The sequence below is a fragment of the Schistosoma haematobium genome, chromosome ZW, assembly GCF_000699445.3.
Source record: "Schistosoma haematobium chromosome ZW, whole genome shotgun sequence".
Taxonomy (NCBI): domain Eukaryota; kingdom Metazoa; phylum Platyhelminthes; class Trematoda; order Strigeidida; family Schistosomatidae; genus Schistosoma; species Schistosoma haematobium.
This window is the reverse complement of record NC_067195.1, coordinates 72732290-73020647: the sequence shown is the minus strand read 5'-3', so window position 1 is coordinate 73020647 and position 288358 is coordinate 72732290. Positions and strand designations below refer to the sequence as shown.

The following is a 288358-nucleotide window of genomic DNA, read 5'->3' as shown; positions in this document are numbered from 1 at the left end:
CACTGAAGAACTATTAGAAATTCAAAAAGCACCATACAGCTACTTTGTCGTCGATTAAATTATTCAATAATGTGGATTTACAACACTATACAGACTGCAGAAGTCATTCATACTGTTTTCAGGTTTCACGTTGTACATAATGGTACCATTTACGTCGATGAATCAATATCTAATAAGTTTATTTATCGTAGTTTGTGGTATACTTACAAAAAGATAGTCACAAACTTGCGTCGGTTCTGTCTGAGACAATAATTGAAGTGAACATAGGTCAATAAGGTCAGATGAGCTTTTTAACAGTATAAATATCATTCTTCGGTGAATATAAACAGGAGAGCACATGTTCATATTTCCGGGCATGTTTCAAGAACTCGAAACTGAGAAGTGCAATGGCTCTTAACAGTGCAATAGACCAGCACCGGACACACCAGTGACAATTCCTCAAGCCCTCAGAATTACCAGTAGACAAAGAAACACAGAGTCTTTCCGGTTTGTTGAAGCAATCTCAATAAAAGACTCAAACCTGACTTATATATCAAAAAGAGACAGTAATAAACCTATTACTGCCCTGGTAAATTATTTTTTGTCATTATTTTGTTAGTATTCATTTTGTTATGTGGTCTTTCCTTACCGAATTTTTATTTTATATACATGAAAACCAGCCCTTCATTCATATATTTACACTGATTTAATTATTTTATGTAAATTCTTCAACAACAATTAAAGCGAACGGTATTGGGCTCGAGTCCCAGAGTAAACTTCAACTCTGAGATGCAAGTACATCCAGCTGACGAGTCCAAAATAGGATGGAACGCGTGTTCTGGATTCCACTGCTAGCCACTAACCATCTTTGCTTATAAAGCTTGAGACATAAGGGAATATGGAGGCAGTCCTTACAAGATACACATATGTCAACAAGAGACTGATCAATCTCAGTCCTAAATATCAATGGGAAGATATAAGCAAACAACACAAAGTGAATTTAACACTTGTAAAATTATTTCTTTACAAGTTTAGGATAAACACAATAAACTCAAACAAGAAAGAAACTGATTGATTTACGTGTCATATAAAATGTGAAAGCACTTGATACGTAAAACATTGTGATTTTCATCAATATGATGATAAAAATAACTTATCATCCTATAAGTTTTAAGCGTTCTGAACACTATACAAACTTATATCTATCAATTACTTTGAATTTCACGCTAAAAACAGAAAGCATTATTCACGGTATTGATTCCCTCGTCCTAATAACCAATTTTCATCACAATTGTATATTACGTTAGCGTAATATAATTCAAATAACACTTTCATTACAAATTAACATTTTAAGACATTCATGAGATAAATAAAAGGTCATACCTATTACATTGAAACATCAAAACAAAGAACATAATAGGAAAAAAAACCTACTAATTACATCAAAATGAATAATAAATTCAAATCAATATATTAACAGGGCAGAATTAGTGTAAGTACAATTTGTACTTATGTGCACAATGGGGGTTTGCACTTGGATTGAACTTACCCTGGTTATATTGATTTTTTTTCCAGATTTTACTGTCCATACTGATATGATGAATATTTGTTTTTCTTACTATCCTTTTTGTTCAGATATTCCAATATCTCTATTTGATTGTTTTGTTTTTCATGTAAATATCTAATTAAGCTTCACCTAAGATCAAGTTTTTGTTCAAAAATATATAGAAAGATTATAATAATGTCAATTTTTGATAAAAATTCATCTCATTAAATCAATTAAATTTATTAATGGATTACTTAAATTAATGGTGAAAAGTAGTGATTAGTGTAGTTCAATAATATCACAGATTAAACTGGATGATCGTTGGATTACTTCGGAAACTAAGTGAAGTTGAAAACATGAACGATTGAACTCTAACTTAATGGTCTGTAGATGACACACTTGCTTTGCAATCGTATAGTTACTAGTAATAACAAATATCCATAATAATAATAATAATAATTTCGATACTGTCGGATAAACATCCATCATCCGCTATTGCTAAACAGGCCATAAGATTGATCTAAACTCGGCCCTTGTGGTGTTGTATGAAAGTGTAAAAGGTCGTATACAAAGGTTTATTGAAGCCTTAGCCATACGAAAATTCAAACCCCTTTTGTGTCTTCAAAAACAGTTTGTTCTCACCTCAAACTTACCCTGGTAATATTGACTTATTATCCAGAGTGATTAGGTTTCGAATTGTGTTCACATTATTATTATTACTTTTATCATTATCCTTATCTCCTCTTACCCCGTTTCCTGTCTAGTTGACCTTTTATTTTTATATATAAATTCTCTTAACAAGTATATGTGTGATCAGATTGTTAGAAATGTTTTGCGCTAATACATCACATAATTCTGATAATCTTCGTCTTCTTATTACATTATCGAAATTTATCAAAGGGACTAATTGCTTTAAATAATAATAACAGTAATAAGTAATGTTGTGGATGTATTTAGTATTATAAGTCTCACACTGAAATAAAATATTTTTAATTTTATTTGGATCTTAATAAGTTTTTGTCAGTATAGTGTTGTGAAGATTGTTGAGTAGTATTGAGATCATGAACCGATCAATGTTAGATCACCGTTGGGAACCTGGAAGAAATAAAAGGTCGTTTAGTTCAAGCATGAGATTTCTCAGAAATGTGCACTCACCACCTTCGGTCCCATGAGCGAACACTTGACCTTCAGACCACTGAGGAGGCATTCAACGGTGTTAGTTTCTAACTTCAACCCCTTGACGATATTGAGCGACCATCTCCCATTGTCTTTGGTGGCTAAGTGCCTCATATCGGACACGGATTAACTTCATTGCTCACGGCTTATCACTAGAACTCCAGAAATTAACTCTCGAAGTTGGCCACTAGTGAGCATATGATAATTATCAACAAGCGGTTGCGTAGATCAATGAGTTTCATTGAAATTATGAACCGATAAATGTTAGACCACCACTGAAAATCTGGAAGCTGCTTGACTGATATCAGTCTTCTGGGCATTCCTACACAGAACTTAAATACAACTTCCTAAGAAGACCAAATCTTTCTAATTATAGTCTGTACAATATTCACAATCGTGTACTACTATTATCATTATTATTACCATGATCATTAATTGTTGTTATCTGAAGTTCATTTATTGTTTTTTATTTGAAGAGTCGGTTATATGCTACATAAAATTATATCAAATCATTTTACGCATTCACTTTTATAGGCCGATAAAAAGTCAGATTCAGTCAAAGACGTCCGTCGTTTCGTTCCAACGACCTTGAATGGCCTGGTATAAGGTGGCCATTCCGTATTTCAACTGCTGTGGGTTTTTTGGGTTTCCGTTAGGTTGCATGAATTGTTGCATGACTTAACAGTTCTAAACACGCGAAGTTTGCGTAAACCGGTGTTTTACTCAACGATTAGGACGAAATTTAAAATAACCGGTACTCCCTAAATGTTAGTAGTACTTTCTTCAGTTATTCAAGTGTTAATGCAATAAATAAATTTCTAAAAAATAATTACCCAGTGCTGTTTATAGTGCCACATGTTCAAGAAATATTTCAGTCGATGTAAGTGAGGCTTTTCAACGTAAAATACTGAACAGGCGTTTCGGAAGCTGAACTGAATTAGATTGTATGCTAAATGAATTCCAAAATGTAGGAGAGAATAATTTTATCCCTTTTCAGACTACACATACTCATTACGTTTATATCGAAAGTAAATTACTGAAGGACATGCGGTTTAAATACTTGTTTGGGGTGTTTCAATGCACATTTGGTCGTAATTCCAGTGTATTCTTTTGTTGCACAAAGTATGTACTTATGACAATTCGCGTTAATTTTAAAATTATTTTAATAGTTATTTGGTGATTTATGGCAGAGCAAAAGTATATCAAGTGGAAAACCAGTGAAAAAAGAAAGCATAGGAGAATTTATAAACCGTATCTTTTAGAACGTGATCCAAAGTAAACAATTTTTAGGTTACTAAGTAGATACCTTAATTGTCAGCCACTAACTTGGAATTCAATGATTTGTTTCATTAAATTAAATCAATGTATGACATAGTGTGATCATTATTTAATATCATAATTTAATCATGTGGGTTTTGTGGAGATTAAATTAACTTGTAGCGTGTATTCGTCATGGATTCATATCAATTAACAAACCATTGAAAACTAAAGAATAGCCATCAGTTTTTCCATTCCAGTGCAGTGCGCACTTATGACCACACATGAGATCGAACCCAAGAGCTTCAAATTATGTGGTGAACACCCACTCATTTGAACTAGTATGTTGGCATTTAATGGTTCAATTATAGCCGATATTTGGTATAGCACGATGTTTGACCAATACTATTGTTGACAACTGTTTCACTCATGACATGATTGAACTCCAACAGTTGCCACTTCCCATTAATTCTTAAGTAACATCTAAAAGCAAATCCCTAATGATCCGAGTATTTTAATTTACTCGTATGAGATTTGCAGAGATTAGCTTAATTTGTAAGTTTTTGTTCTAATGATTAAACATTCTCCACCTTAACTGACGGTTCTTGGTTCGACCCCTGGTTTGGTAGTAGGTAATCACTGTTGAAAAGTTGTACACTAGGACAAAACAGTTGTCGATTGCTTCCTGGTTTTCAGTGGTTTCTCAAGTGAAATCAATCTGTGACGAACTCAACATATATGTGTGAACATTTTAAATTTAAATTTATGGTAAATGTGGTTTTGATTGACTTGGTTAGATATGTATGAGTAATAATGATAATATTAATTATGAGAATACGATTGAATAATGTACTGGTCTAAAATCCTAAAAAATATCATTAAAGTATCTCACAAACACAAGTCATAAACGGAAGCCATGGTAACTCAATTGTTGAAATGCAACAACCCAGTAATACACCCTAATAAATTATGTATCCGATTCACTTAAATTAGTGGTGTTTATGGTAATCAAATTTAGTACAGATAATTTTTGAAAAATAATGGCTAATTTCTATATTTTTAAGTTTATTCTTACAAATATTATGTTTCCCTGTCTAAAAAACCCAGTATGACGGGTGGAAAACACGAGTTTAGTAAAAGTGAAATCTTTGATAACAATTACCTTCTGATATCTGGTACTCATATGCTTCATGATTGATGAATTTTCTAAAAGTAATGTGTACAATACACATAGTGAATATTAAATACGTTAATGACAACATCAATCTTTAAAATCAATTACTAATCACAAATACACTGAAAACGTGTACGTAACAAAAAACAGGAAGACTTTGTTGTGATAACTAATGTAAAGAAGTAAAAGTGAAGGTGAATAAGAAATCATTTTCAGTATGACGAATTGTGGAGATTGTAGTATTTTAACCGCTGCACCAACTAGCACTTTTATATAGAGTATATCTTGGATTTCAATACAAAATAATTTGTCTCATTGAATTCTAATTCTTGTCACTGAGTTTCGAAGTTAGAGATGTTACCATTGAACTAGTTAGACTGAGATTAACGTCATATAGGACTAAGACAGATAAAAACTAACTGGTAACTCGTCAGTAAAGAATGGTAAAATGTCTAATCGTTATCGCTGACTGATTAATGGTAACTAAGTAATTTTCGATAGAAGTCAGAGGAATATTAAGAGGAATTGATCGATAAAATGGTAACAAGGTCAGTCGTATTTAATAAAAGCCATCTTATGTAATGATTATCTTGGATATATATTTTCTAGTTTCACAGATATAAATTTATATCATTTTGGTTGCATGAAATGGATGCTTTTAATAGTTTTACTGAAAAATATAACAACTGTCTTCCTAGATCATACTTTCTGCCCATCACGAAACCGTCGACATTCAAAAAATGGACGAATTCTGACTAACCTCGAGTCAAACTTCACTAGAATAGCACATAGATAGTAAATATCTAAGAATGAAACAGGTCCTAGACATTGATAAGTTGTCAAGCAATAAGTAAAATGTCTACCGTCCAGCTGTTTGAGGCTGATAATTCTTGTCATCCTTAAATACATTTGTATAATCGTATTCTTAAAATGAAGCCATTCGATGATTGTTTGCTGTATTAATCATTATTTCTATTACCAAATTTATTTTGTCTAATATACTGGATAGTGTTATTGTAGTGAACGAGAACATAAATGGAGACAACCGTCGCAATTGGCACACACCACATTGTGAAGGTCACGTGTGAAGAATTATTCGTTACTTTGTGACTTTCATTACGTCTCTGACCAAACACTACTAATCTCATAACCAAATCATATTGTCTTGAGTGAACATATTGTACACGAATGACAGCTGTAACTTCGTTTAGAAATAAAAGTTCTTTTCCCGTTAATGGATACTTTGGATCTCCGCATCTAGAAATCTTTTGCAGTAAATTTTACTCGCACTATATTCTGAACATTTAAGGTGTAAGATTAGATCCAGAGTTTCTTGTCATAATCCATCTTATTATTCAGTATTATCAAATGCATATCGTTATATCATGCCATGCAATGTAATGAGCCAGTTTTGATAAGAACAAAGAATAGATGTTTCTTTTTAATCATAATAGACAGTATCACTCATTCTGTAAATTAAGTCAACGCTAAATAAGCTATATTGCCTCTGCTGCTTCGAATGATAAAGTATTCATGTATTTTAGAAGTAATTATTTGCAGCCAATGTATATGGTTTATATCATAGCAATGCAGATTAGTTGAATATAAACAACAGTAATGAGAGAATTATACAGTGGTAGAGTGAATGAATATTTATATGTTGCTGAGTGTGAAAATTCTAGAGGAAAAATTTTTAAACACATGAAGACGGTTTACATCAAGAACTGATCTTAATTAAACAACCTATGAAAACCGGACAGTAGTAGATAGTTGTCCAGTGTGAAGCAGTTAAAAATCTAAGACAGTGGAAGATAGTTGCTCAATATCGTCAATTAATTAATTTTAGACATATATACCATTGAGTTGAAACTCTGTGGTCAAGAGATTAAGTGCTAACCGAGAGACTTGAAGCTACTGGGTTCGACCTTGAGTATTGAAATGAATGCTCGGACCTGAGAAGTTCCATACTAGAACGAAACAATTGTTAAATGCTTCCTCATTTTTAATGATTGTCCAACTAAGGTCAGTTCGTGCACTGAAATATGAAAAGTCTATTACATGAATTTGACAAAATAAAATATCAGTATTATAATAATGATTATAATCATTTATAATTTGACAGCTGATAATCCAATTACTTTATTCGTTATGAACAAAACTGATTGGTTGATTAATTATACATACTGTTAGGTTAACTATTTCCTAACAATACTTTTCGGCCTAATAAATATGCAAATGTTAAGCTACTTGTCTTTCGGATTAATACTTATTTAAGAATTGTTACTGTATGTAACCGAGTGTAAAAATATCAATAAATTTCAGTCTTGTGATTAACTATCATTTAAATACACTATGCAATATTTTGGTATTAATTATTCAGTATTCCATTAGTATTTATGCATTTGTAAACGTCTGTAGATGACATTCATCGTACCCGTTAAATGTTTGGAGGGAGCAGACATATTGCTCAGCATTTAGACTTCCTCTTAGTCTATATGAATCAGTTCAATGTATTCGTGTGAAGGAAGTGATTCTCCCCAAACATTAGAATTTGTATCGCCCTACGCTATAGTGACAAATGCTACAAGGCAATAATCACCCTTCATTGATGGATTAGTGCAACAATCGTAATTTTTATTCATTATACAACTACTTTTTGGTTCAGCATTGTTCTTCTTCTAAATAAACAATTAGTCTAAATTAAATACTCAATTACTACCGGAATCAAGTTTGTACTAATTAGAAGAAATACTGAAATCATGTGAATTATTCATAAATAGTAACTTCTTTAAATAATTGATAGTAATTAAAATCTTAAAAAATAAACACTTTAAAGTAGAGAATTTGAAAACTCGTTGTGAAAACTCGAAGTATCGGATCGATTAAGGTTATAGAAATTTATCTCTCATTTTTACAAGAAGTCAGTCGAGATCCGAACAGCTTACTGGTGAAGGCTCAAACTATGAAGCAGAGTGAAACAGGATCGAATTTGTATTAATCATTAAATAACTAGGTTAAATATACACTTTGAATTGTCAGAATATAAACAATACTTTTTTTAAATTAGTGTTTATTTTTATATCCTAAAATATGATTCAATTTAATGATGACGAAATACTTCGAATGTCCTATTATTATCACTATTGACAGTTGTATAGCATTATTAATAATATTTGTTGCACTAGTAATAGTAGTAGCAGTAGTAGTAATAGTAATATGGTGTATGCTATTTGTATTGATAGATATAAGTAATATGTAGACCTAATCGGAAGTGGAATTCCTGGCAGCATAAAACTGTAATTAAGAGAATAGGAAAGAAATCTGAGAGCGATCAAAATAACAACAGAATTAAGGGAATAATGGAGTGTGTAAAGGACAACGCAATAATGTATAAACGATGTATTAAATGTACGATTTTCATATTTCACTAATCCACTGTATAATCTAGCATAAAATAATATACTGATTTCTCCCAGCTGAGTTCTCATTCACTACAGTGGTAATAGTAGTAGTACTATTAGTTGGAGAGACTGACCGATTGCGGTCCTAAACATCAATGGGAAGATCCAAACAACCAATATATATAAGTCACTTGGTATTGTTTGGCTTGTATCTTCCCGTCGAGTCCCAGAGTGAACATCAACTCTGAGATGCAGGTACATCCAGCTGACGAGTCCCGAATAGAACGAAACGCGCCTCCTGGGTTCCACTGCTAGCCACCATCCATCATTGCTTACAATGTATATAATGTTTGAATTGTAACTCACCCGATTGCACAAACCATTGGTTATTTGAACCCAGTGGTTAAATAGATGATGCGATGATGTTTGAAGCGGACGATACAGGGTTTGAGTTCCGGAGTGCACATAAACTCTAGAATCCAGGTACATCCAGTTGGAAAGTCCCACTTAGGATGAAACCCGAATCCTGAATTCCACTGTTAGTCATCATTCATCTATGCTTAAAGGTGTGGTAGCAGTGTTAGCAGGCGGAAATTTTAAAAATCTTATGCTAGTATCCCTGAGATAAGCAGTAATAGTCATTCAGAATTGAGAATATGTATAAGTATGTATAATGATTAGGTCATAACGAGTAATGGACTCCGGGAAGTATTCTGATGAAAATCTACTACTGGTGAAACCAGAAGATTCTTTGTTAAATTCTTTGGAATTTAGTAGGTGTATGCACACTACGGAGGTGTTCAAAACTTAGTACCAAACAATTGTAATGTCCTTTATTTTCAGTAGCTGGTATCTTGATAGTTGATGAAAATCTTTTTCATATTTTATTTACCTCCACAATCTACCCAACAAAATGATAAATAAATGTTTAGATTTTATTATGACTTGATTCGATTAAATCCCTGACTTGTTGTCCTCATTAACTTGTTATTGTGATAAATATTAATGAAGGAGATAACTTATTAGTTTACTTAGCGAAATTAATATTACGTGATCAGTATTGATTTCTTTGTATCAATTGTGAAACCCGAATAATTTCACCTCAAAAATCATGAGATAGAGATCATTAAAAAAACGTTTTCTCCGTTCGGTTTATGGACTAAAATTACTCAGTGATAAGTTATAATTTATTCCACAGGTTGGAATCATGAGTCAATTGAAGCTAGACCACCATGGAAAACCTGGAAGCACTGGATGGCCGTTTCGTCCTAGTATGGGACTCCTCAGCAGTGCGCATCCACGATCCCGCACCCCGCGGGATTTTCCATGGTGGTCTAGCTTCCATTGACTCCTGATTTCAACCTGTGAAATTTCTAAAAATCTCCACAAAACCCATTCTGATTATAATTTATTGTAAACTATATAAAAACACGGAAGGATTAATCAATACTGAATAGTTGTACTTTGAGACTTTTTTATTGCTGATAAATTCCTATGATTTCAACTTTTAGCTAATGAATAATAAAATATTTATGAAGTGTTAATAAAAGCTTTCAATAACCCATGTGATATAGAGTCATTAATATAATTCATTTAACATTTATTTGAACTAGAACTCAAACTTTCGCATCTTAATACAGTTGAATAGCTTAGAAATATATATCGGTATGAAATTGAAGGAATGTGGCTAGAAATCAACACTTTAGCTGAAGTTACTTAAACCCCGGAAATGATTTTTACCACGGGACCTGAACCCAATACTGTTCGCTTCAAATACAGACAAGTGATCCATATAACTACTGGTGTGGTGTATGAGACTGATGTGGCAAGATATAAGTAGTGTGCATCATCGATCGAAAGTAAAATGCATGGCGGCAGAAGGTTAAGAAGATCGAAGAAACGAGAACGCGAATAGAGAATGATTGTTGTGAGAGCGAAGAAACAACGGAGTTTGAGACAATTGATTGGCATTTTTCAAATGAAGTATTTACTATATGGTTCTTAGATTTTATTAAGATGTTCTGTAATTTGTGTGTTCAAATACATTTTATTGTTCCTACTTGTGTTCTCGCTCACTACACTGGGTTTAGAAAGACACTCGCCTATCCAATGCGTGTAAATTTTAATTTGGTTTTTAGTCATCTGTATTATCCTGTTGTTAATATATTACTGGGATCTAGTTAATCCTGGTTGATATATGTGCATTCTATGCTGATTGTTTCGATCAGATTATTACTGAAGTAAACAGTACCGGGTTCGATTCCCGGAGTAACCATCAAATTTAGGATTCAGGTACATCCAGCTGACGAGTGCCAAATAGGACGAAATGTGCATTTCGGGATCCACTTTTAATCAAATTCCATCCGTTCTATATCAAATTGTGTTCTATTGACAATATCAAGGCAATCCGCCCAGGATACCCATATACCAACCAAGGCTGATTAAAATTTCAGTCAAAAATATTAACAACGAGATAATCCAGACAACTAAAAATTCAATTAGAAGTAAATAATTTAACGTAACACGTTATTAAATGGATTTCTCACATATATGTCTATCTATCTAGTTGCTCTTACGTAAGTAGTAGTAATGATAGGTATTTGCTTAAACTATAACCAAAATTCTTAGTAAGTATAATTTAAAGCAAAATTATTCTGCTTGGATTTAAACAAGGGTGACTATGAGTAAAAAAGCATTTCAATGATAAAATAGTTACGTCATTTATATTGTACCACTTCAAGTAAATTGGTATTATTTAATCGATATGAGTAGATACTACCTGAAATATACGAACTATACTTATAAATTATTAACCTAGATTTAAAATTATTGAAATATCAACTGATATCAGACATCACACCAAATAATGTTTGTAAGTGAGATTCAAGCTTTGAGAATATATAGTGAACAAAACTATATCATCAGTTTGACCGCTCATAAATACACATGAGCCTGAACCATTACTGTCCTGGTTTCGGCACTAAAGCTTATTACACAAATGTTATCTTTGGCTTGATTGGCTAATCGTTAGAAGAGGGCATAGTCGCTGAACAAATATGGTGGAAAAAATGTTATATATATATCACTAACCGAATGATAGATTATATCATGATCTAGTTGACTACTAATGCCTAAAGAAGTTTAATATATCAGAAGTATTATATAATTGTCAAGCTAAATTATGTAACATGAACCGAATCATGCGATTACTAACTCATTGAATAAAAGATAGTCTTACGTTGCATAAATTACTAAAATAGTTAAAGAGTTTCATCTTATGCTTATCAAACTATTGCTTTATAACGTGATTTTGCCGACCATTCAGCTAGTCCGTAATTACTTATGGTAAAAACCGAAAAATTGTTTACCGAACATATCTGGTCACATAGAAAACCTGGTCTTCTCTTAGAAATAGTCACCCCAAAAAAGTCCGTTTTAGATTTTTTAAAAAGACATCGGTTACACAAATCTTGGAATTACTAATGGTAACACTGTTGTGAACTGGAACACAGGTGGGAACAAATTACTGTATCGTAGCAACATCACCGAGTTCTTTCATTAAATGTGAAGGCCATAAATTCAATACTTCATTTGAAAATCCTCCATCAATTGTATCGAACTTAATCGTTCCTTCATTTCTATAACAATTACTCTCTTTTCCCGTTCTCTTCTATTCGATCTTCCCAACCTACTGCCGCCAGGCGTCCTATTTCTGGTTAGTGTTACATACTGCTTGTGTCGACAGACATAAGTAACATAAACTACATGACACTAGAATACACATTTAATTTTCATGACTGTTTTAATATCAAACTCTTAAACTTTTTGATTGAGATTATGAACCGGTTGATGTTAGACTCCCATTAAAAACCTGAAAGCACTGGACAGCCATTTCGTTCTATTGTGGGACTCCTCAGTCCTGCACATCCCCGATCCCGCTCTCGGGATTCGAACCTGGGGCTTTGGTCTTGCGCAAACGCTTAAACTCTAAACCAGTGAGCCGGTGTCCAATGGTGTTAATATCTTACTTCAACCAATCCACGAAATTGTGCGATCATCTTAATCTTTTAATGTTATGTGTATTTATTAGCATAAAAGTGGTCATAATGTCTTCAAAATCATTTCTGGTATCACTCAACTTTGGTAATAGGGTATAAGTTTAGCATGCTATCAAAAATGCAGTCTATGAAAAACTTTTTGTCATCTTAAACCACTGTTATTTTCTACTGATAAGTGTCAATAAAATAAGAAAATTCATACCTGTGAATGGCCAACTTTAATTATGTACAGAAAAAAAGATGCTTCTAATTAGTCAGATGAAGACAACTCGTGTAGCAGCAGTCTCTGCATCAATAGGCTTCAACATACACAAGCGAAAAGGCAACATCCTCATTTTTTTCAGATTTTTTACCCTGTTTTCTTTTCTTTTTTGTCTTTGTTTTTATTTATTGTAAAGGAAACTTGTTATAATATTTGAATGACTTGAATTGTAGTGTGAACTAGGAATCCCAGAAATAACGCAATTGAATTAAGAAGTAAGACACAAGCACGAACGAATGTATTGTATTTAGAATTCGAAATCGAGCATTCAACAAGTACAAAAGAATCATTAATTAATTCAAACACCACATCCGCCACAGCTTAAATTGGAATATAATTGTCTGCAATAGGTTGTAAGTCTTCTTCTTAAGTTCATCCTGAGTCTGTCCGACATTGTATTGGATAAAAACTCTGTATTATCTAGAATACACTCATTAGTATTAGAATTAACAACTGAAATCGGAACAGACTCACCTGGGTCCTGAAATTGTATACAATCAGCATGTCGATTTTGCAATGAAATCATTAATATCTAGAATTCGAACCATAGATTTTTCAACACTAACCTCCCCCACGAAATAATGTTGGATCTTTATATCCCCAAGTTATGAATGATGTGGCTTCATTTAAAACATATTTCCCACAATGGTTAGAGTGAACCTTAGAAGTGACTTTGCGATAAGGATAAACAGCAGTTCATATGAAATCATCCGAATTGTAATCAGAATGGAGCTCATTTAATACTTGTGCTTCGCAAGAAACAAATGAATTATGAGGACTAATAATATTTGGTATGACATCAAGCTTTGACTCTTTTGAAATAGTTTCCTCAAATTTATTAAAAATGTCATTGCGGATTAAAGGATCATTAGAAAAATTAGCATCTATCAAAATTACATCAGGTTTTCGATCATAATTATGTTCACTAAACATATTTTCTTCAGATTTGCAAGGAATTTCATCAGAAATATGTGAATCATTAGGAAAAGCCATATTTGGTACAATAACATGAGAAATCTGATAAATCGATTGGTTAGAAACTGTTGTTTCTCAAGAATTCTGAATTTCATTTAACTCTGAACTGCTTTGTAACTCTACACTGTCTATTGCAATCGTTGATAAAGATAAATCATCATTATAAATACTCGACTCAGTAGAATCAGAATTACAAGACTTAATATTAGTTGCGATAAGATGAACATTAGTATTACAGACTGACTGAATATATCCAATATCATCACATTTGAAGCACTTAGAATTACGAAATTTACATGAATTAAAAGAGCGGAACATGCCACAGGACAAACACTGATCAAACTTGTGCCCATCTTCGTGAAATGCATTTCAGCTCCTCAATGAATTATCTGCATAGCCTTGAGTATGCACTGGGTCGAGATGACGTAGTAATGTAGTAGAATTTTTTATATCCTCATGAATCATTTTACGAGATCTCCCTCCTTTACCGCATTCGAAATGTGTATAATTAACATAGTCTAGCAGCAGTTCCTTGAAAGTTTTATAAGGAAGCGAGATAGGCTTTTCCGGCATAGCCAGAGTTCTTAATAAGCTGTATGCTTCTTTCCCAATGAATGTGAGAAAATGTGCCACAATATTAACATCCTCAGCATCTTCCTTGGTCACAGACCAGATTTCGAACCTTTCAAAGTAATCTTTGAAAGCTTCCGTAGTTGAATGAATATCTAACTTTTCCATCGCAGGCTCCATCGCGACGCCAGCATAATATTCACACATATTTGGATTATCGTATAAACTAGGAATCCAGAATTACAATTTAAACACCACACTTGTTCATATACTTTGTGCTGAGAATTCTATATTGTACCAAAATATAATATTGAATAAAGCCATTAATAATAATAATAAATACAACACGGAGAACACCAATCCAATCACACTTGATGGACAAACTTTGGAACACGTGGAATCTTTCACGTATCTGGAAAGCTACATTGATGGTAAAGGAGGATCTGAGGCAGATGTAAAGGAGAGGATTGGCAAAACAACGACAGTATTTCTACACTTGAACAACATATGCAACTCAAAACAACCACCTCCAAGTCAATATCAAAGTCACAATATTCAATACGAAAGATACTCAATGTCCGTTGACCGAATACCATGAGCAACGGCCTTCTGTGGGAGGGAACAAATCAGCTTCCATTCGGAGAGGAAATTCAGAAAATTCGTTGGAAGTGAATGGGACATACATTGAGGCAATCATCAAACTATATTGCGAGGCAAGCAAGATCTTAGAACTGAAGGAAAACTGAAATGAGGAAGACTAAGGCACACACTGTGTCGGGAATTGGAAGTAGACATGAGAAGGATGAATAACAACTAGGAAGAGCTGAAAAGGATTGCCCATGACATGATTGGATGGAGAGTGCTGATGGTCGGTCTATGCTTTTCAAAAAGGGGTAACAGACCTAAGTAAGTAAGTAATTAGTCAAATTATTTTACATCTTGAACCGATTTCCTTCTGTCTAATTTCATATTATGCATTATTAATGAACTAATGAAGATCAGCTTTTGTATTGAGAAAGATTTTTTTTCTTTCCAATAACTCAAGTTCTAAAATTGATACTTCATTCTTAATCGATTATCGATAGAATATACTTCATCTATCACCTGTTGTACTTTAAACCAAATAATAAAAACAAACAACAGTTTAATGGGTGTTTTTTTTTTCTTTATTTTTTGTTTGTAAACAGTTGAATGTTTATTTAATGTCTTAATCAAAATAATTATGGAAACAGAATATACATGTCTGTATTGAAAAACATTATATCAGTATTATATAATTGTGAATATAATAGTTGTAGGATATAACTGATAGGTAAGAAGATAAAAAATTGTTTGTTTGTTTTTTCGTGAGGAAGTGAACATTTTAATTGTTTTTTTCCTAACAACAGTTTTTTTTAGTAATATATTATCTTTGGGAGATCATTGAGGGCAACATTGATTTCATTTACAAAACACTACATTACTGTTAATGAAGATTTAATACGAAGCTATTGCCAAAACATATAAAACATGATATTTCATGGTATATGTGTATATATATGTTAAGTTATTGACTGACATGTACTCTTTGAAAACAAAATAACGACTAGAAGGAATAAGTTTAATTTTTCTTATTTGTATTGGTTACAGATCACTTTCAATTGAGGTACCGTTAAAAATAAGAAAGGAACGAATTGCTATTTTGTTCTAGTTTAGGACTCTTTCATCAGTAGTATTGAACGGTAGTCACAGTTTATTTCAAAAATAGATTGAATTTGAAAATGTGTCGATGGATAACAGTCCAGCGGTTTTAACATTTTAGCGTTCAATGAGAGAACTGAAGGTTTTGCGTCTGATCCTTGGTTTGTTGGTGGATATGTACTATTGAAGGTTCTCATTCTAGAACAAAACAACTGACACTTTCTACGCCAAGTAGTATACTTTTTTTTAGTAGGACTATCGGTACATTTTGAAAAATGGAATAATTATTCTCTATGGATTTTGAACAAATAAAGAACAATCTTTGTGTTTTATGCAAAATATGTTTTGAAAATTTGTATTATGTTTTAATGAGTGATGCGCGGTTTGAGGACTATTAAATCAAATGCATAGAATGAATATCGAAAGACGGAATGGAATAATACAAAATGGTTGAACGTCAACTGTTTGCAAGACCAAATTATTAACTTGAGCTCCTGACTGAGTTGAGATAAAATACAAAATGAATGATAAATATATTTTTTTGTTATTTCCCAAGGAGTCATGAAACGTCAGAAGTACAATTATTCTACTCATTGAGATATAACGAAAAATATATTTATTATTAACTTTCTACTCAATGCTCAATTAGTTTAAAACTATCAAGTCTAACTATGGTATTGATACCTATAAACAAGATGAATAGTATAAAGAATAAGTATTTCTCTGATAAAATAATGTATATGTCGTAAACAATTGGGAGTTATCAGTTTGTATGCCACTCACTTACCAATCAAATTAGAACCTAACGCCCGATAAACAGTCACACATCACGATATATGATACCAGAGGAGAGTGTATTCACATTATATATACATGAATAATTAATATCGATCATTAAGGCGAAAATGAATCATTCGTGAATACTAATATAATCCTTCTTACCTGAGTTCACAATAGCATACAGAAATAAAATGAGATTATTCAAACATTGAGGCATCATTACTGATTCACATTCATAAATCCAATCTATTTACCGCAACTAACTATTCTCACTCCTCACTTGACAAACTTTTTTCTATCCTACTTTATGATGTATAAAATGCAGTAAGTCGTTATTGAGCATACATCAGTGAACTAAATAATGTTTTTTTTCATTTTAATGAAAAGAAATAGTTCTCATTTTGTACAAACCAAGTTATACAAAAAATAGAGGACTGTTGGCACAGGTTTGGTATATTTGGTATGTGGCTGGAGTGGGATCCAGGACACGTGTTTCGTCCTATTTGGGATTTGTCCATTTGATGTACCTGTACTCCGGTGTTGGTATTCAACAATCCACCTCTATTTCCACTTGTGCTTCGTAATCGGTTTACCTAGACATACCCGTTTTTAATACAGTTGTTCGAGATTTACTTTTTTTATATTAAATCCTTTCATCATCATCTAATGCCATGAAAGAGTACATTTGATTTTCACTTTCAAAATAAACTTATCGATCGTGGTAATATTTATGGTGGTTATAATGTATAAGTTAGATGACATGTCTTGTAGCCGATTATAGATGAAACAAGAAAACGAGAGAAAAGGAAATTACTGTTTTTCTTTTTCCTATTATTATTATTACTATTACCATTATTTTTAGCTTTATTCAATATTATATTTTTGGCACAATATAAAATTCTCAGCACAATGTATTTCAACAAGTTTCCATTTATTACTTCTTGGTTGATCCTGACGTTAAATAATGACTGATCGCCAGTTAGAAGTTAGCAGTCCAGGAATCGACATCTGAATAATGTACATTCATTTCGCTGCGTATTACCAGCAAGTATGACGTCTCTGATTGGGCTTTTTTGTAACTTGTACAGCAAAAGATTGTAAACTTTTGATAAAAGTACCTGAATAGGTTATGCGATTACTAGACATAATGATGTGTTGAAACAAACAAAAATAGATAACTTGCTGAAATATCTAAATGGCAGGAACAAATAGCCCAGATGTTCAAGCAGGTGGCCAAAATACCCCAAACTTGTATTCTAAGACGGATTGACTATTGTTTGGTAACCATTGAAAAAATAGCACTGTAAGGCTGTTTTATCCTAGAATATGCAATGAATTATGCTGAAGTAATATCGCAGATTAACTGAGCTGAGGTATAGGAACTCACGCACGCTATCTCAGTAGTTTAAAGGTTAGGCGCTCTACACGATGTCAAAAAGTCTTGGGTTCGATCTCTTATGGGGTCGTGAATGCACACACTATTGAGAAATCCCATAGTAGGACGAAGCAACTATCCGGTTCATCTTGGTTTCCAAAGCTCTTCTAATTAAAGTCGGTTCATGGTGTAAGAGTACATATTAAATTTTAATCTACGTCATTAATGTCTTTGGTATACAAGCTACTGCAATTGGTTTCTATTTATCAAGCCTAAACAGAATTTGATTGATAAAAAAAATTTGTTCGCTTATATGTCTTGTTAAAATTGGCCTACAATATGGAAATTTGTAAAACTAATTAAATGAACATGATCAACCACTCCATTTGTTTTAGATATTTGAATAAGTTTCCTACACACGAATAACATTGATTAACTGTGCTTTAAATTTTGTATTCTTACTCATCTACCCACCCAGATACTCACCCAGTTATTCAATTATTTGTATCAGATAATTTCATATACTGTTAACTAACTCACCACTATATAATTGGATTCGACATGATTATCAGTTATAGGGCAAACCAATAGTACTAAATTAATTGGGACAAATGATATTTTTTCTCTATTAATTCTTTAATTTCTGTACATAGAGATGATATTTAAGTGAAATCTTTTCTGTTTATGTTCAGTCATGGTTAGGTTAAGTTTAAAATAATTCAGAAAAAAAACTTAGATTCTTTTTTGGATGAAACATTACTCCTTTCCCCTGATTATTGTGTTGGATAGATAGTTCAGTTGTGAGGGACTAAAATATTGGTTTCGCGCTTCATTAAATTTCCAAATCGATGGAGCGAATATTCCATCTGTTTTTCTGTGTATGAACAAATATATATAAAAATATATCTATAATCAATTACTTTCAAGCTTAACCTAAATAAACATTTAGCATTTCTAGGGTTATTGCCGGTTCCAAGTCCGGGTAAAAGAGGAGGGTTGGGCATGAAGTCAGCAATGCTATCACGTAAGAAACAACCTTACTAGGAAAACGCTAACTAAAATAAACAAGCTAAACCATTTAAACTCTATCTTCGGAGGTGAAGGATCTCCATTCAGAACAAATATGGAGCCTCATAGTAAAAGTACAAGGTCAATTCTCGTCCTAACAACCAGACCAACAATTAATATGTGTACATGGAATATCTGGACAATGTGGGAGACCGGGAGGACCAGTCAAATACTTACGGAAATAAGGAGATGCAACATAGCGGCTCTCGGAATCAGCAAAACCCATTGGACCCAAGCTGGAAAGCAAGCGTTAAGTACATGAGAGGTGCTGCTGTACTCCAGTCACGAACAGGAAAATGCTCCATACACTCAGGGAGTTGCTCTAATGCTGTCCAAAGAAGCGCGATATTCACTTATAGTATGGGAGTCTCATGGATCTACGATCATCAAAGCACCCTTCAAAACAAAAGAGAAAGGAATTACAATAAATTTTATCCAGTGTTATGTACCTACCAATGATAGTACTGACGCCTATAAAGATCAGTTCTACTCGAGGCTGCGATCGATCATAGCGAAGTGCCCAGAAAAGGACCTGACCATCCTGATGGGAGATCTAAACGCCAAAGTCGTAACGTACAATACCGAGTACGAAGATATCATGGGATGACATGAACTGACTGGGAGAAAGAAAAAAGAATGAAGAGTGATGTACAAATTTATGTGCATTCCACAAATGGTTATAGGCGACAAAATATGCCCACATGAACACGTACACAAGGCTACGCGTGTCCTACCGGACCACACCACAGAGAACAAGATAGATCATATTTATATCAGTAAAAAATTCACGAAGTCAATGGAAGACGTGGCAACCGAAAGAGGAGCTGAAATGACTTCAGATCACCACAAAATCGTGATTGACAAGATCAAACTGAAGCTAAAGAAGCAATGAACAATTGGACAAACAGCATTACAAAGATTCTATACAGACCTCCTTCGACATACTGAAAAACTCAACAGATTCAACATAGTTCTCAACAACAGGTTCAAAGACTTACAACATCTAATCAAACAAGACGGAAATACTATGGTGAAAAACAGAGGTAAGGGATGGACGAAACACTAAATTCAAAGTATCAGGACGTTCGGGGTCGCAACAAGCACCATCATGAGGAATGGATCTCTATCGGAATCCTGGACAGTATTGAAGAAAGGAAAAACAAGAAGACAACGATTAACAACAGTCGAGCAAGAACAGAGAGAGAGAGAGTAAAGGCACAATCTGAATACACAGAAGTAAACAAGTAAGTAAAGAGGAGCATTAGAGTCGACAAGCAGAAATACGTGGAAGATCTAGCTACGTCAACGAATAAAGCTGCAACAAAAGGAAATATGGAACAACTATATGACACAACGAAGAAACTAGCAGGCAAATATAGTAAGTCAGTGTGACAAGTCAAGGACGAAGAAGACAAGACATTGAAGCAACACCCACAAACATTCCTATCAATGTCACTCCACCAACGATGAAAGAAGCCACTATGACAATCAGAGAAATTATAAATGGAAAAGCAGCATGACCTGACAACACACCAGCTGAAACACTATTCAGGAAGATTTGGGAGGAAGAACAAATACCACCAACAGACTGGAAAGAAGGATATCTCATCAAGATTTCAAAGAAAGGAAATCTGACCAAGTGTGATAACTACAGGGGCATCACACTACTGTCAGTAGCAGGAAAGGTTTTCAAGAGAGTATTGCTGGACCTGTTGAAACACTCAATAGACGCCCAACTTCAAGGTCAACAGGTTGGATTCCGTAAAGATCTTGACAACACAGATCATCGTTGAACAATCAGTTGAGTGGGACTCGTCAATATATATCAGGTTACTTGACCATATGAAATCGTTTGACAGCGTGGATAGGAGAACCTTATGGAAACGTATTCGACACTATGAAGAGCGTCAGCATCACACAGAATTTATACGACGGACTACTGTACAAAGTGGTGCATGGAGAATGGCCGACAGACTCATTCCAGGTGCGAACCGGAGTCAGGCAAAGCTGTTTACTCTTCCCCGCCCTCTTTCTTCTGGTGGTCGTCAGCTGGGTTATGAATACCTCGACATCTGAGAGGAAACACGGAATACAATGAACAGCTCGGAATAAATTAGAAGATTTGGATTTCGTAGATAAACTAGCCCATCTATCCCACAGACACTAACAAATGCAGATAAAGAAAACTAGTGAAGCGGCGGTTTCTGCATTAGTAGGCCTCAACATACACAAGCGTGAAGGCAACACCCTCAAATACAACACGGTGAACACCAATCCAATCACACTTGATGGACAAACTCTGGAACACGTGGAATCTTTCACGTATCTGGAAAGCTACATTGATGGTAAAGGAGGATCTGAGGCAGATGTAAAGGAGAGGATTGGCAAAACAACGACAGTATTTCTACACTTGAACAACATATGCAACTCAAAACAACCACCTCCAAGTCAATATCAAAGTCACAATATTCAATACGAAAGATACTCAATGTCCGTTGACCGAATACCATGAGCAACAGCCTTCTGTGGGAGGGAACAAATCAGCTTCCATTTGGAGAGGAAACTAGGAAAATTCGTTGGAAGTGAATGGGACATACATTGAGGCAATCATCAAACTGTATGACGAGGCAAACGAGGTCTTAAAATCTTGAGGGAAAACTGAAATGAGGAAGGCTTAGGCACACACTGTGTCGGGAATTGGAAGTAGACATGAGAAGGATGAATAACAACTGGACAGAACTGGAAAGAATTGTTGAAGTCAGAGTTGGATGGAGAATGCTTGTGGTTTGCCTATGCTCCTCTACGAGGGGTAACAGGTGTAGGTATGTAAATAAATTCGCTTGAATAAAAGCTTAAAAATCTCGTAAAAGCTGTTAGATGAACCAAACTGATTTGTCTTTAACTAATTTTGGTTATAAATCCGCCTGGATTCCCTCTGGGGGCTACTGCCGGTCCCAAGCCCGGATAAAGGAGGAGGGTTGGGCATGGGGTTAGCGTCCCCACCCCGTAGAAAACTAACTCTCTAAAAAAACGCTAACCAGAAAAAATTATTCAAACCTTTTAAACTCTGCCCTGGGAGTCAGAAGGTCTTCATTTAGAAGAATTATGACGCCTCATGATGAAAGCCGAATCCCTTCGGAAGTTACGAGGCCGATGCCCCTTCTGACAACCAGAGCGATTATTTATTTAGATACGTGGAATGTTCGTGCAATGTGGGACACCGGGAGAGCCTTCCAAATTGCTGCAGAAATGAGAAGATACAACCTAGAGGTACTTGGGATCAGTGAAACACATTGGACACAAGTTGGACAACAACGACTAACTACAGGAGAGCTCCTGTTATTCTCCGGCCATGAAGAAGAAAATGCTCCACATACACAAGGAGTTGCATTGATGCTGTCCAAACAAGCGCAAAATGCGCTTATAGGATGGGAATCTCATGGACCAAGGATAATCAAAGCCTCGTTCAAAACAAAAAAGAGGGTATTTCAATGAACATCATCCAATGCCATGCGCCTACCAACGATTACAATGAAGACGCTAAAGATCAATTCTACAATAGGCTGCAGTCAATCGTTGAGAAGTGCCCAAAAAAGGACCTGACCATTCTGATGGGAGATTTCAACGCCAAGGTTGAAACGGACAACACTGGATATGAAGACATCATGGGACGACACGGACTGGGAGAAAGGAACGAAAATGGTGAGAGATTTGCAAACCTATGTGCCTTCAATAAGCTGGTCATAGGCGGCACCATATTCCCACATAAACGCATACACAAAACTACATGGACTTCACCAGATCACACCACGCAAAACCAAATCGACCATATTTGCATCAACAAAACGTTCAGGAGGACTATAGAGGACGTGAGAACCAAGAGAGGAGCTGATATAGAATCAGATCATCACTTGCTGGTCGCCAAGATGAAATTGAAACTCAAGAAGCACTGGACAACGGGGCGGACAATATCACAAAAGTTCAATACGGCCTTTCTTCAGGATACTGACAAACTCAACAAATTCAGGATAGTCCTGAGCAAAAAGTTCCAGGCCTTTCATAATCTACTCAATGGAGAAGGAACTACTGTGGAGAGCAACTGGAAAGGGATCAAAGAGGCAATCACTTCAACATGTCATGAGGTTCTGGGCCACAAGAAGCACCATCACAAGGAATGGTTCACTGTTGATACACTGGATAAGATTCAAGAAAGGAGGAACAAGAAGGCAGCAGTCAATACCAGTCGAAGAAGAGCAGAAAAAGACAAGGCACAAGCTGAATACACAGAAGTAAACAAACAAATGAAGAGGAGCATCAGAACCGACAAACGTAAATATGTGGAAGATTTAGCGACGACGGTGGAAAAAGCTGCAAGAGAAGGAAACATGAGAGAACTGTATGACACGACAAGGAAATCGCCGCAAACCAGAACGACCAGTTAGAAGCAAGGAAGGCAAGGTAATCACCAACATTGAAGAACAACGAAACAGGTGGGTGGAACACTTCGAAGAACTCTTGAATCGACTAGCCCCACTGAACCCACCCAACATCGAAGCAGCACCCACGGACCTCCCAATCAATGTTCGCCCACCAACAATTGAAGAGATAAGCATGGCCGTCAGGCAAATCAAGAGTGGCAAGGCAGCAGGACCAGATAACATTCCAGCAGAGGCACTAAAAGCAGAAGTAGCGGCAACTACAAGGATACTCCACATTCTCTTCAGGAAGATTTGGGATGAGGAACAAGTACCAACAGACTGGAAAGAAGGACTTCTGGTCAAAATTCCAAAGAAAGGCGATCTCAGCAAGTGTGATAACTACAAGGGCATCACTCTTCTCTCAATACCGGGAAAAGTCTTCAACAGGGTATTGTTAAACAGAATGAAGGACTCCGTAGACGCCCAACTTCGTGACCAACAGGCAGGATTCCGTAAGGATAGATCGTGTACAGACCAAATCGCAACTCTACGGATCATTGTGGAACAATCAATTGAATGGAATTCATCACTCTACATCAACTTCATTGACTACGAGAAAGCATTTGATAGCGTGGACAGAACAACACTATGGAAGCTTCTTCGACACTACGGCGTGCCTCAAAAGATAGTCAATATCATACAGAGTTCATATGATGGATTACACTGCAAAATTGTGCATGGAGGACAGTTGACAAAGTCGTTCGAAGTGAAGACCGGTGTTAGGCAAGGTTGCTTACTCTCACCCTTTCTCTTTCTCCTGGTGATCGACTGGATCATAAAGACCTCAACATCTGAAGGGAAACGCGGGATACAATGGACATCTAGGATGCAGTTAGACGATCTAGACTTCGCAGATGATCTGGCCCTCCAAAAGCAGGATTCTCCGATACAACACAGAATGCACCAATCCAATCACAATTGACGGAGAGGCTTTGGAAGATGTAAAAACCTTTACGTATTTGGGCAGCATCATTGCTGAACAGGGTGGATCTGATGCAGATGTGAAGGCGCGGATCGGCAAAGCAAGATCAGCATATTTACAACTGAAGAACATCTGGAACTCAAAGCAACTGTCAACCAACACCAAGGTCAGGATTTTCAATACAAATGTCAAGACAGTTCTACTATATGGGGCAGAAACCTGGAGAATTACGAAAGCCATCATCCAGAAGATACAGGTGTTTATTAACAGTTATCTACGCAAAATACTTCGGATCCATTGGCCGGACACTATTAGCAACAACGTACTGTGGGAGAGAACAAACCAGATCCCAGCGGAGGAAGAAATCAGGAAGAAGCGCTGGAAGTGGATAGGACACACATTGAGGAAAGCACCCAACTGCGTCACAAGACAAGCCCTCACGTGGAATCCTCAAGGCCAAAGGAAAAGAGGAAGACCAAAGAGCACATTACGCCGAGAAATGGAGATAGACATGAGAGAAATGAACAAGAATTGGATGGAACTAGAAAAGAAGGCCCATGACAGAGTGGGTTGGAGAATGCTGACAACATAATCATGGATGGCAAATAATCAGAATTAATATCAACAGAAAAAGCTGTTAGTAAATTGTGCGAAAATTCTGGAAGCTCCCTTTCTTTTGAAATTTGTGTTGCTATGATGTTGTCTAGGGAGATAGCAGCAGCTTCACGATTAAACTATTTAACTCAGTAAACACAGCATAATCAAAATAATCCTCCTAAGCTAAAAATTTCTTTTATCATCTACCATTTTTAGCAAAGTAGAATCGGTTGTAGTTCCAAATATTACCACTAAGTTATTCACACTGGGACTGACTAGCAATAAGATCAGATCTTTGTGCAAATCTAACACAGAGTGAAAATTATTTCAATTCTGTCTAATGACGACTAATGTTTGGCCACTATATTGCAATGTACCTAATGGAATAACACAAGACCATGGTTTACGACTACTCAGCAATACGAACAAACAACAAAGACAGAAATTAACAATATTTAGATCTTTAGATGTAAGCTTACTCGTCCAGAAACAGTATGCTTATCAACAGAACTCATAATCCTGAATTGAATACAGTGGGAAATTATGGTTGAACATAGATGGGTAGTTGCATACCAAACTGAAACAGTGCTTAACAGTAGAAATTGTCTTTAAAACAGCAAACCCCATCAGTCATATTAAAGTATTTATTTCGATAGAGCAATGGAAAGACGAAGTTGAACAGAAAAATGTAATGTATTTGCGCCAAACGTTTCAAACAATCTGGTCATACATACTTGTCAGTGCATTTTATACAAAGATTGATAAAGTATTGATCATTTGAAGGTCGTAACAAGTAACGGTTGAACAAAAAATTTCTCAGGGTTAAATTATTAAGTCGACGATTAACACTATGTTGTTTGAAATAATGAATATTATGTGCTTTAGCAGTTATAATCGATTTTTGTTCTGATTAAAAGTTAGACCACCATGGAAAACCTAGAAGCACTGGACGGCCGTTTCGTCCTATTATGGGACTCCACAAATTAATTGTTCAAGTAAATGATTTTAATGGTATTGTATCATGTAAGGTAAATGGTTTGATTACAGAGTTATGGTGATCGTTCTCTACAACAAAAACAACAACAACATCATCATCATCATCAAGGCCAACTTAATTGAGAAGTGAGTATTTCAGAAACTTTTCTATACGTGCTAAACACTTCGTTCTAATAACCTTGTTTGGATTTCATGCTACCTTCACGTGATCTTGGATTCCTGTTGACTTCTTGTCTGATTGACCTCTTACCATGTGACTAACTGACCTTTTCCGTATCGTCTGATAATTTGATCCATGCTTATTTATTGAATTTTGACCTAAAGCACATGTTTCAGAAAATTTTACTGTATTATAAGAGTTTTCTTGATCTAGAGTTGTCACTTTTGAATGATTGAATTCGTGTTTATATCTTCCCATGTGTATTGATATCACTAGCAATATATAGCGTCTCTTCGTTCCTTTTCTGTTAGTAAATGCATATATGGGAGTGTCTCTAATTCACTTTATGTACTGTATCTGGTACAACTTATTTTCTAGATGATCTTGTAATCGTCTGCTTTAGCTATTGTGTCTTTTAATGTTTATGGAGCGAAATGGAGAAATTAAATTAGTCTTATGATAAAAGGTTAACGGAGCAAGGAAGGCCAATTAATACACGTAGAAAGTCATAAACACGAATTCAATCATTCAAAAGTGACAACTCTAGATCAAGAAAACTCTTATAATACAGTAAAATTTTCTGAAACATGTGCTTTAGGTCAAAATTCAATAAATAAGCATGGATCAAATTATCAGACGATACGGAAAAGGTCAGTTAGTCACATGGTAAGAGGTCAATCAGACAAGAAGTCAACAGGAATCCAAGATCACGTAAAGGTAATGTGCTGCCGATTGCTACTTTAAGCTCACATAACTTATTCCGGCTTCTGGACAAGTCAATTTATTCATTCTTCTTAAATCACATTTTGACCTTGTCAATTATTTGCTTGTCAATTCGGACTTTTTTTATATGAGCGTATGTGCGCACACTGATTTTCCTACTCATCATATGCCTGTAACTTGTTTTCATCTGACTATAAATATCGATTAACGCTTGTTTAAGTCGAGTTGGCTTACGTGCTTTCTCCACTGCACGCCACTTGGTTTCGCTTCTCTCTCTCTCCTTCACTTCCTTCACTACATCTCTCTGATTGTCTGTTCCGACCAACGATTGTATAAAGTATACGTACTCGAAATCCATTCTCGTATTTGACTTTTTTTAATTCCGTTATACACTAATGCGAGTTAAGTCAATGATTATATACGAGGATTGACGATATGTATATTTCAATAACAATCATTTATACGATATTATGAGAGTCAGATATCAGGCTACTAAAGTAACATGGAGTTCGAAAACAACTGGACACAAACAAGATTATTAGAACGAAGTGTTTAGCACGTATAGAAAAGTTTCTGAAATACTCACTTCTCAATTAAGTTGGCCTTGATGATGATGATGATGTTGTTGTTGTTTTTGTTGTAGAGAACGATCACCATAACTCTGTACTCAAACCATTTACCTTACGAGATGCGATTCCAATATTGAATCTGTTGAAATCGCCATTTTTCAAACTTGAAATTTAGAAAACGAATTAGATATTTGGAAAGGTGGACCTTTCAAAACTAGCTTGAGTAAAGTAATTGTTTACATTTTAATTATTTGGTTATTAGACACTTGCTCTGATTTTGTATCACTTATGACCGAATCTTGTATATATTATAATTTCTTTTTTGTGTTAGAGTATACCCAAACGTTTAATCACATGTACTTTAAGTTTCAGGTGAATTGCATAATAGAGGTCTTATCTATTTTGTTTCTTTGTCTTGCTGGTTTGAATATTGGGATTAAGAGATAGCTCTGTTATGGATCGATGGCTACTAAGGTCTTGGTCGTTATACATTGGTTATTATGCCAATGGCTAAATGGAAGGTCATTAATGTTGCAGTCAGAGTAGGAAAGTTAGTCAATAAGCAGATTCAGTACTCAGTTGCACCTCTAATTATCTGCCAAATCACAAGATCATAGACACAACAAATCCATCATTTCCATTACAATTGATTTTGAGTAATATTGTCATAGAATTTCAGTAATTAATATTAGCGTCTATCTTGAGAGCTAACATCTGTTGAACTGTAGAGTTTAGAATCACGAAAATGCAAACATATTTAGTCAAGGAAATCTAGTTATAGATTTAGATAACTTTCATAGTTGACTGAAAACCAATCATGAAACTAAGTTTTCTAGTTTATTTTCTTCACTATTTAACATCTCAATAAACAATAATGTCAAAGTATTAGATAAGTCATAATAAAACTACAATACTCAAGATTATGCTAGAGGTTAATGAAATATAACCAATCAATCTTTCGTTTAACCAATTTATTATAATATTCCTAAATAAATCAATTCGTTGATTATTAATTGAAAGGAAAATTTCTAAGGAAGAACAGATATCAACTCACTGAAGACAATGATGTACGGTGGCGCAACTTTGTGGATTGGTTGAAGTTAGACATGAACACCGTTGGATGCCGGTTGGCTCAGTGGTCTAGTGGTTAAGTGCTTACACGTGAAACCAGTAGGTTCTGGGTTGGAATCTCGCAAAGGGCGAGGTAGTGGATGCGCGCTGCTGAGGAGCCCCACAATAGGACGGAACGACCGTCCAGTGCTTCTAGGTTTTCCATGGTGATCTAGCTTCAATTGACTCATGATTTCAACCAATGAAAGATAAAAAGAAATAAAGTTTTATTATACTTATTGTTGTTGTTGTCTTTCTTTGAAGCAGTAACTTTTTGTCTCTATCCAAGAGAAACGAAAAAAAACTTCATCCATTTCTTGATAAACACCTTATAATCTACAATATTCATAACTATCACTTCATATTTAGTTGATACCAATAGCAAATGTTTATTTCATTAAAAATTTGTAAAGAATCATTTCAAATAGCTTACTTAGCAGGTAACAAATACCCTAATTTTTGTACACTATTTTTTACACATATTAAACCTGAAACATTTGACATAAACTACAATCAATAAATGAATTTTAATTTTTTGTTGGCTTTTTTTTCTTAAAAAAATAATTAAATAAATAAACTGATGTTAAATGAATTCATTAGTACATTTAAATTTATGTTTGCATATTGATGTGCATATTTGTACAAAATGTATGTATCATGCATAGAAACTACAGTGCTGTATTGACAGAAAATTGACATAATTTCATTAAGTGAATATGAGTGATATTGATCATTATAAAACAGTGTTGAATAATGAAAAAAAAGGATTAATGATAGACAAATTGATTTTTTGTTGTTGGTTGAGATCATGAATCGATTGATGTTAGAGCACCGTTGAAAACTTGGAAGCACTGGACGGCCGTTTCGTCCTATTGTGGGACTCCTCAGCAGTGCACATCCACGATCCCACTCGCAGGATTAGAATCCAGAGCCTTCAGTCTCCCTCGCGAACGCTGTAGTAGTATATGATCAACTAAATTCTTTTAAAAAACTCAATAACACTGAACGGTTGCAAACTGAATTACATTGTTCACTAGGTTGCATTGTGTAAAATCGTGCATAGTTTAAAATTAGTTTACGTCATTAGATGGCATCATCTGTAAACCAAATGACTAACCACAATTCTAAACAGTAATGAACCACTAGTTTTAATTAGTCACCAGGCCATAAGAATGTTGTGTTCAAAACTTAATTAATAATCAAGCAAATTGATCTAAACAAAGTCACACAGTATCACTATACAGTAGATTTGAAATTTGGTAATTATGCTCCTGACTTTGTCCAGAAAGGCAACGATAGCTTCACCACCAAACTATCCACCTTAGAAAATGAAAAATCAATGTTATATTCATGAGCTACAAATCCCTATTATCAAAAATGTATATATTTGACAAAAAACCATGGATATATCTTTGGTGCTACTTGGCATTTATCAGTAAGGTGTACCTGTAATCCTACGGGAATTAATCCTTTAATGTTGATCGAATTCTAATTATCAATGTATGGAACTAATGTACAACATTCACCTTTCTGAGAATGAATCCAGCTTTTGTGTACTTCAAATAATTAAATAAAGACATACCTGTTACATCAGTATTACTATCATTCTAAGGTTTCGCTTATTTTTAATCCTACACTCTGTTCGATATTGGCAGTTATAAACGGTAATCCCTTTCAAATCTGTACGCCGTTTCGTTTCAACGACCTTGAACGCGCTGACTGGAAGCGGGCATTCCGTATTTCGATTGTCGTGTGTGTGTTGGGTCCTATGAGTATTAAATGTTTCCATATATAAGTCATCTTTTGATGCATAATAAACACTAAATAACTGCTAAGAGCATTAACTGAGTATTTTCTGTTTTGTAGTGCACACTTTAGCTCTGTTGTTCCTTCGAAACTTGATCTGTGGTCCTAAGTGCTGTAGTGAAAGTCAACAGCTATATATAATTTGTTGATAAGGTCCGGAAAACAACGTAAGAAAGATAAAATAACGTAAAAGGTTATAGATGCGCATAGTTTTTGTGAGTTAAGACGAAATGTCAACTGAAGGGTAAGTCCTAAATATTTGTTGTTCTTCCTTCAGTTAATTTTTTTCAAGGAATAACCTTTTTTTAATAGCTATTGTATGTTGTATCTAGTGCTTCATGCTCAAGTGAAATTTCAGTGAACGTAAGCGACGCGTTCCAACGTATTATGCTGAATAAGAGATTCGGAAGCTGGATTGAATTAGATAATGCGCTAAAGGATTTCCATAAAGTATGATGTTTTCTCAGATGACTCATACACACTATGTTCACGCAGAAAGTAGATTGTTGAAGGATGTGAGATATAAATACTTGTTCGTAGTGTTTCGTTGCACGTTTGGTCGTAAACGTAAATCAGAAGGTCTGAATGTGATTAAAAACCGTGAGGACTCTAACTAATGTGTTACCTTTAAGGTCTAAATTTTTAAATTGCCAATCGATGTTTCGCGTAAGATTGGAGGGTCAACAATACGTTATAAAATCTTACAACATGACTCACAACCATCCGTGTACTGGTTCGTGGATGGTTTGTGATCCGTTGAGTAGACGATTGTCATCAGAAGAAAAAGAAAACTTGAAACCAGTTATATTGCACTGTCAGTCGACGGACGAAGTTATCGAAAGTATTAAGGGAAGAACAGGTAAGCAGGTGACCGCTGCTGATGTCAAAAATATGAAAGCTGAACTCTCCACTGGTAAGTGTATATAAATATATTTCAGGTTGGACTCGGAAGCAGGTATTGCAGATGATGCGACAAAACGGTCAAGTTAGAGAGCATGCATACAATTATGATGCTCCACAGCGTCTTATACCCTTGCTGAACATGTTGACCCCATTCGCAAGATCCAAAGTGTTATACGAACTAAAAAGAATGCGTTTCGTTAACTTAGAATATGAAAGCGGCGAGTGGTTGTTTATGCTTGACCGCGGACAACATTACGAAGTAGATGTAAGTATTTGTGAATGCAATTGTAGCACGTTTAATATGTGTCGATATCCGTGCCGCCATCTCCTGCTGGCATATATTAAAAGACGAAGTCTAACAGGTAAGCTATTTAAATTATAAAATATAAACTGCATAGCTCATCAACTTCTTAGGTGTTGCTGTAGATGGAAATTAGACAATACGCACAATTTACAAAACAACACAGTAATTTCATTACGGAGACGAAGTAAAGAATATATACAACTTCAACGGCTCCAAAGAATGTGCAAACAACGAATTGTTGAGAAATATGGTGAACGCTTCGCGAATCAGGTGGAGAGAAGGGTCTACAATTTTTACTTAAGAATTATAAACAGCTAGACAGCAGGTTTACGATTAACAGTTCTTTGTGGCTTTATTTTATACCACTATTTATACAACTTGTAAACTTATCTTTCCACTTTAGTAGTCATGAAAAATCAGTAAACTTTTTCTCATTTTTTATTTTAGTCTTCTTCATACTTTCATGGGGAGGTTTACCAATCGCTTTAACGAATAATTGTGTGTGAAAATTAAGAATTTGTACTACTGTATTAGTTACGAACTGTCGTTAGAACTTAGCGTTATATCGTTGTTCATTGTCAGGAATCAATGAGTCAAATAAAACAATAATGCGACTTCCACGTAAAACCTTACAGATTAAACAACCGCCTTACATATTTTCCGTTGTCAGATTACGTCCATTATCAAGTTAGTATTAGTATGGAACTAGACAATTTCATGCAGCTAGTTCCTTGATGAGATGGATTACGTAATCCTTAGACCACCCTTCCACTCACACTTCTTTGCTAAATTATGTTAACTCTTCAGATTGTCTTCACTTATCTTATTAGTTCTTAATTCAATGATTTATTCATTACATCTAGAATTATCACACAATTTATCTTATATGCTTCTGAGCTTCACTCGACTATTACACCACCCATCCTTTATGTTCCCTTAAGTCTAACACCAAATGACCTTTGACCTGTTCAAGCATATACATATGTATAGTTATTATTGATAACCTAGGTCATTCCAATTCTTTGCTTTCTATTATATTTCATACTATTTCTTCCCTCAATCTTAAATTATAATGCATATTCAGTTGTATGCAACTTATAAGAAACCACGAAATGTAATGCAGTCACATGATTGTGCGTCAATATTTGTTTTGGCTTTATTTAGACCATAATTATACAAACTTACAGGATTTATAATATAAAACACTGCGTATGGTTGTTATATTTATATTTAAATAATTCATTAGATGAATGAGCATAGCAGTAGGCAATATAAAACAGTTATCGTAAACTTGTAAACCGGTTTTCCACACGATCTTCCGTAATCCTAAATTCCATAAGCTTCATACTATTCTGAAAAACAACAAATCCGTTTTGAGACAAACAATTAAACTTTGTTCTCAGTATCATATTCAATAAGTTATTCAAATAGCAAGTAACAGACTGTGCCTATAAGTCTTTTATTAACAAGTAGTGACATTCATTCATAACTTCCTAAGTAACACAACAACTGTATTACCGAAACGGAGTGAAGAGTATATAATAACTCATTTGTGAACCCTATAACAGACACGTCACAAATCAGTATTAACTAAAAAACATGGTTGTGTCACCATTCTCACAAGAAACACCGATCGTTTTATTCATGAAGATTTTGTTCCTACTTGATGTGGTGTTATACACTATTACTGCAGACATTCAGAAAGCCGCTGGACAACACTATAAACGTCAATTGTTACTCACATATTTTTTTTATACGTTACATAATTATGTCACTTCAGTACAAAACAATGGTACCTCTAATGGATATAACTTTTTATGGCTAAATACAAACAAGTTATATAATATTCACAATTAGGTTAACGCTTGATTGCTTCTACTTACATTTTATAAACAACTACCGACATCCATGTTCACCGTCACCGCAGTCAAGGAGGTGAACCATATGTAAAAGATTTTACGGTTCATTTTCATGAAAACTCAATCTGTGATGTATTTTTGACTAGAAACACGGTGAACTTTACTTGCTTGAGTTTGTATTGTTACAAATAACTATATTAAGCTAACTTCAGATTTACTTACGTGGTGAGCAAGAAATACGTCAAACTGCCAATAAATTGGAATAAAAACTATGTTACAAGCACTAGCAATACAGAAATTGATGTGTCATGCAAAAAGCCTGTTAATAGCTGGTAAATAACGACACAAAAATCCACGACAATGTGTAACGTGTGCGCGAAAATCCCTGGCTTACCCGCTAGTCCGTGCCTCGATATTTATTCTTTGTATTTTACTTAATGCGCTTTTTATACGTCATTTCGAATATTTTATTGATTTTATCGAAAGTGTATTTTATCTGTAACCAGTAGTTATCATAGTAAATAATAATATTTAAAATTTCTTTATAAAAAATCTAGTATTTTGGCCTCATTCTTTCCCTTATCCATTATACAGCGGTTATATATGTTATTGACAAAAGTACATAGTTACATGTGCACTTATATGCATGTCTGCATGTATATAACAAAGTAGATGCACGAATATATATATATATATATATATATATATATATATATATATATATCGGAGTGTTCATCAATACCTGAGTGACATCCAACTTCCAATAATGTAAATTATGTCAATAAACACTTTAATTGTTCAACTAATCTGTTAAAAGATAGAAGTGATTTAAGAATTAAATTTAATTGTAAATAAATAAATGCTTTTGAAAAACCCAGTTTCGTATTTTGTTTATATATAATCGTATAGATCGATATCAGTGGAAAAAACCTCCAAATTACATTCAGTATTTTGTTGAAGAGTCGATTTATAGGGATCTATTGATAATTCTGCAAAACATCTCTTGGAAACAAAAAAGTGTCAAGAAATATTTGTCAGCTAAATAGTGTTCTTTGGGAACTTCTGAGGGATATTCAGAAAGTATGTTTCCGGTATCTTACCGAATATTTTCCAAGTTTGTTAGCAACTTCAGTACATTTTCTTGAGGTTTCTGAAATCTCAAGGTCACCTGTGATCCTATAACAATGTCTTTCTGTATACGTACTAACTTTCCAAACACAGCCTTACCAATATTAACCGCTTTTTGTTTTCTACTCAGAGTTTTGTAATCGAAGATTGTGGGAGCCCAGGAAGCCAGTGGACAAATCTTTCAGAAACCAAGACGTATTTAATTATATGTGATTTCAGTATTACTTATGTTAGTCGGTTGCTAATTGGATGGATCAAGATATGTAATACAACTTAAATATATGATAACTGATTAAATATTAAGTAAATTGATGGTAATATTTTGTATACAGCTTTGTAGATAAAGAAATAATTGTTGGGATCTATTAAAAACCAGGGAACACCAAACAGTCGTTTAATATTCTCTATGAGTGCGAACCTACCAAATAATAGGCAAATGAATCCAAAAACTTCCGTTCACGATAAAGTTCAACCGTTATTGAATGCTATTAGGTGATAACTGCTTCACATTTATCATGATCAACAATAGTCAATTCGACCTCGGGTAATCTATTATAAAAATTTTCACTAATGACCATATTATTATTATCATTATTATTATTATTATCCACGTTTGTTGTATAAAAAACATGTCATGCTCAATTGAACACCTAAAGTACTTTCTTTTGACCCCATGTATAAACATGACTTTTCTTTTTTAGTGTTTACATATATGTAATCAGTCAAGCCATTAGTACACTAGCAAAGTATGGAATTTCTTGTTAACTACTTACAATCATTAGTAAAAAATTCAACAATTAGGCATTTAAAAATTAGGGTAAAATGGTATAAGGTTTTTCACGGCACCAGATGTTTCTAATTCTTAACACTAAGCACCAGTGATGTCGGCCTTAGTTAGGCTTCTAGACTTTTATCAGAATAAAAATTTACGTGGCTACAAGAGGCCTTGTAGATTTATAGGTTAAAGAGGATGCAGTAATCATTTAAAACTTATGATCATATTAGATTAAAACACAAGAATCTATCAGCTTAAGGAGTTCAATAACATTTACCAAAAGGTGTTGAGTAGCTAGATTTATTTCAGAGTAGTTGAAAGCATTATTTAGATGTAAAATATACTTACTTGATTAATTACGCCTGTCACACCTCATGGAGGAGCATAGGCAAACCACAAGCATTCTCCATCCAACTCGGACCTCAACAATTCTTTCCAGTTCTATCTAGTTGTTATTCATCCTTCTCATGTCTACTTCAAATTCCCGACACGGTGTGTTCCTTCTTCTTCATTTCCATTTTCCTTCAGAATTCTAAGACCTCGCTTGTCTCGTGATGCAGTTTGATTATTACCTCAATGTATGTCCTATTCACTTCCAAAGACTTTTACTAATTTCCTCTCCGGATGGAAGCTGATTTGTTCTCTTCCACTGTAGTCTGTTGCCGATGGTATTTGGTTAGCGGAATTTGAGTATCTTGCGTAGACAACTGTTAATAAATACTTGTACATTTTTGATGATGGTTGTGGTAGTTCTCCACATTTCAGCTCCGTACAGTAGAACTGACTGTATTGTATTTGAGGGTTTTGCCTTCATGCTTGTGTATGTTGAGGCCTACTGATGCCAAGACTGCTGCTACACTAATTTTCTTCATCTGCATTTGTTCGTGCGTATGGGATAGAAGGGTCAGGTGATTCGTGAAGTTCAAATCATCTAGTTGACTCCGAGCTGTAGCTCTTCTAGTGCTACTGCCAGTCCTAAGCCCGGGTAAAGGAGGGTTGGGTATGGGATCGGCAACCCCATCTCGTCGAAACAAATCTTGCTCGAAAAACACCAACCAGACTAAACAAGTGTGGTTAACAGTAAAGGTCATTAAGTGATCAGTTTTGATGTCAGATTTCATTCCTACTGAAAAGGAATGCCTCCGAAATCATTTCACCGAAACATTGATCATAGTATCATGGTTTCGAATCCTGTGAGGCGTATCATTTCTTTATTGATTACAGACATTCCGTAGTAGAGAATGGTAACTAATACGAAACTTAGGTTCAAAGCTTTCTGTCATCTACTTTTGTCAAGCTATCAACAAATGTTGTTCCCCGTGATGTCAATGTCTCTTAACTTGACCGATAAGGTTTGGCCATCTTTTTGAACTACACTTGATATCGTTTACTACTAATATGTTATTTAGTGTAGAATTCAGCGAGAGTTTGTTTTTAAATCCCTCTTTGATGGTGACTTCAAGGTAGATAATTTTATTGCCACTATATACGCATCTTTCAAGTTTTTTCGAAATCATTTGCAGTACAAAAGAAATTGGGTAAATGTTTGGTCTACAAATCCAAAGTTATTTACTTTGAAGGCTCCATATAATAGGGAACACGAAGACATCCATGAACTTTCGAGTAAGCAAGGGTGCTAATTAGAACTCGTAATAGACGTCCATCTAAAGTAAAAAGCCAAATTGAAATCCTCAACAACACTGAAAAACTCTTTGTTCTTAAAATTGCAGTCCATATTTAACATAATTAGCAAAATTGTGACAAGTCGTCATAGAAATACGTAAGATTGATTACTTTGTTGTTTAGCTAAGCAATATAGATTTCAAAAAATAAGGATAATTTGCCAAGTTCCATCATTTAGATGTATAATTATTACTTAAACTACTCCTTCTGAGACAGTTACATCAGGTCTACAACGAGGCAAGTTCATTATTATATTTCTGAACATCAGTCTTCATGAACAAAGCACAAACGAAAATAATGATCAGCTCCATTACTGAACACTTAATCAATGCAAACCATCAGATTAGTACCAATGAAATATTTAAAGTTACATGTCGAATCCTATCTTACTTTTCTTATATATCCAGATATCACCTCATACACACACGGAAAGCCATAGAAATTGATATAAATAAGGATAATCTTTGCATTCAAAAAGGTTTGCGTACGTTCTCTATCTCTTCTTTATTTATTTAATTGGTTTCGAAATGACATTTTTTTATTCTTTATCTCTATTCTTATATAATGATTTTTAAGAACCAATAAACTGTTTGTCTAAACTAAGCTCCCACTGACTTCTTGCTTTATTTTTATTTTTATCCAGTCATGACAGATAACTAACTGATACTTACTCAGTTGCCCATCAACTATAATCGATAACTTTTGCAATGTATCACAAATTCATTGAAGTTGAAAAAATCTAACACTGAATACCAACTTATTTGTATAAATTTTGTTTATCGTAAAACAGTTCAATCCTCTGTCGGTCATGGGTATTTACTGTTAAAATGTTTCATATCACAGTAAAATATATTTCCAGTGCTTTAGAGTTTTTAATGGTTTCTCACAGAGTATTAGTTTATGACAGGAAGTATTTTAAAACACTATAAATTGCAAAATCTATTATATTTCATGGCATTATAAATTATTATTGTGATAAATTACTGTGTTAGTTAAAAACACGCAAAAGTATGTTGGGTAAACCTAATCTACTGACAGATTTATAGTTTTGATAAGTTTATAACAGGACAGAAATTTATAATCTGATAAATAGCCTCGTTTAAATAACAAATAAAACGTATGTACTACCTTGTAGATATACATTTCTATGTTACTTTCGGTTTCCAATGGATTGAAATTTAAACGAGTTTGTAATAAGTTTACAGACAGAATTTGAAGTATATTTTCATCGTTGAGATCAGCTTAGAAACTAATGTAAACTAGAGAAACTTGGCAGTTATTTCATTCTAGTATGAAACTCTTCAACAATCGGAACACACAACCCTACCAAAAGTCAGATTGTGTGAAATTAGATCTCAAAATGATAGTCCGAACTTTAGACAAATAGCAATGTAACACAACTATCGTCTAATAACAATGACAATGACAGCTTATATAAATTGTCTTACCTGAAATAACAAAAAAACAAGAAAATCTCACTATATACTAGAGATTCCGTGTTGTACTCTTGTCTCTGTTTACTAATGTTGTTAGCTCATTTCACTTATATACAGCATAATTTAAGGAAAAGGTGTAAAAAATCAATGGACAACTATTATTGCAGTCTACTTTTGTTTAAATCATAAGACAAGATTACCAAAGGTTAGATTTTTGTCTTTCAAGTATCTGTAGAATGTTGATAACCAAATTAATAAGAACATTAATAAGCTCTCATTCAGTATATATATCACCTCAACCACTTCTGGTTTTTTCAGTGACAATCAATAATATATTGATTTTTCCTGTTATGAAGGCTTATAGTACATTGATTTGGCAATGAGTGTCAATTAGATGATGATTGGCAGCTATGGTAAAAGCACCAAGAGATGTGAATGTTCGTATCACATGGTTAATAATCTTAGTGAATACTGTTTTGGTTGTTGATCCGATATATATATATATATATATATATATATATATATATATATATATATATATACTTTTGTAGATATAACCACTATTTGCTACATTTCCTTTAAAAGACACATAAAAGTATGTATATTTTGCATTCTATGAACAAAATAACAACAGTAAAGACAATTTGATGAAGAAAACGTTCGTTTTGACATATTTTCATCTAATGAAGCTGTAGAATCATAGTTACATTTATAAAACATATGCAATAAGTAGTCTGTTAAAAATTAGGTTAGGATTAGGTTAGAAAGTGTTCGAAAACTTCAAGTATCTGAAGGGTGTTTAATAGGGATCTCGAGAATAATAATGTGTTCAGTAGAAATATTTTATAAATGAAAATTACGAAAAAGACAACTGTAGACTTAGCAGAAGCAGAAAGGAAAGGAAAGAAAAAAAACGTGAATGTAGTAACATTGATTAGTGACTAAACATAAAGATTTGAAGTGAGGTTAGGTCAACAGTAGGTTGAAACGTAACATTTATTTATCTGAGGTATAGAATGTTCTGTTTCACCTCAATTTTCACTCGACTACACTCGTTTAATTGTATTGCGATTTCAAAAGATAGTTGTAATCATGCAGTGTAATAAGAATTGACGCACTGATGGTTTGGATGCTCCTTTTGATACCCAAGTGGAGTAATACTGAAAGGCTTGTTTTAGAAAAGCATGCTTTGAGCAGTTGATATAGTCTGTTCACCAAGAGCAAGTAGATAACAATAGTAACAGGTATTTTACTATGTAAAATAAGTACAGCTAAACGACTGGAGAGTTACGCATTTCATAACCTCTGCTTATTTATTTATCTTTAACTTGAATACAGAGAAAAAAGACAACACCTATATTTCACACCTATTGTACATTTATTGTACAATTTTACCGTTATGAGTTTAAGCCCGGCTAGTTATCACATGATTTATTCGCCAATCGAAATACAACTTATTCAATCTTAGTAATGCGCTAAACCAATGATATTCGATCGATATGAGCAGCCTGGCGTCCTTATTGGTCCTTTGTTCGCCTAGCCCGGTCCAGCTGAGTCAGGACACCAATAACAGCTCCCACTATGTGAATCACTTATTTCAAACATACTTGGTTTATATACTAGCCAAACAGACCGCATCATACCGTAAAATAGGAAATAATATTTATACAAGACCAAGCCCAAAAGTGGCTGTGAACGCGGGAGACGGTACTCAATAAACTGAGTATAATTTAAGAATTATAAATCGTATAATAATAGTCGATAGGTCAAAATGAAGCTTATGACAAGAGGAATATAGATATACATAATCTAGTTACTGAACAGTCATACAATAGGAATATATATAATATTAGCCCATTAATAGTTCTCAGAAGTTACCCGTAATTTAATCTTCATTAGGACATAACATTTACAGTTTCCATAATTTATTAAGTTTAATTTAAACTAATGAACTTTAAAGAAATCAATAATTATATTTCGTCTGCATGACTGTAACTATATTGGTCAAAGTTCAGTTAAAGTAAAGATTTGTTCTTTATTTGTGGACTCAAATTCGTGATACATATTCCAGAAAGATAAATATATTGATCGATAATAACTAAATCCAAACTATTCACATTTCTATTTTTTTTAATCTGTGAAAATTATGTCAAATAGATAGAATGTGGCTAGCAGTGGAATCCAGGAGCTGGTGTCGTCTCATTCGGGACTCAATAGCTGGACTAACTTTCATTCTAGAGTTGATGCTCGCCTTGAGACTCGAACTTGATGCCTTTTGCCTGAAACAATCCTATTCTGACTAGTGTCATAATTGGCTGTAATGAAAAAATCCGCACAGGATACGCATATCCAAACAAAGACTGATCATAGTTCAATCAGAATATCATTAATGGCATTATTCAATCAATTTCACACTGAACTGTTAAAATTATATTTTATAAGTAATTTTTTTACCATAAAGTGGTATTAGTCAGCTGAAGAACTGGTGAAAACAAGAGTGCGTTGGACAGGATATTCGTTCCAGCCCGTAAGTCACAATTATCAGAGTTTACACAAGAATTCAAAAGTTTCATTCATTTTAGTAACATCTAGATCAATAATTAACTCATGAAACAAAGGTGACACTTGATGGTGATTGTGCTATGACCCAGATTGACTGAATTCGTACATGTGGATTACTGGATTCCAAATCATAAATTGAAAGATACGGCAGATATCATAAGATCTCAGTGCTGGATTATGTATATGAGTTTTGTTGTGGCCGGGTAGTGAATGATGATTTCTATGCAACTAAAACCATAAGGAAATTGTAATCAGGGCTATTATGATTACATAAAGCTCTCTGTGACAATATTGTTGATAAGAAATATGACATAATTTCAAACAAACTTCACACTAAAAGTTTTCTTGCCATTCGCAATTATTGTACACACTTGTATACAATATTCAAAGTATTCTGATAGTATTTGTTTGAACATAACCTCACATACGAACCAACTGTGAAAGAATTTGTTTACATCTGTTGAATGCTACTTTAACAATGAAATAAGTAGTATAGGACCGTAGTCTAATATAATGTAAAATGGACAATTACTGATTTTTTATAAATGTGATAATCTATCAGTATATAGTAATTGGTAGCACATGTAATTTTCCCACTGTAATATATACCCATCAATTGGTATGTCGACCTTGATCATTGAGATAAATGATCAGCATCCACTTGGTCACTACTAGTTAATTTCTTTTGTTAGACAAGGTTTTTTAATTAATCCCTAGATATTCCCTGCATTTATATACTGAATATTATTTAGTTGTAAAAATAACTACGCATGTGATGTACCAAATTTGGGATCCATCATTTGGATATATCTGTATTACGGTCTTGATGTTCTATCTATGAATTGAACCACCCATCAAATAGCCTCAAACGTTAGAGGATAACATCAAACAACATTTTAGTGAATATAGTGCTTAATATTGATTTTAAAGATTAATCTTCTCTGACTGTTGATATTGAGGATAGAATCCCTGTGATAGTAACTATCCGCAATAGGATCTTCTGAGATATAACTGAATGCTAGAGTATAATCTTATATCTATGAGGTTGAAAGGACGCCTTTTGTTGATCAATATCAACAAATATGAAGTAAATTTCAAATAGATTTTTTGCAGTCTAGAGATTTTTACCAGTCAATATAAAGGATGTGTGTATTTTGATAAAAGTGTACGTTTAGCGTTTTGTGAATCAAAACTCACGAAACGTTTATTTACTGAATGTTATTTCGATGTAAAATGTGTTTTCTTTTTTTAAAAAAAAAAACTAATCGTCAAATTCTAAATAATTTTTGCGTAATAAAGGTGTCATGTGAAATTGGTTATATCTTACCTAGACTCCAATAAAATCCAGGACCATATCAGCTGATTGTGTTATGTAAAATCTGAAGTATTAGATCAAAACAACACCATATTTAATGAAATATTGCCAGTAGGAGACATTGCGGAATAATAATAAACTGTTTTATGATTGCATCTTGATATATCAGCTGATCCATAATCAGCTGATCCCCTGTAAATACTGTTTAAAATAAATATGATATATCATCATGAATATTACAGCATACAACGATTGTTTATGTCATCCTCTCAGTATATAATGAATCAATCCTTAACTATCGAACTGACTGTACTTTGAAGTATAGGAAATATTTTTGATGTTCCATTTAGACAGGTAGTTTGCGGACAAATGTATAATTCAAAAATAGGTTTTGGTAAGGAAACACACGATCTGAAAAATGTTCAACAGTCATTTGCTTTCAACTTTTATATAGTATACATGAAATGGCTCAGATAAAAACCAAAGTTTCTAAGTTTCATCTCATGTTCAATTATCGATGTGAAATTCAGAGGAGTTTCAAACTGGTGCGAAACTTCATTTCGGTATTAACTGGTCTTTAGTGGTTGGAAGTCATCTCATGATGAAAATCGTCTTTCAAATGTATGTTTGATAAACAGACTTATCAGTATGACAATACTCACAATGGAGATATTGCAATCATTAAAGTAAATGCAAAGTATGCAAACAATATAATTGTAATAATTCATGAAGAATTTCATTTTATTAAAATCGTAATACCGAAGAACTAAATATAGTTCTAAATAGTAAATTAATTGAAACACAATCTGACTGGTCGCTCTAGTCATCTCTATTACTGCCAACATTATGGCTAAGTAAACAACTATTTCAATTTGCTGACCTTTACAAGATGTGACACAATGAATAATTAAACTTTCAATCAAAAATGGCCATTTTCGAAATTATGATAAAGAGTAATTCACTACTTTGGACAATTATTTCTAAACTGGAAATTTAATGTTCTCAACTTACAAATAATACATTTCCTACCCATCTTTGTGGTTTGAAATAATGTCGTCAGAAAACCATATAGCAGATAACAAAAGTGGCTCATCTTTAATTTCCAGTAGCTTTGGATCAGTTTGCATACAACTCTAAGTAAGCATATTTTAAGTTCCAAATTGTTGTATGATATTTAGTTAGGCACTAAACAACTGTTTTGGTTTAGTATGGTACTTTTAAGTAAAGAGCATCCATAGCCCTAGCAGAAATCCAACACAGTACTCTCTGGCCTTATGACAAGTGCTTAACATCTGGATCGCTAAGTCGAGACCCACTGGTTTACATTTCTAAATTCAGTTAATACTCGATAACCCTCGGCCATCATTGGTGGTATTCCTCTCACTCATGATGTGGTCGAACTCTGCAGGATTTTAATGGTATTCCAACCGCTTAAGCTTTCTAAATCGGTTTATTTTCATGTTGTCTGACATTTCAAATATTGTTAAAGTCACTATTCTCAGCTATTTTACTCAATTTTCAGTCCAGATACCAATCTACTAGTCTAACTGTTCTATACCTTTTTTACGTGATTTGGTGGTCTTAGAAGTGTATTGCACATTCATGTAATCACAGATATAGTTGCATTGTATATGTATATTTAATCTCTGCAAAGTTATTTTTGCCTTTTGGATTTTCTATAATATTACTTCAACGACTGGGAGAGAAATTTCCTAGTCGTACAAGTTGTTAGCCACAGTGTGACTCAATCATTGGTAATATCTGTGATCATAACACTTCTCGTAAGTTTTTAAAGTTGCTATATCCCATTATTATTTACTTACAAGTTCTTACGATCAGACTTGCTCTCCTAGTATCATTCATTGTTAAATAAATCTGATCTATGCATTCTATAATAGTCGCCTTTCGTTTTCTCAAAAGGCGGAGGGGAAGAAAAAATATACTATCCAATGCTGTAATACTTTTTGAGTTTCTCAGTAATTAGACTAGCGATAGATTGTAAGGTAAGAATATTCATGGAAATAAATGATTAGTATAGAGTTTTGTGGAGATCATAAAATTTCTATGGGTTCCCGTAGTTGTGGATTTTCATTCTTGAGGTGTCCTATGTTAGAACGAAATGGCCATACGATTCCTCCAGCTTTCCAGTGGTAGTCTAGTTAAGATCAGTTCATGATTTAAAACCCATCAAATTAACTAGTCTTTTGGAAAATTGGTGACTTAGAGGTTTGACTAGGCCTCCATTTCATCTAATCCTTTAAGATCGTAAAGACTTTACAAATAACGAATCATATTCATTCACTGATTACTAATATTTACCTAATTTACTACTATACAAAAATTAACTGATTTAAACATACATACTAAGCTATTTTCTTTGTGTTTCAATGACAATAACGTGAATTCTAGTCTTTAACGATAGTGTATATATCAACCATCCAATATAAACTTTAATATTAAAAGTAGAGTTTTCTTTTGTCTTTTGTGATTGCAATAAAAAGACTACTAGCATTACTGCTACCAGTGTTAATACTAGTTCAGAAAAGTCTAAAAATTGTCTGCATTCCTACCACTTGTATACCGTATGTATAAAAGATAGCTTGCCTAATCCCAAGAACAAGAAGTACATATCAATACAGTTTGGTATTATAAACGTCATAGGTGAAGAAATGTATCCTCCTGAATTTACTCATTTTCAAATTCACTTTGACAGTTTCAAGAAAGTTCACAGTCAACGGTTAGAACCAGTCAAAAAAGCATAATTTATTGTTTACTTATGTGTAGTTACGTGTACTTAAATAAATTCAGTTTTAAATTTATTTATGTAATGATGTTTTATATATATAAACTTTGAATAAAACTTACCTTACATGAAGACAAACTTGAGTTGATTATACGTTAACCAAACGACTACAATCTTTAGTTAAATTTAAATTCCTCTGAAGAACAACTACAAACTAATTGATACTCTACACATTTTTATCACGCTGAAGAGACTCCTCAGCGATCATCATTTATCATCCCTATAATCAGTGAACTCATGTCTTCTGGCCAGCACTCCCTCTTTAGATCACCGAGTTGGGATCTGGTTCAATAAACAACAATCATTTACTTCTTAATGTAAAATTAATAAATATAACTTTATAAACCTTAGAGTTTGTATTTATATCAACACATTATTGAAGTTTGTTTCAAGGTTTAGTATATTTCATTATTCGACTCTATGAGATATTTTTCAAAAGAATGATAATTGAGATGGTGAAGAAGATTTGTAGCTCTCAGGTGGATGATTTTGATGGAGCTTTGTTCTGTGAGCTGGACGGTTTGGTCGTGAAGCTTTCATCATTCTTCTGAACGACATCAGCAGCACAAACTTCAGGCAGAAGTGAAATGCTCGGATTTCTCCAGAAGCTGTGAACCACATGAAGAACGATGAAAGCTCCATGATCCAACCATTCAACTCAGCGAACAAAACTCCATCAAAAAGAGTGATAATTAGATTAAAAAACTAAGATTGTTTAATGACATGATATAACTAAATACTTTTATATCATACTGATGATAAACCATGAATTTTAGAAATTCTACTTGATGACCTTCTTATATCAGTTAACGTAATGTAATACATTCCCTAGAATGTTTTATCATTCCATACAGTTACTTGTAAAGGAAAATGAGTTGAATGCTTGATCCAACTTAAATGTCACAGTCTATTGTGTATCAATAAATTATATTATAATCTAGGCATCAGAATTTAACACAAACTATCCTTAGACATTTCTTTGTATATTATTCTTGATAATTTACATATTTAGTCTTGCAGTATATGAAATAAATCTTTCATGAATACCTTTCTTGTATATCTTTTCTAAAATCCATAGATGTGAAAGAATCCATAAAATTCGTTATATGACATCTAACATATTCTTAGTATTATACGATTACTGTCTAATGTAACTGTGTTTTTCATTGTTTATTTTTTTAATATTTTTGTCTTCAACTTCTGAAATATCTATAACTAATAATGAGAAAAGTAAGACATTTCACACGGGATAGAAATAGCAAGTATTTGATAACCTCATAATACTATTTTACATAAATAATTTGTGAAATGATCCATGTTATTACAGATATTTCTTCTTCTTTTGAAATCTCCAACAACAACAACAATAATAATAATAATAATAATAACAGGATTCACATATGCCAACAAGAGACGGATCGATTGCAGTCCTAAAAAACAATGGGAAACTACAAGTAAACAATACCAAGTGAACTGAATATTGATTTAAAATTGTCATGGTGGTCTATGGTGGTTTAGCTTCAATTGGCTCATGATCTCAACTATTGAAATTACTATAATATCCACAAAAAGCCCTTCTGATATTATTCAACATATGCTCACTAGTGACTGGCTTTGTAGCGGTAAATAAATCCCCAAAATAAATAGCTCTACGTTTTCGACATTGGATCCTGACCATATGTTTTAGTGGACTCATCTAGCTGAAGGCGCTCGGTCATGCATTCGCACCAGATCACGTGTGGTAACGCCGTGCTCAACATCAACCGCAATCGCTAGCCAGATTAGATCAGAGAATTCCGATATATTGGTTATCGCCAAATATACTCTTCCGATCTCCTCGACTCTGTCTTTTGATTTCTCTGGGTGGGAACGAATTATATTAGAAGGTGTTACTGGTAAAAGCGTTGTCAAGCGCTGAATACCTGTGACATCATCATTGGTGAGACCGACGTGATCTGGTACACCTAATTGCAACTGTGAGTCTGTTCCTTTTTGGGATTTTTATATATCGTTGCCTTACTTTTTAAACATTGTGATTTTTTTTCGTATTTTTTCTTGGATATATATATATTTTCCCCTCGTTCATTATCGTACTTCATACTTCATCATGACTGAACAGACACCTAAAGTACTCAAGCTTAAGACTTTGTCCCCACCTTCGATTCAACTGATGCCTTTCTGGCCCGACAACATCGAAGCCTGGTTCTGCTACGCAGAAGCCGACTTCGCTGAGCACGGCGTGAACAACACACGTGCACAATTCTTCGCAGTAGTCAAGGCATTACCGCGCGAATTCAACAGGAACGTAACACCTGGTATGTTTACTAATGATGTTTCCGATCCTTACGAAATCTTAAAACGCTCGATTCTTAAACGAGGAGACCTAACCGATCGACAAAGGTTAGATCGACTCTTCAATAACATCGACCTGCAACACGGTTCTGCGACGGACATGTTGCAACGGATGAGAGAGGTAATAGGCCCAAGAACTTTCGACGAAGGTCTATTCAAACAACTCTTCTTGTCAAAACTTCCCCAACAGGTGCAAGCAGTTCTGGTCTCGTTTCAAAACAACGCCTTAGACGAGCTAGCTGCATCTGCCGACCACATTTTAGAAATTACAAAATCTTCTACGACAGAGGTTTTTTCAGTCAAAGAAAAGCCCCAAACGACTCAGAATGACATAACCGAGTTATGTCATACACTTACACGTTACCTTAATTTTCATAACGACCGTAAGCAATCACGCACCCCATGTAGAAGTACTTCACATAAGCGATCTGCCTCTAGACCACGAGAGACGAATAATCCCGACTGGTGCTGGTATCATACCCAGTATGAAAAGTTTTCCAGAAATTGCAGAAAACCCTGCAATTTTCCCAACACGAAACCGAGTGACTCGAAAAACAACTCGGGAAACTTCCAAGCCGGCACGCGTTAACGGCAACCGTAGCCGGCGAACACAGCCGTCTGTTATACGTCACAGATGTGACAACGAGAGTTCGCTACCTCGTCGACACTGGCGCAGAAGTTAGCGTTCTCCCAGCGAATTCCAACGACCGACTTCACGCATCGACTCTAAACTTACAGGAGGCAAACGGAAAACCGATCGCTACGTATGGCAAAAGGTACGTTTACCTTAACGTGGGTTTACGCAAACCCATTCACTGGATCTTCGTTATTGCAGATGTTTCTATGCCAATTATTGGTATGGACCTTCTACAACACCATAATCTGATCATCGATACGCGCAAACGGAGGCTAGTAGACGGAAACACTAATTTGTCCGTTTGCGTAACTTCCTTCTCTGGTTGCAGATTATCACCAGTCACAATTAAGCATATGATAGACCCACTTTATCAGCCACTTCTAGATAAGTATCCTGAGATACAACAAACGCAACCGAGATTACCGTGTGTAACCAGAAACGTTACACATCACATCACGACTACAGGACCACCTGTATTTTCTAAAGCACGACGACTAGCTCCTGAAAAGCTGAGGTTGGTGAAAAACGAGTTTGACCATATGATAGACTTAGGAATCATACGACCGTCAAGTAGCCCATATGCATCTCCGTTGCACATGGTCCCTAAAAAGGACAGCAACGATTGGCGTCCAACTAGTGACTATCGGCGATTGAACGCGAAAACCATTCCCGATCGTTACCCATTGCCTCACATTCACGACTTGACAGCTACCTTGAAAGGTACAACGGTCTTTTCGAAAATCGACTTGGTTAAAGCGTATAACCAAATCCCTATGGCTACTGACGACATACCGAAAACAGCTATCATAACTCCCTTCGGACTCTATGAATTTTTGCGAATGCCTTTCGGTCTAAGGAACGCTGCTCAAACATTCCAGAGATTCATAGACGACGTTTTTCGAGGTCTCAACTTCGTGCATGCGTATGTTGACGACTGTCTAATCACAAGTCCGGACAGAGAATCACATCTCAAGCATCTGGATCTTGTTTTCGAACGATTACAAAAACATGGCACTACTGTAAACGTTCAGAAATGCCAATTCGGAACCGAATCATTAGACTTTCTGGGACACACTATCGATGCTCAAGGTATCCGACCCCTTAGAATCAAAGTGGCGGCCATTCTGGATTACCCAGAACCGACCACCGTCAAGCAATTACGCACGTTTAACGGCCTCGTAAGTTTCTATGGACGTTTCATACCGAAATGCGCATTACTCATGAAACCTCTGACCGACCAACTTCGTGGAAATGCGAAATCCATTAATTTGGACGACACCGCACGAAAAGCATTCTCCACAGTTAAGGAACTGATTGCTAAAACAACAATGCTCGCACATCAGGACACCGAAGCACCCATTAGTATCGCAGTAGACGCATCGGACTCGGCAATCGGTGACGTCTTACAACAATGGGTTAACAATTCCTGGCAACCATCAGCATTTTTCTCTAGACGGTTGCTAGACACTGAATCGAGGTACAGCACATTCGGTAGGGAACTCCTAGCTATGTATTGTGCTGTACGGCATTTCCAACACTATATCGAAGGCCGTGAATTCACTCTTTTCACGGACCATAAACCGCTCACTTTCCCGTTAAGCTCTCCTTCAGACAAGTACTCTCCCCGTGAGTATCGACAACTGGACTACATTTCGCAGTTCACTTCAGATATTCAACACATCTCTGGAGCAAACAATGTAGTTGCAGACGCCTTATCTCGCATAACTTCCTTGAGCAGTTTCCAAGGAATCGACCTTCTGAAACTCGCCGAGCTTCAAAAAGAAGACACTGATCTTCAGCACGAGTTATCGTCTACAACTCTTAAACTACGCATCAAACAGATGGGAACAGGTAAGGAAACCATACTGTGTGACACATCTACAGGTAGGGATCGCCCAATCGTGCCGAAACATTATCGACGCAATGTCTTCAATACATTGCACAAACTTTCTCATCCAGGTGTTCGTGCAACCATCAAGCTTATAGTAGAACGGTTTTGCTGGCCTGGCATGAATAAAGACGTGAGGGAGTGGGCACGCTCCTGTGTAAGCTGCCAAAAATCTAAGGTCATCAGACACAATAAATGTCCCTTAGGCTCATTTAAAACTCCTGATGCTCGTTTCGACCATGTTCATCTGGATTTGGTAGGACCTTTACCAGATTCAAATGGATACGCCTACCTCTTAACCTGCGTAGACCGTTTCACTCGATGGCCAGAAGCAGTACCTATCAAGGACATCACTGCTGAAACAGTGGCTCGCACCTTCGTCGAACGATGGGTAGCAAACTTCGGCTGCCCTTCAACCATCACTACAGATCGCGGACGTCAGTTTGAATCTGAACTTTTCCGTCGTCTGACCACACTTTTAGGAATCACTCGTTTCCGAACAACCGCCTACCATTCACAAGCAAACGGGTTGGTAGAACGCTTTCACCGACAACTAAAAGCTTCACTATCAGCTGCAAACGTTTCACAGTGGACCGACGCTCTTCCACTTGTCTTACTAGGTATCCGCAATGCAGTGAAAGCTGACATTGGATACACTGCGGCTCAACTCGTTTATGGAACGACACTTCGACTTCCAGGAGAATTCGTGGATCCTTCGTCCTCTTCAATGAACATGGATCTAACCTCCTACACGAACAGGCTTACAAACGCAATGCGTTCAGTTAAACCTGCTTCCACTCGACCTCAATCAACTGATGTTTTCGTTCAACCTGACTTACGATATAGTACACACGTTTTCGTTCGTCGAGACTCGCATCGACGACCATTCGAATCAGCGTACGAAGGACCTTTCAAAGTTCTTCAACGTGAATCTAAGTACTATATATTCGATAAGAACGGAACAAACGATAGCATCAGCATCGATCGCCTCAAAGCAGCGTATTTAGAAGGAAATCCTATTCACGTCGACTTTCCTTCGGTACAATCGCACAACACGACTCCTACACTCATAATTTCTCAACCGGCAACCAACACTAGCGAGGATACTCCGAATGTATCTGAAAATAAACTTAAAACGACGCGTTCTGGAAGAAGAGTAAGATTTCCAGAACATTTAAACGACTACTGCACGTAAGGCACTACTCGACATTTAATATTATCTCGAATTTTCTTTTTACGATATTTAATATTTAAAAAAAACAATTTTAATATGCCTATATATATATATTTTTATTTAAAAACAAACAAACAAAAAATTATTTTATTTTAACGCTATTACGTGTGCTTGAGTTTATTTTCCATTTTTTTCGCCGACATTGTGTTTTTACGCACATACGAGTGTATTTCGACATGCACTTACATTTTATTTTTTCTTTTCCAGGACGGCTGGAAAAGAACGATGCAGTTTACGAGAAGTCGAAATTTTCGTTGTAACTTTGTCCTTTTTTACTATGTTGTACCTCGGTCCCATATAGTAAGGAAAGACGACCAGACGCTGCTAAACTTAGTAAGCTATCAGAAGAGTGTTTACCAACGACAAACTCGTTGGGTTTAAGCTTCTGGCTGGCCACGTCTTAGGGTCATCACTAACCCACTAGGGGGGGGAGTGATCTGTAGCGGTAAATAAATCCCCAAAATAAATAGCTCTACGTTTTCGACATTGGATCCTGACCATATGTTTTAGTGGACTCATCTAGCTGAAGGCGCTCGGTCATGCATTCGCACCAGATCACGTGTGGTAACGCCGTGCTCAACATCAACCGCAATCGCTAGCCAGATTAGATCAGAGAATTCCGATATATTGGTTATCGCCAAATATACTCTTCCGATCTCCTCGACTCTGTCTTTTGATTTCTCTGGGTGGGAACGAATTATATTAGAAGGTGTTACTGGTAAAAGCGTTGTCAAACACTGAATACCTGTGACATCATCAGCTTCAAGAGGTATTTTCTGGAGTTCTAGTGAGAAGTAGTGACCAGTGGAGTTCAACCGGATCTGTTGTGAGATAGTAACGCAGTGAAGACAATATTGGATGTGTCGCCCAATTTCGTGGATTAGTTAAAGTTAGAAATTAACACCATTGGATGCCAGCTCAGTGGTCTATTGGTTAAGCGCTCGCGCGCGAGACTGATAGGTCTTGACTCCGAATCTCGCGTGGCTGGATCGTGGATGCTCACTGCCGAAGAGTCCCATACTCGGACAAAATGGTTGTCCAGTGCCTCCAGGTTTTCTATGGTGGTCTGGCTTCAATTAACTCATGATCCCAACCATTGAAATAAAATTGTTAATGTTGATATGACTCATAAAGAATGTTAATTTGAATCAGCTTATATGTGAAAAGTTATGATCCATGATCAGAATAAAAATGAGTCAGATAAGGTGAGAGATGATCAGTGGACTACAATATGTAAAAAATTATTAGTAAGACGTAATATGGTGGGATGAATACGAAGTGAATGAATCATGTATTGGGGAGATTAATAGTGATGTTTAACCATTAGTAATAATAATAATATTAATAATAATACAAGGATTTGTGAATAAAGATAACAGAGACAATTACATTTGACTACGAACGGTCGTAAGTACAATAGTCAAATTAGGTCGTTCAATAGATAAAATTACTATTGATTAATTGGCCTTGGTGTTGACCAGGGGAGGAGAAGGGGTTAACGATATTTCTTTTGTTCGTATAGATCCGGGTTTTTCATCCGGATGGCTACTGCTTCAGCCGTTTGCATGACTTTACTTCTGAGAAGCTATGGCCTGGGTGTCACCATTGAGCGCGTGGAAAACACTAATCGTAGTTCTTCGGCGTTGAAATATTTTTAGACTGTTCTGCATAATCTCTGAGTTAATATTTCTCTAACCGCATCCCCTCTGAATTGTGGGCGCATGAACAGGGTTTTCTTATTCACCGTTTGTATTTCTCCTATTCTCACCGCGATCATATATTTAACTATAAATTTTCTAAGGCAACCATTGTCCCTAAGAGCATTACGCAAGGTGTTTCACTAAATCTTATCTTTTTCTTCAAACTACTTAATAAACTATCCTTTACATCCAATCACGCGATTCAATATGCAGAAACTTCCCATTATGACATCCGTAATTCCTTGGCACTAGTGAAACAAACTCATTCTAAATCATCTCTCTATATGAATTACTTCACCTGTAAATTTTCTAGACTCTGGAATAACCTACCACAATCTATCCGTACGATAAAATCACTCCCATTATTTGTTCACTGCATTGATGCATACTGCTCCTCTGAAAATGCATTGAATGGTCTAGCACCTGTAAGTGTATCTCATTCCACAAGTGATCTTTTAAAAAGCTTAAATGTTTAGCCATCTTTATTAGTGAATTCCCTAAGTAAAACCACCTACCGTCCCCAGCATTATTTAACTAATTTGAATAACATCAACAGTATATCACTGTGTCACATGACACACGCATTTAGGTAGACCGGATTCATATATTTTGGTAATTACTGCTTTGTTTTTCCGTACTCTGTGTTTTCGTTTTAACTTCTGTAGTTGTAGATAATTATCATTAATTCGATCTGGCACACGAATTGACCTTAATTACTCCGTTAATAAATCAACAGGCTGTCCATTTAAGAAATATTAAAAATTCCCGGCTGATGCATAGGATCGCTGTAATATATGTACCACCTAAACAACTACTGAACTAGTATACTTAAAACTTTCTTTTATCACATGTTTGTTCTGCACGTCTAACGTTACTATTTATATCAAATTGATCATGCCTGTAAACTGGCATGAATTCTGTAATTATTATTTTCAGAATATAAATTATTATTATTAATCTTCAACTATATCCGTAGAACATATAGTGCGTATTCGGTAACTAAGAGTTTTGACCAGATTTCGTTTGTACTGTAGAGCTACAAAGCTAAGGAAATGTGTATACGTTCCAGTCCAGGTATTTTTTTCTGTTTAAATTCCTTCGTAATGATCCATCCGCTCTCTTAGATAAGAGAACGTTCAAAAAGGCTATTCGACCACTACTCTCTTCTTCAGATGTAAACTCAATGGCTGGATGCACTTCATTAAACTGCCCAAGAACCTCTTGCTGTGATGTATTATCTTTACAGAGGATGAACGTGTCATCTATATGTCGACAGGAAAATGTGAATTTTTGAATAATATTTTTAGTGGACCATTTTTTAGCTTGGCTAGAAAAGTATCAGCTAGTATATGACCTAGTGATGAACCCATTGCAGCCCCATCAGTTTGTCACTATATTTCACATTTATGGTGCATATCAGTAATAACTATTACTCTTAGGAACTGTAGTTTTAATTTCATTTTCAATCAGTTGTTCACCTATATATTCTACGGTATCTAAGAGTAGAACATTTGTTTGACAATCCTAAATTCACATGCTTTAAACGATTCACTTTGCCCTTAGCCTGGTCATTTTTCAGATTATTAATTTGGATATATAATTGTAGAACCTGAAGAGAATTTATCCAAAACAATAATAATGGTTGTTTAACCAGATCTACTTACTCTACTCATCTCAATAAATGAAGATTCAGCTGACCAAAATGTTGTCACATCATATAAAGTTTTTTGTCTGTCTGGCATTCAGAAAGTACTTATAGTATTTAGATTCTCTCCACGTTTTATTTCTTATGAACAAATCAATGGATTTGCACTGTGATCACCACTCAGCCTCCATCAAGTAATCTGTTTTATGGCCAACATCTGAAACACGTTTCTTTGAACAACAATGAATACACCTCGTTTCTATGAGCGATATATAAATGACACTACTACTAAATAGATCTGTATAAAATAGTTACATAGGAATCCAACCTGGAACCGGTAATTTGCAAACTTCCACAGTTGAGTGTCTCTGAGCAAGATAAGAAACTCAATCCATTCTCTATCCAAAATAATCAGACTTATATGAACTGAGTATACAATCGATGACGAGTTTGATAAAGTTAGATGAGCACAGCTAGATACTACTTTTCCTCTTGTGTTCTCTGATGGTAACCTGAAACCAAAGTTTCGGGATGAAGGTATCATCATCGTGTCAGAGAAGAACTTTTCCATAGACATTTAATTCAATGGGGGATATGGTAACAGACGTTTTGAACACATGCTGAACTCTGGTTGTCTACCACCGCCGGTATTAACTTTTAAGATTGCCTGAAACGTTGAAAATGGCTCTAATAGAGTTTAAATCGGAAACATTTTTCACGGTTACACCTATTACAATTTACCGAATCTAGCCTTTACTTCAATTCATCTCCTCACAATGCTCCACTCCCTTGTGGGTCAGACCTTTAGGTCAAGGGCTCGGAGTGTGGCTCCCTAAGAAAACCACCTGCTTCGGTCTGGGAACCCTGGCAGTATCACAGCCCTCACACAAATATGATGAAATGTGGATATTTATGGAAAATACTTGTCTTTCTTCGATTAACAATCAGACGATTCACATTATTATTATTATTATTATTATTATTATTATTATTATTATTTACTACGTCATTTATTCACTCTCTTTTTTCCCCACTTTATGTATCCTTATTTTTCGACTTATACAGCAGCTCGCCTACGGTGGGAATTCGGTTCTATCTAAACGTTCTCGAGTCACTGCCTGGTTGAAAATTGTATGCTACCAACAAATACGAATACTGAAGCAGTTTTCCTAAAACCACTTGCACCATTCAAACTGGCTGCCTTCAGCGTTCGCACACTTATGCAGGTCGGATAACAGATAGGGCTGACTATGTCTTTGGAAAGTCTTAATATCGATGTTTGTTGACTATCAGAGACCCGTATTCAAGACTCTGGTAAAGTATTACAAATTCGCTCTTTATCTGTCGCTTCAAAAGTCTTGTTTTACGTGCGTTTGTCCGGGAACCCTGTGACATCTTCGTCTGGTCTTCCTGGCGTTGGTGTCGCACTAAGCGCTAGAGTTGAGGCAGCACTAATCGATTGGATGCCCATTAACAGTCGGTTATGTGCTGTTAGATTAGAAAGTTCCATCAAAGTGAGAAGAAATCGGTGTGAGAAACGATGTCTTTTCGTCATCTCCGCCTATGCCCCGACAGATTGCAGCCCGGATGCAATCAAAGATGAATTCTGCCACCAGGTAACTGTTCTTCTCCAGAAAGTGCGTTCGACAGATATTGTAGTACTAGCCGGAGACTTGAATGCTCAGATCGGGCGTCTATGTGCAGAAGAGAGTCGTCTAGGTGGTCGATGGGGACTTGTTGGTTACAGGACAGATAACGGGGTGGTAAGCTGTAAAAGGTCGGATCTACAACGCGTTGGTGAGAGCAGTTCTGCTCTACACTTGTGAAACCTGACCTCTCTAAGTTGAGGATGTTAGATGACTCTCTGTGTTCGATCATCGCTGTCTCCGAAAGATTACTGACATCCAGTGGCAACACCATGTTAATAATGCAGAGGTTTGGCATCGTGTGTTCGTGTGCAGAGATGATAATCCAATTGGTATCACCATCTTGAAACATCGAATTCGGTGGCTTGGACATGTTCTACGAATGTCGTCTCAGAGAATTCCACATCGTGCATTATTTGCCAACTCTGGGACTGGTTAGAAAGAGCGGAGAGGTGGTCAGTATATGACATGACGTCGGGGTATGAAAGAAAGCTGCAAAGGGCTGGCTTGTGTTGGTCCCTCACGACTCCTTGGCTAGGGTCCGAGAGATGATGCAACACAGTGGCTAGAGACGTTATCAGATATGGTTCAGAATAGAAGCCAGTGGCGATCCTTCTTTTACCTTCTTCATAAAAAAATGGTTGTTTCTTCCTTAACTGAAAGATTTCTTCTGATTGTACCTTTCCTTTTCCCCCATTATTACTATTACACTGCTTTACACTAATCTGTTCGTTGTCGTTCTTTTTTTCACGCTCCTTACCTTCTTTTCTTCTCTCTTCGAACTCCCATCGTTTTGTGTGACGCATATATAGTTGGTGCCCTCTTGTATCAATATTTATGTGTTCAAATAATAATAATAATAATAATAATAATAATAATTATTATTATTATTATTATTATTATTATTATTATTATTACTATTATTTTTATAATCAACGTACGAAGGCGATAGGTTCAATCTCCTATTTTATCATTGCTTTATCATTTATTCTCATTTTGTAGGTCGATAGTGATAATTATCCTCTTGTTCTTCATCTTTTTTATATTTCTCAAGTGAACAACATTTCTTCTATGAATTAAGACATTTTACTAATTTTAAAACAATTATGTTACTTGTTTTAAGTACTTGAAATGTTTAGACCAACTTTTCATAGCCTAATTGAATGACTCAACACATATCTGTTACGTTTTATGATGCTATGTACATAGATAACTTTCATTACGATCGTACAGCTTTAGTAGATAACATCGTTGAAAAAGACATCTTCACTTAACGGAGTTGAATCTTTCTAACGAACTGTTATTTTATTTATCATCTTAGAATTTTTCTACTGAAATGTTATAAGTAGTGTATTTTTCGGTCCGTTGGAAAATTCCCATTATATTAAAACACAATTATACGAATGAAGAATATTCTTTTCAGTAATTTCTCATCAAGTTCTACAAATATAAATCCAAATTATTAATCAGTTAAACTGGCCATGTTTAAGACAGAGTGCATCTTTTAAAACTGTGACATGTAAATCAAGGATTGTTTGTTTATTTCAAATCAAATCGGTAATGTTGTGATGATGAATTGTAAGGTGTTAGGATAACAGCAGTTACAGAAGGACTTTGTTCTAATAAAGATCCGCCTGTAAGCGATATTGTTCGATTATTTGTGCTGTCCTCATTTACATGATAATAATGTCTATTAGTTGTAAATTTCAAGTTAATTACAAAATTCATGACATTTTAGTTGAACTGAGTCAGTCAATTGATCATGTGATTACTTACTTACGCCTGTTACTCCTCGCGAAGGAGCATAGGCAGCTCACCAGTACTCTCCATCTAACCTTGTCATGGGCAGTCCTTTCCAGCTCTTTCCAGTCACTATTAATCCTTTTCATATCGGTTTCTATTTCCCGACGTAATGTGTTCTTTGACCTTCCTCTTTTCCGCTCCCCTTCAGGATTCCAAGCTAGGGCTTGCCTCGTGATGCAGTTTGGTGATTTGCGTAATGTATGTCCTATCCATTTCCATCGTATTTTCCGAATTTCCTCTTCAGCTGGAAGCTGATTTGTTCTCTCCAACATAAGTCTGTTGCTGATCATGTGATACTGCTTACTAATTTCAGTGGTGTATTATAATCTTGTCTTCAGGGTTTTAAGTTATATGAAGATAAGTTTTTGTCAGGAACTAACTTCATTTGAGGAACCACTCGCGTAGCTACCAAAATGTAAAGATTTTCATTTCCAATATTGCTATCTAATAAAAACTGACTATAATGCCTAATCTATAAACCTTGTGAATCCCGAAAAATTATGTATTCTAAGCAAATGTTTTTGAACACAAGTTCTTAATAACCCATCTCTTTAGCAAATGAATAGATTTGTATCGGTATTGGAGTTGTGGAGATTCTTAGGTTTTTGACTGAGATCATGGAACGATTGGTGTTAGACCACCGATGAAAACCTGGGAGCACTGGACGTCCGTTTCCTCTCATTGTGGGACTCTTCAGCAGTACGCACCCACAATCACGCTCACGGGACTCGAACTCAGGGCCTCAAGTCTCGCACGCGAACGCTTAACCTACTGGACTACTGAGTCGACATCCAATGGTGTTAGTGTCGAATCGCATAAGCTTTCCATTTTTTGTTCTTTAGAAAACGATAACAAACTATAAAATGACCTTTTACGCAAAATGCAATGCAGCCAACAACATCTACTTGTTTTTGAGAGAAATCATACATTACTATAATTTTATTAAGTAGGCAAAATGTATTTTCATACATTAATTGAGTGACGAAAGTAAAACCAACTGTTTCGTAATCTGGAATCTTGATGTTGCTTTACTTGTATCTTCTCATTGTTATTTAGCACTGCAATTGATCAGTCTCATATTGGCGTATGTGCATCCTGTGTGGATTGCCTCCATATTCCCTTAATTAACAAGCATTATAAACAAAGATGGGTAGTGGCTCCAGGATGCACGTCTCGTCCTATTTGTGAATTAAGGCAACGTCGAGGCGATATGCACAGTATAAACATACGCCAATAAGAAACTGATCAATTGCAGCGCTAAATAACAATGGGAAGATACAAGTAAAACAGCACTGAGTGAATTGAAGACTTCACCTCATTGCACAAGGAACTGGCTATCAGGAGTCAGTAGTTAAGTGGATAACGCGATAACGTTTGAACCAAACGGTATTGGGTTCGAATCCCAGAGTGGACATCGACTCTGAGATGCAGGTACATCCAGCTGACGAGTCCCAAATAGGACGAGACGCGCGTCTTGGATCCCACTGCTAGCCACTATCCATCATTTCATTTACAGTTTTCATCACTTCTGGTAAAAACTCGATTCCAATTATTTAACGACTTACATTTTCAAAACTGTAAACTGAAGAACACTGAACAGCTGTTTTTTTCTACTTTAGTACTATTTAGTTGTGTACATTCACCAACCTTCTGTTAGTCGAACCCAGTTCATTTTAAGTTTCTCATCGAGCTCTTGACTTTTAGACCATTAAGTCGGTTTGAATTTGTTCGCATTTCTAACTTCAATCAATTCTAGGCATTGCTTTTTGTTCTATTGTACTTTGTTATTGTTCAACTAACAACAGTTCTTTTGTTTTCTCTTTTAAATGCCCATTATTCATAAGCATTGCTTTCTAACACATCTCTAATAATAATAATAATCATTCAAGGACATGATAATTTTATCATACAATCGTAAACTATTTATAATAACCATAAATGAACAATTGTTGTTTCATTGTGTGATTGATTTTCATATTTAAATGTTTTCAACGTGTAAGTAATAGAATAACCTTAATCTTGCTGTTCATAATATGTCCGTTATGTAAAAATATTCCACTGTAACTATGTCATCTTTATGTGTAGTTAATCATAAAACAATTTGTAAATTGTATTTTCTTTAAGTTAAATAAATCATAGTGAAAAATAAGTTTACTATTTACTTGTTGAAATACTTATCGAATATGGTTACTTTGAAATGAAAATCAATATTACTTACTGAAATATGCCTTGGTTCGAACTGTATACTGATGGGAGATCAGGGGAAGTATATACATGTTAAGTGAATGAATGAAAATGCCAGAAAGTCATAAACATAGTTTCAAGCTTGTTAGCAATCATCAACAAAGCTCATTTGTAATCTTAAAGAAAATAATTCCCTTAGTTTAATTCGATCAATCATTAACCAATGACATACTAAGACGAAGTTATTTAGGGAACGATTTAAACTAAATGGAACTGAAAAGCTTTTACATTAATTCATCATTGAGTTTTAATAATAAAACATACTAGTCTAACATTATAATGGACTAAAAGGTTCCAAAGAATTGAATTCAATACAATAGAATGGATTTACATCGATTTTTGTAAAATCTATTACTTTCCGATTTCGGTTAGTAGTTAGTAAGGAAATGAAACTTTCATGGTTTGTTCTATTTGAAACTTATCACTTGAATGAACTTTTTTATTAATGTTGATAATATTTGTCAAATTTACTTATGAATGTCAATAATGAGTAAATACAGCGAAATTCACATTGGTCGATTACTAAATAGTAACTAGTGTCATATTCGTCTAGTTCAATAGAATATGATCAGTACTAAAGGATCAAATCAATCGACGATTTATTACTATACAGTTAGTAATCAATGTATATATCTTTTCGATTTCGCCATACATTGAAAACCTTTCCTGTAGTAATGATGCATTTATTGTAAAAAAGAAGATTTAAAAAACTGTTGTAAGTAAAAATAGAATTATTGTTTCAAAGAGTTTGATCAAAAACAAAACTCAACAGTTGTAGCGAGGTAAACTATCTGCCTAAGATTTTAATTTCAAAATTTTCTTAATCTGAAGTTTGTGTTAATTCTGACTGTTATCGATTACTTTTCTTAATAAATGCATGTACATTATGTGTTCTTTCTGGATCGTCGAATCACCTCTTCTTTGGTTCTTCTGTTTATAGCTCGTCTCATTTACGCTACTCTGCATACTACCCTATTACACAAAGTACTTTCTAGTTAGATATGAACCGTTGCAACAGTACTTAAACTTCAAAATTAATGGCTGTTCAGCTGATTAACAATAACGTAAACAACTTCAAAATTAAAAGCATAACTGTTATTGTACAATGAGGACGCTTGGTATTCTTTCATCGTTTTGTTTTCGATAGACTTTAGTGTTATTGCTATCTATAACCTAAATAACTGCCTGTTATCGATAAAAACCACAGTTTCTTTCAGTTACCTAGTTTACATGAGCAATGGTCTAATTCTGAGCTAAATGTTAGAATTTCCATTGCTCAAATGATTTCAAATGTAATTTTTGCGTCAAATACCATGTTTACATCATTTTATTATCATTATTATTATCTGTTAATTCGTTCAACTGTTTGATGAAGTAATTTGCGGTGGGTTATTCAATTCGAAGGTATGTTAACATTGTTATGCCCAAAGCCGCCAATCAGAAGCAGCAACTTATCGATAGGACCAAGGACACGTAAAACACATGCGAGCAGCCTAGAGTCCTGATTGGTCCTGCTTTCCGCCTAGCCCAGCCAGTTAAGCCCAGAACACCAATCTCAGCCTCTGCAATATGAATCATTATATTTTAAACATACTGAGTCTATATATCAATCAAACAGACCACAACGTAACATAAAATATAAAATAACATTTGTACAAGATTTGGCGAAGTGTGGCTGTGAATGTGTGAGGCAGTGATTAATAGACAGGGCATAATTCAAGAACGGTAAAACGTATAATAATAGTTTATGAGTCGAAATAAAGTTTATAATAAGAGGAATATGAATATGAATAGTTTAGTTACTTAACAATTATACGATAAAAATATACGTTTAGTATTGGTCCATAAAAGGATCCCAAAGTTACCATTCATTATGTTTCTCGGGACCTAACACACTAAATAAAGGATTAAAACAGAGATTAATGGACAGCTGTTATGCTGTTGTTGCTTTTTTTTCTCAGTTCTATAGACTGTTGTTTATTTATCATTCTTTCTGACCTCTTGTATAGTCATCTGTTTATTTCTATCGGCTTCATAATCCTTCGTTTACATTTTCATACACTGGATTTCACCATATGAATGATACATCTGTACAAAATTGCACTTACAACTGATTGATTAATGTGGCTATGGGAAAGTGATGGAAGCTCACAAATTCATAAAAATGACGCAAACCCATAATAAATTAATTCTAGAGGCAGAAGATCTGTCAACAGGACAGAGATGATTTTTAATTTTTATGTTTATCTAACTTCTTGAAATCATACTAGAAAGTAATAAAACATAAATCATCTTATTTTGTATAACGACACAGATAAGAGAATAGTCTGTAGAAAATCGACATGATTGAAATCCATATAACATAAAAATGATTATTAGTTTGAAAATTTTCAAGATCATTTATTAATCCATAAAATTAAGACTTGAATATACGGTCGAATTGTGGCCCTCTATATCATGTACATAAAGAGAGTAGATTCTCTGGAAGATGATACCCTTTACTATAATATACTTCTTTGTACTATTCCATCTTAAATGAGTAAACTACAAATTGAAACAAAAACAAATAGAATAGAATAACATCAAGGATCTATTGAATACCATTAATTCGAAAAATATTTGTCTCGATTATTGGAATTGAATAAGTTCAAAAAACAAACTAAACATTTTATTTCATATTTTTGCTAATATATTTAATAATGTTGTAATAGCTTGTGAGCTGTGTGCCCTGTTTATTGTATAACGTAACGATACTGCCAATTAGAGAGCAGTAAATTATCGATCGGACCAGTGACGTTACTATCTCACAACAGACCTGGTTGAATTGCACTAGTCACTACTTCTTACTAGAACTCCAGGATATACCTTTTGAAGCCAGTCCCTAGTGAGCATATGTTGATTAATAGCAGATCGGCCTAGTGGTTAAGTGTTCGAGAGTGAAACCAGTAGGTCCTGGGTTCAAATCTCGCAAGGGGCGAGGTCGTGGATGTGCACTGATGAGGAGTCCCACAATGGGACGAAACCACCGTCCAGTGCTACCAGGTTTTTCATGGTGGTTTAGCTTCAACTGACTCATGATCTTAACCATTGAAATTACTATAATATCCACAAAACCCATCTGAAATTTGTATAAGAATTAACCAAATGTGGCTATGAATGAGGGAGATAGTAGTTGATAGACTGGGCATAATTCAAAAATGGTAAACCATATAATAATAGTCCATAGGTCAAAATAAAGCTTATGATAAAAGGAACATGAATATGAATAGCTTAGTTACTTAACCATTATACGATAAAAATTTATGTATAGTATTGGTCTATAGATTGATCCCGAAAGTTACCATTCATAATTCTCATCGGAATATAACATAAACAATTCAATATAGACTATTTTCTTTTCATTTTTCATTCAATATGATGATTATTTAGAGTGGTATTAGTTCTACTTTCAATGTGATGTTTTATTCATGATTTGATATTCTTTAGATTAAATCAACATGAACTATGTGTCAACATGATAAGTAGCATGTCATTTATTATAATTCTGGGAATTTTTCATATATGTGACCTTTTCTTAATTAATAATCAAAATGTATGTACAAATCAATGTATAAATGAATACAATTTTGTCTAGTGTTGTCATAGTGTTTTCTGTGTAATGAGTAAAATCTTCACTTGTACAAGTCATCCATGTTCTAACATTCCATTGTGGAAATTGTAATGATTACTTATTTCAAGAATAAGTAATAATCAATGAAGATATAATATTTTCGATTCTTAAAAAAAAGATAATTGTCTGGAATTCGCTTTTTAATATCTTTCAAATTATAATATAAACATAAATATGTACACAAAGATACTATAGAAAATTAGTGCATATTCTAGTGCATTTCATTATTATTACCCAAAAGTCACTGTTTCAGACAATTCAAAGAAAAAAGTAAATATACCATAAAATATCTTACATAAAATTAAAATAATGACAGATTATTTTTCAATGGTTAATATCAGATGGGTTTTGTGGATATTATGGTAATTTCAATGGTTAAGATCATGAGTGCTCGCGCGCGAAACTAGTAGGTCCTGGGTTCGAATCTCGCAGGGGGCGAGGTCGTGCATGAGCACTGATGAGGAGTCCGACAGTAGGACGAAGAGGGCGTCCAGTGCTTCCAGGTTTTCCATGGTGATCTAGCTTCAACTGAAATTACTATAATATCCATAAAACCCATCTGATATTAATCAACATATACTCACTAGTGACTGGATTCAAGAGGTATATCCTGGAGTTCTAGTGAGAAGTAGTGACTAGTGGAGTTCAACCGAATCTGTTGTGAGGTAGTAACCCAATGAAGACAGTGGTGGATGTGTCACTCAATTTCGTGGATTAGTTGAAGTTAGACATTAACACCGTCGGATGCCGGTGGGCTCAGTGGCCTAGTGGTTAAGTGCTCGCGCGCGAAACCAGTAGGTCCTGGATTCGAATCTCTCGGGGGGCGAGGTCGTGGATGCACACTGCTGAGGAGACCCACAGTAGATACGAATTATCTTGTTTATGATAGTTTGAAATTTATCATTGGAAATAAAGTTAGTATCTTGTTTGTAATGTTGCAAGAAGTATGTTATGTCCTACTGATTTCGACAGATATAAGTAGCATGTATTATCAATCGAAAATGAAATGCCTGGAGACAGAAGATTAAGAAGATCAAAAGAAAGAGAATGAGAACAGAGAATGATTGACATGGAAGCGAAAGAAAAATGAAGTCTGAGACGATTGATCGACATTTTTCGGAGGGAACAGTGAAGTTTTAGACAATTGATTGACATTTTACAAGTGAAGATTTTACTGTATGATTCACAGATTTCACTAAGTGATTCTGTAATTTTGTGTTTCAATACATTCGATTGTCATCAATTTTGTTCGCTCTCACTACCATAGTATCAGCCTAGTGTTATATAAAGTTTATGAATAATTTGCAATGTAATATTCATTTATTATTGATGTTAAAGACAAGTCTTTCGTGCTATCTCTTGCGACGGATCAATAATATCAACAACAACAAAAAATGAAACAATTATTCAGTCAATATTTTTCTAGTTAGAATCAGAGGTTTGTAATAAAAATACATTAAATGTAAACATTTATTCATGTAATAGTTGAATTCATGAGTCAATCGAAGCTAAACCACCATGGAAAACTGGAAGCCCTGGGAGGCCTCTTGGTCCTAGTATGGGACTCCTTAGCAGTGCACATCCATGATCCCGCCTCGCGAGATTCATTTAACTGTCATTCTATCTTTTGACAATTCACCATATAATTTTGTTTCTTTTTTATATTTGTTTCCCAAAATGACTTAATAAAAAAAATTGTTTCTTTGAGATGTAATCAGTCATATGAACCCTGGTGAATGTCCAACTACATATACAGTAACTCTCAATCTTACAGTCACGTTGCATAAAGGACAGAATAACATGAATTTATTCTATTTCATTATTGCCCCCTAATGCCCTGGTATGGCCGAGAGTGGGGAGAGTCCGCCCTCCCTCTAAAAATGCTCTCACACGGACATGCGTATATAGCCTCTGCCAGGGAAGTCCTACTCATTGCCTTCCCGTGGCGAGGGTGTTGTTTACGAAATCGACAGGAAAAAAAGTGAATATCCGGTGCCTTAACCGGGTTGGTGGACACGGAGAGTCCACCTAGGGGAGTTGGAAAATTCTGATTCCCAACCAATGGTGCACATGGGCTCCAGTATCCTGAAGGAACAAATGGCGTATGAACCTACTGTTGGTCACCGGCTACCATGAGACTGCATCTCCTTACGTTGCCCTACTACCTTGTGGATCAGACCTTCAGGTCGAAGGCCCCCCAAGAAAACCACCTGCTTCGGTTTGGGCACCCGGACAGTACCACAGCCCTCACACAAGTGAAATGAGATTTGTGTGGCGCATATGTATTTGGTGCCTCCTTGTACCAATATCTATGTGTTAAAATAAATAAATAATAGAATTTCATTGTTAGCTTTTTGCAACTTGTAATATTTCATTCTTATCGGAAAATTCTAAATCGAGGTTAGGATACGAATATTGATGAATTTTTCCAAACTTTAATACAAAAATGCATCAAACCAGTATGACAAAAACTACTAGAATTCATTTAGGGCTAAACAGTTTAATTAAGAGGTTGTGGGGGCTAATATTATTGTCAAGCCCACATAGCTTATTCTAGCCTCTGCAAAGACTAATCGATTCATTCTTCTCAAGCCACATTTATATCATGTTCTTCGATGCGTTTCCCTGATTATCTGTTCAAGTCAATGAGTGTACGAAATATACGTATTCAAACCTCATTCTTGTACCTGACTTATTTAATTCCGTTATTTACTAACGCGATTAAGTCGATGATCATATACGAAGATTGGTGGTATGTATAAGTCGATAAGGATAATCACACGATCTCAGTCAAATATTTTAGGGCCGCTAAAATGTTACAGTTAAATATTATTACATAAAGGAGGCTTCTGTTCATTAAATATGACTGTGTTAGATCACAGGTTTTCAATGAGCTATTATGTTATTGATTATTAAGAACAAACAGATGATATAAATCAAGTTTAGCTGATTATAAATGAAATTCTGTACCAGGAAAGTATTGAAAATATGATGAAAACTGATATGACATGAAATTGAATTCACTTTAGCGATCCTAAACAGGATTCTACCACCGACATACCGGAATACTAAGTATAAGGTAATACGACCAACAGCTTCAACTAGACCTGGACGCTAGAAAATTAGATTCAATACTAGACAGAGCATACGTTCAATACACAAAATAGTAAATCATGTGTACACATGTATATACAGTTCAACCAATGATGGAGAATCAGATTAGACAGATAATAGTTAAGCAGCAAAAATTACAAGCAGTCAGTGCACAGTGAAATTATAGTAGAATTCTACAGTGAAACTAATTTACAATATTATAGTATCATGTATTTAATATAGCTGAATATTTCTGTCTACATTCATAATTAAATCATGTCTTAGTTTTACCAACACTCCAGAAATAAATAGGAGTTCAAAAAAATGGTGTCATTAGGCACTTTCTTCTCACACAAGTCAGGTTATGCCAGCTCCATAGCTATTGATTCAGTGGATTTCAGAACATGGGAATTTGATTTCTTATCATTCACTTTGAAAGGTTCACTAAAATCTACATGAGTTCCTGCTTCAATTAAATATCTTCTGAGTCGAGACTCATTGAACTTTTTCGAAGAATCTGTTAGTCTCACCTTTTATGTAGATATACGTTATTGTTTTAGACAAGATCAAATTCTTTTCATAATAAGTTCAAGCTGATACTATTTTTAGCATTCGATTAAGTGCCTCTGGGACCTCATCACTCTTCACGATGAAATGTCTAAAGAATTCTCTGTCAAATTTAATTTTCTTTAGTGACCCGAGATCTGACTGCAATTGAATCGGATGATTGATTGCTGTCAAAATATACATCCTGGCTATCGTCGTATAAAATTATCAACTTAACTCGCGTTGGTGAATAACGGAATTAAATAAATCAAATACGAGGATTGATGATATATATACTTCAGTTACATTTCATACGATCCAATTAGAGTCAAATCTCAAGCCACTAAATTTCGCTTTCGGCTTTTATGGACATCTCAATGAATTTTAGTGCATAGTCATTTTTTCAAGTATATTTTTTATTTAATAGTTGGAATCATGAGTTGACTAAAGCTAGACCACCATGGGAAAACTGAAAGCATTGAACGTCCGTTTCGTTCTAGTATGAGACTTCTTAGCACTGCGCATCCACGATACCGCCCCACGGGACTCAGACCCAGAATTTATCAGCCTGGCTCAATTTTGTGGATTGATTGAAGTTAAATAATAACACCAATGGATGCCAGCCAGCTCAGTCGTCTAGAGGTTAAGCGTTTACGTGTGAGACCGGATTCAAATCTCGCGAGGCGGGATCATGGATACGCACTGCTGAAGAGTCTCATACTAGAACGAAACGGTCGTCCAGTGTTTCGAGTTTTTCCATGATGGTTTAGCTTCAACTGACTCATGAATTCAACTATAAAATTACTAAGATCTTCACAATTCAATATATCTTACTTGGAGAGTAATAGACATAATGTTTATTTAATGATAACATATTTCAATATCTCAAAAAAAAAGAAAAAAGTTTATGATACACATGTTTTTGATTACTAAAACAAATAATACTAGACCAATAAATTTAGTTTTTATTTCATAATTTATAAATAAATATATTATTCGGTGTTTATACTACTCACAAATAAAGAAGATATGTTTAAGTGTATTTCTTTTAAACGGGGCACAAAATTGACATTAATACAGCTTTTAGAACGTTGTATAGTAATTGTCAAGGTCGAATTCTCAAGTTTATTGAAGCCTTGTCTATTCGTAAATATAAACCCCCCCTTATGTGTACAAAAACAATTTATCTTAACCTTGAGTTTACCCTGGTAATCCTTAAGTCATTCAATGGCCTAAGATAACTTGACAATTTCTTATTCCTTCTATACGATGTAAAATTGTTTCTCTCCCCCTTTTTATACTCTTTACTTGAACTTTCATTTAAGTGACCTTTATTAATTTCCATATAAAATGCTATGACAAGTATATGTGCGACTAAATTGTTCGAAATGTATAGCGCAGTTACATCACATTTTTCAGATCAGCTCCGTTTTCTGATTGTTCTATCGATATTTAAAAAAAAATAGGTACCAATTTTAAATCAATCTATTTGCTTCTTCTATTTGTACACAAAGATTATAATGAATTTCGTTATTAACCAATTGCTTTCAATTGATTAACTTATTAATATATTAGTGTTATATAACTAGAAGAAAGTAAATGTTAATTTATTATATTATAATCGTTAGTGTTACTGATTCAATGAGTTGCTATAATGTGAATAAACGACGAACAACTACTAATATATATATTCTGAGAATAATAATTACAGAATTCATGCCAGTTTACAGGCATGATCAATTTGATATAAATAGTAACGTTAGACGTGCAGAACAAACATGTGATAAAAGAAAGTTTTAAGTATACTAGTTCAGTAGTTGTTTAGGTGGTACATATATTACAGAGATCCTATGCATCAGCCGGGAATTTTTAATATTTCTTAAATGGACAGCCTGTTGATTTATTAACGGAGTAATTAAGGTCAATTCGTGTGCCAGATCGAATTAATGATAATTATCTACAACTACAGAAGTTAAAACGAAAACACAGAGTACGGAAAAACAAAGCAGTAATTACCAAAATATATGAATCCGGTCTACCTAAATGCGTGTGTCATGTGACACAGTGATATACTGTTGATGTTATTCAAATTAGTTAAATAATGCTGGGGACGGTAGGTGGTTTTACTTAGGGAATTCACTAATAAAGATGGCTAAACATTTAAGCTTTTTAAAAGATCACTTGTGGAATGAGATACACTTACAGGTGCTAGACCATTCAATGCATTTTCAGAGGAGCAGTATGCATCAATGCAGTGAACAAATAATGGGAGTGATTTTATCGTACGGATAGATTGTGGTAGGTTATTCCAGAGTCTAGAAAATTTACAGGTGAAGTAATTCATATAGAGAGATGATTTACAATAAGTTTGTTTCAATCGTGACATATATATTATCACAGTAAATCTAAACAATGAGTTAGGTTATTTTTTATGTTATAAAGGTGAACTTTATTGTCATTTATATTGTTTAAAGTTAGAAGTTGATGATCGTAACTGTCATCTAGATAAACAACAAATTTTGGGAAAATTTTTTTTGTTGGATCACAGGAATCACCTAATTGATTAATAATAATAATAATAATAATAATAATAAGATTATAAGCAAAGATGGATAGTGGCTAGCACTGGACCTAAGACGCGCGTTTCGTCCTACTTGGGACTCGTCAGCTGGATGTGCCTGCACCTCAAAGTTGATGTTCACTCCGAAGCTCGAGCCCAGTATCGTTCGCTTCAAACGCTATCGCGTTATCCACTCAGCTACTGAGTACTGATAACCACCTGCTTGTGCAATGAGGTGAAGCTTAAATTCACTTGGTATCATTTACTTGAAGTCCTCAACATCAATGGGAAGATTCAAGTAAACAATACCAAGTGAATTTAATAGTAATAATAAACATGGATGTTGACGAAAACACCAATTGCTGACTTTTCTCTATTATATATATATATTCGTCTTGGGATGATTTGGCCTGAATGTTTGTCCATAATCCAGATTATTTGGTAAAACTAATTTAAATTAATGATCGTTACTTGAATTTATCTGAGAAGTTTAACTCATTAACTTATTATTTAAGTTACAAGTTTAATTCATCCATACGAAGTGTGTAAAATGGATAGAAACGGCTATGAAAATAGTTGGTATGGTAGTGTAACAAATGCCACTCTCTACTAAGCATTACGTTATCGTTACAAATATCTTTAGTTCTTTTATTTTATTCAATAATCTTATGTAAAGATAAATGAAATTTACTTAACTAACGTTCGGACTGTGTTAATCGATTGCTAGGACAGAGATATATGTTCCAATGATTAAATAATCAAAATGTAGCCTCAAAACTTTAAACATTAGTATTAACATAGTAATGATCTGTCATCTATGAACAATCCTATTCATTTTCTCTCACCGAAATCTCATAAGACTTCTACAGACGTGTTCAATGTAAGGCAATCCTCCAATATACTGAATGAAATAAACACACATATCACTGAAAATATTTTGTTATAAAAGTCTTACTTTAATATTCAGAATGTAAGTATGGATTTCAGAAGGGACTAAGTAGAGAAATAATAAATTACCAACTCTACATAACCATAAACTCACAATTAATAAAACTTAGTATATATTAGAAAATAATGTGGTATGGGTTACTTATATCCATATAAGTAGTATATAACGGTGGTCAGGCATGGAATGTATTTCAGTAGGAGGTCGAGAAGGAAAGAACGGGAATGGAAAGCAATTGGTATGAAAATGCATAGACAATGAAATCTGAGACAATGGACTGATATTTGCAAAAGGAATAGTAAAATTTGAGACGATGGATTGATATTTTTCAAATTAACTACCTACTATATGGTTCTTAGATTTTAGTGAAAAGCTCTGTAACTTCGTGTCAAATACATTCGATTATCTCCTTTCGTGTTCTTGTTCATTCCAATAGTAGTTCCTGAAATTTAGGCTATGCATCATTGAGAAGTTTTTTCACTTAAAGTAAACGTTATAGATGACTGTCTGATATTCATTAATGCTGTTTTTTTTGTCAAGTGACATTCAATTACAAGAAAAACTATCTGTAAAGTTATTTGACGTTTAAAAATACCTTGTCGATTATGTTATATTCTTACATGACAGTTATGACGGAAATGTGTGACAAATGTTATATCACAATTTAGGTTGAAAGTTGTAAAGAAACAAATGCTTATTCTTTATCATAAAGCCTTACCTAATATCTTCAATGAAACAGGAGTGATTTAAACAATTGAGAGAAAAGAATCTCCTCATTCAATATACTCAATAATGTAGTAGACGGAATGTTTAAGGTAATAATATCTTAGATATTTACATTTGTGACATCATCTTGACCGTAGAATGCTAAAATTTCTAATTTTCATTCGAATTGAAAAAACAAATCACATGTTCACTCTATGAATGTATACACCAACCAACACCTAATTGCTTGTTCAAACTTTATTTCAATTCTATCCCATATAAATCCTAATTAAAAATGTAAGAACATTCGAATGCCTATCATTTGTTCAATTAGATATAATAGTCATAATTGAAATATTCTGACAGTGTTACGGAATAATAATTTAATTTGATTTATTATATAAACTGAGATCTACTCATCATATTCCTATCAATATTTATTCATTATGTAATCACTTGTTTCTAGCCGCTTGAACTGTTGTCACAATCAATGTTACACAGTTAAAATCATGAGTCATTTGAAGCTGGACCATTATGGAAAACCTGGAAGCACTGGACCGCTGTTTTGCCCTAGTATGGGACTCCTCAACAGTGCGCATCCACGATGCCCCTTCGCGAGATTCGAACCAGGACCTATCAGTTTCACGGATTCAACTATTTAAATTTCAAAAATATCCACAAAACCCATTCTCATAATAATAATCACCTGCTCGCTAGTGACTGACTTCAAGAGGCATTTCCTGGAGTTCTAGTGAGAAGTAGTGACCAGTGGAGTTCAACCAGGTCTGTTGTGAGATAGTAACTCACTGATGACAATGATGGATGTGTCACTCCATTTCGTGGATTAGTTGAAGCTAGACATTTATATCGTTGGATTCCGGTCGACTCAGTGGTCTAGTGGTTAAGCACTCGCGCAAGAGGTCGATAGGTCCTGGGTTCGAATCTCGCGGGTGGATGGATCGTGGATGCGCACTGCTGAGAAGCCTCATACTATGACGAAACGACCGCCCAATGCTTCAGGTTTCCCATGTTGCTCTAGCTCATAATTTCAACTACTGAGATTTCTAAAATCTCCACAAAACCCCTTCTGATAACAATCAATGTTGTAGAATGTTCTTTCACATAAGGTATATATTGATAATATTCAATCTATTAGTTTTATTTACATCCTTGCTATACTATACGAATATGTCTTCAATATAACTTCCAAATAAACTCTTTCATGTAAGTAATTTAAACTCATTATGTCATTATAATTTTAAATATCACAGATTGTAAGCAGCTGATGAGAATCAGACGAAATAAAATGAATTCATGCTATTCTGCTAGAATCTTTGTTCTTGCTCTTTTCAAAATCTAAACTCTGACAGATGATTGAAGAATATTTAAATAAATATATATCAATTTGATAAGTTATTCATTCAATGAAACTCAATAATCTTCACATCCATATACTTACAATTATTAATTTCATTTGGAAACAAATTTTATTCTTAGCTAGTTATATTATATTCTGGCATTTAACATTACAATTATACACAAACTGCATCTTTATGATAAACAAATTTTGATTGTAAGTCATTTTAAATTAGTTTATTGTTTGCTTTTATGATGATAAATGCAGACAATTAAACGTAAGGTTGAATAAACGATACAGAAGTAATAATTTGGAAGTTGTTATTCCTTGATTAGGTTCATCAGTATCAGATGCTTAAGTTTTAGTGGGACCCTTCATTTTGACGTCATTTAGATCGGACAATGTTATCTATGGATTCACCACTTTAGTGTCCTGATGTCTGACTTCAATTGGATCGTATGAATGTTACTGAAATATATATATAGGCTATCCTCGTATATAATTATGGACTTAAATTACGTTAGTGAACAACGGAATTAAATAAGCCAAATACGAGAATGAATTTTGAATATGTATATTTTATGCATTCATTGGTTTGAACAGGCACTGAGGTAGAGGAAACAAAAAAGGAAGAGTGAAGCAGATTGGAGAAGCAAAGAGAAGAGAGCGAAACGAAATGACGCGCATTTGAGAAGGTGTGTGAACCAACTACATTTAATCAAGCGTTAATCAATATTTATTGCCACAAAAAAATAATCTACAGACATGTGATGAGTAGGATACGATATACGCACACATGCTCATATAAAAACAATCAGGGTTGATCAGTGAATAATTGACGAGGTCAGAATGTGACTCAGGAAGAATGGATAAATTGGCCAGTCTAGAAGTTAGAATAAGGTATATGGGCTTAACATAGCAACTGACACTACAAAGTCACCAGTTAGAATTCCAAATGTGATTTTTTTCCATTCCGCGTCTACTACTTTTTTATAGCCTAGTTTTCCAAACTTGACCAGTTACACATTTGCCTTGTAGCATCAACCTTATGCTGATATAAGCCTAGCTACTATTTATTCGCTATCCTTAGGCCTAAAAGACAAGTCAACAAACAGCCGCTATGATTAATAATTCAATCACGAATTAAAAACTCTTACAATAATGCGGACTACAGTAAACAACATAATCAAGAAGTTACGTTATGGGTATATTATGAAACACAAGAAAAAGTACTGAATAGTAGGTTCATAATAAATTAACGGAAATTTAAGAAATGTTCAACACATGACAATAATTTGTCCATCACGAAAAAGCTTAGAACCAGGAGAATACAAAATTACAGTAATTCAGGTATTTAATATATCAACAAAAAAAGAATACAAACGATAAATTTAGCTAGAAAAGTCCCGAAAGTTCAACTTTTCCATTATACTTGTCTAGTTACAACAGAATTAACATAATATTATTGTCTTTTATTATGAACAATCCATCAACAACTATCATGGTTAAACGTATTTTCAAAATGATGTGATAAAATGATAATTTTAGCATTGGCCGATATTAGTTCGAGAGCTACTGTAAATCTACTGAGAACAATATGCGATCAGAGAAAAGTACACTTATGAGAAGTGTTAAAAAGACTGTGAAAGCTTTCTTATTGAATTGGTAGTTTTAACGGTAGAAATACCAAGCAAAAAAGTAACCATATCAATATACAAAATACACCAAACTAATGAAATTAAGGTGGTAAATTTTAGAATCTTCTAGGTTTATTTCAAGTAATTTATTGAGTAAATTCAGTTGAAAACTAATTACACTGCTCTGGTAGCTTATTTTCGAATGATTTTGTAGTTAATATTACAAAACTCACATTGGTTACTGTTTACCGATCAATCAGTATGATAGTTACACTACCTAAAGCATTGCTTGTTTCAGATTCAATCCTCACTTTACTTAGGGTTACACAAAATCTTCGTTCATAAATGCAAACCAGCGCGAAATATGATTCCATGGATTTGTGACAATCATCTCGTGATATCTTACCATGAAGTTAGGTTGATGAGTTTGTTAGTCATACTGTAAACATAACTGACATAATTCAATTTTTGCTAAGCCTTAAATTACATGGCGTTCGTTACTATTCGATGACGGGTTAAACGTTTTCAGTGCACATAAAACATCTCTCTATTATTTGATCATAACTACATAATTATCAATAGGAATGCCATTTATATTGCAGCAAATCGTATAAAAATGTTAACTAAAAGTAAAAGCGTCAACTCAAGTAGCTAACTGTATCGATCATATCCAAACAAGTTTGAACTGAATTCTTTAATTACTGTCTTTATTTTTGCATTAATAAATTCATGTTAAAGCCAAACCATAACGTAAAGCTTGAGCGACTATCCAGGCAATTATAACAAAATCTTGATCTGTCCAGCCTATCAGATTAACAGCAAATATGAGAGAAAAGTTTGTTGTGTTAGGATTAAGATTTAAGATTAGTATTCATTGTTAGGGCTTTCATCATGAACTGATATAAGCTATGACGCATATGGCTATAAAATATTTTTACCTGTTAGCTGGTTTTAATTCATGAAGAAAACCTTAGACCCACTATATAACCTAAAAGTGATTTCAATCTTGAGATGTCAATTTTGAAGTCCATCATGATCATCCATAAGTTATAACATAAACGTTAAAATTCTTTTCTGAGTCAAAATATTCATAATACAGTCGGCGAGGAACAATTCCTCAGGAAGATTCTCCCTCCCAGCATCCACAGACGATAGGTTGTTTCGATACATGGGCCATGACCTTGAAACGATTTGCATATTCATCATTATCACAGCTTTACCAAAATCATTGATTATAAATTTATTATTTTCGAAAATAGACCTTTAAATTAGGTGTTCACCTTTGACACAATGCCATTTTAAGAAAGATTCCACGGTTTCATATTTTGGTATGTGTGAATTAAGTTTGATAAGTTGAACCATATGTTGTATGTTATCGTTTGTATTTATTTTTTTCAAATTTATATAGTCGAGAAAAATCCAAATGGTATACAATCATTCTTTGAGATAAGTTTATAACGTTAAGTTACTTAACATTGAATATACTTAAACAAATACTCTTCAAAATAACAAAACTAATTTAAGAATTAAATTTAAACATTCATTCACAACTTACTGCACTTTTTAGTGGGGCCCTCCTCCTTAACATCAATTAGACCGCACGATATTGTCGACGGACTCTCGAGATCTGACTCCAGTTTGATCGTTTGAATGATTGTTGTTGATATATATATATATATATATATATATATATATATATATATATATATATATATATATATGTCGCCTATCGTTGTATATAATCATCGACTTAAATCGCGTTAGTCAGTAACGGAATTAAATAAGTCAAATAACGAGAATGGACTTTTGAATACATATATTTTGTAATATGAAGTGAATGGAATAGAGCGAAGCGAAACGACGGGAAATGGAGATGGCGGGTAAGCCAACTCCATTTAGTCATGCGTTAATCAATATTTATAGGCACATAAAAATAAGTTACAGACATGTGATGAATGGGATGGGAAGTGTACACACATATGCGCTCATATAAAAACAGTCAAGATTGATAAGCGAATAACTAACAAGGTCAAAATATGACTCAAGTAAAATGAATAGATTGGCCTGTTCAAAAGCCAGAATAATGTATATGGGCTTAACATAATAACTAACACTACGACATCATCATTATCATTGAATATTATTGAGCAATCTAGGAATAAACACAAATATAATTATGAGATGCTGAAGAAGATTTGTAGCTCAGGTGGATGATTTTGATAGAGTTTTGTTCTCTGAGCTGGATGGTTTAATCATGGAGAGCTGATAATGTCATTCAGAAGAACGATGAAATCCTCCATAACCAAACCATCCAGCTCAGAGAATAAAACTACAATAAATATAATTCTACGAATAAAACCCATTACTATTGTAATCTATACAAGAATTTCAATGAATTTGCCAATTTTTTTACACAGTGCACTCAACAAAAGGATGTAGTTACATTTATTATTACACATTATCATACTTTTCTAGATTAATTTTATTTGTGTAATACAAAATGAAGTAAATGTATTCAATATGGAAGATACTATATCATAAAATGTAAATTAATCCCAGTTAAAAGTACATTATATTGATGATAATGCTGATGATTGAATTTTCTGATGATTATTTAATAGTTTTGAACTAGAAATAAAACATTCTACTTATAACATTTTATATTTAAGTAGTTTAAAAATATGATAAGAAGAAATTACAATAAAATTTATAAAAAGATTTCTCTTTTTTTCTTTTTAACATTTTATATTTAATTCTACTGATTGATTTGAAATTAGGTTTTGTTCAAGTGCCTTATAATGGATAGCAAAATTATTATTATCGTTAAATATGAGTCGGGATCGTGGATGCGCACTGATGAGGAGTCCCACGATAGGATGAAACGGCCTTCCAGTGCTTCCAGGTTTCCCACAAAACTCTTCTGTTACTAATCAAAATATGCTCACTAGTGACTGGCTTCAAGAGGTATATCCTGGAGTTCTAGTGAGAAGTAGTGACTAGTGGAGTTCAACCGGATCTGTTGTGAGATAGTAACCCAATGAAGACAATAGTGGATGTGTCACTCAATTTCGTGGATTAGTTGAAGATAGATATTAACACCGTTGGATGCCGGTGGGCTCAGTGGTCTAGTGGTTAAGCGCTCGCGCGCGAGACTGATAGTTCTTGATTCCGGATCTCGCGTGACTGGATCGTGGATTCTCACTGCCGAAGAGTCCCATACTCGGACAAAATGGCCGTCCAGTGCTTCCAGGTTTTCTATGGTGGTCTAGCTTCAATTGACTCACGATCTCAACTATTGACATTACTACAATCTCCACAAAATCCCTTCAAATACGCATATATTTAATCGGATAATTTGTAAAGATAAGCTTGATTTGAAGTGAGCTTTGGTTGCAGATAGATATCAATTGATGAATCATCTGAAACTAATGATCAGGTAGCTAATTATTCTATCTTCCCAGTATTGCCTAATCATGGATTCGAAATGAAAATGTAGTTAAGATTTTTAGGTTTATCAACAAGCAATTTATATTCAAACTACAGAGTAAGTTTGTTTAAATATTAATCAGTGTGTTACATAATCAATAAAATTTAAATTCACTTGGTATTGTTTTGCTTGTATCTTCCCATTGAGGTTTAAAACTGCAATTGACCAGTCTGTTATTGGCGTATGCGCATACTGTGCGTATGCCTCGATATCGCCTTAATTCACAAGCTGTTATAAGCAAAGATGGATAGTGGCTAGCAGTGGAATCCATCAACTCTGAGATGCAGGTACATCCAGCTGACGAGTCCCAAATTGGACGAAGTGCGCGTCCTAGATTCCACTGCTAGCCACTATACGTCATTAAAATTTGGTTTAAATAAATAATCCAGTAAATAATGAACAAAATTAAATTGAATATCAACTGTTGAATACATCCTTCCAAGAAGTGAATGTCACTTAATATGCAGTAACTATACTAAATGACTTGACTTTCAATTGTCAGGTTAAACTATTCGAAAACAATCGAAGAAAGTTGTATTTTGATGATTGTTTAGAGCAGATCTAAAATTTCTAATTTGCGTGTAGACTCAGTTTATCGACCAATAACGTAGAGACCAATGAACCAATGATAATCATAATACCGATAGTTAATGAGCATAGAAGTATACATAAAGACGACATAATTTCTCAGGACAAATATTCATAATCAAAATCCTTCAAATGGCTAAAGCATTAGTTATTCGAATCAAAAATCCAAAGGTACTTATCCTAAAGAAATTTTTTTCAACTGCTTCTCACTCAATTAGTTAACAATCATTCTAATGATATAAGAACGTAATCTCACTAATGGGCATACAAAATGTTTTCTTGGTATTTTCATAGCTGAAATTTATCTTATTCTCACATCTTACTATATTATAATATATATAAACCTTTGAGAAATGTAATTAGCCTTCACCACTATTTATTATACCTTACCTAGTTCATTCTATTCTATATGTGGAACAATCTGTGACCAAATATTTATTCTAATTTGTAATTATAAATTGTTATCCTTTATTTATTCGGATCATTATTCTCACAATTCCATTTAACATTTAAACCTATTCAAGTTAACATTGTATATTAATCATTTTATTATTAATAAATTTATTTTATTTTATGAGGAAATACTACAATTTTAAACGACATGATTCATCTTAAACCTGGTAACATTTTTCAACAATTAATTTCAATATATAACTGTAGAATCTGAAGAAAATTTATTCAAAGGAGTATTCTTCATTCATGGATCGGCAAAGTAAGTACAGAGTATCTACAATTGAAGGACATCTGGAACTTAAAACAACTGTCGACCAACACCAAAGTCAGAATTTTCAATACAAATGTCAAGACGGTTCTACTGTATGGGGCGGAAACATAGAGAACTATGAAAGCCGTCATTCAGAAGATACCAGTGACTAGAAACTAACTTTCTCTTAAATATTTCTTATTCTTAAAAATCCCATATTTGAAATTTTGAAAGATAATAATTTCGCTGATTGAAATCATGAGTCATTTGAAGCTAGACCACCATGGAAAACCTGGAAGCATTGGACGGCCAACTCGTCCTAGTATGGGACTTATCAGCAGTGCGCATCCACGATCCCGCACCTCGCGAGATTTGAACCCAGGACCTATCAGTCTCGCGTCAGGCGCTTAACCAACTAGACCACTGAGCCGGACGGCATCCAGAGGTGTTAATGTCTAAGTTCAATCAATCCATGAAGTTGCACCACCGTACATCATTGTCTTCAGTAAGTTGATATCTCACAACAGACCTGGTTGAACTCCACTGGTAACGGCTTCTCACTAGAATTCCAGGAGTATCTCCTGAAGTCAGTCACTAGCAAGCAGGTGATTATTATTATGAGAATGGGTTTTGTGGAGATTTTTAGAAATTTCTAAAAATCTCCACAAAACCCATGACACATATATTTCAACAACAATCATCATTACAATCTCCTTCGAGTCAGGTCTCGGGCCACTAAAGTGGAGAGCCCTTTCGACAAAATCGTTCGATCTAAATGACGACAGAATAAAGGGCCTCACACGTATGATGAATACTGTAACAAACAAACAAATTAATACTCATATCAGTTAGCAAAATCATGAAATAATTTATAAATTGAGCCAAACAACCTTTTATCTAATATTTCAGTTAGTGTGATTTATCCCACCTATATAGAACCATATAAGTAGTATTCAGAATCATTCGGAAGTGAGATTCGTGACAGCAAGAACTGGAATTGAAAAGAACAGGAAGGTATATAGAAAGCAATTCGGATAACAACTGAATTAGAAGAATCATGAAGTGTGTAAACGACAACTGTAGGAAGATGTGCAAATAATGCAATTAGTTTATGATTTTCACATATCGCAAAGGCAATGTGTAATTTTACATTAAATTTAGTACATTAGTATTGAAAACAGTACATGATATATTAATTCCACGACTGTTAACAAAAAAGTACTTGGGTTCGAGAAATGACAATTTCGATTATCAAGGAAATCTAACGCATAAATTATAATTAGTTAGTTATTTTTATTTTATGGAAAATTGATTGAGTTCAAGTAATAATTGGTTTCTTGATTATCAAAGTATGTGAATGTGAAATCGTTGGTGTTGAAAACTTCCTTATTAATATACGATATCTGTTCAGTACTTTTCATTTTTACAGCTTCTTTGTGATAGATGAATAGATTAACTGATTAGTCACTGACTAAAAATCAACGTCATGTCTACGTAGTTCTTCTTACTGACTTAACAGCTTTATGGCAGTCTCAGACTTCAAAGTTGGTTTCGATCCTTCTGACAGTATAAGTCCCCTAAAGGACCATAAGTACGTCTTACTATTGAGTGCTAAATAGATGGAAGTCTAAATTTAAAGTATCTTTTTATTTTTTTTATTATTATCATCAGCTTTATTCACTATTATATTTTTGGTACAATATAGAATTCTCAGGGTAAAGTATTTCAACAAGTTTCCGTTTCTTTCTTCTTCGTCGGTCCTGGCGATAAATATTGAGTGATAGCCAGTTAGATGTTAGCAGTTCACTAAATGAACATCTGAATAATGTGCATTCTTTCCGTTGTATATTGCCAGCAACCACATTCTCTCTTATTGAGTTTTTTGTAACTTTGACAACGAAAGGTTGTACACTTTTCAGAAACGCAGCAGAATATGTTGTGCGATTAATAAACATAATGATATATTAAAACAAACAAAAATAGATAACTTGTTGAAATATCTAGATGGCAGGAACAGGTAGCCCAGATGATCAAGCAGGCAGTTAGCGATAGTAAACTTTTTTTGAAAATATCCGAATAACTAACAGTTACATTACTATCGAAATCAGTTGAACATAATCAACACAGTCATTAGTAAAACTCGAACACTCAATCATATCAATATTTACCATAGTAGTCACGGTCAAACTGACCTCATTTTGATCAAATTGATATTTAGAAAATTTGTTCAAAGTTCCAGTTATTTTTTCTTAAATTCTAACCAAACACAAAAACATAATTAAAGAGATTATGAGTGAAATATTCTCACTATAAATGAGTTTTGATAAATGTTTATTCACTGTAAATGAATTCCTTATACAAACACCAATGGAATGCTGATCACTTCTTTAATTCATAATGTCAATTTTAAAATATAATACTGTGTATGTTTCATACAAGAAATTATAAATATCAACAACAATGTACTTTTGATGGTCGGTATTCGATATTATCCTTAAATTTCCTATACTAATCATCCTGATAACTGTTACTAGATAACGCCTTCAACGATGTTTAAGTCAGAAGACGAATACGAAACGTTAATCATGTTTATTATTTCACTACGCACAGGTAAACGAAACCATAGGCACACAAAGCAAGAATGAAAAGCTAGTGCTGAAAAACAAGCAAGTGAGTCAAATAATCAACAGGATTACAATGTTCATGTTTACATACATAGGAAAACGAATAAGTTATCGAATCATTTAAGCGACTAACACTAACGCTAGCAGAATGAATATATGCGTAGTCAGTAAGCAATGCTCATATGAGTGAAACAATAATAAGCGTACAATGGTATGGATAAGTTGTTATTTGCACGAATGACTCTGTTTATTACATAAGTTAACAAAAAAAGCTTAACCAAATTAAATGGGAACAATCTCAATTGTACATGAGCTGTTATATACTATTTCTAATATCAGTGTAATTCAATTAATTAATTGTACATTGTACTACAAATTACATAAAATTGTTCACATTAAACCATAAACATTTCATTTCCTATAATCAATAATTTTTTTGTCTTTTACTAGATATTGTTCCCATAAATTTTTTTATTCTTTAATTATATCAGATACATTCTATTTCATTAGACATCTCTAGTGAGAAATTATGTATATAACACTACATTTTACATCCTATCAAAACCTAAAAATCAATAATAAATCCTTTTTGGAAAAAAAGTGAAGCACATAACAGAAAAAATCGAGATCAGGCATTACTGTTGCCTAATGTATATTTATACATTTTGAAGATATAACTAAAAAGGTAAGAGGATTTTCAGAAAATACAAGCAACTGATTGTCCCCTTTTTATTGTCTGTATATATATTTTTTCTTTCTTTTTGAATTAGTTTTAAAGTGTAGATAAATGTATATCTATGTATATGTGCTTCGTTACGCGGATGTTTGTCTACATATAGTTAACAAATGAACACATATGAATATGTAGTCCTTACTAGTATTATTTCTGTTTACCTTTACAAAGGAAATGCACAATTTTAATCGATATTATTTCAACCAACTATATGTGCCTAAAAGTGTAGAATAGGAAAATATAGAGTCAATAATAAACCTAACAAAATAAGAAATCATATGAAGCTGATGAATAAACACTCTCATACAAGCATACACACTAGGTATAACTACTTGTTAGCTAGTTAGCTGAATCAAACTTAAGTTTTAAATGATTATAAAGAATTATTCATTTCATTACTGATTTACAATAACCCTAACAAAAGACTATTCTCTCTTATTGTCAAGAGAGTTTTCAGGTTTTTTTTAACTTTTAACAAAACGTAACATTAAAAGATAAAAATTATTTTCTGGAAAAAAAAGGTATTTCGTATCAACTGATAAAATTATTTTAATGAAAATAAACTTAGACCCTCCTGCCCCCCTTGAATACTAATTCACAGATTTTCCCATTGAAGTTAACAACAACAACAATCATCTACGTTTAACTAAATTCACTGTGAAGAAAATGCCCTGTTTATGGATTATATGTAACTTTTCTATTGTAAATAATGCATATCGAATACTTCCAACAAGAAAATATCCTTTGTTTTTCACTCTCATCGTTTAATAATCATCAAAGTGTTTAAACACAATTATGACTGTTTATTACATACTACTTTTAAAATGATAAAATTTAGTAGTAACAACTTATAAATACACGATAATAGTATTTCCATAATCAAGAACAAAATTCTATTCAGTACACTAACACACACACACATAAACACGAAGAACATAAAGAAAAAAAGGTTTCAATTATTGATAACAATTGTAAAACGTCGTTTAATGTTTCATGCAATGTGTTTCTTTAAAAGATAATTACTATCAAACTATTTACGAAAATCGAAAAAAAAGATGGATGAAGCAATAAATGAGTAAATCTATAGGATATCCTATTGTAATCTAAACGCATTTATTGATTAATCATGTCCAGTTATCGTTGGCCACCAGTTCCTACATCTGGACTTAAATCACGAGATGTAAGTTTTATATATATGATCAAGTTATTCAGCGAATATCTATGATCTCTTGTATCCCATAATTTCTTGTCAAATGATAACCATCTTGAATTGAAAAGGTTCCTCTACTTGGAGATAATAAAATGATTACTGAAATTATAATTTAAACTTAATCAATTTCGAAAAAATTAGAACATATTCTGCATCAACAGGGAGTTTCCAAGTGCTAATTTACTAACGAAAAAGTGACTCATTTATATGTAATATGTAAGACGGATTAAGGGTACGAAAAATTGATACGCAGCAATATTCAGTGGTCACAGATGATTTAATGAGTCTAATATCGGTCACTTATATATGCAGTGAGTTTTATAGTAAAAATAACTCCTTAACAATTGGTATACTTACATGCGAAAGATTATTACTGCTTTTATCGCAATACTACTTAAATGGATTGAATCTTCAAAAATAGAAATATTAATTTAAACAAGTTTTAATTTACATTAATATTAAGAAATCTCAGTTGGCATTTCAACAGTTAATTTTAATTTAATAGTTGAATTCATGAGTCAATTAAAGCTAGACCGCTATGAACAAACTGGAAACACTGGAAGGCCATTTCGTCCGAGTATGAGACTTCTCAACAGTGCTCATCCACGATCCCGCCCGCTACGAGATTCCAGCCCAGGACCTATCGGTGTCGCACGCGAACGCTTAACCCCTATACCACTGAACCGGCCGGCACCCAATAGTGCTACTATTTAACCTCAATCAATCCACCTAGGAACTCAGCTATAGAATGAAATTCTACAGTTTTAACTACAAAACACTAAATTGTGATGTGATTAATTTCTTGGTATACGCTTTAAATTTCTAGATATCTGACTTATCTATTAACTATCCTTTAATATCTAGGTAGACATATCCGCTATAAATCTACTTAAACCTTTCATATTAATTCATGAAGAAATTAGTATAAACACAAAATATACAAAACACTGATAGAGTTTATAGAGTATAAATTGATCTAATTATAAATCATAATGACTTTAGAGTAATATAAATGCAATGTACAATTTATAAACATTGTCAATGTAATTTCGATTAAATACATGAAAGAAAATATTTATAACTAGAATAATTTGATATGACACTTTTCAGTATACCTACCATGAAAGTAATATTGATATTTTGCATTGTTTCTAACTTATGAATAATACAATTTAATCTTTAAATATACAAAATAGGCAATTAATAATAATAATTACAGAATTCATGCCAGTTTACAGGCATGATCAATTTGATATAAAGAGGAACATTAGATGTACAGAACATGTGATCGAAGAAAGTTCACTAGTTTACTAGTTCAGTAATTGTTTAGGTAGTACATATATTACAGAGATCTAATGTATCAGCCAGGAACTTTTAATTTTTCTTAAGTGGACAGCCTGTTGATTTATGAACGGTGTAATTAACTGAGGTCATTTCCTGTGCCAAATCGAATTAATCATAATTATCTACAGCTAGAGAAAGTAAGATGAAAACAGAGAGCACGGAACAACAAAGCAATAATTAACAAAATAAGTCAATCAGGTCTACCAAAATGCATGTGTCATGTGACACAGTGATATACTGTTGATGTTATTCAAATTAGCTAAACTTGCTGGGGACGGTGTTAACATAAAGTGACAGCAAGTAGGTGGTTTTACTTAGAAAATTCACTAATAATAATGGCTAAACATTTGAAGTTCCTATGATATCACTTGTGGAATGAGATACACTTACAGGTGCTAGACCATTCAATGCATTTTCAGAGGAGCAGTATGCATCAATGCAGTGAACAAATAATGGGAGTGATTTTATCGTACGGATAGAGTGTGATAGATTATTCCAGAGTCTAGAGAATTTACAGGTAAAGTAATTCATATAGAGAGATGATTTACAATAAGTTTGTTCACTAGTGCCAAGAAATTACGGATGTCATAATGAGAAGTTTCTGCATATTGAGTAACGTGATTGGATGTAAAGGATAGTTTATTAAGTAGTTTGAAGAAAAAGATAAGATTTAGTTTGAGTCTCCTCCTCCATAAAGGGTCTAGCCCAAGTTTATTGCATCTAGAATTATAAGTTAAGGTACAATCAGCTCCAAGAATACGAAGTGTAAATCGTCTCTGTACTGATTCCAGCCTTAATTTATCTTTTATGCACGTGCAATATTCTAGAAGAGGTCGAGCACAAACTTTGTACATTAAAATACGTGACTCATTGTTATAAAGTTTTCGAGTTATGTAACCTATTAGACGTTGAGACTTAGAGGTCTGTTTTAATATATGTTCTGTAAACGACAAGTCTTGGGAGTATCTAATTCCTAAGTCTACTACTGTATGTAACCTAGATAACATTTCTCCATTTATGTTAACGTCTAGATTGAGTGATGTATCGCCGAAGCATATCCATTTGTGACCGTTTAATTTTTACTAATTGTACTAAAACTGATTGAAATTTGATATCTGTTTAGGTTTAGTAATGATTTACTAGAAAACATTCCTTTATTCATTCGATAGAAAAGTATACCAAACATAATTATTTATTTGGTAACCTTCCCCAACCCCCATCAAAGTCATACTGTCATGTTTTTATTACCAATCAATTTATATCAACAAAGTTTTAATCAGATCACTAGATTAAATAATTTGATTACGTTCCATAGCTTATTTGGGATGTTTTGAATATAGGAAAAGTCAAGTGTTTCATTTATTTATTTAATCATTCTAAGTTTATTATACAATCACCTTAGAGTTTAAATATTTTAATACTTTCAAATGTAATCAGGCTAATCATTTATCCCTATCATTTTCTTTTTTGAAATAAATTTCATCAATCCAACGAAGACATCTTCCAAGAAAAGAAATAATAATCTTAACAATGTATATTAAGTTCTGATATTATAGGGAATTTTCTATATCATTTATGAAATACTGTAATGAATATCTCTTCAACCACATTCAAATAGTAATAATTCGAAATGTATATATATATACTTAACAAATGCTTTTTCAACTGTCGCTATATTTCATTCATCTTCAGTGATGTAAATTCTTTATCCATTCGAATAACTACCTAATTCATCTATGATATACTGAATGCATCAATAAAATCACTTCTTATTTCTTCAAAACATATATATGGAAAGAGAGATATATATCAATAAATGATTTCAACCTGTGAAATTTCAAAAAATCTCCATAAAACCCATTCTCATAATAATCAACTGCTCACTAGTGACTGACTTCGGGAGATACTCCTGGAATTCTAGTGAGAAGCCGTCCCTAGTGGAGTTCAACCAGGTGTGTTGTGAGATCTCAGCTCACTGAAGACAATGATGTACGGTGGCGAGACTGATAGGTCCTGGGTTCGAATGCCGTAAGGCGGGGTCGTGGGTGTGCACTGCTGAAGAGTCCCACAATAGAACGAAACGGCCATCCAGTGCTTCCAGGTTTTCCATGGTGGTCTAGCTTCAATTGACTCATGATTTCAACCTGTGAAATTTCTAAAAATCTCCACAAAACCCATTCTGATAATAAATGTTGTGTTTCGGTATGGGTTTTTCAGTATTTAGCATTACAATATAAATAGTAACCGGCGAGACTATAATTTATGGACAAACCAATCAGGTATAAGATAACAGGTCTCGGATTTCGGTGAAAAATTCACTCATTCATTTGGCTAAATAGAGTCTTGGCATTATAGCTAATAACAGTTCGTTATGAAAATCCATCAACTGTAAATCATAATTCAAATCCTTCACATTTATTTATAACCCTCATTTGGTCCTAGTTACCAGGTGGACATTCTCAAGATCAGTCTAGAGTCGCACAAAGGTCGTCCATAAATTATAATCTCACCATAGTAACCTACTTTAAAATAACACAGGAATACATAGATTTAATATTCAAAATTATCCAGTTTAAACAACTGTAAAAATAGATGACTCGGATATCGGAACCAGCAAATGTTGTTTATTCTTCGTTTAGTGTGTATCCTATTAGTGATCATAGACAGTGAATTGACTCTACATTTATTTGTTCAAATCATTAACTAGGTACAAATCAATGTACCTGAATTTGATGAAAGCAATACCACTCGGTTGTTCAAACTAAAGTGAATGAAATCAGGTTTGAACCTAAAAATGATTGGCTGAAAGTTGAATACCTTAAAAATTGAGCAAATGTTTCATTTTATTTAATATCAGTGAATAAAAATATAATTTTACGCCTCTTATTTTTTACATAATTAACAGCTCTATCACAAACATTCAATAGATTTATCTACTTAAACAATTTATCCATATTTTTCTCAAACATTAACCTTCTAGTATTAACTGTATCATGCCTATAGACTTGACTCTATTTACTTATCAATCATCGATCAAAAAGTAGATTGTTAGATTTTAAGTTTCACATGACATCAATTACTTTACTGTTAGTATGTAACGGAAGTTTAAGGACTCATACAAAAAGTATAATTTAACGATAACATACGAGATATGCGTCCCAGATTCCACTGATACCTTATATATACATATTGGTTTTCATTGCTCACTGAATTATGTTCAGTCAAGACCGATGATATCAACATGCTTTAATTTAACTGGAATACTTATTCAAATAACTGTGTTCTTCTAAACCATATAACTACAGTATAGAAGAACAGTTTAACATTATCATAATGACCACCAACTACTTTTCGAACTATTTTTATAAATGTTAAAAAGGGTAGATTTGCAGCCTAGTAACGAAGAGATTCAGCAATAAATATGTTTAATCATAACCGGAAAAATTAGTTCATTATATAAAAACATTAGAGGTGAATTTTATAGACGAGCATAAAGTTGATATATGTAAGTTCATTGCATATAATCAACAATAAGCCTTAAATTTATGTTTTTCATTAGGTACCAGTAATGCGTATCTGAAACTTTGAAAGATATGATCGGACTCAAATCTTGATCATCTTGTTTCATAGTCATTGAGCTGCTCATACAGCGACTGACCTCCTTTGGTATTAAATTGTAAGTGTGAATTGATTATTGACTAGCAACCAATAACATGTGGTCCGTCATCGATTCCCGATCAAACCCTACCTAATAAAAGTCACTGTACCCATTCACATATATCTTGCTCAGGAGTGTCAGGTAACATTAAACCTATAGTCTACGTTTTGCTATATAACATTAAACGGACTACAACGAACCCCCGAGTCACTAAAACTAGTGATCACGTTACAACTTAATCCACAGGACTCAATATTTAAACCAACAAAATAGTAATAGTTTATCTGATGGAAACATAGACGATGTTGTTCATAATGATAAACCATCAGGCTCAGAGGGAACACTACTGAAAAATATGTTCACTCGAGCTATCACTAATCCACGTCATATATTCTGAATACAGATATATGCTAAAACAATGAGCAGTATATATAACATCACAACTCAATTCAGAGGTTAGTCTACAGAAAAGTAAGGACTATTATGTTAAGCAAGAAAATAGTGATAATTGTAGTGCTCTAGTTTATTCAAAATAATCATAAGTTAATCTGTCAGCTGAAGATTTGATGCTGAATTTAAAAGTCTTACAATGAATTCTAAAACAGTTACACCGATCGAACATTGATTATGATCTAATATTGCATTTATTTCGTCTTAGTCGTTGATCCCATCCGAGTATGAATGTTAGCCAATCAAATATAGTGTTCATGATATGGATTCTCTTAAATTAATTTTCACAGATTAACCTGGTTAGTGAAGATTCACAAGCTTATTAAGTGAACTTCTTTATACAGACAACATAACATGCTACATAAATCTCCTTTATGTCTAGTCAAACACCGGTTATAAGTTGCACCGACATAATTCATATAACACTGTATTTATAACCTAATTGTAAGCAGTTTATTCACTAAATTGGTAATCACTCAATACTGAACAAAAGTTCAGCTTTAAAGCTTTCATCTTTACTAAAAAGGTAGTTAAAAGTGTTTATACACTACTCGTAACGGTCACATAAATATATTCTTTTAAATTTGCAATAAAATAGATTATAATCAATGTGATTTTGTATCATAGACCACTTGATATCAGTCTGTGTAAATATACGTTTGTATCATGTTTGCTAATATAAATAAGTCTCTTCACTTGAAAATGCTTAACTTAGTCGATTAATAAAAAAAAATTTTGTAATTTCCCTATCTTTCTATTACTCTAAAAGACTAGGTTGCTGAACAGTATAAAGATAAGTTTTATTGTCTTGGATTCATTCCAATAAAGGTTTATAGTTACATATTATTGAGGAATTATAAACCAGAATGAAATACTTCTTCATTACCCCTTAGTTTATAGTAGCCCTTAAAGTGTTACACAGCGTAAATTATTTTCGAAACAATTATAGATGTTTATTGCTTTCACAAGTATATTGAATACTGACTCCATTTTCAAGTTTGATTTAGGTTTGTTTAATAGATCATAGAACAATAGTAACTGTAAGTAGAAATGCTGTAATGGTTTTGCTTCATTAACCAATCACCCTAATAACCGTTATTATATAAACCTCAACGGTGTTTGAAATCAGAAGGCAAAGAGAAGCGGCAACTACAGTTTATTAACAGATAGTTCAGAACACAAAGCTGTGAGCACATCGAGCGAATTTTAAGTGAAGAGGGGAATAAGTATATGCAAGCAGTTACATATGCAAAGTTATAATTAATTTGTATAAGGGAGCAGGAAGGCAAAGCAAATCCTAATAATAGGATTTGAGTACGTACATATATGGGGATGAGGATGAATCATTGAATGATATCTAAATAATCAACATTTTAGCTCGGATCTGTCGTGAGATCTAGTGATCATAACAGTACAAAAAAGTATGTGAATTGTTACTATTCAAGTAACATTGTCCGTTAAGTAAGTTAATAAAACGGTTTAACCAAAATTAGCCATGATCGAAATTGGTTGCAAGATAGCTGCTATAATACTAATATTGTTCAAAGTAAGAATTACTTTTTCATTTAATGAATACCATCGTTTCAACTAGCTTTATATAGTTTAAAAATATATTTTTCTCTACATGAACTTGCCTACATAATTATGCCACTAGTTTTTTTTGGCTTAATGTAACCAAGAATTAGTCTATGAATCCTATTTCGTAACATTCAGACGATTGAATTCTATCTAACCAAGTAAAGTAATTCTACTAATAAGATTTTCTTTTGTTATCAACTTTTGATATGCTTCAATGAATAACGGTGACATTGTAATAAACAAGAACACCAGTGGGGACAATCAAATGTATTTAACACAAAATACAGGACTTGTGAATAAAATCTAACAATCAAATAGTAAATACGTAATTTGCAAAATGCTCATCAATTGTCTCATAATGACTCATACTTCATTGTTATTGCATTTTCATACAAATTTCATTCTGTTTCCATTCTTTACTGTTCGATCTTCTTGTTTCTCTGCTGCCAGACCTTCTGTTCACGAACAACATCATATACTACTTATGTCAATATAAGTAGCACACATCACAATATGATCTAATTTGTTAAATCAGAAGTTAAATTAGCTTCTAGTTTGTTTACTTTATTTAAAGAACATTTCAGATACATACAGTCTGAATTATCAGTATAGGATTGTGGAGATTATTAAGTTTGTGATTGAGATTATGAACCGATTGATGTCAGACCACCATTGAAAACATGTAAACACTGGACGTCCGTTTTGTCCTATTGTGGGACTCCTCAGCAGTGCGCAGCCACGATCTCGCTCTGAAGAAGTACAAAATCTCCTGATGTATTTTATTGACAAAAAAATTAAAATTAAATTTCATGGAAATGATACTGAAATAAATGTTCAGAAATAGATGTATGTGTGACGATTTTTCACTTTTATTTAAATGATACTTACTTACGCCTGTTACTCCTCGTGGAGGAGCTTAGGCCGCTCACCATCACTTTCCATCCAACCCTGTCCTGGGCAATCCTTTCCATCACTTTCCAGTTGCTATTCATCCCTTTCATATCTGCGTGGTACTTCTATGGATCAGTCCTATAGTACACATGTTTAAATGATAATCAACACAAAATTAAATCATAATATTGTATTGAAGTTATTTGTATAGGTCTAATATATCTCACATTACAACTCAACATTAACTGGAGAACTAATCATTATTTAGAAGCATTGACTAATGATTTCAATTTAGCATGAAACCGTTCATTAGTTCTAAAGCTAGTGTCATTTAGCGTTAAAATCTATCTTCAAATTATTAAAAGTTCTTCGTTACAACTCCAAAGCATATAACAATTATACATCTACTTTTGACTGGGTTTTAAGTGAATTTCTTGATATTTCGGAGGAAATGTAATAGTTGAAGGAGTCAATGAAATCAACAGTGCAACAGTAGCTATCTAGTATCATTGTCTGAAGACCATAATACACTGTGAACGGAATAAATTTATAAATGTGAAACACTGAATTTCGACCCAGTTTCCTAAAGTTCTAGTGTTCTAATACAATATTAAAGGTTTTAGTCTCCATTTCATGTTGAATTGTGAGTATATCAAACTGTGGAATCCAAAAGAAAGATGCAACAACTCCATGTTTTGTGATTTGCTAAATCATGTCAGTTTGTGATTAAATCCATATTCAAATCAAAATGACATCATAAGACAATAAAATACCTTCTTTATACTGATAGAACTAACCACTCATTGGATGTTTAATTAAAGTAAATAATGATTTGAAACTTTCCATCCATCTTCATTCGTTCAATCATAGTTTTTTGCTGTTTAATAGAAGCTCGACTCATAAGCCAACATACAGTGTTAAGAATCTTACTGGTATTGTTGTCAGATACAATATCTAATACTCACTTCATAGAAGTGACTATGTCCTTTCCACCTCAATGATGAACAATGATAGATATTTCTAGATCGTCACATATATAGACATCAATTATGTAATTGATAATACGACTTTTAAGTTTCATGGCAATCATTTGAATAATTATTCGAATTCAATAAATTACTAACCAGTGAAACGACAGGCTGCTGTATCTTTCTCATCCAAGATTTAAGACTCTAAACATATTTATTTCTGATATAAAAAGGAATATATATGACTAGTATTCTATTTTAAATGCGTAGTTATTTTGAGTATGGAAGATAAGACAGCTGAACTCAGTAAACATAATTCGAATGTCCTTGATAAAACCTTTTTCGTAATGTTTGGCACTTTTTCGAAAAGACGTTTGTAATTTTACATCTATCATTCTACAATCAAATTAAAGAAGTGAACAATGACAGATTAAAGGTCAACAATAACCAATCAAGATCGAGATCTACAGGACAAGTCGTGAATCATATATGGAAAAAGTCGAACACTTCACTTCTACCTAAAGTCTGTTCTGGTGATATCGTTCAGAATAACGATGAAACCTCCATGACCAAACCATCCACCTTGGAGAACAAAATTCTAAGTAAATTAAACTGATGTATGTCAAGTGACCCCATTCATGAAATCTATCTATGACTAATTTTTTCAATTTATCAATAATTATCTATTTTAACCACTAGTTTAATATCATAATCGGTGTCTTCTGCCGGTTTGCTTGATATTTGGTTCCATTTCAAACATCCATCTTAATTTCATAAATCATAATGTATTACTCTTTGTTAATTTAGACCATTTTCAACTGGTCAGAAACTTTGAAATGTATTAGTTTGTTTTATTTTTACAAAGCATATTGTTCTAACTTGATTCAAATTTAATGAAAGGAATCGATTGCATAAAATAATTTACATATTTTATTTTTAAGAGTTTGCATTTTTTTGTGTTCGTCTTATTACATACTGAAGTTGATCCGTCTTAATAAGAATTTGTATATCCTAAGTCAATTGCAATGGTACTGCCATTTAATTTTGAGTTTATAATAAAGTTGAAAAATCACTAACAGTGGATATTCACATTGAGATGTAGATGATCAGCTGATCAACCCCATCACTAGTTCCATTAATAGCCATTATTTACTTACTTACTGACTTACTTACGCCTGTTACTCCCAATGGAGCATAGGCCGCCGACCACCATTCTCTAACCCACTCTGTCATGGGCTGTCCTTTCTATTTCTATCCAATTTTTGTTCATTTTTCTCATGTCTGTCTTCATTTCTTGGCGTAACGTGTTCTTTGATTTTCTTCTTTTCCTTTGGCTTTGAGGATTCCATGTGAGGGCTTGCCTTGTGACACAGTTAGGTGCTTTCCTCAATGTGTGTCCTATCCACTTCCTGTGCTTCTTCCTAATTTCTTCCTTCTCTAGAATCTGGTTTGTTCTCTCCCATAGTAGGTTGTTGCAAATTTTATTTTCACATATATATCATTCTCATTAAGCAACAAGTAATCACTATATGATGTATTTAAAGTTGCAAATCATAATTAAAACAAATAACTGAAGATTCCTCATTTCATTCCCCTAATTCTTAAAGGGATATAAATAAAATCATATCTATTGATTTATCTTTGTAATTACTAGTTCATATTTTGTCGATATTGTCAGATCAAACTGATTTTCTTCTAGACTGGTTATGTTTCGTCTTGACATTGAAAGAAACATTTCAAAATGAAATAAATATCATATAAATAAGAATGTTTCAAGCAATCATTATCTCTATCTGGATCAGTAAAAATAAATGTTTAGGTTTCATAGGGCTACAGAAGAATCAATTTTCACATAGAAGAAAAGATTACTCAATAAGTGTAGATTTCATCATGTTTATCTTTTGTATATGTGTTATAGGTAAAACATTATTTCGTCAAAAAGAAAAAAAATATCTCCTGGTTTAACGTCATCTCAACTTTACCAATGTTTGGTTTATTTTTACAGTTTTTGTTTTAAACACTAGAATAACCATTCAATTACAAAGTATATTTGAGCTGCATTATACTTTGAGTTAAGGTTAATAGTGGGTAGTGTATGACCGATGTCGTTGTTTTATTTGAAACTTATCCTTTGGATATGCTTTCATCTTGATATCAAACTTTTTGGGCATTAATAAAATCATGAGTCAGTTGTAGCTAGACCATTATGGAAAACCTTGAAACACTGGATGGCTATTCTATCCTATTATGGGATTTCTCAACAGTGCCTATCCAAGATCCTGCCTCGCAAGATTCGAATTCAGGACTAAACGGTCAACCGGTGCTTTCAGGTTTTCCAAAGTGGTCTAGCTTGAATTGACTCATGACCTCAACTATTAAAAATTACTATAATATCCACAAAACCCCTTCTGATATTAATAAAATCACTTAATTTTTTTTAAAAAAAAAATCCGTTTTTTTAACTTGGCAACTATCCAACTATCGTTACTGTTTTACATATTATGTAATAAAAGATTTAGGAAAAAAAGCGTGACAAGTACCAAGATGGTATATTCCTTTGTTAATGAATTATTATGAATTTAAGTATATACGAATAGTAAATTGCGTAATATACATACAATATAGAATTATGTTCAATTACATAAACACATAACTAATGGGTTACATGTTTCCTCCCATCATTCATAAAAACAAAAACTAAAGACATTTTCTCTGTTGTATAACTGTTATAAGCTAAAAATGAATGTTTTATGAATTAACCTATAGTCTATAGATATTACATGGATATATAACTATGAACAAATATACTTTGTTTTGATCCTATTTAAATAGTTTATTCATATCAATAATGAAGTAAAGGAAAGAATTATGTAATAAGACTAATAAATTGAATAAAGAACATTCTTTTGGATAAATTCACTTTAAGTTCTACAATTTTATAATACAAATGAATAATTTGAAAAATAGCCAAGTTAAGGGTAATGTACATCGTTTAAAGCATGTGAATTTAAGATGATCAGTGGAAGACTATAATGTGTAAAAAGCTATTAGTAAGACTTAATATGGTAGGAAGAATACGAAGTGAATGTATCATGTATTGGGGAGATTGATAATGATGTTTAACCAACAGTAATAATAATAACAATAATAATATTAATAATACAAATATTTGTGAATAAAGGTGACAGAGACAGTTACATTTGACTACGAAATGTCGTAAGTATGATGGGGATCTTTAAACAATTAAAATTATTGTGGTAATTTAATGGTTGAATTCATGAGTCAGTTAAAGCTAGACCGTTATGGAAAACCTGGAAACACTGGACGGCCATTTCTTCCCTGCATGGGACTCCTCAACAGTGCGCATCCACAATAATTTGTCCTTAAACTTTTGACATTGGTCATTAGCTATCGGTTTAGGATCGTAGTTGAACATTTGTAATACACTCCGTTGTAATGTGAAATGTCTTCTACTTCAATACCTATCAATAAATCATACATTTTAAAGAGGTTTGTAAACCTACACTTTTCTATAAATTAATAATTGCACCATTCATTGTCACAGATAAAGACAATGTTATTCAACTCATTAACTTGTTATACTTATTTAATGAAGGTATTCTATAAAAATTCAGTTGTTTTTCGTTTTAGATTACAATTTATATCCAAAACTATGTCAAGCATATGAATTATAATTGTTTTCGAATTAATAATTATTCGAAATCATGAGTCAATTGAAGCTAGACCACCATGGAAAACCTGGAAGCACTGGACGGCCAACTCGTCCTAGTATGGGACTCCTTAGCAGTGCTCATCCCCGAAACTGCTCCCCGCGAGATTCATTTTATAGTTCATCAGTTAGTTAGCTACAACGTAGGATCAAGCACATATATGCATCGGTCCAAGTTACCATACTTCATTAACACGACAAGATGAAAACCAAATTCATAGATGTACTTATTTTAATGGTAGTAATAAATAAAAGAAAGATTGTGTATAAGGATATAGTAAAGAAAGAAAGAATTTGTTGGTAGAAAGAAAAATATAAAGCAATTTCAATCTCACGGTTTAAGGGAAGACAAAGAGTGTATATACACCTACTCGATTGTGATCGATTCTGAGCCATGTCACTCAGAGTCTCCAACCATCGGTTACGATAATCACGTGGACACCAATCAAGTAATGTTCATCTACCAATATGGTTAAGACTAGAAGTTAGTAACTTCAAGCACTGATGACACGTTTTAGTTTGGCTGTCCCTAACCTTCATTTTACAAAATGATTAAAAATTTTTTATATAAAGTTTCATTTATCAACTGAATGTTGATATGTTCCATACAATTTTCTCTTTACTAATTAATATATATTTCTTACAAGTTCTTACTCTTTATACACCTGTGGTTTGCACTGCAATAAATTCTATTCACTATGTGTACATTTCATTTGTCTTATACTGATGTAAGTTAATAGATTGCGTTATGATTTCCAATAAATGGAATAACTCGTTTTCTGGACTTTTAATGAAAAGGATAATCAATATGTGAATAATATAAACATTAATAGAATATATACAACCAGACCAATCTAAATTAATGTATTGATAATTGACTTTCTTTAACGAGATAAAATTCATAATCCCCCAAAAAACGACACTATCAATAATTATGATCTGTGGATCAATTGATATGTATAAAATGATTATGAAAAATTCGCATACACTTTATTATTATTGAATTTTATCTCATGTATTTAGAAGTACAGTGATCTTTTCGATATTTCATTACCATGGACTGTATCATAAGTGTGTCATAAATATAAGCTTCTTGGCGTTCCTAACTGAAAATGAGACCGAAGGTCTATGATTTGATTCCTGATTGCACGGTTATTTATGTGCATTGTTGAGGAGTGTTTCCAGGTTTGCAAGAATCAGCTAACTCAGATTAACATCATGAGTCAGTTGAAGCTAGACCACCATGGAAAACCTGGAAGCACTGGACGGCCGTTTCGTCCCATTGTGGGACTCCTTAACAGTGCGCATCCACGACCTCGCTCCCCGAGAGATTCGAACCCAGGACCTACTGGTTTCGCGCGCGAGCACTCAATCACTAGACCACTGATCCGACATCCAACGGTGTGAATGTCTAACTTCAACTAATCCACGAAATTGAGTGACACATCCACCATTGTCTTCAGTGAGTTACTATCTCACAACTGACTCATGATCTTACCCATTGAAATTACTATAATATCCACAAAACCCATCTGATATTAACTTAGATTAGTTAGTGATTTCAATGAAGACGATTAGATTGTTGAGTATTACTTATTTATCAGGTGATATCGGTTGGTTTTTCATAACTATTATCAATACTAGAACACTTATTTAGCATTAATCATTCAACGAACTGATAAGTTCATATTAACAATATTTTCTTAATTTTTTCAACCCTTCAACTTTTCAATGCAGTAAAGGCTTTAATTATCAGCTAAATAAACCCTAACCTTAATATATGACTAAAATGTAGTTCATTTTCATTCTTATATCACATGCAACTTGATGTATTCAACATCATAATTTTTTTTAAATCGGCGATACAATCAGTTTCTCATTTAATCTTGTCTGGCATATATAAATCATACAGATATTAGTTTGTGAATTAATACAAACGTTAATGATTGATGTTTTCTTGATTTAACTAGGAATGAAAAACTTCTTGTATTTCGTGTTAGTACATCTATGCAAAATATATTCATACTTACTTTACATATAAATTTGCTAAGTTATTATTATTATTATCAGAAGGGGTTTTGTGGAGATTGAAGTAATTTCAACAGTTGAGATCATGAGTCAATTGAAGCTAGACCACTATGGAAAACCTGGAAGCATTGGACGGCCGTTTTGTTTTATTGTGGGATTCCTCAGCAGTGCACATGCACAACCCCGCCTCACGGGATTCGGACCCAGGACCTATCAGTCTCACTCCTGGAGCTCAACCACCTAGACATTAACACCGTCGGATGCCGGCTCAGTGGTCTAGTTGATTAAGCGCGACTGGTAGGTCCTGGGTTCGAAGCCCGTGAGGCGGGGTCGTGGATGTGCACTGCTGAGGAGTCCCACAATAAAACAAAACTGCCGTTCAGTGCTCCCAGGTTTTCCATGGTGGTCTAGCTTCAATTGACTCATGATCTCAACTGTTGATTATTATTAGTTAATATTAGTCAAATATACATAAAATGTGTAAAATAGCACTAAAGATTACTGAAATTTCAACAAAAGCGTATTAAGTAGAATTTGGAAAATAATATAATATCTAATGATTGGTTTAGAGATAAAAATATTAGAGACGGCCTTTAAGAGACGCCATGGTGACCTTGAGAATGTCATTACTAGGACTAAATGAGGGTTATAAACTAATGTGAGCAATTAAAATGATGATGTACAGTTGATAATCAAATTAAGGGACTAGATTTAGGATTTTCATCATGAACTGATATTAGCTAAAATGTCAAAACGCTATTTAGTGAAATGGATGTGAATGAATTTCGTGCTAAAATCCAAGACCTGTTATCTTATATCTGGTTGGCTCGTCCATAAATTATAGTTTCACCGTCGGTTTATTCAAAGACAACATTTTATGATGAGCTCATTTCTTCTGGTCAAGTTTTATAGTAGCTACCTATATTTTTCTTATTTTCTATATTTCAAAAGTTAAATAACCTAATCTTTTATAACATAATGAACCATTTTCATAAAACTTTATTTACATTTGTTGTTTTATTCGATTTTCTTATATTCTTGAAACAGAAGTAGTTCATTATTTGTTCACTATTGATCATTATCACAAATAATGGAGTAACTAAAATAATATTTGATTTGTATTTATTAATTTAGAAAGTGAATAACATATATCTAGTTTTTATTTATTGAGATCATGAACTGATTGATGTTACACCACCATTGAAAACCCGGAAGCACTGGACGGCCGTTTCATTCTAGTGTGGGACTCCTCAGAAGTGCGCATCCACGACCCCGCTCGCAAGGTTTGAACTCAGGGCCTTCAGTCTCGCGCGCGAACGCTTAACCTACTGGATCACTGAGCCGGCATCCAATGGTGTAAATTATATGCTGTCCTTTAAAAAACCTTTATTATTCGTTCTATGTACATGAGTAGTATAGTTACACAGTTATTTTTTTAATGATTTAGTTATTCAGCTCTGCGTTAATCTTAATTGTAATATTTTCCTATTACGTTTTGTGTAATTAACTCCACTAAATTCTCATATCAAAAATACCTTAGACAGTTAAATGTCCTATTAGATTATAGGAAATCTATATCTATATTTGATCTATATGTATTAAATTTTTTTTTAGATGCACCCTCGAAATTTTTAAGGAAAAAAGGGAGTAAAAGTCTTAAAAAGTCAATTTATCACTTGTATAGTAAGATTTTATTGGGTTGTTTTCTGTATAATTGTATATAGTTCATTCAACTACTCAACTAATTATAAAATACTATTATTGTTTCATTATATCAGTGGATAGTGACTTTTTAAATGTTTACTAACAATTAAATCTACTAAGGACATAAGACGTACAGGATTTTTTTAGGCGATCAGGATCAAGTTCCAGTCTAAGCCAGCTAAATAATAACGGAGTTTAGGTTAATCCCGATGACTAATCACTTATACGATGTATTATGCATCATCTCAGATCTCATTGATGTTTACAATCGAAAATAAATGGCAAATAATATTGAGACATTCTTTTTAGAAGCCCAGATAGCATTCCAGATTAATGAAATTTAACTTTGAATTTTATCTAAAAGAAAACATTAACTATCGTAATCATTTAATGGTTGAATTAATGAGTAAATTACAGCTAGACCACCATAAAAAACCTGGAAGCACTGGATTGCCGTTTGATCCTACCATGAGAATCCTCAACAGTGGTCTAGAGATTAAGCGTTCGTGAACGAGACCGATGGATACTAGGTTCGAATCCCGTGGAGCGGGATCATGGTCCCGCACTTCTGAGAAGCTCCATACAAGGAAGAAACGGCTGTTCACTGTTTTCATGTTTTCCGTGGTGTTCTAGGTTTAATTGTCTCATGGATTTAACTATTAAATTACTGCAATCTCCACGAAACTCATTTCTGACAATATTGTAAACATTATTTGTAAATGAGTTATTTTAGAGGTCACAAAAATTTTTTTCTGTGACATTTATTCATATTAAGATATTTTCTTCTTCTTTACCTACTATTATATTTCAAAAGTGTAGCATTTATCCACCAGTTGAATACTCTTCACCTCGATACATTTATAAGATGAAACATGTTGGATTTGAATCCAGTATTCTAAATCTTTAAAACTATTTTTAGGACCATACTTGAATTGTTTAATCTAAAATATGAACAACAAGAAGCCTACTACGCTCATATGATTTTGAGATGGTGAAAAAGATTTGTAGCTTTGGTGGATGATTTTGATGGAGTTTTGTTCTCCGAGTTGGATGGTTTGGCTGTGGAGTTTTCAGGTAGACTTCAACCTGAAGTTTGTACTGATGATGTCGTTCAGAAGAACGATGAAAGCTCCACGACGAAACAATCCAGCTTAGAGAATAAAACTCCATCAAAATCTAAATATTCTTATCATGGTAACCGGAAGTTTTGTTTATATTACTACATACTACTACATTTTGTTTATTCACTAAATAAAATACAGTTTATTTTTTAAAAAAAATATTTAAATACGGTTTTTCTTCATGTCCCTTTTTATGTCATAAACGTTTTACTGGAGATTGTGGACAACATTGAAGTAATAATTGAATAACAAATAAAAATTGATACATGGTAAGTGTTCTTTATACTGGCCTTAAAATCTCATTCTCCTTATCTCACTCATTCACTCACTAGTTCACTTACTAGTTTTCCCTTCTTAATTTGTAATAATAATTTTTATATAATCTGTCTAAAGCTAGTGTTACGTCAACGAATCCTACATTCATCAATATATATAGATACATTTGAGTATGTGTGTATATATATGTATGTATACGTGATTGTGAAGGCTACATATATATACGGAGATCATTTGTTTGCTTTCATCTACTGGTGACTAAAGTAAATCCTAATAAGAACTTATCATACTGACTAGAAGGTAATTAAATACTATTAAAAACATAAATTCAATACAAAAAGAAAGTGATAGGAAAAGTGTATATAAATTTCACAGTTATATTATAAGATCACTAGTCCTAGTAACAGTTTAGAAAATGATACCTTATTATCAGTGGCAACAAACATAGGGAGAGAAAAATTATAGAAAAATTAACCTGTAGAAATTTGTTTCTAAAAAAAATTAGTAATTTATAATGTAAAGGGGAAAATAACTAAATCATCACCATGAAAACAATAATAACGATCAAAAACCAAAAAAAAAACAAATAAAATAAAATGCAGTAAATAAGTACCAACGAGAAAAAAGACGAATATATAACAGTGTAATGGTTAGGGAAAAATTATATACACCCACATTGATAATAAGTCTGTCGTAATTGTATGATAAATATCGTTATGAATAGAAGCATAATATAAATAGATTATGGATATAAAAATATCCACACATTGGAATAAATATCACTGAGAGTTCGAACATGAAATGTGTTATCTTTAAATTACAAAATCAATTTGCCATTATGTTCATTATGTGGACATTAAATGAAAAACCTACTTATATCTATATATCTATAGAAACATTGATTGACAACAATATAAACTAATATTAAATTTTCTATTCAAAAGAACATTCAATTTTTAGTGGATTTTTATGATAGAAAAGAAAAACAAAAAACAAAAATTATCTTTATTGAAAAAAACATTGAAAACATCAGTAATTCAGTAGTATAAATAATTTCTATACTATTCTTATTTAATATAAACAATCGTATTATTTTTTCCTTAGAAAAATAAAATTAATGCCGTAAGTTTTTTTAATGAAAAATAATAGTCCTGTTTAAACGGGGTTTTCTTCAGTTTCCAGTTTCTTTTTTTCTAAAAAATTTCATTTCCTAGGACAATTATTTGTATTCTATTGATTAAGCGCCTAGCGCAAGACTGATAGGTCCTGGTTTCGAATCCCACGAGGCAGGATCGTGGATGCGCACTGTTGAAAAATCCCACAATAGGATGAAACAGAATTCAGTGCTTCCAGGTTATCCATGGTGTTATAGCTTCAATTGACTCATAATCTCAACTATAATATCCGCAAAAACCCTTCTCATATCATATTTATGTTCTTTTTTTTTGAAAACTATTTATTCACGAAGAAATTCAATCCTAAATAGAATCTTAAAACTTTGTCATCACATATATAAGAAACCGGTGCTTCCAGGTTTTCCATCGTGATCTAACATCAATCGATTCATGATCTCAACTATTGAAATTTCTATCGATTAGTTGGTATTTTTTTAAATTTTAGTTGATAATAATTAATTTTCAGTATAGAAGTTGTGGAAATTATTAAGTTTTTTGATTAAGGTCATGAACTGATTGATGTTAGACCACTATTGAAAACGTGAAAACAAGTTTTCAACGGTGATCTAACATCAATCAGTCCATGATCTTAATCAAAAGTTAATTTATAAAAAATCTTTTAAATGATATAAAAGAATGATTTTTTGAATAGTTAGTAGTATTTTTCTTTTGAACTAATTAAAAATGTATGATAATTGTTAAACTATGTAATTGGATATATTTTTTTATATTTAACGCGATCTTATAGATAGAAATGTGTTTAGAATGAATTCTTTGTTATTATTTTCTATTTATCTAACCTAAAGTTATTATTCTATACTAGGAGAAAGATTGGGATTTACAGATTATTATCATATAGGGAGAAATGTGGAAGACAAAAAAATTGAAGCCAGAGAGATAAGTTGATATTAGAATAAACTCATTTAGTAACAAAACCAATCAACAACAGTTAGCTACATTACAAACCTGAGATTATAACAGTCTAATAATTTAATCTAGAAGTTAATAGAACAACATTTCAAATAAGCTATAATACCAGATTAAGATCAAGATAGTTCATTATTAGGTATGACAATTAATTGAACAATAGTAGTATTCATTACGATAATTTTTTGTAATTTTAAAATGGTATTACAAATTGTAATGAATGAAATACTGTGGATTGTGAATTGAATCAACTAATGTCAACAAGATGATATAATTTTAAGAACGATATATTATAGATTAAATATAATGCAATGAATGGTTAAAGAAGGGGGTAACTGGTTGTTCTTTATTAAAATGTATGTCACTGACATTTGAATCAATATTGAACACTTAATATACACTATATATCTGCAAAGTGCTCAAATAAAAAGAAGGATAATTCTAGATTTCAATAAATTTTGATGAATATTAGAGAAATTTTAATATTCATTTCAAGTTTGTTCTTGGATACATACATGTTCTTGTTTTTTTAAGGTAGCTTCAGTTCTCTTTTCTTTAGTATCATATTATTCTATCCTGGGTTCGTATCTCACGAGGCGGGATCGTGGATGCGCACTTTGAGAAATCCCACAATAAGACGAAACGGAATTCAGTGCTTTCAGATTTTCCACGGTGATATGGCTTCAATTGACTCATGGTCTCAACTATAATATCCGCAAAAACCCTTCTCATATCATATTTATGTTCTTTTTTTTGAAAACTATTTATTCACGAAGAAACTCAATCCTAAATAGAATCTTAAAACCTTGTTATTACATATATAAGAACTTTCATCTAAATCTGATCGACTAGTTTCATAGTATTTCACTGATTGAAATCATGAGTCAATTAAAGCTAGACCACCATGGGAAACCTGAAAGCACTGGGACGGCCGTTTTGTCCTAGTACGGGACTCCTCCTGGAGTTCTAGTGAGAAGCCGTTACCAGTGGAGTTCAACCAGGTCTGTTGTGAGATATCAACTTACTGAAGACAATGGTGTACGGTGGTGCAACTTCTTGAATTGGTTGAAGTTAGACATGAACACCGTTGGATGCCGGTCGGCTCAGTGGTCTAGCGTGAGACTGATAGGTCCTGGTTTCGAATTTCGCGAGTGGCGGGATCGTGGATGCGCACTGCTAAAGAGTCCCATACTAGGACGAGTTGGCCGTCCAGTGCTTCCAGGTTTTCCATGGTGTTCTAGTTTCAATTGCCTCATGATTTCAATCAGTGAAATTTCTAAAATCTCCACAAAACCCTTTCAGATCCCCAAAAAGTTAACTGATTTGATCTTTATAAAATATAGTTACCACTGGATTCAAATTCAGCATACTGAAGGTTAAGCGCTCTTCAAAGCATCTTGAGTTTTACTCTTGATGATGTTTCAAGTCTGTAATCCTGTAGAATCTAATGCTAGTGTGGAGCAACTTTCTAGTTAGTTCTAGTTTTTATTGATTGTTTAGCTAAAGTAATTCCGTGGTTTGAGCTTATAAATTCAACAGTCACTAAAAACTTCTTATATTAATTATAAAACCGGTCTATCGGATGTAGGCTATTCATGCCTTCAGATATATGTGTTTTAAATAGATAAAATAATGGTGGAGAAGATTTGTAGCTCAGGTGGATGATTTTGGTGGAGTTTTGTTCTCTGAGCTGGATGGTTCATCATCATACTGATAAAACTTTTCAACACCAGAGTGAAAATGGTTGGAATCATTTCTCAGAGTCATGTCAAACATATTCCTGAAAACTACTTAATTTGTTGATTGATTAAGCCAGTCCTGTTGTTGACTAGTATGGAAATAAGACGATAACTTATGTACACCACTGGATGAAGGTTATGTGAAATTGTCAACTGACTGACACAAAACTGAGACCTGTGAATTCTAGTTCAGTGTTTGAGTGATGTCGTGCATAACATAAAACTTAATTAGCTCAAGTTGTATCTCATCTTGAAATGAAAAACTTCGGAATAGAAACAAATGGTAGCCTAGTGCTTCTTGGTTTCATAAAATCTATGCAAATTTTGTCAAACTATATACGTAACTGTAAATAGCATTTTAATCTCTGTAAATTCATATTACGTTTTTTTTTAACTTATTGGCACTATTTTTCAACAGTTCACGGTAATTATTCTTTCATTCTTCATGTATATATAAACATTCCTTATCCAGATTCCTATCACTTTTAAATTTATCATTTTTATTACTTATGTACTTCAAGGATATTTAACATAAATATGAAACTACTTTATACGGTCTCCTCGAAGATGTGACAATACAATATTTATCGATGTATGCTTAAAAGGGCATTTTACTAAGCTAGCTAGGAGATCCATTATCAACTGTACATACAGTTTACATTGATTTAATAACGTTATATTTTGACTGCGAATATTCTTTACTCGATTTCATATATTCAATTATAGATGAACATTGGTGCGAAGTAATAAGTAAGATAACGAAACAGATGTTCAGTGCTCTTAAGTATTCAGTAATTCACTAGTTGGATTCAATTTATATATGTAAATTACTTCCAAATGATATAAATATTCACTGAAATATCTGGTTTAATGAAAACTATTTAAAGTAATAATAGTATCAACTGATGAAAGCAAAGTGATGCAATTATCAATATTTCATTGCCTTTTGAATGAAAATCGTTGGCACTACTCTTTTAATGTACGAAGACAGCTGATAAAAAAACCTTGTTTCATCAAATATTTGCGTTAGTTAACACTTACCGGCAAGACGTACCTGCAACATTTAGGGACGTGATTCTTCAAATGGGATTTGAACTCAGTATCCTAGTTTCATTGTCTGAGACGTTATTGCTGAGATATTTAGAAAGTAATTCGCATCCTGTAGGAATGAAATATTGACAATGATTAATTATTGAGTACTGTAAACTGTTTACTTATTTAGTTCTTTAATGTTGATAAAATTCTATCGATTCAAATGCAATTTGACCACTCTGTTAATCCGATTGTAAACTCACAGCACTTTTTTTACAACTGGTACTTCTGACTGAAATCTACTGTTTCACTAACTCTTGAAATTCAATGAAGACTAGAAAAGAAATCTTCTGTTCAATGTTTGTACATCTGAAGTTTGTGCTGATGATGCCGTTCAGAAGAACGATGAAAGCTCCACGACCAAACCATCCAGCTCAGAGAACAAAACTCCATCAAAATGTTTGTATCATTTATCATTTATAAATATAAACATTATCACTGTTTTTGTTTCGTTACTATCAGGTATTATTTTAAATATTATACTTTAACACAAATTCTCATAATGATATTAAGTCGTAAATCCTAACAGTGTTATATATAAGTAGTTTTGTTTGAACTTGATCAGATTTTACTATTAATGAGTATAAAACTTACATTTCCTTCTTAAATTAATTATGATATAATATACAAAACAAATCATTCAATGTATCTTGATGATTGTTTACACTGAATGTTTGCAAGTTATTTGTTTGAATATAACATCAATGACGCAAACAATTTAAACAACTATATATCCATATATATAATACGTAAACATAATTATTTTATTGATAGATGGTTGAAGGTGATAGGTAGAAAGGAATAAAATTTTAGCCTTCTATTAATTGCCATTCATCAGTACATCGAGAAAGGAAACTTAATTAGGCATACAAACCAACGTATTATCAATTATAATTTACGAAGAAAGTACCAATAAACTGTGTTGAATAATAATTTGCAAAGCAGAATAACCTCTAGTCATTTAGGTAATACATGTTAAAAACTAGGAATTAAGATAATGATGACCATTAAAATATCAAACGGTACGTTGATCTGTATGGCAAGATTAATAAATCCAATTTGTTTTATGATTTGTTCATGGTATTTGTCCCTATTTCGTTTCTTTGAAAGTTATCAAAGGTAAAAATTAGTGATAATTTAGTAAAGATTAGAAAAGGTAGATCAGAAACTTCTCAATGATTATTATAAATCAACCAACTACCGATTGAATACGCTGTTAATCTAAGTTGTTCAGCTCATTAATTATACAGTAAATCCGACCTTAGTTATTGTGAATTGACTGACTTATGTAATAAATGTACTTCTATAATGACTAACTCAGAAAACATTTATAATAATCCCTTGAATTCCAAGTTTGAGTAATTCATAACTTGTAAGTAACTTTCAAGATATTTAGTCTAACTTTCAAGTATCAAACAGTGTATATGGTCGACTGGTCACTTAATCACCTTACCAAGTCAAACATTATCAAAAACTTTCACAGTTATTATATGTTAGTAAATAGGTTGTCGTCAACAATAATGAATTAGTAGTTACATTATCTAAGATACTTATGGTAAACCTTAAATCGAAAATTATACACCATATTACATCTAATTATTGTATTTTTCTACTTGTAATTCCTGAAAATCTGTAATCTTGTAGATGTCACATTGTTATTCTTGAAATTTAATCACATTGTTAAAAAACAGTCTAATCAATTTATTATCAGAAGGGGTCTTGTGGAGATTGCATTAATTTCTATAGTTGAAATCATGAATCAGTTGAAGCTAGACCACAGTGGAAAACATGGAAACACTGAACGGCCGTTTCGTCCTAATGTGGAACTCCTCAACAGTGCACATCCAAGATCTCGCCACTCACGAGATTCGAACCCAGCACTTATTGGCATTACTTTCAATTGAATTAAAATCTACCAAATGTTGCCTATACACAAATAATTTAGCATGAAACAGAGAAATAATACCATTATTAATCGATCTTTTAAAACACTTTTCACTAACCCTGATGTAATAAAAAGTAATTTGTACTTCTTAAAAATAAAAAAAATTAGATTTTATGCTTGAAAATGTTTTAGAAAATTCGAAATGACAGTACTGAAATTCTATTATAGTTCAATAAACAAACAACATAGCCGATATGAAAATAATTATTGTATAGATATCATTTGTAATAGTGCATACTATTTACACTCCATCTCACCTATAACCATAGTAATTAAATGTTCAATAAATAGGTTTATTGGGAGGGGAGGGGACATTTTTCATTTTGTATGAAAGATTTAATTTGTATTAATCCGTTAAAGGAAAATACTAAGTATGAATAGTATATTTTTCCGTTCTGTTTGATTAATCAAGTATACTGTATTAAATGGTTCAATTATACGGATTGATTTATAAATAACATTACCTTCTATTAACTACCAGACAGTTAACGCCTAATTGTGGTTTATTGAAAAGATATTGCATTTTAGTAACTTTATTTAAGGTCAATTATAAATAATTATAGTAACGCAAAGATACATTGTTATTAAATATATAAAAAGAATTTGGGATGCATCTCTTCAAAAACTAGGGATTAAATCTACAGAAGAGTGAATAGATGTAATATCTTAGTATAGAGTATGTCAAGGGTTACTTACTTACTTACGCCTGTTACTCCCAATGGAGTATAGGCCGCCGACCACCATTCTCTAACCCATTCTGTCCTTGGCCTTCTTTTCTAGTCCTATCCAATTTTTGTTCATTTTTCTCATGTCTGTCTTCATTTCTTGGCGTAATGTGTTCTTTGATCTTCGTCTCCTCCTCCATTGGCCTTGAGAATTTCATGTGAGGGCTTGTCTTGTGATACAGTTAGGTGCTTTCCTCAATGTGTGTCCTATCCACTTCCAGCGCTTCTTCCTAATTTCTTCCTCCTGTGGGATCTAGTTTGTTCTCTCCCATAGTAGGTTGTTGCTGATAGTGTCTGGCCAACGGATCCGAAGTATTTTGCACGGACAACTGTTAATGAACACTTGTATCTTCTGAATGATCTATGGGGTGTGAACATATAAAAAATACATGAGAAAATGAACGTAGAATAATCAGGCTTTGTATTGGATACAGCATCATACAATCATTCCTTTAGAATGCAGTAGTCTTTTATGTAATAAATACAATTTACGAATTCCCCCTAGTCTTCATAAATACGCGAATGAATATAAGATATTACTTAAACTTTCAATGTAACTCATCTCGATAAAGAAGAAAATATTCATATCAATGTTGTTATCGTAAATGAATTTAGAGGAACGTTTCAATCTAAAATAAAATTTCCAGGAACGGTTTATTTGAACTTGGAACTCATAATTTTGTTTATTTTGAACCGTCAAAGATCATTCAAATGACAATTGTAAAGTAGAAGCAAAACTTGATAACCCACATTCATTACTAAAAAATTTATTGTTCCTTCTTAATTCTCGGTTCTATGAAATACCATCTTATCTTTTCGCATAAGACTAATAAAAGAGAAATCTACTCAATAATGAAACTATTTAAAATAATCAGAAATTTTTAAGTTATCAAGACAAAAGTAATTAGCCTTGTTTTAGTTCATTAGGAGCATTAACAGTCAGTTACATTGATTATCTACGAATGTATAAATATACGTTTAGTGGATCGTCATCTTAATTCTTACAATCGTTATGTTTATTGTCTTATAACAAGTCAATTATATAATCTACTGATTACTTTTTATCCGTAAAACATTTATTTGTGATCCGGATGGACGACAATTTCGATGATCTACTCTCTGATTTTAATCAAAAGTGCCTCTTCGTGACGTCATACTCGTTCGTCATCAATGCAAAGAGACTTGAATTCATGATCTGTTAAGGTTTGTACTTGATGATTTGCATATTATATTGAAACTATACTATGGGATTAACATCTACTATTAAAATGGTTCTGTTATAACAGAAGAAATACTGGGAGGGTTAAAACTCTCGCCACTATTTTTCGGACTATAATTATTTGTATCTTTGTTGTAAGATAAGTAGATAACTTTATTGGTACATTTTTATTTTCCCCATATTGTAACCTTTCAGAGGACCGATAGACTGTCGATATAGATTTTACTATTCCTTAATTATTGATGGTTGATTAAATACTGTTTGCTCCACCATCTACCATTTTTGATATGTTTGCACTGAAAGTGTGATTTCTTATTTACTGTGTTCCATGGTTAAACATTTTTAGTTTATTATTGTGTGAGCTTTTAGCCATGAATCAAATTAGGCACAGAAGTGAACTAATCCACCTCCTGTCATTGTCCTTTGATTAACTATTGGATTAAAAGAGGTTAGAGGACTCGTAGACGTTTTTGTTTTTCAGTGCTCAGTGTGCAAATTTGTGAAATAGCTCACTGATTCAACTGGCAATATAACGCGTCATATTTATTGCAATCTCTAGCTAGAACGAATCAGAGAGTTTTTCACAAATATAAATACCAATAATCATGAAATAGTAATAACGTTTTATCTCTATTTATGAATATATCAAACATGTTTTAAAGAATCTTACTAAAATTCATATGCTAAATATATATATATATAGCCTATTTTCAACATGCTAACCCCTGTTCCCCTACTTTTATGTTTACCGTTATTCATTGTTCATAATCTCTATGTGGTATATAAAATAATAAGTTTTTTTTGTTTTTGCTGATTGCAAAAGCAAGAATTTCGATTATTATACCATTTAACTTAAGACTAAACAATGAGAAGAATATAAAGAAATGTTAATCTCATTTACAATACAAATAAAATATCCCAATTTATACCATCAAACAATGATTCACTATGTAAGCATATGATCATTATCTTTATTCAGTATTAGGTTATGAATGTATCATTAATGAATGACAATGATAGAATTAAACACATGTTAAGTATATTATAAGTTTTTCATTCAGTATTCAATCAATTTATGATATAAATTATTATTAAATAAAACACTAGTTTATTCTATTTGATACAACTGACTCTTTTGCTTATTGATTATGATAACTATGAGCTACATTAGAATTTATCCCTCTCGCGGGATTCGAACCCAGGGCCTTCAGTCTCGCGCGCAAACACTTAACCTACTGGACCATTGAGCCGGCATCCAATGGTACTAATGTCTAACCTCAACCAATCCACGAAGCTGCGCGACCATCTTCCACTGTACTGAGGTAGACAACTGTTTCTACCCGACACGGATTAGCTCCACTGGTCACAGCTATATAATATGGTTTGATTTCGTTAGGTTCTCATCAGTTGCTTGCAATCTATACTATTTTTTTAGATCAAACTTATTACAGATAATGACATACTTATACATAAGAAGGTGATTAAAGATGAATATAGGTATTATGATATAGCAGATACATAGCAGATAGTTTCATGGCTAACATTGAAAGAACCAAGCTCAAAGGAATGATTGGTGAAATGATATATTATTCAAAGTATGTTATTATGCATCAATCTTCGTTCTTGCTCCACATAAGATAATAAATGGAACTATATGTATGAAATAAAAAAAAACAATATTTAGTTCATATTCAAAAGGTCATAACTTTATTTTGTGCAAAGATTGATTGCCCATTGATTATCTATAATTATTATAGGCAAAGATGGATAGTGGCTAGTAGTGAAATCCAGGACACGCGTTTCGATCTATTTGGGATTCGTCAGCTGAATGTATCTGCATCTCAGAGTTGATGTTCACTCTTGGACTCGAACCTAGTACTGTTCTCTTTAAACGCCATCACGTTATCCACTTAGTTACTGCGTCCTGATAGCCAATGGTAAATAAAACTTGTTGATTTATGTATTTATTGAAATAATTATTTCTTTAAGAAACATATAGTTCAAGTACAAATGAAACAGTTTTCAACTTATCATGGATAATTTTTAAGAGAATCGGCATTTACACTGAACTTACGAATAATTGTAATTTACTTGTTACATGTTAAAAAAAACTGTAGCAGTTTTCTTAGCTTTATTTAATGACAAAAAACTTTAGATATCCATTCTAATAACTATATATTTGTTTAACATTAAAATATGTGTCAGTCAGTTAGTCAGTAACAACGTAGAACTTCGTACGTACGTACATCAGTTCGAGTTGCCATACCACATTAGTACAGAGATGCAGTGGTCGATTCAAAACCCGTAGTAAATATATTACAATGTAGTTTAATAATAAGTGAAAAGATGGTTTATAATGTAACATGAAAAAGGCATTGGTCTACACCAAGCTTTTGAAATTCAGTAGATAACTCTTAACATTCATATAAGTTAGTGTTTGTTAATTTCTGGTGGTTATAGTTTGTGATTGCAAATCGTTGATTGTTGTTCTACGGTGAAAGTCGTGAAACTACAATATACCTTTTGTTTGGATAGAAACATTCATAGAATTCTTCATCTTTGAAGTTTTTTAGTTTAGCAGGAATTTTGTTTTGCGGGTTATGAAAAGAGCAAAAACAAAGGTTCTAGCAGAATAGCATGAATTCATTTTATTTCGTTAGCTCTCATCAGCTGCTTACAACCCGTGATATTTAAAGTTTATTTCCACCCTTGCTATACTAATGGTCTTTAACATAACTTCCGACTAAACACTTTCATATAAGTAGTTCCAACCCATTTTGTAATTATAATTTTAAATATCACAGGTTGTAAACAGCCGACGAGAACAAACGAAATAAAATGAATTTGTGCTATTCTGTTAGAATTTTTGTTCTTGCACTTTTCAAAATGATAAAGGGAACTTTGTGGATTATCTTCGATTGTTTACGACCTAGAAGATATGAATTATTGATTTTCACAACACAACATGTGACTCCAGTGAAAAATATTATTATCCGTCAATCTTTTAAAAAAATTATCTATTAGACCAATGCAAACCAAAACAAAATGTTTATGATAATTTACCATCTAAACATATTGTTTTAATAAATAAAATTAAAACAGTAGTTATATTGCCTACCATGACTCTCATCCCTATTCAATATTTTATATTACCTTGAATCTAATCTAATTCTAATACAACATGAAATCTAATCTATCAGTTAATTATCTTATTTATTTTATTTATTTATTTGAATACATAAATATTAGTACAGAGAGGCACCGAACACACATGCGCCAAATATGTCACTTCATTCGTGTGTGTGCTGTGATACTGCCTGAGTGCCCAGACCAAAACGGGTGGTTTCTTTAAGAGGCCACACACGGAGCCTTCGACCTAAAAGTCTGATCCACTAAGCAGCGGAACAACGTAAGCAGATGCAGTCCCATGGTCAACTGTGACCAACGATTGGTTCACACGCCATTTGTTCCCTCAGGATCCTGGAGCCCATGTACACCATTTGTTCGGAATCAGGGTTTTTCAACTCCTCTAGGTAGATCCTCCATATCCACCGACCCGGACATTTGCTTTTCTTCTCAGTTTCTTAAACAACACCCCCCGGTGCGAGAAGGCAATGGGTACGACTTCCCTGACAGTGGTTGTATACATGTGGCCATGTGAAAGCATCTGGAGAGGGTGAGCGGACTCTCCCCATCCTCAGTTGTACCAGGGCATTTGGGGTTTCGTTAACGCTTTAGTTAGCTAAATATTGACTACATTTACAGCTTAGTGATACAGACTTTTGAAGGTCAAAAATATGACAGAGAAATTAAGTTTCACCCCTTGAATGATATATGTGACAAAATAGACTATGGTAAATAAATTTAGATGGTGATTCATGTTTAGTAAACTAACATAAACAACAATGAACTTGATAAACCGATGAAATGGGGAAATTTTTCGTGATTTTATGGACTGTGATTGATCGCCTTAATTTTGACTTTGGCTTAGTGACTATTATCTACAAATTCTAATTATCATTCACTTAATTTATTAATGAAAATGAGTGGTTTTATATAATAAAATTACATACTTATATACAGAATATCTGATATAAAATAAATATGATTAAAAGTCATTTCAGTAGTTGAAATCATGAGTCAGTTAAAGCTAGACCACCATGGAAAACCTGGAAGCATTAGACGGCCAACTCGTCCTAGTATGAGTCTCCTCAGCAGTGCGCATCCACGATCCCTCCCCTGCGAGGTCCGAACCTGAGACCTATCGATGTCTCGCGCGAGCATTAGACCACTGAGCCGGCATCCAACGATGGTCTTACTTGATCTTTCTTCTTCAACACTATTCATTATTATGTTAAAATTATCTTCTCTAGTATTGATTAAATCATTTCTTTAAAAAATTGAGTAATTTGATTTTAATGTACAGACCAAAAAGTACCTTTCTTAAAGGGTAACATGATAAGTTCATGTATAGATTTGTTGATACCTGTGGTATATAGAGTTTTTCCAAGGTCGTTTATATTAAATTATAAATAAATAAATAATTTCAGAAGGGGTTTTGTGGAGATTTTAGTAATTTCACTAGTTGAAATCAACCAGGTCTGTTGTGAGACATCGACTCACTGAAGACAATGGTGTACGGTGGCGCAATTTTGTGGATTGGTTGAAGTTAGACATGAACACCGTTGGATGTCGGCTCAGTGGTCTAATGGCTAAGCGCCCGCACGCGAGACAGATAGGTCCTGAATTTGAGTCCCGCGGGGGGCTGGATTGTGGATGCGCACTGCTAAAGAGTCCCATACTAGGACGAGTTGGCCGTCTAGTGCTTCCAGGTTTTCCATGGTGGTCTAGCTTCAATTAACTCATGATTTCAACTATTAAATATCATTCCTAACATTAGTGTTCGTTAGTTATTGATTATCTAACTCATTCAAGTATTCCTGAAATTAAGGACGGATTATAAGATTTACCTGTTGATTTTCAAATCACAAATCGAAACTGCTTTTGTAAACATCTAGTTTTTTCTGAAATAAATTGTTAATACAAACTGATATCAATTGAAAGATTATACGAGCAAAACAATTATTTCGTACTTTCTGGCATTCAATGTTTCTTGGCTTACATCGAATTCTAGTAAAAATTACTTCAAAACAGTAGATTGGTGTGTCAATATAATAATATAAGTTAAAATATAAACTCAGTTATTAAGGTCGAATGCAACAATAAACTAATACGAGTTAGTTTGTAATGTTCGATTATTTTGTTTCAACTTGAGTATTCATAATATAGTATGTGCTATTGATGCCGACAGACATAAGTAGTATGTATGGTCGACCGAAAGTGAAATGCCTGGAGGAAGAAGGTTAAGAAGATCAAAGAAAAGAGAATGAGAACAAAGACTAATTGATGTGAAAACGGAAGAACAATCAAGTCCGAGATGATTGACTGACATTTCGCAAATAAAAATTTCACAGTATGGTTCACAGTTTTTACCAAGAGATTATGTAATTTTGTATTTAAATACATTGGATTATACCCAATTATGTTCTTGTTCACCACAATATCATGACATCTTCAGTGTGTTGTTTAAAGTTAAATTCAAAATATTGTAATTATCAGTGTAATAAGTAAAAACCGAATAAAATTCTGTTATATTCTTACTCAATTGGAAGTAGTCCATATAATTGAAATAGTACCAAATTATTATTTCTTCCTACCTAAGTCTCATTGATACTTACAAATTGTATACAATTCCTTTTCATAACGTACATTCTAATTACTAATAAACTACAATTTACACAATATATAATTATACATTCGAATCGATTACCAAGTAACTAAACCAGTTTGCTGAAATAGTGAACCTATAAAGTCCAAAATATATATATACCAACATTAGAAAAATATCTACGTTCACTAAAACAATCTATCTGTGTACTTAACTCTTCTTTACAATCATATATAAGTTAATATATAAAATACAATACAGTGTACACCCTGGAACATAAATAATTATGAAATATAAAAATAACGTAACTCAATAACGAAGTAGTACATGGATAGTTTAATGGATCTAGATGAAATGAGATTCTAAACAATTAATTGAATGATTGGATATTACTTGGTATTTAATTTTAAAATATACATTCTTGTGCAATCACTTAGACTAAAGTACATGAAATATGATTTAAATCTATTATCTAATACTGTAATGCATTATGATTGAACTACTTACTTATCATTTGATCTAGTTAATAATATATATTCAAAAACAATAAAGAAATAGGTTTTCCTTAGTTATAATCAATGTAAGTCATGATGGATAATGGCTACAATTGAAATCTAGTTTGACGAGAGTTTTGTCCTATTTGGGACTCGTCGGTTGGATGTACACGCATCTCAGGGTTGATGTTCACTCTTGGACTCGAACCCAGTATCATTCGCTTCAAACGCCATCACATTATCTACTTAGTTACTGAGTCCTGATAGCACCAAAAGTTATTTACTGATGTCAAGTATATAGACCCTTTTTAATGTCAACTGTTTACGGTATGTACAGATTTGATTGTTCACAACAAAAGTTGTAACCTTCTAATAGCTTAATTTCAAGTTCCTTTTCATTTTGTTGTATATAATCATTAAAAATAGGTTACCGTTTTTCAATCTCACGTTTTTATCATTATTAGATTTAAAGCTTAAAGAACTAATTTATCTTGAATCAATGGTTGATGTTTTAACTGAAATAATACACTTTCCATTAATTTTTGCATATGGATGAAATCGCATATTTATCAAGTAAACGGTCATAGCTAATTTTCTACTTTAATAAACTTTATCCCTGCCAAGAAAAGACACAATTCATCAATGAAGTAACATGTGACCTGAGAATTTCAATAAATAATTTCATTGATTTCTATTTGAATGATTACAATCACCCAATTTTAAGACTGTGAAGGTCACTATCACTAACGCATTATTGATTATTAATCTTTTCAAGCACAGATATATAAACATAGTTACACGTGCATACGCCTACATTTTTATGGGGAAACAAAATCATAAACTTTCTTCACTTTTCTATACCTATAAATAACCACTGCTAGTATGTGTGTATATGGTGAAATATTGGTGAATATACATGTTCTCGGAAAATAATTTATCCCCGCCTACGCATTGTAACCAGTGGGACAGTTAAATTTATGTACAGGAACTAAGACAAAAAATTTTAAAAAATGTAAGTAAACTATGGAAATATAAAATTACAAGAAAATATCGTAGTAACACAAGGTGAAACAATCAATAGTCATAGCATTTTTAGCAATAAAATGATCCATTCATAAACAGAAATAATATGATCACCAATTTAATCCATCGTAAATTCTTCTATAAGAAATAAGATTAAATATTCCTTAATGATCTCTACATGAAAATGATTCGAGTGAAAACCTTCGATGATACCTATACATTATTGTAGATCAATAGATAAATAGTTTAGATTAGTCATTCAAATTTCAACTTTAATTTATTTTGTAAAATCAGTTAGATTTTCTTTTAAAGAATATTACATCAAAGAAAGATGAATTAATGAAAATGTATTAACCGCTAGTTTTCATAAATATATATACCGCAGTGTAGTTATACAACTGGACAAAATATTATTCATACTTACTTATTTCACAATAAAGAAGGAGATTCCTTGTAAGTGCAAAAACAATTGGCATGATGATGATGATGATGATGATGATGATGATGATGATGATGATGATGATGATGATGATGATGATGATGATGATGATGATGATGATGATGATGATGATGATGATGATGATGATGATGATGATGATGATGATGATGATGATGATGATGATGATGATGATGATGATGATGATGATGATGATGATGATGATGATGATGATGATGATGATGATGATGATGATGATGATGATGATGATGATGATGATGATGATGATGATGATGATGATGATGATGATGATGATGATGATGATGATGATGATGATGATGATGATGATGATGATGATGATGATGATGATGATGATGATGATGATGATGATGATGATGATGATGATGATGATGATGATGATGATGATGATGATGATGATGATGATGATGATGATGATGATGATGATGATGATGATGATGATGATGATGATGATGATGATGATGATGATGATGATGATGATGATGATGATGATGATGATGATGATGATGATGATGATGATGATGATGATGATGATGATGATGATGATGATGATGATGATGATGATGATGATGATGATGATGATGATGATGATGATGATGATGATGATGATGATGATGATGATGATGATGATGATGATGATGATGATGATGATGATGATGATGATGATGATGATGATGATGATGATGATGATGATGATGATGATGATGATGATGATGATGATGATGATGATAGATGATGATGATGATGATTGATGATGATGATGATGATGATGATGATGATGATGATGATGATGATGATGATGATGATGATGATGATGATGATGATGATGATGATGATGATGATGATGATGATGATGATGATGATGATGATGATGATGATGATGATGATGATGATGATGATGATGATGATGATGATGATGATGATGATGATGATGATGATGATGATGATGATGATGATGATGATGATGATGATGATGATGATGATGATGATGATGATGATGATGATGATGATGATGATGATGATGATGATGATGATGATGATGATGATGATGATGATGATGATGATGATGATGATGATGATGATGATGATGATGATGATGATGATGATGATGATGATGATGATGATGATGATGATGATGATGATGATGATGATGATGATGATGATGATGATGATGATGATGATGATGATGATGATGATGATGATGATGATGATGATGATGATGATGATGATGATGATGATAATATGATGATGATGATGATGATGATGATGATGATGATGATGATGATGATGATGATGATGATGATGATGATGATGATGATGATGATGATGATGATGATGATGATGATGATGATGATGATGATGATGATGATGATGATGATGATGATGATGATGATACTAATACCTTCGAAATAGTTAGGAAACAATTAGGAGACTGGAAATTTATCTTTGTAGATGGTATGCTCAACAAGAATAGTCTTTTTATCCCATGTAATCATTATTCGCTTTGATTAAAATAAACTGAAAAATTCCACTCATCTTCTACTCTTGTTTTACACCATTCTATTGGCTTTCACTCACTGAATTCCAATTCAACCATGTATTTATCCATTCATTATTCGGTATTATTATTATAATTATTAAATGAAATTATTATTAAACATCGAGGCAATACGCACAGGATGCATATACGTCAATTAGAAACCGATCAATTGTAGTCCTAAACAACAATCGGAAAATGCAAACAAACAACACCAAGTGAATTTAAACCACCCCATTAGACAAACAAGTGACCATCAAGACTCAGTAGCTAAGTGGATAACGTGATGACGTTTAAAGCGAATAGTATTGGGTTCGAGTCCAAGAGTGAACATCAACTCTGGGATGCGGAAACATTCAGCTGACGAGTCCCAAATAGGACGAAACGCGTATCCTGGATTTCACTACTAGCCACTATCCATCTTTGCTTATTATTATTATTATTATTATTATTATTATCTATAGAGTTAACTTCATTGTGGTACATTTTCTACATCCATATATGTTTTAATCTCAAATATAGTCTAAAACTTTTTAATTCTCTAAATTTCGTGTCTCATTGAATGTTACATCTTAAACTGATATTCTGACTTTTTTTGTTAAAGTATGTTTATTCCTGATTTCCAATTCTTTTTTGTTATTTGTCCTAATTCAAAGTTGTTTACACCTTAGAAAATGTGTTCAATGCAGAATAAAATTATATTTTCTTTTAAATTGATAAATACTAGATTAAATATTTTGTTGGTATTCTTAACAAAACATGATCTATAGTTTATTATGGTTTCTTAATTATCTATAGGATAATCTGTTCAATTACACTTTTTGTGAAGAATACTATACCGATCCAAATTTAGATTTTTTTCGGTTAGTTATTTCTATATTGTGTCATTGTATCATATGTAGCATTATTATATCCCCTTTTCTTTTCCAGAAAAAAAAAGAAAAGAAACACCATAAATATATTTGTATTATTGAGATCATGGACCGATTGATGTTAGACCACCGTTGGAAACATGAAAGCGCTGGACGTCAGGTTCGTCTTAATGTGGGACTCCCCAGCAGTGTGCACCCACAATCCCGCTCGCGGGATTCGAACCCAGGGCCTTCAGTCTCGCACGCGAACGCTTAATCTACTGGACCACCGAGGAGTCCCACAATAGGACGAAACGGCCGTCCAGTGCTTCCAGGTTTCCAACGGTGGTCTAACATCAATCGGTTCATGATCTTAATAAAAAACTTATTAATCTCTACAACCCTAATATTGATATCTGTATTATGTTAGTTAAAGTTGGTTGAACTGAGAGAAAAACAACATAATCATAGTTAAATGATATAATAAAATAAACTAGTCTATTTCCAAGTAACAATTGTATTTTATTGAAACTATATAGGAAATATATATCTTTCGGTATTTTGTATGTTTCATATGTAAATCATGTGCTTAGTGGTGATATGATGGAAATAAAAGTCATTCTTCGATTGATTTACTCATTATGAGTTTTGTTTAAGGTTACTTTCGTTTTGATTCAATGTAATGATTACTTAATGTAGTATTTCTTTTCTCTTCTCGCATGATATTTTATTCTGTATAATATACGATATTCTTGTTTTCCATTGACATGAACTCTGTTCAGTATGTGATTTGTTATGTCTCTAAGTACTTTTCATATATGTGATTTCATCCTAATTATTAATTAAAATGGGGACTACAATTGATTAGTTTCTCATTGACATATATGCATCCTGTGCTTATCGCCTCGATATTGCCTTAATTCACAAATAGAAATAAACGTATGTCCTGGATTCCACTGCTAGCCACTATCCATTTATGCTTATAATGCTTTTGAATTAAGGCAATACGCACAGTATACACATATGCCAATAAGAGACTGATCAATTGCACTCCTAAATATTAATAGGAAGATTCAATTAAACAATAGCAAGAGAATTAATACTTATTTCATTCATGAAGGAGATGATTAAAATACTCATAGTCTGAATTAACATTTCAAAAATCTATTTCGTTTAAATGTCTTTTAAAAAGATGAGCCATATTTGTAGATTAGAAGGAAGATTTTAGGAATGTCGAGTTTATTGAACTAGATGGCTTATTTGTGAAGCTTTCATTTATATTTTAGGCAACATTATCAGAGTATAATAAAAAACGGAGTGAACTTATAGGATTCCTGTTTTTATGACTAACAGATTGTTTTAACAACATAAATTTTGATTAATTATCTCCATAAATAAGTTGTCATTATTTGTCAATTTGTTTCAACTGTTTCCTTCACTGGGCTGATATTTAACCTTGGTGTTGTTTATCATTTTTCGTAATGGCTGATTATTTCAAGATATCTGTTGACTGATGAGTCTCTGCCAATGATATTGCCTAGAACGACAATAAAATCTTCATGACTAACCCGTTTAGATCAGTAAAGAAAACACCTCCAAAAAGTTCCTTAAGTAAGGTAATGAAATAAAGAGAAAATATTGTAGACAACACTAGTGCGAAAGCGAGAAGCGGATAAGTTATTTCAATCACATCTTCAAGACCTTCACTTCAATTACATGAGGGCATTGTTTCTTCTCGAGAAAACCATCAATCTCTGATTTTAATCTTTATTCTAATCGTTTGAGGATTAGAATAAAAAGACTATCGACCTGTTAATCTTATGTACTTTTTTGGGATAAGAATACAATGTTGTATGGTTTGGATCTAAATTATTGACGACAAAAACTTAGAAATGCTTAGGCAAGAAATGATTTGTTCTCTTATCTCAACCCGTTCTGGTAATTTCTAATTCATTTTTTTCCTATTTGCGGTTAGATTGATTGACCACTAACCAGTAATCAAAGTCATATTCATCTAGTCTACAGTTTCGATCAAATTATATCAAACAAGTTGTAACGTGGATACTGGACCCATGTCTCATGCTAGTTAGTACCTATAATCTATTGGGGACTACCACTCTCAAGGAAGATACGATCACTTGTTGCCCAGTGTCAGTTTGGGATGTTACCACTGAGTTTTTAGGCCTAGCAATGACTTCTTATAAAAACAAGATATTTACGATTATTAATCAGAACTAACGATTAGACAAACATAACAATGACTATCTTAGTTACGAGTGTTAAGAAGGTTATCTGCCAACTACCTTTAACCACATTAATAATAATGTAGGTGATCTTACAGCTTACTATTCTTCCCAATACTATAATAGCAATCTCTTTTTACAATACCTATTATCAATTTCTGATTATTTGGTCATCTTACTGAGTTAAGTTTTGCTGGACTATACATTAAATATCTTGATGAATAAATATGAGGTAAAGTGTCACACCATTTTTAAGTTAGCTACGTTTGATTATTACATTTTATAAATTAGTTTTTAATCTTTTAATAAGTTATCTATTATGAATTTATTTTTAGTCTGTTTTCTTAATTATATACACAAGAGATTGTTTTGATGGAGTTTTTTTCTCTGAGTTGAATGGTTTGATCGTGTATTTATTATCCACTTTGCTCAGCTATTCTTCATCTCAATAGGCAGTTGATTAGAGGTCTGTATCCTACATTTGTTGGTAGGACCTAATGACGAAGACACTCGTGGAGAAAATACAGTTGTTCTCGAGTGAAAGCTTGCTTTTTGGCAAAATTTTCCCATTTTCGAACAACGAGAAGCGTACTACGCTCTACGACTAGACCATCTAGCTCAGAGAACAAAACCATCCACCTGAGCTACAAATCTTCTCCAACATCTCAATAAGAAATTGCAGTGAATTACTTAATATCCATTCAGTACTATCTGATGTTTAACGGCTTTTAAGATTATATTTAAAATTCACTTTCCATTATATTTTATTAAATAAATACAGAAAAACAAATGGTTGTTAATTATTTATTTAATGATAAAATTTGTTATTTTTATTGTTTATTTATTTACTTAATTTTAGCTAACTTCCAATTATTCAAATGGATATCAATCAAATAAAAACTATGGAAGTAGTGTTTCAAGTCCAGCAGTACAGTATAATTCAACGAAATCACTGGGGACAACATCTTATCCAAATTTTGGCACAAGTTATACATCAGATATTTATGGTTCTAGAAAAAATCGTGCAAGTTCTATAACTGGTAAAAACGATATTAATGATTATACATATGGTTCTGGACGTCATTCAAATAGTGGAACAGATTATTCATCAAATTTTTCAAGTTTCTCAAGTGGTCGCTATCCCAGTGGATCTATATCATCATCACGAGATTCTGGTTCTGTAAAGGATTATAATAATTTGTCCAAATCAACTGGTAATTATCATCGACCATCAGTTAGTAGTTTATCTTCTTCAATTGTTAAAGAAGAAGATGAAATAGATGAATCAAATAATAATAGTTCAACAAAATATATTGTTGTTACAAGTAGAGCTACTTCCACTGAAGAAAGTTCTCAATACAAAAATAAATTAACTGGTATATCTACGACAAAAACAGAAAAGATAGAAATTAAAATGCCTCGTCCAGTTAATATACATAATTATACACAAACTGGTGATGATATAATTCTACCCCCGACTAAAGTTTCATCTCCCTTACCTAATGGAGAAAAAGTTAGTGGTCCTCGACGTATAAACATCGGTGGACGATACTTAAGACAATTATCAGGTAATGAAGACGAAACACAGAGTCCTAAACCTGGTCGTGGTGGATGGAGAGAGTCTGTTTACGGTGTTGATTACTTAAACATGTCACGTGCACAAACTCAACCACCATGTTCATCAAGCCCAGCTACTAATAACATTACACCTAGTGAACAAAAGCGTTTAGAACGTGAAAAAATGCTCGAAGAAGATTGGAAAAAACAAATTCAACTAGAAATCGAACGAGAAAATCGTCGTCTACGTCAGTTAGAACGTAAAGCTAAATGGGAAAAAGACGAGATAAAAAATCGTGAATTAGAAGAAGAAATCAAGCGTAGAAAACAAATTGCCGCAAGTTTAGCTGAAAAAGAAGCTAATTACAAGTCAGATTTTCATGCACAACAAAATAAAGACCACCAGTCCGCACAAAAATTGCCAATAGCTAAAAAGTTTGAGACGATTATCTCTCAGGATCCAATACAAAAAGTTAATAGTTGGCGTCAGCAGAATTCTCTACAAGAGGCTGACCCCCCACATGCTGGTGAAATGGATAATTCTCAGCTATGGGATATGCCACCGAAAAGCAATAGTTCCGATATTGTGAAACTGCGGTCACAAAATAGACAGCCAAGTGGAAAATCTGATGCAGTAAGATATTCTCGAGATTCAGAGGCTACTTTACGCCAAGACACACTCACATCTTCAGTTAACAGTGCACCAGTATATGAGAACGGGGTATCAAATAGACGTCGAAGTTCTGCAATGTCAGCTTCTTACTTTTCAAAGCATACAGACATTGACGATATATTAAAAGACAATGTTTCATCGAAGCAAGACAGAAAAACATCTAAAGATATGCTGAATGATATTAGTAAACGAAAAGATTACTATGCAGATGGAAGTGGTGACTCTGACGATGATCAATGTAAAATTGTATATAAATCATGGAAAGCTAAGGAAGCATTTCAAAAAATGCCATTTGAACTACAAAATTTATTAATGAAAAGTCATAAACGACAAATTACTATACCAATGTTATTGAATGTTTGTCGTAATAAAAATCATGATAGAAAATTCACAGATTTAGAAGAGAAAAATTTTCGTGGTTATCGTACTGTAGATGAATTACTAACTGAATCTGGAATCGATGTTAAAAAAGTAAGTTATGAGTTTTATTATTATTATTATTATCATAATTAATGTATAATTTATCAACTTTGTGCTGATGATGTCGTTCACAAGAACGATGAAAGCTCCACGACCAAACCATCCAGCTTAGAGAACAAAACTCCACCAAAAAAATAATTTATCAACTTTTTTTCACTTGTTTTCAATGTGAATTAGAAAAATCGCTAGTTAAATATTGGTCTCATCATATGAAATCATTCTGTAAATACTCCGTTTAATGATAATTAACTATTGACTAATCAATATAGGATATCATGTTCTGATTGTTCAAATCAAGTGAAATCTGGTAGTTGATCTGATTTATATCATTTAATTATTTAACTTCAAGTAAAATATGATGGAATTTATAATAAATTATAGTTAAATGCTTTGGTTAATTGGTCCCCTTTATTAAATCCTATAATCGATTATCAATTAATAAAACTTTTCTATATTTACGATTGATTGATCATTGGATAGTGGTCAGGTCCTTCTTAGTGCAGGTCGAATCCTATCGACTAAGTTGCAATGTGGCTACCAGTCTACGTGATTCCATATTGCGTACACTATGTTGAGATAGGATAATGGTTGGAGATAGTCAACAGTAAACCCCGGACCTAGGTTTCGTATTACTTGGCATTTGTCAGCAAGGTGTATCTGTAATCTTGAGGGAACTGATACTCCCTTGACGGATTCGAACCCGTTTCACCCAGCTTAACAGTCAGAGATGTTACCAAGGTATTTAAATGTAATAAAAACTAACATTCCTAAAAATTATTATACAATACGTATAATAGTGTATTAGTCAAATAATTATATTTACTCATAACTTTCACCCTATTAAAAGGTGTATGGTAAAAACGTCCACTCAAAATGAGTAGCTGTACCAAAGGGATATTTTTAAGAAAAATATTCTATGTAAATTCTACACTTGGAGATTTATACGAATTCATCATACCAGAATAAAAATATAAAAATAAATTCAATATAATAATATTTATAAAATATCCTCAATACATCATTTAATAGTTTGTTCTAAGCCCTCTCTAGCTGGAAGTTGCTTGATGGTTAGTTTATTTTATTTATTCATTTGAACACAAAAATACTGATACAAAGGGGCACCGAATACAATGCGCCACACAAGTCACTTGATTTATGTGTGGGCTGTAGTACTGCCTGGGTGCTCGAACCGAAGCATGTGGTTTTATTAGAGGGCCGCATCTGGAGCATTCGGCCTAAAGATCTGATCCACAAGACAATGTAGCAACATCAGGAGACAGTTCCATGGTAGCCGGTGACCAACGGTTAGTTCACATGCCATTTGTTCCTTCAGAATTCTGGAGCCCATGTGCACCATCGGTTTGGAATCAGGGTGTTTTTATATACCCTAGGTGGACTCTCCGTGTTCACCAACCTGGTTAAAGCGCCTGACATTCGCTTTTCGTCCTCTCAATTTCATAGACAAACCCTCGGTTCGAGAAGGCACTGAGTAGGACTTCCCTGACAGTGGCTGTATACGCGTGGCCATGTAAGAGTGATTCGAGAGGGATAGCTGACTCTCTCCACTCTCAGCCGTACCAGGGCATTTGGGGGCCTTGATGGTTAGGATACCTGACCTTCAGCTATGACGCCACATGTTCGAATTCTGCCTAATTCTTACCCTGAAATAGTTAGCTCAAACTCTAGTATACTAGTATGTGTACATATTTTCATTGAAGTAAATGGAAATTCTGTTTCTCATGAATACTTTTATAAGTTTTTTATTCCAAACTACATCTTGACTTCGTGGGCGTTTTTAAATCCTAAGTAGTTATATTATATACAAGTTTATGTTTTGAATTATTTGGCCAGCATACATACATTCAATCACTCTAATATAATCTACAATGCTAGCAATAGCAGTAAACATTTCTGTTCAATACGTTGAAGAATCTAGAATTATAGTGACGTGTTTAATAAACCAATTAAAATACATCCCCGTCTATGTGTTTTATTGATAAAAAGTTAGGTACTGCATTATCATAAATGAAAAATATATTTCCAAGTAAGCACTGATTTCACTTGTAGTCATACCAGAATATGCCTAGTGTTTTTTTAAAGTGCTTGTTAACAGAACATACATTGTATTTGAATAAAAGGATAGAAGAGTAGAGCTATTTAGACTTTATTAACGGCTTTGAAATAGTGTTAACTCAACTGTTTATTAAATTGAAGCCAAAATATTAATAACTTGTCATGAAACTTGATCGGTTAAAATTTTTAATTCTTGATATTTTATGACAAATTCGGTAGTATTCGTAAATAGTAAACCTCACTTCTGACTTATTCAATTGAATAGATCAATGACTTTCTTAACTGTAATTTCATTATAATACTATTTAATCCAAATCACCTAGACGAAGTAACATTTTACAAAATTATCTTTATTTACATAAGTCAATGTAACATTGATAAATTGTTAATAGTATATCCTTAACTTATTCACTAGCAAATAGAATACAAAACATGAAAACTACTGGAAACTAAAAAGCAAAGACTAAATCATTTAAAATGTTTCTATTCAACGAGATCTTATGACTTGTATAAAGGTCACCTATTATGACATTTTCATGGGTACACCGACAATGAATCATCAGAAAGACACTTTTTTCTTCTATAAAAAAAGTAAATTAGGCAAACATGTAATGAATAATTCTTGATTTAAAAAGAATAGGCGACATAATTGTATACGAGAAATGTATATTTTCTTTCGAACCAGTTTCTATGATTTTAATGGAAATAAATACATCACTTACAGAGTAATACAAAATGTTTACCTTGATGTTTACTGTTTATCGTTTCTAGTTTGTTTTCTGAAGGGTAAGACACACTACTTTTAATTATTGAAAACTGTATAAATCCGAAAAAAAAAGGAAATCAATTTATGCACGTAGTAAACGAACAAATAGGCGAAATGTTTAAATTTGGCATTTAATTTGCAATAATCATCTTATAAGTTCTAAATAATTGTGCTATACCCTAATTGGCTAACAAAACAACATTTTTTTTACTTTATATATTTACGGAAAAACCTGTAGTTGACACTCCAATATCTATACAATCAATGATTTACTTTGAGTAAGCAATTAATCTATGTTTAGCTCGACACTATCACCATTGAATGCCGGCTCAGTGGTCCGGTAGGTTAAGCGTTCGCGCGCGAGACCGAAGGCCCTGGGTTCGAATCCTGCGAGCGGGATCGTGGATGCGCACTGCTGGGGAATCCCTCAATAGGACGCAAAGGCCGTCCAGTGCTTCCAGATTTCTAAAGGTGGTCTAACATCAATCGGTTCATAATCTCAATCAAAAACTTAATAATCTCCACAACCCCTAAACTAGTAACCAACATTCGTTTAACTTACAAATGGAAGTAGACCGTATTGTGTGCAAATCTACACAATTCTGTGTCACCTAATATTCTGATAATAGGGAACTAAAAAAGTGATCAACCAAGCTGATTTTCCTCTGTAAAAATCTTCATCAATCAATATATTAGGAACCAGTACTTTTCTAAATTGTTTCCAATTCTGCGGTAAAGAGTTAAAAAAAGGAAATATGATAATTTAATGGAATTATCAGAATCATCATAAACATTAACGCAAAGATATGAAGCTAACAATTAGCTATTAGTCAAAATAAAACGGTACATCTGTTATGAATCAAAAGTTGCACACTAATTTTCAACTAGTTTTCGTTTGTGTTCAGTTCTAATGGTAAAAGCTGTTGAATAAAATACTTGTACTGTCAAACATAAATAAAGAAATACTAATTCAGTTGGTCTGAAGGAATAAATGGAAAACTAATCCACACTAACGAAATCCTGTATGATAATAATTCCTTTTCCCAACAATGACAACAAATTGTTACAATAAACATCAAGAAAGATAACCCAATGTATTTTCTATCGTGACTATGGTGATTGATAGGACTACTACTTACTGCTCCATTTGATTTGAATGCATAAACGACCTTGTACACCACAACAACTCCGTTGTTGGAAGCAGTCAGTTTACTTATCACATGTGCCACTTGATACCGATCTAATTATCAGATTAAAAGTGTAATGACAAATATAAGAAATCACTAGATTACTCAAGTGCAGTTGCATGAGACTAGCGTCTAATGTAAAAAAGGTTATCAAAGACACTTCTTTGTGCTACAACGTCTATATGTAGCGTAGCGTAGTAGTGTTCCAGTGCAGTGGAGTTGCTAGGTCTAGCAGCTACCACTTTACAAAGTAAAACTTGTATAGTGAAAGTGGAGAGGAACAAAGAGAAAATGACAGTCAGAGTGTACGGATGAAAAGTTGATGTAAAAAACGTGAAAAGTCAAAAGTCTAAAAATAAAATATAGACTGGGTGACAGCGGATGAGGCGAGCAGAGATAGAAGAATAACAATAATAATAGTGGGAAGATATGAAACGAGTATCATGTACGGCTGTTTCAGGTGAAAGACGATGAGTCACAGGTCTATACGTGATGGTCGAGCCTCCTCCTAGAGCTTTTCATTGAGTAGGCTACGGTCGGGTTGTCTGCATGGCACTCTAGGTTGGACTGCCCTTAATGAAACAAAGTATCATCAATATAATCCTTAAACTTCGTATACATTCCGTCTTGATAACCGTCACTAGATAACGCCACAACGGCATATTAATCAGAAGGCGAATATGAAGTGTTGATTATGTTTATTATGGGAACACAAACAGATATCCAAAATTACAGGTGCGTTAAGCAAGCATGAAAGAGTTGTGCCGAAAGGCAAGCAGGCAAGCGTGCGAGTCAGCGAATATGAGTACGAGTAAGCGAGTACAATTAAGCGAGAGAGCAATGAACATGAATAACATGGACATATATATATATATATATATATATATATATATATATATATGAATCATCGAATCAATTAAGCGGTTAGTAGTAAGGTTAGCAGCCTGAATAAATGTGTAGGCAGTAAGCAATGTTCAAGCATACATGTTCATACATTCGCAACAATAATAAAGATACAATGATATAGATAAGTTGTTTTTGTACGGATGACTCAGTTGGTTAATAAGTCAACAAAACGACTTGATCGAATTAAATGTGAACAAACTCAACTGCACGTGAGTTGTTATAATACCTGGGTCGCAATTCGCCGATGTTTTAGAGCAGTGATTGCAGAAGAATGATTAGTCGACTTGCGTCTTTGTTGTTGCTCACAGTAGCACTTCTTAACATTTTTGAAGGCTGATTGTCAGTCCTTTTTGTGTCCGTTTTCCCATTATTAGTACACCTCTGTGCAGTTCATATTAACAGGCCTCACGCTTGGCCGCTCTTCACAGTTTAATATCGCTCTCATAGACAGGAATTCAGTAACCGAGGTTTACAGGGAAATCATTGATAAATATTAGGAGTAGTAAATGGCCCAAAATGACGCCCTTAAAATCTTTAGACTTGGATGCCCTTGAGATTCATTCTACCTTATTGAACTTAATACATAACTTTCGGCTCTGTAGGTAATTTCCCAACCAAGAAAAAAGAGATCCTCCGAGAGGTCAACTTGATCAATCTTCGTTAATAAGATAGATTACGGTGCAGTATCAGAAGCCCTGGTAAAATACAGGGATATTACATGTCCAGATACTTTCTGATAGCAGCAATTTGTCCAGATAACCCATTATGAAAAGACATTTGAGGTGGGTGGTACACTATTCTATTAACCGTGTTGTGTCTCACGATGGAGTTCATAGAACCTTACAAACTCCTTCATTTCTGACAGTTCGGAGAGTACCAGAAGTACCGTACAAGCGTGTAGAACATTAGGTTCTTTCTATCACTCTTCTTCAATATTAGAAGGAGAATTGATGGATCCAACTACTTCCGCAACTACTCAGAGTTCAGGAAGTATTGCAGCAAGTAAATTATTGGATGGAAAAGAACTTCTGCTCATTATTTCATACAACGAAGTATATGTTATATCATCCCGATGACTCGCCAAATTTACAATTTATCAGCTTTCTTAGTATTAGTCATGGTGTTATTCGTGAATTACCCCACTTTATTGTCGCTATTGAAGCCCCTGTTTTACCTCTTTGACTATGTAGCTGGGTTGTTTGCTTGTCGAATAGCGTCTTAAGGACTTCGACGGTAAGGTTTTTATCTTGAATTCCAGTACAGCACCGGTGCCAAGGAAGATACAGTATTTGTCTCAGAGCTGTTACAGAACTCCCTTCTACTTTCAGGTAAACTTCCATCAGACAGTGGGGCATCGAAGAGGACAAGGGACTTGCATCTGCCATATTCCACCCTAATGTTAGCGTAATGAGGGTTGTATTGCTTCAATTAAACCTGGTAACAGTGACTCAATCCTCTTTCTTGAAGGCTTGTAGAACGGTTGGTGACCCTTGTGGTCATGATTTTGACTGCTTTCATGCAAGTCGGGCTGGCAGTGATCGCTTTGGTTCCTTTTGGCGTACATAGATCCCTATACTTCTCCCTGTTTGACTGGTTGGTGGATTTCTTACACACAATATAACCACGATCATAAATGGCTTAACGTCAAAATAATACGGTTTTCGTATTATACTATTTTGCCGAACAAACAAACTAAGCAGTTTTCTTTTTTTCGTAAATTTAATGCAAGCACTGACTCGGTTAAGAGGCTGTTCATAAAGTCTTATGTGACTTGTTGAAAAAGACTATATAAATAGTCTTCAAAGAAAATGAATTATCAAAGCAATGGTTATGTATTGTGTTTCAAACAAACCTTCTTGAACGCAAACGGATAGCTTTAGTGCTGATACCGTTGGATTAAGTCGGCCAAAAAACATTAAGTTAGACCTTATGATATCACGCTCCAGTGAACATATAATTGCAACAGTCTACTGCAGCCATGACCATAAAAGAATAATTTTTATGAAACAGTATGATGGCGTTCGGACTGGCAATCAACAGTATTAACGTCGTATTAGCAAAAGAGACGAAATATCAGCCATCATTATGGGGGCAAGATTTATAACGAATACGCTGTCAGGAACAGATCGCTGCGCCCGATGGTTTTCTGTTTCGAGAATATTTGCCAGTGACCTATTTAGCAATACATCTCTTAGAGTCCGGATAGAAGATATGAACTTCATGCGTGTTAATAAAAGTACTGGCTGGCCAACTAATCTTCTATGAAGAGCGTGTCCGTCGAAAGATTAACTATCGCCACACACATTCTGCTCTTAAGACGGCAGTTGCCTCGATTAAAAAATGTTGTATTACACTTATCGCCAAGAAATACTATGTTGTGGTTTTTTGAACTCAAAAGAGACTTTCAGAGTTGGTAGAACTCGTCTAAAAGGAAAGAGCATCTCAGTCTCTCGAATTAAGTAACGCCCATGATAGGAGAAAAGTTTGTGCCTTCAGATACCTCATGCTTACACAATATTTAAAATCGTGCGTTGAGGAATAACTTCAGTAGTTGAACTTATTAGTGAAACGGAATGGAAGTAACTAGTCAGAATTGACATATAAGTCAGGGATATAGATATATAACGCATGATTTTTAAGTTGAGCGTAATTCCATCAAATCAGTCGTCACCTCAGGTATTTGTAGTTTATCATGAGCATATTAACGATATCTTACTGGCTACATAGAGCTTACAATTACATGGGAAATACCAGAGTCGATCACAATGGCGTAGGTGAATACACTCTCTGTCTTCCCTTAAACTATGAGATTAAAATCGCTTAATATCTTTCTTTCTACCAGCTAATTCTTTCTTCCTATACTATGCCCTTACACGCAATCTTTCTTTTATACATTACCACCACTGAACTACCTACTTCTATGAACCCGGTGTTCGTCTTGGTGTACTAATGAGGTATGACACATTGGAGCGACGCATATCTGTGTCTGGTTCTACATTGTAGCTGACTGACTGACTGTTTCAAGAATTAGCCGATGCTTAACTAATGTTCAAAAGTGGAAAACCAGAAGTCACATAGATTTCCCTACTGTTATTAATCAAATACTCACAATCCTACTGTGAGTCATCTTGGGAGGCATATTACCCACGTTTTTGTCTTCAGCATTATAAGCCTTCAAAATATAACTTCCCAATAGTTTATTTTCCACACAAGTAAAGACGGGATGCAATTTCTCGGACTGAACGGGAAGAAACACAAACACGACCCCACTGCTAGGGCCTGTCACAATGAGTTGGCAAATGAAAAAATTAGATTACATGTGAGCTCCTTACAAAACGCTCGGTCCAACCCCCATCCGAGGACGAAGTAAGTTTAATGAACAGCTTTAACCTGCGGATTGCCGTTTGTCGGTAAATCGTGGCCTATAGGTATCGATTGCAACTACTTGCTCACCATTACCTAAGAATGTCAGCTAAGAGATAGCACAATAGGATTAAGATTCATGACTCGGTTGTTCAATCGTCACTTATTTTGAATCGTGTGACAAAGTGAGATAAACGCCGTCAGCTTATTGGTGCCCTTATTCTACAGACCCGTCTTCTGACTCCATTATTATTGGATGACGACATCAAAGAAGTATAAATATCCCGCTTAACCTCGTATATATTCTTTGATTCAATTCGCTCCGGTGAATAAAGGAATAAAACGCTTCAAATACGAGAGTGGATTTCGAGTAGATACGTCCCAAACTTCTGTTTACGTGGACAAACAGTAGTTGGAAAGCGGACAGACGCGCAGTTTCGATTAAGCAGTGTCTCAAAATTTATAGTTGGATGGAAAAACAAGATAAAGAAATCTGGTGCACACTTTTGCTAACGTAAATACAACGAACGTTGAAATCGAATGACCAACACAGTCCAACATCTGTGTAGACAGTTACTCATAGGGATTAGATTATTTCATGTCTAAGAGTTAGAATGATTTACATATCGTGGTAAACTACTAGATGCTAAGATTCGATGCCTTTAAAATTAGTAATAACTATGCGCTGAGTGTTCTTTTTAACTTGAGACTATAAATGTACTTCAAACGATTTAAGGTACTTTTGGCTACAAATACTGAAGTAATTTTAACCACTTTCCACTCGCTGATAACCCGATGAAAAAATTATTAGCTAGGTAAGATGTGGCTGTTCTAAGCTTTATATACCAGTCTCTCTCACACAAACTTTACGTTTCGGATGTGAAGGTAAAAGAAGAGATTTAGAAAGTATTTGTCAACGAGCAATCTAGGTTTTATGGTCACGTCATCTTATATACCTCAATGTGTTAATGAGGATAGGTATGGTTTAGATATCCTCTTCACACATGGAGTTCAGAGATTCCACGGTTATATCTGATTCCGGCGCTTTGAACCCCTTTCAACAATCAACTACCCCTTCTAAACAAGCCCTTAAAGTGACTCACAGGTGGTGACTTGCTGTTTTCGGATTTTGATCAGTGATAAATCATATTTAATACAAAGAATAACATAACGTTATTTGACATTTATTGATCAGCGCCTTGATATCTAAATTGTAATGTGGTATGACGGTATAAAAAGGGAGAATCAGATTTTTAGTCAACACTACTTATGTTTTTTAATTCGATTTGACAATTATTCACAGTGATGTTTCTTTTGCTTTCCAGTGTGGTATGTGATTCGTTATAAGATTAATTTATTTGAGTGTGATATTTACCCAAAATATGAAATTCTTTGAATCAAATTAACGTAAACAATGCTCAGCATGACACGAAGCATATGGTTTGTTATAACTCTGACTGTTTCTCATATACGTGATCTTTTCCTAATTAACAATCAAATTGGCGTACAAATCGATAAATAAACGAGTGTATGTTCGTCTAGAGTCGTCTTTATGTTTTAGGGTAGGTAAATCATCACATGTACCAGGTTTGGTGTTATTACATTGTGTTATGAGAATTGTTGTGGTTCCTTCAAGTATAAGCGATAAGCGACGCGTGCATAACGGCTGATGAGGGAAAATAAACGGAAAAATTTAGTTGGTGAACTTAAGGACTTGCAGACCAACATAAGCTAGCTGAGGGTAAATATTTGTAGCTGGTGAAACGGGTAGCTTACGAATTCGCCGAGTTTTCTGTGTGTTATTCGTCAACTAACGCAGATGTCGCACTGAAACCAGTTACTAGTTTTATCTGTGATCCCGAAAAGTAAATCACATTAAACGTCTAGCAAAACAGATATGAAAATTTAAACAAAGTCGAACTGGCTAATCTAGACAATGGTATAAGAGTTCGCTCTCTTCTCAGAGAGTTAGAAACAACTGAACATGCCAAATATACAAATTTTAACCAACCGGTATTGTCTTAATCTATTAATTATGATAGCACAGTTAGTATCCTTTAAAAGATGATTGGTGAACAATCAACTCTACTCAGTATCAGTTACTGCTATTTGAACGTATCCAAAGAGCCGACTAATAATTTCCTCGCTTATGCTGGTTAGGTGAATCGGGCGTTTGAACGTTTTAGCCTGGGTTTGCTTGCTGAAGACCAATTCAACTATTTGATGTTAGGCCTCGGATTTCAGTCACCATCTGATTCTGAAGCCAGTACTCGTATCTTAGCATTCATGGAATATGATACATCTTTAATCCCCCAAGATGTAACGGAGAAGTGTCGTTGCATTCTGAACCAGTAACATGGCACGAAACCAAATGAAAACAGAAGTGATACACACGCATTGAATGTATCCACCCTGAAATCAAGGCATCAACAGAAATTTCACTATACGGCTACTTAGATGCAAGGGTGAAAATCGGCTTGTTGGGTTCCTGGTGTTAGGCATCACGGAAAAAGATCGTCACACAAAACTAATAAATGCAACAAGTATCAGTGATTTGGTCACAAAGACGGCTTTCATAGGAGTTGTAGTACTTCAATTTCTGATGTAAAGCGATTCAAATCAGTTCGATGGAAGAACTTTCTTGGCGTTTTTTAATTTGTGTGTTCATCTGCTGGAAAATATGTTGAGATCTTGATAAATAGCATATCTGTCAAACTTCAGATGGACACTGGGTCAGATATTACTCTGATTTTTCGTGATAACTGATGTACACTTGGGTCCCCACCTATCTCGCAAATATCTTATAGAGCCGAAAACGAGTCCAGCTATCTAATAAAACTGGCCGATGAAATTGAATGTGATATTTCATTCAGGTCGAAGATTTTTCTAAGTAAATGTCACCTCACAACATAGTCATAATTTGAGCTTTCTGGGATTGGCTGGATGAAACAGCTGTCGTTATGGGTTATGTCACTGAATCTAATTTGTTCACAGATTCCACTCACAATTCAGATATCTACTTCCTCATCAATCGCCCTAGGTCGAAATATAGTTCACCATTACCTGAAACCCTGTGGTGTTCTACGGTGAAGAAAGCGGATCTATGTCTACAGCGGAACAACAGTTCACTTTACACTAAGGAGAAACTCCTGTTCCTAATATCTTAAGTAGGCAATAGTTATTTCCCATGTTTGTCTTCGATATGACAGCTATGTAATGGTGAAGACAATTTTTTTCTAATCAATATGTCACCTTTTTATCTTTCCACTTGGATTTATACTGGCATTTATCCGTCTGTCGCTCTCTAAACATAACCCAATATGATCTTTCGATGCAATCAACGACGTTTTTGGTTCGTCTACTATGTCTATGCTAAGGAAGTTAATCAATACACTGTTTTACTAGCCAGGCTCATGGAGTCGAAGGCTCATTTGAACGATCTCCAGCTGAATTCGAAATAGTTTTGGTGCCATTAACTTCCCGAGCCTAATTGTTCTGACGATGAGATATCTCTTCCCAACTTCCAAGACTGAGTAAGACTCTCAATATCTCGGATTTTAGGATTAGCAAATGTAACTTCTCGTGTTCATATTTACATCTATGCAGGCGTTTTTGTGCTAGTCATTCAAACCATTAATCGATTATCGTACTAAAAAGAGGGACAATTGTAACATCTTTAGGACGTAAAATTTATGGAGAATGTATCCAGTGACAGTAATATCTTGAGAAATAATAATGAGACTTACTCCAACTAAAATATTGCTAAATATACTCGTAAAATGTGTTCTAGATGTGACAAAATGAAGTGCGAATCTCATAGACTTTGAATAAAGATGTCAGTCAGTTTTTGACCTTACTAATTGTTTTATTGCGCCAACTGCGCGAGGTATCTAGACGCAGAGCAATTAGGCACGATTTTAAAGGGCTAGAGATTGTCCAAGCATGGCGACATTCACGTGTCAAGTTTATTATCTAGATGATAGGGACCCTTTTTCGTGTAATTCTCTGTCGCTTTTGGAGCCCATGAAACCGATATCATTTACAATTTTAATGGAGCTTCCACTAAGTAGTCAGCTTCCCGCAATTCATAAAATCCTACACCCGCCACATCGCGTAATCTTCCATAAAACTAAAACATTTTTTGTTTTAGCTCGAAGACAGTACACTCCAGCTGTACAAGTTCGGCCAGGCACAATCCGAGTTCGGTTCATACCTTGATCTTGACTCTACATTACAGGAGCAATGGGAAGATTTGGAAATATCTGCCGATCAGTGAGTCATTTTTCGTTTACATCTGTGTTTATGCAATCACACTCAATTCGTGTATGGTGCTCTGCGATCTTATGTTTTTTCGATCCCAAAAGTCCCGAATTTTACTTAAAATTTAATATCTTGTTTAATAATATTTCTCATAAATAAACTATTAAAACAGCATGAAGACATGGTTTTGTAAAGAGCAAGAACAAAGATTCTAGCAGTATAGCATGAATTCATTTTATTTCGTAGGTTCTCGTGCTATTCTGCTAGAATCTTTGTTCTTGCTCTTTTCAAAATGATAAAGGGAACATGGTTTTGTGTTACAGATGTTTAGGCTACAAGACCAAAAAATCGACACTTTAATGCTCGTACGAAGAGAAACCAATTTTATGGGTAGGTGGTAAATAGTCAGTTACTCTGCTTTTGCCTGAAGTTAGCAATATCTGTACAGTCTCACCATAGTCTGATTTTACGCTTATCTAGTTTTAAAGAAACAGCGCGATAAATGTATAGGTCTAATGTTTCTACTGAGGTTTGATGCAAACGGATCATAGCATACTAATTTGTTATGCTACAGAACAGCATTCATGTTCTGTCGAATTCATGAGTTTGATTGTATCCTAAAAGTGTGTATTTGGATAGTTTTTCAAGCCCTGACAAACGTGCCTTATCAATTCTTGGGTTTAGAATGGCATACATCCGCATTCCATTGATGCTTTGTTTATATCACTTGACTTCTGATTTGCTCATAACTGTTCGCTGTGAAATGTTGCTTTTATGAAGCTGCAGTATATACATGTTCAGTTTGTTTTCATTGTTTTCGTGATAGCAGCTGAGTATATTTGATCGCCTTATATGTCTCAATAAATTTCTTTCCTCATGAATGTTTCATTAGTTACGAGCTTCAATAACTCATTTTAAAGTATCTCGATCAAGAAACGTAGTATTATGGGAAGTCATTCCACGTCACAGTACTTTTACTTCGATGACTTTTGATTCTGTCATTTCATGGGCTGCCAGTGAAGTTTAACTAATTTGTCAGCCAGCGTAAAATCATGCACATGACTAGATTCAGTTCTATCAATTTCTATACTTCGAGGGTTTTATTTTTGATTCTGGAAACACGTGACGCAACTGTATTATGTTTTTGGTAAATAGCCTGAGCGGAAACTAAAAATTAAAGGTCTGTCCGCTCATATATCAATATGGGTTTCAATTCCATCATTATGCTTTGATTTTGTTCAACCTTTACGAATCCCCATCAAACTTTGTCTTTATGTTCAAACACGGCTCAAAATATATCTAAAGTCTAAATTTCATTGCTCCAGGAAGTGCAGTGCATACCTCTATATGTTCAAGGACTTAATAGTGAGTGTCACCAAAATTTCTTTTCTCAACATATATTGGCTTATTTACATATTCAGAAGAAGTCTTTTAAAATAAAAAGTCTTTGGTGAATACTTTAGTAACCTCTTCAGTAGACTAGACTTTTCTGACTCTTGTAGTTTAAATTCGTTAACAGTAGATGTGATATAAATTAAAAATTTCGAAGGCAACGATTTCACGCCCTCGGTATTTAGATGTGACCCTACCATGTCAGTCACATTCCCCATACTTCTCACGTTTCTCTCTCCCTCTTCCATACGATTCCCCACTCTTGTTTCCTGGATACTTGATTTCATTAGAGATTGGAGATGTTTACAGTCGCATTAAGATCTTCTGGAACTTCTAGCCTAATAAAAATGGTTTTAATCAGAATTAATAAGAATCATTATTCACTGTTGCTGTCTAACAAACTGAAAATCTTATATCTTTTAACTGCCTGAATGATTTAGGAGGTTCTCTGACGACTCAGAATATTTTACAAAACGTTTGATAAAACTGAAACTTTTCATGATTGAAAATATTTTCTCATCATTTCTGAAAAACTCCTTTTCATCGAAAGCAACCGGTTGACTTATCAAAGCAAAAATTGTTTTACGAGTTTTACTAGTAAGAAACATGTTCAATGTAATATAAACACTAAACAAACACGTTGATACGCTAAAAGAAAGCAAAGTTATCAGTTCTAATAACTGTTGGCTAGATATAATAGGGTGCATGAGCACTACATACGTTGTTCGTTGATATGGCGCAGTTTTTAATTGGACGGCTGTCTTTTCTTATATGTGATGATAGATAGTAAACAATTAACTAGCAGGCAGATTTGGCTTGTTATCCACAATCTTTCTCTCAACGAAAATGGTGATAAATCTTGTCTAAATTTATTGGGATAAAATTAATCTAATCAGCACTTCTGAGAGTCCCAGGGATTCTATCACTCCTTTTTAAATATTGGGAGCAGTGGAATGTAAAGAGTATTAGTGAACATTTTTAATGTTTCCTCATGTCAGATTAAGATATTTATACCGTTACTGCTAATATTTTGATATTGATATGACAGTAAACAAAGAAACCTACAGTGTTATTATAAAGTTTTAGGTAATAGTTTGAAATCACATATTTCATTAAAATTCTTGAGTGTGACTTTGTTTTAATGATTTTAAGCAGAATAGAATACAGGCGATGAGCAATACTCAGGATTGGCCCGGCAATTATTCCAAACAATGATAGTAGTGTGCTGATCCTGGGCTCTTTTTCCCGATCTTTCTACAAATTCTACTCTTCTCCTTTCGATTACCTTTAGTTGAACTGTCTGTAACCTGTGTTTCGAGCCGATATCAAGATAAAGAATTCTCAATACCTCTTTCGTCTTTAGAGATGATTAAATGAGATTCTTTGTGTCTCAGATATCTTACACTTTTAGGACTAATGAACAGCATTTAGATGACTAAATCTTGAATTGTCAATCTCACTATGTTATGAGTTGCCTACAAGAAATAATTTAGTTCCTAAAACCTGATAGACTATTAACCAAGGTTTTTCATTCGATCATGAGCTGTTGCTCTGACCTACGTTGGTAAATTCAGAGTACCTAGTTGAAAGAAGTGATTACAGATGTTGGATGACATGGGCCAATCTGTCATAATGGTACAGATTTATTCACTCTTTATCTTGCTCTAGGACTTGAGTTCCAGTATTTCTTTTGCATATACTTTCCAATCCCGTCTTCTTAAACCATATTCTCAGTGTCTTTTGTCACTATCATTTTTACCGCAATTAATTAGGCTCTTTTCTGTTATGTTGTAGTTTAGTAACATGTGTTAACATATGTTTGTTCTAGATTCCACGTTAATCACAACTGATTCGTACTTGTTAAGAGTGTAAGCCAGATAATTATTTTACTTAAATACACTAAACAACTACTTTATCAATCTTATTTTATATACAGGGAGAACAGTGTTGTTCTTCGAACAAAGCTCGTTGTTCGTGTTAAAGCGATCACTGGTAAGTTTTAATTCTTAAATCTTTTGATAAAATGTTTTTCTAATTAACGCTTTAATTTAACTTTATACAAAGTGGAAACTGTCTTTAGTTAGTTTTAGCGACCGTGTAACTTACCATTGTATTTACACATTTAGTCTCTATCTATTTGTAGTTAGAAAAATACTTCTCAGTAACTCTGAGATGAGCCTCAGTTTCCTAGGTCCTTTGACGAATGCACACTAATAATAGATGTCCAGCCAACAGGACTAATATCATGTGCTAAATCAGCTGAGATCAAAAATACGTTACCAGCCTGACTGAAATGCACATCTTACGACAACTAACGAGGTTAGGAAAGTGTATAACGAAATACACATAATTATCTGTCTGGATGTGTTAGTTAATCGCAGCCAACTGTGACTAGGCTCACCTAAATTATGTTGTCAATCTTGGTAAACTTGTACAGTTTCGACTTTCAGTTCGTTTGAAGCCAAATCTGTTTATTCGATTGAACATCACTGTCGAAATTCTAACTGTAATATAATAATATTCGTCACACGAATCATGAGGATGGTGAACTCCATTTGAGAGCTATGCTCCTGTTTCCACTGTCACCAGGATCTTTATCGGGTGAACAAGTAACTTTATCACAGGAATGTAATGTTTTCTCATTTGTCAGACAATCTAATTTTTGAATGTTTGAAGGATTTAAAAACAAGGTTTTCCATCTTGATGGCATTTGTGATTGCAAATAATAGGCGACTTAATTAAAAGAGAATTACACAGCTACATTGTTTCACTTTGTGACTTAAGGGAAACATGTTGTTAGAGATGTTTTTCAATCTGTCTAATTGGATACCAGCCATTGTAAGAAAACACCAATGGTTTGATGCTTTTAAACCATTAGGTTGTTTATCCTCATCCCGTAGCACCATTAGTTTGGACAGTCAGATAGTACCATAACCAACAGACACAAACAGTGAAGCTCAAAACATTGTCGTACAAAACTGAATTTGACAAAATAGTCGAATTGTTATTATTATCTACTTGAAGAGATTTTGTGAAAATTGGTTTAATTCGTAGGTTGTAATGGTCATAGACTGATGTCATTTGTGGCAGTGGGCATTTGTTTTGTCCTAGTGTGGGACCCTTCAATAGTGGCTATCTGAGTTTGGATTTGTAAAAAGTGAAACAATTTTCAGTAATTGCATTAGATGATCGTTGTGCTATATTACAAAGTGACTGAAGTTTTCATTGTACCGTTGGACGCCAGCCCAGTGGTCCTGATGTTTAAGAAGTCGCCTCAAGACCTGAAGGTATTAGTTTCAAACCCTGGTGGAGTCGTGTGTGTATACTGTTGAGAAATGTTACATTTACACTGAACATCTATCCAGTGCTCTCCCATTTTCAGTGACACTTTAAATGAAATCAGTCTGTAAATATTACTGCCTGTTATTATTATTGAATAAAATAATTTGCCTCAGTGTGCTGTAGAATTGCTAAACAATATAGAGAAAAAAGCAAATAGACGTGGTAAAACAACTTGATATAAATAAGAACGTTTAACACTCAATTTATATGCAAATTCCCTTTGGACTTGCATCATATTTTTGGTCATGGCTACTCTACAGACATCAAATGAATTGGGGAAATCTTGTTAGGTACAATGCGCTTACTGTACTTTTGATTACACTGATTAATTATCCACTTGTTAAATTAAGAACTTAGAATCTTTAATACATTGCACCAGTAAGCTTTAAGAAACTGCATAACTTTCCTACTGCAACTACTAAGTTAACATTCATTCGAGTGTGTTTATTATGAAATGTAGATAGTAATATATTAAGGAAATTATAAGTAGATTTATAACCCACAAGTGGTGTTGAGATCTAAAGTGATTTTCTTAAACTTGTCAAATAAAAGTTATCTACAAAGACATTGAATCATTGAGCATTCAGCAACCAACTTTTGCTAATATAAACAAGTAAAACTATATAATCCAAATCATGTTTACAATTTACAGTTTGTTACATTAATTTGTATTCCGTAGCCTAAAGACTATGGTTTTTGTACGCTTAATGTTTGTTATCAATCACACTATTGTGAATTACGAATAGTTTGAGAGAAACCGCCTTTAATTTTAGGGTTAAAATTAAACGATCGACTAATAGCTAATGCCAATTTATCATAAATCATTCCAAGTCCTCAATAGAAGTGTACATGTTCATTACAATAATTTGACTGTATAAAGGTCGATATATATCTTATTTTTTATAGCAAATTATTGGATTAATCAAAATAGCGTTTTAAAAAGTTCGGTTACAAATTGAAACTTTGAATTAACTCATCTTTAACGCAGAAATCACTGAAATATGTCGATGGCGGTATACAATCTTACCACAACAGTTATAAGGATAATTCGATCAAAATAACACTAGAAGAGGAACTGATGAACGTGAATAGGTATTTGAAGAACAGATATCCGCAATCATTCAAGTCACTCAAAATAACATGATTTAACTATACTATTTAGTCAGATATTTTTTGAGAATTTCTAAAAAATATTAGAATGTTTACAATTGATTGTTGACTAAAAAGTTACCAATGTCATGTTTGTATTGTCTTTTAGTGCTGACCGATTTTTATCGATCAAGTTGCAATACGGACACTAGTCTGTGAATTGATATCATGTGCATTATGTTAAGACGTCAGAACTTGATGTGTACATTATGACTCATACTATAGGAATGGAAAAGCATGACATTGATCACCTCTTAGTGATCAGTTAGTTGTAAATACTTCAGTTCCATAGGAGTTCAGTTACGGGTTAAATAGCTCATTGTTGACATCTCAGACTGTGAAGCTGGGTGATGCGGCCTCGAGTTTCACAGGAAACTTTAGTTCTCTCAAGAGTTTCAAATGGCGAGAATGTCTCATAATTAAATAATGGTATCAACTAGAAAACAAGAGAATACTGGGAAATTTTGGCTTTTTCAGAGCTTTTTAATACTGAACAACTACAACTAGAAAGTGGATCAAACCAACTTGAAACATTTACGTTTCAAATAATAAATTAACCTCAGTTTCTTGGAAATCAGTTAAGAACTAAAATACAAGCGAAATGATACTTCTGTTTTGTAAATATTGTCAAATTTATCAAATTTGATAGGATTCTCTGATACTTCAATGTTTATCAAGCTACTATTATACGATGTAACCTATTTTATCTTCATGATAACTAACGAGAAGTTATGATCTAGAAAAGTCAGATGTATCCGTTTGAAATATTTTTAGCGGATAGACAAAAAATCCTGAACTTCAGTTTTATACATGTTAGCAACTTCCCAAACCTCGTATAAGCAACTATGAGGAAACTGAAACTTCTTTAAAGAAATAGTACAAGTCAATCAGACTCGCATTTAAAAGAGTTATTACTAATAGATTCAGACTGAATATCGCTCATCATTTGGGATCTCTATGAAAACATCATTTCAGGTCAAATAATTTAACATAAGGATCATGTTGCACTATCATTCATGATGGATTTGAACTAAACAAAGTAATGAGTTGCCTGTCAGTGATTATTTCAGAGAAGACTACTGACCCAGAATTCAATTAATTTTAGTAAACTTTTCGCGGAACTCTGTTTATATGAAAGTTGTGTATTTAAACCAAATCTGTTTAATTTAATCTTTATACCAATCTCAATCCTTTTTCAATTCACTATACAATCTGGGACTGTAACAAAACTCTTAAATGCTACCTTGATGCACCAAAGTTCTTCCGACTTGTTTCTCACCTCTTTCCAATATTCCACTGTCCAAATACAGTAGAATTGTATAATTAACTGTTTTCATCTAACATTATACTTTGGAGAATACTGTGTTATGTTCTATTGTTTATAAAAATAAATGTAATCTCAAATTACCTAACATGTTCTTTGCAATTATAATTTATGTTCTTCTCCTCCCTATCAGAAAAATTATTAGATGCCAATGGTCGAGAGTTAAAACGTTCGCTCTTTTCATTAAAACAAATATTTCAGGTAGGTATATTCAATGCACATTTCTTTTAAAAATAAGCCTGCTTATTTTGATCATAAGCTCAACATTATCTTATCGATTACAAGTACAGTTACTCTAATAGTGACTGTCTACCTACCTATATATATATACTCAAGTATTAAATAGAAGACAAACTAGTCGTCTATATAATACACCTTAATATGTCATTGAAATATGCGGTACATATGTATATAAACAATTCATGTTGCGCATAGTTTAAAATTGTGAAAATAAAATAGAATTTTCAATTTAGAAATTTTTCATTTTTATTCCCAAAAGTTCTGTTCTTCAAACAACAAATTTTTCTTTAGAATATGTGTCCCACTTGCATAGAAGTCATTTAATATTAACCTATTATTGTGTCATTAAGTCGTAACACTAAAAAAATCATTACTATATCTCTCATCTACTGTTTTTCTTTTGAAATTTAAGTTCGTATCAACCAGTATACCGAGCTACTACGATATTAAATGGCTTCTTAAATAGATTTACGAAATATACACCGGTCGGTTTTTTATATCTTGAAGGATCATTGACTAAAGTGTCCTTTACTAGTTTTTTCTTTCAAATACTTAATATCGTTGTGTTGAATCGATAAAGTAAACAGAGAAGCTAACCCAGTACTCTATTAGTATTAGTTATTATGGGATTATTTGGTTATTATATCAATAGAAAGTTACCATTATCGATTAGTAATCCGGGGGATATTTTTTCAAATCCACCTAATCGATTATCCTTTTTTTTAAATCTTGTAAATTATTTGCACTTTTCTTTTGATCTTTTAATTTTCCTTGCATTAGGATGACAAAGACCTTGTACATGAATTTGTTACACATTCCGGTTTAGATTGTTTAGTGAATGTTGGCTCTAGATCAGATCAAAATATACAAAATTATATTCTTCGAGGTAAGTAAACGTAGACTTTTCTTTAATAGTTATTCAAAAACAATGACAATGTATTATTGTCGAAATTCCAATATACTTTAATTACAATAACATTTAAATTGTTCTTTTATCAATATTATTTTAACTTTTTTAAATACCAAAGACTAATTAACTATTGAAAGTTGGAAAGGTGGATGTTAAAGTAGCTAGTAAACTTACTCTTCAAGCTGAGTGTCTAAACAGAGAGAAAAATCTATTTACGAAGTTCATGTTTGTTCACAAAGAATCTAAGTCCCACTTTCTTCGCAAGGTTCGACAGTAATACTTAACTTTCAAAATCACAGTATGATGAGTATGACTCAAACTCATTTCCTTGTGTTTTAAAATCAAGCAGACTAAAACATTAAAAATAAATGCGATACAGATTGTTTAACCTTGTGTGTCGCTTCGTACTACCATCATTGTACGGCAGTTCGTTAACGGCGAAAAATAATAGACTCCACTAGGAATCCTAAGTTAACTATTTATTGTAAAATCTATGTATCAGGTATGTTTTTTTATTGACGTTTAGCACTTCATTCATTTATCCCATACATATTACGCTTCTGGTGGAGATCAACCCTAAGATATGTAGTTTTTAAAGAATTTTCCTATAATTTTGCTATAGTAAGACAAGTAGCATTGATGATAAATCTTACTTTTAAAAATGCTAAAAGCCCAGTATTCGTTAGATCTTCTCTGGTATTAAAGGCATCTCCTGTTCGTTCTTATGGTGGAAAATAATTAATATATACTTATTGTAACAATATGTTGTCACTTTCTCGTTAACTAAATATAAGTTAATTAGTACTACAAGCACACAGATCTACACTCGCCATTACAAAACAATATCAGCGAGCAGTCAGATAAATTGATAATATAGTATTGACAACTCCATCAACGTTAAAATGAAAATTATAATATATGAATTAAGCAAATAATACACGCAAGATAGTAGAATGAATGTGGAATGATATAAAGAGATATGTAGTGATATATCTGAGGTTATCTATTAACATGAAATCAGACAATATATGTATATATAAGAGACAGTTATGAATAGAAGACTAAAATAGTAACGATAAGTCTATTCTGAATTCAATAAACCGTCACCGTAATTATTGCTGAGTTATAAAAACAATATAACTAAACTTTGGTTAATCAAGACAAGTAAAAGCTGACTACTAGGTGGTAGATACTACCAAAACTATGTTTTACTCCGGATTCTTAAGCGTATCAAAAGAGCATTGAGATCATGTCTTCTGATAAATAGGTAATGCTTTCTTTTTATATGCCTCCAGTCATAATTTATTTCAGTCAAGAAATAAGAGATCACGTGTTTATTTCTATTTCGTCATCTGAGAAGTGAATCTATCAGAATATATTCCCAGAAGACGAATAATCGCCTGACTGTCTTCTTGCTACTGCCCGATTCAAAGAATACAATGAAAATTATTCTGTGGAGTTTTAATCAGTACAAGAAAAGTATTTATCTGCTGAAAAAGTTATATGTGAATGGTTTATTTAATGCGACGAAGCAAATGCAATTTGCAATTGTGAATCATCTCTATCTGTTATATGCTTTTCTTTTGAAGTGAACAGTGATTCGGCACTCAAAATGTTCTGTCCACAAATGATAGATTGTAGATCCAAACTGCATCCACCTTCTGCCATCATTTAACAGCCAAGTTGTTTTACTAGCCCTCACTCTTATTCATGATCATATGAATTTTTCTACAAAGTTTGCATACTGGATAGTTTGTGAAATGATTTGAATTAGCATAAAGTGATCACTAATTTATTTGTCTATACATAACATTTTCCCTCCATTCGGTTTTATTCTTTAATCCATCTTAACTCTGTAGTAATAGTGTTTCAAGTATTTATAGGTTTGGCATTATATTCTATCAGTTTCATTGAAAAAGATCGTCTCGCACTCAGTTTAATGGGAAATTATTTGTATAATATTTTTTAAAAAGTATGAGAGCTCAATCATTTAAGTTTTTGATTAGCTAAGGAATCTCTGTGACAGTGAGTTGTACACGCAAATTATTTAGACAGTAGTGTAACTACTGTATTAACATCACTCTATTATTGTTTTATTTATTCACATATATTTTAGAGTAGGGGAATTTGTGGAGATTGTAGAATTTTCATACTTGAAATCGCGAATTGATTGAGCAATATTATGAAATGATTCAAGCCAGACACTGATACTGATAGATGCTGGGTCAGTGGTCTAGAGTTTTAGGCTTTCACGCGCAAGACCGGAAGACATTTTTTCGATCCCGGGTTGAGGAGTTGTGGATGAATATTGATGGGAATTCCTTTAATAGAGCGAAACGACCGTCCAGTATTTCCAGGTTTTTAATGGTGTTCTAGTCAAAATCAGTTCGTAACTTAAACTACAAAATGTATATTTTTGAACTAAGTGTCTTTATACAGTTCTAATAATTTTTTCATTATATTCTTTGTTTTAAGCTTTGGGGCAAATTATGCTCTATGTTGATGGAATGGCTGGTGTCATTGAACATCCAAATATTCTACGATGGTTATATTCTCTTTTAACGTCTAAGGTAAGTTAATAACACTTTCGATAGGGAAATTTGTTATGTGCATTAAAGCTTACTGTTCAACTACGTTTGATAAGTTGTGCCCTACTTTAGAATATGCATGTCATACACACATATATGTATACGTTCGAATTTTACGCTGGACAAGATATCTTCAAGTCTCTAATCTGAACTACAGTGTCGCAAATTACCAACTTTGATCACATATTTATTCAGTGTTTGATAGTTAAGGGTGGTTTTCCGGTTGATGTTAGTTTATGATGAAATCCCAGTGAAACTGAACATCTCTAAAATGTATGAGTATCTATAAAATTTCGTTAAACATGTTCCGAATTCTCCAAATAATTTTTTAAAGATAGATTTAGACAGAAAAAGGTATATGAAACATAACGTAATTATGTGATTAATTCAAGTTACCATACTTTTCGTCATAAACATGAACTAGGTAAGTTGAAACATAGATAGTAAATGAGCAATGTTAGCGGTAGTACAAACTGGCAATCAAAAAGTCAAGAAAAAACGTTTACCATATTTTGTACAGTTTAACGCAATTAAATTCAGAATATGCGCTTCGTTGTGTTTGTTTATTGAACTCATTGGTTGAATATACTTCTCTATTCCATAGTGAACACTTTCAACTGAGACTTAAATCTACTAACAACAACTATTCTTCCATTTTGCTATTCATATCATAAACTGACCAGTTCACTTCTTTTGTGTTACCTGGTCTGCAAGGCAAGATGGAAATCATTAGTGTTATATATATATAAAGGTTCACACAAAAGCCTACCACTTATCCGGAGTCATTAACTTTTTATTATTTTATCTACTTGTTCTTTTTTCAATCTATTTCAATATCATGGAATTGTTGGGACAACAATGAATGTTGAAATTTTATGATTATTACTAATAAAACATGTTTTCAGTTTCGACTTGTTATGAAGACCGCGCTCAAACTCCAACTGTTATTTGTTGACTATGCTGAAATGAATGCAATGATTTTTGTTAAATCTGTAGAAGCATATCATACAAATACTCGTAAGTTACCCTGGTTGTTTTAATTTTCCATTACTTTGTTCATTGTCTTCTAGTCTACTTGAATCATTGATTTAACTCAAGTGAATATACTGTTTTTTATCTTTGTGTAGTTCGACGGTCGAAATAGTTGGCACTTGATTACTAAGTTATTAACATCAACTATAATCTGTCACAAAATGAGGCTAGTTAACAAATACCATTACCACCTAACAAATTCAGAATCCGAATCTACTGAACAAGATAGTATTTATGAAGAAAAAGAGTTTGTGGAAACTACCCACTTTCTCACAAACGGCTGTAGAACTCAGAGTTGTTAAGTGTATGAATGTTATTTTGTCATACACCGGGGTTCCTCAGAAATGCTTCGTGATGACGTCATCAGAGATCGAACCCAAGACTCACAAAACTCGCTACAAGAGTGGCACCTTTAAAATACTTAGTCGACACCTAGTTATCCACATTTAAAAGTCCAGTCAATTCATGGTATTTCGCAAGGATCAACCGTTCGCATCATAGTCTAAGCGAATGATACGAGCTTACTCAGATTTGTATATTACTACGCCTCATGAATGTAGGTATAATTCAAGACGAAGTCGAGGTATTTAATATTGAAGTTGCATCGGGAACTTCATTGACAGAATATAGCCAATAGCAATCTCTAGACAATTTGAAGTCCTCTGACGATTTATTATTTTACTTACAAATGTATCGTAAAAACCAATATTCTCGACTACAGTGCTGGTAATGATGAATTATGAAGATTGATAATAGTCCACTCAAATATTAATTTTAATATTGTTTCATCTGCCATGATTTCGATAATTATGTGGTACATTAAAAGTTTATAGATAAAGCTCTCATATATATCAATTGAGATTTTGGATACAAGATTATCTTGTATCTTCCCATTGTTATTTAGGACTGCAATTGATCAGTCTTTAAAAAAGCGACACCAAATGAATTTAAACTTCACCCCATTGCACAAACAGGTGGCTATCAGGACTCAGTAGCTAAGTGGGTAACGCGATGGCGTCTGAAGCGAACGGTACTGGATTCGAGTGCCGGAGTGAACATCAACTCTGGGATGCAGGTACATCCAACCGATGAGTCCCAAATAGGACGAAACGCGCGTCCTGGATTCCATTGCTAGCCACTATGCATCTTCGGTCCTTATCAGCTGCTTATAACTTGTAATATTTAAAGATAATAATTACAATACAAGTCCAAATTACATAAAAAAGTGTAGTTGAAATTCGCTATTTTCACACATCAGCATAGTATGCCAAGGATGTAAATAAATTTAAATATTGTAAATTTTATTTGAAAGAACAAAAACTAGAAACAAGTGTTTCCGTATTGAATAAATGCTATTAGTAAGTAAGAATAACAATATAAATGAAGCTCAATTAGTTAACATAAGTTTACTAATCTAGAAGACAGTCAGAATAAAAAGACTCAACAGTGAGTTTCATTAAGAAAAAGAGCTGAACAAAGTGTTACGATTTAATGAAGAAATATTTCTGTCATCGAGACAGATGAGAATTAACAAACATCTTTTTTTAACATTGGATTATTTGTAATTGCTTAAGTTCATATTCCACGTTGTTAATTCAACATATTATGGAAAAGTGGACGTAGCAGACCGGGAAGTTTAATATTTATGTAATGAACGAACACACAGATAGGGACAACTTATGTATGTTTGTACAAAATTACGAAATCTATTGGTAAAATATAAGAACTATCCATCGAATACTACATTTGCAAATTTCCGTCATTTGTCCTTCACATTCCATATAGCTTTTCCGAATCACAATTTCTTTTTAATTCATATTCTGTTTTCTTCAACTCGACCTCCATAGCCTTTTGTTGCCAGGTTTTCCACTTCTGACTAGTGTTACATACTACTTATGTTGACAATCATAAGTAGCATACACTACATATATACTGATTATGAAAATTTAATATATATTATCGTGGATTTTTAAACAGTATATGTGTATGCAAAATCATACGTTTTCGTCAGTTGTGAAAATTATTCAACTCCTCTACAATCAACAGTCGACTATTTGCCACTGCCTATGTGATTCGACTTTAACAAGTGCAGTTGAACTCCTATCCTTATTTTATGAAATAAAAACCAACTGGTCAAATCGATTCCTCAGAGTTTGGTGCTGTTTGCCTATGTAAACCTATACATTAATTGTAAAAATTAAGCTAAATGTATGTTCTGAGCACAAAGAAAGAATTATAAATATTGATTTTTTCACGTTGAAACACGTTCAAACAGTTGAATCTATTTGAACTGATCTATTTTCTTTATATACTTGATTGTCTTTAATGAATCTGAACAAAATAGCCTGCAGAACAGTTACTATGTATGAATTTCGTTCGCACTTATTTCAGTTATGTAAAATCTACAATGAATAATGTGAAAATGAAACAGGAAACTGACAGTTCATTAGTGATATAACTGGAAAGCTTTTAAAGTAGAAAATTATTGTAAGTTCACATGTCGATATTAGGAAGTTAAAGCATTAATACTCTATTAGATTCAGTGAAATTTAATTGATTCAAGTGTAAAAGCAGAATGTAGAGTTTCAACCTGGTAGGTTAAATGGTATTTAAGGAATTTCATCCGGTATTTAAAAACAAAGAGTACTAAACTGAACGATCGCTATGGATAATTTCTTTATCAGACCCTAGAGTTATAAATCCAAAATTGTTACGCTTGTGTTACAATAAACAAAACATTAAACTTGAATTAATCCATATCATAGCAAAATTATACTTATTTTATGTTCTTGAAGCACTTGGTATGAATTCAAAGAATCCCAACTTATAATTCACTTGGTATTGTTTTACTTGAATCTTCCCATTGATGTTTTAGGACTGAAATTGGTCAGTGTCTTATTGGCATATGTGCATACTGTGAGTATGCCTCGATATTGCCTTAATTTACAAGCATTATAAGCAAAGATGGATAGTGGCTAGCAGTGTTTACAAAAATGATACATACAACTTCTCTGTTTACCTCGGCACACATCTGAATCGTTTCCAATTGTCTCTTCCACCTTTATTATGATTTACACTCCCTTCAACGACATTTTTCATATCCTTAATTATGCATTCATCTTTTTATTTTAATAATAATAATAATAATTATTATTATTATTATTATTATTATTGGCACCGCAGTATTGAACATAGACTAAGTTTTCATTAACTACTTATTCAGAATCTAATGTCTCGTTCTTTCCGTATTATTTGAATAATCCCAGAAGCAAACATTTTAAAATTTACATGTGTTGTTTTACGTTATCAAAAAGACACCTATTTTTCATAACATATGAAGTTGGAGAGATAAGTGGATGGGACTTATACTAACATAGGTAGAAGTAATGGTTCGAATTGTTCTCTTGGGCATTGGGACCCATGGCTCTCATCTCGTCCTATTTGGGAATTGCCAGCCAGATATACCTGCACTCAAGTGTTGGTGTTCACATCGGGACTCGAATCCAGTGCCTTCTGCTACAAACTCCCAACGCTTTATCCAATTAGTTCACATAATCATTGACATGTTTAATGGGGGTGAATTTTAATTCTTATATGAGGAAGAAAGAATGTAATTCAGTGAAGGATATTTTCTCTTCAAATATTTCATTTACTTAGGCTTTACAATCATATTTATAGTTAATTTTGTTTTCTAAAATAGTTTATTGCAAGATAAAATGGTGTTGAATAACTGAGAAATCTTGAAATGGTATCTTGTGATAAATCGAAAATCATAAATTCAGATGAAGTTATGTAATAATTGACTAAGGGAAACATGGTAAGGTGAATATACTTATTCACTCGATAGCTACTAAGATCAAAATAATTAGAAGTTGTAATAATTGTTAATTAATAACTGTAAAAACAATTGGAAAGGAGTAGAAATAATAAGATGAAAAACGATCAATTATGAAAGATAGAAAGGGGGTTGAGACCATGGAAGAATGAGGGGCTGAACATACTGTAAAGGCTAGGCCTGAATCGTTGGATACCAATAACCTCTGCTGTTCATAGGTTTTCACCTGCATTCTTAAGGAGCCGACTTTTTTTTACTGTGTGTATGATTTTGAAGGAGGCTTCTGGTGAAGTGGAGTGATTACAATAGACTAGATGCTCCAAGATTGAGTTTTTGACCGACTTCTTTAATCCTTTGGAAAGCCAAGAAGGGTACTGTTTGGAGTTGTGTATCAAAACAGTTCGCTTTCTGCGGCCAATGTAACCCGCTCTGCATGAGCAAGTAAACTGATAGAATCGGCCAAAAGCGAGAGCTTATCATTGACGCAGCTATGAATCATATGCCGACTAGAAAAGATAGTGCGAAGTTCAGCCGAACAGAACATTATTTCTTAGAGATCTTGAAAGTCTGTTTTATCCAGAATTTCTGCTTCAGTATCTCCTTTAAAGTGATTGTCCATGAAGAGGGTCTTCTGTGGTGTTTTTGGGACACTGTTCTTTTGGCTTCTGATTTTTCTCAATGAATCTAAATGGATATCCATTGTTGATCACTATCTTCCAAACTTTATCAAGTTCGATGTCGATTATATCCTCGATACAGGCACGTCTAACTCTCATATATAAGGACTGTTTGAATCCTTCATTTGTTGATATGGTGAACGGTAGTTCATCAGTTTCTTTTGATATATGCTCAGTTTGAGCTGATTGCCTCGATACTGTCATTAAGTCAAACTTGTAATATTGTTAAATGAGCATTGAAAATGATAGTCATCAGCCCAAAATCACCTGTAAATTCCGTTGTAACATGCAAACTGATATCAACCTATGGCTAATAGAAACTAACTATAGATTCGTATTAGTTAAATCATTTAAAATTGTGCGTGCTCAGTTTATTTCACTCTGTTTTAAAGCTAACGACATGTCTTTTGTTAGCGTTTCTTCCGTATATTACTAAGTGATCTATTAATTTGTACTAGACTAGTCCATTATATTTTAAGGCATGCTTTATGATATAATGGCTAATAATAGTAAAACAAGTTTAGACCTAGTTAGCTAGAGTGGAATTGGAACTCATAACTTACAAATCGAAAGTCACTTGCATAGAAAACCCGAATAGATCCAATAATGTTTTATGATTATGAAATGTACATTATTGTGTATTTTTTTCTTTGATGATCTACATACTTTGTTGCTGAATGAAATATTTTATGTTCTTAATTAAAATTGATCTTTTTCTATTGAATGGTTGTTAACTGCAAAATTCCAAAGTTGGTGCATACCTATTTAGGTGCTACTACTGATTTTCATGTTATCTGTTTGCGCCATAGAGACTAGTGAAGTTTAATTTATATAACTCTCAATTTTCAATCACCGAGTTCTAAATTCTAATTCCTCTCAACCGTGTTAAGCATTATGGTAGCATTTTTAACGTTTGATCATTGAACAAAACGTATAACAGCCACCGAGTAAAATGTACGTTAATCGTATTTCAATATAGTTTACTATATTTACTAGCACAATAAATGATCTTATGGAGTTTATGTATTATATAAAATCTATTTTTATCTTTAAGAAAACTGACATCAGTTGGAAAATCACGGAAATATTTAAAGTTCTTAACATTAGACAGGGATTACTGTAGGTCACAAGTTGATCAGACATGAAAATGCTTGCCATTTAATCCCAACTTAATAGTTTTAAGATATCACGTTTACCACGAAACTTCCTAATTAAAACTCATATGTATGCTAGTAAGAGTGCCTGCTGCCTCTCGCTCTTTCTCGGTATCTCTCAAACTAGGACGATCCAGTTGTCCGTTACTTTATTATTTCCATTGTATTCCGGATGGTTTCATTTCGTAACGAAATTTTTCTTCAAATTACTTTGTGTTCGTGTTGTGTTTATCAAAATAAAACTTTCTTTAGTAAAAATTACCATTATTTACTTGATCACCTTCATTAATCTTGTGAACAAACTGGTAATCCATCACGTGAAATTTCTAATCAACTGACTATATACCATGCTACCCACTACCCCACCACCACCACCATAACTGTGTACACACCAAAACATTCACTATATGCCTTGTCAACCAACCAGCTGACCTTGGCTTTTTTATCATGAGTTACAATTTTTATCATCTAACATGTAACACTAAGACCAACGTAATCAGAAAAGAGTAAATTTTTTTAGAAATTAGACGAAGAAAAAAGCAAACTTTTTATTGTTTCACAATACGACAGAACGGTCGTCTAGTGTTTCTAGGTTTTTCGTGGTAGTCTAGCCTCAATTGACTTATGAATTCAACTAATATAATACAAATTTGTGTACTCAACTTTAACCTATATTGTTTGTAAGAGATCTATTAATATTATACAACTACCTAAACCAAATTAGCTCATGAACAAAAAAGGATTCAGATTATTGATGAATTCATTAAAAAGTTGAATATTTTAACCAATTCACCATTAATTTACTCATAATGTCAATCAAAACAAAATTATGAAAATGAAAAATTCTAATGTCGGAAGAAAATTTTTTTTAGCATTTCTAAGTTTATTTACATTTACTCTTTCATACTTTTTAATAACATTTAATCAAAATCCGAGAGTGTGTGTGTGAGTGAGTGAGTGATGGATTTTGTGGATATTCTAGTCTAGTACTTTCAAGTTTTCCATGTTGATCTCTAGGTTCAAATAAACTCACGAATTCATTTATTATAATTATCAGAATGGGCTTTAATCACTGAAAAATTCCCATTATATTAAAAACACAATTGTATGAACGAAGAATATTCTTTTCAATAATTTCTCATCAGGTTCTACAATTATCTCATATCCAAATTAATAATCCATAAAATTGGCCAGATTTAAGGCAAAATACATCATCATTTGGAAATTGTAATATATGAATCAGGAATTGTTTGTTATATAAAAATAAAATTGTTAATGTTGGGGCTGACTAATATGAAGTGTTAACTTGAATCAGTTTATAAGAGAAATGAAATTGTGAGATACATTATCAGAATAGATATGGTCAACATGGGGTAAGAGAGAGAGAATATTGTGATTACAAATCGGAAATTGCGTAATATGTAAAATAATTAGGTCAAATATAGTAGATTCAGGGGTGGATATTGAATAAATTCCTCAAAAAGGGGTTATCAAGTTTAAAGACAATAATAGTAATAAGTTTGGGACATAAAATGAACATTAGTCAGATTACGTCACCACATTATAAGATTGATTATTAGCTAGTTGGCCAGGCTAAAAGGAGTGGCTGAACATACTTCTTTTGGATACAAAGCTCTGGCTTTTTGATCCGAATAGCAATTGCTTCAGCCGTCTGTAGGATTCGCAGTCTGACGGAATTAGGTAGACTGCTGTTGACACGATGGATTATTGCAAAAGTTTGCTCCATGTTTGCTGTATGTCCTGTTTGGACTGTTAACAGCTCCATCTTAGACCATTTAGTCCAGTGTTTCCAGGTTTTCCACGGTGGTCTAGCTTCAGTTGACTCATGATTTCAACCAGTGATATTATAATTACTTAATTACATATTCTTTTATTGAACTAGAAACAATTATGACTTATATTCAATAGAATAACTCATTCATAATAATAATAATAATAAAACTTTATTATTTGTTTACATTTTATAATATCAATTAATAATTATTAATCATAATAACAATTGCATATTATTTACATAACTAATCGATTTTATTTGACTGTATGCTTGTATATATACATAGATATAAATATACATCAGTCGTCTTTTATATATGCACTCAAAAATACATACCTACATAGCTACAACATACATACACTATGTATATCTATGTATACACATAAGTACAAAGTATTTATTTTCATTATACATCAATTATTGATTATGCGCACAAATATTATTACATAGTTGGTCAGTTAAAAAAGAGAAAAGCATTTTCTTCTTCTTGACTCATTTATTAAAATTAATTATTATATAATTGAATTTTAAGGTTAATTACAAATGATTGATTTTTCATAGATTTCATCCCCATTAATAAGAAATTTCATTAGTAAAAAAGGCAATCGTTTTTTTCATTATTATTATTATTATTAGTTAAAATGAGTCAATAAATGTGACGGTGATTTTACTTAATGATGTTAATTAATAAAACAATAAATATTGTTTATTGTTTTAACATTATATACACAAATTGATGTCTGATTAGTAGAGAATATCATGTTTGTCTAGTCCTTAGTATTATATCTTGAATGTTGATTTCTTGATATACCGCGTATAACAGAACACTAGAACACCAAAACCCTTCCAAGTCGCAATAAGAAGACAGAAGACTAATGAAATGAATAATATTCCAAACAGTGTCAATCATAGTACAAAATTGTCAGGTATTTATAGTTTTTAGTAAACACAAAATCATCATTACAGTCCACCAATCAGCATACAGGGGGCTATTAGCATTATCCAATCGGGAAGCTACACGTAGGAATTCTAGAATGCTCTTCCGAAAAATGATTGGATGGAACATCTTCGGCCCCTTCTGAGCCTCTTACAGCTTCCTCGAGTTCACCGGTGGTCCGTCGTCACAATTAAATAACATTGATTCAGTAGTAATGTAGCCATTTATCTATGTGATCCGACTTTGTGTACACTATGTTGAGATGTTAAAGTGGTTGAAGGTAGTAGATCTGCCTATAGAATTTGACTAGCACTAAGAGGACTTAAGAAAATTGACAGTAGTCGGTACATGATGATCAATCAGTTGTAGATATCTCAATTCTACAACAGCTTATTGATAGCGTCTCTGTGATCTGTGTTGAAATCCACAAATATCAACTAACACATAAACTAAGTTAGGATTTTCTTTTATTATCTCTAACCACTTAAAATCTCCACAATTTGACCATTATTAAAGAAAGAATATAAAATTAATCAACTAATAATACATCGTAAAACAAGTAGGAATAGATCAATTGAAAGGAATAACTTCTAACATCATTTAAGATGACTCAGAGTATTCGGAGGCGGAATTCAATATGAATATGATAAACGACCAAAGGTACAGAGATATTTTTAAAAAAAGAAATATAAGGAGTTAAAATAATAGTAATGATACCAGCTTTAGATCAAAGTTTTGAAAAACACATCATATACTCCTTCTGTATAAATTAGACAAAATGACATCCCATAGGTAACCAAAACTCCTACCGTTTAAAGGAGTTAAAAAAGAAGAAATATTAGGACCATTAACGAAAATACTATAGAAACAACTTCGAAGACTACGTGAGTTATATGTACACATATATATTTTTTAAAATAATCATAGAATTCATCCCAGTGTAGATTTGTCAAATTGTTATGGATCGAAAATCCTTTAGGTAGTCCATTTTTCACAAGGATTACGTCATCGGGGGGATCAGTCGGAAACAATTAATTATTTGTAAGTGAACATCCTGTTAACGTATGAACAGTGTGTTTAAGATCATTTCCAGTGGTATAACGGAACGATTATAATCAACTGTAACTAGAAAAAACAAAACGGGAAAAGAGAGCACAAAACAACAGTAGTAATAATTACTATGATAGGTGTTCAAGTTCGATACTATTTAAATTAGGTACGTTTACGTGAGACGGTGTAAGTGTAAAGCATCCTCAAGAATAGAGGTCTAATATGTGCTCGTATTAACGACAGTAGTTGAACACTTTCTTTATAATTTCACTAGTGGAAGGTAGAATACTCAAACATGTACGCGTATTTAAGGCATTTTGAGAGGAGAAGTAAACATTGATACAACGAATTAATGATGAGAGTGATTTTATTTCACGAACAGATTGTGGTAAATTATTCCAGAAGTCATAAATACTGTATACTAATATTTTGAATATCATAATTCACACCAATATCTTCTCAAGTTATAATTATATAGCACATATGCACGTCTTTATTCTTTATGTTACCCAGCCTTATAGAATATATATTTATATGGTCACGTCTATGAATGTAGCACAGGGTTAATTAAATCAAGAGAGAATCTCACAGTGAATATCTGTTCCATCAAAATTATAAGTACACCTTACTAGCGTGTACTTAAATACTTAGGCATGGATATTCTTTCCTATTGTTTTCAAACATCTGTATATATGCTTGGTAAATTTGTGAATATTTCTCCCCACAAAAAGAAAAGACTTTTTGAAAGGCAATCTAATATATAACTTATTAGCATTGTATTTCAATCTACAAAAAGTGAATCGACTTTTAACATTTCTGATTAGTGTCGAGTATCCGCGTTGATTAAATTGTCATCACTAACTTTTTCTAAAACATAATTCAGTAGTGTTTACAAAATCTAAACTAAATTAAAGCATATTCCATGTGGGATTATGTTAAAGTACACTGCATGGTCAGTTTTTAGTTAGTCAGCGCTAGCGAATAATTGAAGAAGATTGGAAAAAGTTTTTTGTTAGAAATTGTGAATATACTAACGTTTTTCTGACCAAATTTTGTTCACTTGAATTATAATTACATACCTATCCAAGCCGCTTACTGACTTTGGGGACTAGTCGAGTGAGGTAAAGTGATCGAAGAATACAAAGCATTAAGAGTATCTGAATTGAATTTTGAAAAAAAAGGACTTAAGAAGTAATGTGTGTTCCGTCATCCATTCATGACATGCTACAAGTTATCCTTTCTTTAAGATTTAATTAAGTTGGAGCGTTTTGACTATTTTTAATATAACGTTACTTAACTAACATGGAATATTCATATTTAACATGATACTCAATTTTTAGTGAAAGTAATGGTCTAACAGTTTACAAGTTGTACTTGTTTTCTTCTCTCTCCTACTAAACAATAATCATAAAAGTAAAAATGTTTTAAAATTGAGATTTCGTAAGAATAGAAAGTTAAAAAAATGTGACAAATCACGTTTACGATTAACCAAACATAACTAACTGGTTAGCTGGGGTTCTTTTTTTTGATAAATCTAGTCAGCATTCAGTTTTTCAGGTATTGTCTTTAAAATAAACCGTTGATTATTTTGAACCTTTGGTTTTGTTTCCATCATTATCTCATGGATTCTAACCTTGTTTGATCTAAGAACCTTTAGTCAGACAAACGGTATCAATTATGTTGATTATTTTGAAAGATCATAAAAGTCTCTTGAACTACCGTTCACATAATGCATCACTATATCATTCATCTTACTGGCGAATTTATTGTTTGTTTGAAAATACTGTCTACTTGAAATTACAGCTACTTCTGGTCGACCTTGGTCGTACATAATCAATATACTGAATAATGAAGCTAGTGATTCGGAATTATTGATCTATGCCATGACTTTGCTAAATAAAACATTAAATTCTATACCGGATCAGGACACATTTTATGATGTCACAGACTGTCTAGAAGAAATGGGAATGCAGAAAATTGTTCAATGTCATTTAACAAAGAAAAACTGTGATCCAGAACTAGCTGAACAATTAAATTTATACGAAGTAAGAATCAATTGTTTTCCTAATTTTATTCCTATTTGAAAATCAACTATAAAGTGAACGACTAACATAGAATAATATCAATCAGTTAGCGGATGGATATAAACCAAAACATCCTGTTGAGATCTACAGTCCTTGAAAATAACTTGATCATAACATCAGTCAATCGTCATAACTTCATTGATTGTAACATTGAGTCTTGCAAGTTCAAGTCGTTAAGATGATATTCGTCTTCTTAAGTTGTAGACTGACGTTAGTAAATATAACACCTAGTTATAAAACATTCCGTGTATTCCTTTTACCTATTAAACATTATTCTTAAATTGATTGAGTTTTGAACTTATTTAGGTATCTTCGCCTGTACGACAAGTGACCAGTGTCCTTATAATCATGAATAATGAATATCACTGTGTATCTCTTTATGGGGCTGGTAAACGTCTGATGGAAGTTCTTAGAAGACTGTTTCGTCAAATTTATTCAAAATTAGTGAAACTAAGTAAACTAATCGGTTGAACTGATATTTTTACCTACTTTGTAAGGGGATTTTAAATGATCTTTTCTATATATGATACGAGAAGTACGTACTTGATTACGTGTTCAAAATATGCTTTTATTCAAATTTAATTTATTGTCCTGTCTAAATGTAACGCAACATGTTACTTTATATATTTTCGAAATATCTTTATTTTTATCTCCATCCGACATCTAACTTTGTATCCTTCTTAAACATAATTCGCTATGTAGTTATAATGTAAAATGTATTGTTTATATCATTGTATGACCGAGAAACTGATGGATTCTCATGAAATAGAAAACAGATTAAATAATCCCGTAGCTAAATACTCTGTTATTAGAGATGTTGATAGTTGTAGGTAATAATTGGAAACTCATCAACCTATTTATTTTCTACTTGATGCTCATTCGTAAACTGTACCTTCACTCTTGATGAAACCGATGCTTTCTATGCAATTGTAACCGATCTCATTCAGTGTCGAAGACACTACCATTTAGTAAGTTAGCTCCTGCGTGACTGAGGCATGTACACTGATTATTCCCTCAGTAGTAACTAATGTCGCCTTTGTTGAGCTATGAGTACTACTTTTATTCTATCGATTGAGCAACAGTTCAGTCACTCTGATTACAATGATCCTCTGTAACGCGAACTATGCTTTAACCGTCAAGTGATTCGAACAAGCAAGACAATATAACTATGAATTGTTTACGACGTACTAAACGATTAGTCAACTGTAAAAATGAAGGTCATAAAGTAAACAAGTTGGCTAATATATTCGTTTAGACCAATCATTTATGACGAATCTTATGTGAACTGTTCATATTCTCTACGGCTGTTTTTGGTAAAGAAAAATTACTTTGTTAGCATCATTACAAAATGAATAATTTAAATTCATGTTAGTAATGATCAAAATGAATTCAACGGACGAGTTTTTATTTAGGACTTATTAAAATCCAAAAACGTGATTAAATTAATATTTTCTCAGAAAAAATAAAACAATAAATACTTCATTTGTTTTGACGTCTTAATTTATTACAATTGTGTATACAATAAATTATTCTTTTTTCTTGTAGGCAAGTCTACGATATGAGGATGGTGAAGATTTCGATGAATTACCTTTACCGGTTAGTGGTCGTGAAAGTTTACGTCAAGGTAGACGTATGAGTAGAGTACAGTTTATGAAAACACCTGAAGGTGAAGCACTATTATCATCTATGCATGCTTTACCAACTAGTCAATCAATGGCTAGTGAAATGGATGGAATGCTTGGTCGAAAATCAAAACGTTTCCAATCGGTAGAAAATTTACAAAATAGTGGATTATCAAAAAGTGTTAAAAATGCAAAGTATGTCTTCTTTTCTTTAAATATATATATACCTAATTTTCATTATACATGATCCAATATATAGTATATTCCTTTTTATCTAATAGATGTTTGAGTAGAATTATATCGCAACGTTTGTGTATCTTGGAAGGAGTAGGCGGCTGTTTCATCATAGCATAGGACTCTGCAGCAGTGCACACCCACAATCCCGAACGCGGGAATCGGACCCACAGTCGACATTATCGCGCTCGAACACTTAACCTCTACAACACTGAGCTGTCATTCAAAGGTGTTAGTATCTAACTTTGATCAATATACGAAATTGCCTTACACCCGCCACTATCGAACTACACTGCTCACAACTTCTCACTAGGACTTTGGGATTTCCCTCTTAAAGCTAATCACTAATGAGCGTATAATAATTGTGAGTACAACATTGAGGAAATTGCTGAGTTTCATCGAAATCCTGAACCAATTTTCAGTATTAATTGAAGTTAGACATTAATACATTTGTATGATGCCTCAGTGGTTTAGAGGTTAAGTGTTCGAACGTGAGAATGTTGATTGTAGGCTCGATTCCCTCATGTGGAGTCATGTATGTACACTGCTGAAGAGTCGCATACTGGAACGAAACGACCATCCAGTGTTTCCAGGTCTATAGTGGTGGTCTAACTCGAAACGGTTCGGGATTTCAATGCCACCCAACAATCTTCATAATCCTATACTCATAATTTTCATCGCGTTATGTGTTATGGCACTATAAAACGATTTCTCTCCACTATCCATATATACCGTAACAGGTGCAAAGCATGATAAACATAAAAAGTAAAACAACGATTCATGCAGGGGATAATGTGAATTATCAGTTAGAACACCTCAGGTAGTATCACTTATTTCTTATTGACTATGTTGAGCGTTTTCACTGTTTTTCTCGTCTATTGGTAGTCATATCCATTGTTCTATCAAACTGCGATATTTAACTCATTTATTAGTCAGCTAAATGGTGTATATGCATAGAATTTCTTTAATTATACATCATCTTAGATAAACTAAATGATAGATAATAAATTATATTTTACAACTGCAATATTTTGCGTGTGTACTAATCATAAACATTAACTTTTTGTGTACTTTAAGTTTAATCTATCACTGTTCATACGCATTATTCATGCTGAGATGTAGAGATGAGGACAGAAAAGCAATTAAACTGCTATCGATCACACAACTGATCGATTTAATTTATCTTTTCTAATTAAATATAAATTGGAAGCCAGTATGGCTTTTTCATGACTATTTTACAGCTGTAAAGTCTGTTGGTTGCTGATAATGTTCTCTTCGATTCACTTTATCACTTAACATAAATTCTCTGATTTGTAAAGTAGGACAGCTTCTAGTAAGCAGAGTATAAAACTAAGTAATTACTGTTAGGTATGTGATTCCAGGTATACAGAATCAGTATATCGCCGTGCTGAGACAATCAACACAACGTTCTCAGTAGACCACCTTTTCAATCTAAAATTACATGAAGACTTCATCAAGACATATTGTCTTTTTCTGTCAGAAATCGATCATATCCTTAGTAGCATTTTACTGAAATCAATGACTACAGTGTTAAATCCACTGAAAAATTAATTTGGAAGCAACACAGTTTCGTATGAAAAGTATAAAAAATCAATCGTCCATCATTAGCAACCCGAACCCGATGTCCTTTTTTAAGTCTTCTGTCTAAAAGCATTTCTGGAGATATTAAAATACCATTTCTTTCAAGGACTGATTCTACTGTATAATAATCATTAGAGTTATGATATTATTTCAGCAATTAATTGCATGTTGTCCTGCTGATGCGTTTCATAAGCATATTCTATTAATGTACTAAAGTGTACCTGTAATAAATTTTATGCTAAGCGCCAAGTTAGATAAAGAACGTAAATATTTCATGTAATTACTAACATTGCTTGTTGGCAGGATATTATGACTTAGTAATCACAAAATGACTTAAATCACTGAGTTAAAATCAAGTGCATAACATTGAACAAAAGCAAACAGATTGTGATTTCACCTGTAAAACCAAGAGCATTAGAAGAAATAGTCACAGTGCCGTTATCATTATATTCTAATTTTGTTGCCTGACGCATTTTATGTCCTGATCGATCAGATGACGAGAATGAATCATAGATCAGAAAATAATAGTCTCCAAATGCAGTCGCTATTGCAGCATCTCGGTTTAATTAACCACCTAGAAAACTTCATCTGTAGATTTCGTCTCGTACTAGATATTAATCTTGTGGTATATGTTACTGTCCTATAATTACAACTTAACTCGATGGTATAATCCATGAAATTATGGACATTCATTGACTGAGATGGCTAAGGCACGTAATATACATGTCCAACCACCGTCCAAATTAATGTTCAGCGCTGACTGATATTAGTTTTTAAAAAGAAATTTAGAGGTTATTAAACCATGGTTAATATGGCTCTAAACCTCTAACAAAGGTGCGTATAGATTCATTCTTTATCTTCTTCTAACTACTGAACTTCTATCTTTTTCGAATTCTTTTTAGGAAGCTCCATTTATTCTTCTCGAAATATATCTTCCATATTTTTTATAGTTGATACTATTGTCAATTCAATTATTTATTATCTTTTCCCTCTCTAATTGTACTACTGATTTTAAAATGTAGCAGTTTCTTCTAATTTATACTTATGTCAAATCCGCCGTTGTCAATGAATAACTTTTGGTCATAGCACAGGGTAATTGGACTTTAATTCTTCACAGAATCTTATGTTTCATTAGACTCATTAATATACTCTATTCAGGCAAATCATCCTGTTTTACAGTTTTTACTTATGTGAGATAGACTTTCGTTGTTATCGTGAAATTTTCAACATAATATTTAGTTGATTAGTGTAAATTATGAAGCATTCATTATTCTATATGTTAATTGTAGGACGTCTACTTGAACAAGATAAGGTCATTTGATGAACAAATTAAATCATATAATTTCCAGTGCTAATATTTGTAGTCGTGATTATCATTGGTATTTAGTTTTGTTCTAGTAAATATCAGTTTAAGTTTTCACAAATTTTATTATTCATTAATAATAGTACTTCTTATCAGTACATTGAATGTATGGTAAAATATTGTGTCTGGTTTTAATTACGCTGTAACCTTTTTAGTGCTACAGTAATGATTTATTAATCCATCTAATTTTGTTTTTGTCTTTTTCAACGGAAGTTTCCATCCGCATACAAAACAAACTGAACAGAAACTAGTCAATGCTTTCCTAGCTAAAGAAGGCAAACACAATGAAAATTTGAGTCGAGATGATAAACGAAAACCTGAAATGAATGGTTGTAAGTATCAGGACATTTTAGAAAAGAAAGACAATTAATGTTTTTTTTAGTCTATTTGCTTTTCGTTTATGAATTCTTTCATTTTTTAGATGATAAATGTCTACTGTTCAACCTGGTAATTAATGGTTGCCTAGTTAAAGACGATCAGTATTGTAGATTTTCTCTCCCTGACAGTTTGGTTCGACCAACTATGTCATTTGCTTCTACAACTTTCTGTAATATACTAACTATAGCAAACACACACACACAATTGTTCTAGACACTCATTTTTCTAAACCCTCACATCATCAATTAACTTACCTTCTTTTCCGAACATTTACTCTCAACTGTAATATAGTTCACTTAATTTATAGCAATGCAATGAATTTCGAAAAAAACCTATTTAACTCTTTATCAAGTTTTTTTTAATCTAAGGAGTCGTATTACCTATTATAATATATTTGGACTAAATATTTATGCAGTACAATTTACTGTCTGATCAAATTGATTATCTCACAGATAACCTTCATAATTACAGCCAATAAACATTAGAGCTTATCAGGAAAAAAAGAACCCGTCTTTTCTTTTCATTTTTAAAATATTAATAAAAAGAAAATAATTTGAAATACATTTTAGCATTTTAGGATGTGCATACATTATGAAAGTTAGAATAGACATACATTTAGTTAGTTAAAAATGTATACAACATGTTATATTTGTTTTATTGAATAACATTTCTTTATAGTCACAATTCAAGTATGTGCTAACTACTGATATTCTCAATGGTTCATGATTATATGAACCAGTACTAGAGAGAGAGAGAGAGGAGGAGGAGGGGGAGACAATTGTACTTGTTGTCAATTTATATCACTCAGTGCAATTCATTTTCAGTTAACTCTTTTTTATATAGATGTAAGAAAGCTATGCATGGATCAAATGTATAATGATTTAAGTAAATATGCATTTGACTGTTGTCTTCAGATCCTCTCTGCAATGTTTTATTCACATTTATTCAAAAACAGATCATGTAGAATTCTGTAGCCACACGATATTAACTGATCTTCACTATAACAGTAGTGATATTATACTTTTCATACAAGAGATGTGAAATATATACCGTTGGAAATAAAATTGTTTAGGTTTGGACGAAAATTTCCGAATTAAATCCTTCAATAATAGAGGTTACTTTGTGGAGATCATTTCACAAAATGAGTGAGCAAAAATAAACAGATTGAAATTCTAATTGACTAACACTGATATTACAGTTCTAATCTATTCTGGTTATATACATATGATTTACGCCAAATTCCATATAGACTTATGTGGCAATATGTAGATATATTTCTACTGGTTAATGCTTTCTTATTTGCATGTCGTAACATTGTATAATCATCAATGTTATTTATTATTATTATTATTATTATTATTATTATTTATTCATCACATTTGTTCAACATAGCCTGATATGCATGAGCTTGTCAGATAATGGATGTTGTTATTGTCGTCGAAAATATACATGTAACTGAGAGATTAAGCAAGAAAACTTGCATAACTGCTTGTTTTATTTTATTTATGTTCAAATAAACAATATATATTTCTTTATTTTAATCTTATTGTTCAATTGTGAATGCATCGTAAGGATATTTTGTTTAAATTATTGAGCTCATTTTTCATTGCATGCATTCACTCACCAGATATTGATAATTTAACAAAAATTCAGTTAAATCGTCTTACATCCAGCGAAAATGGAGAAACAACTCATAAACTGCCACATTTTGATCAGTCTTTAATCAATGGTCAAGTAGATAGTCCACATTACAATAATTCTGTTGATGTTGACAGCAGTGATGCGATGAAGACGTATCGTATAACACGTTCCAAAGGAATCTCGCTGGTGTATGATGAAGAATTAAGAACTATGGAAACTGGCACGTGTGATACTTCATTAAGTCCCACACTCCCATACGAAAATGGTAAGCTTCACAACTAAATGCTGTTTTGTGATCTTATATCTTTAAACACTTATTCATATCTAAAAAGAGATTAAATTCCATCACAATTTTCGGTTGCTACGTCCTTGATCTGTCTGCCCAGTAGTATGGAGGAAAGAACTTGTCTCGATCTACGTTAAGGCCTTGACACTATAGGCTAACGAGTTCAACCTTGAGTTCAAATTGAGACTAACACTCTCGGTCAGAGAGACGAAAACAATCCTATCGCCTGATTGGTTGACAAGTGAGAAAAAGAAAAAACGAGCCAGCTGGTACACTACTTAACTTATTCTTGATTCAGATTCATATGAAAAGTTATATTATAAATAGATGACTAACACAACCACAACGTACAAACATTTAGGAAAATACAACTTTGTCCAAACTAAGCATTAGGGTAGAAAAATGGAGTACAAAATGTTACGTTTAAATCACAATAGCTTTCGAACAGAAAAGATCATGGCAGAGAATCATATATCAAACTAAAGCGTATGGTTTATAGAACAACCTAGAGATAAAACTAAATCTTAGTATTTTACAGACTCTGAATTAAATGAAATAATGTCCTCTAAAATGGCCTCCGTTATTCGTCATGATTTCTTTATTTCTGTACTCATATCACTGATGAGAAGAAAGCGTTGGAATTCAACACCTTATTGTAAATTTCGTTTGTACTACTTGTCTACAATCTCTCTCTCCAATGAAGAACACTAATATTTATACGTTCGAATAAACTACATTATGTCTTATATTTTGACAACATTGTTTTCGCTGAGTTAAGGATCAGTAAGAACTGTTCCACTCCAAGTGAATTTACATCACGAACTAAATTTATTTTAGGAAAAAAGCTGATAAGCAAGAATCACTTGACATTTTATTCCATCCTAACTTTAAACTCCTCCTCTACATTAATAGCACATGATGCCATCCAAACGGAAACCAAAAAAATAACGGGTTCCTCTCAGTTTTCATTCTAAGTCAGTTAACTAGCTGTTACAATGACCGTTGTTTTACAAATTAGACTACAAATTTTATATTTTATTTGGAGTTAGATCGTTGTTTTCCCTTTTTAATAACTTAATCACCAAGTGGAAATTTTTCATGTTGTTTAATAATTATGCGATGCACTGCTAACAAAATCATTAGTATTCATTAACTATTATGCACCTGAAATTTACTTGTCATATTGATCCATAATGTTTCCTAACGACCAATGTATTTACACATAACAATAATGCAATTATAACTGCTTATATATCTACCTTTTTAATGATACTCAACATTAGATGTTGTCAATACATTTTTCAGTAGTATCTCTATATTACAGTAACCATATTTTCTTTAATTCAGATAATACCTGTGAAAATCCTGAAAAGGAGGTTGATTTAACCCATTTAGACGTTACAGATACAAATTCAACAAGTTTGTTTACACTTGAATACATAAACTCGACCTTTGATATTACCGAACAGGATGAAAATTTAACACCTACCGAATTAAACTCAAGTTCAGATCATCAGTACTCTATTAAAGATGTGGTACATTTTACTTTTAATGAAGAAATCACCGTAGAATCAGATCGAAAGTGTACCTTAGATACAGAGAATGGAATGAACCAAAGTGTTGGGAATGAGATATCACAAAATTCACATGATGTATCTGTAAATAATGGACATGTAGAAGAAGTGAATAACAAAGAATTTAATACTCAAAAAAGTGAGATGAGTATGTATAGTTATATTTTAATCAATAAAAAAATTCTAGTTTGTAAGGATTTCCAAATTAAGTGTATTCCATCTGGGAATTTAGGAGTATGTTAAAAATTGTTAACGATACATAACTAACAATGTGATTTATGTTAATTGATTTTACTTCTCATGTTAATATTGATATCCTACATTATAGTCAGTTTTTATTTCCCACTCATTTCAAGTTGTTAGAGTTTAGACAGTAGAAACCAACGTATAGGACAAGACACTGAGTCATGCATCACTTCTACTAACTGTCCGTCCGTCTCACATTTTTATGAAAGTGTTTTTCAGAAAGGAATCAACCATAGAAATATGGTAAATTGAAGAGCAAAACGTCTAGCATTAATGTGTTGTGCACACACACAAAAATTCATGAGTGAACGGAGGTCTGTCATCATCAATGAATGATATTTATAAGATTTCAACCAATCAATTACCTAATATCGATAACAAATCAGTTAGCTAGTGAACAATAACAATTGAGTGCCCATGTTGATCTGGTCTTTTATCCCTGATAAGGCTCTACTAATCACATTGTAACGTTGTCAATAAATAAAGTGACTAGATATTATGTGTACTATTTCCGGATGTTAAATGGCTGGAGGCTATCGACTTGAATCCCTGGACCTAGGGTTTATCTTAAGTGCTAGATAAAATTCGATCAATACTAAGGATCAAATAAACATGACATTAGCCATTACTCATTGATTAATCAATGATAATTATCCCAGCTCTACATGATTTCGAAATAGTGACTACGTCGCAGACTGTTAATTTAGGTGATGCAGCTTTAAATTGTGTAGGAAATATGGTCTCCTCCAAAGTTACAGATTTGCTTGGCTGACAAGTGATAACTAACACAAAATCCTTATTCAAGGTCTTCTATCAACTACCTCCTACCACTTAACATCGTCATAAACAACCACTATAGGTAATTATAATGATTAATCACTATCACATTATTATGTGCTTTAGATTTTTATTTTTGATTATTCACCCGCCCAAGACGTTTCTAATTCAAAGGAACCAACATGCTAAACAATCCCAACTTCTATATACTATAGTTTCATAAGTTAACAAGGAAAAAATCGTATGGTGATAAACCTTTTTGGTCATTATAACACTTTAACTAGATTTTTATCAGTCATTGGATAAATAACTTTTACTTTAATATTACGTCAATAAAATAGGGAGTTTTATTATTATTATTATTATTCCTAGTGAGTTACACGGGGTTATGGGCTCGAAACCTGTTGAGTTTACGAAAGATCTTCGGTCGTTGTATGCTCTCCTCCATCATTGTCCCCACATAATGCATAATTCATACAAATTGAATTAATGTTGGGTTTTTTTTATTTGCATAAAAAACATATGACTCTCGTTTTTAAGAGTAAAGCCTGGTGAGGACCTAATTTTTTTAAAATAAAAACAACACAATATTGTCCACTTATTATTATAATTTACACAATTCTAATATTCTAACTATATTTTTCTTCATACATTCTATACACAATTACATAACTCAAGGACATCTTATCATTATCATTAATCAATCAATAATTAATTAATTATTTAGTAATTAATTCAGTCATGTTTACTTTTAATATTTCTTGTTTATGTTTTCTTTTATTGTATAAAATCAAATTTTTTTTGTTTTAGCTTTACTTGTAACCAAGCAAACTGTCATCAAAGTTTTACATTTTATCATTATCATGTAAAGTTTTATTCAATGCAAATATGAATGAGTTTGATATGTTTATATTATTTTACATAAAATTTATAAAATGTACAATAAATATGAAATATGAAAAGAGGTTTACAAGCTTATAACACTATGCTGAATAATGCTTAATGCTTGCATGATATAATTGCTTGTATTGCTATCATGAAATTATATGTATCACTTAAATTGTTTGTTTGTTTGTTTGTTTTTTCCACCGAAATTTCTTCATTATTTATTTTTTGATATGAGCATATTTGATAGTTCGTCATGAGAATACGAACAAATTATATCTATCAGTTACAGACTTTCCTTTCTCTCTCTCTCTCTTGCTCTCGCTCTCTCTTCTTATTTTGGTAGGGTTCATTTTTCTACCTAATCGGTTTAGGGATAGTTAAAAGTAATTTAATTATTTTTAAATGTTTAATTTAAATTTATTTATTTTTATATTCTGTTATATGTTTATTATTTCAAGCTGAATCTATGGATGATGTGAAAGGTAAAGCTATCGTTGTACCTGATAGTCCAATTGCTGGATCATTAAAGAATAAAATAGAAGCACTTAGTCGTGCATCACAAAAACAATCTGAACATTCTACACCGATTAGTCCACCATCAGTTACATTATCTAATACAACTGGAACAGTGCATTTATTGAAAGAAAAACATTCATCATTTGAAAATGTTAGCTGATTTTCATTGATACTTATATTATCTTTGCTAATTTGATTGTTTTATGTTATTTTATACGATGTATAAATATTATTCAATTGTTGATGTTAGGAAACGGGTACTAGGTAAGGATGGTAAATCAATTAATTAAGTAGTGAAACTTCATCATTTGAGATGGCTGGGACACGTGCTACGTATGCCCAACTACCGACTGCCTCGGCGTGCGATGTTCAGTGGTATAGGAGTAGGTTGGAAGAAAGATAGGGGCGGCCAGGCCATAACATGGCACAAATCCATGAAGTCACTAACAAGTGGACTGCGTCATGTTGGTAGGTGTAGACTACCTGGTTGGGGACCGCGAGATAATAGCAACCGATTGTTAGAGACCCTGAATGACATGGTTCAAAATCGTTTGCAATGGCGCAGGTGCATACACTCTTTGTGTTTTCCCAAATTTTGATCTCCTTATCCCTCCTTGTCTCTTTTCTTTCTCTTCCCAAATTTATTTCACTAGATTACACTCTTTAAGTAACATCTCCAAACCCTAATCTTTCTGATTACTGCTTATACTCTTACTACCTCTACCACTGTGGGATTTGAATCGACAACTGCATATCTGTGCTAATGTGTTATGGCGACTCGAACTGATGTGCGTACGTACGAAGTTCTACGTTGTTACTGACTGATTGACTGTTGTAATCTCTGAGCTAGAAGCATTATTTGTAAAACTTTAGATGTTCAGAAAGACTATGTAAGTTTTATAATTCAATTATCTAACTCAAAAGGCATAACATCAACAAAATGCCCTTAAATGAACTGAAAAGCTTGTTTACCAGATCAGCATATTCACTTGTGGTAATATGAGATTAATGTTTAATTGAAACGTTTCCATTTATTGATGTAAATTAAGATCAGTTTTTGTGACAGATTAACCAATCGATTAGCAGTGAGATGTCATGATCTTCTGTCACTGATACGAAGCATCCATATAACCATGTACATTATTTCGACTGATGGATCGTCAAAATCCTGGATCAGGAAAACTTCAAGAATACAGGAGAATTCCTAAAGGCATTTTGTCCAGATCGATTAAGTCTCAACCTGGACATTGACGGATCGAATCTATCAAACTTTATAGAAAAGATCAGCTAATTACAGATGTCAACTGACAAATACAGTCAAGTTAGAGATAAATACAACTTAAGACAACAAATCTACGAAGAAACCTAATCTCAATCAATACCATCGGTTCGAACTAATGTAACACCTGTAGAATAACAGAAAATCTCATTTCCTCATTAATTAGGCGTTGAGAATGCCGTCCAGAGTGACAATGCAAGCCCTACAAATAAACTATTTGACTCAGAGAATAGAACACTACCGAAAGACAAGCAATATAGTTTTAAATAAATTAATGACGTTTACGGTCGGCAAATAATCCACCCACCCACGAAGTTAAAGCATAAATCACAACTACTATTCAGTCTCCATCATAATAATCATCTAGGTGTATATTGTGAAATCGACCGTCAGCTCGCATTCAATTTTTAAGGGTAAACCTACTAGTTGGCAATAGCTCAGTCGTCTCGAACTGATGTTTAAACAATATAACTTATCAACCAAGTGTATTGCTCATGTATATGATTTTGTATCAGTTTAAATGGTACTATCCGACTACTTAAACCGAACTAGATTAACCATATGCTCTTGAAAGTTGATTAGGCAACTTTCAATGTCATTTCCCTATAGTTACCCTAAAATAACTGATTACTCTTAAGAAATATTATTGCAGATCCGACAACTTTTGAATTAAAAATAGATTATTTAGTGAGTTTTAAAAATTTTATTTACTGCGTTTATTCATTTCATTTATTTATAAACTGATTCAATTACTAGTCAATAATTTTGTTCATTACTATACAGATATCATATATTGTTGGGCAACATAAAGATGTTATGATAGCTTTACGATTACAAATCTCATACAACGAAAAATGTGTGTGAGTGAAAAAGTTGAGATTTACCCTATCTCACTAATAGTTAGATATGCAGATAGTATCTACCTAAGATCCAAGTCAAATGTGTATCAGTTCAAGTTTCTGAATTTCACATAAGTCTCTTAAAGTTTACTTTTTTATTTATTGACTGTATTTGGGCAAATAGATTGGTACATCCACAAGTAATCTGATTTTGCAAAACTAGCTATCTTATTGTATCTACATGAAAATGTCACTGGCAACTAGCTCAGTTGTAAAAGACAATTGATTCATTTATTTTAGCTTTGTTATCCAAACTCTATTCAGTTATAACTGTGTACCGATCCTTGAACATGAGTTTTCAACTTCAAATAACAGAATGATAATTATATAATCATATTTTTCAACTTCGAAATTCTATCCTATTTTTGATTATTCTTATCTCTTTATATTCTTGGTTTTTAAATAAATCTTAAAGATCATCTGAGAGGAAATAAATGTTTCTCTTAGCAGCAACCAAGACTATGACTATTTATATTTATCTCGTGTTATGTTCAATAAATTAACTTATGATAACAGACATTTGTAGATCCAGATGAGGATGTTGCATAATGTTGTATTGTTTGAGCTTTAAATATAACTTATTCCCATTCTCTGAATTAAAAATTCAATTTGACATTATTTTAGATAAGATTATTTAATCCTTTTTTTGTGATATTTTTCTAATTTTTCATGAATTTAATTTTATATTCGTGATATAGGCTGAGGAACCAGTAAAACCTCAGCTACCACGTGAACGTACTGGTAAAATTTTGTCGGTCAAAGATCGTTTTGAATCAGGGATATCGACAAAACCACCAAGTTCTCCTGGCTCTTTAGTATCTCCTAAAAAGGTTAGTTTTTGAAAATTATAAAAATTCTCATCGAGTAAATTAGAATAGTAGTTCAGTTATATCTTCATCAGATTTTAGTCTAGTATGCGGTAATCCTTATATCCATATGAATGAAAAAATATTAAAATAATGGATTTGGTTTGTAAGTCAGTGATAATTATGAATTAGATTACATAACCAATCATAATTAACAAAAGGTATTAACTAATATTAAGACAACAAGTAAACTAGTTTTGACGAGAATAAAAAAAGCTTGGATCATTGTTCCAGTCTAGGAAGTAGGTCATAAGTTTGGGAAATAGACATTAAGAAAATATGATTATAAGAAATCGTTAAAATTACATCATGAGAAGTTTTCAGATAATCAGATAGTGGGATACATATAAGCGGTTGAAGAAAAATAAGTAGAAATTCCTTTAGGAAATTAATCTTTAATCTTGACGTATCAAGGACGGCTGGTAGTTTCGAACTCGTATAACTTCTGCCATACGTAGGAGATGAAATCGAACGCCGTTGGGAAACCATGATTGTATGCGATAGATCACTTGAAATGATTTAGTTTTATTAACTACATGACCACTGTTGACCACGTGTGGTAAAATGGAGCTGAGTATTGTCTTTATTTGACCCATTCAACCAATTTTGCTAATTTTTTCACATACTCTGTTTGTTTTATTCTTTGTCCCCTTCCATAGAAAGTGAGTATATATATATATATTTCTTCTGCTGTCAAGGTTAATAATATTACTCTACTCAGTAATTAATGTACTCATAGTAGCGATTTTTTACATATACTCTTATTACTAAAGAAACCTTACTAGTTCTTACAGACCCACTTATCGGTGTATACCACTGGTCAGAATCATTATTCGGTCAATCGATTTCAATTATTGTATATTTGTCTCAATTAGTTTACAAGATCAATTGGCTAATTGTTGCCTGTTGATTAGTGAGTAAAGTCATAAATAAGAACCCGTCAGCTGGATGATATAATTAACTATTCAGTCGTCAAATAACTGTCTTGAAAAAATCTATTCAGTTTACAACCAATAGATTAGTTAATTGGAACTCATCTGTAAGTCATTCATATTAGGTGATCTTTGGAGTCCCCAAAACATAAGTAACACGTGACTATTGAGGCGTACCTAATTTTTATAATAGATCATACTTTATCTTCTGATACTGTCTGATCAGGTAGTTCATTTCCTAACAGGTAACTACAGAACAAACAACTACACCAGCCAGTTCAATACTAGGAGAATCAGAAACTAATGTGGAAACGTTTTGGCAACGTTGTTTGGATAAAGTTAAACGACGGCCACTTCGTCTGAAAGATTTAGACTTTACTGATCTGGAAGCCGAAGAACAAGAGGATGGTAAAGAATCACCTAGATTGCTAGGTCCTGGACCGCTACCGCCACCACCTTTTCGAGGTGGTCTTCCTCCTCCACCCCCACCACCTGCAGTGTCTAGTGGCCTACCTCCACCTCCGCCTCCACCTCCAACTGCTTCAGGTGACCATACTACTTATATTAATAATTTTGTTAGCATTATATTTTATCAATCCAGTCATTCTGCTTTATCGTTTAGAATTTTTTTAGTGCGGAAAAATTGAAATTATTTAACTCTTTACTTTTGATTTAATGATACTGTTTCGGTAAAAGCAACTTTTCTAAAATTCAATGTTAAATAAGCTTATCATGTGAAAAACAAAATTACTACATGCTGTACATTTTCTTGCACAGGTGCCTAATTCATGTTTACCTCGGCATTATAGTGTAAAGTTTTTAATTATTTGTGAGGTGAAACTTTGGTTGTCAAAACAGCGAACAAATTGTTAATTGATTGATAATGCAGTATGATGTAATATGACCAAGTAATAGTTACTCACAAAAATGAATCATTAATATAAGCCCTGGAATAATTAAAAATTAAAGCAAGATGACTAACCAGACGAACAGATTTTATGCAATAAAATAACATACTTATATGTAGAATACGAACACTAAATAAACATAATAAAATGTTATAGGCGATTTGAGAAAATTAGCTTGTAGGTCACTCATTTTTCAATCAATTAAGATCTGAATGTTAAGCTAGATCTTTAAACATCGTATCAATCCCTATCTATATATGTTTAGCTTCCACACATAAGTCTCATCTTTTCTTTCTATTTTTAGGAGGTGCTCCTCCTCCACCACCACCAGCTCCTGGTGCTAGTGAATCTTCAAGTATACCTTCGAACCTTCCACCAGCTCCTGGTACAGAGTTGCCTAAGTCAAAGAAAACTATTCGTCTTCATTGGACTGAATGGAAACCAACTGCGAAAGATTTAAAACTGATCGCATCAACTAAGTCTTCATCATCATGTGATAAACCAGATAAAGCTACGGGTATAGGCAGTAGATTCACTTCTGCTTTATTGAATAACAAAACAAAAGAAGTGAAAAGGGACGTGAAAACTATTGCAAATGCTACAGTTTGGTCTGAAATTGTTCCAGTGAAATTAGATCCAGATTTTTTGGAAGAAACATTTGAAAATCGTTCATCTGACATAAAAATAAAGGTATTTGTTTAATTTATTAAGCTTTAAAAGGATATATGTAATATTTAATTAGTCGTTTATGGATTAATTGTTTTGTTCTTATCATAATCTCTACACCATAAGTGTAAGACTTCAATAAACTTAGCAGATGTGATAGATAATCGTATTACCGACTATCCAGCTTCCTTTTAATGAATGAAACATTTGTTTTCATTCTCCGACCAGTCCTCGTAGTGACGACTCATTTGTTTGTCCGTTTCTTGAGGGAGATTTTTTCACTTCTCAATGTTAAACTAGTTATCATACTTTGATCAGATGTTGAACGAAGCACTTGTAAAGATGACTATAATAAGAGACTGGTACGGAGTTAGCCACAACCGTCTGCCAGAAGCGTGTCAATGTAGCTTTGTTCAACATTATGAATGAAAAACACGAATATATTGATTTGTTAGTTTTTGAAATGGATTCTTGAATAAAAACTACATTTTAATATACAACACTCAGCCACCAAACAAATAGAAAATGGCTGTAATCACTAAATACAACTCATGTATCGAACATTGGAAATGTTATGGAAAACAGAGTCATGAATCGTCGTTTAACGACCATTTCCTCTATTACTAATAAGTTTGACGTACACAGTAGTAAGTAAATACCAGTGTATCCGAATCCACATTTTAAATTAGTTCACAATAATAGCTTGATTTTCAGCCAACGATTTATAGACTGGAGGAACTAATATTCGTTATACATCCAGCTAATTAGTCCCAAATCGAACGAAACGTGCGTCCTAGATTCCACTGTTAATGATTATCCAACTTTACTTAAAACAATTTTTTTGGTTGTTTTAAATTTGACATATTATAATTTATACACTTCATTCAGTGATTAATGCCAAATCATAGAGATGTATATCGATAAACTCCCATTGAGAATATTCTCAATTAAATAGTGCTATTAACATTTATTTGAAATATTCATAATAATAATGTGAACCAATCAGGAAATCTATCATTTGTATGAAACACGGTTTACTTTCTTTCTCTGCGTACTCCAAATTATTCACCCTTATTGTCTTTACCGTTTTCGTATATTCATTAAACATTTCCTAATTTATTATTTGCTTTCTAATGCTTTATATAATTGTTATTTTAATAAAATACACTTGTAAAAGGATATGGTAAGTGCATGAACCGTTTTATATACAATATATACATATACAAACTATATTTGTTATTAAATATAGGTTTTACATTAAACATGTCATTATTGATATAAGTTGTTAATATACTAGCATCGTTTTATTATAAGATGTACATTTATTCATTATCAACACTTGTGTGTGGATTGATGTTATACCATGTACCGATTAATGTGCAACTTGTTTATGTGTGTGTTCGTTAACTGGTGCCTTTACTAATTATCTCACTGAATAGATTTAGATAGCTGCTTGTATCTTAGATTTTCATTTATAATCAAATATTTTAACATTGAAAGAATTTTAGATCCCCCATAACCAAATATATATATGTATATATATACATCTCAGAACGAAACATACAATGCAGTATGTCCCATATATTTTTACTTTTGTGTATATGTCTATTATTGTATGTTCCCCTCCCTACAGATGACTATGTATGCCGATATATTTGTATATATTTTTTATCCTTCTACATATGTAAACTGTAGTGTAGTTTTTTCAATGTCACATTATCTCGGTCATTGTAATTTAACAATACGCATAGTCATTGTTCATTACACACATAGAATATCTTTGAATACATTTTTTCTTCTTGTTTCAACGATTCTTAACTAACGTCGTAAAGGTTACTTGCTAAATTGTCTGAAATTATGCACGGCTTTATATATATATATATATATATATATATATATATATATATATATATAGTAAGGATCTTTTATCTATTACTCACATAAAATGCGTGGCTCATAGATCTATACATGAGCCTCCAGTTTATTTCTTTTCATCTTCTTCACTATTTCTTTAAATTTAATATCGAAGTGTTCAGAATTGTTTACACCGAGATACGTATTTGACACTTTGAAATTATTTTTACCAAAATTCTTTCAAATGTACACACAATGAAATAAAACAATTTTATATCAATAAGTAGATATCACTCTGAGCTAAACACTGTTGATCATGTTGCGAATTTTCAAGCAAATCTAAATGTCAGTTATAATACCTCACTTTAAACTCAGAAACAATCTAGGAGAAGTAGCCAGGGAAAGATTTTTTTAATGTCGTATTATGATTACTCTTAGTTAAAAAAAACTAATTGACATTTATTTTAGTATCTGAAACATTTAACTTTATAAAATGACATCCAGTTTAGATTATGATTTATTCACTTTCATGTTTTAACTAGCCGGTGATTACCTTGCTAATGATAATACTTTACACACCCACCATGTTAGTTGCCAAATTGCTATCAATCCATTTTATCGGTGTCGCATGGGAGTGGTACACTGCCTAGCTGTGAATATCTTCGGTTATAACCAACAATTTTCGACAATAAGCATTAATTTTTGTTGAATTCTTTTTTCTCTCCTAAATAATAAAATTGATCATAATTCAAGTGAAGAGGTTGTATTATAGTGAACGAGAACACAAGTGGGGACAATCGAATCCATTCGAATACAAAATTACAGAATGTCTTAGTGAACCATTCAACAACGTCTTTATTTTAACAGTTGAATTCACGTGTCAATCTAAGCTAGACTACCATTGAAAACCGGGAAGCACTGGACTGCTGTTTCATCCTGGTGTGACTCCTCAGCAGTGCGCATCCACGAAACCGCTTTCCAGTGCTTTCAGGTTTCCAATGGTGGTCTTACTTAGATTGACTCGTGAATTCAACTGCTAAAATATTGCAATCTCTACAGGTCCATAAACTGATAATATCGTTATCCCTTGATTTTGAATTTCAACATGTTCTCCCCTTTTGAAATTTCGAGGTGATTTTTCTCATGAACTATCATTATTTGGAAATTTTTTGAAATCTAAACAGTACGATATTATTTTAGGACACTCAGTGCCTCCCATAGCTTGGAATGATCTCAGTAAGTGCAACGCCGTCTAGTTAAACTGACTACAACTTGACTGTGTTGTATTCTCCCCCAGTCAATCAACAGGTTCACTGGTTGACATCTATTGCTCAGTTAAAAGTATAGATCATTTAGTTGTAATTTGATCAAACCAGATGGCAATATTAACTTGCGATTTTCTGTGGACTGATTATGCGATTGAAAAATGTCTTAAACAATGTTTTTTTCTTACTATCTGAATGCTTCAAATCATTTCACACTGAAAAAGTTTATTATTTTTTTACTGATTGATGTTTTCCGTTTCAATAAGATAAAACAGTTGTAGTTGGGATAAAAAAAGATTCCGTTTCATATATTTGTCAGTAAAAGACAATGATCATCCAAATTATGAAATATCATATGTTTTAGGTATCTATAATTCTGATTCTGTTTGCTACCGGCCATAATAAACACTTACTGATTATCATGAGAAATTGTTAAAGGATAATAATAAATGATTACGGTTTAAAATTACAAAAGACTAATTTTTTTCTAAAAACCAGACCAAAACATACTACTGAAGCGAATTGGGGCCATGTAAGGATGAGAGGTTGGACGTATCGTTGGACGCAGAGTTCAAGCTTGAATTGATGGATCGCCAACACTAACTTACATATTTACCAAACAACTATAAATACGAATGTACAACTTAAGTAAAGGATTTCGTCGAAAAGAAAATTTTCTTCGCTGAATTCTCTTTATTTTTTATTCAATGACACAATGGGTTATTATTTTTTAAAACCTACATTAATTTTTAATAATTTCCTTATTCTGGATGGAATCTTATCGTAAGTACTATATGTCATTCATAGTTCAAATGACAATATATTAGTTTCTCAATTTGGTATTATTGCAAGACCTTAGTTCATAATAAACATTTTAATATTATCACTATCGTCTTTATTACTACTTTGGTTATTTTCAACGTTTTCTATCATGAAAATATATTCAGTAGTTATTATTATTGATCATTGACTAACTGTGTGTATGTGATCAAACGACTTTAAACAAATTCCAGTTTTAATGCAAACTCCTCCTTCATACTATCTCTAATTTGGAATTCCTTTAAATTTTATACTGTATGGACATTTTCTTTCGATAAAATTTACTCCTTAATAAATATTCTATATATAAGTTTGAGTTTCATTTCATTCACAAAAGCATGAAATATGGCAACAACAATTCTGTCGATTACATGTATCTATTCCTATGTATTTGTGTGTGTGTATGCTGAATTCACTTTTAATTTTAACATTTATTTATTTATTATCATCATTTTTATGAAGTACTCATGACTTTCTTACGATGTGAAAAATTAACAGTTTATTCAATAGTAGTATGCGTATTACATTTCTAATGATTCATCCAATGTCTCTAAGATGAGAAGAAAACTAATAATATATTACTTTTTTAAAAAAAATAAATAATCACTCATTTGTTTGTTGCCTTTAGTGTTTTTTATATTCTTTATTCATTTTGTCATGAATTCAATGACAATTTTATTGTCTATATGTATTCGTGTGAAAATTTAACAATGTTTAGTTTTCAGAATAGGGGTTTGCGCAAGAGCATGGATCGATTGAAGTTAGACATGAACACTGTTGGATACCAGCTCAGTGGTTTAGAGGTTAAGCATTCGTGTGTGAGACTAAAGGGTCTTGGTTCAAGTTCAGGGTGTGGGGTTGTGGATGAACACTACTGATGAGTTCCATACTAGGAGGAAATGGCTTTCCAGTGACCCCGGGTTTTCAACTGTGGTTTAGCTTAAATCAACTCATGAATTCAACTGTTGAAATGTTTACTTTTATTATTTCTCAATAATTTTCTCCATATTTTACTAAATAATTTACTTAACTAAGAAAAACACCATGGTTTGCAGATGTGGTCTGATCATAATTTTTGTCGTGTTTTATACAGTTACTATTGTTTTTTGTTTGATGCCTCTTTATTTTTACAAGCCTATTTCTTCGTTTTAATTGTTCAGTGGTTCTCGATTACTGATGAAAATAGTTTTGTGTGTATAGCTTAAAATCAGTGATCGAATGCTTTCCCTTAAACTGAACAATGATGATAATAATTATATTGATGCGTTTTCTATTAAAATAATGTTGGGATATTGAATGTTTCTATGCGAATTGTTTCTTTTCTTTTGTACGTCTTCTTTCCTTTTATCATTTATTGGATATTTGTTATTGCATATTATAAAATGATTAAACAATGAGTATTCAAATGAATGGTAGAAAACATGAAGTTCTGTCATTGTGAACTTGAGGATTCCGTGCATTTTTTGAGGAGTATAAATCGTTTAATTTAATTTCTTTTTAAAGCTTAGCATAATGTCTAAAACTGTGAGACTGAGTTATGTGGGTTTGAATCATCAGCTTCATTGAGAATATAGGTGCACCTTGCTGATGAGTGCCAAACAGCACGAAATCTCGGTCAATCAGAGTCTCCTTAAACTACTTCCAACCACTTATCGAGTCACTTAGACCAGTGGTCACATTGATACTTGACCTATGGGATTCGACTAGTACTAAGAAGGACTTGAGATACATAATATTGGTCACTACTTAATGTTCAATCACTTGTAAGCTTAACGTCAAGACTTAAACTAATTTAGTTAGACATCAAAATAGTTCAGTCAATGTAGTTACTTTCGTCATGAACCGACAACATCAGTTAAATGAAATTTTGTAAAACAAGAAATTCGTGCAACTCTCATCCGGATTTGGGAATTTTTCAGTAGTGCACACTCAATCTCACAATTGCAGTGTGACCAAAGAGTCTAAAACAATTTTTCGTATTTGTTCTATTTCCGTGGTTCCATAATTGATATCGATCTATGTTTAGGCTGTATTCTAATTGCTGAAAACACCATAAGCTTCACAATTTAGTGTCCGATGTATTATCTCAGAAATATTTGGTAAATACTACTAACTTTAAGCATGAATATTATAAACAAAAGCTATAAAATCGATGTTGTCAAGTTTTTTTTAAAAAAGATTCTCAGTGAAATTTTTTTGTAAAAGAGTAAGAGTATAAAACCTAGCCCTTTCATTGATAAGAATTACAAAATCAATCCCGATTTTATCAAATAGTTGTCTATGTATCTAATATATTTGAGAACTGCTGCCAATTAGTTATGAAATGGTTAGCATAGAAGGTATTATTTTATTACTATCCACACTGAAAGTGTAACTATTCAAAGTAAGACTGATATTCATGTTCATGGCCTTCAATCTTAAGATGGAACGATTGGCTGACAAGGATAGTTATTTTTTACAACAAAAAGTACACACTTATATGTGACATATTTAACAAAGTACATGGTTATAAGATATTGCCTTTATAGATCAATCATCAACTTAGAAATTAAAAACAGCGTTCAGATTTACTTATTTTTTGCTATGTCATAATGCTTTCGCCTGATATGATCTCAATTTGTATTTACACTAAACTCATCATGGTAACGTTATTATTCAGCACAGTGTGATCCATATTGTCTGTATTCTGTACTATCATTTAATCGTCCAATTTATCTAGTTTAATAAGTAAATGTGTGATCGAATTGTCCCAAATATATTGTGCTAATAAATATCTCATAGTTCTGACATACTTGATACTTTCATTTCATTATCTAAATATCTATCATAGGAATTAATTGTTTTAACTAATATGATAATATGTAAACTTTCATTTAATTACATTAACAACATTGAAATAATATCAACTTCATTAAAATAATAAAAAAAAATTGTTCGTTTCTAACACATTAATAAGTGATCTGTTTCTTTCCCTTTGTAATGGACAGTTCTTCAGTTGTAATTTTGATGGTTATTTTTTTAAATCATGTATTCATATAACTTTATAATCCCTTAGTATGCTTTAACCGTCTATTAATCTATTCAGTTGACATTACTTAATCCCATTTTCCTCTTGACTGCTTTTATATAGATTAGTTCCCATTTCCTGTAATCCAAACTATATATGTATAGTATGGGGGGACCGTGAAATCTTTGATATACTGTAGATTGTGCCTATATATTTAGTGACAGTTTGGAAATATATTCATTTGATATTTATACCACTAATTTATTTTTTTAGAAACAAGAGGTGGCTGTCAAAAAAATTGAAGTTCTAGATATGAAACGTTCAAATGCAATCAATATTGGTTTAAAAGTTTTGCCGCCACCGCGTACAATCAGTTCTGCAATTTTAAAAATGGATCATTCAATTATAAATAGAGAGGGTATCGAGGTAAATTTAATTTCGATTTCATTTTTTTATGTTTATAATAATTACCTCTTTTTGTTAAATCAGTTTTCTTTTATGTTGTTAAAATAAAAGTAAGTATCTAAATTGGTATTGTTTACTTGAATCTTCCCATTGATGCTTATGACAGTAATTGATCAGTATCTTATTGGCATATGTGCATACTGTGCGTATTGCCTTAATTTACAAGCATTATAAGCCATGATGGATAATGACTAGCGGTGGAATCCAAGACGCGCGTTCTGTAAATTAAGGCAATATCGAGGAGACGCGCACAGGATGCATATATGCCAATAAGAAAGTGATCAATTGCAGTCCTAAACATCAATGGGAAGATTCAAGTAAACGATATAAAGTGGATTTAAACTTTATCCTATTGCACAAGCAATTGGCTATCAGGACTTAGTAGCTAAGTCGATAACGCGATGGCATTTGAAGCGAACAGTGCTGGGTTCGAGTCCCAGAGTGAACATGAACTCTGGGATGCAGATACATCCACCTGACGAGTCCTAAATAGGACGAAATGCGCATCCTGGATCCCATTGTTAGCCGCTATCCATCTTCGCTTATAAATATCTATATTGTTTAAAATGTTTTATGTGAAATTTTCGTGAAAATTTTAAATTAAATACATAAATTAAGAGTTCAATAAAGTAGTAGCTCAAACTATTATTCACGGATAAACCAGTCACTGCACTCAGGTTGACAAAACATGAGAACACACTATAATAATACATGAATTACGAAATAATTTTTAATAAATAATTTAAAGCAATTAGTCCCTTTGATAAATTTCGATAATGTAATAAGAAGACGAAGATTATCAGACCGATGTGATATATTAGCGCAATACATTTCGAACAATCTGATCACACATATACTTGTTAAGAACATTTATATGTAAAAATAAATGGTCAACTAAACTGGAAGTGGGGTAAGAGGAGACAAGGATAATGATAAGAGTAATAATAATAATGTGAACACAATTTGAAACCTAATCATTCTGGATAATAATCCAATATTACCAGGGTAGGTTTAAGGTGAGAACAAACTGTTTTTGAATATACAAAGGGGGTTTGAATTGTCGTATGACTAAGGCTTCAATAAACCTTAGCATCCGCCATTTTATACTTTTATGCAACACCATCATAAATGTTCTTTACAAGTATGTGTAATTAGATTGTTCGAAATGTATTGCGTTAATATATCACATAGTTCTGATAATCTTCGTTTCCTTATTACATTATCGAAATTTATTAAATAATGTTTTATATTTAAATGCAATTACCAGGACTATATCTTATTTCATTTATATTTAGTGATTAATAAGAATTGAAGTTGAATCATACCATTTAAATATAATACTATACAAAAAGTTTATTATCTCTGTGATATGATTACAATTATGGAGTTTAGCTCATCATCTTAATTCTTAGTATTTAAAGATCATATTGTTAATCAACTAGATATGATTATCTAAATATTAAGAACTAGACAATATCCCTGTTTATATAACTAAATATTACACAAATCAAATGACCTTCGTTCACAACATCAAGTTGCGTTCTTATTCTTTATTGTGTGCAGAAATCAACATTTTCCAGGGAAAATTCACATCATCTAATTTACTTACTTCAGCTAACTTTTATCCATTTAGAATTTACTGTGTATTATTAATCAATAGAAATGAATGAATTCGGTAAACACATATTAAGCTTATATATGTAACATTTCACTAAGACCACTTCACAAGTAAACTAAACACCATGTTAGTAAGCATAAAAACTTCATAAAAGACCATTATACCTTTTTGGTTGTCTAAGTATGTAATCGAAAATTATTTTATGCCACATTTTTTAGTTTTATCCTGCATCGGTTTAGGCACCCGGGCGGTATCACAGCCCAAACACAAATCAGTGATAACTACGACTGGTCTCAATGTTATTGTGTGGCGCATATGTATTTGATGCCCCCTTGTACCAATTTTCGTGTTCAAATAAATATAAATAAATTGCAGTTTTAATGTCTGTCATCTTAATAAATTTTTTAAAGTAATTGATTTATGTATTCGGCTATTTGGACTAGTTAGACGCTTAAAAGTGGGGTGAGTGGATTGGGATTTTAACCTACAACCTACTGATGTAAGCTTAGATACTCTTATCATTAAGTCATCATCTCCTATTGATAGGTTTTACAAGAATAATAATCATCTCTCTTTGAATTCAGCATTATACACTATCCAACTTATCATTATTTATTATTTTTACTAATACTATATCTCTTCGTAACGTTTCTATGTGTAATTATTGTCATTACTAGAAACTGTTAACAACAATGCTACCAACAGATGAAGAATGTGAAGCTATAATGAAAGCAAAAGCAGAACAAGATGGATTACCACTTGGACAAGCTGAACAATTTCTTGTTACATTGTCAGCAATAAGTCATTTAAAGCCACGTTTAGAATTATGGTTATTCAAATTGGATTATGAACAGAATGAAAAAGAAATAGCTGAACCGTTAAATGATTTAAAACAGGTAATTGTAATCTACTGTTACTTGTGAACTAGAATAAATTTTAAATGTTATTCCACACGATTAATTAATTGATTTATTTGGTCAATGTACACTAAGTGTTGTTTTAATAAACAGGGAGGAAAATTTTGTGGTAAAACTGTTTAAAACATGTACGCTTTGATATTATATTAATGATGATAGTTAATTTGAGGAACTGGCGAACAACAAGTCTACATGGAAAGGAGTGTGTAATTCTATTTAATCAATGGGTATATGTCATTTAATTGAACGGGTTGGCTTTGTTGATAGAGTTTTCTCAGCTTTCAAGTTGTGTGTAGATTGACATCTTTTCGATAGGATCAAACTAACTGGTTTTTCTAGTCACATTTAAAATACACTGGAAAAGAATTCGACTTCATGCTAAGTTAGACATTTTTAGAGGTCGTAAACTTGAATCAGCTTGAAATGCGATACTATATTCCATAATATTTGAGTCAAATGTGATCATAACAAACGTGTTGATTTTGCTTGTGGAAATTTATTTTGAACTATTTAGCCACTAACTCTTAACTCAGTCGTCCATAGGTTTATAGAATGTATGGATTGCGGCAGACGGTAAAATTTAAGGTGCGTGTTTCTACTTATTTAGGACTTGTCAAGTGGACGTACCCGACCCCTAGTGTTGGTGTTAACAACAGGACTTGAACCGGGTCCCAGTTTTCGATTTCAGTTCCCCAATGCTTTTTTAAATTAGTTTAAATTAGTTCTCCACCAGTTAAATACGTATCTGATATAAAGACATTTTTTGGTTCTACACATTATGGAAAGCTATTTTAAATGAAAGTTAACCAACTTATTACTTTCCCCGTACTCTCTATTCTTTTCATCGATAGGCTGTTATAGAACTTATCAATTGTAAAACTTTACGGTATATTCTATCCGTTCTTTTGTCTATTGGGAATTTTTTAAATGGTTCAACTGCTAGAGGGTTTACGTTGGATTATCTAGGTCGGTTACCTGAAGTGAAAGATACGAAATATAAGAATAGTTTGTTACATCACGTATGCTCTATAGTATTGGACCAATTTCCTGATAGTACAGGTAAGTTATTCACTAACTTTCTAGTTTGCATAAACAATATTGTTAATTAATAAATATATTATTGCTAATACTCTATCACTTATAAATGTTTTTACTAACATAAATCTCACTAAGTGCAATAAATGGTATCATATAGTTTAATCCTTAGTAATGATTAACTCTATCGATCATGTCTATAATTTGACTACCAAGTAGATTACATGACATTATCATGTTATAAGCTTGTAAGCGAATGATGGAAAACCCCAAATATGGACTCCATACTGGTCATCACTTCACCAAGTGTGTGTACCTGTAATCTTAGAAATGTTCATGTCCCTTTGAAGATTTGAACTAATTCATTCGATGCCATAGTCGAAAAACTAAAGTAACGTAATCAAGGATAGGTTTTGACTTTAAATACACAGAAAACTATTCAACGAAATCATTTACTTAAGCTGTACATTCGTATATATAGTTATCTGGAAGATATATGTTGACAGGAGAATAGAAAAGATTGCATCATAAAATGGATTCGAGACTAAATAACAAATGAGGTTACGTACTAATCAAGGGGTAAGGTAGGAAATAGTTTATGGGTCAGATAATAGTCCAACTGACAAATATGAGGAAAAACGACAAACACAAAGGTTATAATGATAGACTGAATAATAATCAAGAAAACTTGTATGACGTAATAGTAATAACTGATTAGAGTTTAAAATTGCAAAATAATAAAATAATTAAAAAAACCAATAATAATCAAATAAAAGTGCAGAAAGATATACAGAAAAAAACCCAGAAGCATACCCACTAAAGGAATTACGGCTAAAGAAGGATGAGAGGTTGGGAGAATCGTTCCTGCGCGTAATGTTTATGTCCGAGTTCGTGGATTGCCAATGCCTCAGCGGTACATAAAATATTGATTTGACACCCCTTCGATCCAGTTCCTTTGACTCTGTAGATTACTTTAAAAGAAGAATCTTGTTAAGCGATGTGTCAACAATTAAATAAATGTTAATTAAATGTATAGAACGTATCTCAGAACACTATCCGGCTTGGCTTTTAAAATGAGAATGTAAAATAATTACTAGTTCTATATAGGTCATTTGTCTACTTTGTTTCCTATGCAGATTTACATTCGGAATTAGGAGCATTATGTCGTTGTCATCGAGTTGATTGGGATGAGTTACCGAAACGTTTGGAGAAACTAGAAACAGATAGTAAACGATCTTGGGAACATTATCGATTAATATTCAGTTCTGAAAAAGAATCAAATAAAAATATCAAGTAAATTTCATTTGCTTTCACTATTCATTCATATTATTCATATATATGTATATATATATATATATTGAACAAATTGGCTGTTTTTTTCTTTGTGGGATGTTGCCGAAGGTGTGGTCTATTGTGATAGTTACTTATTGTTCCATTTTTGTTTTCCTGAGGTTGAATAAAATCTTAAAATCCTATTATACCCATTTATCAGAGTTTTCTCTAAAAAGAAGATACTTTGACATGTCTTGTTTTTAAATCCTCTTAGATCTGTTTGTCCCTATCTAATATTTTCGATAAACTTTTGTAATCACCTGAAATATTTATGACTTTTAATTAGCTTACTCAATAGATGATTATTTTTAGTCTTCAACGTCCTTATAACTCACAATTATGAAGTATATATGTCAACTAAATATCTCAGTGTTTGTCGTCAGCTTGTAATGACTGCGAAGCAAACAAAAGATAATTTACATTGGTGCTTTATGAAGAGTTTTTTATAGTTTAAAATCCTAAAGCAACTAGGTAGAGTCAAAAAATGAAAACTATTTTAGAACCGGTTACCACTTAAATGTCAAAAAATTTACTTGCTCGGCTAATCCGTATTTGTTGATACGTAGATTGACTTAGACAGAAACATATGGTTCATCACATTGGTTAGATTAATGAAGTTGCATACGTTTAGTTGATAAACTCATTGGAGCACTATAAAGGCATTTTATGAATTATTCATTCATCAGTGTATATATGTGTATGTTCTTACAGGACAACGATTATTGATGGGATTTGGAGAAAGAAAGAAAAAGTGTATGAAATATTGAGAATTGAAAAAAATTGTAATTGAATGCATGTTTAATACCTTGTGACTATGAATAAATCTCTTATTATTGTTTTATTAGTCAAAAAATGAAGCTTTGTGACAAACTACATTATTCTATTTTGTAAAATTCACTCACAAGAAATTTATGCAGTTTGTTTTTTGAAGAAAGATAAATAGACGTTCAGGGATAAGTAATTACGACACAGAAAATGTGTCTTATTTCGTCATCCTTCAAAACAGTATCATAAAGTATATCGTCTAATTCATTGTAATTTGTACACATACAAAAGATTGATTAGAATGCTGGCTAAGAAGCTAACATGAACGATTTTTGTTAATGAATCATAATTGTTTTTTAAACGATTATCTCTCTAAAGGATTTCAACATTCCTTCAAATAGATGTTATACATTTTCACAGTTGAAATCAGGAGTTCATCTAAGTTAGACCACCGTTGAAAACCTGTAACCACTCAATGGCTGTTTCATCCCACTGTGGGGCTCCTCAGCAATGCATGTCCACAATATAATGTAAGCAGTTTATTAATTGGCAAACATATCTATCAGTTTGAAGTTGCCAAATATCCAATCACCTCAATGTAAGAAAAAACAATAACACTAATCGTAATGAAAGATTGGGTTAAAGAGTTATAGTGGAAAGGAAGAGAATGAAATGGAGGCATTAAATATGCATGAAATAAATATGTGCTTCCACATCAGTTGCTGAGAATGAAAACAAAGAGAAAGACTTTTTGGGAAGAGGAGGAGGTTTATAGACTGAGTGATTCCTGACAGACCACATGTTACTGCAAGGCCAAACAATTTTCATGTTGTCATAAGGAAATAATGATCAGCCATATGTTCAAGTGTAACCAGATCTACTATAAGTAAGTGAATTATTCATCTGAACAAGGTCACCATTCATGTATCTTCGTGTGGATCTCTCCATTATTATATATGTATGTATATACACACAATGTATATGTTTGTCTGACCTTTGGCAGTAAAGCTCCCTGTGCTCTCCTGGTCTTCTGATGTTACTTAACTGGTCGGGTAAGCGTTACGAAGCATTCAGTCTGAGTTCGACCGTAGAATATAACAGTCTGGAAGACTATATACATATATATATCCCTGTTTCATGAAAAACATTTCAACCTTTTTGTTTCTTCCATTTTTAGGCTTTCTGACTTTCTTACCGATGCTATGGAACGAGTGATTTGTTTACAGATGGTTTATCGTCGAATGTCTGCCAGGTAATCAACTAAAATATCCCTATATTTGAAACATTTCCTCGGAGTATTTTTTTTAATTTTTAATTTTAATCAATTGATATCTTACGTAAATTACATTATTGGTATTCTTAATCCAGTTTGGAGCGAGGATGGTGGTTAGATATGAAGTTGAATTTCTATAAAGTTACATTTTTGATAAAACAAAAATTCGTTATAATGCGGAGGTAACTAAATCACATATGAAGTCAAACATCAAACATCTGATCATTAAAATTAGTAACAATAACGTTTAATCTCAGAATCTAGAGTGGGATACAGTGAAGAAATAAAAATGATATCATTTACAATATTAAATAATTTTTTTCATATATATATTTGATGCATACGAGTATATTTGTCTACACTCATTAGCCAGTCATGGGTTATTTTCATAAGACATTCCAATTGAAGAGAAAAATATTTTGTTCAATAAAACTAACAAAACTGTATACCTGTACGTTAATGATATAATTCAAGTTTGAGTGTATTATAGTTAGCTCTCTGTATTTGTATCTGTGCATATTTCTTTTGATTAATTTGATCGTACTGGTAATATAAAGCAGTTGGTATTTAACATTTATTTATGAGAAACAATAATATTTGTAAGATGTATTCGGAAAATTCACTATATATATATGAAATATGTAGGTAATAGTCATTCATTGAGGCATGGTATTGAGTAATCTCAAGGTTAAAATGAACGCTACATAGTATAATTAATACTTTTACACTGAAAAATAGTTGGTAGTAATAATTGAAATATCTATGTGAACGTCATAACATTAACATTATACAATGATTGACTATTGTCAAACTTATCAGCTGGTTAATTGTAATATGAAAATGTTTGTAACTGTTATAAAGATTGTATCTGGTTAAAATAATGGTTTTGTACTGGATATCTGTACTTTTTACCTATCCACTAATAACTATACAAGAGAAAATTATAAAGAAATTAAGATGGTTATATAAAAAATAAGGCTGCCAAGAAGTGTTATTGTTAGTAAACAATATTTCTTTCTTTAATTATGAATGAATTACGCAATACTGGAATAATATATACAGAATGTGATTGTAAGTACAATTTTCCTTTTATCTTCAGATTTCGACATACTCTGGAATATCTTGGTTATAGTGCAGCTAGAGCCTCTAGTACTTCAGTTGGTTACTTTTGTCGAATTCTAGCTGAATTCGCTCTGGAATACAGAACAACTCGAGAGAAAATTATTGAAGGACGAGAGAAAAAAGCGTTAGCACGAGAACGCAAACGAACAAGAGGAAAATTAATTGTAGATGTAAGTGATGATTTTTAATGATAGTATTCTACAACTTCTAGTGAGAAACTGTGATCAGTGAAGTTATATATCTCGTCGGAAGTTAAACCATAGTATCACCAACAACAATCAATTGTGGTCTCATAATATCGTAAACCAAATGAGGCTAGAACTATGAATTACTAAATACCAACTTAGTGGTCTAAAGCTCAAGCACTCTCTGTGAGACGTGAATGTCCAACTTTCTGCCCTTTCTAGGATCGCGGATACACATCACAGAGAACTCTAATACTAGGATTAACCAGTCGTCTAGTCCTTGCTTGATTTCATTTGTTATCTAGCCTAAGTCATTTAGTGATGAAAAAGGGGATATATATATCGCCTTTGTTAAAGCACACTGAAATTTTAATGTGGCACTATCTACACAAATCAGTCAGATCCAACGTGTACATGATTAAATAATATGAACAAATCTCCATACTGTTTTCTAGGTATGAGTCCAAATAAGTGATCAAATAGAATAAAAAAGTATCAGACAACAAAATACGATTTTAGAATAGTTTTATAAAAATGAAATGATGGAGAATATCCATAACTCAGTCAGTTGTTCACAGTCGCGTTGTATTTTCTTTTCAGCTGGATTATTTGATTGCTAAGATATTGATGTTTATAAACATCACAATGACTCATATGCTACTGTATACTTGGATCCGTTTTGTAAATAAAATTAAAAGAATAATTATAGTCGGAGTAAATATAGTGAAGTTAGAGTGATTGACATAGTTATTGTTGTGAATTTAAGCCCAGCTTTTTATCACGTGATTTATTCGCCAATCGAAATACGAGATATTCAATCTTAATACTGTACTAAACCAATGATATTCGACCGGTATGAGCAGCCTAACGTCCTTATTGGTCCTTTCCTCGCCTAGCCCGTCCAGTTGAGTTCAGAACACCAATAACAGCTTCCACTACTTGGTTTATATACCAGCCAAACAAACCGCATCATACTATAAAATAGGAAATAACATGTATACAAGATCAAGCCAAAAAGTGGCTGTGAATGTGAGAGACTGTAATCAATGGAATGAACATAACTTAAGAATAGTAAATCGTATAATAATAATAGTCTATATGTCAAAATGAAGCTTACAATAAGGGGAATAACGATATACATAATCTAGTTACTAAACAGTCATACAATAGGAATATATACAATATTAGTTCATTAATAGTTCTCAGAAGTTACTCGTAATTTAATCTTCACTAGGATATAACAGTTATGATCTAGTCAAGAACGATATTAAAATGTTCGATCAAAAATTACATAATTCATACAACCACATACATTAAGAAAAAATAAGTGTCAAATATAAATTAGATTAATTTAAATTATGAATATACATGTTAATTAGTTGTAAATAAATTTCTATTTGATTGGATCACATTTGTCAAATGTTAATTTTAACAAGTAACGTATATCTTATTATTTATTCCATTTCATTTCATAAAAATTAAACGGGGGGGGACGTTTTTTTTTATATACCATAAATGAAATGTTTACAATAGCAACAATTACATAACAATAAATAAATAAATAATAGTGAAATATAATGTCTAGTTTTAAGAGTCAGTAATGTTTTACTATTATAATAATATTTCTAGCTTAACACTATAATGGAATTACAATCAGAAGTTGTTCAAGCACAAACTGTAAGCAAATCATCGTAAACAAAAATAAATTCATAATTATGAATAGCACAATTCTTATAGTTGTTGGATTATTTCTTAATAAATAATATTAACATTTTGTATTTAACCCCTTTTTCATTGAATATTTAATCTATTTAATTTGTTTGTCTGCTTACTTACTTACTTACGCCTGTTACTCCTAATGGAGCATAGGCCGCCGACCAGTATTCTCCAACCCACTCTATCATGGGCCTTCTTTTCTAGTTCCATCCAATTTTTGTTCATTTTTCTCATGTCTATTTCCATTTCCCGGCGTAATGTGTTCTTTGGTCTTCCTCTCCTCCTCCTTTGGCCTTGAGGATTCCATGTGAGGGCTTGTCTTGTGACGCAGTTCGGTGCTTTCCTCAATGTGTGTCCTATCCACTTCCAGCGCTTCTTTCTGATTTCTTCCTCCGCTGGGATCTGGTTTGTTCTCTCCCACAGTAGGTTGTTACTAATAGTGTCTGGCCAACGGATCTGAAGTATTTTGCGTAGACAACTGTTAATAAACACCTGTATTTTCTGTATGATAGCTTTCATAGTTCTCCAGGTTTCTGCCCCATATAGTAGAACTGTCTTGACATTTGTATTGAAAATCCTGACCTTGGTGTTGGTTGACAGTTGCTTTGAGTTTCAGATGTTCCTCAATTGTAAATATGCTGCTCTTGCTTTGCCGTGTTTATTTGCTTATTTACTTTTAATTTTTATCCAACATTATTATTTACTGACTTATTTTAACCCTGTATTAATTTATGACAAAGTTAATGTATACTATTGAACAACCTTTAGGTTTTAAGCAGCTCTAATCAATCAAGAAACAGCGAAGATAAATGAATGACGTTAAGATATAGGATTAAGATACAGATTTTGAAATTCTTACAATATAGCTTATGTCACTTTATGATGAGAACCCTAATCTTAATTTCTAACTTTATTTTGGATATTTATGCTATAAATTTGACCCTGATTGGTTTAACAGTATTCTTTAGCTATAGTTCACTTGCTATTTCATCTTTGAATCGTTTGTAATGAGTTCTTATCATCATAATTGAATTGAAATTTACATAGAGTAAGAAACTGTTAGATATCATGAGAGCATTGGATAGACCTCTTGTTTTAGTTTGTCACCATTTATCAATTTGTTCAACTACAACTTCTCTAAACAGGGTCGTACTCAGGACCTTCACGTTTGCTGCTATTGAGCATCACGCTTTTAGACTATTCAATAGGAATATTCATGATCTCTTAATCAAAGTTATATTCTTTCACTAACGACTAACTTCAAGTAAGCGTTCTCAAAATTCTGACAAAATCCTATGACTGGTAGAATTCAATCACACTCAGAAATGTAACATATAAGTATCTATAGTATTGGGTGAAAGCTTAACAATATCATAAAATCAAATTTGAGAACATGAGCTAGTAGAGTTTGAATGAAATATAGAATTGTGACAATATGATCTAATACCCAAATATCTTTAATTTCGTATATAATGGTGAATATGTACTTTTAAGAATCTCCCTAACAAAAGACCAATCAATAGGTTATTCAGTACTCGTGAGTTTGAAATATTTCATGATCAATCCACAATGATGATGGAAAATAACATGAACCCTAACGTTCTCCACAAACGTTTGAATCCTAATTTCAATTACTAAGTCAATGTATATTCTATAACGAACATTACTCAAGTTAATAATGATTAAAAAATATCATTTTTATTATCACCGAGTAACCTTGATTTTCTTTCTAAAACGTAAGTGTAAATACATCACTGTAACAATTAAATTATTTATTGCACTAACATTTTACTTACTTACGCCTGTTGCCCCTCGTCGAGGAACATGGGCCTCCTGCTAGTATTCTCCATTCAACTGTGTCCTGGGTAATCTTTCCCAATTGCTATTCATCCTTTTGTTGGCTGCTTCTAATTCCTGACACAGTGTGTTCTTAGGAAGTGAAATCTATATACTTTTTATGTGTTTCCATTTTTTGTTTGATGTTTTAAGTCAAATACATATTGACGCCTTGATAATGAAAACTTCAAGATGTAAATTAATCAAGTGTGAATTGTTTTTACTAATCGCTATCAATAATACTTTTCTAACACTAAACATAAAATAAAATTTTAATTTAACAAAATGTCAAAGTAAATATTGGTTTTATTCAGTTTCGTTAAATCGATTATGCATTTTTGGGGGGTTTCTTTTTCGAATCAATTCCAAAAGGTTACTGGTTTACGAAATGCACCAAATGATCTAGTTCAATCGAAAGATGATGCAGAACTTCGTGATTTATTACTTCGACCTTCGAATGAAACTGACTCAGATGCATCATCATTTACAGCTACCATTAGACGACGTCTTCATACTCCTGGACCAGGTGAGTACATTTGTAAGAATCTGATAAACGTCTTATTTATTATTTTATGTTTGGTATACTAAAATTTCTACTACAAACTCTCTATTTCCCTTCCTCGCATAAATCTATTGAGATAGTTTGAATGTCTTAACGGTGCTTAGTTTTTTTTAATCATTCAATGAATGATTTAATTTCATGTCTATATTCCTTTTTAAAAATGTATCTAGATACGTTGTTATTTTAATCCTAAAGTTATCATTATTGTTTAGGATCAAATCACCAACACTTTTAGAAAAGCTCGATCAATCACATCGCCAGAGATCAGTTGAAAATTACAATTAACATGGACTCAAAAATAAATGAAGGCGACATATTATAGATAGGACCATCAGAACTAACTGATTTAATAGTTATAAACTTACTAAGAAATTCACATCAACCTAAACTGGACGCTGATGATTTTGTTCAGTAGGCTAATGAAAGCTTCGCAATCAAACTATCCAAGTCAAAGAACAGATCATCATCATCATCATCATCACGAATAACTGTTCTTACTGAAGAAAGTCTGTAACAGAATTTATTCTATCGGTTTATTATATGTCTTGCAAAATAGATCGTGTCGACTTTCCTATCATGTTGAGATGCTTGACTGTGAGAGTCATTGGGTTGATTTCTGACAGCATACATTTCGTATTCATTATTTGTTCCTCTTTTTAACGTATATCTATACATCTTAATTATTTAATTTAATAACTACTTCTCCATTATTTCCCATGACTGTATGTTACTCTGAATTTAATCAATAAATGTTCAGCTCCTAGAAGATTAGCACCTCCAAATCGAGGACGAAGTCCAGGTTTATTATGTGAAACATCAGATGCATCAATGGAAGCATTAGATCAAGAACAGGATATTCTATTAGATGCTTGTTTACGTGCAAGTACACCATCTATCAATTCTCATGGAGCATCAGGACGACGTGTTCCACCAAAAGATCGTAGAAGACCTACAGATCGTTCAAGGTTTTCAGGTATGTTTAAAAAAGTAAATATCAGCAAACAATATTGTTTCCGACTAGATTTTCATCATGTTCTACTCTAATATACAGTTAGTATTTATATGCATAATATTAAAAATATTAAATCAACTAAAACAATGCATAAGTCACTGATAACTAGTCGTAATAAGTGGATTATTGAGTAGTTGACCTACTCTAAAAATATATCCTCGAGTTATAATGATAATTTGTAACCTGTGATGGATTCAGTCAAGTTTATTGTTAAGATAAATGTTTCTCAATTGCGTCTTACTAGCTCAAGTTAAAATTGTTTCCTGTCGTGTTCCGATTGAATGAGTGGGCGACGTATCATGACCGTTGTCTAATTCGATGGTGTTATAACATCCAAACTGACTGGGCTACCACACAGCGATTCACCAACTCAATTTTATAGTGGCATAAGACAAAATCTCCGTAGGAATCTGTATTGTCAAATAGAATAATGCAACTAATGTGTAGTCATAGATTGTTAGACTGACCCAAACAATGATACATGAGTTATGACTTTAGTTGGATGAACAATCCATTTGCTCACCATATCTTGCTAGTACTTACATCTGACTTAATGTTAGAGCTTTGATAATTCATGTACTTTGTAATGATTTGAATTATCCTGTTGCTGATATTCTTGACTGAATTTCGGTGTGTGTTAATTGACATATATGCACCCTTCTTGGATTGTCACTATATTTACAGTCATCTACATACATAAACACAGTACAAGTTACATATATCTGAGTTTATTTTAAATTATACTATTCATTTTAATTATTCATCATTGTTGTATACTACTTGTGTGTTTTTTTTTTTTTTCTATTCAACCCGTTTCTCTCTGTAGTTTTCCAGTGCGTTCTGAGAGATGTCTCGTTTTTCTTTTCATTGATTTTTGTTGTTGTTGGGTTTTTGTTTTGTTTTGTAAAATATTTAAGTTTGTACATGATGTAATTTATTGAAATTGAATGCTACTCGATGTATGTGTTTGCGTGTCTATTTATATGCTTGTATACAAGGCTATTATGCAATGGTGATATGAATAACAGTCCAATTATTTTTTTTAAAATGATCTAAATGATTTAAAGCAATTAGTCCCTTTTATAAATTTCGATAGAACAATGAGAAGATAAACTCCGTCTTCTCATTGTTCTATCTAAATGGTTTATTTATTTCACGAGAAATCTGGTATTGTCTTTAAATTAGTGTCAATGACGCTTATATTCAATATATTGTTGACGAATATGTCTAATCTTAAAATAATAATAATAATGATATGTTTTGCATAAAGAAACAAGATCATTGAAATGATAGAGCGGATTTGTAGTTTAGTTGTATGTTTTTGCTGGTGTTATGTTCTGTGATCTGAATAGAATTTATTATTATTATTCTAAATAACATCATTAGTATCTACTTATTTTAAGTAGTAAAGAAACCTTGATAATTTTATTCATAACGATGAAAGCTTTACAATGAAAACATCCAGTTTAATGAACACTGAAATGTCTCCCAAAACAGTACTTCATAATTAGCAGATAATTAGTTTTGAAACTTCATACTGTTGAATTTTCTGTCATGGAATTGTGAAAATCTCTATGTAGGCGTTCTTTTTTAACTGAATTTCAAAATAATTCCCTTCCAGACACGAGTTATACTGCTTTAGTGAACTTTCAGAATATCTAACAAATTTCATTTCAGTAATTATCCTAGTTTAGTTAGATTATGTACGAAGAGGTTGGTTCGAATTCAACATGACTTACATCAACTAGAAAACTACTAAAATCTAAAAGTTATTGGATAGTCGTCTCGTTATCATTTGAGATTCGTCAACAGTAAATGCACACAGCTGATGCATTATATTATTGTCCATATGAAACAATCGATCTCGCAACTTACCATGCATGCTGTTTGGCATATACAAAAGTCATTCTCTGTGTAACTATTCATTTATAGCACGTGTAATGCATATTCATTATGGTTTAAAAAACATTATGACATTTTATTACTGTTTTCACTTTGATTCTTGCAAAGTATATCTCTTTTGATTATTATTATTGTTGTTTGTGAATTAATTATTCCTATTTTTTTTCTTTTAAATTTCTTCTTCATATTATTTTTTTTGGTTCGAAATTCAAATCAGTCCGTCGAACTCTTAACAAGAAATTAGCTGAAGATGATATCAAAGCCATTGAACGTGTGATACAAGCATCAGCAAAAACTTGAATTAAACAAGTTTTGCTATCCAATAAATTAAAATGTCTGCATACATGAATAAATGGACAAATCTGCATTAATATTACAAAACTGTGTTGTAATGTATGAATAACCATTTTGAAGATGTCGATGGATAAAACGTATTTTCTTTCTGTATATAGAAACAAACCTCTATCAACTACCTTTTGTGTGAAATAATAACAATCCTCTGAATATTGTTGATTAAAACGAAATCTTCTTTTCATTTTGAACTCCATAAAGTTATTCCCATCTTTGTACATTGATACAAATATACACATGTACGTATCACCGAGCATATACGATGTGTGCATATGTACCTAAACTTGTTACAGGCATTGTAACTCTGGTAACTTACCTTTTTAGGTTAAACCGTTTGTTACTAACCTATCCTCAATTGTATAATCAAAGAGTCTAAAATTTATCTCAAGCGAATTCTATTTGTAATTCAATAGCTTGGCAACAGACAGGATACCGAAAGATATCTCTCCATTACAAGTCTTCTTCAACTCCCCTACTACAATTACATTTATTCATCACCTATGTGATAGTGACGTAATCCTCCTAAATGTTTACCTCAAATTTCTTTTATTCTACAAGAGTGCAACTTTCATACTATCTATGCATCATATATATATATATATATATAATTTTAAGCATAATACTCTGATAGACATACTCATACAATCAAAATGTAAGCAATTACACAAGATTACAAAAGGAAATTCGCCTTATTGATTGTATGATATACAACAGCCGAATTTGTTGTTATCGGTCTTAATGCTAATGGGAGCAGAGTAGAAATTGTATATTCGCTAACTTTTATGGTTTCTTTTGCAAAAGAGTTGATCGGATTTTGCCCAAATTTCTTTTAGTTGCCTCTAATTATAATATATTTTTTCTTTCAAATTTCGTTTGTTATAATTTGTTATTACCTTCACTTAAACAAACAAACAAACACAATTTGTTTGCTTTTCGACTTTATACATTTTATTTTCATAATCAATTTCTCTTTCGTTACACACTGGATACTATGACTTAAGAGAAAAATAACAAACTATTTCCTAGATAGATTAAACTTTCAGTTATTCTTACTTCAAAACAAAACACAACAACAAGATCTATCCTTCTTCCCTTCTCCCTTTTTTATGTGTCCTAATGTATGCACATTATGTAATGTGTTCGCAGTCAATCCCTTTCTTTTCCTCTTATATCTTTTCGGTTTGAGCAATTATGAGATTACAAGGAAAAAGATGCATTTTTAAGTTTCTCATTGTTTATTCCACTGTTGTGTTTTAATTTATCAATGAAGTTTAAATGTGATTTTCTTTAATGATCATTTTCTAATGTTCAATTTTTTTTTAAAAAAAAAGGCATTCAATTCCTATATTTTTTAATTTGCTGCTATCCATAGTTTACCAAGCTTCCAAGACAAACCGTAATGTATAAACCTTTCTTTATAATATATATGTATATCGATTCCCTAGACAATTTATTGTCAAACAAAAATTCAAATTAATTCAGATGGATAAGTGAAGAGAATGTGTTAATCTGTGTTAGATTGGCTGGATTGTATTGTTTCCGAATCTTTGGTATTTCTCTCCATCCTTACCTGTATTTTATGTTTTTATGTACTACTACTACTACTGCCGAGATTTTATTTTTTAGATAGAATATATATATATATACTTATCCATGTATGTATATCAGATTCTTTTTTAAATTTAATTAATATTACCAGTTATCCATTTATAAATTACCCTTCCCAACTTTCCTAACCAAACCCCTCAACGTATAACGATAAGAACTTGATAAACAAATAATTACATGAACATTCATTAAACTTAAGAATTCACATCAAAGTGACTTTTTTTGTACCTCACCATCTATTATCTCCTTTCATCTCTGATCCTAAAAAGCCTTCATTTATTTTACATACAATAAATACTGATTCAGATGGATAGACAGGTTGAGTGAGTGACAGATATACTTGCATATTTGTGTGTAAGGAGATTGAAATTGCAGTTAAAGTAGTAAGTATTAACCGAATTCATGTGTTTACTCCTCCATTATTTCAAACCTCGTTTCTTTTCAAATCCTTCTTCTTGTACAGTAAGTATCTCTTCAAAAAAAAGGTGAAATGAGCCCTTTTGACAAACTGTGTTTTGAAGGAGGATGATTTTTTCCTTCATACTTCTATGAGTATTTTGATACAATCACCTGATTCTTCCTAAATATATATTTCCTTTGGTGTTATGCACAATATGTGTGTTTAACTTATATGTATCAATATGTAATTAAATATAACAATTATACAAATTACTTCAAGTTTCAACTTTTGTTTTCTTCAAAATATCACAGGTTTTATTTAAAATGTTTTAACATTGTGTTCTCACAATCTATTCAATAGCACAAATGTGTGTGCATATCCAATCATAAAACTAACTATATATGTTCACTACTAATTGACGTCGAGAAGCTCTGATCATATCAAGAGTAAAGTAGATATTACCAATCTCACTGGATGACTGCCATGCTATATATTGCGAACAGAATGATGTTGATACGATAAACGACTAAATCCTGACATCACGATACGTAAAAGTTTGATATTCAATCATGAGTGCTGTTATATCTGGGTTGCCATTGTTTATGTTCATGTCGACTCGGTTGTATCCACGGTCTAATTGGAAACGGGAACCACTGGAATTCCCATGATGCAAAATAAGAACACGAAAAACTGGTACCGCGAAGATTTATTGGCTCTCCCAAAAAATCCCAAAATCACGTCCTCATTAGACCAAAATACAATCATTTATATACTAATGTTTACACACAATCATATCACTTGAAGAAAATACATACAGTAGCTGTAGAAAACACATTGAATATAGTTCACCTGGATTTATGCTGGGAATATATATGTCATACTGAACGAAAGTGTATACTTGTTGTGCTTAATCAGTACAAGAAATAGTGTCCTTAGAAGATCACGCTGAATGAAGTTCACACCTGTCATCACAGCCATAATTCATAGTGAGTTGGTACAAAAACTAAACCTAAATAATGTCATCTTTTTATCGCGTCATATAGGCTACGAGCTGCCGAACTAGAACAAAACATCTATACTCTGATTGATTGTTTCTTATAGTTTTGAAACTGATATTATTGGTCTGCGATAAAAACTAAATTAATAAATAATCTGTAAACCCTCTTAATTCAAACGACCATTACGAACTGCTTAGCAAAGTATCTGATAATAAGCTGCAGATTCATAACCTTTTGTTAATACACTAAGAATCAAATGGTAGGATTCATCAACTGAGCTTAGATAAATTCTAGAAAATATTATTGCTTCCATTAGGATTCATAACTAACGTATCAATCATTTCTTGTTTCGACCCACCAAGCTACAAGTAGTAGACGTTATCGCTGTGATTCGCGATCTGTAGCCAAATGAATAGAACTGTTGACCAAGTATATGTCAAAATTATTTGTAAGTATTATAAGTTCAGCTCAAGAGGATTACTAAATTATTAAGTCTACTAGTGATGAACTCGCTTAACATCAATACAGCTGAAAATCCTCATGTAATTATTAATATAAATGATCACTAAACAATACTGAATACCCTTAGACAATATTTGCCCACCCTGAATCTTTTATCCTCAATGTCCAATCGGAACACAACGGAAGCCACTCAGCCTTCTCTTACCACAACTCGGAAATTTATATACATTAATTAAGATAGACAATGTGGCAATAACCTCTACAGCAGTTGGCCTCAACCTACACAAGGGATAAAGCAAGATCCTCAAATACAACACAGAAAGCATAAACCGAATCCCGAATGATGGAAGCTTTCACGTACCTAGGTAGCATCACTGGTAAATGAGGAGGACTTGGTGCAAAGGTGGAGACACGGATTAGCAAATCAAGGGTAGCATTTCTACAGTTGAAGAACAAATGGAACTCAAAACAATTGTCAGCCAGCATCAGTCACAACTTCCGAAACAAACGTTAAGACAATTCTGCTGTACGGAGCTGAAATTTAGATAACTACTACAAATATCAAAAATGTACAGGCATTTATAATCAATTCTCTATGTAAGATACCCAGTGTTCCTTGGTTGAATACCATCAGGAACAACATACAGCGTCAGGTAACAACCCAGCTTCCAACTGAAGAGCAAATTAGCGAAAGACGTTGAAGATGAATAGGATATATATTGCGTAAATCACCAAACTGCATCACGATGCATTCCCTAACTCTGGATCTTGAAGGAAAATAAAAAGAGAAAGACTAACGAACACATTTCCAGCATACAGTTGTCGAGATTGTTGAGTTTTAATTGAGATTATGAACCAATCTATGTTAGACCACCATTGGAGACATTGAAGCACTGGACGGATGTTTCGTCCCATTATGCGACCCACCAACAGTGCGCATCCACGATCGCGAACGCGAGAGTCTTAGTGAGAAGCCATGACCAGTGGTGTTCAACCGTGTCGGATGGAAGATGGACGCGCGATATCGTGGACCGGTTGAAAGTAAACATAAGCAGTGTTGGATGTCGGCTCATTGGATGAGACGGCCGTCCAGTGCTTCCAGGTTTCCAATGGTGGTCTAACTTCGATGGTTCATGATCTCAATTAGAACACATTGCGTCGGGAATTGGAGATATATATCAAAAGAGTGAATAGCACCTGGAAACAACTGGAAAGGAGAGCAAAGGACATAGTTGGCTGACGGCTTATGCTCCTCCACGAGGCGTTACAGTCGTGATTTAGTAAATATTAATTAATTACGAGATTATTAAAACAATATAAACAGACACTAATAATAATAATCTATGCACTACTAGGCTGTTTGTAATATAAAACTGAGCAACAGGTAAATAATTAATTAATGTTAATTTAACATCAATTACATATCAACAATTAATGACTTAAATGAAAGTCCTCAACTTCAACAATACGAAAAAATACCATAAACCAAATATTTAATAAAGATATAACAGAAATGCATATAATAATTCTCCGTAAAACAAAACTTTACCTTTTCCATTTATTTACTTGTAGCTAACAGTATTAACTACAATAATTCCAAGAATTTGAGATTTTCTCATTCTCAATATTAAAGACTAGATTTGACCAGGTCCTGTTAGCATACAATGTTCTAGAACAAACTTCTCAAATGTTAGTTACTATGACAAAAAATTGTACATGAATCAACCATTGAGTAGCAAGTAACTTATAGCAACTCACGTGCAATTGAGTTTGTTCTCATTTAATTCGGTTAAGTCCTTCTGTTAACTTATTTAGCGGACAGAGCCATCCGTATTGTAACAACCTATTGTCCTTATTATTGTTGTGCTTGTATGAAACATGCACGCTTGAACATTGCTTACCGCCTACACATATATTCATTCTGCTAGCTTTATTATTAGCTGTTTAAATGATCCGATGATTCATCCATATATATATATATATATATATATATATATATATATATATATATATATATATATATATATACATTTAAACACACACTACTCTGCTTTTCTCTTTCAAGTCGCTGACTCAGTTGCCTCTCTGCTTTATGGTCTGAGTTATCTGCTAATAAAACCGTAGTCTCTGCTTCTCTTTGCCTTCTGGTTTCAAACACCGTTGAGGATTATATGATAACGGTTACGAGGGTGATTGGTTGACGAAGCACAGTTACTACAAATTTTAGGACCTTAGTATTTAGTCTAACATTGGAATTCAGCCCCCACCATACGTTCAATATCTCGATGAGTTACGTTCGATGCTATATGTTTACAAACAGTCGAAAAGAAATCATTAACTCAGGTTCATTTTATGATTGGTGTACATTACTAAAATGTGTCTGCTACCTTGATAAACGTTTCTGAATATCGTTCACTGACATCTAATCAAAATCAGGTTATATTATGAGTGGTAACGTTATGTAGACAACGCTCCTGACAGATACTCAAAAAATTACAAGATTATCTACAAAAGAAATGTTTCTTATGTAAAATATTACATCAATAGAAGAAGTAGAAAAACGTCTGTCATTCATTTCATATTATACAAATCATGACCAATATGTTTGTATTTCAATCATCTAACTACTTATTTAATAGCAATAACAACTATCCCGTTAATCATATCATTCTAATTGTTGTTTTCAGTGTAATTGTAAACACTTCTGTCTATTCAATGTTCCAAATTTTACAATCAAATCAATTGAATATGTTGAATAACTAAACTGTTCATATTCATGTCCCTCTTATCATGAGCTTTGTTTTGACCTATGAACTGTTATTATACGACTTACCATTCTTGAGTTATACCCAGTCTATCAATTACAACCTCCCACATTTACAGCTACATTTGGCTAAATCTTGTATAAATGTTGTTTCCTATTTTATGGTACGATGTGGTCTGTTTGGTTGGTATAGAAACCCATTATGTTTGAAATAAATTATTCATATTGCAGAGGCTGAAATTGGTGTTCTGAACTTAACAGACAGGGCTAGGCGAGAAGCAGGACCGATGAGGACTCTAGATTGCTCGTACGGGTTTTATGCGTCCTTGATCCGGTCAAAAATCTACTGTTCTCTAATTGACGGTATCATTACGTTATACAAACCCACAAGATATAACAGAATGATATATTGATTTATCACCGATGAGCAGATCAGTAGTAATAATAGTGTAGTCAGCGTGGACAACGAAATACATTTCAATAAGAAATCACAGAATCTCTTAATAAAATCTGAGAACCATACAGTGAACACTTCGTTTATTCCTTCGTTTCCATACCTATCACTTTCTGTTCTCATTCTCTTCTCTTTGAACTTTTCAACCTTCTGCTGCCAGGTATTCCACTTTCGATTGATGATACATACTACTTATATCTGTCGACATCAGTAGCACACACTACAATAGTCCATATACTATATATTTTCACATATTTATATTACTCAATTAATAATTTATCATTACATTTAATTGTAGAAATAAAAATACATTGATTAAATCATTCGTAGATAAACATACTGACTTGTGTTATTATCATTATTACTATTATTACAGTAGTAGATAGCCTACCTATGGTCTTATAATTACCACACTAAAGTAAATACATTTGTAACAGTGTAAGTATCTTGACTGAAAAAGTCGCACTTGGAATATGATCTCACTTTAAACATTTTGTTAATTTTAAAGAGAAAAAAATGTTACTTTCTCTGTTGTTGTTATTATTATTATATGATAAAGGTTTCAATATCTTATTAGTAAGACCGTTTTAAAATTAAAACATATTTCAATAACTACCATAGTACATACGAATATGATTTATCTAACACTCATTTATGGTGGTTGAAATTAGATATTAACATCGTTGGATGCCGGCTCAGTGGTCTAAAGGTTAAGTGTTCGCGTGCCAGACTGATAAGTCCTGGGTTCAAATCTCGCGGGGTGCGGAATCGTGGATGCGCACTGCTGAGGAGTCCCATACTAGGATGAAACTGCCATCTAGTGCTTCCAGGTTTTCCATGGTGGTCTAGCTTCAATTGATTCATGGATTCAATTATTAAATTACTACGACCCTCACAAACCCCCCCCCTATGAATATTTATTTATTTATTTGAATAGTAGGAGTCGATTGTAAGGATTATTTAGTCAATAAAATAGTTTTAAAAACACACCGGCATTTATCTCAGTCTGTTGTTAATGTATGATAAGTGGAACCAATGCACATATATGCTAGATTCTATGTTACTTAGGACTGACATTTACATCACAAATTATTGTGTTCATATTGATGATTAACATGAAAAGAAATTCTGAAAGTTTTAGTAAGAGATCTAATTAATGGAGTTCATTCATCTTTTTGAAGTGAAATAGGTGTGATTAATGTCAACTAATAACGATCACGTAACAAGAAATTGACTGAAGTTGTGGATTTGAACAATTAAATAGCAACTAAGTTAATGGTTTGAAAGTAGTGTACTGTTCAGAAGATCCATAGATTATGAGTTTGATCCTTTGATGATTGTAATATGTGCACACCAATGAAAAATCAAATAGTAGGATGAAACAGTTATATATTATTGGCGAGTTTTTGATTGTTATCTGAAGTTAGTCTGTAATACAATATACTGTTTCAGACCTTATTTATGAGATGAATTCTCTCCTGTTTCTTCAAATAACACTATACTAACATTGGATAGCTCAATAAACACTTTTTTCTCTGGTTGAAATCATGAGTCAATTGAAGCTAGACCACCATGGAAAACCTGGAAGCACTGGACGGCCAACTCATCCTAGTATGGGACTCCTCAGCAGTACGCATCCACGATCCAGCAACCCCCCCCCGCGAGATTCGAACCTAGGACCTATCAGTCTCGCTCCAGGCACTTAACCAAATAGAACACTGAGCCGTCCAGTGCTTCCAGGTTTTCTATGGTGATCTAGCTTCAATTGACTCATGATTTCAACCAGTGAAATTTCTAAAAACCTCCACAAAACCCATTCTGATAAACATTTCTTTGTTTTCATAAAAATCATTATGACACATTGATGTTTTATAAATTTAATTTTATGGTTAATATTATTGGATTGATAAAGTACTCGCAAACTGATTCTGAGCATCAAACAACCAGATTTAAAATTAATATAAATGCTCTGGTTTCGATCCTTGGAGATGTTTTTCAGGAACTCTATGAGTGATGATCAAAAATAAAATCTCTGAGGTTCATTCAGTTTTACTTTTATTGATCATTTGGTAAAATACTTACGTTTATGAATATTAATATTCTCATTGTGGATTGTATACTGAAAACACTGCTTTAAACCTCAGTCCATTATTCACCTAGCCATTCGATTTTAACAGTAATTCCTTAAGCAACGGCTATAAAATGATATAAGGTAAACTTCCAATGTATTGTGAATAAATTATACAGTGTTAATTTTATTCCGAATTAGCTAACAATATTTGTCTATCAAGGTATGAAGCGTCAAACTACCATCACCCTGAAATTGCTCTGAGTCGTTTATAATGACATGAATTTGATTGTTTCTGAAAAGTTACATCTATTTCACAGGTGAATGAATTAATATATGTACGTTTTGCTACATATTTAAATCAGTTGCATCATTCAACACATCTAGCCCCCAAATGCCCTGGTACGGCCGATAATGGGTAGAGTCCGCCCTCCCTCTCGAAATGCTCTCACATGGCCACGCGTATATAGCCTCTGCCAGAGAAGTCCTACTCACTACCTTCTCGTGGAGGGGGTGTTGTTTACGAAAATGAGAGGACGAAAAGCGAATGTCCGGCACTTTAACCGGATTCCAAACCAATGGTGCACATGGGCTCTAGTATCCTGAGAGAACAAATGGCGTATGAACCAATTGTTGGTCACCGGCTTCAATGGGACTGCATCCCCTTACGATGCTCCACTGCCTTGTGGATCAGACCTTCAAGTCGAAGGCTCGGGGTGTGGCCCCCTAAGAAAACCACCTGCTTCGGTTTGGGCACTCGGGCAGTATCACAGCCCTCACACATATCGAATGAGATTTGTGTGGCGCATATGTATTTGGTGCCTCTTTGTACCAATATCTATGTGTTAAAATAAAATAAAATAAATTCAACACATCTTTCATTTCATCAATCTCACTGCTTAACTACCTACAAAGACAAAAGAACAACTTAAATTTCCTGACATTAAAAATCCAATAAGTCAAATGCTGATGTTGATTTAATATTTCACATTTATTCTAAATATGATCAAATCCGAAAAATATTTGAATTCCATTCTCTTCAATCCTTTTTTATTTCAAGTAAAGACATACTACTAAATTAAACGTTAGTAGGCTAAGTTTACTCTAAAAATTATGGCAATTAAAACAAGATATACAATTGAAACAAACTACACTATTTGATCTCAATGTAAAAGCCTTGTCACAGCTAAATAAAGAAAAATGAATTTATCTATATTCAGATATTTTCTTACATTCTACATTCCCAAAATTAAAATCTCTACCGCTGATCATAAATATATTTAGGTGTAGATCTCAAAGATAATTCTTATATTACTGGAAAAGCTTTTGACTCTGTATGTATTATTGGTTCCTTTACTGTTCACTATAGTTACATTTACTTTAAAAAAATGTTTCAGATATGCAATTCTGATGTTTATTTTAAGAAATAATTATCAAATGTAGTGTAGATTTTTCATTATAGTTTAACAATAACTCCATTATATTTTGAAAGAAATAGATTTAAGTAAAATGACATACAACATAAACTTACATAGAAACAATAAAAATATAAAATAGAATATGACTTAAATAAAATCTAAACTATTGATTAATTCTCAATTTGGTTTTCATGTGTGCACACGACATTCAGATTCACGTTTTTTTTCTTCTTATATTGATCCATTTCAGTAAACATCAGTAAAAAAAAAAGAAAACCCTGTTACTTTGATTTATAATGCTTCTTTGATCGATCGATCGATATATATATATAAATATATAACCTTTGTTTTATCGTTTTGTTATTTAAAACTTTACTGAATGACCGGGGGGCATAGGCGACTATTTCTTGAAACTCTTATGAGAAATTCAATCTAACTGATTACATCCAATTGATTATAGTCTTTTATTCATGTTAGGTTATATAAACTAAATGTTAACAAGCTGTCCAATCGTTATAATAATAATAATAGTAACAAAATCTGAATTTTTGTTCAAGTGGATCTTAGGTATATTTCAATAACTTTATAATATATTGAGCATTGAAACCTGATGTTATCCACAAATTAAAAAAGTTAATTCATGATCAGTTGTAGCATTGCTTTTTATCGCGAGGCGGGATCGTGAATGCCGACTGCTGAGAAATCCCACAGTAGGGCGAAACCGCCATCCTTCCAGGTTTCCATGGTCGTCTAGCTTCAATTGACTCATGATCTTAACCATTTAAATTACTATAATATCCACAAAACCCCTTCTGATATTTAAATATGTGTTTATTTTGATTGCTTGACTTCATTTAAAGTTCAATTTTCGTGGTGAACAAGGTTAGTCTAATAATTATCTTAAGGAATCTATAAAAGTGAAGAGTTGGAATAGATTCTACACAGAATTATAAGATGATTTCTATTTGACTGGTTATTTTTTTTAAAAAAGAAGAATAGTTTTCGACGTTTTTTTATTAAGCAGAGTACGGTTTTTGATTAATCGAATTCGTACCACACATGCTTCATTTGATGTTAGACGTTTAATATTAGAAAAGATTCTGAAACAAACAGTACACTGAATATTCGACACTGCGTTAGTTTTAATTAACTGAAAGACTGTAATCATCCACCAACAGTGTATTTACAATCTACCGTACTTATGTGCCACTGATATGTGTTGATATCTTATATCTAGAGCTTAGATTCTTAATATACAGCGTATAACTTCAGCACTCGAACTCTAGAACCTTCCCAAGTCGCAAATGAGAAGACAGAAGACAAGTGAAAGGAATGCTATTCTCAATAGTGTCATTTATGGTACAAAACTGCTAGGTATTTATAGTCTTTTAGTAAAAATGAAATCATCATTGTAGTCCTCCAACCCATATACAGCGGGTTTTCAGCATTTGTCCGATAGGAAAGCTACACGTGGGGATTCTGGAATATTCTTCTAAAAGATGGTTAAATGGAATATCTTCGACTATTTCTGAGCCCATTAGAGCTTCCTCGAGTTCGCCCGTGGACCGTCCCCACATTATCTAGTCATCTCAAGGATTTGTCCTCACCTACCCTCTCTCTCTTGTTCAGTATGATAATATCACTTAAGTATCATCTATTGAACATCAAGACTAGACAACTATGATGACGAAATTAGGGCTTACGACATTGGACGTAATACAGGATAACAGTTGAATTAATCTAGTTTGAGTATTAATTACTTCACTTAGATTGTCTGTCTAGTTCTAACTCCCTTCTGCTAACCAATAATACTATGTGGTGAGAAGACAGCCGAGGGAAATACATGAAGACTATTCGTCCGTAATGACTTTCTCCCACGCTCTCCCGTCCCCTCGATAACCAGAACAGAAAACAATAAATAGGTGGATAACTTCTAAATATGATGTTTAAATCATAAATCATTCATATAATAGGGTGACAACAAACCAAAATAATCAAAAAATTATCATATAGGCATACTACACTATAGATAGAAAAGAGCTGAGTAACAGGTCTGTAATGAACAGTACTTAAGAAAGGTACTACATGTAACAACAGTTTACACATAATGAAAACCTTGCAAATAGAATACAATAGTATGGCGATTTCAGTATTTAATAATTATAGAATAAAAGTATGGATAGTAACTTCAGGTAGGACAGCATCAAAATTCCAACTTTGTTTTGTATCTGTCCCGTCATAGCAATGATGAAATACCGGTATCACTTCCATTGGACTCTACAAAAGTCACCTATCCACAGATGTTAAATTAATGGTTAACGCCAATCACTTTGAAGCTTGTTCATCATAAAACATAGAATCCTGTGATTAGAAAGTTTTCATAGCTTAAATCACGAAATGACCTTAGGTAGATCACGATGGAAAATCTGGAAGAACTGTTTAGTTTTTGTATACGCATTCAGGCGGGAATCGGACCCGGGATCGTCGGTCTTTCGCGTGAACTTTTGAAAAGTTGACATAAATAAACCATTATCATCAGCACCAACAATAACAATGACAGTGAGAAAATAACTAAGGAAAAGTAATGAAAATTGGTTAAATTAACGAATGACGGTACACTTACTTACTTACACCTGTTACTCTCGGTTGAGGAGCATAGTCCACCCATTAGTATTCTCCATCGGACTCTGTCCTGTGCAAAATGACTATATTAAAAATGTTAAAATATAAAGGACGATATTCAGTTAGGTATCAGTCTTTGTCTTATTTTATTGATTCATTAAAAGAGCATGATGATTATAACACTTGATTAAAAAAGAAAAAAAGATATCCTAAATCTCGGATACAAATTAAAGGTCACTTTATATTTTATTACCCTTGCAGCGTTAAATACGATTTTTCAAGTATGATGTGAACTATCATTGTTAAATTTAATGCTCTGTTTATTAGTGTGTTTGTTTAATTTGCCATTCTACGTATGAATAGGTTTTCGTAGATGCTAGCCATTTCATATGTAGTGATTTAATGTTTCCCCGATTTTTCATATAAACCGGTAGTCAATCTCATGCTTTCCAGTCCAAAGTACTGAGAGAGAGATGGAGAGGGAGTTGATTTAGTTTGGCTAGTTGACCATTATTATTACTGTTAGCTTGAACACAAACAGTGATTCGAATCTATATGAATAAATTGTTACTTGGTATATGAGTTAGGTTATTAGAATAGGATACTAACTATTAAATATATCAATAGTTGCAATCATGAGTCGATTGAAGCTAGACTACCATGGAAAACGTGGAAGCACTGGGTGGCCGTTTCGTCCTAGTATGGGACTCCTCAACAGTGCTCATCCACGAACCCTCGCAAGATTATTGTAATGCAAGTTGTATAATATTGAATTATTTAAAGTAAATGCTAGAAAATCTTAGACAATAAGTTCTATACTGAATGATACATACCAACAAGATTTTAATTATATCTACAAAAATAATCAAAGTTTTTGTGAAACTATCCATTTAAAATCTTGATAAAAGTTTTTATGAACTCTAGAGAATTGTGAATAAATGTTTCTATAATATTACTGCTACAATCTATTCATATGTATCTATTTAAATCACAGTGTACTTCAGATAATTATGATTAAGTAGTTGATATCATCAAACAGTAGTTTTCATCAGGTATTTTTATGCGACTTTTTATCGTCTATTTTTGTCATGTCATGTTGACTTCTTAAGCGTCAAGTCGACTTTCAAAAATCATGACTGTAAATTTTACACGAGATCTAGTTAGCTATTTGTATATAACGATCTAGTTTCTAGCTAACAAATATATTATATAATATCATGATCTTGTTAGTATCTAGGTAACTGAACATCCTGTTTATTGCTCGTCATCTCAGAAAAACTTTATTAGTCAATATGTGATAGTTTGCAGTAGTTTCATTGTCCTGATTTATGATATACCCTAGATTAATGTTTGTCCGCACAATATTTACTCTATATAAAAATATTCACACCTTGATAATATATCTGCATCTTTTCACAATTGGTGGCATTGATCGATATCTACCAAGTGTCAAACCATTCAATATGAATGATTAAATCTTTCTGAAGCGTTTTAATTTTTGCGTTAACATTTGTTGACCTTAATGTCATAGTATCCTCTTTATATGACATACTCAACAATGACAGATTAGAATGTTTATTTAGATAAAAAGTAAACAATCCTGAACCAAAGACTGTATCGCCCTTAAAAACTCCTCTTCACACTGATCTGTAGACGAGTATCGTAGAGTTAGCTCATAAACCTTTCTTGATGTCCACCTAGAAAATTGTGTATTTATGGAAATTCCTACTGATCCTCGATGTCGCTTAGTTTAGCTAGCAATCTGGTACATTAGATTTTATCGAAAGCTGATGAGAATCATATCCATAGGTAGTTTCCGGTCTTTCTGGTCGTCAAATAAACTTTTACATACTAGCAACAAACTAATAAATAGCCTTTCGTGAAACTGTACTGCTTTCTGGATGTAAAAGCTTTCATCCAAATACTTTGTAGCATCTTCCCCGTCATAATTTACACGTGAATTGTTCCACTTCGTTTCATATTTTTTATCACCCTCATGTTTGACCTTGGCAATTAATCACGTATAACCTTGAATGTTTCTTATATACATGAGTACATACTAGTACTTATCTACCCGTATAATTGCTTGTGTCATTCTTGCTTAGAAATATTGAGTCGCATTTAGTCAAATTGAGTAGGCTCGTTCTGCCTTCTCCAATTCACAACACTTACATATAAGATGTATTAAATGTATATCTAAAATAGCTTTTGTACTTGGTTTATATAGTTTATTCATTGGGGCGATTAAATCTATGGCTACATAAGAAGTTAATTAAGGAATTATATTTCATCATCCCATATGGACATCAAATGAAGTTGACAATTAGAAGAGAATTAAATAATTCTTGACACAAATAATCTTATTTAAAACAAAACCAGTGAATTTCAACCGGGTCGGTCATGAGATAGTAATTCACTGAAGACAATGGTGGATGTGTCGTTCAATTTCGCGGATTAGTTGAAGTTAGACATAACCACCGTTGGGTGCCGGCCGGCTCAGTGGTCTAGAGGTTAAGCTTTCGCGCGAGGGACTGGTAGGTCCTTGGTTCGAATCCCATGGGGCAGGATTGTGGATGAGCACTGCCGAGGAGTCCTGTACTCGGACGAAATGGTCGTCCAGTGCTTCCAGGTTTTCTAGCTTCAGTTAACTCATGATCTCAACCATTAAAACAAAATGGTTGATAAAACAAATCATTATATACTTATTATAATAATTAACATTTATAGCTAAAAAAACTATTAGATCTATGATACAAAACTTTTTTTACATACAAAAAAGGATAATAATGTTTTAAAGGATAAAATAATTACAACTTCCGGTGTATTTATCATTCTCTTCATTTAAAATTGAACTAACTCAGTCAGTTTCATGTTGTCATATATTAATACTTTTAGGGCAAACTAATGATTAATATACTTTGTAAATAATATTTATTATGATGAAAGGCATATGGATATTGAACAAATAATCATGTGATCGGCAATGACTAACTTCAAGAAGAATTCTCACATTTCTGGTGAAAAACCTTGGTCGAAAGAGTTTAACGATGTCGAGAATGAGACAGATATTACCTAGGATAATGTATAATAACTGCAATATCATTAGACAACTGAAGTTGGAAATGTGAATCGTTGGAAAGACATGAAGACTGTGGATTCAATCTCTAGTAAGGCTGTTGGCACTCAATGCTAAGGAGTATGATACTAAGATGAAATAACTATTCAGCAATAATTGATCATAAATTATTGTGTAATATTAAGCTAATTCATAATGTAAAATACCTTTAGAGTAATACCTATTTTAGTAAATTATATACATATATATATAAATGAGTTATATTACGTATATATATATATATATATATATATATATATATATATATATATATATATATATATATATATATATATATATATATATATATATATATATATATATATATATATATTGTAAATTATTACACTTGGATGGCAGTTAGGTTACAAACATTATTTGAGGATTATGGAGACAGTTGAATATTGTAGTTTAGCTAAACAACCACTGGAAACTAGATAGAATTAGACAGCTATTTTACCCTAGTATAGGACTCTTCAGCAGTGCGCATACAAGAACCCCGTTGAAGATTAGATACGAAACTTTCAGTTTTATAGGTGCCCAAGTGCCCAAGTTTGAGATTATTGAGCCGACAGCCAGTTCATAAAAGAAGTTCTAGAAAACTTCAGAAACTACCTATTTTAACAATGAATAGCCTACTAATGAGGTGTTAAGAGAGGGATTTCTCGATATTCGAATAAAAAACCGTGACTTATTTAGTAAACTTGTTTCAGAGTGTTATATCCCGTCAAGAATTATGAATGGTAACTTTTGAGAAGTATTTATGGACTAATACGACAGATGTGTTTTTATTGTATAATTATTAGGTAACTAGACTATGAATATCCATGTACCTCTTATTAAAAGCTTTATTTTGATCCATAAACTATTATTATATGATTTACCATCCTTGAGTTATACCCAGTCTATAATTACTACCTCCCACATTCACAGCCACTTTTGGCTAAATCTTGTACAAATGTTCTTTCCTATTTTATGGTACGATGTGGTCTGTTTAGTTAGTATAGAAACCAAGCATGGTTAAAATGTATGATTCATATCTCAGAGGCTGAAATTGGTGTTCTGGACTATACAGGCAGGGCAAGGCGGGAAGCAGGACCGATGAAAACTCTAGACTACTCGTACGGGTTTTATGCGTCATTGGTCCTGTCTATAAATCACTATTCTCTAATTGGCGGTATCATTACGTCACATATTGATAGGGGCACTAATCCACAAGTTATAACAGATAGGGATACAGTCACTGATGTTAGCACTTAAGAACTAATGGTAATAACATATCAAAGTTGTACCACAGTGGGAATCAGTTTGATTTGAAAAATGTAAGCTGTTATATTCCAACTAAATGATTGAATACACTTCATCAGGTCTAAAGGCTTGTGGTTTAAACCTATATACAGTCGTTAGTGCAAATTAATGAAGATTCCCTGATGAAAAAAAATAAATTTCTAATGATTTCTTACTTTTATGTGTTCTTCAACTATTATTACTCAGTGATGATAACTATTATCAAACATGGGAATTTCTGAAAATCGGGATTTACAATGGACGAAATTCATTTTAAACGTTATTCAAATAAAAAGTCATGACAAGTTGATTTATTAAAAGAAAAGAAATATTTTCGTCAATATTTTCTTTTAATAGTTCTCTACTATATTTATTCCTTCTTTAATATTCAACTTTTGTTGTATGGTTAAAGTTAAGTTTCAAGGTCCGATTATAGATTATTTAAAACAATTCAAATCATATTACCATTATTCAATATCGTACACTACATGAACACACATATTCACCATTTAACAGAACTAATAATGGCCAGTGACCAGTGGAGTTCAACCGGGTCTGTTGTGAGATAGTAACTCACCGACGACAATAGTGGATGTGTCGTTCAATTTCGTAGATTAGTTGAAGTTAGATATTAACACCATTGGATGCTAACCAGCTCAGTGGTCTAGAGGTTAAGCGTTCACGCGCGAGACTGATAGGTCCTGGGTCCTCGAATCTCGCGTGTCGGGATCGTGGGTTTGCACTGCTGAGGGATCCCACAACAGGATGAAATGGCTGTCCAGTGCTTCTAGGTTTTTCATGGTGGTCTAGCTTCAGTTGACTATTGAAATTACTAAAATCTTCACAAAACCCCCTTCTGACAACTAATAATGGCCAAAATGGATGAAAATTATGAATATGAATAATTAAATTGTCAAAAATATAAGATTAGTCTATACACTTTAATCAAACATTATATGAAATTCAACAGCTTAATACTAAATATAGAAGAAACACCTACTTGCACATACATATGGACGCACACACACACACACGTAAGATACATAAAACACACACAAAAAACAAATTTGGTTATAGCAACATAGAACAGTAATAATATTAATTCTATTCGAAAGGAAAATTTAACGTTGGCATTTTTTTTGTTTTTGTAAACGAAAAAAATTTTTTCGCTGACATTTCCCATGTGATTTATTCCCATGATTTTCAAGAAAAAAAAGAAATAAAAAAGAAAGTTAAATTCACGAAAAATTGGTTATATAAAATGCATGTCAGATAGTGTTCATTTTCTTTTCAACCTTTTATGATGTATATATGTTAAATGGAAATTTAGAGATAAAATGCATGCCAATTTATACGCTACAATAAAATCGATAAAAGATAAAAAAAGTATTCAAAACAAATAAATAAGATCATGAGTCAGTTGAAGCTAGACTACCATGGAAAATCTGAAAGCACTGGATAGCCGTTTCGTCCTCATGATCTTAACCATTGAAATTATTATAATATCTACAAAACCCATCTGAAAATAAATAGGAGTACATTATTTCAAATAAACATGATTTATAAATTATTTTAATGGAATATTAACAATTTGTATTATATGATACATCGAAAAATATATGATCTCAATCAAAAACTTAATCATCTCCACAACCCTATACTGATAATTGCCATGTGCTTACTAGTGACTAGTTTCGTGAGGGAATTCTCGAAATTCTCTTTCTCAAGCATTTTTGGTCCCTTCAAAATTAATCTTGTGTTCTGTTTCCAACGTATGTAACATTATCGCAGACTTATTCTCAAGTTTCTTTAGGTTAATCGAGGATTTGGGAACATTTTTCAAACACTGTTTGTGTTCCATCAATCTAGTATTCATTTGTCTTGAAGTTCGCGGATGCGCATTGCTGAAGAGTCCCACAATAGGACGAAACAGCCATCAAGTGCTCCCAGGTTTTCAATGGTGTCTAACATCAAACAGTTCATGATCTCAATCAAAAAACTTATTAATCTCAACAACCCTATACTGACAATTACTACATGCTCACTAGTCACTAGCTTCCTGAGGTAATTCTCGGAGTTCTGGTGAGAAGCCGTGACCAATGGAGCTAATCCGTGTCGGCTAGAGACAGGTATTTACCACAACACAATGGAAGATGGTCGTGCGATTCCGTGAATTGGTTGAGGTTAGACAATAACACTATTGGATGCCGGTTGACTCAGTGGTCCAGTAGGTTAAGCGTTCGCGTGCGAGACTGAGGAGTCCCGCAACAGGACGAAACGGCCGTCCACTACTTCCAGGTTTTCAACGATGGTATAACATCAATCGGTTCATGATCTCAATCAAAAACTTAATAATCTCCACAACTCCTATACTGATAGAAGTTTTGATTAGCTTTATCTTCTTATTAGATTATTTAAATTTATTGTCAGAATAGAAATTGATGAAGATTGTAATAATTGTAATAGTTAAATTTATGAGTCGACGATCATTGAAAATCTGGAAGCACTGGAAGGCTATTTTGTCCTAATGCAACACTCCTCAGCAGCGCGCACGATAGGATTCGAACCCAGGACTTTCTGGCTCGCGAGTGAATGCTTAATCTCTAAACCACTGAAATGATATCCAATGGTGTTAATGTCTAACTTCAATCGACCCATGATCTCGCTCAAAGCGGTTATTTGTTTCAAAAAGCTGATATCATTTTTAAATACAGTATTAATGGTGGATTACTCTTATAATAAGTATTGACATAATACAATCTATTATAGACAGCAATTATTGTATAACTTGAACAGATTTAAATCAAACAGTTTATAAAATTAATTTAATAGACGAATGTTGTGTGCTTGAAATAATCAATTGTTGATATTTCAGTCTTTCGTTTTGTGTCAACTTCATCGGAGTTGTCCCAAGCAATATGATTCGACTCTAGATGAAAACTTACTTTCAGCAAGATAAAGTCAACAACAAACAATCCATGTTAAGTATGAAAATAATTGGTGAACGAAAATCGTTAATGATATTTTAAGTAAACTTCTGGTAAAATTTAAGGTAGCAAACCTAGCTGACAAAAAAATATTAACATGAAAAATGCTGCGGAATTAGACAACCATTGAACACTGAAATGGTAACAACTGTTGTAAAGCATGATCGATAAATGAACCCACTAATAACAGCATTAATCGCCCACCACCATATTGACTATCTTCGACCTCGTATGAATATACCTTGTTTATTTGTCAACCATAATATTTCATGTTTTTCATAACCGATATAAGGTTTGTTGACTCATTTTTCCTATCTTCAAGTTACTGCTATTTATCTCGTTCTTTTTCCCAGTTTAATGGACTAGAAATTGTTTCTTGTGTTAATTTACATTTTAGAAACAGATAAAGTTTGCCAAGCCAAATATTTTGCTTGTTCTGACTTTAGCTAAGCTAAGACTCTGTACTCAATAGTCTGGGAACTAGTTTAGAAATGCGTTTGTAGGAAATTACTTCCTACAACGGTAGTAACACCATAAAACTAACGGAAAAGGAACAGAAAATGAAACATGTCATTCATCATGGTTTTGAAAGAATACAAAACTCACAAATCGTGCCATCAAAATGTTAGAAAATCCAAAAGTTACAGATGGATAATCTCAGTGAATAATAATGATCACAATAAATGTAATATAGTTGTCAATAAACACTGTTATTGACGAATGGGACAATTTACATGTGGAATATACATACATACCACATAAATCAGAAATACCAAAATCTATCTTACTTCAGAATGCATACAAAATGCTATTGAACTGAGTGAAGACTTGGTAGAGAAAACCAACTTATTGCTTAATGAAAAATTACAGAGATTTTTCGTAAAATGAGAAAACCATACATCAAAAACTTCATGTACACATCTTCCGTCAGTTTTCATTTATATCTTTTATGATTCTTCCAATTCGCAGTTACCTTATGTTTCCCTTTCTGTTTTCTATCATTCAATCTTCTCAACTTTCTTTTAACAGGTTTTCATGTCCAATATTTAAACTACTTTCATGTGTTTATCGAGATCAATTTATGCTACTTATCATAAAAATAGCTAATATAATTAATGTTACCTGAAATTTCTGTAAAATAAGTCACCGAAACATATTTTTAGCTAAGAAATTTAGAATGTAAATAATACCGATATTAGGCGTTGTGTAAAACACTAAATGTGAATCAGTCTACCATTACATTTTATTGTTATTTTTACATCTTTCAAATCTATACAGAAGTGTTAGGTATTTCTGTTTAAAATTTTCCATAGTATAAAAATTAGGAATTAATCAATAGAGCATATGACAGATAAATTGGTAGTGAAGCACAATGGGTTCAATCAAGATTTCATTACTCGATTACTAATCCTAATGTTATCCGATTCCTAATATTGATGAAATTCTGGAAACAAAATTCCTAGATAAATGTAATTGGCTGAGCTCTGCAGAATTTAAGCTACAGAAAGAATAGTTCATTGTTGATGACCCCATTGTTTGGCATTTTGAGTCAAAAGGATTTATATCGTTGAGGAGAAAGTTTTTCTTCAACATTTACAGTTACTTGTTTCTGACAACCCTTAATCTAGATGAAATAAGGGTTTGCAGCTTCGTTTTAAACATCTAATATATATGACATATCTCGTATAACTTGTAAGATACTAATTAACGATGATCAATAGGTAATGTATAAAGTTGTTTCTTCGGTGGTACAAAACCTATACCATACAAATTGCGATAAAAGGATTTGGTGCCAGTAATCCCACTACGGTCAACCTACTTTCGGGCTTGGGATGATAGCCTTTAGAGCAACTAAAACAAGAGAACAACTCTATAATTTCCTGAATAGCATTTACCTTCTCGAGGCATATATATACGGTAGAACCGAATAAATTTTGTTAAGGGTGTCTAATTTCTTTCGTTTTGTTCACCAACACAATATATGCAGTTGTATTTGTCCTAGGTTTCATGGTCGTTGTCACTCACCACCAAGATGTATTTACAATCTTAAAAGAACTGATGCTCTTAATGGGATTCAGTCACATGTACCGAATATTCGAATATATTTCAAGCCATATTGAGTACCTTAGATCTACAGCCACATTACAATTGATGAACAGGATTCACTTTTTATTAATAGTTATCGAATCCTCATATTGGTTACTACTCAGTAATCAGTCTGTACCTAGAGAATTTAGTTATGCTTAATTGGTTAAGTGTTAACTCCAGATGACTGAGTTCAATGTATCGTTGTATCGTCACTTCTATCTCGCCAACTTCATTTTATTTCATGCGCAATAAATTTTACTGAAATCTGAGTGTATCATTCATAGTAACTACTTGATATAGTCATAAGCATTAAGAATTTTAAGTTGAGAATCAAAGTTATACACACATTCGATTATGAATGGGAATACAGTTTATGTAAAACATGACTTCTATAGTTGAATCATATGATAGTATATTAGGTAGATGTTTAAACACTACATAACTGTACATTTCTGTCTATTTGACTCCTAGTTGAATACTAAGAAAGTTTTCCTCCTAAGATAAATAAATATTTTCGAACTAATACTCAGAAATCAATAAGACAATAGTTACTGAGTCCCATAAAGCAATTTTTTATACTTCAGTACTCTGGATGCACAGAGTTTTAATCAGCCAAAATCAAGTCAATTTAAATTGACTGGATTTTTTTAACTGATGATTAGATTAAGTTAGACAGTTGTTAATAAATGACGTATTCTGCATGCACTTGAACGATGGCTAATAATCAAGAAAGTTTATGTTTTGTTTAAATTATAACTCCTGGTATATCACTATAAATCATCCAATTATTTTTCTTGAGATAGTGGAGAAGATTTGTAGCTCAGGGGGATGATGTTGATAAAGTTTTGTTCTCTGAGCTGGATGGTTTAGTCGACCGAACCATTGTTACTTTAAGTTTTGAAAAATATATTTACAGAACTAATCATTCTATTAGATTATGATTACTAACCATAACAAATTAGATGGTGTCTGATGACTTTCTTGTTACCTTCTGGGATACTTCAGGAATAATCGCTATCGTTTGTCTATTAGTGTATTATTCAATAAAATGCATTCATTATTACTACATCTGTCCGCTTATTTATATTGATTTTGGAGCTTTATAGTTTACAACACGAACTAGCCTTGGTTAGAAAAGCGTTGAAAACCAGGGAGCAGTTGACACCTATTTCATCCTCCTATAAGATTCCTCAACTCCGCCTGGAGCCCCCTGAGGCTACTGCCAGTCCCAAGCCCGGATAAAGGAGGAGGGTTGGGCATGAGGTTAGTGACCCCATCCCGTAGAAAACTAACTCGCTAAAAAAACGCTAACCGGAAAAAATAATTCAAACCATTTAAACTCTGCCCTGGGAGTTAGAAGGTCTTCATTTAGAGGAAATATGACGCCTCATGATGAAAGCTAAGTTACTTCGGAAGTCAAGAGGCCGATGCCCCTTTTGACAACCATAGCAACCATTAACTTAGGTACATGGAATGGTCGTACAATGTGGGACGTCGGGAGAAACTTCCGAATTGCTGCAGGAAATAAGATTCCTCAGAAGTGTCCTACCACAACCCCGAAAACCTCGAACATTAGTTTTATGTTTGATCGGTTCGTATTTCTGAGCACTCGATTAGTAATTATACTGTTTTTGCCTTCCTAATTTGTTATCAATTCGTCAGTAGTATTTAAGGTGAAACTTAGAGAAAGAGCTACAATTTACTGTAATATTATCATCATTATTAATGCTTGGCAGATGACTAAATATTATATTTATATCATTGTCTATTTTAGATTAATATAAGTACATGTTTTTGTTAATCGGATATCGGTTAAACTAACTGAGACGTAAAAAAAAATACAACGAAATAACCTGCAGTACAATTTTGAATCCCAGCTCTGATCCTGGTTTAGTTATTGGACATCAAGTTTGTCCAAAAAATGTGTCAATTTTAGGTAAGAGATCGAATTGAGTACTTATGTTTAATGTCTTGTATTCATATGATGTCTAAGTTGTTTCCATTGTCCTTGAAAGAAAACTATGTACATTAGTATCATAGATGATCGTAAGCTAGACATACTCTGTTACAGAATTAACTATTACAGTCGATTTGATAAGAAACGATGTAATGGTTGATGGGCTTACGATTATTATTTTTCAATATGGTCTTGTTTAACTAAGTGACTAACAGGTAAACAATTTTAAGGTTGATAAGTTGAAAGTAATTTAAAGTACTCGAGAGTTCCTTATTGAAAGTGATATATCTGGTACTCGGATATTTGGTGCCGACCATCTAGCCACCTCCTAAAGTATCAACCTCCTATATTTGATCCCTGAATTTTAGAGAGAAATCTAACTCAGTAAAGAAGACTTACTTCAAGGTTGGCCTATGTATACAAAACAAGGGTATTTATAATTTTATGGATAACTTTGACATTTTTAAAGAATGATAAATTTCTTACTGAAAAAGGTAATTATCCAATCAGAGTGTGACACATAGACCTTCATTTTCCTATAAGTTTTTGGGATGCTTCATTTGAATGCCGATTGGACGAAATAGTTTCCAGTCTTTTTCTAGTTTCTGACAACGTTTTTACGAAAATTTGAAGGCTTCAAATAGAATAAAGGTAGAGTTCCACATCGTGGACATACTTAGGTAAAAGACAGTTGGAAACAGAGAGGAATCGGATGTGTTTCACCCTAAAATGAGGTGAGACTCAGTATTTTGAAGGCTCTGGGTGTGATTACTAGCGGGATATTGGACATTAACTGGTGAAGAGTTTCCTACTAGGATGAAATATGTGTCCAATGCTTCCTGATTTTCAGAGGCTGTCTAACCAAAGTTAATCAGCGGATATGAAATTTCGAATTTACAATACCCTGTGATGGTTCGGAAATCAATCTATCTAACCTGGAACAACTGAATAGTTAGTTGGTTGGCTCACACTGATCAAGACTGTAAGAAAATTACTGAAATCAATATATAGTAAGTAGGAAACTTGATCAGACTTAGTTTTTAGTCCCTTATATATTTTGTTACAGTAATCACTATATACGATAATAAAAACGATGTCTAATGATAGTGAAATAGAGTTTTCATTTGAGATCTGATTCAGGTACTATATTAAAACTGTTATAGCCTATCGAATCCTATCGTATAATTGAACAAACTTGACCTGAATTTTTTCTACCAATTTGAAAGACAGAAGAACATTAAAACTAATGTATCAATGAGGTCATTACAATACACTTTGTTTGAATAAATCTATCGATCAAATAATCATATATATATATATATATATATATATATATATATATATATATATATATATATATATATATATATAGGATATTACATAAAAATCACTTTTAGGTCGACCGACATCTTTGTGGTGAATGATGTGTGTGTGTCTTTATGAGCGCGTTATAACTTTAACAGTTCACAGTGTAGGGCCAATGAAATGTCACTGAGCCCTAGACAAATGATTCGGCATTTGGGTCACTGAATATCGAACAGCTCATCGATCCCCTTCAAGGTCAAGGACAAACAACGCGCATCAGCTAGTCGTATGCTATGGACTGGCCCATGCGCTGATAGTCTCAAAATCTTCTCTGTGCTCGTTCTTACTAAAATATTTTCTTAATAATGTCCTTTGTGTTACACGGTCTTCAAAGCAGCCATAGTACCTTCATACATCGAAGAGGTAATCCACGTTAGGAGCTGACCGCAAGGTGTGACTTCGAAGTTAGCTTTTGGTCACACCATTCCCGTGTAACTCGAGTAGGCCTCCAATCATTCGGCATAGATCATCTACGTTAGTGATATACAACAGTAATTGCACAGGTATGTTAAACATAAATAATTTTATGCAGTGTGATGTCATATATGCTATCGTAAATGTAAGTCGACTAAATACATGGCCTTACAACATGTATTTGTTTATTCATTGTTCAAGTATACAACTAATAATGATATCTTTCGTAATGTAAGCTAAATTCTGAACGAAAGTATGCCTCTTTAATTGTTTCATATATCCTCTTTATACATCTTTACTATTATCCAGTAATCTTGTGTATTTTTTAAGTCGACTGTAAAAGTCATTTGGTATTTTCACGATTGCATGGATGTATATACTGACATTTTTTAAAATAAAATATCTTGCTTAAATGTTATACTGATCTTTATTATGTTCACATAAAATTAATTATGATCTATTAAATATGTACAGTTAAGATTTCTAGTGTTAATTACTAACTATTATAAAAGACATTGATGCTGTTCTCTTATCATCATGTATGAACTATTCCAGCAACATTCATTGTGTCATAGGTTTCATCTTTTCATGAAAGTATATAACCAATATTATTTCATTTAGTGGTTAGCAGTTCAATTAGAAAGATCATTCTCATCTCATGGACTAAATTCTGTTTGAGGATTATAAAGTAAAGATGAGAACAGACTCCCATGTAGGAAAATTATCTGTTAGCCCCTTCATTATTCATTCCAGTCATAAAACAAATCACAACTATGTCATTATAACAATGAATAATGAGTGGACATAATTACAATCTACTAATCAGCTCATATTCAAACAAATATTGTATAAAATCAATGCTTATCTCATTAGTTATTCTGATAAATTTAATCAATCTGAAATGATATAGAAATTATAAATTAGACAAAATGATTATCCGACAATTTTTTGTAATTCAATTTCAAATTGTCCCATCAATGTATATCCCACTGAGTTGTACAGATCACATGTATTAAAAAATTGAACATATGCCCAGTGTTTATTTTATTTAAATTTGCTTATTACTAATTTTATTCAAGTAGATGACCAAAAATGAGATGAATTGAATTAAACCAATTCATGACGTTGGCGTATCACGAGAAATCATAGTTGCTCATGAATTGATTCAATCTGTAGTGTCGGTTATTATGGTAAGCCCATATACCTTATTCTAGCTTTCGGACAGCCCATTCTACTTGAGTCACATTCCGACCTTGTTATTTATTCGCTTATCAATCTTGACTGTTTTTATATGGGCGCGTAGGTGTGTGTACATTTCTTATCCCATTACTCATCACGTGTCTGTAATTTACTTTTGTGTAACTATAATTATTGATTAACGCTTGGTTAAAAGGGGAGTTGGCTTACCAACCATCTCCACTTTGCGTCGTTCCTCTTCTCTCTATTCCATTCGCTTTATATACGAAATATATGTGTTCACAAGTCCATTCTCGTCATTTGACTTATTTAATTCTGTTATTGACTAACGCGATTTAAGTCGATGATTATATACGAGGATAGAAGATAACAAACATTCATACGATCTAATTGGAGTCAGATCTACGGGCCACCAAAGTGGAGAGCTCTTTCGACAACATCGTTCGATCTAAATGACAACAAAATAACGGGCGTCTACAAAATATCCAATTGACTGTATTCAATATAATCATCTCAATTTTGGTCATCGCACATACATATATTCAATTCTTTAATACATGTGGTCTGTACAACTCGGTGGGATATACATTTATGGGACAATTTGGAATTGAACTACAATAAATTGTCTGATAATCATTTTGTCTAATTTATAATTTCTATGTCATTTCAGATTGATTAAATTTATCAGAATAACTAATGAGATAAGCATTGATTTTATACAATATTTGTTTGAATATGAGCTGATTAGTAGATTGTAATTATGTCCACTCACTATTGATTGTTATGATGACAAAGTTGTGATTTGTTTTATGACTGGAATGAATAATGAAGGGGTTAACAGATAATTTTCCTCAGATAGGATCGATCCTCAAATCGTACGTTAAGTAATTAGGAAAGATGGAACGACTAGTTGACTGATTGAATATTCATATAAGGTGAATTAAATAAAACTGTCATTTATGTGTAGAACATTCGATTGGAATGATAAGCTTAATCAGATAACAAACAATAAGTGAAATACAACCATCTACGGTACAAGGTAATTTAAGGTTTTCTTTTTTAGTGTCTAATCATATCACTTTAACACTTTGTACTTTTCGATGCCTATTGATAATCGAATTTAATATATACTACTCCATATCAGTATGTTCTTCTGAGACATTTATAAGTACCAAATAGTATGAAATACAATCCTAACATTGATCGAGGAGTTAATGATTTTTTTCATATTACATATTTTTATGTATCATCAGTTATTTATACCATCACTCCATATTTGTTTATAGATGATCATGGCATTAAACACTTCTAAAGTCGTTATCTAATTTTATCAACATCATGAATAGGCCATTTTAGAAGAAGCACAGAATCTACTATCAAATAACATTATAGCTGTTATATTATAACAAGTGATATACAGTCAATCGAGAACAGTTCTACTTCATTCAATATTTGGTAATGAATTCTTCTTTTATAAAAAATCCGATGACTACAATGAAAGATTAAACAATGAATGTTTATCTATGACAACCATATAAATATTAATTAATTTGAAAAAGGAGAATAACAAACGTTCTATTGTATGCAATTGTCCAAGTAGCTAACTGATTCCAAACATTTTTTCTGTTAACTATAATGATGAATTACTGGTAATTTTAGGAATGTTTGCTTTTTCTTATGAATCACATGTTAGTTCATGTTTACTGCATTCATTGTACAAGAAAATGATATTTCTGGGATAGAATTTTTACGCATTGTCATAACTATGCCACAGATAAAACTTGTCGTGTATTATTTTTTAGATAAATGGATATAGTAATGTTTCATCCTCATAGATCACTATGATTACTGTGTGTGTGTGTGTGTCTGTGTATACATGTTGTTTGATCGGATAAACAAAAAAGGGAAGATATTCAACTATTGACTGTGTAACTAAATTGCCTTTTTTGGCATAGTCATTCTATTCTATCCATTTGGGGTTATGTGTACATCTAACACCAATATAAATCGATGACTAAGATTATATTTTCGATGACGTTATTGTTATCTACTTACGAGCTACCACTATGTGTTACTGCAAGCATTACAGTATATAATATGAATTTACAAGTATGTATCCAGAAAATACAACTCCGCCTGTAGCTCTTCCAGAGTTACTGCCGGTCCCAAGCCCGGGTAAAGGAAGAGGGTTGGGCATGCAGTCAGCGTCCCCATCCCGTAGAAAACTAACTCGCTAAAAAAACGCTTACCAGAAAAAATAATTCAAACCGTTTAAATTCTACCCTGGGAATTAGAAGGTCTTAATTTAGAAGAAATATGACGCCTCATGATGAAAGCCGAGTTCCTTCGGAAGCCACGAGGCCGATGCCCCTTCTAACAACCAGAGTAACAATTTTTATAGGTACATGGAACGTCCGAACAATATGGGAGACCGGGAAGATCAGTCAAATAGCAACGGAAATGAGGAGATACAACTTGGCAGTACTGCGAACCAGCGAAACCCATTGGACCCAAGCTGGACAACAAAGGCTAGCTACGGGGGAGATGCTGCTATACTCCGGTCAGGAAAATGAAAATGCTCCACACACTCAAGGAGTCGCTCTAATGCTGTTCAAAGCGTCACGAAATGCACTTGTAGGATGGGAATCTCACGGATCCAGAATCATCAAAGCATCATTCACAACAAAGAAGGAGGTGATCACAATGAATATTATCCAATGTTATGCACCCACCAATGATAGCAACGACGACATTAAAGATCAATTCTTTGAGAGGCTGCAATCAATCATAGAGAAGTGCCCAAGAAAGGACCTCACCATTCTGATGAGAAACCTAAACTCCGTAGTCGGAATAGACAACACCGGATATGAAGATATCATGGGACGACATGGATTGACTGGGTGAGAGAAACCACTATGGAGGACAACTGGAAAAGTATCAAAGAAGCATTAACTTCAACGTGTCAAGAGGTTCTGGGTCTAAAGAAACACCATCATAAGGAATGGATCTCAATAGAAACACTGGACAAGATCAAAGGAAGGAAGAACAAGAAGACAGCAATTAACAACATCGGAACACGAACAAAGAAAGTCTAAGCACAAGCTGAGTACATAGAAGCAAACCAGCAATTGGAGAAAAGCATTAGAGCCGACAAGAAGAAATACGTGGAAGAACTAGCAACGATGGCCGAAAAAGCTGCAAGGGAAGGAAATATGAAACAACTTTACGATACAACGAAGAAACTAACAGGGAAATACAGTAAACCAGAGAGACCGGTCAAGGACAAATAAGGCAGGCCAATCACTGAAATTCAACAACAACGGAACGGATGGGTAGAGTACTTAGAGGAACTCCTGAATAGGCCGGCTCCAATGAATCCGCCGGACATCGAAGCAGCACACATAGATCTTCCTATAGATGTCAATCCACCAACGACAGAAGAAATCAGAATGGCCGTCAGACAAATCAAGAGCGGGAAAGCAGCAGGACCCGACAACATACCAGCTGAAGTCAGACATCGAAGTAACTACAAACATGCTTCACGTTCTATTCAAGAAGACTTGGGAGGAGAAACAAGTGCCGATGGACTGGAAAGAAGGACACCTCATCAAGATTCCAAAGAAAGGAGATCTGAGCAAATGTGAGAACTACAGAGGCATCGTATTACTGTCAGTACCAAGAGAAGTTTTTAACAGAGTGTTGCTGAACCGGATGAAAGACGCAGTAGACGCCCAACTTCGAGATCAACAGGCTGGATTCCGTAAGGATCGGTTGTGCACAGACCAAATTGCAACACTGCGGATCATCGTCGAACAATCAATTGAGTGGAACTCGTCACTGCACATCAACTTCTTTGATTATGAAAAGGCATTTGACAGTGTGGATAAGAGAACTTTATGGAAACTTCTTCGACACTACGGAGTTCCTGAGATGATTGTCAATATTATCCGGAACTCATATGACGGACTACAGTGCAAGGTTGTGCATGGAGGACAGCTGACAGATGCATTCCAAGTAAGGACCGGAGTCAGACAAGGCTGTTTACTCTCTCCCTTCCTCTTTCTTCTGGTGGTCGACTGGATTATGAAGACCGCGACATCTGAAGGAAAACACGGGATACAATGGACAGCTCAGAATCAATTAGACGATTTGGACTTCGCAGATGACCTAGCCCTCCTATCACGTACACACGAACAGATGTAGATGAAGACAGCCAGTGTAGCAGCAGTCTCTGCATCAGTAGGTCTCAGCATACACAAAGGGAAAACCAAGGTCCTCAAATTCAAAGCGGAAAACAGCAATCCAATCACTCTTGGTGGCGAAACTCTGGAAGATGTAGAATCCTTCACATACCTAGGAAGCATCATCGATGAACAAGGAGGTTCAGATGCAGACGTAAAGGCGAGGATCGGCAAAGCAAGGGTCGCATTCCTACAATTGAAGAACATATGGAACTCAAAACAGCTTTCAACCAATGTCAAAGTGAGAATCTTCAATACGAACGTCAAGGCAGTTCTACTGTATGGAGCTGAAAATTAGAGAACTACAACAACCACAATCAAGAAAGTACAAGTATTTATAAATAGCTGTCTACGCAAGATAATCAACATCCATTGGCCGGATACCATCAGCAATAGCCTTCTGTGGGAGAGAACAAACCAACTTCCAGCTGAAGAAGAAATTAGGAAAAGAAGATGGAAATGGATAGGACATACATTACGCAAATCATCAAACTGCATCACGAGGCAAGCCCTAACTTGGAATCGTGAAGGGAAGCGAAAAAGAGGAAGGCCAAAGAACACATTGCGTCGGATAATAGAAGCAGATATGAAAACGATGAATTACAACTGGACGGAGCTAGAAAGGATTGCCCAGGACAGGGTTGGATGGAGAACGCTGGCGAGCGGCCTATTCTCCTTCACGAGGAGTAACAGGCGTAAGTAAGTAAGTAAGTATCCAGAAAATACCCAATATGCATTCAATCAAATACAACGTAATAACTTAAGCAACGCATTGTGTCGTTGAAAAAAAATTAAAGAGGATTCAAAAAAGGAAGAAATTTCTGACGATGTCATTTACTTAAACTGTACAATCTTACTGTTATCATTTGAATAAATCAAATAGTTTGTTGGGAAAAAAACACAGGTAAATAACATAATTCTGGGCATCATAAACAGGGGTACGTAACGAATGAGAAATTAAAAAAAAAGTTAAGTGAAATTAAATGTTTTAAAAATAGTCGTCCACTTAACGAGTATACGAAACGTGAAGAATAAGTTTAAAGATCAAAGTAATAATAACAAATAATAGGACAAGAGAGTCGTCCAATACTTCAAGTTTTTTAATGGCTACCTAGCTAAAACCGCTTCATGATCTTAATAATATCGAATACTCTCTAAAATCCTAGGCGGATAATCACCATATGCTCACAAATGGACAGTTTGAGGAGAAAATTTCCGAAGTTCTAGAGAGAAGATATGACCAGTGAAGTCCAACTATGTCGAGTGTGAGGAAGATGCCTAACGAAGACAATGGAGGGTAATCGAGCAATATTGAGGATTAATTGAAATTAGACTTGTACTCCACTGTATTCCGACTCAATGGTCTAGAAGTTATGCATCTGCGCGTAAGATCAAAGTTTTCTTATTCGATTCTTGGTAGTCGGATCATGGATTTGCACTACTGGAGAGTCCCAGACTAGAATGAGACAGTTGTTCAGTGGTCTCAGGCTTCCAATAGTTGTTTAACTTGGACCATATTCACAAACTAATTCAGCACATATGAAAAATCTCAATAAAAATCTGCAAACAAGTAATTTAAATAAATTTGCATGCTGAAATTAACAAGTCATATTGTCGTTGATTAATTTAAATCAACTTAAGTGAATGCAATTAAAAAATTAATCAGTAAGTTGAAAAATGTATGAAGAGACATTCGGACATAATAATTATGCTGATAGATATACTGTTAGCTTCATCACGAGTTGTAAGCAAATATGATTAGCAATAGGTAATGCCAACACTAGCCAAAATGACAGTAATGACAACACTACAAACACGAATGTTGAAAACTATCCTTCTATCCCTCTTTTTCTCCTTATATAGTCTGAAAAATAAATTATTCTATTAGATTTTATGTAGAACTAATAATAATTTGAAAATGAATCATTTGATGTGAGAAACTACCATGTTATCAGATAAAGGGTTTTTAAACTGATGAAAATGTTCAATTTTATAAATGGGAGTATTGATCAGTTTTTACAGACGATTGTGACTCTACCTATGATAATGTTATCGATTAGAATCAGATACAGACAACATCTAGACCAGTAACTGAGATTACTTTAGACCTATTAATCACTGACAAATTTGATGGCACTTTTTGTCGCATAAAGATTTGTCCTAAAAAGAGATCTGATTTGGTTAAGAGGGGGTGTTTTTAAAAAAAATCTAACTCAGTATAGTAACAGTTAGATGATAAACTTATTTTAATAAATAACATATTTAAGCAATCTCTACAAGACATGTCAAATGGTTGACATCCAAACTTGACATATATTTCTCAAGTTGTCTGATAAATATTTAAATTCATCATATATTGTATATACGCTAACATAAGATAACTAATAGTGCTTACATTTCAGGTTGTATTTACATTCTTGTCATTATGTGCTATTTACTGGACATTATTATTTCATCCAATAAATATTCGAAATATAGGAATAAGTTATTTTACATTTGGTTCTTCATTATTTTTCTCCTTATATCTTTATTGTTATACTATTGGGTAAAATGATAATGATTATCATATCCAGAGACTTAATTATTTAAGCAGAGTAAAATTGTATAAAAACAGTTAGACAAGAACTTGAATCTTAAATATTGATTCAACGTAGATTGTTGTGTGATATCGTGAATTGATTGAAGTTAGACTTGTACATCAATGGATGACTGCTCAATGATCTACAGCTTAAGCGTTCGCTCGTGAGACCGAAAGTTCTGGGTTCGGTCCTCTGTGAAGAGGTAATGATGTGCGATCCTCAGGAGTCCGTTATTAGGATGAAGTGGTCGTCCAGTGCTCCCACGTTTTTAATGGTGGTCTAGTTAAGATAACTTCATAATTTAAACTATGAATACAAATAACCTAGTCATGGTAATATTCATTATTATGATTAAACAACTTTGAAAAATGATAATTTGGTAAAACTGTAGATGGAAATGGATCTTGAGAAATTTAGTGACATTTAGCGACTAATATAAGGACGAGCTTAGAACAACCGGAGAGAATTTTCAGTCAGTTCTTAGTTAATCAGGAAGTGCCCTTTGTAAATGATAAATATATGGAAAAGAGAATAGTTATATTACGAAGTGCAAATAGATTTCACATGATTTACGAATTTTTTAGGGTTTACTCTGTAAATTGAAGAAACAGTAACTTAAAATTTTTTCTTTATGTATGTAGATTATTCGTCTTCTTGAACCTTTACATGGATCCGAATAGATTTTTACGTTATCGCGTTATCCACTTAGCTACTGAGTCCTGCTTGTGTAATGCGGTGAAGTTTAAATTCACTTTGGAGCGTTTGAAGCGAACGGTACTGAGTTCGAGTCCCAGGGTGAACATCAACTATGGGGTGCAAGTGCATCCAGCTGACGAGTCTCAAATAGAACAAAACGCGCGTCTTGGATTCCACTACTAGCCAGTATCCATTTTTGCATATAATGCTTATGAATTAAGGCTATATTGATGCAATACTCACAGCATGCCCATATGCCAATAAGATACTGATCAATTGCAGTCCTAAACATCAATAGAAAGATTCAAACAAACAATATCAAGTGAATCTCTATCATTTTTTTCTAAATAGTCATGTATATAAACATTAAATTATGTTGAAAGCAAAAAATAATTCATGAAATTGAGTTCTAAACTTTTTGAAAGTAGTGCATTGTAATTTTAAGATTGAGTAACAAGTCTACATTTCTGTTTTTTTCATTTTTGTTTATTTTAGGATTCATTGAGCTCAATAACATTAATCAACATTGTTATATACTCGATTCATCAAGTTCTCTATGAGGAAATAAGTATTTTGAGTTCTATCTTTAGTCATTACTAAAAAAAAACGAAATTGTCAGTTTGCAACTGTAGTGTATAGTACCACGGCAAGCCGATATTGGGTTATTCTAGCTTCTGGACAGACCAGTTTATTTATTCTTTTTCAGTAACATATTGACCTTGTCAATTATTCGTTTATAACCTTGGCTGTTGTTATATGAGTGTGTGTGTATAGCTGACCCTATTCATAACGTGTCTGTAGCTTATTTTGGTCTGGCTTTAAATACTCGGTCACACCTTGTCAAAACGAGTTGCTTCATTCTCCTACTCCACTTCTCATCCTGAATGTCTGTCTAAATAAACAAATGATTGTAATATGTTCCTCCAACGCAGTTTGTATTCGGCTTCTCATTACTGCCGTCACACTAACGGGGTTAGCCTAGATAATACATGGAGTTAAATAGTAGATTTATGCTCATTCCACGTTCGTACATCCATCCAAATTTGAGTCACACCAGCGGGCTACAAAGTAACAATACACACCTTTCAAAAAATATGCAACATATATATATTGATCAGTGAACAAATCACAAAAAATGGGACGAGTTTATTTAGTCAGAAAAACTAACGACTATATTGATGATAAATGTGCATAGTATGAAATATGGTATTAGTTAGATGTTATTTTTTGTTGAATATTTCATACATTTACCTTGAATTATTGGTTTTCATGATTATTGTTAGTCCGTTCTAAATTTTGTATGATTATTCATAATCCGATTGTGGATTATGTGAGGTGATACAGAATATTTAGTGGCCTTGTATCTGACTCCAGGTCGATAGTATGAATGATTGTTATTAAAATGTATATGTCGTCAATCCTCTTATATAATCATGGACTTGAATTGCGTTTGTGAATAACGGAATTAAATAATTTAAATACGTGAACAAATGTTCGAATACGTATATTTTGTACAATCGTTGATCTGGACAGACAATCAGAGAAACGAAGCGAAATGACGCGCGGTGAAAAAGGCGTGTGAACCAACTCGATTTAATCAAGCGCTAATCGATATTTATATTCAGACAAAAATAAGTTACAGACGTGACGAACAAGATAAGAAATGCACGCACATACGCTTACATAAAAACAGTCAAGATTGATAAGCGAATAATTAACAAGGTCATAGTGTAGCTTGAGGAGAATAGATAAGTTGGTTTGTCTAGAGGCTAGAATGATCTATGTGGGTTCGACATAGGACCAGCCACTACAAAAACCAAATGGAAATGAAGCATAAAACTGTCAAAACTTTATTGCATTCAATTACTATATTTATTTCCAATTGAAAATTAAATAAAAACAGATATGTTCAGGTCATAAGCAATCCTTCCTTATATCTGGTACTACAAATATTTGTTAATTTCAAGTGAGCGGGATCGTGGATGCGCACTGCTTAGGAGTCCCACAGTAGGACGAAACGGCCGTCAAGTGCTCCCAGGTTTTCAATGGTGTCTAACACCAACCAGTTCATGATCTCAATCAAAGCAATTCCAAGCTATTAACTTTAACTCTTTTACCCGGAAAATTAGCTGAATAGTTAAGTACATTGTTCATGATAGCTTGGTTCAAGTAACTATAACCTATGTTTTACAGATGAACCAAAAAAAAGTCGAAGTGAATAACACAGCTAGAGGCATGTCTTTTGATACAGTTTAATACATATTTAGGTCACCTTTCATGATTTAGAATAAACAACCATAAAGTACGTAGCAAGTATATTGAGAGATATCGTGTTTAGGTCAAATGACAATGATTTCTAAAGTCAAACTCAAGCGGGAACGTGGAATTCTATTAAGACAGGAAATAAGTTATGATATGAACACACATAAGACATAATAATAGAATAAATATCGTGAAAAATTGTTAAAGGATAATAGTAAATGAATACGGTTTAAAATTACAAAACACTAATTAAAAAAAAACAGACCAAAACATACTACTGAAGGGAATTAGGGCCATGTAAGGATGAGAGGTTGGACGTATGGTTTTTGCACGAAGAGTTTGGGCTTGAATTGGTCGATCATCAACGCCTCAGCAGTGTATAAGTTTTCGATTCGACCTCCCTTGAATCCGGTTCCTTCGGAGCGACGTGTCCAGAGTTGATTACATGCTCCTGTACTGATCTGGTAACTGTTTTGTATTCCTATTTTAAAAGTCACACCGGGTAATGCTCTGAGATGCATTTAGATAGTGATAAATACGAATGTAAAACTTAAGTAAATGATTTCATCGAAAAGAAAATCTACTTCACTGAATTCTCTTTATTATTTTTTTCAATGACTAAATAGATTATTTTAATTAACAAATAAACGAACAAAAAGTGTAAGGAATAATAACAGATGGAATCGTTTAATAAGGCTAATCCGACCAAGCAAGAGATGTGTTGCACTATGTTGCGAATTTCTAATGAACACAAAGATTTTTGGCTGTTGGCTCGAATCCTTATATATGTAAGAGACGAGATCGAACCTTGTAAGGAAAGCTAGTAGGTATATGATTAATTATTAATTTGTACTTTTTACTTATGCTTAATTATGTAATCTGTTCCAGTCTTATCACTGACTCATAAATTGCCTTGATTAGTTTAATATTTTCGTATATGCATATAAATTTTACTGTATATTAGCGTTTGGCTTGATGAAGATCTAACTGAAAACGATATTATTCGTTTATATATATATATGTTCTAATACTTTATTTAGTTTTTGTTATGTCTGCCAATGTTATATCTACTGGGTCCATAATTAGTGATAAGAACTTATTTGACCCCGAAAACTAATCAAAATGATATACGAATACACCACTTTTCATACGATTGATTTATATACAGATTAACAGTCAGATTTGTATAATTTCAACTGAGTTGTACTAATTAATCAATAACTTACTATGTGCATACATATTTACTATATCATACAATCAAGTGTTTGTAACCAACACATTTAACTGATTGATCAAATTATAACATCATAGACGATCGGGGAAAATCGATCTCATATGTTATTTGCACTCTAGACGATTCGGTCATTATTCACCTTATCCGTTTTTATGTATGCCAATTTGAAATAATCTACATATGTTATCAGAATGGGTTTTGTGGAGATTTTTAGAAATTTCATCGGTTGAAATCATGAGTCAATTGAAGCTAGACCGCCATGGAAAACCTGGAAGCACTGCATGTGCCAGGATCTGCATTGTTCATGACTGATTTGTTTTTGCTTAATTGATAAAAAGTTAAAAATAATATGGCTTTTACTATTGTGAACGTAATCTACAAGCATCTTTTTGAAATTTCCCATTATTTAAGGAATAGAAATTGTAATTTTATAATGTTTAGGATGAAACGGCTGTCCAGTACTTCCAGGTTTTCCATAGTGGTCTAGTTTCGATTGACACATGATTTCAACCCGTGAAATTTCTAAACAATAAGAAATAGGCAGAAACAATGTTAATCCTCATACAATGTTCAAATTGTGTAAAAATCACTATACATTAGTACAAAAATGACGTACAACCACTAAGGTTCGATTTATAAAAATTTAGTAAAAAAAATTGGTTCAATTATGTGCTCGTTGTTCTTATGGGTTGATAATGTTATTAATAATTATGAATGTGTATTTATTTGCTTTGGCAAACTAATAACGGCTAGATAATTTTATTTTAGAAAAAACCCCCACTGTTTTAACAGTGTTTCCAGTCATGACATTTAAAAACATAATCATCACTTCAGCTGACATTGGTTTTCTAAATATTATTTTTTTCCTATTTTTTCTCCTTAGTGTCCTTGACTAAATATAGGATGAACACGTACACAATAGTACGTATACAAAAATGACCAGTCGTGTAATTCGTCCGACCGCCTACCCTAATCTGTAACTTTGTCTGTAAGGTTTGAAACATTGGCACCTAATTTACCTATTTCCCTACCAAATAAATGTAGATTTCAGTTAAATGAGTAATCCAACTTGAATAAAGGAAGATAACAGCCCATTTCTGTAAAGATTCTATATTATTTAAAATATGGGTGAAAAAGCCAAGGCATAATAGACATATGGTTTTAATACGATAAGTAATCTAATAAAGGTTAGAAATTAAAGATTCGGAGTCCGGCTGAAGTTAGGATTTGCAGCTAGGAGTGTTAAGGCTAGGACGTTAGGATAAAGATGATCAAACTCAGGAGTGTAGAACTTAAAACATGTGGAAAGCGTTTGAGATTGCTTTGTGATAAAAAAAACCTTTCATTATACAAGCTCATTTACAATCCGCATATAGAACGCGCATTTCTGTTAACTTGGCTTACGCATCATATCAACTTCAATGTGTAATTACATAAAAGTTATCCTAAACAATTTTAAGCATTGTGTAAATTAATTATGGGCAATATTTTTAAAAATCTATTTTTAATAAGATACATGCTATTCTCATTGTTTTGCGTTTTTTTTTTTGAAAAGGCTTACTGTCGCCCTCTCAAATTTGATTAGTTGTTTGAAGGTGGCCTTCACAACATAATTTTACTCGAAGTGAAAATCACGACAATGGCAATTTTTTGAATTATTCTACTGATTATAGTTATATATATTCTTTATTGTCTAAATATTAAATAACTGGATTATTAAATTTTTATATTCACTATAATGTAAGCTTCTGTCTAACTAAATATTACCGAACATTGTATTATTCCTGAATTATTGTTAATAAGTTACTTACCGGTCACTTATGACTTGATCATGAATGAAGTATGAATCCGTTTTTGGAGTGTTATTTCATGTATGAACTTATGAAAGATGGGAATATAATAATAAACTTATCGGCTGGTTGTGTTCTTTTTTCGGACTAAATACTGAGATAGAAGAAAGACGTGCTTTTGGTTTGGTAGGCGTTTAAATTACGTTGTGAATGCTCAAGCTTAATCGTTGTCGGTCTATGTGTGTAACTGGTAGAAGCTTAGAACATTTATTCATAGACGAAATAAATATATTTGGGTTAATTGTTATGGTCAGGATTATGATCGGTAAACCTTCTCTAGTGATCAGTCAACGTGTGTATGAGAAAATTCAAGAATTACGACAAATGGTGTTGGGCTCAATGTTATCAACTTAGTACTTACTTACCTATGTCTGTTACCCCTCGCCGAAAAGCATAGGCCGACCATCAGCACTCTTCATCTAACACTGTCATGGGCAATCCTTTCCAGTCCTTTCCAGTTGTTATTCATCCTTTTCATGTCTGCTTCCGATTCCCGACGTAGTGTGTTTTTCAGCTTTCCTCTTTTCTGCCTCCCTTCAGGATTCCAAGTTAGGGCTCGCCTCATGATACAGTTTGATGATTTCCGTAATGTATATCCTATGCACTTCTAACGCATTTTCCTAATTTCCTCTTTAGCCGGAAGCTGATTTGTTCTCTCCCACAGAAGGCTGTTGCTCATGGTATCTGGCCAACGGACATTGAGTATCTTGGGTAGATAATTGTTAATGAATACTTCTACATTTTTGATGATGTTTGTGGTAGTTCCCTAATTTTGAGCTTCGTACAGTAGAACAGTCTTGACATTCGTATTGAATATCCTGACTTTGATATCGGTTGGCAGACAGTTGTTTTGAGTTCCATATGTTGTTCAACTGTAGGAATGCCGTCCTTGTTTTGCCAATCCTCGCCTTTACGTCTGCATGAGATCCTCCTTGTTCATCGATGATGCTTCGCAGGTACGTGAAAGTTCCCACCCTTTCTAGGGTTTCTTCACCAAGTATGATTGCGTTGATGCTTTCCATGCTATTTTGAGGGTGTTGTTTTTCGCTTGTGAATGTTGAAACCTACTAATGCAGAGACTGCTGCTTCACTAGCTGTCTTCATCTGTGCTTCTTCATGTGTGTAGGATAGAAGGACTAGGTTATTTATGAAGTCCAAACCATCTATTTGATTCCGAGCTGTCCATTATATTCCGTGTTTCACGTAAAATGCTGAGGTCTTCATAATCCAGTCAATCACTTAGCTTTCTAGAGATCTCCAGTAAACATATTAAAATAAGTAATAAATTTTTCAGTTCAGTCAATCATATAGAAGGTGTGATTAAGTAATCTTCTGAAATGGACTAGTTTAATTTTTAAATTATTAACAGTAATTTGAAAATCTATTCATTTCGGTCAGGGTTTTTGAAGTCAGTCGTCTGCAATTTCTATTTTGCAGTCTATCAATATTGGTTTCCGAAAATGCTTACAATCACAGTTTCAATACATTTGATCCGTTTGAATCCATTATAATATATGAAAGTCAACCAACCTCATTTTCAAACGAATACAAGACAGGGAAAATAATCTGGAGAAATTTAACTTGACAAATTAGTAATTAAAGAATTTAGTTTGGAATCACTGGGACTCCGGTCACAACACCACTTTGTTACATTTCGTTCGAGTTGTTGGGTAGCTTTAGTGATCATCACAGGAAACAAGACATAACTCTCAAAGCTAAGAAGACGAACCTATATTATCCAGATAGTGACAAAAATGAATTGTTCTTAGTCTTATCATTGCTTTGAATGATTATTTGTTGGGTAAAAAGCTTTCGGAAATACTTACAACATTCAATCGATTTTAACAATCCATATTTTACAATGAAACTATTATCATGTTTGTCATTGCTATTTCTGCAGAATCTGTTGACTAACTTTTCCTTGGCATTCAAACTCACAATACGACAACGCGTAATGAGAACACAAAACTGATGATCTAGATTTATTTGACCCCGAAAATAAATCAAACTGATGCATGAATAAATTGCTTTTTATATGATTTTATATTTACTATCAGATTAACATTCAAATTTGTATAGTTTTAGTCTGGTAATATTTAATATAAATTAATCAATAACTTTCTATAGAATAACCAGATACAACAAAGGCTTAAAATTATTAGCCTGAATAGTACAGTCCAATCCACTTTCCAGAAGAACCAGACACCATCCATGCTTAAAGTTTATAACTCGAGTACATATCTGTAATATCATACTGATCGTTTTTCACACCGACTCCATTTACTCTTTTAATCCTTTCATATTGATCACAGGAAATGAAATGTCTACTGGTTATATAATTTTAATGAAAAAATCACTTGTTAAGGGATTAATCAAGAGGTATTTCCTAGAGTTCTAGTGAGAAGCAATGACCAGTAGAATTCAACCCGGTCTGTTGTGAGATAGTAACTCACCGAAGATAATCGTGGATATGTCGTTCAATCTCATGGATTAGTTCAAGTTAGATATTAACACCAGTGGATGCCGGCTGGCCGGTCTGGGGGTTAAGTGTTGGCATGAGAGATTGATAGGTTCAGGATTCTCAAATCTCGCGTGTCGGGATCGTGGATGTACAGTGTTTGGGAGTCCCACAATAGGACGTAGTGGCCATCCAGTGTTTCCAGGTTATTCATGGTGGTCTAGTTTCAATTGACTCATGATCTCAACTATTAAAATTAAGAATAAAGTTTACCCATATTATCATTGTATTTATTTATTCTTATTATTAAATCGATTATATGCATCATGAAGTATTCGTTACAGGTTAAACCAATTGTAGATTTTATGATTGTTATTGGTTAATTTAAGTATATTTTTTTTCTTAAAAAAGAAAAAGAAATAATATTCTTGGAATAGTCTCATTGATAAATGCTCAAAGCAATCAATGATTCATTATCTCAAGAGTATAAAACTAAGTTTATTTGTATAATCTGACAAAATAATCTGTGATACGAAATGAATTAGAAGTTTTTACTATCTCTTGAGTATATGACTTTGATTGAATACCTAATCTAATTATACCTATACTTTTTGCATGCTTTTTTTTTTACAAGTTTATTTGTTGTCCTCTTATCATGATTAACCAGATATTATTTTCTAGCTTATAGCTAATTTGGGATGACTTATGTTGGCTTGCATCGCGAGGCAAGCCCTAGCTTGGAATTCCAGAGGGAGATATGAAAGAAGAAAGCCAAAGAACACACTACGTTGGGAATTGGAAGCAGACATGTAAAGGATGAATAACAACTGGAAAGAACTGGAAAGGATTGCCGATGACAGGGTTGGATGAAGAGTGCTGATGGTTGGCCTATGCTTTTTGACGAGGGGTAACAGGCGTAAATAAGTATGTTGGCTAACAGTTCACTTAATAATTGTTATTACTTAACGATATTGTCGTTAAGCTGAGTTCTGTTCATTAGGTGTATCTTAGAGATTACAGTCTTCATCAAAGACCATAGATAACGTCTAACAATTTTACTATTGAATTACTAGATCCACTAACTAACCGGATATTCAAATCCATAATCTTTCGCTACAAATATTATACATCAAAGAAAGTTCATTAAAATGTCTACAATACAAATATAACTAATCTAATTCAATAGTCAAACACAATGCTAATTATCACTCAGTGTATGCTTTGTTGATTAACAGTTTAAGTTTAAAGGGAAAAAATGTATGAGCAACTTGTTGAACTGGTAGTGGTTTTTTCACATTTGACTTCTTTCTCCACAATATTTTTACAGTTTGATAACAAGAAACCGAGTAGATTTCTTACATAACAACAATTCTTTTTTTTAAAAATTAATAAATAAGTGAACATATTTATAATAAGCCATTGAACAAGATTATTCGAATACATGTTTATGGAATAAGTTTAAACATGAAACGTCAATAAAACTAAAATCAGGACTTCCGAAAAACAACTTTGGACACAGTTTTATTGTAAGGTTCTGAAACTTGGATAACTTCTACAATCATCATTTAAAATGTATAGGTATCTTATAAACATCTGTCTACTCAAGATATTCCAGATCTATTAACCAGAGACCATCGGTAATAATGGATTACAGCAGAAAATAAGCCAACTGTCAGTTAAATAAGGAATAAGGAAACGATACTAGAGATGGATTGGACATAGAATGTGGAAATGATTAAATTGTATCACAAGGCAAGTCCTAACTCAGAGTCTTCAAGGCTGAAATGAAATAGGTAAATCAAAGAACTCAGTATGCCGAGAATTGAGACAGACACCTAAAAGATGAATAGTACATGGTAACAATTAGAAAAGAGAATACAGGACAGAGTTGGTTGAACATTCGTGGTTAAGGGTCTATGTCCTACGTTAGAAAACAGGTTTAAATAGGTAAGTGAAACATAAATGCAAATATCTCTTTATTGAAAAGATAAGTTTACTTAAATATTACAAGCACATAAACTTGTCTAGCAAAAAAGATATTTAGCAAAGTAAAATGAATCGAGTTAGTTACTACTAAAGAATTTTAAGTGGTAATTATTGAAATGATATTTCTTAAAAATATAAATTACTTTATTGATCATACCATTTATTAAGTAACAGTCAACCTAGAGAATAGTATTCATGAAATATGTGAATATAAATGAATCAATCAGTCATGAAAATGAAGTAAATGATCTATTCATTGTATATTATCGATTCATGTATTAAATAATCACAGTTAATGTCGAATTCACTACCTATTCCTAATATTCACTCACTTTTTCCATCACAACTATGGGAAGATTCAAACAAACAATACCAAGTGAATTGAAGACTTCATCCCATTGCACAAGCAACTGGCTATCAGGACTCAGTAGCTAAGTGGATAACGCGATGGCATTTGAAGCGAACGGTACACGGTTCGAGTTCCAAAGTGAGCATCAACTGTGAGATGCAGGTACATCCAGTCGGTGAGTCCCAAATAGGACGAAACGCGCGTCCTTGATCCCACTGTTAGCCACTATCCATCTTTGCTTGTAATAACTATTCAATAAAAAAGTTTTTATATGCTAGTTCGTGACACTGTTCAACACATTCATGTTGATCAAAATTTAATGTTATTCGTCGATAGGTTTGGTAAAACTTAGATAGTTTAAAGCCAGTCAATTAGTTACAAACGGTATGAAATTTTCCAGTAGTATGTATCATGCCCAATTTATCACACGTTATATTAGTAAACTGAGAAGAATGGAGCTGGAAATGGGATAATAAAGCCAAATTAGAAAAAATTAAGATTATTAAATTATTTCCACATTATGATCTATTTTCGAGTCAATGTTAAATAAGTTTATTAGTTATGAATATCTGTTACGCTTTAAGATCAGAGCACAATGTGCACTTCCTAAAGCTTGTTCAACTAACTATTTATAATGAAAAGACTATGAGTGTGTGGGGAGTTTGGGAATCAAAGTCTGGATAAACATGTATATTAGTCATAGGTTCGTCTACGCAATACGAATGATTCACACAAAGATATGTTGGCAGCGATTTTAAGCAGATGAATAATCCATCAACTCACAATCAGCTCCTACACACCTAGACTTTCTATTTACCATGTGTCTTTGAAAAGCCGAGTTTATGCGTCTCCACATGAATCAGACTAACAATCAGCAGTAAACTGATGAAATCCAACTTTCTTCTAGTATACTCTTATGCCGCACAATATTGGCTATCGTGATGGATGGTGATTAGACTTATGTAACACCAGTGTTTAGTATCTTTAACTTCAAAATTTATATTCAATGATTATAAATTAACAATGAATTTTTTATGGTTAAATTCATGAGTCAATTGAAGACAGACCACCATGGAAAACCTGAAAACACTGGACAGCTACTACGTTCTATTGTGGGACTCCCAAACACTGTACATCCACCATCCCGACACGCAAGATTCGAGAACCCTGAACATATCAATCTCGCATGTAAACACTTAACCCCTAGACCAGTGAGCCGACCGGCCGACCGGCATCCAATGGTGTTAATATCTAACTTGAACTAATCCATGAGATTGAACGACATATCCACGATTATCTTCGGTGAGTTACTATCTCACAACAGACCCGGTTGAATTCTACTGGTCATTGCTTCTCTCTAGAACTCTAGGAAATACCTCTTGAAGCTAATCACTGGTGAGCATATGTTGATTCATATCGGAAGGGTTTTTGTGGTTAAGATCATGAGTCAATTGAAGGTAGTTTTGTTAAGCAAAGTTTACTGTACCGTTTTGTAATGATGTGATGTGAATTGATATTCACACTTTACCCTCCAACAGTAATCGTATATGTATACAAAATCGGAAGAAATAATAATAATAGTAGAATTTTATTCATAAATGTGTTAATGTACATGACCAGATAGATAATCAGTCACTTTTATGTAAAATATACAACAAAGTTCAAGTGTAAATCTTTGTCGTAACTACAGCAATATATATATGAATTCCTAACATCTACCAACTTGTGTCATGAATTTATTATAATTATGTGTGTAAACACGTAATTAAACAATTGCAAAAACATACAACTTACTAATTCATTTACTTTTTAATAATGATTTGACATCTCAGTGATTTTTCTCTGAAATAAATTTCAAGTTATTCTTATGAAAACTTTATTAAATCTATTAAAAATAATACATACAGTGAGAAGCAATGACCAGTAGAATTCAACCGGGTCTGTTGTGAGATAGTAACTCACCGAAGATAATCGTGGATATGTCGTTCAATCTCATGGATTAGTTCAAGTTAGATATTAACACCATTGGATGCCGGTCGGCCGGTCGGCTCACTGGTCTAGGGGTTAAGTGTTTACATGCGAGATTGATATGTTCAGGGTTCTCGAATCTTGCGTGTCGGGATGGTGGATGTACATTGTTGAGGAGTCCCACAATAGAACGTAGTGGCTGTCCATTGTTTCTATGTTTTTCACGGTGGTCTATTTTCAATTGACTCATAATCTCAACTATTGAAATTACTATAATATCCACAAAAACCCTTCTCATGTGAAAACTTAAAATCTTATGAACATTATCTTTAAACCTATGGGCGAGGATAACTATGCTATTTTCAATGGTCGCTGGAAGTGTAATATCTAGCATTTTCAAGTATTTTTCGCTCATTTAGTTTGACAGTACTGCATTATAATGATGTAATTTTCACTGGAAACTTCGTAGACATGAAACTATAGTGCTTACCAACTTACTGAATAAAAACAAACAAATGAAATGAAAGTTAGAACTTCAAATAAAATCAGTAATAAAGATTACGCTTCTATATACAGTAAACACTCAATAAATGAATGGAGAAATGCTAGATATTGCACATCTATTGAATATTGAAAGACAAATACAAATTCATGAGCACATATCTTATCCCTTTTTATTAAACTAAATTATTTTAAATAAGTTGGTTCTTTCCTTTTATCGTTTTTATTAAACACACTTGAACTCGCCTACAAAGAAGATGATAATTAATAATATGTCTAAGCAATAAAATTAATTTACACATAGAAAAAAGAGAACAACAAATGGTTCCATTCAAAAAAGGTTTTACGCATAAAATTATTTTTGAAAGAAAAAAAAGATTCATTTTATTCGTTTTAAACCTCAGCTGATGAAGGAAATAAAATGAAAAGAAGTTGTGGAGATGCAGAAAGAAGAAGAGATACGACATGGAAACTAACTAACCAAAATGTGTTAAAGTTATAAATAAATGAATAGGTAAATAGGACATTCTGTATAGAACTTTTTATGTTTAAGTGAATATGATTAATAAATAGTTATCTGCTGAGGAGTCACGTACTAGGACGAAACGGCCTTCTAGTGCTTTCAGGTTTTCCATGGTGGTTTAATTTAAAGTGACTCAGGAATTCAACCTCCTTTGTGAAATAAATTTACACGTTAACTAGTATAATTAAGGTTACATGTAACAAGTTTGAACAAGTGGAAAAATGGATTTTAAAAAATGATAAATTATAGCGTGATTCTTATTTTGTAAGTATTGAATTTGCCTGTAATGACATGATTTTGGTAATGCTGATATCTATTTTCTCGTGTATTTTCTATCTATCAGTTGATCAATGTTAACATGAAGGACAAATCATAGTTTCTATCATATTTTATATCTTCACATTATTATAGATATACCACTTTTGATAGTTAGTACGAAGTTGTTGTCTAGGAAATCTTGACAATTACCTGAAACTGCCTAACATTGACCTGGATTTCGAATTATTTACGCTGGTGGATTTATGACAAGTTCGTTGAAATAATTCAATAATCAACTTAGATACATAAGAATGTTTTGCTGAATACGGTATAAACAACGTTTCTCAACAGAATGAATGATAATTCTGTATGACTAACATCTATATTCATTTGCTAAAACATTCGGGATAACGTTATAGTTATCATGTAATTAACTAAAATTAGCTAATTATATTAAATATAATTCAGAACATTTAAGTCATCTACAAGGTAAGTAGTCTTCCAAAGACAATTAGACCGCATCTTCCTTGCATTGCTGAATCATTAGCCATACATCTGGAAAAACCAGAATTGTGTGTGCATAAGAGACTGGTACAACCCCTTCTTCTACCATGGTCTTAATGTCTTATAATTTTTTCCTCTTTTTTCATAATCTTCTTCCTTTAAAGCCATCTGCTTCACCTTCCATCTTCCCTTAAATCCTCTACCCCCCACTGGTTTATTTTGTTTCCACGATCATTCGGATTACATTTAATCTCAACTTCAACATTTTATCTTATCATGCTGAGCTATTCTTTCCAATGATAATTCCCCTATGCATCTTTTGATGAATACTTAAGCAATTAACAATCAAACGATTACTAAACTCTCCGTGTTTAAAAAAAAATTTTTAATACCTTTGTTCATTTTACCTCACTGTCATCATGTCTAATAGAAGTTTATTATCAGTAGTATTATCATCCTGTTAATATAAGTATATATATTTGCGACTGTACAGCTTTGAAAATGAATTCGCCGAAAAGAGAACTCTTCGCTGAACTAATCTTTCTTATTTAATGTCTTAATGGGTGTATCCCCTTTACTAAAAAATGCCAATGATAATTTGACTGAAGTTTGATTTTCTACCAAACTATGGAATTGAACATTTCATTAGTTGAACAATACATATATATAGTGACTCACGTGCAATTGAGTTTATTCTCATTTAACTCACTTTAAGCCCTTTAGTTAACTTATTTAGCGGACAAAGTCATCCTCACTATAACAATTTATTGTACCTTTATTATTATTATACTTATATGAAATATGCATGCTTGAACATTGTTTATCGCCTTCGCATATATTCATTCTGCTAGCTTTATTATTAGCTGCTTAATTGATTCGATGATCCATTCATTTCCTTACATATATACATGTACATTTAAACACACACTACTCTGCTCTACTCTTTCAAGTCGCTGACTCACTCAGTTGCCTCTCTGCTTTGTGGTCTGAGTTATCTGCTAATAAAACTGTAGTCGCTGCTTCTCTTTGCTTTCTGATCTCAAACACTGTTGAGGATTATATGGTAACGGTTACGAGGGTGATTGGTGGACGAAGCACAGCCACTACATATATATATTGGTTGTGCTGTTATTTGGAATGCTATTTTCTGAAATCTAGTTATCGTGAATTTTGATCTTCAATGTTTCTTTTTATATATTATCACAACTTTTCTATTCGGTTATGTATAAAGCCTGTTAAACATTGAAAATGTGAACTATATGATACTAAATCAATAGTTTAGAGGTAATAAACTTATGGCGATATCTGAAAAATCCTAAATTCAATCTGTAACTTGGCTTTGCTATTAAATTTAATACTTTGACGAAACAACTATTCGGCAATTATTAGTTTTCGTTAGTTGTTTAGCTAGATTCATTTGACTACATAAGTTCTCATTATTAGGTGGCTGGAGGCAGTTAGCAGAACAATCTTTATGATCCAGCTTTCACGTTACTTGAGACTTGTCTGTAAGGCGTAACAATAGCATTTAGAGAACTTATGGTCTCTCTGTAGGACTGAGAGTTATACCTAATTGAACACTCAATGGTAATAAATGTCATGTTAGTTTAGTCCTTTATCGAATTCGTTTGACAAAGGCACAATGTGACTACTAGTTTGAGCGACTCAACGTAGCATACACTATGCTTCTACTGTTAGGTGGTTGGAGTTAGTTGACTGGAAATCCTGCTCGAACCAGTTCTCATGCTAGTTGATACTCGCCATCAAGTTGTACCTGCAATCTTGAGGGGAATGATATTTCCTCTGGGATCTCTTATAAATAACAACGAATGTTTTTTCCTCAAAAACTTAGAGCATATTTTACTAGAAGAAGAAGAAGAAGAAGAAGAAGAAGCTTAAGGCAATTTTTAATATTTAAATTAACTATCGATTATCATCTTTCAGATATTACGCAACCTATCAATATTTAAACCACATTGACTTCCTAGTTTGTTTTTGTTGGAGTAAATTCTTTCGCTGAGATTTTACAAATACATTCTTCCTCTTTATATTTTTAAAGTTAAGTTGAACAAGAGAATACTAGATATTGAACATGTTTTAATTTAAAACTTCGATACTCAATACGAATTAAACTATTTAAGAAAATAAATGAATCTCATGACTAACCATGAAACATTTTTCAGAGCTAAAATAATGACCCCATACATAGTTTAACTAACTAGAAGGAGTTGACCTTAAATATTTGAAAAGAAAATATGCTAATCTGACCTTGAATTTAAGTGAACTAGAATTGTTAATCATTTTCCCTCAATTTGTAATATTATCTGGGGATGTATGGTGGAGTTGAATTGTTCTGGAGACATTCATTTATATTAAATAAACGTCCTTGAAGGTGAAGTTACATCGTCATAATGCAGAAATCAGATGTAGAGTAATCAAAGTCTTAGACGACTAGTTTGGTGTAATGATTGGTCATTGTTATATATGAAAATTATATTTGAAATATTCACAATTGATTGATCACTGGGTGGTGATCAATCTCATGTGTGTCAAGTCCTTCTTAGTGCAGATAGAATGCTATCGACCAAGTTGCAATGTGGCCACTAGTCTGGGTTGATAGCATTCGGTCTGCACTAAGAAGGATTTGACACACATGACATTGATCATCATCAAGTGATCAATCAATTGTGATTACATCTCAGTCCTACAGGAGGTCGGTCGCTGCCCGGATAGCTCAGTGGTAATGTCTCTGACTGTGAAGCTGGATGACACGGGACCGAATCCGTCAGGGAGCACTAGTTCCCTAAAGATTATAGGTACACCTTACTGACAAGTACCAAGTAACACGAAACCCGGGTGGAGGGTTTCTTGTTGACTACCTCCAGTCACCATTCTATATTTGAAATAATCTTGGCGATTGAAGTTACGATAATTTCAACGTTTCGTCAAGTAAACTTGTCTGAACTTCTTCAGAGTAAACTAAAGAATATAACTTTAACATATAATGATTTCTCTGTACATGGAGCCCAATTTTTGTCAAACTATTCACTTTAATATTGACAAATATTCCTGTACATTAGTCATTTGATTTAAATTACCGTATTTTCATCATTTATTACTTTTGAATTAGTTTTTCATCATGGTTCTACACTAATACATATATGTATGATTTACAAATATGAAATAATACTCATCGAGTAGTCATGATACGTAATAATTATATAATGACATATTGATTGCAAAATAACATTGGACGATCGGAAGAAAGAGGATTAAAGTAATTTTTTTAAAAAATCGAACAGTTGCTGCGTTGCATAATATATAAAAAGAAGGGACTAACAAAATACTTTAACGAAAGGTCAGTGTTATAATAGTTATGTAAGAATGTGTAACATAAAAAAGTGGTCCATTTTCTAGTTTTGCAAGAAAAACATCTGCTAGTAAAGGGCCCAATGATGACCTTGTAGCGTGGAGTGGAGTCGAGATTGACACCACTACAAGGAGACACGTACCAAACAAATCAGAAGGCGAAGATTGAGTGTAACCAGATTTATTTCTTTGGCGATCTCGTGGTATCGAACGAATACCAAGATCGTACCAAAAGAAGTACAAGTGGAATCAGCGGGCATGAGTACGAACGTACGAGGTCACCATCCGCGGAAAAAGTAATGGAGGGTAATGATGGTACAATATGTCTGTCATTATCACAGTTAAACAAACGAGCACAGTAAAACAGTCACTGGTACAAGTGGTTATAATAATGATTGTTTTTATTAAACCAATCGTGTTCTCGTGATAAAAGTAAGTCACTACAACCTCATGGCTGTACCATCCAAATGTTTATGGTATTCATTATCAAATCGAAAGTGGAAATTCATCGTGCATCTAAGAATTAATTGTTTTATTGAGGATACGGGAATTAAGGTTTCTATGCGCCTCTCTGTTAGTTCATTGCAAATAAAATCTACGGTTTCAAGTAGGGGAATTTCGGTTAATAAGGACGATACATCTTATGATACCAACATTTTGGTGGTGTTTTGTTCTCTGAGCTGGATGGTTTGGTCGTGGAGCTTTCATCGTTCTTCTGAACGACATCATCAGCACAAACTTCAGATAGAAGTGAAGTGTTCGAATTTCTCCATATGTTTTTCACAGCTTGTTCTGTGCACCTCGATGTTGATTGGTTCTTGTTGACCTTAAATTTATCATTGTTTACTTCTTTGTTTTGGTTGTGTCTCCCATTGGTTTGATTTTTGTTCCTATATTTATGCATGATTTTCCTGATTGGTTGATAAATTGGATTGATTTCAATGTTTGTTGATTGCTGATTGACCTGAGTGCCAAGCTTCTAAAAATTCTCTGGTGTTTTTGGAGTTTCCTCTGTCTAAGATTTCTACATTTTCCCAATCGAATGAATGTCCGTAGTTATCCACGTGTATTGATATAAGTGAAGAGATATCATGCCGTTTGACTGCTAATTGATGTTCATGTAGGCGTAGGTGGAGGGGGCGTCCGCTTTGTCCGATGTAGTGTTTGTCGCAGTTGGTACAATTTATTTTGTAGATGATGTTTGATTTGTTTTCCTTTGTTATTTCATCTTTTGGTTTGCATAGGATTGATTGTAATGATTTTGTTGGTTTGTGTGCCACACCTATCCCGAAGGTTTTCAGCAGTCTCGTTGTGGTTTCTGATATTCCTTGTATGTACGGTAGGGTGATCCTTTTGTTGATTTTTGTGCTTGATTTGGGTTCTGATGCTGTGTGCCGTTGGTGCTTTTTGATGAAGTGGATTGGGTAGCCGTTCTTTTGAAATATGTCCTTCAGGTATTTCTCTTCATTTTTCGTGCTGCCAGTGTGTTGCAGAGGGCGAGGACACACAGTGTGTCCTCATCATCTACAAAATAAATTGTACCAACTGCGACAAACACTACATCGGACAAAGCGGACGCCCCTCCACCTACGCCTACATGAACATCAATTAGCAGTCAAACGGCATGATATCTCTTCACTTATATCAATACACGTGGATAACTACGGACATTCATTCGATTGGGAAAATGTAGAAATCTTAGACAGAGGAAACTCCAAAAACACCAGAGAATTTTTAGAAGCTTGGCACTCAGGTCAATCAGCAATCAACAAACATTTGAAATCAATCCAATTTATCAACCAATCAGGAAAATCATGCATAAATATAGGAACAAAAATCAAACCAATGGGAGACACAACCAAAACAAAGAAGTAAACAATGATAAATTTAAGGTCAACAAGAACCAATCAACATCGAGGTGCACAGAACAAGCTGTGAAACACATATGGAGAAATTCGAACACTTCACTTCTATCTGAAGTTTGTGCTGATGATGTCGTTCAGAAGAACGATGAAAGCTCCACGACCAAACCATCCAGCTCAGAGAACAAAACACCACCAAAATCATCCACCTGAGCTACAAATCTTCTCCACCATCTCGATACCAACATATTTTTATATTATCAACAAATCCAAAGGAATCCATTACACTATGCTTAACAATTCATTTTTGCAATGGTTTGAGAATTCGCACTAACCAGTTCGCTTTAGTATGATAGGTTGAGTTATTTAAAATGGGTCAAAGGGGCAAGCCACTTTTATGTATTTGTGGCAGAACATATAGCCCTGGTGTTGTTGTTCCTGTAGGTCTCAGCATTTTGAACAATTTATAAAAAAATCCTTGTTGATAACTTTGTTTTAATGAGTCTGTTGGTTGTTTTTCAATCCTATCTGCTACATCATTCTTCAGTTCCAGTTTCTGACATTTACATTTATCATTTATAAAGACCTAGAAGAGTAGATGGAACATTAAAAAGAGGGATACATGGAAAGTCTACAGTTGGACAATACGCTCATTTTTATAGTGCTGTACCAATCAAATACAAAAGAAATTTAAGAAAGATCCTGACTCATCCTATTAGAATGATTTTCTCGGATGACACCATTGTAGGTAAATTGATTAATATTTGTAACCTTCTCAGTAGGAAAGGATACCCAATAAAATCTTACGACAGACACATGAAAGAGATGAAAAGAAGAACAAAGGTATCCGCCGTTCTGAAGAAAGCACTGTTCTTAAAATTACAAGGAAATTGTGGCTCAAAGGTTAAGAAAGGCGGTACATAAAACATTTAATACAGCCAAAATTAGTGTCGTTTTCTAAAACCGACTATGATAAAAACCATCAATAAAAACAGATTACCTGAATTCGTCCCTTGATTCTTACATAACTAATATAGCACTAACCTTTCATTAAAATATTTTGTTAGTCCCTTCTTTTTATATATTATGCAACGTAGCAACTGTTCGATTTTTTAAAAAAATTACTTTAATCCTCTTTCTTCCGATCGTCCAATGTTATTTTGCAATCAATATGTCATTATATAATTATTACGTATCATGACTACTCGATGAGTATTATTTCATATTTGTAAATCATACATATATGTATTAGTGTAGAACCATGATGAAAAACTAATTCAAAAGAAATTTCTTCGATCAATTCGTTCCTATTTTTTATTTGTTATAAAGGCAAATCTTTTCTAATGTACTGTTTGACAAGGTTTCTCTTTTTTTATTGATTTATGTCAGTTTCCAAGGTGAATATCTTTCATGTCTGAGTCGATTTTGTTTGCAATCAACCTTAGATCAATTGATTTGGCCGATCAACTGTTTTTCTGTTCTATTTGTCAAATAATTAGTTATGTTGTTATAATTATGTATTAACGTAATTGTTTTTAAAATTACATATTGTTTACAGATAATTAACAACAGTAATGTTTACGAAGTTGCTCCACCGTACACCATTGTCTTCAGTGAGCTGATATCTCACGACAGACCTGCTTGAACTCCACTGGTAACGGCTTCTCACTAGGACTCCTGGAGTATCTCCTGAAGTCAGTCAATCAACTACTCACTAGTGACTGACTTCAAGAGATACTCCAGGAGTTCTAGTGAGAAGCCGTTACCAGTGGAGTTCAACCAGGTCTGTCGTGATATCAGCTCACTGAAGACAATGGTGTATGGTGGCGCGACTTCGTGGATTGGTTGAATTTAGACATTAACACCGTTGGATGCCGGCTCAGTGGTCTAGTGGTTAAGTGCTCGCGCGCGAGGCCGACAGGTCCTTGGTTCGAATCTCGCGGGGTGCGGGATCGTGGATGCGCACTGCTGAGGAGTCCCGTACTAGGATGAGTTGGCCGTCCAGTGCTTCCAGGTTTTCAATGGTGGTCTAACTTCAATTGACTCATGATTTCAACCCGTGAAATTTCTAAAAACCCCTTCTGATAACAGTAATCTTTTACAAAAAGTTATAAAGTTAGAATATATCTCTATCAAGTACTAAGTTGGATAGTTATAATTTTAATAATGATTTTCAGAAATTAACAATCAAACGTCTCGTTCTTGCCAACATTTATAAGTTCACTTTAATGTGAATATATATGTAGAAGCGATTACAATCATATTACATTATGATGGGGTTTCAATGGAAAAATCAAAATTAAAACTCACAAGATGACATATGACACTAGTCGTTATTAAACTTATAATTCATTTTTTAAAATTTCTTTCAATTTTGTTGTCATTTCTAGCAAAATATATGTGCTTATCTATTACATCATAGAATATGACGTCTTTAACGAATTTCACTAAAACTTTATAATTTATTATTTGACATGTATGTTTAATAGGACGAAACGTGCGTCCTGGATTCCGCTGATAGCCACTACCCATCATTACTTAAAAGGCTTGTAACTTAAAGTAATATCGAGGCAGTCCACACAGTATACTTATATGTCAATAAGAAACTGATCAATTGTAGTTCTAAACAACAATGGGAAGAGACAAACATACAAATAGTTTTGGTATGATAAATTTTAGCAAATTGTAATGCATATGTATATATATTCAAATTTCCAACTTCCAAGGAGCTACGATGTAATGCATTGTTTAATACTTTCTGGTCTCAGTTATTCAACACTTCTATAACCCAATATCAGTTCACGATGTAACGCATATTTTCAAATCTCTATCAAATTGCAATCATTTTTTGTTATACAACAATCAAACTGGAAATTAAATAAAAGATAACCCTGAACAACAGCTATTTGACTGGATCATTTTTATAAATATGTCAACATTTTGAACTGAAAATTATTATTAACTCAGTGGTGGACTTAAATGACGGTTAGTCATCAGTTTTTGAATACATAATCAACCAGATAATTCATTAATATTGATTTTTTAAAAAAGAGATTAGACGTGTAATTACTGGAAATTATTTAAGGGAAATTATGTATCTTATTGCGAAAGTTTGCTCCATGTTGGCTGTATGTCCCGTCCGAATTAAATAAGTTTAAATGAAGTTGTTAACCATCTTGAACACACTTTTGCTTAACAACACTGGGAGGTGCTCATGAGCCCGAATATACAAATTCCTAGAACATTTGCGAATATAACTTACTCCACAGGAGCAGTTGAATGTGAAATGCTAAGACTGAAGTTAAGTAGATCAATTCAAAGGAATTTTAATGCAGGTAAACTACAACCAACATTTTACACACGTCCAGCAATCACTCAGAGGTTAAAGGTGAATTGCCTAGACTAGCCACCTCTTTCTGTATCTATCAATTCAACTTCTCCTGTGGAGCAAGTTATATTGGCAGACGTTCTATGAATTTGTACACTCGGGCTCGTGAGCACCTCACAGTGTGGTTAAGCAAAGGTTTATGTATCTCTTTGCTAAAAGCTTAGAAAATGTTTCGTTAATTATTCTGTATAATATTCTAAGTTTATCATTACCGTAACTTAATAAAACTGATATAATTGAATAAAAAGGTGGAAAAAAAGATGATCAATGAGAATTTACTTGACACTAAAATCAGATTATCTGATTTCATTAAGTTAATTAATCTTTTTTGATGGAGTTTTGTTCTTCGAGCTGGATGATTTGGTCGTGGAGCTTTCATAGTTCTTCTGAACGACATCATCAGCAAAAACTTCAAATAGAAGTCCACGACCAAACCATCCAGCTCAGAGAACAAAACTCTATCAAAATCATCCACCTGAGCTAAAAATCTTTTCCAATATCTCAGGTTAATCAATCATTAGATTTTGAATAAATTAAGCTGCGTATCACTAAACATTCATTAGTTAATAATTTGATGTAGCAAAACAGAACAAAACAAAAAGATTAAAATTAAACTTATTAATAGCAAATGTAAATCATTTAATAATTTACAATAATAACTCCTTCTTAACAATTTTTATCAAATGGATTACATTGTATCATCAATTGGGAAAAGACTGATCACACAAAGATACACAAGGCTAAGTTTTTGTTGTTGTAAAATTATAAATAGCAAAATGTGTAATTCATAAATAAAGATAGTAGAGCAATATATTCTGACTGATATATTTAGATTAATATTTTCAGTATAGTGTTGTGGAGATTATTATGTTATTGATTGAGATCTTGAACCGACTGATGTTAGACCACCATTGAAAACCTGGAGGCCCTGGACGGCTAACTCGTCCTTTTGTGGGACTCCTCAGCAGTGCGCATACACGATCCCGCCCACGAGATTCGAACCCAGAAGCTATTCCATGTCAGGTAGAGACAAGTGTCTACCTCAATACAATGGAAGATGGTCGCGCAACTTCGTGGATTGGTTGAGGTTAGACATTAACACTATTAGACGCCGGCTCAGTGGTCAAGTAGATCAAGCGTTTGCGCACGAGACTGATACGTCCTGGGTCCAAGTTTCACGGGCGGAATCGTGGATGCGCACTGCTGAGGAGTCCCACAAAAGGACAAAATAGCCGTCCCGTGCTTCCAGGTTTTCAATGGTGGTCTAACATCAATCAGTTCAAGATCTCAATCAATAGATTAATATCTGTCGGGAAATCATTGGTGATGAGTTGGAAATAATTTTGGAAACTTAGTGATGAATTGTAATATTAAAGTGAAAAATACTAATGAAAATATTGTTAAGGAAGATAATTCTTTGATTTCTACATCCTCATATTGATATTGTTGACAAATTACAAGAACTCATCATTGAAGGGTATGAATTTATTTTTGCATACTATATATTCACAAAAGTTAGTACATTTGAAATTAGACTCGATCTATTCTCTAAGCAAATTAACGCTGAAATGGAACCCAAAAAACCTGAAAAAACATCTTATCCAATCAGCGTTCAATATAAGTTTCTCACAAACATCTAGAAAGTGAGATATCATGTGTCACATTTCTGATTGTATGATTACTTATCCTGCTACTATTTTCAGAAGTGTTCAAACACTTTACAGAAGCCAAAGGTCATCCGAAATGCTATAAATACCCTAGATTTTTTTCTACATAAACTAACGTTAGAGTAAAGTGTTCTTTCGTATTTTACCTCTTTTTCCCTCGTGTTCAATTTGCCGTATAGATTTAGCTTAGCGGTTACTAAAAGAGCATAAAAAACCGAATCAAGCGTTCAATTAGAAGATTTATCAATTTCAGTATAAAAAGATAAATTTCACGGATTTTTTTATTTTTATTTATTTATTTTAACACATAGATATTGGTACAAGAGGGCACCAAATATATATGCGCAATATAAATCTCATTTGAGATGTTTGAGGACTGTGATACTGCCCGGGTGCCCAAACCAAAGTAGGTGGTTTTCTTAGGGTGCCACACTCAGAGCTTTCGACCTAATGGTCTAATCCACAAGGCAGTGGGGCATCGTAAGGAGATGCAAAGTATTCGAACAACGATTAAATTTATTTATGATTGATTCGTTTTCTTAAACTATCTAATCTCTAGGCGAATATATTAAATTTTGGTTAAGGCCTAAAAAAATGATTTTTCAAATATTATTTCATTACTTTTTAACCATAAATAGTATTATTTGTTAAATTATTAAAAAAAATACACTATTTCTGATATATATACAAATAGTGCTGGTATCCATTTATAATCAAATTACTTCCAAATGTTCGACCTAATTTTCTTTTACATTTAACAAAAAAGAAGAATCAAATTTAAAACTGATTTCGATTTTTTACAAATTTGTGTTTTCTTTCTTTTTTTTTCTTCTCTTTCTTTATTCTTCATCGAAACTGTAATAGTTAAATCTCTCTAACTGAACTGCTCTAGTTTGTTTTTACAGAATACAAACTGTGGAAAACCAGAAATTACATTGTATATTAATTTCATTTTGATTTATATAACTGCTTAAATTAATTTAAGTAACATCTTTCCAGATGTTTACACATATATATCAAGACATAAATAGGTTTTGTTTAAAGGAATTATATTATTGACATTTAAATTAAAAATTGGTTTACATCACTAGAGATTAAATTGAACACAAGTGTTATTTGTTTTAATAATATATGATTGAATCTCTTTAATAAAATGTTTAAACAACAAATAAGAACTTTCGTCTAAATTTGATTGAATAGTTTCACAGTTTTTTCGGGTACCGAGTTGATATGAGACATTAAGAAGGGGAAACATGTATTTGTAAAATCTCAGCGAATGAATTTGAAGTAAATCTAATGTTTCACCTGGCAATCTGGTCCAAGCTTTTTCAAGGAAAATATAATCAAGCATCAAAATTATCAAATTTAAATAGGTACATGGTTCTCTGGTTTACTGTATACTGAATAAGTCATCTAATCGACGTTAACAATGTATAAAGTAGGTATTTACATTAGTGTGTAAGAGACATGTGGTGTGAAACGAAAAGTGTTAAGATAACAGATTGTATATATACGTAAGTGAGAAGATATTTCATTCACTATATATTGTCTTCGGTCGGTGAATGTTAATAAAACATAATTTTTATATATGATATGAATAAAATATATCAGAGCATGCATTAAATGAAGATAAACACTTCAAAGAGGAAGAATTTATTTGGAATTCAAAGTTTGTGTTATTTAAATGTTCCAGTCAATTGTTTAACATATTTAGATAAGATAACTGATTTGAACCGTTAAATGTAACATCTGTTAATTAGTTAATATGAGATAGATAGAATGGAATAAGGAGTTCAGGTTTACTTATTAATTGTTAGTTACAATGGGACAGCTAGTTATATTCCATCTCTCCTATTATTATTGTTTGAATCAGGCCATATATGTAGGACTGCGGTTCTTAGTCTCTCTTTGTAAGAATTAAAGCCTTTTTGAAGGATTCTTGTGCCGTTGAAATCAATTGTATGACCCGATTCTATCGAGTGTAATGCTATCTCTGATTTGTTCTCGAATTTTCTTACGTCATCTGAGGATTTAGGAATGTGCTTAAAGCATAGTTTGGGTTCCTTCATCCCCACATTCAGTTTTATCTTGATGTCTCAAGTACATATGTGGCATCACAGTCACTACATTTTATTTCATCATTACAATTTTGTTATTCCTCCTTGTGTACTGGATCTTTGATTTTTACTAGTTTTGATCTTAGAATATTGTTTGTTCGAAAGAATACTCGTATATTTTGAAGAGTTAGGAACCTTCTGATCTCTTGTGAAATACCTATACGATATAGATAGAATTTTACTGATACAATGAACTAATTTAATGTAATATCACTTTGAAAATTCATTCAATATGTAAAATCTTGCAAAGATGAGATCGTAGATGAACACTGCAAAGGAGTCCCAGGTTTTTCATAGTGGTTTAGCTTCAATTGACTCATGAATTCAACTATCAAAATTACGATAATATCCACAAAACTCCTCTCTGATGTAGAAAAAAGACTGACGATTCAAATGATAAAATAATTCAAGAATTATTCAACTAACTTTAATAGACAAACACTTTATAATGTTATTATTTGAACAATTATATAAGAAACCACAGAATGATTTACTGTTGTTCCATTTTTTTTGCTTATGGATGTATCAGTAGTATATTCTGTGATGAAGTCACTTGATTTATAATCTTATGACAGATATTTCATCATTGAATAATTTGGTGGAAATTTGGAGTATAACATTTAACTTTTGATTTATTTACAATAAAGTATAATGATTATCTGACACCAATAATGGAGATCTTATATGAGTACATTTATAAGTATCTTCAAAATTCAATGAAGAATATTCTTTTCAATAATTTCTCGTCGGGTTCTACAATTATAAATCCAAATTAATAATCCATAAAATTGGCCAGATTTAAGACAGAGTACATCATTTAGAATTGTAATAGGTGAATCAAGAATTTTCACAGATTGAAATCATGAGTCAATTGAAACTAGACCACCATGGAAAACCTGGAAGCACTGGACGGCCAACTCGTCCTAGTATGGGACTCCTCAGCAGTGCACATCTACAATCTCGCACCCCGCGAGATTCGAACCCAGGACCTATCAGTCTCGCGCCAAGCACTTAGCCAACTAGACCACTGAGTCGGTGGGGTGCGGGATCGTGGATGCGCACTGCTGAGGAGTCCCATATTAGGTTGAGTTGGTCGTCCAATGCTTCCAAGTTTTCCATGGTGGTCTAGCTTCACTTGACTCATGATTTCAATCTGTGAAATTTCTAAAATCTCCACAAACCCCTTCTGATAAGAATCAAGAATTGTTGTTTATCATATAAAATCAAATCAGATCGTTTATGTTGGGGTTGACTGATATGAAGTGTTAACTTGAATTAGTTTATAAGTGAAATGAAATTGTGACATAAATGATCAGAATAAACATGGTCAACTCGGGGTGAGAGAGAAAATAATGGAATAGGAATCAGAAATTATGTAATATGTAGAACAATATAAATTAGGTCAGATATAGTAGATAGGGGTGGATGCTGAATAAATTTCTCAAAAAGGTTATCAAGTGTAATAATAAAAATAATAAAGGTAATAATAATAATAATAATAATAATAAGTTTGGGACATAAAAATGAGCATTAATCAAATTACGTCACCATATTATAAAACTGATTATTAACTAGTTGGCCACGAAGTTGGCTCGGGTAAAAGGAGCGGTTGAACATATTTCTTTTGGATGCAAAACTCTGGCTTTTTGGTTCGAATACCAATTGCTTCAACCGTTTGTAAGATTCTCAGTCTGACGGAATTAGGAAAACTTCTGTTAACATGATATATTTTTGCGAAAGATTGCTCCATGTTGGCTGTATGTCCCATCTGAATTAAATGAGTTAAAATGGAGTTGTTAATCGTTTTAACAACACCTTTGCTTAACCACACTGAGAGGTGTTCACGAGCCCGAATATACAAATTCCTAGAACGTCTGTCAATATATCCATATGAACTTTGATATTTAACATTTCATTGAATCATTTAGAATATTAAGTGATTTATTAATTAATTCGATTGTCAATTGTAAGATTTAATTTACTAGACATATTCATAGTCAATTGGTTATTCTGAATCATTAGAATATCCGGTTTATTTATTCACTGGGATTAAGTGAACGATATGAAAATAAATTAAACTAATGAAAAAGATTTATAAGTTAAGGACAAAGAATTGTAATGACGATTCATTTCTTCATAAGATTAAGTTAAGAAACTTCAAGTTTTATACCAAATAAAATACTTTCCAATCTTTTTCCTATCTCTTAAATAGTGTTAATGAATTACTATTTCACTGTAATGTTAGTATTATGTTCTGAGGTTCGATTCCCGTACGATAAACATTTCTCACAATATAGTAAACATAGAATTGGAATGTGTAAGACGGTTTAATTACCAAAAGAAATCATAGGTATATATACTATTGTCTTTCTGACTAACGTAAGGAATTGTAGGTTAAGACTTTGAGTATGTGAATAATTAACTTCCTCGTGTAAAATGTAATATTTATAATCTTTTACCTACCATATAATCTTGAATTGGCTGTAAGCGAAGTTACGCGATATGTTTATTTTTGACCAACCTGATCACTTCCTATTCTTGTGCTTTAGCTAGATCAACTGAATTAATGAAATATCAGCTAATGTAATGAAAACACATAAATAAATTGATATTCGTAGTGTCGAACCTTGTATCAATTAAAATTTCCACATTTAACATTAATTATAACTAATTTAATTCAAGAAGATAAATAGTAAACACTTGAAAATCACAATACCAACACTAGTTAAAAATGAAACATCAAAAATTGTATAATGAAAAGAAAACCAACCTTACAAACTATGTTGTATATCAAATAACTGAAGTTGATTTTAAGGCATACATTCATATTAGTTTGTATATCATGAATATCACTAAATACTTTTACAGATATAGATTGAATGACTTTTCTTGGTAGATTATCTAATTCTTTTATCAATCGGACATTGATCACCCTTACTACTGGAGGTGAATTTTCCGACAATCAGATATATTTATATATAACGTGTTACATACAAAAGTATACTGAATATAAACTTATTCAAAGAAAAAGGAATATGAAAATTGAAGTTCGCGTTAACGAACGTTTGGATTTAAGCAAAAATGGATAGTGGCTAGCAGTGGAATCCAGGGCACGCGTCTCGTTCTATTCGGGACTCTTCAGCTGGATGTACCTACACCCCACAATTGATGTTCACTCCGGAATAATGTGGTGGCACTTGAAGCGAACGGTACCGAGTTCGAGTCTCGGAGTAGACATCAACTCTGGGATGTAGGTACATCCAGCTGACGAGTCTCAAATAGGACGAGACGCACGTTCTGGATCCCACTGCTAACCACTACCCATCATTGCTTATAAAGCTTGTGACTTAAAGCAATATCGGGGTAATGCTCACAATGTACTCATATTCTGATAAGAAACTGATCGATTGCAGTCCTGAATATCAATGGAAGGATTCAAGAAAACAACACCAAGTGAATTTAAATGTTTGCATAATTAAAATGGTTAAAATCCATTTTTCATTGATACCGATAAAGTAGACTACTGAGAATAATTAATATCAACTAAATAAATAGTATAAAAGGTTTGAATCCTCAAGGCCAAAGGAAAAGAAGAAGACTAGAGAACACATTACGCCGGGAAATGGAGATAGACATAAGAAAAATGAATAAGAATTGAATGGAATTAGAAAAGAAGGCCCAGGACAGAGTGGGTTGGAGAATGCTGGTCGGCTACCTATGCTCCATTTGGAGTAACAGGCGTAAGTAAATAAATAGTATAATAATTAAAGAAAATAAAACATAATTAGCTGAAATACTTCCTTATATATTTAGTTGGTATCATTATCAAGGTTTGAGTTGATAATTTCAAAGAAATTGGTCATTATGTAGATTTTTATAAATAAAAATAATATAATTTTAATATCCAAATGAGTAGAAAAATTAAATTTTTTGACGTTTCGTGACTTGGAGTAAGTCATTTCTTTAGAGAATAAATAAACAGATGGAATCAAACCAAGTTTAAATAGTACAAAAGAACAAAACAAGTATATTAGGTATTATTTTACCTTGGTTTAGTGCATTTCATTTATTTATTCTCTGATGAAATGACTTACTCCAAGTCACGAAACGTCCAAAAATTTAATTTTTCTACTTATTGGGATATTACAATTATATTATATTTATTTATCATCCTTAGTTGTCAATTGATGAAGCAGTAAAACTTCATCAGTTGAGATGGCTGGGACACGTGTCACGTATGCCCAACCACCAACTGCCTCGACGTGCGATGTCCAGTGGTATAGGAGTAGGTTGGAAGAAAGCTAGGGGTGACCAGACCAAAACATGGCACAAATCCATGAAGTCACTGACAAGTGGACTGAGCCGTGTTGGTAGGTGTAGACTACCTGGTTAGGGACTGCGAGATGATAGCAACCGATTGTTAGAAACCCTGAATGACATGGCTCAAAATCGTTTGCAATGGCGCAGGTGCATCCACTCTTGGTGTTCTCCCAAATTCTAATCTTCTTAATTTGTCATGCCCATTTTTTCCTCTTTCCAAATTTATTTCACTGGATTATACTCCTTGAATAACATCTTCAAACCCTAGTCTTTCCGATTACTGCCTATACTCTTACCACCTCTACCACTACGGGATTTGGATCGACAACTGCATCTCTTTTCTAATGTGGTATGGCGACTCGAACTGATGTACGTATGTACGAAGTTCTACGTTGTTACTAAGTTTTCTTAAGCATTACATAGTTAATAAATACAACTGAACACAAGTGATCATTAAAGAGATTTCAGATAGTGAAATTTGTAAACTTTTAGATATGACAGATTCTGTGAATGGCAATCTTATTTTGAACAACATTATTCATTCCTTTCATTTAACTGTATGGATATATCAGAGCATTCTACTTAATTTAATAGTCTATCAGATATTTTCAAATGTTCTAGTTAATTATTTGTTACTATTACCTCAGTCACATTGATTAACCTTATCAGTAGAGTATGAAACAGATGCGTTATCTCAATCCAAGCAGTTTGTATACGATGATAATTGTTTTATTCGAACTGTTTTTGAGTATGCTACTAATATTGGGTCGTTTGATGTTTGACTAGACTAAGTACTTCTGTTTTCATTATTAATGCAGTCCCAAAATTAATATAGTGAGCACTTAGCATGTTGCTACAGCATTAGGAAGATTTAGTTGTCCAAGTATAATTATACCAGTTTGCTGAGTGTTTAATAGTTTCCTTGTTAAATATTTAAGAAATATGAACGAATAATAAAGACCTTGTACAATCGTGTAAGTTAATCAGTGTTAGCTGAAGAAAAACACTTCAAATTCGTGTTCAAGTATTAATCATCTGATTGATTGAGTAATCATACATTTTCATTCGGTATGGTATACACGTGTATGTATAGACATGTTTATTTATATGGTCAACGTATTTTATTTCTATCTGGTGTGGTAAACACGGAAATATCTGTATGAAGTTCGAACATTTCCACCATAGATCTCGACTACATTATTTGAAGAGTGGTTAAAAGTAGTTAAACTTAATTTTAGTTTTCAAATAGATTTTGAGACTCTTTGAAAGTACACAGAACGTGGAAGATTTCAACAGTAAATTATTAAATGAATAAAAATGTTCTATTTTCAGACATACTTACTACTGAGTTATATAAGTAGTTGAGAAATATTTGTAAATATCACTAACACATAACATTAACTAGTTAAAAACATATGATCATTTGAAGTTCCACTCAGTCAAGTCGACCTGGTAAAATGTTGGGGTGATCCAGAAAATTGCTTGCAAAAGACAAGCAAGCATTAGGAAACACTAAGAAGCGTTTCATCCAATCAGCGTTCACTTGAAGTCTTAGCCAAAAATATCAAGGGAGCGAAACGTCACATGCAGAGGCTTTGATTGGTTGGCTGCTACACTGCTACTATACTTGGTAGCATTCCAGAATCTTCTAGCAATCCAAGGACATTTAAAATATTATAAAAACACCGTGTTTTCTGTATTAAAATAAACCTTGGAGTAAACTACTTCTCGCATACTTTGAGTCTTCTCTCTCGTGTTCAGGTCGCTGTATAGTTCTAGCTTGTGGGTTACAGAATAGCTTAGGAGACGAATATAGCGTTCAATCCGCAAGACTTATCATAAAACATTTTATTGGTCAATATCTTAGCAGTTCGAACAATCCTGTTTTTCTTCTAAACAGTCATGATTAAAATAATGTTGTGTAACGTCTACAATTCTTTTGTTTGGTCGAATTCATTCAACATATCCTGTTGTACAGTGAACTTATTTTCAACTAACATTATTGAAGGTTGATTCTCTTACTTATTAAAGTGTCCAGAGTTCTTACTGTTTGAACTACTAAACGAATTTCCTTATGTTTATAATTACAAGAATCTAAGTATAACCGATGGTATATACCGACAATAATAAAAGTCATAAATAAAATATAAAATATTCTCACTGGTTGAAATCATGAGTCAATTGAAGCTAGACCACCATGGAAAACCTGGAAGCACTGGACGGCCGTTTCGTCCTGGTATGGGGCTTCCCAGCAGTGCGCATCCATGGTCCCGCACCCCGCGAGATTCGAACCCAGGACCTACTGGTTTCGCGCGCCGTCCAGTGCTTCCAGGTTTTCCATGGTGGTCTAGCTTCAATTGACTCATGATTTCAACCAGTGAAGTTTCTAAAAATCTTCACAAAACCCATTCTGATTATAAAATATTCTCATTTGATTAAATTATTTTAGACTGTTAGCCAATACTGTAATTTTAGTTAAACATAAAATATTATAAATAAATATCGATTGGTTAATGATAGACATTCAGCAATATGAAGATGATTGGTTGAGCGTATTAAAACAAATTTATAATCGTGAAAGAAATTACTTTATAATTATTAATATCATTTATTGACAATATACTGTATCCTTAACTAATCCATATTATGTAAATGATTAAAAAGAATAATGAATTCTAATTGGAAAGCATAATTTACTAGTTAGTAGTTTATTACATAAACTAGTTGTTATTATATTGTAAATTCACTTGGTATTGTATGCTCGAATCTTCTCCTCGTTGAGAAGCATAGGTCGACCATCAGCAGTCTTCATCCAACCCTGTCATGGGCAATCCTTTCCAGTTGTTATTCACCTCTTTTCATGTCTGCTTTCAATTTCCGACGTATTGTGTTTTTCAGCTTTCCTCTTTTCTGCCTCCCTTCAGGATTCCAAGTTAGGGCTCGCCTCATGATACAGTTTGATGATTTCCGTAATGTATATCCTATGCACTTCTAACGCATTTTCCTAATTTCCTCTTTAGCCGGAAGCTGATTTGTTCTCTCCCACAGAAGGCTGTTGCTCATGGTATCTGGCCAACGGACATTGAGTATCTTGGGTAGACAATTGTTAATGAATACTTCTACATTTTTGATGATGTTTGTGGTAGTTCCCTAATTTTGAGCTTCGTACAGTAGAACTGTCTTGACATTCGTATTGAAGATTGTGATTTTGATATTGGCTTGCAGACAGTTGTTTTAAGTTCTATATATTCTTAAATTGTAGGAATGTGGCCCTTGCTTTGCTTATTATTATTATATTGTATTAATATATTGTTTTTATTTCTTTACTTATATCAAAATTTTGTTAATTTATAACTCAGTAATTTAGAATTAATTAATTAAGTTAACATCAATAGAAAATAGGGTGATTGAAGTTGACAACTGAATTCTTAAAGTGTACATCTCTCACTTATTACTTTCTACATTCAAACTCCACCTCATCTATTTCAGTTTGGATTGTTGAGTAGTATCAATAACTATGCATTTAGTTCCCATTATGAATTTAATCAAAGCCAGAACAAACATGGAAGCAGATTAATATGAATTCATCAAAATAACAGTAACAATTCATTTATGCCAATAGTCAGTCAGTAACAACGTAGAACTTCGTACATACGTACATCAGTTCGAGTCGCCATACCACATTAGAAAAGAGATGCAGTTGTCGATCCAAATCCCGTAGTGGTAGAGGTGGTAAGAGTATAGGCAGTAATCGGAAAGACTAGGGTTTGAAGATGTTATTCAAGGAGTATAATCCAGTGAAATAAATTTGGAAAGAGGAAAAAATGGGCATGACAAATTAAGAAGATTAGAATTTGGGAGAACACCAAGAGTGGATGCACCTGCGCCATTGCAAACGATTTTGAGCCATGTCATTCAGGGTTTCTAACAATCGGTTGCTATCATCTCGCAGTCCCTAACCAGGTAGTCTACACCTACCAACACGGCTCAGTCCACTTGTCAGTGACTTCATGGATTTGTGCCATGTTTTGGTCTGGTCACCCCTAGCTTTCTTCCAACCTACTCCTATACCACTGGACATCGCACGTCGAGGCAGTTGGTGGTTGGGCATACGTGACACGTGTCCCAGCCATCTCAACTGATGAAGTTTCACTACTTCATCAATTGATTTGCCATCCTTACCTAGTACCCGTTTCCTAACAACTGCATTACTTACTCGATGGTCCCAGGATATACGAGCAATGTTTCGAAGACACCTATGATCGAATACTAGTAACTTACGTATATCCTCTACTCTTACCGGCCATGTTTCACTGAGATAAAGTAGGATGGAACTAACTGCTGCACAGTAAACCCGTCCATTGGTTGATAGATGGATATCTCGCCTACGCCGTAAATGACGAAAGTTGGTAAAAGCTAGTCGAGCCTTCTGTATCCGTGCTGAGATTTCGTCACACACCAGATCACAAGGGCTGATGAGACTTCCAAGATATGTGAAGCGGTCAACACGCTCAACTACTTCACTCTCTATCATTAGTTCGGGTGTCGATGCAACCCAATCCTGAAGCAACAATTTACATTTCGAGGGGAAGAATCGCATCCTGAACATGCTTGCATTTTTGCTTCATTTATGACAATAGGCGTTAATATACTTTGTAAGTATTAGTATTAATGACTAAAATCGGATTTATCATCATTGAACTTAATTAGTTATTGTTCCTATAAGGTAAGTTTAAATTAACAAATTACAGAACAAAACTTTGTACCATACTAATACATTATATCAATTCATTTAGTCAATGAATACTTGTGTTACCGGTCAGTGTTTAAAGATTAATTTATTTAATCATCATCTATTTGTATAACAATGTGTAAAACAACAACAAAAAAGACAACAAGACGAAATCCAATGATCGATACCACAAAAAAGTACAGCCGGTTGGGAATATCACTAAGACAAAACCAGTACAGAAAAAATATATATAAAGATCAATTTATTATAGTCTGGAGACTGTTGTTTATAAATTATAAATCATCAATTTATGTTTTAAATAAACAATTACGGACTAAAAATACTTTTTATCAATTGAAATCAATAAAATAATTATGTAAGCATAGATCGTAAACTACACGACAATAGTGACAATATCGAATTCAGTTTCAGTTTGGGAAGGACAGGAGGCCTGATGGCCTGTGTCAGTCCTGGCAATTGTGGTCCCTCAGTTGATCCAACTTTCTTTTGAAAGAATCAACGGATGGAGCCTCAACCACGTGCTGAGGTCATGAGTTCCACTCGTTGATGATTCGATAGGAAAGTCGATAGTCAGCTGACAAGTAATTTGTTCTTGGCTTGTGAACGTTTTTGGAGTGTCCTCGTAAATTCTCTGTGTTGGAAGACAAGAAAAATGAGGGCATATCAAGTGCGAATTCGGCACTAAGCAATTTGAAAGCTGTAGTCAAGTCGCCTCTAGTTCTGCGATGTGACAACGGGAAACGGTTTAGCTTGGCCAATAGAGCATCATACAGAAGCTTCGCTATTCCAGGAATCAGCTTAGTTGCTGTTCTCTGAACCTTTTCCAGAGGCTCACTGTCTTTTTTAAGCAGAGGCTAGCCGCTTGTATGAAGTATTCAAGTTTAGGACGTACGACACTGTATACAAAGTCAAAAACGTTTTAGCGTCGACATGACTAAAAGCCCTACTTATTAACCATAAGGTTATAAAACATTTGGCGGCTATTGCACGGCAGTGTGCAGTAGTCTTTAAGTCTTGGCTAAAGATGACTCCTAAGTCATTATGTGTCTGGACGACAGGTAGCTAACATTGAAATTATTCGCTTGATTCGTGTCTGTGAGGAATTTGTATTTATTTTCTTTTAGAAGAAATAAGTGAATATGAAGCTAGTAAACATTTCCAAAAAATTATACCGTATCATCATGGACACTGGATATATATGTCCAATTCAAAGTTTATCAAACATAATATTTAGACAATTTATTAAATAGAATTAAGCAAATACGTAGTTTTGTAGTATTCATTACTGATTGATATTGGTTAGACAACCATTGAAAGCTTACAAATAATGGGCAGTAATTTTGTCCTTGAATGGGACTCATCGGTAGTGTGCCTCCATCATATCATCCATGATCGAATCCATCATCTTCAGTTATCTCAGGAAACAATTAACCTGTAAACCACTGAGTTATCATCTTATAGTTTATATTTCTAAATATAATCGATTATTGATATTGTGGAACCATTTTTCAGCTCTGTTGATGAGTAATCGTCTTTTACTCGATTTGGTTGAATGCCACTGATCACAGCTTCTCTCTAAAGCTTCAGTCATTGTCTTTTAAAGTTGACCACTAGTGAGCACAAAGACTCTCACAAACCATCTATACTAAAAACAGTGAGTAATTGTTACATTTATTAACCAATGAGCTAAATATATTGCAAAACAGTGATTGATGTAAGTCACTGTTATACTGCAAACAATGTTTTACTGGTTAAAATAGTTGTATTAACCCTATCTGCTTATAACTATACTATTGAAACCACTTTTTTCAAGTTGTTAACCAACAAAGGTAGGAAATAATACAATATTTTGAAGTGTATGTCGATCAAACCCCTCTGCATAGGATTTGGATATACTGGTTAATTTAAAGCAATTAGTTCGTTTTATAAATTTCGATAGAACAATGAGAAGACGGAGTTGATCTGAAAAATGTGATGTATTTGCGCTATACATTTCGAACAATCTGGTCACACATATACTTGTCAAGGCATTTTTATATGAAAATTAATAAAGGTCAATTAAATGAAAGTTCAAGAAAAAAGTAACAAAGTGGAGAGAAACAATTTTACATCGTATAGAAAGAATAAGAAATCGTGGAGTTATCTTAGGCCATTGAATGACTTAAGGATTACCAGGGTAAATTCAAGGTTAAGTATAAATTGTTTTTGCACACATAGGTGGAGTTTAAATTTACGAATAGCCAAGGTTTAATGTTGGACAGATTATATATTACCTCAATCACACAATGTATGAGATATAAATGTTTATGGGTTGTTTGATAAAATAATCAATTAAATAGTGTATTATCAGTTTAGGGGTTGTGGAGATTGTTAAGCTTTTTTTGTGATTGAGATCATGAACCGATTGATGTTAGACCACCATAGTGGTCTTAACAATCACCACAACCCCTAAACTGATAATTACCATGTGCTCACTAGTGACTAGCTTCGTGAGAAAATTCTCGGTGTTCTGGTGAGAAGCCGTGACCAGTGGAGCTAATCCGTGTCGGGTAGAAACAGGTGTCTACCTTAGTACAATGGAAGATGGTCGCGCAACTTCATGGATTGGTTGAGGTTAGACATTAACACCATTGGATGTCGGCCCAGTGGTCAAGTAGGTTAAGCGTTTGAGCGCGAGACTGAGGGTCATGGGTTCGAATCCCGCGAGCGGGGTAGTGCCTGCGCACTGCTGATGAGTCCCACAAAAAAACCCTCCCAGCGCTTCCAGGTTTTCAATGGCGGTCTAACATCAATAGGTTCATGATCTCAATCACAAATAGTGTATTGCTTTCAAGAAACAAAAATTCCTCTTGTCTACACTCAATAATGTTTTCTTTGATTTTAATATTTCTAAAAAAAATCTATGACATTTAATTAGGAGGAGTACGTGCATACAACTTTTTGATAACAATGATGTATCGTTATTATTATTATCGAATAATTAAAACGAGATGAAATGATACTTATCTAAATCAATCGGATTAAATTATCTATTACAATCGAGTTTAAATGATTGTTAAACTTACAATGAAACGATTATGGAAACATGTGATGAATATTTTAAGTTAGAAATACGTGCAAGATTACTACTGTAAATTAAAAATTGAATTTAATATGATATTTGACATTACAGATTGATGTTAAGTTAGATTACAGTTTGATATTAAGAAGCATTTAAAAGGTGTTAAATAATAGTATAGAACTCTTAAGTATCATTAGAGATTGAATACAAAATCTTTAGGTATTGAGGTGAATGCTTAACATTCAGATCATTAAGTTAATATCCGATAGTTAAGATTTCGAAATAATGCTAACTTATGCTATAATTCAGTGCCGTTGGTACGTAAATGTCTCATATATGATATAGATGAACTCCACGGAAAAGAGATTTTCACTAGGATTATGGACATTAATTCTCAAAATTAATCGTTAGTGAAATTATTATTATTATTATTATTATTACTATTATTATTATTATTATTATTAGTGTAGGTGGTTGTGATAATTGTGCCTGTAGCCCTTTTATGATTACTGACGGTTCCGAACCCGGGTTAAGAAGATGGGTTGAGCATGGGACCACCAACCCCATCCCGTAGAAAACAACATTGTTAAAAATACATTAATATCAGGGGGATTTTTTGGATATTATAGTAATTTCAATGGTTGAGATCATGGGTCAGTTGAAGCTAGGCCACCATTGGAAACCTGGAAGCACTGGACGACCGTTTCTTCCTATTGTCGGACTCCTCAGCAGTGCGCATCAGCGACCTCGCCCCGCGGGATTTGAAATACACTAACCGGAATGAACAAATTATACCATTTAAGCTCTGACCTCCGAGTTGAAGGATCTTCATTCATAAGAATTATGACGCCTCATGATGAAGGCCGATATTCTTCGTAAGTCACTAGGCCGATGAATCTCCTAACAACAAGAGAAACAGTTAATATATGTGCATGGAATGTCCGGACATTGTGAGAGACCGAGAGGACCAGTCAAATACAACTTGACGCTTCTCTGAATCACCGAAACCCATTATACCCAAGCTGGACAAAAAAGGATAAATTCGGGAGAGATGCTGCTGTACTCCGGTCACAAAGAAGGATATGCTCCACACACTGAATTTACTCTGATGCTGTTCAAAGAATCACGAAATTCACTTATAGGATGGGAATTTCATGGATCCAGGATCATCAAAACACCCTTCAAAACAAAGAGGGAAGGGATCATAATGAATGTTATCCAATGCTATGCACCCATGAATGACAGCAATGACGACAATAAACATCAGTTCTACAATAAGCTGCAATCGATCATAGCGAAGTACCCAAGAAAGGACCTCATCACTCTGATGGGAGATTTAAACGTCTAAGTCAGAATAGACAACACCGGATATGAAGATATCGTGAGACTACATGGACTAGGAGAAAGAAAGGAAAATAGGGAGGGATTCGCAAATATATGTGCATTCAACAAATTGGTTATACTCGTCACCATATTTTCACACAGAGCTACATGGATCACACCACAGAAAACCTGGTCGATCATATTTGCATCAGTAAAATATCCCGAAGGTCAATGTGAGACGTGAACACATAGAGAGGAACTGACATAGCTTAAGATCACCACAAACTGAAGCTAAAGAAACACTGGACAACTGAACAAACAGCATTACAAAATTTCAATTCAGCCTTCATTCGACATACTGACAAAGTCAACCAATTCAAGATAACTCTCAACAACAGGTTCCAAGCTTTACAAGATCTACTGAAAGAAGAAACTACTTTGGAGGAAAATTAGAAGAGGATCAAAGAAGCACCAACTTCAACGTGTTAAGGAGTACTAGGCCTCAATAAGCATCCTTTATAATAAATGACCGATAAATCAATCAGATTTTTTAATCATTCAGTCATATTTTGTTCAGTTATTAAAAAAAAAAATGCTGATTGACTCAAAAATTTTGGGACATTTATTTTGTTTCTTAGTAGATTCTGTAAAAAGAAAGAAAACAGAGAGTCTATCTGAATCACTTCTAGGGTTATTACTGGTACCAACTTGGATAAAGCAGGAAGGTTGGGCGTGTGGTCAGTAGATCTATTCGATAAAAAAGAATCTCGCCGAAAGCACGTTAATCAGTAACTGAAGTTAACGTCACTGTAATCACCATGATGATTGTCATAATAAACAGAAAAGAAAGTAATGGAAATCTCTAAAGATGGAATATTCAATAACATTGTCAAATATAAGTTACAGTCGAATAAAGCCATTTTCATCTAATTAAATAATATATTACATGTTATGAACCTTTCAGATATCCAAATATTAACTTAGCCTAAAGCTTAACCTGGTATTCTTATAACTGAAATAATATATTTTCATAGTTGAGATAATTTCAAACGTATTCTATAGGTTGTTTTTTGTCGTTGTTAACATCTTTAAAGAATATTTCGTCCTATGAGATAGAACTACCATTTCTAATTAAGATGAATGTTAATACATCGATACTAACCTTTTCTTGAATGATTAAAATTAGAATATATATATATATATATATATATATATATATATATATATATATATATATATCTGATAATTATGTAATTATCGGGTAACTAGTTTATATGATTATGTAAATGACTTTGTCTTACTAGCCGAAAACTAGGTAGATTAATTTATTTTTTAATAATTCTAAATAGCACTGATTGAAATCACGAGTCAATTGAAGCTAGATCACCATGGAAAACCCGGGAGCACTGGACGGCCAACTCGTCCTAGTACGGGACTCCTCAGCAGTGCGCACCCACGATCCCGCACCCCGCGGGATTCGAACCCATGACCTATCGGTCTCGCGCACGAGCACTTAACCACTAGACCACTGAGCCGGCATCCAACGGTGTTAATGTCTAACTTCAACCAATCCACGAAGTTGCGCCACCATACACCATTGTCTTCAGTGAGCTGATATCTCACGACAGACCTGGTTGAACTCCACTGGTAACGGCTTCTCACTGGAACTCCTGGAGTATCTCTTGAAGTCAGTCACTAGTGAGCAGATGATTATTATGAGAAGTGGTTTTGTGGCGACAGATTTAACGACTGTTATTATTATTGTTTAAAATTCATGTTATGTTATTGAAAATATTTCGAATTTACATACTAACTCATTTATTACTGAGTCAGATTACATAAAGTTCCTCGTATGTTGTTCAACAAACGATCAGCTTTCCAGTATGTATTATCATCATCAATCTATAGATTGTTGAGGACCTGTGTTATTAGGTAAACGTTTGTCACATTGTTGATATTGAAGACTGAATTCGGAATTAATCATTGTTGGAATCTGTTCGTATTTGAACAGGAAAGTACTTATTATGAACATCGAAATTGGTAAATTCAGTTTGTGACTTCCAAAATAATATGAAACATGCGTCTTGGATTCCACTGCTAACCAAAATCTATATATAATGAAGGAGTGCTGAAAATATTATCTGTCAGATGACCTCAGGAACCTGACTAGTCATGACCTTAATTACTCCGTTCATAAATCAACAAGCTGTCCATTTAAGAAATGTTGAAAACTCCTGGCTGATGCATTGGATCGCTGTAATACATGTACTGCCTAAACAATTACTGAACTATTATACTAAAAACTTTCTTCTATCACATGTTTGTTCTGCACATCTAATGTTACTATTTATATCAAATTGATCATGTCTGTAAACTGGTGTGGATTCTGTAATTATTATTTTCAGAATATAAATTATTATTATTATCAGTGTTTAATTTCATTCATATAACACAACTGCTACTAAAAATGTCAAAAATATTTAAATAACTGAATTTTCGAAAAATTAGTCTTCTCAATTAGATCTTAAAAGCACATAAAACTTGTTATACTGCTAAGTTTGTGGATCGGTTTATGTTAGACACTATCACCATCGGATGCCAGCTCAGTGGTCCAGTAGGTTAAGCGTTCGCGCGCGAGACCGAAGGCCCTGGGTCCGAATCCCGCGAGCGGGATCGTGGATGGGCACTGCTGAGGAGTCCCACAATAGGACGAAACGGCCGTCCAGTGCTTCCAGGTTTCCAAAGGTGGTCCAACATCAATCGGTTTATGATCTCAATCAAAAAATAATATAATAGAGTTAGAAGTTTTAGTCTTTGCTTTTATCTAGACCACTACTAGATTAATTGAAGAATAATTAGTGATTCATCGTCATTTCGCACAAATTTATTTCGAATTAGTCAAGATGGATGTTTGGAAATAGTTTTAATTATTATGCCCTCTTTTCATGTATCTACTTATAGTATTGTCATTATCATTATTATTCGAGTTACTACTACATATAATAATAATAGTAGTATTGTCAATTCCACTATTGAAAGACTATTGTCTTAGTCATCATACACGTCATCAAATGAAAATTTGAATGTATACATGTGCTTCCAATGTTTACAAACGTACACTATGGGGAAATGAATTCCCAATAAATAGACAGGATAACGTTTATTTCTTGACAAATCACAAGATTGATTCTGGAGTTGGAACTTTTCAAGAAAAAGTTTCACTTTAAAAAAAGGAAACATTAGTTTCCATAAGAGAAGAAAAGGCGAATAAATAAAACTGGAAAATAGCAACAGAAGGGTAAAAATGCAAAGGCAAATTACACACATATGTGTAATTTGAAAACTAGTTAAAATAAGGAGATAGACTGTAGTAGGATTGTGTAGTCAATGAATAAGATCGAAAGAAATTAACCCAATTAAGAAGTAATTAATGTACGGAGTTTGTGAAGATTATGAAATTTTATTGTTTACATTATGGGATGGTTTCAGTTAAATAAAAATTAAGAGTTTTGACATAATGGATAGTTATTTTCTACTTGTATGGGACTCATCAGTAGTGTGCCTCCATCATATCATCGATGATCGAATCCATCATCTTCAATTATATCAGGAAACAATTAATCTGTAAACCACTGAGTTGTCATCCCATAGTTTATATTTCTAAATATAATCGATTATTGATATTGTGGAACCATTTTTCAGAGCTGTTGATGCGTAATTATCTTTTGCCCGATGTGATCACAGCTTCGTTCTAGAGCTCTTGTAGTTGAATCTTAAAATTGACCACTGGTGTACACATGATTATCATTTTCAATATAAGAAGCTTATCGAGAATATTAAACTTTATGGTTTACGTCCATAATGGAACAAAATAATCGTCTAAAACTTCCTGGTTGTCGATTGTTATTTAACTCAGGTCATTTTTTTAAAACTATAAATTAAATTGTATTGAATGCTTTTTAAAGAGAATTTCATAGAGAAGAAAATTAATATGTCCTCAAATGTACTGAAAATCAATGAGTATTGGTTAGTTGCTTGTTATAGTTTAAAACGTGACGACAATATAAACTGACAAAAGAACGAATGAAGGAGAATTTCTAGATGACTGGTGCACAGGTCATTCAGCAGTTTATAAACAAATTGAAACTGACCTAGTTCATTAAACATTTACAAAAACTATACACAACCATAAGGCTAAGAATCATATCAATAGGGTAGACAGTTAAACTAAATGTATCAATAACAACTAATGGAGGTCAAAATTAACAGGACAAATGGCTAGTCAATGATGAAGGAGTTCTCATAGCTTACCTTAATCTGAAGTTTTCACTGATAATATTATCTACAACTACAACGAAACCTTCATGATTAGATGATCCAGGTTGGTAAAATCAACTTCCCCAAAATCAACTGTCTATAAGAAAGAACAGTTCTATGATTTTCAGATATCATGGTGACAGTGAACTTTAGGTTATTTAATTAGAATTCAATGGTATACATTTTCCATTTGGCTCAAATCGCGGTATACAAATGATACGAATTCAAAGAAGATTCATAAACAAAGTTTTTATTCATATAAATTGTCATTTTTCAAAATTTTATTTTGGAAGTTTTATTAATGAACAGTGGTGCGATCTCGTGAACTGGTTAAAGTTAGATATTAACACCGTTGCATGCCTGATCTGTGTTCTGGAGATTAAGCTTTCGCGCACAAGAATGATGGGTCCTGGGTTCAAATCTCTGGGGGCGAGATCATGGATGCGCACTGCTGAGGAGTTCCATACTAGAATGAAACGGCTGTCCGACGCTTCCAGGTTTTCCATGGTAGTCTAACTTCAATTGGCTCATGCATTCAATTATTAGAAAATTTTATTATTAATGATATCGTTGATTTACTGAAGGAGATGTATAAGACGGATACGGGTCAAGTGATTATTTAATAAATCAATAGATTATTAACAAAAAAAATACTGAAAGTATTGACTAAACGTATTTTACCCAACATAAAAGGACTATAATCTTTCTATCATTTAAAAATAACTTATTATTATACTTTTTCGTAGGGCAAGAGCAATAAAGTTTAGAATAAAAATGGGATAAGAGAATAATTGTACTTTATTGATTAATTTTTAACTTATAATAATGTATCTATGTATATATGTTTTTAAGGTTGTTTTATAATAATTAATCCCAAAAGCAAAGTTTGTTTTGGAGTTTTGGTGATTGTTTATGCCGTATATATATATATATATATATATATATATATATATATATATATATATATATATATATAGTTATCAATCAACTGTAAATACATTACCCATTAACTTTTGCGATATTCTATAAAGGGTATTAAATTTCATACTTAACATCTTGAACTAATCTCTGTTAAGAAACTATTAAAAACTAGATAGCATTGGAAAGCTGTTCTGTACTAGTAGAGTATTTCTCTGTAGTAAGCATCCAGGATCCTGTCACAGGGGATGGAACTCAGGACCTTAGGTTTGTTTCATATGCTAACGATATACCTCCATACCACTTGGTCGGGACCCAAGAGTTTGTAAATTTAGCTTCAATCAATTCGAACTATTGCGCAACTATCTTCTAATGTACTTCTTCAAGTGTACTACCTTACATCCGATATGGTTGAATTCAACTGAGAATCTAGAACCAACTCTCGAAATTAGCCACCAGCAAACCCATAATTAATTATTACGGGGAGTTTATGGACTGATATACCATATATCTTATTTTTTTTACTTAGATATTCATCATTTATTGTACGCTCGAACATTATATTTCATATCCCATAACTAATCAATTCATACATTGAAATTAGGGGAGAACGTTTTCGTTTTCTGCTTTCTACTATCATTATAATTTATAATCAAAGAAAAAAGGAAATCCATAGGCTAATAGAGATTGTGAGAATTGAATGATACAATTTAGAAAATAATTGTTAGCTCCTTAAGTAACGAGACACAAAAGTTTTTCTTTTGAATGAAGACGATTTACTGCATATTCTCTGTTGTACGTTTTTCACTGAAATCCATCATGTCATAATTTAAATATAATTTAATATGGCTAACTTTGCACGAAAATCAAGTTGTTTGTTAGATGGTTCGTACTGATGTATTGATATATTTATACTCGCCACATTCATACAAGTTCAGTGTGTGTGTGTGCGCAGTTTGTTCTCTGTTCAGAGGGAGGGGGTCTGTAAATAAAAATCTGACGGGTTAATAAATTCAAAGACTAACAATAAAGTAATGTATTCATAATGAAATTAACAATAATGATACTAATATCAATAAATCAATCTATTACATAAGAGTCTGATAACCAAATAAAACTTTAATGATGAAGATAACAGAGTGCATGGCGACTATGACACAGTATTGTTAACGACATTAATCATAATAATATTAATTAAAATAACCGATTTCTCACGTGTTTCTTCCTATGTAATCCCTATAAATGAATAAGATTTATAGCAAAATTATCGGGAAGTAAATTCAATTTATCCTCAAATTTAGTTTATATTTATATTTGACAAAGATCCTTATCAAACGATATCACAATAAATTAGTGAAATAAGATTAAAACTAAAAAATGGATAGAAATGAAAGATGAACTTTAACAGATTTTCACTTGAAATTTACTTGTAAAATTTATTTCGATATTAGTTAGTGTTCTATCCCAGTGAAGATTAAATTACAGGTAACTTCCAAGGACTGTTTATAGACTAATACTCTATAAATATTCTTATTGTATAATTATTCAATAATTACATTATGTATATTTATATTCCCCTTATTATAAGCTTTATTTTGACCTATAATTTATTACTATACGATTTACGGTTCTTAATCTATGTTCAGTCTGTTAATTACTATCTCCCTCGTTCACAGCCACTTTTTGGCTTATTTGTGTACACATGTTATTTTCTATTTTATGGTACGTTGTGGTCTGTCTAATTGGTGTATAAACAGAGTATGTTTGAAATACATAATTCATATTGTGGAAACTGGTACTGTGTTCTGGACTCAAGTGGTAGGGCTCGGAGGACCTAGGACCAACAAGGACGCTAGACTGCCCACACCGGTTGAACGTCATTGGTTGGCATAATGTTAAGATAGTAGGAGTCGTATTTTGATTGGTGGATAAATCACGTGATAAAAAGCCGGACATAAAACCATAACGGTCAGAGAATTGTGAAGAAAAGACATATGAATGTATTTAGGATGTATGAATAGTTTTATAGTAGAAACTTTGGATTCTATAATGATTACTGTTGAGGAGAACCAGGAAATTCCTCGAAAAAAACCAGAAGGGGCCATGAAAACGCTAGGAAACATTTTATTCAATCAGCATTCTTTAAACGTTTTTCAGAAACACCTAGAAAGTGAAAAGTCAAGTGTTTAATAAGGTTCATGATCTTTCGAGAAGCTCAAGACTATCTGAAATGTTATAAATATCCTATAATTTCTGTACATAAACTAACTTTGGAGTAAAGCGTTCTTCCCATATTTCATACCTTTTTCTCTCGTGTTCAAGTTCCTGTTTACAGTTAGCCTGAAGGTTACTAGAAGAGCTTAGAAAATCGTATAAAGAGTTCAATTAGAAGATTTATCAATTACACACTCACAGTCGAACTAAAGATCATCTAGTCTCGCTTACAAAACGTGATATATTTTAGATTGATGTGTACAAACACTCAGTGATTTATATTTTCATTTATAATCAATTTTATTAAGTAATCGGATTGTTAACTGGTATCTTTAACTTCCACTGATTTAACCGTAACAGTTTTTCATTGATACTTTGAATGGGGGATATAAACTTCAGAATCAATATTTTCATTCACCTTGTGTATAATGGATCACATTTCTTCTGTATATTCTGACAAAATAAATGCGTTTATTTCTCAATTTATCTTTGTTATGTTAATAGTGGATATGACAATGTGAATCAATGTTATTTACTGTGCCTTGAAGAGATAACTGATCAATTTCTTATATAATTTGGATTTGTTGTGTAGACCACGTTTGTTTAAATCACTCATAACATTCCGGCAGATGAGTTTATAAATATGAGAAAAATAGTATTTTAGAAGCGATGTGATAGTTATTTACATCAGTTTTTATTTATAATTCATTAAGAAATTTTTTGTATGTCAACCCATATATGTTGTATGCAGTATAAGTTATATTGTTACGTAGAGCTGAAGGTCTCATATGAGAATGGAGGTTCACTGTTGATATTGTGGATAGTTCGGCACTACCTTGGCAAGTTTTGCTGACTGTTCATACGCAAAATCGGTTTGCTGGTTAACCGATTTCATTCAGACTGGTGGTTGCTTTTCAGTGTTTTCAAGGGCCATTGAAGGGTAAATCACTATTGCTAACATTAATGAGTTTGACTGTCGTGTAAGCGGAATAGGTGAACTTTGGCCTGTTCATGCTATGCATAGTTGACTGACGCGATCAATCATCGTAATAATTATATGTGATGTAAATCGGTATATGAATGGTGCGAATGGTCCACCAGGGTGCTAGGTAATGTATTCATCGTCTGTAAACGTTTATTAAAAATAAGCTAAAGATTATTGGTAAAAGTTTGTATTTTTAAATTGTTAAAACAGAAGATCATAACTTATCAGCTTATATTCACATCTGAGTATCTGTGGTGTTTGAATTAACTAATGATTCTTTTGTACTTGCTGAATGCTGGATTTCGAATTTCAAATACAATACATTCGTTCGTGCTTGTGTCGTAATTCTTGATTCACTTGCGTTAATTCTGGGATTCCTAGTTCATACTATAATTCAAATATTATAGTATCCTAAAAAGGTTGCTCAGATACTATGATTTAGTCATAGGTTTTAGTAAATTTGGGTTGTAACTGACAATAGAATTCAAGACACGAGTTTCATTTTATTTGGGACTCATTAGAAGAATGCACCACCACTTCAGTGTTGATTTTTACTCTGATATAAGAAACAGAAACTGTCGCACCAAATACCAACCATTTATCCTTTGATTTATTGATTCCCGAAGATCAATAACTTGCTTAACACTTGTGAAGCTTTTGTATTATCTCCTTGTCCTACATTATACTATTAGCCTGAGATCCAAATTTACTAAAGCTAAAAATTATTTTATTAGATTTTCTGTAATCTTCGCCCCCCCCCCCAATGACCTTATTTGCACAATTATACAGAAATTTGAACAAAAACAAACTGAAAGGGTATGTTTTGTTTTTTTATTATAGGAAAGCTTTGAACAATTGTTAAAAACAGGAATTATGAATTTTGTATTACAAGTGAATTTGCTTGAAAAAAAAATCGAAAATTTACCAGTTATGTGTTTAAAGGATAATTTACAGATATATATTTGTGTAGGTGTATATTGACATTGTTTCAACAAAAAAAAATTTTTTTTTAAAGATAGATCTTAGTTGGAGGTAGTCAACAGGAAACTCTGAACCTAGATTCCGTGCTACTTAGCACGTCAGCAAGGTATACCTGTGATCTTGAGGGAACTGATGCTCCCTGAAGGATTCGACCCCTTGTCACCCAGCTTCACAGTCAGAGACGCTACCACTGAGCTATCCGGGCCGCGAAGAATGAAATGAGTAAGAAAGTCTAATTGGTAAAGCAAATCACAGTACACACAAAATGTATACGTTTGTATACGAATTTCCTTCCTATCTACACAAAGACATGTAGGCTAAAACTCTGACCGACTTCCATCAAGCTTTGTTTCTAATCTCTCACCTAATGCTTGGCCGTGGGATGGTATGTAAGCAGAGTCAAATGATGTCTCTACAATCGTTTAGCTCATCAGGCATCTGGAAACGAAATACAACTCAGCGAAAAGAATTCAAACTATGTTAGAGTATTTCCATGAAAACATGAATCAGTTTAATTTAGATAACAGCTGAAAACCTGAAAGCACTGGACTGCTGTTTCGTCCTAGTATTGTGGTGTGTACTACTTAAACAGACCTATATGAGTAGTATGTAGAAGGGATTGGAGGTAGAATTCTCACTGGTAAAAAAGGGAGTAAAACAGAAAAATCGGAGTAACAACAGTGATGGAAGAATGATGGAGTTTGTGAAAAACAATTCAAGAAAGATGTGCAAATGATACATTTATGGTATTGTTTTCATATTTTACAACTCCGCCTGGAGTCCCTCCGGGGGCTACTGCCGGTCCCAAGCCCGGATAAACGAGGAGGGTTGGGCATGGGGTTAGCGTCCCCATCCCGTAGAAAACTAACTCGCTAAAAAAACGCTAACCAGAAAAAATTATTCAAAACTTTTAAACTCTGCCCTGGGAGTCAGAAGGTCTTCATTTAGAAGAATTATGACGCCTCATGGTGAAATCCGAGTTCCTTCGGAAGTTACGAGGCCGATGCCCCTTCTGACAACCGGAGCGACCATTTATTTAGGTACATGGAATGTTCGTACAATGTGGGACACCGGGAGAGCCTTCCAAACTGCTGCAGAAATGAGAAGATACAACCTAGAGGTACTTGGGATCAGTGAAACACATTGGACACAAGTTGGACAACAACGACTAACTACAGGAGAGCTCCTGTTATTCTCCGGCCATGAAGAAGAAAATGCCCCACATACACAAGGAGTTGCATTGATGCTGTCCAAACAAGCGCAAAATGCGCTTATAGGATGGGAATCTCATGGACCAAGGATCATCAAAGCCTCGTTCAAAACAAAGAAAGAGGGCATTTCAATGAACATCATCCAATGCTATGCGCCTACCAACGACTACAATGAAGACGCTAAAGATCAATTCTACAATAGGCTGCAGTCAATCATCGAGAAGTGCCCAACAAAGGACCTGACCATTCTGATGGGAGATTTCAATGCCAAGGTTGGAACGGACAACACTGGATATGAAGAAATCATGGGACGACACGGACTGGGAGAAAGGAACGAAAATGGTGAGAGATTTGCAAACCTACGTGCCTTCAATAAACTGGTCATAGGCGGAACTATATTCCCACATAAACGCATACACAAAACCAAATCGACCATATTTGCATCAACAAAACGTTCAGGAGGACGATGGAAGACGTGAGAACCAAGAGAGGAGCTGATATAGCATCAGACCATCCCCTGCTGGTCGCCAAGATGAAATTGAAACTTAAGAAGCACTGGACAATGTCACAAAAGTTCAATACGGCATTTCTTCAGGATACTGACAAACTCAACAGATTCAAGATAGTCCTCAGCAACAAGTTCCAGGCCTTTCATGATCTACTCAATGGAGAAGGAACTACTGTGGAGAGCAACTGGAAGGGGATCAAAGAGGCAATCACTTCAACATGTCATGAGGTCCTGGGTCACAAGAAGCACCATCACAAGGAATGGATCACTGTTGATACACTGGATAAGATTCAAGAAAGGAGGAACAAGAAGGCAGCAATCAATACCAGTCGAACAAGAGCAGAAAAAGCCAAGGCACAAGCTGAATACACAGAAGTAAACAAACAAATGAAGAGGAGCATCAGAACCGACAAACGTAAATATGTGGAAGCTTTAGCAACGACGGCGGGAAAAGCTGCAAGAGAAGGAAACATGAGAGAACTGTATGACACGACAAGGAAATCGCCGCAAACCAGAACGACCAGTTAGAAGCAAGGAAGGCAAGGTAATCACCAACATTGAAGAACAACGAAACAGGTGGGTGGAACACTTCGAAGAACTCTTGAATCGACTAGCCCCACTGAACCCACCCAACATCGAAGCAGCACACACGGACCTCCCAATCAATGTTCGCCCACCAACAATTGAAGAGATAAGCATGGCCGTCAGGCAAATCAAGAGTGGCAAGGCAGCAGGACCAGACAACATTCCAGCAGAGGCACTAAAAGCAGAAGTAGCGGCAACTACAAGGATACTCCACATTCTCTTCAGGAAGATTTGGGATGAGGAACAAGTACCAAAAGACTGGAAAGAAGGACTTCTGATCAAAATACCGAAGAAAGGCGATCTCAGCAAGTGTGATAACT

The 288358-nt window shown here is 33.1% G+C and overlaps 1 protein-coding gene across 3 annotated transcripts; it reads left to right on the top strand.

The window, feature by feature from the left end:
* Positions 1–83473: 83473 nt before the first annotated feature.
* FHOD3_1 (FH1/FH2 domain-containing protein 3) lies at positions 83474–207158 on the top strand. Of its 3 annotated transcripts, XM_051212246.1 has the most exons (26): positions 138243–138477; positions 138515–138636; positions 141953–142008; positions 145965–146032; positions 146852–146957; positions 149457–149551; positions 150475–150586; positions 161853–162094; positions 163679–163950; positions 167168–167286; positions 168960–169238; positions 170607–170972; positions 173203–173411; positions 176137–176268; positions 177482–177782; positions 178449–178834; positions 186029–186181; positions 188516–188734; positions 189607–189814; positions 190927–191083; positions 193065–193139; positions 194260–194452; positions 196097–196144; positions 198392–198545; positions 199339–199554; positions 201713–207158. In XM_051212246.1, exons 1-26 carry the CDS (start codon positions 138307–138309, stop codon positions 201793–201795), a joined length of 4542 nt encoding a protein of 1513 aa, XP_051072401.1. In that variant the 5' UTR covers positions 138243–138306; the 3' UTR covers positions 201796–207158. The 3 variants fall into 3 exon arrangements, with proteins under 3 accessions (XP_051072402.1, XP_051072401.1, XP_051072403.1); XM_051212247.1 differs by lacking the exon at positions 170607–170972 and having other exon boundaries at positions 178449–178840; positions 201713–204126; XM_051212245.1 differs by lacking the exons at positions 138243–138477; positions 168960–169238; positions 170607–170972; positions 196097–196144 and adding exons at positions 83474–84408; positions 124219–126060 and having other exon boundaries at positions 190927–193139; positions 199339–207158.
* Positions 207159–288358: the final 81200 nt, after the last annotated feature.

Bases quoted from the DNA above. Each gene is read 5' to 3' on its own strand.
- FHOD3_1 (XM_051212245.1), top strand. From the start codon at position 84,355: ATGTCCAGTTATCGTTGGCCACCAGTTCCTACATCTGGACTTAAATCA. The intron at 177,783-178,448 runs GTGACCATACTA...TTCTATTTTTAG, and splicing joins TCCACCTCCAACTGCTTCAG to GAGGTGCTCCTCCTCCACCA. The intron at 186,182-188,515 runs GTAAATTTAATT...TGTCATTACTAG, and splicing joins TAAATAGAGAGGGTATCGAG to AAACTGTTAACAACAATGCT.